Source organism: Sphaeramia orbicularis, chromosome 21 (genome assembly GCF_902148855.1).
Source record: "Sphaeramia orbicularis chromosome 21, fSphaOr1.1, whole genome shotgun sequence".
NCBI lineage: Eukaryota > Metazoa > Chordata > Actinopteri > Kurtiformes > Apogonidae > Sphaeramia > Sphaeramia orbicularis.
Window position 1 is genome coordinate 44516669 of NC_043977.1, and position 288358 is coordinate 44805026.

Below are 288358 nucleotides of genomic sequence, written 5' to 3' on the forward strand. Positions count from 1 at the left end.
CATGACACCGTATTCCCCATTCCAAACCGGGTTTGGGCTTAATACTGTTTCAGCCAAGTCCAAGTAGTGCAAATATGTGTAGCTAGCTAAAGTTCGCCTGCACCGGCTTCACCAACATTAGCGGTCAGAAGTCAGTATTAGCCCAGCACTATCTTGGCGTGCTAAGTGGCCGCTGTTCACCAGTTCCTAGGAATTGCATTCCTGTCCATTTGTGGTTGTCCAATGTAACAGTCGATGAAGGGTCAACACGACGAGCACATGCTGTGTTACAACATTAATTTTCGACTCGTGTTTGTGGTAACAACAAACAGTTGTTTCTCAAAATTCCAATTCATTCATTCGTTCGTTCATTCATTCATTCAACATGCTGTAAGGATGCTAGGCTGCTAACTAGCTAGCACTTCACCACGGCAGCTACCTAGTTAGCTGGTCTCAAACTTTTTTGTACTCCGCATTAGATTTTTTTTGTCCTGTAAACATAGCCAATACCATGTACCAGATATGTGTCTATTTCCGCTCGGAAAATAATACCGAATACATTTTCCGATAGTTTCCAAACAATCCAACAGCTGCCCTCGGGCACTTGGCTGGGTCCGTCGTCAAATCTAGTCCAGGGCTTGTGCGGCCTCCGGTGGAAAAATCACGGTACAAGAAAAGATTCAGAGACAGAAGGCAACAAAATCGGAATGAGGTTTGATCCGCCTGCCCCTCTCAGACTACTATATGTGACAGCGAGACCGGGCTCTCTCCTTAATGCCTCCACCCAGTCCGATATGTGGTCGATGTGCTACTCCCCACCACCGCCGCCATCTGTTGCCGGTGCTCACAAACAACACTACATGGCAGGAAGAAGGGTTTAGCTCCGCCTACTCAGAAATTCCATTCATTCTCATTGGTTAATAAATCCAAACAGGATTTTATTCCATCTTTCTATTGGTCCAAGAAGATGTCAATAGAAGAGGATTTAAACATTGAAACGTATTTACAACGCTACTATTTTTGTATCTAAAGCGATCCACACCCTTTTTTGACAGTGAAAAGTGAAGCCCGTGGTCCATTGCTCAATTCAAGTGTCAATCAAGGCATCCCACCTCATTCATGATTAGGAGAACTCTGCTCGTGGGAACGTTGTTTGGAATATCGTGTGTCCGCCTTTTCCAAATATTTAAATAGGATTTATGACAAGAAAACGAAAACAGTGTACCAGAAATAAGGAGGACTGATCTAAAAATGTTGGGGTTATGCTTTATTTGACTGTAAGTGCTTTACGTTATCCTGTTATTTCTATATTTTAATTTTAGTCATCACTATACACACTTATTTAATGACAATTCAAAAAAGTTAAATGCTGGTTAAAATATTAACAGAATGCAATGACTTACCACACTTATAAACCCACATTTTATTCACAGTAGAAGATAGAAAACAGTAAGTGTTTCAATTGACAAATTGTTTAAGGTCTTTCAGAAAACAAATAATGTCATTTTGCATTTGATGACAGCAACACATTTCCAAAAAGTTGGGATCCAACAAAAGAGGCAAAAAAGAAAAAAAAAAATAGCAGAAAAGTAAGCTGTATAAAAACTTCAATAAATAAATAAATAAATAAGCAACTGAAGAGGTCAGTTGGGAATAAATCAGTAACATGACTGAGCATAACAAGATTATCTTAGAATTTCTCCGAATTAAATGTGGGAATAGGGGTTGAAGTGCAATGGAAGTACTTCAGAATAATGTTCTGCAATCTGAAATAAGAGGACAAAAATAAAATATAATAAAACATAATCAACAAATCCCTTGTATCTGGAGGAATCTCTGTGTGCAGAGGACAAGACCTAGAATCAGTATAATGCTCTTGATCTTCAAGCCCTCAGGCTGCACTGCATTAAAACCAGGCATGACTGTGATGGAAATCAGTGCATGGGCTCAGGAGGACTTCAGAGGTCTGTGTGTGTGCAGTTCCTAAATTATGGAATGACTTGTCCTATCACATTAGACAGACCCCTTCACTGTCCATTTTTAAAACTCGTCTTAAAAAATCATATGTACTCCTAAGCTTTTGACCCAGCATGAGATTCTGCTGTTTGAGTATGTCTTTTATTGCTTCATAATATTTGTTTTATAGTTATGTTTGTATGATTGATGTATATCACTGTCTTTCAGCAGGGGTTATTTTTAAAGTTTGGTTTAATCAGGTGCGGGTTAAACCTCCATCATGCAGAACCCAACATGAACATGAAATGCTGCCATCTTCTCTGGACCAAAGTTCATTCAGAATGGACTGAAGCAAAGTAGAAAACTGTTCTGTGGTCAGACAAATCAAGATGTTTAATTCTTTTTATAGACCACAGACACTACTTCCTCAGGACTGACGAAGTAAAGAACCATCTGGCTGGTACACAAGCCTACATCTGTGATGGTATGGGGGCGCACTGATGCGTAGGAATGAGTAAAGTGAAAACTGAAAGGAAATTTACAAATTGTATTGTTGTTATATACAGCATTCAAGCGTATGGTTAGGATTGTGCAATATTTGTATTTTAGCTTTGCATATTGCGCAGTTCATTCAAAAAATTTTTGTATATACAGGTTTTATTCATCCTAAATCTATCTCTTTATGCTGTATGTCAACTTATAAAGTCTACAAGTATGGAAATGTGTTTTTTATATTTTTACATAACCCCTCTTTGTGTCAGTTTCTAAAGAGTTGAACACTTTAGAGTTCTAATCCACACATACCAAATATACATAGCAAATCCAAACATTTTATAAATCAGTCTTCGCTTTTATATTTGTTAGGTTTTTCCAACCAATATCCAACATGAATTGAATGTTTGTGTGATTAACAATAAGACAACATATTCTTCAATAGCAGTTTATTGCGACATAGCAAGTGTTTACAAAAGAGTGATGACATGTCAAGAGTAACAGCACTTTCAAATAATGGGCTGGTATAGTTTTTTCACAATGTTGAAACAAACAGTATATAACGTATAATTTGGTCTTGTCGCAACAAGATATTATACAATACATGGCATTTTACTTTGAGAACTTGTAAAAGTGGCAATATATAAAGTGATCACATGAAACATTAGAAAAAGGTTATTATTAACGTCCTAGAAATTCTATGTACTTTTACATGGATATTAATCTGTTTCATGCACAAATGAGGCCCATGGGTAAAAACTATTCTGGCACAGAAATGAAAACACTGTTGGTAAGATATTGTGTTGTCACATCACAAAGTTGAGTTCACTATATCAAATCAAGAGAAATAGATTATTACTAGTTTTTTTTTTTATCCAGCACCAGCACTGTATGTGTCAATGAGTTGTTTTATTTCTCTTTATGAAAAACCATGTAGCACTAGGGCTTCAATACCATCTGAGTATCAAAAACAGTCACATACTGAAAGTTGGCCTTATTTATGTATTAATTAAAAATGCTTTTGTATAGTTTTTAACATAAAAAAAGATGCAACTGATAAAATATTAAAGTAAAATCCCACAAACAGTACCACTTGTACTTTGTGCATACCAGTATGTGAAGGTGTGAGTGGGACCCAGCCCTGTGCTAAATGTAAAACCCCAGCACTCAGCAACATAACATGAGAATCCTCTCTAATTGACTATTTCCTCCCCTGTAAAATTAGCTTTTAAATCTGCAAAGACCAAGTTGTGGTTTTGTCATATTCCATTTCAGCCGATGAAAACATAACATGTCTAGATTTTTTTTTGTATGTTGAAAGGACCACATGGTTGATGCATTGAGGCAAAAATTAAAATGACAGAACGATGAAGTGCTACGACATGTCTTCAGCAAATGCAACCATTTCTGTGGTTTGATCTCATATATACAGTACAAATATGCATGTTGTGTATGATACAATATAATAATATTATAATAATACAAATAAAATTAAGACTCACTGAAGTTCTTCTAAAAAACAATAAAACAGAACATGTTTTTTTTTTTTTAGAAGAATTTCATTTGACATTTTGCTTTTAATCCTAAATAAGACTTTATTTAAAAGAGATATCTGAGGTAAAAAAAAAAAAAATCCAATTTCCTCCCTGCTCATAATAATGCTTGTGACTTACACAAATACTTTGACAAAAAAACCCAAGCTCAGACTGGCTTACAGTCCCATTCTCAAGCTCTTCAAACAAAATACAAACTAGAACTTCTTTGAGACAGGCTTTTGTACTGTAAAGAAACACGTTTTAAGCAGGACTTGTCTGGGTTTCACGGTTCTTTAAATATGCCGAGTAGAGAGGAACTTTTAGGGACTTAATTACTGAGTTATTTCAAATGCTTTTAAGATTTGCAATTTAGAGATGATTCAAGGTGGATCTGAGTTGGAAATAATGTAGTTACTGTATCTATGTAACAAAATGGGTATGTTGTACCCACTGAACAGCTCCTCGTCAAACATAATTGTTTAATGTAGGTTTACAGTATAATACATGTAATTTTAGACAATGACAATAATATGAGAAACATAAAAAGGGTGCCAGCATAAAGTAAAAAATTAAAATTTAATGTCATGAATTACAAGATATAAAATGGTAATTTAAAAAAACACATTTCTGAGCTTAAAGGCTAATGAGATAAAATATATAGTTGAGGATATAAATGTCTGTTGCTGAGTTTGAAACCACCAAAGGTTCCTGGATATGAACAAACGGCTGCAGCGATGGCATAGTATGTCACTCCGCAGCTAAACACAGATAAATGCGAATGAATTAAACTGATACGTGATTATGATGTGGACCCCAACTGCTCTCAACAAACTTATTCTTCTCTATAAACACCATTGATCCTGAACAAGAGTACAGCACTCGAAAATATCACAATATCTCAAACAAAGGCCTTTTTTCATACACTTAGCTGCCATGACTGCGATAGGCCTGGTGGGTAACATGGATACACACCTACATCGTTTTCTCCTATTATACATGTATGATACAAATATGTAAAGTCGTTTCGCACAAGCCATAAAATTACTTTTTCCAAATCAAATGAACAGAAATAAACCAGGTCTACACATGCTGTAGAATCTATGTACAGGTATATAAAAAAGTAAACAGACTAACGTGAATGTTTTGAAAAACCGCACAGTCCCATAGAGTCATCTCTCTTCTACAAAATGCATGTCTTTGTAGATTAGTGTTGAATGATAAAGTAAAAAGTTGTCGCTAACAGTTTTCTTGTGATCTGTCTTTGACCTGATCAGACTCGAACACTGTAAGGGTGAAGACACACCAACCCGACTGCCGATCGCCACCAGAAAAGGTAGCCCGACTGATCGGTTGGCTCCCATCTCCCAGACACAAAAAAGTGTGAAGAACACACCAAATTGACTAACGACTTGAGCGTACATTCTGTGACGTAAAATCCAAAATGACGGAACATCTCTCTAGACCAAAACACAGACCTCAATGTTGTCAGTCACTGTTGTCAGCAGAGTGTTGAACAGTCAAGGATTGTTGTTGTTGTACTTGAACAAATGGCTAGTAATAAGAAAATACTGGCGTTGTCAGCACTCAGGCTTCTTCTTGTGGAAGAAGAAAGATGTCACAGGCAAAAACTAAGGAGAAATCACACAATGTTAACAGTGCTAACAGTGTTCACTTCATGGAATGAATGAAATCCATAGTCAACACTGACTGCCACTCATTCAGACACAATATGAGCAGTGAATGGCCTATTATAGAAGACAATAATAGTATGAAGTACCTTGGCATAGCTGGATTCACATGGAAGCTTCTCGTTCACTGATTCACCAGTCAAGGGCTATCCCTCCACCAATCAGACTGGTCCGACTGAACAACCGATAGTGGCCGATTACACATGTTGAATTGGCCAAATAGACTGGCGACGGCATTAACAACGGCCGATCGCACGGAACACACCAGACTCATGTCACCGACTTCGTCAGAATGCCCGACAACGTCCGACCACTGAAAATCGGGTTGGTGTGTCTTTGCATTAAGAAAGACAACAATAAAGCAAAACAGGAAGACAGCATCGTGGTGGTGTAGGCAGTTAACTGAAAGACAATGACACACTACTTATTGGCCTGGTTTACAAATTATGGGGGGACAAATTAAAGGAAATCCGGATGACACTCATCTCCTCCAAGATGATGGTGCATCGGTCTAAGGGTCACCCAATGGTTTGAACATTATGAAAATGACGTGAATCATATGCTGTGTCTTTTACAGTCACCATATCTCACCCTGACAGAACACTTATGGGAGATTTTGCACCGATGGGATTATTCCAGATCCAGACACGACCATATTTGATTAAGAGGGTGGAGCTGGAGAAAATGAGGGATGACTGGGATGAGCCTTGATTTGGTTTTTCCTTTAATTTCCCTTTCTTTATCCATTATTACCTTTTGTTGTATGATATCATTTGATTTCATTTGTTACACAGAGCAGCCAGAAAATGTAAACACTAACTGTGCTTTGCTATACAAACTACTTGTGTGCAGAAATGCAAGAAGTACAGCCAGTCAAAGCTGAAATAGGTCTGTTTTGTTTTTGCAGTCATTCCAAATCTAGTTTGGTTGACCTGTGCATGTAGTCAGACCTCAGTGATTATGTCAAATACAATATACCCTTAACCAATAGAAGGATGGCAACACTGATAAACAGAGGACAGAGTGAACAAAGGATATGAAATTAACTTTTGTAGAAATTGTGCCTTGGCGTACAGATAAATCTTTCCTAACGGTGCTGACAACTGAACTGAAAAGTGCGGCATCGCAAAACACATCCCTTTCTAACGGACTCTACTGTGGCAGATCCACTTTCTGCTGATACACACTTCTGCTTTCTTCACCACTGGCAGTTAATAGCATCTTTAAAAACACTGAAAAAAATGGACCTTTCTATGACCAATTGGTTTTGGAGTCCACATTATACTGCAAGTGGCCACATGTGCCAAAAACATGTTTCATACCTAATGTAGAGCAAGTAATGTTTCACAGTTCAATCGAATACTTTAAAAACAACTGGTAGAGCTCGTCTGAGGCCACATCTGGGTCTGAACAGGCATATAACAGGTAACATTTGAGTCCAGTTGAAGGCAAATACTATTATTATTGGGATGTATCTAGTTTTGCCGATTAACCTACATGTACAGGTAGTTTAATAATGTTTCAGACTAGAGATTTTCTGTCCACATTGTTGCTTTCAGTGCGCCATATATGGTTAAAAATTTGCCTCATATATGTAATATACTGGCAGCCTGCTGAAGGGAGATGTGATATAAGCAGAACTGGATATAATGTGCAAATGGAGAGGCCAAACAGGCAGTTACAAAATGTCAAAGTACTAGGGGAAAAAAACAAAACAAAACAAAAAAAAAAACTGAGATGCTACTTGGCCCAACTCGACGATGAGGACAGGAATTACTCAGATTTATGGCAGTAAAGGTCTTTAAGGGCTTTGAGTTCTTCAATAAGCGTCTTGTTTTGGTTCTCCAGGACAGCCACTCTGTTCTCCAGACACTTAACATACTCCTTCTTCTTCCTGCGACATTCACGAGCTGCCTCTCTGTGGAAAGAATAACAAATCATGAGTCTTTTTTTTTTTTTATCTCTTTGGTTTTCTATTTGAATTGGAACTCTGCTATTGAATGTATTAGTGGGTGTGTTAGGAAAATATACAAACAGTGATTCTCATTCATTTTCCAAACGCCCACATCTAGATGGCCTGTTATAAACTCAAATCTTGATAAAAGTCAATGAGCCTGTTTACATGACCATAAAAGTCCCATAACTAAGAGTAATTGGACAGTTATAATAATCAGATCAGATAATGCATTTACATGCACTTAAGAAATGCGATAATTGAAAAAACCCGGTTTAGACACTCCAGTCCATTATCAGATTACGTATACATATCTTCCGCTCATGTTTGACTATCCTAACTTCTGTTCTCTACGTTTTTAATTGTTTTCACATGCACTGACGTAAAAGAACGAAATAAATCTGATTAACCTGTATACATGCAGAAAGACATTGGAATATTGGGGAGAAATCCAGGTGTGTTAATCCGGTTTCTCATAATCAGATTACTGCTGTTACCTGATAAAACATATCAGATTATACTGTTTACGTGATCACTTAAATAATCTTACAACTCCAGATACTGGATAATGTTCAGAGTATTATTGTACATGTAAACAGGCTCAATTTCAACATGTTTATGGTTGTCCATGTCATACCTGTTCTTCATGAGGCGGACCTCCCTCTTGCGGGTGACCTCCTCAGTGGCGCCCTGTGTAGGTAGGGCCGGGGAGGAGGCCATGACCACCCCTGGGGCGATGGTGCTGGCGGGGGCTGCTCGAATCTGGTAGGCCTGGACATCACCGGAGGCAGCTGGATGGTGATATTAGACCAGAGTGAAAAGTGTTTTCTTGCTCAGCATTCTGATTCTGCATTCTAAAAATTTTAAATATTCTAATAATGAATAATGAATGAAATGTAAATCCAGTGCATCCAGGGACTAATGCCCTTAAACCCAACTTCAGTCATGCAGTTTGCTCTCACCTTGGACCACCACCTGGTTACTGGGAACTAAAATCTGCTGGCCATCGCTGGTCTGTGCGTACTGGAGGATGGTGGCCCCAGGCTGGGCGGCAGCAGCGGCATTGGTCATGGTCAGAGTCTGGAGACCCTGGACTCCGTCTGTACCATTATTAGCTAGCTGGATGGCTCCGCCCTGTGTGATTGCAACTGTTGTGTTTGGTGAGAGGTGAGGAAGAGACGAAAGAAATCAAACAAGACGAGGATTAGAAGCTAACATGTAAAAAAAATAAGAGGAACAAACATGTAAAAATGCATTTAGCAGATAATTTCTCTGATCTCTACATCATACATAATCCCTCCTATTTTGCTGATCTAAATTCTTGTAGCCCCTTGGACAAATTGATGAATAAAGAACTCGCTTCTCTACTGAGCGTGACTGATTGTAACTCAGTGCTCCTTGGCACACCAAATATCTGTGCCTTCAGCTGCAAAATGACCCACTTTCTTCACTAAACCTTAGATGTGTTGTGTCACATTCATGTCCAAATGCTATTTGACACGTGTATGTTACACCTACTGTATTGTCCGCTGCTGGTCTGGTAGATGGGTGTGGGAACAGTAACGGTAGTGATAGCCGGCGTGGCAGCAGCAGCAGATGAATCTTCCTCAGCTTTTTCCTCCTCGATACGAGGGACAGCCGGCGCGTCTGAGGAAAGGTCATTCAGGATTTTCCTGTTGGACACAAAACAGTGGGAGTTATTCACAAACATATGCTTCATACCAGAGAGTTAAAGATAACAAATCGTTAGCCTCATAGCATAACTGCATAAGTCATACACTATATGGACAAAAGTATTGGGACACGTTGAATTCTGGTGTTTCTTTCCTAATGCCACGTTTCCACTGTGTGGTACCAGCTCAACGCGACGCGACCTTTTTGCGTTTCCATTATGAAAAAGGACCTTGAATATGGTACCTGGTACTAGTTTTTTGGTATCACCTCCGCCGAGGTTCCAAGCAATACAAAACCGTGACGTATAACACTTCAGACCACTGATTGGTCAGACAGTTTTCTCTATGACCCACCGTTTTACAAAAAACAGATGTGGAAGTTGACAGTAAATATAGGAGTACATTAATCCACATGAAAACAGCCCAAAACTACACCATGATCGGTCGAGGAGATTCAGTCTTTGGTGGCGGACGTAAAAATTCAGACGAGACAACATGCAACGAGCGAGTTTATCAGCAACTCTCTGAACAAACGACACGGAAATAACACGCCGCATCACTGTGACGTCCAGGTACTGTAGAGTCAGTAGTATCCTGTAATGGAAACGGTCTCCAGGAATACCGAGTCAAGCCAAGCCGGGACACAAAACAATGACAAATGTCATAATATAGTTTTATATTGGGATAAATATCATTGCATTGGTTAGTTTGATTTAAATTGTTATCTTTGCTTCCAAAAATGCCTCAGAGATGGTTTTTACTTAATTTCTCTCAGCACTGATTTTATTATTGTTTTTTTCATCCATGACTATGATCTTAAATGTTCTGCCTCTAAATTTCTAAAATATTTTTTTATGCTCTGACTGTAATCATCTACTTTTTTCACATCTCACTTTGGAAGAAAAATCTCCCATTAAACTTTACGGAAATATTGATGTTTATAAACTATATGGACAAAAATATTTGGACACACCGTGGCTACAGCTGTAAGATGTCCTATTCTTGACGATTTTAGATATAAACATCAATATTAAAAATCAATATGATATTTATCACAAAATAAAACTATATTATGATATTTGTCATTATTAGGGTTCCTACACATTTGAAATTTCAAAATTCCATACTTCTTCCCAGACCCTAATTTCCAGATGTCTTGGTAAAAAAATTCCAACCAACCATCCAGTCTTTATATTTGGGATTTATGAGCCAGTCCTCAGAGAATTTACATCTACCCATTATGAGCTCTGCCAACGATCATACAATCCATATTGAATAGCTCGCTCATGAACAATGTGTGGACATCACCTGTCCATCGAAGCAGCAGTGAAACTTGACGACACCTGGACGGGCCTTAAAATGGGTTGGAGGATAAGAGCAGAAGGCTGAGCATTCAACTTGTCAATCTGCCAAAATGTTTCCTAGGATGCGTAGCCTACTGTATGTGCTCTCACACAAATATTTTAGCTGCAGATCGATCCATTTCTTTTATTAGATAATCAGAATTTTATGTTTTATAAAATAGAACAGTTGTAACAGTCTTGAAAACATGAATATTTTTCCATACATGTGTTTCCATTTTTCATACTTTTCCAGACCTGGAAATTTACAAAATCAAATTTCATATTTTTCCACACCTTCCATACTTGCGTAGGAACCCTGTCATTATGTTTTGTATCTGAGACCCCTGTTAGGAACAAAAAACACCTGAATTCAACATGTCCCACTACTTTAGTCCATATAATGTGTGACTTAGGCAATTATGCTTTGAGGCTAATGACATGTCATTTAAGATAAAATCAGACCCATATTAGAAAATCAATAACACGAATGTTAAGAAAGGAGCCTTGTTGATGACCTGTAAGAAGGACGTCTGGACAGGATCTCTCTGCGCTTCTGAGAGTCAGTTACACTGTCGACTGACTCTTGTGAGTCCTCGCTCTCTGCTATGGTGGAAATCTGGTACACGAGGACACAAATACATCATATGAATTATTTACTCTCAGCCACTCTGAATGTTCAGGCTGAACATGCCTCGACTGTGTGTGTTTCACCTGTACAGCCTGGACCGGCGACTGGATGACTGACGGCTGTGCGGCCTGGATGACGCCGTGGACCTGAACCGTCTGTCCGTTGGGAAGCTGTACCAGCGTTACCGTGGGTCCTGTTGCTGAGGCGTGGCCCGTTGTCATGGATACCTGAAATTCAAAGATGTTGTCAACCCCATCTCTTTATTACTGTGTACTTTGAGGTATCCCCACTCAGCCCCTTCTGGTTTTGTGTCTTGTGTTACCTGTGCCAAGGTGGCAATCTGTGCCGGGGTGATCTGCTGGCTCTCCGTCTCAGTCACAGCAGTCTCCGCCCCCTGCTGAACCTCCACTGCTGCCTCCATCTTCATAGGCTGAGCTGAGGATGATGATTTGAAAAGAAACTGTTAAAAACTGATTTTGTGGAGCTACAGCCACAGCACAAAACAAAAAGGAGTTTTGGGAGAAGAATTGTACACTTTAAAATACAGAAAGAGTTGTATTGCTGCTCTTTTCATTTGCTAAATTACCCTGCTTTTACCTGGGTCAATTTCTCTATTTACAATTCAATCCAATACTTTATTGTCATTGTATTAAAAAAAAAAAAAAAAAAAAAAAAAAAAAAAAACGAGATAGAGGTTCAGGCATCTCTCAAGCAGGTATAGGAAGGCAAACGTAAAGTGCAATCCCAAAGTGAAATGAACTAGCATTAAATAATGAATGCAACAGTTGTAATTGAAGTATGGGGGGGGGTATAGCAGGAGTGTCTTCCAATGGTTCAGATATTTTCTGGTCTGTTTTTACAGGGTTTACTCGTGCTCAGGGGCCTTTTACTTAAAATCTCTGTATTATTGTGAAATCTGTAGTCACATGCACTGGGCACAAAACTATTGTGGCACCAACAAAATTGCTTAGATTTCATTCTGAGCTTCAGTATATCAAAAGTAAATCACATCGGTATCAGTGTATGCAGTGTTCACAGACAGCATTTTTATTTTTCATTAATGATATTAATTTTTTATAAAGGGTTACTTGTCAAAATGTGGTAAATGTATTTATATTGTATATGGTAAATCTGCTTTGAAAGTAGAAAAATACAAATGAGCTGAAAACAACAAAATCAGATATTGGGATCAAACAGATCTGATTTAGATGCGAAACCAATGTATCAGTAATAGATTTTTCAGTGAAATGCAGCCATACATATAGAAATGTTCCACATGATGAACTGATGGACAGGCTCCATTCAGGTCAAACAGGGATGCATGGATGCATCTTCAAAGTGTGGGACCGTGTTGTAACCCACTGACAATAAGATCTACATCTATTCATAACTAATCATTGTACCATGAGGCGCCAGAAACATACAAACTGAGAAAGCTGCCCTAGGCTGATCAACGGGGGAAAGGAAGACGACTGTTCTGATCTACAGCTGCCTGTGCTGATCATGTCAGCTGGTAATCATGACTGCAATGTTGTCATAACAATGCCATTTCTGCCCGGACCACTTGTGCTGTAAAGCTGACCCACTGAACTGTTTCTGTTTGAAATGGGGCAGTCAGATCTCAACATGTGCATTGGTTTCACACCAGCTATGGCTTAGATAATAACCCTCTAGTCTGGGACCAGGGCACACTTCCCTTCATTGATTGCGCACTGATTTTTTTGACTGTGTTGAAATTACAGTTATTTTAGTTACTGGTTTTAATCTGATTGCTCCTTACATCTGTCTTTATCTCCTAAGGTACAGCAACAAGAAACAAGCTACCATATAAAAAACACCAAACAGGCAAACCCATCTATTACACTCCTCAACATCTATCCTTCCTCTTGCTATCTTACTTGTATCAAACCTTTCAAAACTTCAGCCTCCACAGAGCAGAGACCTGCTACAGTATTTATATGGAATACCACCTGGTTAAGACTGAAGTATCACAAGGACAGTCTTCTCGACTTTGGAGACTTTATGGCTATATTCATAATGTCAGTCTTCGTGCTTAATTCTGATTTACTGTTTAAAGTGCTCATATCTGACTTCTGTGGTCGTGTTGAACTGTGATGACCTTTACATTCTGTAAAAGAATCGACGCATGCAGTGAAAATACTACACAAGTAAGTTGTAATTTCGAAACCTTACTTTTATGTTAAAACATGTATTATCAGTTAGGGATGTAACGATTACCAGTATAACGATAAACCACGGTAAAATTGCAGATGGTTAGTATTACTGTTTAAATTCTAATTATCATGATAACCGTGTTTGACTACTGCATTTTTCCAGAGAAAACACCTATGTAAAGATCTGCTTTCATGTCAAATATTTTCGTATAGTTTTAATTTATTACAATCTTAATTGTATATACCTAATATTTGGAACCAATATTCACTTTTAAAGTCTTTGAAAAGGTTCGTTAAGCATCTTTGTGTTATTTATGCAATAAATTATATACATTTTCCCAATTGGATTTTATTTTTTTGTGTGTGTTTTCTGTCCTTTTATGTTTTTATAGTAGGTTAAAGTGAAAAAAATAATAGGCAGTTGATATAGATGAAGTTGTGCTGACAAAACAGATCCCAAACATGAGTATAGTAAACATTTGTTTATATAGTATATAAAGGCAAAATCAAAAGGACTGAAAAACATACAAAATAGGCTCAGACCACTAAGGGTTAATATTTGAATGTTTCTGCCAATAGAAGGTATGTTGTGCCAATTATTTGATTTGATTTTTTTTTTTTTTTTCAAAATACAACTTGGTTAAATTAGTTCAGTGTGTGTATAAGTACTTTTTGAACATTTTGAGCACAATTTCAATAATACCACAATAATAATGATAACCGTGATAATTTTGGTCACAATAACCGTGATATGAAATTTTCATATCGTTACATCCCTATTATCAATATATATTGTGCAGTAAAACAGTCCATGTCTGCATTTCACTGATATCTTATGTTTCAGATTAATTTTACAACTGCATAATGTGTATGTTGTAGTTGAACCACTTTATAGCTGTGTGTTTGTGTGTGTATGTTCCCCGCCACTGCAACGTTGTGACAAATCTCCTTTTAAAGTGAGGTAAAATTCATTCGTATCCTGATCAATGGTTCAGAATGATTATGATGTGTATTTGATTCAGGACCACATATGGAAGTGGCCTAGATCAGAACTGAAAAAAAAACCCAACAAAAAACAAATTCCATGTCATTTGCTCTGTCCACACAATCATGGAAAAAATCTGATCTGAGTTAGTTGTGAGTGTAAAGATCAGATATGGGGCACTGTTGACTGCAATGTTCACACTTCATCAACCGTGTCTTTACACATAAGAGGTCTCATCTCGCGTGTGTCAAATGTGTTAACATATCAAGTGTCAAGACATTTTTTTCCCCAACAGTCAACACAGTTCCCATGGAAAACCCCTGGTCACTTGACATTTTCATATTATGACTGAAGCACTGAGAAGTGACACATGTATATATCACAAACTCATAAGGAGAGCTGTGTTTTATGTTTAGTTGAGCCTTCCAACCCACAAGAAAAAGATGATAATAACCCTAACCTGATCATGATGGAAGAAATTACAGCATGGGGTGTCTGTCTCCTCTGCAGCAAAAACTTGTTATAGATCCATTAGATCACAGATGTCAAGCAAACGGCCAGTGGGCCAAAACCGGCCCACCAAAGGTTCCACTCCAACCCGTGGGATGAATTTGTAAAATGCAAAATTTACACTTAAGACATCAACAGTCCAGGGTGTCAAAATTATTTTAGTTCAGGCTCCACATGCAGACCAATATGATCTCAAGTGGATAAGACCAGTAAAATATTATCATAATAACCTACAAATAATGACAACTCCATGTGTCTTTCTGTTTTACTGTAAAAAAAAAAAAAAGGTTTACATGTACAAACAACCCTTTCACAAAAAAATGTGAATCTGAAATATCTTAAGATAAGTAACTACTATTTTAACAACATTCTACCTGTTACTAAATGTTTTGTATCTTACAGAAAATTACAATTATTTCTCTTTGGACATTTTAGGTTGTTTGTGTTATTCACATTTTTAAGATAACTTTATAAATGTAAACCATTTTCCTATGTAATTTTACTTTTTTGATTGGTCCAGCCCACTTGAGATCATATTGGGCTGAATTAACCCATAAAGATCCAGCGCTAATTTTGTGGCAATTCCAAAATGAATTTTTCTCTATATTTAACCTTTCTTAAGTGATTTATCACAGTTGACTGTAATATTATTCTCTTTATTTGGTATTGGGGTTTTTTTTTCAGAGTAAATCAGGCACTTTCCGATATTTAATTCACTGATCATGCAGATGTTCATAAAAGCTAAGATTAAACTTGAGGGTTATTATATCAGAAACAGAGAACATTGAAGAAAAAGAGAATTTTTCAGCAAAGATATCAATAACTCAACATGAACCCAGTGTCTTCATCCACTGTCATTGATCCAACTCCATGGGTTTTACTGGTGAATCAATGTTGTAGAAGACAACAGTGTTTCCACGTTCACTACGGAGCCTCTGAACGTCCAAATGGGTCATATCTAGAGATCGACTGATTAATCGGCCGGCTGATTAATTGGGCCGATTATAATTGATAATGATTATAATTTTTGCATTTCACAAACTCATCCCAAGTGCCGGACTGGACCCTTTGGCGGGCTGGATTTGGCTCCCGGGCCATATGTTTGACACCTGTGCATTAGATAGTTTGTGCGGGTATGTTTCTCATCAAGCTGAGACTAATACAAAAAGGATTTCCAAACACACACTCGCATGCGCGCACACACACACCCATTAGCTCAGGGGTGTCAAACTCATTTTAGTTCAAGGGCCACATTCAACCTAATATGATATAAAGTGGGCCAGACCAGTAAAATAATATAAATAATTGAATCAGAATTTTTGAATGAAAAAGTAAATTCCATAATGAAAATGTTTACATCTACGAATTGTACTTGAACATAACATGAACAAGCTGAAAATTCTTTAGTAAAATAAGTGCAGTTTTAACAATATTACGCCTTAGTTTATCATTTATACATGCGAATCACAACTTAAAGATCACAGTGGATCTACAAATACACAAAACATTAAAATAACAGGCAGAATATTATTAAAGTTCCACATACTTCTCTTAGGACATTTCAGATATTCAAATTTTTTTTAAAGGCTAGTCTGTACAGGGTGGGGAAGCAAAATTTACAATGAACATTTAGATGTTTTTTCTCAGCAGGCACTACGTCAATTGTTTTGAAACCAAACATATATTGATGTCATAATCATACCTAACACTATTATCCATACCTTTTCAGAAACTTTTGCCCATATGAGTAATCAGGAAAGCAAACGTCAAAGAGTGTGTGATTTGCTGAATGCACTCGTCACACCCAAGGAGATTTCAAAAATAGTTGGAGTGTCCATAAAGACTGTTTATAATGGAAAGAAGAGAATGACTATGAGCAAAACTATTACGAGAAAGTCTGGAAGATACTATTAAAGAAGAATGGGAGAAGTTGTCACCCGAATATTTGAGGAACACTTGTGCAAGTTTCAGGAAGCGTGTGAAGGCAGTTATTGAGAAAGAAGGAGGACACATAGAATAAAAACATTTTCTATTATGTAAATTTTCTTGTGGCAAATAAATTCTCATGACTTTCAATAAACTAATTGATCATACACTGTCTTTCAGTCCCTGCCTCAAAATATTGTAAATTTTGCTTCCCTACCCTGTAAATGTAAACATTTTCGTGTAATTGTAGTTTTTTACACTAAAACAAAGGGAAAAAATGTACACTTTTCATTATTTGTTGGTTATTATGATAGTATTTTACTGATCTGATCCACTTTATACTGAAATGAACTAAAATGATTTTAATATCTTTGATCGTTAATATCGTCAGTGTAATTTTTGCATTTCACAAATTCACCCCAGGGGCCGGATTGAACCCTTTGGAGGGCCGAATGTTTGGCATCTGTGCATTAGCTGATTATCCATTATATTTATTACCTCCGCCAAGGAGGTTATGTTTTTGCCAGGGTTTGTTTGTTTGTCTGTCTGTTAGTGTGCAACATAACTCAAAAAGTTATGGACAGATTTTGATGAAATTTTCAGGGTTTGTTGGAAATGGGATAAGGAAGAAATGATTAAATTTAGGTGGTGATGGGGGGGGGGGGGGGGGGGGCACAGACCAGAAAATTTCTTTCAAATCTGTCCATAACTTTTTGAGTTATGTTGCACACTAACGGACAGACAAACAGACAAACAAACCCTGGCAAAACATAACCTCCTTGGCATGGGGGGGCCCACGGGGGGGGGGGGGGGGGGGGGGGGGGGGGGGCACTGATCAGCCTTGGCGGAGGTCTGCGCTCTCCGAGTGCTTCTAGTTTTTACTGTCTTACAAGAAGAGATTTCTGTTGAGCAAGAACAAATCAAACGCTGCGTTTCTCCTTTTGACTGTCCCGTTTATCTCACTGCTGACATCTACCACCCGAGGCTCTGCCCACTACTAAACCACAAACACACACAGAAAACTGGGAAAAAAACGCGCTGTTATTTTTACTAATAGTAACCCAAAGTTTGCTGCCGGATCAGCTGAGGGTGTGATCGTATATAGATCGGACCGGAGCCGGGATCCGTGGCCGACTTAGAGCGTTGATCTGGGCTGTGTTGTTGTCGGAGCTCAGTGATCTCACACTCTGCGTAGCTTCTCTGCGCTGCATGATTGGCTTTACACATTTCTCCCTCTGCTTTTCAAAAATCACTTGGATGCTCTGTATGTGACAGCAGAGCCACATGGCCGGGCAACGCCCCCTCAAAGCACTACACGGTCACATCTCGGGGGATAGCAAACAATATAGACCGAAAATAAAACATGTTGGTTATATTTCTAGGCCCGGGTTCATGTTTTTCAACGTCCAACCGAATGCGACGGCCCGTAATGGCCGATTTCTTTCACGACACAATGAATGTAAAATGGGGAAAATTTAATTAATATTTGTGCGGCCGGATACATAACTGTACTACTGTCTGATGTGTCGGATGTACAAGACTGAAAACTTGAATTACAGCCGAGGAAGTTGTAAAAAAAAAAAAAAATCTGAATATTGTGGTCGAAGCTTTGAATGCGCCTTTATGGGAAAAACAGCGCAAACCTGTGCACATATGAGCTTCAGCCCTGCTAGCTTAATTTGACAACACACAACTTTACAACCTCTACATCATATATATATTTATGATGTTGTAATGCACAAACAAACCCTCTTCGTACACTTTCATGCCGCTTATTTTCCCGTCTTTTCCCCCCAAACAGCCGCAGCCTCCCCTCCCTCCATCCTGCTACAAACACACCGCGGCGCCATGATCTCTTTGTTTCCTTCGGGCCGAACCCGACCAGACCGACACTTTCTACAGCCGCGTCCGGTCTCTCAGAGCCCCGGACATCGCTCCGTCCTTACCGATACAAACTCCCTTCGTCGCTCCCGGGCCTCCGGAGCTCCACTTTTATTCTGGCCGACACGTAAGAGCCCGCGTCAGGCTACACCTCCGCCGCGTCACCGGGAACAACAACACGGAGATTGGAGAAGGACGAGAAAGCAGATGTCGATATTGGCCGGAAATAGCCGAAGATGGAACGGAGTTGGACGAAAACTTCCGAAACACGGCGAATCACAACGACAAGACCACACAACGGTCAAACCATACACCGAGCAGTCTATTATGAGGGACAAAAAATGACATAATTAGAAATCAATAAAAAGATGAATAAATAAATAAATGCAGAAATAAATGTAGAAATAACTTAATAAACACTTGAATAAATAAACAAATGCACAAATAAATGCAAAAATGAAGAAATAAATAATTAAATGTTTATGTTTTATGTTTTTATTACCATGTCTATCTATCTATCTATCTATCTATCTATCTATCTATCTATCTATCTATCTATCTATCTATCTATCTATCTATCTATCTATCTATCTATCTATCTATCTATCTATCTATCTATCTATCTTTTTCCTCAGTTATGCTTTTTCAAATCTATATATATATTTATTTATATATATCTGTGAATTCATATATTTAATTCATTTTTGTATTACTGCATTTCCACATGTATTCATTTATTTCCTTATTTTTCTGTATATCCAGCACATCATCTCTCCGTCTGTCCGTCTGTCCGTTTGTATGTGCAAAAACTTTGGCGTTGAATGAAGGCTGAGGGTTTTCAATTGCGCGCACATTATGTTATAATGTGGCGACCCCCTGAACCCCTGCGAAACATAACAGTAACGGTCAAGTCAGTGCAGCTGTAGTAGGTCCGATCACATCAATGTTACCAAACCCTGCTTCAGAGTAAAGTTAGGACCCCCCTCTAATTTACATATATACTTTTCCACTAACAAAATGGACAAAGAAATACGTAAATAAATAAATCAAATCAAATTTTATTTATATAGCACCAAATCATAACTAAAGTTATCTTATGACACTTCATCTATATCGAGTTGGTCGAAAGTAGACTCTAAGACAATTTACAGAAACCCAAAAGAATCCTCCAGGAGCAAACACTTGTGAGTGGTGACAGTAGTGAGGAAAAACTTCCCTTTAACAGGCAGAAACCTGGAGCAGACCCAGACTCCTGGAGGATGGCCGTCTGCCTTGACCAGTTGGGGTTACAGATAGAGGGTAAAGGAAGAGAAAACGAGAAAGCAATAGAGATAGAGAGACTGGGGGAGAGGGGGAGAGGGGGAGAAGTAGGGGGAGGTACATGGATGCAGTTGATGCACATAAATGTGGAAATACAGAAACATGCAAATAAATAAGCAAAGCGGGAAATGCAATTTACAAATGTAAAAATGATAAATATGTAAATAAATAAATATGTACCTTTAAAAATGCATGCATAATTGTGGAGATAAATTAATAAATATATATAAAAATATGGTAATAATAACATAAAATGTTAGCATTTAATTATTTATTTATTCATGTGTATTTATTTCTGCATTCATTCATTTGTTCAAGTATTTATTTTATTATTTGTACATTCATTTCTGCATTTATTTATTTATTCATTCATTTATTTATTTATTTCTAATATGTAATTTTTTGTCCCTCATAGTCTATAAGTTATCATCAAACAACAACAACAACTATTATTCTTATTCTTATTCTTATTATTATGAATAATAATGATAATAATGTTTTTTTATTATGATGTTTGTTTATTAATTTCCTCAGCTTTAGCTCGAGTTAGTTATTCATTTAGTGTCTGTCTCTATTTCAAGTCAATTTAATTACATTCATATAGAAAAGAAATCTATTTGCTATCAACTACCAACATTTGCAAATTCTTTCTAGAATATGAAAGCTGTTGAATTTATCAGCGCTAACACAATATTCCACTTTTGTTAGGTTTTCAACTAAAAATAAAACAATTTTACACCAAAACTGAGAACAAATGCAGGTCATTATGATTAACAATGTATTGTTATACTCAAAGCTTAAAGTACAGTCCTATAGCCTATATTTTTTGTCTCATGGGGAGGATGTGGTTCAAGATTTTATATCACTTGGCACGCCTTTGTCTGGCACTACAATATATAACATTAGCAAATACCAGTCCACACTTTATGTGCCAGAGTGTGCCTTTGTATTAACTGTTTCCAGAGACATTGTTGGAGGCATCTGGGAAAGACCATCACTCACTTAAAACACAGAAAGTGACAAAGATGAACGTACTGTAAGACTTTTTTTGAAAGAACAATTGGACAAAATTGCAGATGAAACACTTCATCGCTTAGTATCTTGCGTTTTTATAAGTTGTGAAAAGAACTGACAAAATTATGAAGTGAATAAGTATTTATATATATTTAATATGGTGAAACATCACATGTTGTATTATTGTTCAGGATATACATGGCATTTAAAGATCATTTACCAGTCACTCTACAGTTGTAATTTTAATTTAACGTACCCTCCAAGTACATTAAATACTACTACTACTAATAATAATAATAATAAAACATACATACATACATATATACATACATACATACATGCATACATAATTTGGGATTGTTTGAAGTAAACCTAAAAAAGAAAGCAAGGGCCCAACAAAAAGTCTTACAAAATTTCCAAAAATGCAACTGAAAAATAGTTTTCTGTCAATTACAACAAAATGATGAGCTTCACTTTGTAAAAACTATACATGTCTAATTTCTTCACACAAAAAAAAAAGACATGCAACTACTCAAAGAATTCCGAAACATACCCTGTTTGTTCGTTTTGTTTTAATTGCCAACAAGGGCTTTATTTCAAGATGACAAGACTTCCAACCCTCTGTTGACTTAGGTTAGATTTTGTTTGGGTCACCAAGAAAATGTGCACGTTAAACATTAAAAACAAACTTTAGACTAGCACCAGAAAGGAAAAAAAAAAGCCTTTGCCTCATGTCAATTGTGGTGATGTAGAAATGACACAGAAAAATAGACAGGTAAATCAATCTATGCACAAGTTCACTCTTTTTGTGATTTATAGATATACTGATAAAATGGGTCGTAATGATTTGTTACTGTAAATAAAAGTGGATCCTCTGAAAATAAAAACTTTGGAAAACACTGGTTTACAAGGTCAGTCATTTGTCTGAGTTACAGAAAGGAGTTGTGTTATATTTGGAAGGCCTGTGTTAGACTTTTTGTACCGATGGGAGGGGCTTTTATTGGAGACTTCCTCTAAACCGGTTCAGAGTCTTGAATGGGGCCTGGGTGAACTGTATGAAACACATGGGTGGTAGTATTTTAATGTCTGGTTCATCTGCCCTGTGTGAGGAGAGCAAAGAGGGGAGAACTTACTCAGCATGTTAGACCTTCTGGCTCCTTCTTGCTGTGAGGTAACAGCGCTAACAAAGCACCACTGTGCCGCCATCTGTCTCATGTGACTACTGTATTATGAAATTACATCAATATCAAGGGCAAAGATTTACATATGGACGGTAGGGAGATGTGCCAATAGAGTGGAGAAACAGATTTACTGCAACTAATATTTGTGTAAACTCACTGGCATTATCTTCTATCTGTATTTTGAATAGTGACTCATATAAATTCACAGAACTGTAGGTAAGAGAAACTAGTCCATTTATCATATGTAATGTAAATCTGTGCATGTTAACATGTTTTATAGTTTTTCATGCCACCTTCAAACAAATAAAAGGAATATCAGGAGCTTTTTCACCATATTAGCCTCATAGCATAATTACACTATATGGACAAAAGTATTGGGACATGTTGAATTCAGGTGTTTCTTTTCTAACAGGGGTCTGGGATACAAAACAATAACAACAAATGTCCTAAAACAGTTTTATATTGGGTTAAATATCATTGTATTTCATTGGTTAGTTTGGTTTAAATTGTTATATTTGCTTCCAAAATGCCTCAGAGGTGGTTTTTACTTAATTTCTCTCAACATTGATTTTTTTTTAAAATCCGTGAATATGATTTTAAATGTTCTACCTCTAAATTTCTAAAATATTTTTCATGCTTTGACTCCAAATAATAATTTTCTACCACAACTAACCATCTACTTTCTTCACATCTTACTTAGGAAGACAAATCTCCCATTAAATATATAAAGGAATTGATGTTTATAAATTATATGGACAAAAATATTGGGACACATCATGAATACAGCTGTAAGATGTCCTGTTCATGATGATTTGAGATAAAAAAAAAAAAACAAACTCAAAAACATCAATATTAACCCAAACATCCACCGGCGACCAAAACTGTCTACTAATGTAAACTGTTTAATAACTGTTGATCCACTAATCCTATCAATACATGTAAATAATTGGTGTAAAATACAGTTTGTCATCTCTTCATGGTCATCAGATATGACCCATTTGGACATTCAGAGGCTCTATAGTTACTGTAGAAACACCGTCATCTTCTACATCATTGATTCACAAGTAAAAATGACAGTGGATGGAGACACTTGGTTTATGTTCAGTTAATGATAGATATTACCAAATAAGACACTTTTTCTTCAGTTTTCACTGTTTGTAAAATAATAACCCTCCACTTTAATCTGAGCTTTTATGAACATCTACATGATCAGTGAATTAAATATAGGAAAATACATTATTTACATTGGAAAAAATGCAAAATATGGAGGATAATATAAGAGTAAATGGTGATAAAGCATTTGGGAAAGGCTAAATAGAAAGACATTTTTATTTGGGAACTGACACAGACGCAACAATAGGTCTTTATGGGTAAATAATCAATATGTTTATCCCGATATAAAACTTTATTATGACATTTGTCATTACTGTTTTGTATCCCAGACCCCTGTTAGAAAAGAAACACCTGAATTCAACGTGTCCCAATACTTCTGTTCATCTAGTGTATGACTTAGGCAATTATGCTACAAGGCAAATGATATATTCTCAAAAAAAAAAAAAAAAGAACTTCTGTTTTTAAATGTGGGAGACGTGATTGTAGGTAATGATAAATATAATCTCTTAAAGCTGCAGTTCTTGACAGTTTCTGGCATCATTGGGCAAAAATTCCTTTATCTGCTTTTCAGCACATTGTAATTCACATGGTTTGACTAGAAACATGATTTACACCTACTTCTCTCTCTTTTCAGGCTGTGAAAAATCTACCCCATTTTGTCAGGTTTTGGCTCAAGGGTGTTTTCAGACGGGGAGGCAGGGTTAACCCATAAAGACCCAAACAGCCACTGGTGACTAAAATCGTCTACTGGTGTAAAATGTTTCATAACTTCTGAACCACTAAACCAATCAATACATATAAATAATTGGTGTAAAATGCAGTTTATCATCTTTTCATGGTCATCAGATATGACCCATTTGGACGTTCAGAGGCTCTGTAGTGAACGTGGAAACAGCATCATCTTCTACAACACTGGTTCACCAGAAAAAAAAAACTGTCATTTATCATCAGTTTGACAAACCACAGTGGATGGAGACACTCGATTTATGTTCAGTTAATGATATCTTGCTGATCTTTCTCCAGTTTTCTGTATTTCTGATACAATAACCCTCAACTTTAATCTGAGCTTTCATAGACATCCACATGACTAGTGAATTAAATATAGGAAAATGCATGATTTTCACTTAATCCATAAAGACCCAGTGCTACTTTTGTGGTAGTTCCCAAATTATTTTTATCTCTATATTTAACATTTCTTAAGTGATTTGTCACCATTTATTCTGAAATAATCCTATGCATTTTGCATTTTTCCAATGAAAATAATGTATTTTCCAATATTTAATGTACTGATCATACTGATGTTCATAAAACCTCAGATTAAAAGGTTATTATACCAAAAAAAGAAAAGTGACTTTTTCAGTAAGATCTATCATTAATTGAACATAAAACAAGTGTTTCCATCCACTGTCATTGATCCAGCTCCATGGGTTTTACTGGTGAATCAATGATATAGAAGATGATGGTGTTTCCATGTTCACTACGGAGCCTCTGAACGTCCAAATGGGTCATATCTAATGACCATGAAAAGATGAATAACTGTATTTTACATGAATTATTTACGTGTTTTGTTGGATTAGTGGATCAACAGGTTTTAAACAGTTTACATCAGTAGACGGTTTTGGTCACCAGTAGATGTTTGGGTCTTTATGGGTTTAAAAAAAAAAGAAATGCAGAGGATAATATTATAATAAAAATAGTGATAAAACACTTAAAAAAAGGTGAAATAGAGAGAAATAAATATTTTTGTGTTTATTACAAAAGTAGCACTGAGTCTTTATGGGTTAAATACAGGACTGACAGCTGTAGTTAGTGAATACTGTAAAGATTACATTAGGTACGACTCAATTGCTCTGCTCCATGGTTCAACACTGAAGATTGAAAAAGTGTCTTTTCCATTTTTCTATAGGAGCATAAAACCACATCACGTTGTCTGTATTTGGATTTAATCTGTTGTTTTGGACTATGAGCAGAGGTGCAAAAGGTTGTTGTGTATTTCCAAACTTTGATATTCTTCTCACCTTAAATTCAGCTTTTGCAGCTTCCATAAACGATAATCATTACGGCATGCTTTATTTTTACATATAACCTAAGGCATGAATTAGACTGAAACTGTGGATCAAAGTTAAGAGAAAAGACAGAGTTGAGTATGCCATTTTGATGTTTCTGATGTGATTTAGAAATGTAATGATGGATGAAAGCCAAGGAAAAGGGAATATTTGGATGGGGAACCTCCAGAAAATGTCAAATGACAATTAATTTTTTGTTTAATATTCAATACAATGTTAAAGGAAGCATGGGAGGTGGCACATGAAACATATGACTGTTGAGAAAACCATAGGATGGTGATTTTTTTTAATGCTTCTTTTTAAAATATGGGAAAATATCAGTATCTACCTTCTGAGTGAATGGGATCTTATAAACCTTGTTCTAATAATGTAAAACTCCCTAAAAGCCTGACAAAGTAAGTAATTATTTACCCTGAGATTTTTAGTCACAGTTATATATAAACATATATTATGTATCTTATTTGAGACCTAGGAAGTTCCTCATCTTGAATAAGGTGCAAGAGGTATCTCTGAAATTGTTACACAGGTGTTATCCAGTTAATTAAGCTATGGTTAAGTATAAGATCAATGTCGACCCTCATTGTTCATTTTGTCACAATGCTGATGAAACATTAGCTCATCTGTTTTGGGAATGTGCATTCAGTCAAACTTTTTGGTGTGATATCAGTCTTTTTTTAAATAGAAAATTGGATATTACTCTAAACTTCAAAGCTGAATATATTTTATTTGGTTTCTGGACCTTCAGCGTGCCCTGGGGTGGTTTGCAGCCGAGTGTGAAGCGAGCGGGATGAGGATCAGCACCTCCAAATCCGAGGCCATGGTTCTCGACCGGAAAAAGGTGGTTTGCCCTCTCCGGGTCGGTGGGGAGTCTTTGCCCCAAGTGGAGGAGTTCAAGTATCTCGGGGTCTTGTTCACGAGTGAGGGAAGGATGGAGCGTGAGATTGACAGACAGATCGGTGCAGCGTCTGCAGTGATGCAGTCACTGTACCGGTCAGTTGTGGTGAAGAAGGAGCTGAGCCGAGAGGCGAAGCTCTCGATTTACCGGTCAATCTACGTTCCTACCCTCACCTATGGTCATGAGCTTTGGGTCATGACTGAAAGGACAAGATCCCGGATACAAGCGGTCAAAATGAGTTTCCTCCGGAGGGTGGCTGGGCGCACCCTTAGGGATAGGGTGAGGAGCTCAGTCACCAGGGAGGAGCTCGGAGTAGAGCCGCTGCTCCTCCGCATCGAGAGGGGCCAGCTGAGGTGGCTCGGGCATCTGTTTCGGATGCCTCCTGGACGCCTCCCTAGGGTGGGCATGTCCCACCGGGAGGAGACCTCGGGGAAGACCCAGGATACGTTGGAGAGACTATGTCTCTCGGCTGGCCTGGGAACGCCTCGGGGTCCCCCCGGAAGAGTTGGAGGAGGTGTCTGGGGAGAGGGAAGTCTGGGCATCCCTGCTTAGACTGTTACCCCTGCGACCCGGCCCCGGATAAAGCGGAAGAAAATGGATGGATGGATGGTTTCTTTATTAATGATTTGCCTGTTAAGAAATTGTTTATTGTTAATCTCATTTCGTTATTAGCAAAATTTCATATACATGCTAGCAAATTTGCCAATCAGAAACCCAACTTTGTGCTCTTTAAATCCTACTTAAAATCCTACTTGGACACTCTTAAATTTTTCACAAACTCTAAAGCTGTGGAAATAAAGCCTTTCGTAACAAATTCAAACTGTAATTTTTTATTTTTTTTATTTTTAACTTAGATTACCTCTTCTTTTCTTGTTTATTCTTTAACTTTTTTATTTATTTACTTAATTTACTTACTTACTCATGTATTTATATTGTTTACTTTCTTCCTGCCTTACCTCAAGCACTATGCATGACATGTAATGTTTATTACTGTTGTTGACTGCTGTTGATCTATTTTGTGTACAGCATCACATAAATAAAGTTTGGAGAAAAAAAAAAATCTTATTTGAGGTTGGAATTTGGTTGTATCCCTACCGGCACTGAAACCAAACCTATATCCATAATCATTAAGTTTTTCTCTTATTATTAATAAGCACAAAAATATCACTCATTATGCATATTGTGCAGCTGCTGCAATTCATTAAATTATTTGTTAAATATTTTGATGGTTGATAATTTCTGAATGGTAAGATTCTCTGATTTTAGCCTCTCAAATGTTAATATTTGATTTTATTTATTATGGTTTTATCCCTCCTCAGTGTCAGTAAACCAATGCAAACAAGACATTTGATGATGTCGTGTTTGGTTGTTCAGAACATTGCTGGTCATTTTTACACTATTTTCTAACATTTTCAAAACCGAACAATTAATAACTTTGCTAAGTACATAGTTATTTGGTTATTCTGATCTGCTCAATCACTGAAATCTCTCAGTACACTTGTATGATCTTTGGATTTGTCTGAGTTGTTGTGAACAGATACAGATGATTCTCTTCTTCACCACCAGAGGGCGGCATAAGAGCAATTTTGTTCACCCACTGATCTCTGATGTACAGAATATTCACTTCATTTTAACGAACACTTTGCTTTAAACAGATAAAATAAAGACTGAAAGTGTGGAACAAGAGCTGGCCACATTTATAGGCTATAAAATTAGTTTCAGGAGGGATTCATGCTCTTCGATACTGATACAATATGAAACATTTTTAGACCCGTTCAATAAATACATCCTTTTAAGATCAATTTTGATAACCTTGGGTTCCAAATGTCAATATAACAGCTCTGAACCTACGAACAATATTAAACCTTCAGTCCACTGTGGTAAACACCAACACTATGATGCCAAAATGCAAATTTGAGCATCATTTGAAGCCTTCAGGTAAAACATCTGAAAGCCTCCTGCCCCTTTTAAAACCCTCAGATCATCACGTATAATCTGACCAGACTTTCTTTTCCCTTTCATGGACTGCAGCTCGACACACAACAGAAGGGCCTTTTATCTCCCAAATGGTGGAGCTGTAGAGCTGTGTAAACTCTCTGACCATGTGCTCCTCAGACTCCTCTTCCTCCCCCTCCTCCTCTCTTCCTCTTCGTCCTCCCCCTCCTCCTCCTCCCCAGTGACAGAAAGAAGAGAGCTGCTGGTGTGTCATCACGCAGATATGTGAAGTTTATCAAGGCAATTCCTTTTATAATCCTCCTGATGCTCGTTGCCGGTGTTTTATCTGCTTAATAGCATTTTACTGCTACACACCATAAAAAACACCCTTTTTATTGTGACACCAAACACATTGTTTAGGGAATTGACCCTGTCTGGGTAATGAACAGTAGAGAATTTGCAGCCAGATATATTAGGAAAAAAAAAAAAAGGTCAGGAGTGGCAGAGAATGGAGGTGGTCGACGTGAAGAAGAGAAAAGAAATATTTTACAGGAAGGGGGAGGATGGCTGTTTTACACGCCTCTTTTACATAATTATATGGCACAAATATAGGAATACATCGGTTTTTCATGTCACTTCTGTAAATTTAAGACATCTAATTCTGAAAAAAATATTAAAAGCATAAAGCAGAGGGGAAGCAGCAGACAAATGAATGTGTGTGTATATACGTAATGGAAAACACTTCCTTACAGTGTGAGAGGTGTGAAACTAATGTGATATGGCCTTTACAGTCACTAGACGTCAACCCACATGAGTGCAGTGCAGCACTCCCTACCAACATCATGAAAACCCCAAAGGGATCTTTGGAGAAATGGTGTGGAGTTCAGAGACCGAAAAAGAGCACTGACGCTGATCTGTACAAAGCATGCCCATGAGCAGCAACTAGTTATATGTGATGGTGTTACATAATTAAAGTACATATATGGGATTCACACAAAGTTACAGTTATTGACAGAAAATGAGTTAACTAGGGATGCACCGATACCACTTTTTTCCAGACCGAGTACAAGTACTTACATTTGAGTACTTGCCGATACTGAGTACTGATACTAGTACTTAATAATCCCATTCCAGTTCTTTTGAAAATGTGCTTTACTGTCGTTGTCATTAGTCTGACTGTAACAAGGTGCTGTTACTGACATTTAATATGTTGGAATGAACATTTCTCAATTAATCCACCAGGGGGCGCCTCTCTTAATTAACCATACTAGTCAAATACCATGTAGAAAAGTAAAGTTTTTTGAGAAGAAAATCAGTAATAATAAACATGGAGATGACAGAGGTAACACTAATGTGGATACTAATGTTGCAGCATTTTCGCTGGTAAGGTTTAAAAGCTTAGCTTCAGGAGGTAGAGAAAAGAGAAATGAGCGATAAGTATTCACTGCTGCTGGTGGCGGTCTGCACCACTCCGTGCCCCCATAGTATTATAATAGGATGGAAACTGGCCCAGCCCTGGGTAGTTGTTATAAATCTGTCAGTAGTTTTTCTCTAACTCACACAGTCGGTCTTTGAACAGATCCTCTACCTCCACGGTTCCCGATGGTATTCTCTGTCTGGGTACGCATCCGCAAGCACCTAGAAAATGAATGGAATGTACACAGAGGATAGGCAGCATGCTCCATCAATACGTGTAAATAATTGGTGTAAAATACAGATTGTCATTTTTCATGGTCATCAGATATGACCCATTTGGAGGTTTGGAGGCTCCATAGAAACATCATCATCTTCTACAATATTGATTCAACAGTGAAACACATGGAGTTGGATCAATGACAGTGGATGGAGACACTTGGTTTATGTTCAGTTAATGATATATTTTGCTGAAAACGTAACTGTTTCTTCAGTTTTCTCTGTTTTCGATGTAGTAAACTTTGAATTTACTCTGAGCTTTAATGAATATCTACATCATCAGTGAATTAAACATAGAAAAATACTAGCTTTTTATTGAAGAAATGCAAAATAAGAGGATAATATTACAATAAACGGTGATAAATCACTTAAGAAAGGGTAAATATAGAGAAAAATTTATTTTTGCGAACTGCCACAGAAGCAGCACTGGGTCTTTATGGGCTAAACTCAAGTTTTGTCTTCATTTTACTCCTTGCCTCTTGCTATTCTAAAATAAACTCTGTTGCTTTTCATCAACTCGTACAGGAAAATCTTCTTTTTGCAGATTTCTGGACAAGCAAAGTTGAAAGAATTATTTGGAGCATAACACTATAAAAGATAGGATACTATTTTTTTTGTTGTTGTTTTAATCCTTTGTTTAAATTTGCAGGAAATGTAAAGTAATCGGATTAATGTGCATTACTCTCAGCACAGCTTTCTACACTGATGGTTTGAGTAGGTTCACTCTGAATGGGTTGTACAAAGCACGATTAAAAAAAAACAAAAAACAAAATTGATTAATCTATCTGATGTCATTTAAGAGACGTGCCTGATGTGTTGGATATGGATTTCCAAGCACTGAGAGCAAAAACAGACTGAATCTCCGATGCACGTTGTGAAGACCCAGGGAAAATATGGGTTCCAAGGTGAGACCACTGGAGAACCACTGCTCTGAGCATGTCCAGCCTGGCCTGTTCACAACGCCCAAGGCAAGTTGCTATGTCCAACACCTCAGGGCTGGAAATTCAACAATAGTTTGTAAAGTTAGTTCAAGTTTGTTGGACATGTGGTTATCTACTGTTTTCCAAACCAAACAAAACCTTTAACTTTAGTTGTCCTTGCATGTCTCTTGTTGTTGTAGCTACAGCAGCAAAGGGCTTCTGTCAAAGTACAGATTGTAACTAACTGTGGTATTACACTAAACTCAGCCATCTTGTTGTGCTTAAACCAGTGTTTTTCAACCTTGGGGTCGGGACACCACGTGGGGTCACCTGGAATTTCTAGTAATTGTTAAAAAAACAAACAAACAAAAAAAAACTTACTAATAAAAATATGTAGTGAGCTGACAGAGACGATCACAATCCATAAAAGACATGACAAACTGTGAAGCTGAAACTGAAGCACTGTGGTACTGTTTATCTTTCAAATGTTCATTTTGGTCGGTTTCAGATGCTGCAGCTCTTTCATAATTCACAGTTTGAGTTCTTGTTTGTTCAGTATTAATTGTCAGCCTTGTAAATCCAAGCTGGACTGACTGTACATATCCTGACAAAGGAAAATAAAATCCTCACTTTGTGCAGTAATCTACACCTGGCTTTTCTGCCTCCGTCCATAATACTTTACATTATATAGCCAAAATGTCATCTAAAATCAATGTTTATTTGCAACATAGTATAGCAAACTATTACATGATCAAAAGCAAATTAATTCTAGCAAAAAAAAAAAAAAAAGTCTCTGTTTGAATGTCTGGGGTCACCAGAAATTTGTGATGTTAAAATGGGGTCACGAGCCAAAAAAGGTCAGGAACAACTGACTTAAACCCGCAGTGACTGTAATATTGTCACAATATAGACATTTTCCCCTGGTTTAATCCACCAAATAGCAATGTACTGAAGGTGTTTCTCAATATGTGTTCTTGTTTGTTCTTCTGTTCTTGCACCTCCTGAAATGTCATCAGTCGAGGCCCAAGAACTGTTCCATTTAAAAATTCACACAAACCAAGATCGGATGGAATTCCCAGATGTTGTTCTTGTCTTGTTTGTTAACCCCGTAAAGCCTAAACCATTAAATCATTGGTAAAAAATTTCAGTTCTTTGAAATTGGAGCCTTTATTGGTCCTTCTGAACAACAATTTTTTTTTTTTTTTTTTTTTTCAAATATCAGTTTCCATGTATAAGTTTCAATTTTGTATAATGCTCAAACATTACTATTTTTGAACAAACAAAAACATAATATAACACAAACCTGTCTGACAAATTGGTAATTCCTTTACAAAACTGGCAAAGTTCTGCCTCCTTCCTCATTAATGACAACCTTGTAGTGTCACTGGAAAGGCCTCTAGTGAATGAATTCCTTCCCCCTGGTGGATTATGCCTGTATTGCATGTATCTAATTGTATACAGCAGGTTTTGCAAGAAAAAAATGATTACACTGCTCGTGTAGAGGGCTTCAAAACTCATGTATTAAATATGATACGTTTGGTGTTGTAGGGTTAAACCAAGGATGGACAGTTCAGTGACTCATGTGGACTTGGCAGGCAAATATCCCTAGATGCATTTTGTGCTACTGTCAACTTAGAGAGACTTGCGCTCTTGGCAAGTCCATTCTCTTGGGCAAACTTGACATTGAGTCTGTTGAGTATTAAGACAATCTACCTGTATGGTTGTTAATGTTGGAGAAGTAACTGGCTGTGACCCAACACCTTAGAAAACTTTAACTATATTCAGTGTCCCAGGTTCTGCTTTTCTTTTACGGTTCTGCTTGGAGACCAAAGGGTAGAAACTAAACCCAAACTGCTTCTATTTAGAGGTTGTTGATTGTGCTGTTAATTGTTATTCTGTAAGCAGATGTGTTCTTACATTAAAACAAGGACTACAACATGAACAATAGGTGTAATCACTATTGTAACCATGCATTAGTATTGACAGGGACAACAAAACTTCCACATGAAGAACACAAAAGGCAACTGTTAAACAAAAGGAAGCTGTTTTATGACTGCTTCTAAGTAAAATGCACTCTGTTAACAGAATTTTCCCCTTGTTAATTTCATAATAATTTAATACCAGCTGTGATTCAAAATTACTGTGATGACAGAGCAGTGCTATGCATTGGCAAGCCTGCTCTTGTCAAGCTGCAAATTAAGATTTATTCATATTTGTTTATACAAGGGCAAAAAGGTGAGCATACCACTGTCACTATTTATGCTATACATTTTTTTTTTTACCACAATAAATAACAGCTCTTCTATTGCTCACTTGTGCTAACATCTTTTTTGTGGTATTTGATATTTCACCAAAAAACTGTAAGATTTTCCTATATTTTTGTAGTTTTTTTTCCACTATGACTTGAATTTTTTTAAGGATTTGAGAAATAAATGCAAAGGGGAAAAGAACATGAGAGTCAGGTTTTTTCAGACTGAGCATCATAGATGGAGAAAGAGTTAATATGTTGGAGAAATAGTGCGATTTTATGCAAAGAGAAATGGGGGATATCTTAAAGCTGGACGGAGAAATCTGCTCACTGTGTAGAAATAAAACTGATCCTACGTACGGGCATATGCAGACAAACAGAGAGAGAAAGAATCAATAGAGGCATTTGGTCTATTATCATAAATATGTGCATGTGTGTGTGGGGAATGGTGTTCCATCTCCAGATGGTTGACTTGGCTGGTCGGTACACAGAGTGGGAGAGGGAGAGAAAAGCAGGCAGACGGCGTCTTTTCTACTCGAGCTAGATTCACAGTGTGTATGAGTGACCTTGAGGAAGGAGGCTCAGTTGGATAAGAGAGGCAAAAAGAGCCCACCTTACCCCTTTTACCCCTCTCCTCTCCTCTCCTCTCCCCACCTCACCCCCCCCGCTGAGCCTCCCCCCAGGTAAAGAACGACCAGCTTCTCATCCTCTACTCCTCGCCTGTCTGTCTTCTTCCTCATTCCCTTCCTTGTTTCCTCGTCTTTATTTCTATGTATCTTTTTTCCAGTCTCCTCTCTCCTACTTTGTTCTCCTGTAGTTTCATCACAATCCTGTTTTCTGATTTCCTTCTAAATATCTTCTCTGTTCCCCTTTTTTCATTTCGCCTCATTCGTTTCCTGTTTTCTGACCTTTATGTCTCGTCTCCTCCTTTATCTTTTTTTTCTCTCCTCTTGTTTCCTCTCACTTCCTCTCCTCTCCTCTTGTATCCCTCTCCTCTCCTGGCTGACTCCTATGGGACAGAGGTAAGATCAGGAGGACATCCTTGTGTCCCTAAGCACCCCAGGAGACACCCTTGGGAGACTTTGAAGCGCTGTGGTAAAACCAGCTTTAATGTGAAGGTCTTGACCTTAAAGTACATTTGGGTGGGGGGTGGGGGGTGAAAGAATCAAGATGGATGGAGTTTTTTGGCAGGGGTCATTGCTGAGGTGCTGTTGGCAGACCTCTGTAAAACCCCCATTGAACAGCCATCCTCCAGTGGTGGACTGGACATGGGGACAGAGCTAGTATGAACTGGTTTCTGACACATACAATCCTGGCCACTCCTTTAAACACAGACGTTTGCTGTTCTTTGTTCATTCAGATTTTTCAAAAATGATTTGTTTTGATGATGATTTTTTTTTTTTGTAGCCTTGTATCTATTTTTCACGTTATGCTGCTATATTTCAGATCTGGTCAACCTAGCTATTTGGAAGATGAGGAAGTAATTCATGGGGGTTGGGGGGAGTCAGAGTACATGTCCTGATGCCAGGCTCCTGGCAGCTCAGTCAGTGTGGAATCTGAAATTTTACAAATTCACCACAAAGCCTGGGATTTTGTGAATATTTAGTGGGTGGAGGATGTGCTGTCTACGGTTAGTGAAAACTCTTGGGGCCTGAATAATTGATATATTAGTATTTGGTAAAATTTAGTTTTGGTAAAGTCACCACAGAAAGTTTTAAAGGTGAATAAGATTAAACAGAATAAAGGTCTGATTAACATTCTGAATTGTCCTCTCCTTGTCTCTGTTCATTCAGTAAATTGAGTGAAACTTTAGTAATGATTGGATTACTTTACTTATGAGTAATGACATCCATCTCTGGTCCGGATTTGTCTCCTCGGTCCATCAGACATTGGGTCAGAGTTGTGGCTGATCCACTGGACACTGTGGAACAAGTTCTTTTGGCAGTATGAGAAGAGGCTGGACATGAAAACATTACATGTGGTTCTTTGATGAATTTCTGTGAAGTGTGTTTGCTTCATGCATTAGTCTGGATGGACCTGGTGTTTGTGACAGTCTCACCACTGTTTGTAGCAGCGGTATGGATCACTGTGTCAGACGTTCCCCTTCTGATTCCCAATGAATTGCTGTAAGAAGAGTGGGCGTACTTCTTTGACAGTAGGTTCAAAACAGTTTGTCTTGTAAAGACAAGATACTGCAACGCGTCCAGTAGGAGACAGGCATTCAGGTATTTGAGTGATTCTGTGAAAACCTATTGGGTTTTCCACAGTGGAGGAAAGTTCAGTGTGAAACGCTTAAAGTGCTGGGATTTTAGCAACAAATGTTCATTCTGCTCACATAGGGAAAGTACAGCGGGTAGTAGTTCAGGTGAGACAGCCTGAAGCTGATCCTGACAGCGATAACCCACAAACAGCCCCACAAGAGACAGGGGACACTATAAGTAGTAACCCACTACGTGATGTGAAGAGAAAGGAAAAACAAGGGGAAAAAACCCACTTCGTATCCACAAGCTCCACACTAGAACTACAAGCAGCAGTACAGGTGAGAAGCAGACGACAGGTAAATGAAAAAAATGTGCAGATAGAACAGCATCAGGCATGAGTCCATAATCCACATTTCACAACCTAATGAGGAAATCAGTGGAGTAAAGGAGCTCCGACAATTCCAAGAGGCAGGCTGTGGAGGAAAATGGAAGATGAGGCACAGGGGGAAGAATGATAGGTAATTTGGAGAAGCACAATGCTGCAGCAGGTGAGTCAAAGAGTGTAATGTTGAAAATGAAGATGAGAACATGTTAGAAGATGAGTTCTTGTCACTATTCTCTAATTTGGTACAATAGGTTGAACAGCATCAGACATATTCACTGCAGAACAGAAATCATTTCCTGATGAAAATCGTGGCAGACAGTCTGTGGAACTGTGTTTTCTCCTGATGTTGAAAGATTTATTAATTTGCCTGTAAAGATAAGGAATCAGGTTGATAATGAACACCAGAGCAAAGAGAGGTTCATATAAAGAAAATACTGACTACATTCAGGAGGGAAAAGCAGGGAAAAGGCTTCTTTAAATGCAAACCCATGAGGGTGGTCTTTTCATGTTGGAGAGGTTTTACTGTCCTCTCACTCTTCTTTCTTTCTTTACTCTTCAAGAAGGGTCTGAGAGTTGGATCTTTAAACATAAATGGAGGAAGGGACAGAGATAACAGAGCTATACTAGCTGAGCTGTGCAAATCTAAGAATATAAATGTATTCTTCTTACAGGAGTCACATATCTTTGTACCAACCTGTGTAGAGGTGTGGTGGTTTTGTTCTCACAACATCTTCATTTTACAAGTGTCATTGCACATGAGGTAGCAGCAAGAAGATTCACATAGTGGTGACAACAGTCAGAAACATACATTTGTGTTTGTTACTGTATATATTTGTAGATCTGGTGCCTACTGCATTAGACTGCTCCATTAGCTGTATGATGAATTCAAAGATTTTAACAGTTGTTCAGTGTTATAGTGCGAGGAGGACGTTGGAAATGTACCACACGTCTTTGGTGGCACAGTGGTGTAGTGGTTAAAACTTCTGCCTCCCAACTAAAGGTTTCTGGGCTAGATTATCAGTCAGACTGAAGCCTTTCTATTTTGAGTTTCCCTGTTCTATGTGCACCGCATGGAATTCCCTCTGGTTTCCCCCACCATTAAAAAAAGAAAAACAGGCACTGATGAAGATCTGGAGTTACCATCTGGGTGCCTTCAATCACAGCTCATTACCCCTATAGGTGCTATGTGTATAAGGATGAGTGAAATGCAGAGATCAAATTTTCCTATGGGGATAATCAAGTGTATTAACATTTATTTAATTTTACCTTTATTTTACCAGGAAGTCCCACTGAGATTAGGAATCTCTTTTGCAAGGGAGACCTGGCCAAGGTAGCAGCCATACAAAGTCCAAACAACATAAAACACATACATGATACACAATTAACAGTAAAACACAATAACAACTACTCAACCATAATGGCATCAAGAAAAACAGTGACATTCCTCCTTCACTGCATTCTCCATGATACTTTAAAATCATTAACAGAAATGAGTGTATGTAGTTTTACAGTTTTTGAAGATTATTCCATGACCATGGTGTGTGGTAGGAAAATGCTGTTTTTCCAAAGACAGTCAGAACTCAGGGAACAGTCAAAAGCAACCACTTGGAGGAACGTAGATGGAAACTACTCGAGCTAACAGAAAGAAGATTACTGAGGTATTTTGAGAGTTTACCCAGCAGAGCTTTATAGATAAACATAAGCATCTTTGAGTGTCCAAAAAAGCGCTATATAAGTATGATGTATTATTATTGTATTATTATTATTATAAACCAGTGCTTTTGTCTACAGATGGTTAATGATGTCCATCCCACTAAGTCAGAGAGAGATTTTGCATTAGAAATGAAACGTAAAGAAGCATGATATACTGAATCGAACATGACCTGACATGATATGACAATGATGTAACATAACATAACTTAACGTAACGCAACGCAACGTAACGTAGCCTAGCATCCTTCAGAAGGAAATGCAGGAAAAGCCTATCCATGATCAGCCTCCCTTCTGTCCAGTGTGTTTACAGAAAATAATTTCAAAGATGTCTGGAGAACATTTTATCCAGCGGTTAAACAGAACACATGAGTTAAGGTTATTGAGGACAGTGTGAGAGCAGCCACATTAAGTAGGATTTATGTCAACCAAACTTAGAGTAATAGATTAATTAAACCAATTATTGCACTGGTAGGTTTTACAGATAATAATTTAGTGACCTTTAGGGACCTTTAAATGTCCAAATACTGAATGCAAAGAAGTGACCCTATTTAGACATACGAGATGGAGCAGCAGGAGTGCAAGAAGTTGGAGCTCAGGTCAGATGGACCATGGTTGAGATAATGCTAAATGCAAGCTCACTGTTGTTTTATGACTGTTATATTAAACAAATAGAAACTTTGAAAGTATGACTTGGAAGACAAGTGAGCAGTCAATCACACTTGCTATTCAAAGGCCAACTTGACAGAAGTCAAAGCTTCTATCTGACCTCAGATCTGATTAATGGAGGCAAACTTTAGATGACAAATAAAACTGATGACACTAGAAACACTCCTGGAAAAAATGACTGACTTAGTATTTTTTGAAAGAAGTTTAGTGTAAATGTGTGTAAGACTGCATATTTTAGTGCCCATCAGCAGTAGCACAACTTTAACATACTTCCACATTGGCTTCATTGTGGAATCGAAGTGATTCCTGATAAGGCCTTCTGTCAACCTCTCTCTGACTTGTCACTACACAGATTTTGACATCTTTGCTTATTATGAGAGTAGGAAAAGCACATATTTGCATTTTTAGTTTATTTTTGCCATATACATATAACAGCTGTAGAAAAGACGTGTTTAGATATGGAGATTAGGACACGTAAAGATAAAATGATTAAAGGTATGGGTTGTAATATGAGACCCTTGGAGAGCAGAAAAAAAGCTTTTGCTATGTTCAGATAAGTGTCAAAAAGCAATGTGCCTTAATAGAAACTATAAATTCAACTACTCAATCATTTTTTTCAAAGAGCTGAGAGTACAACCAGCAGCTTCACCATTAGATCCTACATGGGACTGTTACAAATGAACCATTAGAAATTAGGAGTCAAGCTGCAAACGTTTACACCTTTAGTAGTGACAGCTAGATATGCCACGTTTCCACCATGTGGTACCGGCTCGACTCGCCTCGACCTTTTTGTGTTTCCATTATGTAAAAGAACCTGGAATCTGGTACCCAGTACTAGTTTTTTGGTATCTACTCTGCCAAGGTTCCAAAATGGGGGAAGAGATACTAAAACGTGACGTGTAAACACTGCAAACCACTGATTGGTCAGAGAGTTGTCACTGCATCATTGCATTATCAATGTGCGACCCGCCATATTAAAAAAACAGATTTACAGTTAATATACCAGTAGGTAAATCCACATGATGGCAGCCCGCAAAACTAACTGTGGTCGTTATGACGTCCAGGTATTCTAAAGTCAGTAGTATCCTATAATGGAAACGGTCTCCAGGAATAGTACCTGGTACCCGAGTCGAGTCAAGCTGGTTCTACGAAGTGGAAACATGGCATTAGTAGTGATTGAATAATTGAAGTGATGGCTTCAGTTGGATAAAGTAGTCAGCTTCACCTGTCACCTCTCTTTCATCGCTGCAGTGGTCCGGCAGCTCGGTTTTGGTTGATAGACTTCCAGTGGAGTTCTACAAAAGATTCTGGTCTTTGCTTCTGCAGTCCTGACACGACTGCCTAAAAATGGGGATTTGAGGCTCTTGAAGAACGAAGGACTAGAAGTTGTTGGACTTCAAAAACCATAACGTGCACATGTTTGAAAACCCTTGGCCTGACTTATCAGGCACACTACTGCCACCAGTTATCCTAACATATTAGCAAGCCTGAGGTTTTGGACAGACGGACGGACCGACAACCAACTGATGACAATACCCTGCGGCCAGTGTGGCAGAGGGTAAAAATGTATCACAAAGCATTTCACATAGAGAAGTTAATCAATGTTATTTTTTGGAAACATTGAAATACTCAGGTGAATGACATCCATATTCTTGAAAAAATGGCTTGATATCGACAACCTTTTCTTTGCAAAGGTTCATTAGTTAGTTTGAGGGTCTTGTTCAGGGAGAATGGAGCAATAAGAAACAACCATCCTCACCAGGTGGTCTGCAGTAGAGCAGAGAGAGAATAAAATGTTGAGATCAATGACAACTGTGATCCATGGATCCAGCCATGGTTATCATTTAGAGGGAGGATTTGGGTTGTTAACACCAGCTTGCTGTCACTGAACATCGACCTCAACTTATTAAGGAAATATAGAAGAAACTAGTGAATTTCTTTTGGGGAGGTTTTTCACTAGAGTAGACTGGGGTTTCTGTATTTTCCTGTGCTGGGTGTAACATAGCTATGGAACAGCTTTTAGGCTGTGGTCTGAAACTGCTCTGTCGTGCTTTGCGTGTCAACACTCTAGCCCATGACAAGCACTTATTCCTACAAGATGTAACTGATACAGAGTTTTCTCAAAACTCCTATTTTTACCAGACAGTCCTCAATGCCTGGAGATGTCTTAAAGGCAAAGTGAGTTTCCCTGCACTACATCAGTGTCAGTGAAGGACCTCTGTTACCCAGTCCATTCATACAGAGCTGGATGCAAAAGTAATATGTGCAAGACACCATTAGAAACAAGGCTGAGCAAGCGTATGCATCTGAGGTCTGTAGGGCACAGGAAAACATCTGCCAAATGGAGGCAAGAAATAGGGATCAATTCTATTTGACTTGTACAAAAACTGCTGAGAGAAGTGGTTGCTGGTATCTTTAGGGAAACAGTCTGGGAGGGTCAATCCAAGTGCATGAGTTTTGATCATTGTCCATTAGTGCCATGGTGGATGAGCAGGAGGAAGAAAGTTTTGGCTCAGCTGTTCTTCTGGACACTGGAACTATCAGACCTCTTGAACCAGTGTGTACAAGAATAGCCCGTATGCTGCAGCTGTGAAGGTTCCTAACAGACCTTTGCTCCTTGGTGTTAATGCAGTGTTTTTCAAGCTTGGGGTCAGGACCCCTCGTGGGGTTGCCTGGAATTTAAATGGGGTCACCTGAAATTTCTAGTAATTGATAATAAACACAAATAAAAACATGCAAATAAAAAATATATGGTGAGTTGAGAGAGACAATCCCAATCCATAAAAGACATGACAAACTCTGAAGCTGAAACTGAAGCACTGTGGTACTGTTTCTTTCAAATGTTCCTTGTGGTCGGTTTCAGATGCTGCAGCTCTTTCATAATTCATAGTTTGAGTTATTGTTTGTTCAGTATTAATTGTCAGCCTTGTAAATCCAAGCTGGACTGACTGTACATATCCTGACAAAGGAAAATAAAATTCTCACTTTGTGCAGTAATCTACACCTGGCTTTTCAGCCTCCGCCCATAATAATATACATTATATAGACTAAATGTCATCTAAAATTCAAGTTTATTTGCAACATATTATAGCAAAATCTTAAATGATCAAAAACAAATTAATTTTATCAAAAAAATGTCTCAGTTTTGAATGTCTGGGGTCGCCAGAAATTAGTGATGTTAAAATGGGGCCACCAGACAGAAAAGGTTGGGAACCACTGTATTAATGGGTTGAGGTGGTCTTTCTCCAAAGGCAGCTGAAGGTCCCTATACAAACCTCCCCTAGATAAACATACTATGGATCTGCTGTGGAGGCTGGTGCACATATATATATATCCAAGAGCAGACTCATTGTGTGTTCCATCAGGATGGGGAAACATTACAACATCTCTGGCTCATCGCCCTCAGACTAGCATCCCTGTTCTCTCTTCGGTAGAGCAGTGGTTTGATGGCTTACAATGCATCTTGGAGGACAGGCTTTTTATTTGCAGTCCTAAACACTCTGCAGGACACCACACACTGATCTGTCTAGGCTGCTTTATAATAAGTCAGTCTATGATCAGTGTAAGGCTCGCTATAAGAAGCAAAATGAAAGGGACAGGATCTGTGGATGTGGGATTACTGTTTAGAGGTCTGTCTGATGCCAGCACATTTTAGAATAGAGTTTACATATTAGAAAATGTCAGAAGTAGAGAGAGGTTGTTTCTGTTTGGCAGGTAGATAATGTCTTGTGTATTCTTGGGTAATATTCTCAGTTTCTGCAGAAAAGGTAGTATGTACAGTCACGGAAAATATTATTAGACCACCCTTGTTTTCTTCAGTTTCTTGTTCGTTTTAATGCCTGGTACAACTAAAGGTACATTTGTTTGGACAAATATAATGATAACAACAAAAATAGCTTCTAAGAGTTTAATTTAAGAGCTGATATCTAGTCATTTCCATGGTTTTCTTGATAATAACCAAAATCACTTATGCCGCATTTCCACTTCATGGAACCGGCTCGACTCGACTTGGCTCAGCTCAACTCGGATACCTGGACGTTGTAGCGATGCAGTGCGTTAATTCTGTGTCGTCTGCTCAAAGAATTGTTGATAAACTCATTCTCTGTGTGTTGTTTAGTCAAGCTCATGCTGAATTTTTACATCTGAACCTCCTCAACCGACCGTGGTGTAATTTTGCGGGCTGTCATTATGTGGATTAACCTACCGCTATATTTACTGTTAACTTCCGCATCTGTTTTTTTGTGAAACGGCAGGTCACAGAGACAACTCTCTAACAAATCAGTGTTCCGCAGTGTTTACACGTCATGTTTTAGTATCTGGTCCCCTAGTCTTGGAACCTTGGCGGAGGTGATTCCATAAAACTAGTACCGGGTACCAGATTCCAGGTCCTTTTTTGTAATGGAAATGCAAAAAAGGCCGAGTCGATTTGAGTCGAGCTGAACCGGTACCACATAGTGGAAACACAGCATTAAGTTCTTACATCAATATCTATGGCACTGTACAACCAAAAACAGTGCTTTTAGGCATTCCATGTTTTCATTTCTGTCTGTTTACAGATACACACAGGAGTTAGTACTTGATTGTTTTTGATGACTTTTGATGGTCTAATCATTTTTCCTGTATATAAGTGGTGGTTCTATACTTAGCTGTTATTTTTTTAAAAATTATTATGGCGTTTTTATTGTAAATATCCATTTGGACCAAAAAAGGGTTGTTTAAAGGTCAAAGGTCTCCTTGTTTCTCCTTTCCTCTCCTTCTTTCTTCTCTTCTCCCATCTCCTCAGCTCTCTTCTTTTCAGTTCTCCTCCACCTTGTCATCTCCCTTCACGCTGAATAACTGTGGATTCTTCCAGCACTCCCTTTCAGCAGCCAAGGTACACTGCATGAAAGGGAAGAAAAAAGATGAAGAAAGAAAAGAAATGAAACACAGACACGTCTAAAGAAAAGGAGAGCAGAGAACCAAATGCCAAACTAAAAGCTCTTTGAAAAGCTTTGGAGACTGCAGGATGTCCGCAGGGTAATTTAAAAAACCTGCCACAGGAAAGCGGTCAAAGAGAAGGTGACAGTGTGTCTGCGATATGCTTCATATTCACAAAGCATCCCAAAGCAGGCCTTTTGATTCTTTCTCAACACCTGTTTCGGTGTGTTACAATATGTGTTTTCATTCCACATGATTGGGTTCGGTCAGGTGTCCTCTCTGTCTCAGATGTAGACTCTCCAGTGTAATGTTCTCTGCATCACACTGTTTAGGATTCACAAGATTCAGTGCAAAATAATGCGTGTAATGTTCTATATTTTTACCATGCACAGAAAGTCTTTAGCAGGCCCTTCACATATGGTGTATTGGTGAAAACAGTTCGACAATGTAAACTCTATACAGACAGTATTTTACTCACCCAGAGGAAAGTAGTCCAGGCCAATTTACTGTCGGGCAGAGTCAGTCACTGGTAACACATAAAAAGTATTAAAATCTTGGACATCTAAGAATCTTAACATGGCATAATTACATAATCTGTTCAACCAGTTCTCTCAGTTATTATGACCTTTGGCCACTGAAATCTCTCCTTCAGTCTGAGTCAGCGTTTGTGCCACTGTTGAGATATCACATTTGAAACATAACTAGTGCGTTGACAAGTGCATTAGTGACTTCAGATTTTTTTCAGATCGACTTATTTGTCAATAAAGTCGAAGTCGAGTCGACTAGTCGTATGATGACGTCATGACATCGACACCTGAGGAACAACACAGACACACAGCCATTCAGCAATAAGTAACTTATACTAACGTTCACTGTAACAATGTACACCAAAGAACAGAATAAAAAACTGTCAAGACACAAGCATCAACTGTCCTTCTCAGACATTTTAACCAAAACAAAACATAGGCTAACACCTTGAATTTTCTTTTAAATTTAAGTGAACATAAATTGGGAAAAGGTTAAGACAGCAGCAGCAAAGATGTACAGCATGTTAGAGAAATAAAAAAAAAAATAAATGAACAGAATAATCCAAACATACTGGCTGTCCACATTATTATTCAATATTGGTGGTGCTTACATGGTTCACAGAACATTATAGATGATAGTTTTTCTAGATCACAGTCAGTTTAGTTCCTACTCTGAGTCATCTTCTTCCTTTAGTCCTGGCCTTGCACTAGTGATATGTTGGTCGGGTTTTTTTTTTTTTCAATCCGCTTTTGTGGAATTATTTGACCTGCCCCGCAAATACAGTGAAATTTTTTGGACCCGCACCAACCTGACCTGGGTCCACTGATCCGCACATCACTACCTTGCACTCCACGTTTTCATGTAGAATGATGAGAGTATTGACATGCGCTGAATGAAGGCTTGTACACTGTAAGCCCGGAATTTGCATTTACTAAAATGCTTTAATTACAGTGCACTTAAATGATTTAAGTTTTATGATGTTACTATAAAATGTTAAGTATATTCTACTAATTTGTAGACATAGTTGAAAGTACGAAAAAGTTTAGGTTGAATGGAATTAAATCACTATATTTTAGCCATGACCACACCTTTTTATCTTCGCATTGCATTGTGGGTATTGGGTATGTTGTTGAAAATGTGTTATTTTTCTGTGCTGGGGTTCAACGGGGTAGTGGTGTTAGTGTTAATTTGGATTTAATGTGTGTAGGGCAGTGTTTATTGGCCTTTTTGTGTTTGTTTTTGTATTTTTGTAGAGCTGCACCATGAGTCAGAGCCATAGGAGGAACAATGGCTTTCCTGTTCATCTACATCTGTATTTGTACACTGGACAACTTAATATCTTGTTAAACTAAAAACACTTCCTGTACTGGCAAATGACATTGAACTAATATACATTCATGCCATCTTGTATTATGTTGAATAATTTCATAACTACTATGGTCAGAAATAGGGTTGTGAGTCTGACAATTTCCAAAAAAAGATGTTTAATAAATGAAAAATTAATCTGTCTGCAATTGAGAAAATTAGTCAGTATAACCTAAAATGTTGAGTTGGATAGAGGGGTTGATTTTATATCAGATTTAAAGTACAAATAACTTGTCTTTTACTGTTTTCTACGTAATAGTTTAAGTTCAATACTTTTAGCATTAAAGTTGAACCTACTTAAACCAACTGATTAGTCGATCATTACTCAAATCATTTAAATGCAATCACTTGCCTCAAATTTTTTGAGTAAACTCTACTTATCCGGGCTTACAGTGCACACTGTCAGGTGATGGAAGGGAGAGAGAGAATAACACATGACTAGTCGACTCCTCCAAAGTAACGTCAGCTTGTGCCACAGACGTTGACCCATGGCAATCCACAGGTTGTAGATGTGGTAGTTTTTATGCTATTGAGTATTCATGCATGCTGTACCACATTTGTCCAGCAGTCACCGCCAAAGCGTTCTGGGTATAGCAACGTTATTGTAAGGCTATTGTTTTCCAAAATTAGTAATATCTCCCAAAATACTGGTCCTATCAACTTACCGTTTTCACTAGTCTGTTCCTTGACCAAAAATTTATAAGTACGCCAAACTGCAGAAGTCAGCTCTTTCCGGATTTTGTGTGAATCCCTGGACACACACGCACACACACACACACACACACACACAGAGGCCACTTGGCTTTTATAATAAAGATGGGAGATAGATTATATTATATAAGTAGTATATGTGTATGTATTTAAAAGTGATGTCAACAGCGTTCCTTCCTTCCTAGCAATGTAAGAGTTAAACCCTTAAAGAGCTAGAATTATTTTTGTGGCACCTTCCAAGCAATTTTTTTCTACATTTAACCTTTAAGTGATTTATCATCATTTGCTGTAATATCCTCTGCATTTTTCAGCAAAAATCAGGTGTTTTCCTACATTTAACTCACCGATCATGTATATGTTCATAAAAGCTCTGAGTGAATTCAAAGGTTATTATATCAAAACAGAGAAAACAGAGAAGTAAAAGTGACTTTTTCAGCAAAATAATATGATTACAGAAACTCTGAATGTCCAAATGGGTCATATGTGATGACGATGAAAAGCTGAGAAACTCTATTTTACCCGAAGGATTTTTATGCATTGATAAGTGTTTCAAAAGTTATTAAACATTTTAGATCAGAAGATGCTTTTGGTTTTTGGTGACCATTTAGGACTTGAAGGGTTTAGTAACATAATTTTGTGGCAAAATTCATGGTTCAGATCTTCTAAGTAAACTTTCCAAGTAGAAGCATCTGAGACTTAGACCATTACAGAAACAATCTTGTCCTACAGTTTATAAGTTGTTTGTCAGGCACTAGGAGTAATTGATTAGAATTATGGAAGGATTTCATGATGCAGTTTGTGTCTAACATGTTAATACCAGCAGATGTCATATAAATTGATTTCACATGAATTCAGATTACTTGGAATTGTAATGATGAAGATGCCTTTCCATTAATATATTTGATGCACATTTATACATTTCTCATTAGGGGGGTGGGGGGGTGGGGGCAAAATTAACTTTTTTTTTTTTTTTTTTTTTAATATTTCTTGCCTGAAAATGTGCATAAAGAGGAACAGAAACATCTTTTTGAACAAATTGTAAAGTAATAAACACTTAACACACAACTGATCTGTTTGCTGCCACTTATTCTGATATTCAGATATTCTGCTAAAGACTAAAACATGTCTGGAACAACAGGTCATGTGTTTTAATGAGGAGACCCTGTATTTCTTCTGTCTTATCTGTAAAAAAAGAAAGATTCCAGATGGAAAACAACAGAAAGCTCTGCTTCTTCTACTCTGTTTATTAGAGCCATGTGTAACATTGCCAACAGAACCACCTGCTGAGATTATTCACTCCAAACTATTTTAAGGAAATGCTTGAGATGGATTTTTTTTTTTCTTGCAACTTTTCAAAATCTTGCTTCAAATTTATTGATATTATGTGGAAACACAAAATTATACAGATATGAAAAATATCAGAATATAAGTAAGAAACTGGACTTAGTGGTAGTTGAATGTATTTTTAAAAGTTTTCTTTTCTTTTTTTTTTTAGTTTTATAAGGAAGTTCCTGTTGTGGCCTGCTTCATTTGTCTGTTGGTTGGCGTTACTATTTCCAGCTCTCCTTCACTTTTGTCTTTAATAATGTCACCCCTAATTCTAAAAACTATCTTCCCCCTTCTGAGCAGTGATCATTCTGCCTCTGTCCTTTCAGCCAGTCGGTCCCTGGATGCTTCTACATCTGCTGTTCTGACATGTTGTCTTTCCGACCTTCTGGCGCCATTGAATTCATATAATTCATCTGCTGCTTGAGTAGCAGGGCCGACCCTCCGCCGCCAGGGAGATTCATCGATGGGTTTCATTCAGCCACCTGGTGCTATTTCTTCTGCACCACCAACATCGTCCAGAATCCAGGGTATTCGTTATCACCATTTCCACGTAGGTTTTTAGAGGATGCTGTCCATTGCTGGGGTCCAGCGGACAAGGACTGCTGCTGCTGTTGACTCGGTATCTTTTGTTATATTGTTAAAACTGAGCTCTTCATTCAAATGCTTTAAACTGGTGTTTCTCAATGGGGACAGTACCGCCATCCAGGTGGCATTGGGACAACGTCTTTTGAACGAGAAAGCTGAGGGGGGGCACTCAGGCACAAATGGGGATGTTAGTAACTGTTATTCATCACAATGTATTCATATCTATATCTGAACAAAATTTGTTAATTTGAATATAAAATAAGTAAAAGTATGAATTATGGACATGATTAGAAATTACCAATACTACTTGTGCTCTTAATGGCTAAATCTTTCACCGCCCTCTGGTTTTATGGATTGAGGTCCACCGTGCAACAGAAGCACATACCAACCCCCCTCATCGCAAATGTTTTGCCCCCAGTGGTGTAGTGGTCCCAGGAGAAGTGGGTATACTCTCAATTTTTTGCCTTTTTTTTTTTTTTTTTTTTTTAAAGTAGTCCAGAAAAATGCCCTGTTTTAGAAACAGTGACATATAAAACTACTGTATTTAGTTTACCCAAAAATCAGTCAGTAGTATTTGCTCACTATTATAAAATTATCATGACTTGATCAGGAGCAGTTTGTAGGTATTACTGGTCACACAAGCCGCTGCACGACTATAAATGTGTTCAACATGAAGCAAACATAGGATAACATTAGCCTTTCATAACATTAGCCTACTCACACAGTTTAACTAATGGCGACAACATATCTTCTCTAAATGTGTAGTCATATGGCCAGTAGTTTAACAGTGACTCACTCTGAAACCCCCTTAAAACTTACCTCATACTTATGTACTCCATGAAAGTAGGTTCTCTCAATGTGTCATCCACTTGAAAGATGTTTATTCTGCCTTTCTTGTTTGCATTTCCAATAATCGTGCATCTTTCAACAAGATGTGCAGTGATCTGTCAATCAGCTGGGGTGGCACTGACACCTGAGGCGGCCAGCACTAGTTAGCAATATTTTCCAATGAATGACCCGCCCTGCTCTGCCTCTGATTGGCTCATCAGTCCTCATGCCTAAAGTTAAACAATCTAATCAATGAAGGCAGCGACTACAAGCCAATTAGAAGCAGAGTAGGGCGGGTCATGGCTTCACCATCCGAGGGGAAATTATGGGCAATTCGGTTCAGATACTACTGAATGGTGTGCATCGGATTTAGAAGTGGGTATACACAATGATGACTGAAAAGTAAGGAGGTATACTCTGTATACCACCATATAATCTGGACTACACCGCTGTTGCCCCCTCACCTGACGAGGTGAAGGGTGAGGGGGGCTTTACCTACCGAGCCATATAACCCACCACATCCTCTGCAAACTGGCCCGTCGCGTTACTTACACAATAATGTACCCCCCCATCACAAATATTTTTAGGGGGGCCAGCAGGCTCATGATGATGTTACCACTGCTTTCGACAGTGGGTACGGTTACATGATGTTTTTTAAATCCGATTTATTTTTCCAGAAGAAATTAACTCAGAACTAAAGTATTTTCTCCTCTGTTTACATGGAAATGTTAAACCAGAATAAAGGTTTACATGAGGTATTAATGAGGTAGATAAGTGAGCAAAAGGGTTTGCGCTGCAGTGCTCACGTTACCTTATTCTCGCAGCCCTTCTGTTAGCTTAGCATAGTCACAGCATTTCCATGGTCACACGTAGCCAGTTTTTTAAAGGTGATTTATTGTCTTTTGTAAGTGATTTTCTGAAATCCGATTCTCCCTATTTATTTATTTAGATCCGTGACTTACTGCACTCATACAATCTTGGGACTGTTGTGTTTACGAAAGTTGGAAAATATTTTTGTTGGAAGGGATGCATGCGCTAAATTAGCTTTGCTTTACCGTTTTAGCTTTGCATTAGTTTTTATTTCCCAAGATTTTCTTACTGCAGTAAGTCGCATTGCCATGATTTGAGCCTCAATTTGTGATCATATTGACCCCACCAGACCAAAGGAATGATTAGGGAGAACTGAATTTCATAAAATCACTCATAAAATACTACAAATCACCTATAAAAGCCTGGCTACGTCTGACCATAGGAATGAAGCAATTATGCTAAACTAGGCTAAGTTAAGCTAACGGAAGGGCTGCGAGAACAAGGCAATCGGTGCACTGCAGTGCAAACTGATTTGCCCACTTATCGAACTCATTAGTGCATGACAAATGAATTAATAAAAAAAAACAGGTGATGAACTCTTCCTTCAGAGTTTTAGAGGCTGGTAGATCCCATCAGAATAGCCCACTGGAACGGTTTGGGTTGACTAGACTGCAGTGCATATTCTTCCGCCAGCGCAGAATGTGTGCGTCATCGCGACAGGACAAGACAACGAACATGTGCAGAATGGAAGGAATAAAGTCCAAACGGAATAAAGGGTTTACATGTCTGGGAATAATTTAGTTCGGAATTAAAAGGGGATTAAACCAGTGACTTTATTCGGGTTTAAATTTAATCCGAACTATTCTTTTTCAACTGGAATAAGGTGTTTACATGGGCATCTTAAATAGGATCTAACGTTTATTCAGATTAAACCAGGAATAAAAGTTGTCATGTAAATGCACGGAGTGTCATACTGCACCTCTGAAGTTGGACAGCATTTGGTCTCTGTTTACATATATACATTAGTGATGAGCAGTTAAATGACTTATTTGAAACAATTCACTTATCACATCATAATACATATTGTTCCATGCATGACCTGCAGTCTTACCAGATTGATTTACTGAAATAGGAAATGCAATCACTTCAACAGACCTGGTAAACTCCATTTATAACGCTGGTTAAACTCCACTATCCCACTCAGCCTCACTGGACTGGGAGTTTAATGAATTACTGAACATACTTTGCTCCTGCAGTATGAGGTTCTACACTCTCCTCTCATGTGGATCAACCTAACATTTTAAGTGCATGTTTATTTGGGAACTTGAAGATGTGCACTCATGTGGCTTTGCAAGTAATTAGTTCATTGATTATCTTGTGTTAATTCACTACATTAGCTGTTGATTCAGGGAAAAGAATTGTCTCTGGCTCAACTGAACTGAAAAATTACACAGTTTCACATTCAGTTCAGATTGTTTACCCAAAAGCTTTGCTCTTTTGGAAATAAAGTGGTGGAGAAACACTTTGTTTGATGCCTGGTTATAATTAAGGCATGGCTGATCTTTCTTTGACAAATATTAACAGAAAACACTGCAGACTTTGTTAACATTCAGTGTTAACATCAAAGGAAATATGAAATAAACTAAAACTACTCTGAAACATAAAAGTCCCCATAACAACATACATTAAAAATGAACTAACTAATAATGGAGTTTCCAGTCTTTTGGTGTAACCTTGTCAAGGCCTTGGGGATCTATGATGGGAGACCAGATATCATTCTGTTTTAATGGAGTTCTATGGCACTAATTTATAAAAACAGGTGGTTTCATAACAATCAGACATACTCTGTGACGACCCATAACATGTTGACTAGCAAATTATGATGCTAACAGCTAAGACCTAAATCTAGACTGCTAAATCAAAAGGCTAACTTTGGTAAACATCAGGAGAACGAAAGTTTAGGGTAAATAGCTGCTAAGGTTACCTGCTGTGACCTTGACCTTTGAACTTTCGAGATCAAACGTTTTGAGACACTAGATCAGGGGTGTCAAACATATGGCCTGTGGGCCAAAACCGGTCCACGAAAGGCTCCAATCTGGCCCACAGGATGAATTTGCAAAGTGCAAAACTTACACAGAAGGCATTAACAGTTAGGTTGTCATTGAGTTTTGGCAGTTTGATTTGATCTATAAGTTACATGTTATATTTTTAGTTCCAGATGCCTGCTACTTAATGTTTTATGACTTTGGGTAGATCCACTGTGATCTATAAATCATAATGCACATGTGTAAACGTTGAACAGAGCCATAATATGATCAAAACTGCACTTATTTTTCTTGAAAAATTTCAGGTTGTTAATGGTTATTCACTTTTTTTTTTTTTTTTTTTTTTGAAAGGATACGTTGTAGGCCCTAAATCTAAACATTTTAATAATGTAATTGTAGTTTCCCCCCCTTAAAACAAAGAAACAAATTTGGGGCTGTCATTATTTATAGGTTGTGCTATTGCTTTGTTGGTCTGGCCCACTTGAGATCACATTGGGCTGAATGTGGCCCCTGAACTAAAACGACTGTGACACTCCTGGAATAGATCTTGAGTCTATGTGAACAACAGTCAGATCAGATAAGTCTCAGTCCTAGGTTCTATTTATTTATTTATGTTTATTGACACCCCATATGAATAAATGATTTTTTTTCTCGGTTTACATTTAAAACATCCAAAAAGTAATCATCTGCATAAAAGTAATCTAAAAGTCCCACATAAAAAAGAACGATTTGTGCCAAATTCTGCACAGTGGACTACACACAGACCATCCAGTCTTCACTGTTTTTGCACAAAAATCTACATACAAAAAGTTAGGACAACTGTAGAAGAGGAGTTGTTCTTTATTTATGTGACACACCCTAAAAATAATTCTAATTAATATATGCTACTCTTACAAGGCATTCACTCACCATTTCTTGAATACAAATGAAACGAGTGTTCACTGGTTTTCCTTCTCTCTTGTCCCTGTAATGATGAACCGTACGACTTTGCATCCTCACAGAAAAGCCTCCCATTTCTCTGTCTGTTCCCCCTAATTTTTTCTACATTTAATGTCTGGGCAGAGCAGCTCTTCATTTCCCCTGGGCAGCGCCTGAGTACATGTGGAGGAGGAGTGGGAGGTGAGAGGAGGCGAGCGGCAGAAGCCTTCGCGGGGCTATTTTTATGAGGCACATAATAAAGATATGGAGATGAAGCATCTACTGTATATGCTACCTGAGGACCTTCTCCATGCTCCCAGTCTGGCCCAACAACCTCTTCTCTTGTTTCTGCTCTCTGGCTCCCGTGGAGGATAGAGAGAACAGGCTGAGATGAATGAGAGTAATAACCCGACTGTCAGGAGAGAGAGAGCAGCGGGGAGGGTCATGATGGTGTAAACACCACCAGAGCGAAAGCTTGCAGCTCTGCGCTTCTATTTTTACTACGGCACAGAGGGAGGAGGGGGAGGAGAACGAGGATGGAGGGAGGGAAGGGGAAGTGGTATGAAAATGTGAGTTGTGCATTATTCATTAACCCAGTGGAGAAGCATAGACAGAGGCTGGGATGCCTCTCACAGCCTACACTAACACCCATTTGTTCCTCTGTGAGGATGTTCGCTAAGTGCGTCCACGTACAAGCATGAACTATTCTAGCTCTGAGACTCACCTTGGGTTTGATCACATTTTGTAAAAGTATTTAAGTATCACCTTGTACCTTAATTGTCATCATTCCAACATTTATGTGTTCAACAAATCAAGAATCATAAGAACTAAAGGTAAGATTTTACCAAATTTGTTGTTTTTGGTCTGAATGTGACATCACAACAGTAAAGAAGTGATCCAGAACAGTCAACTCTACAAAGCATTAAAGCTTTTATGTGTTATTTTCTTCTTGTTTTTATGTACTTTTATCATTATTGTTAGCCTCATAGCATAATTGCCCTAGTCATACACTATATGGACAAAAGTATGTGGACACGTTGAATCCAGGTGTTTCTTTTCTAACAGGAGTCTAGGATACAGAACAATAACGACAAATGTCATAACATAGTTTTATATTGGGATAAATATCATTTCATTAGTTTGGTTTAAATTGTTATCTTTGAGATGTTTTTTTTTTTTTTTTTGCTTAATTTCTCTCAACATTGATTTTTCAAATATTTTTTTATCCATGACTATGATTTTAAATGTTCTGCCTCTAAAGTTCTAAAATATTGTTGATGCTCTGACTGTTAATATTTTTCTACTACAACTAACCATCGACTTTCTTCACATGTCACTTCAAAGAAAAATCTCCCATTAAAGTTTAATTAAATATTGATGTTTATAAACTACATGGACAAAAGTATTGGGACACATCATCTCTACAGCTGTAAGATGTCCTGTTGTGATTTGAGATGGAAATGTCAATATTAATAATCAATACAATATTTATCACAATATAAAACTGTATTATGACATTTGTCATTATTGTTTTGTATCCCAGACCCCTGTTAGAAAAGAAACACCTGAATTTAACGTGTCCCAGTACTTTTGTCCATGTAGTGTATGACTTGAGCTATGAGGCTAACAATATGTTCTTGGCTCTTTTCATTCCATGTATTTGAATTTTTTTCACTCTTTGATTTTTTGAAATTTTTATTTCGACCCACACTGGTTTAGATCCAGAAATCTAGACCCAGGGATTAAAAAGTTGTTCTGTGGCCCTCTGACATAAAAAAGCAACAGCAGTTTTACATATGATTTCACTTCACAATTGTACAACAACCCGTACTGTCCATGTACTGTATTTCATTTCATCTGATAGCATTCTGGGTCTTTCGTTCCCTCAGTTGCAGCAGGTACCAGGCCTTTACTTGAAGGTTTGTACTGAAGTTAGGCCTTTGTTTCCTTTGTTTCAAACTCCCTCTGTTGAATTACATGTTAGTGATATTACAGGTTCTTCAGTATTCTTTTCTACAAGCAACACTTTCTTAACCACCATAGAATCAGCCCTCTAGCATCCAATGGGTAAAATATATAAAAAAATAACTTCAAAAGGAAAATTATTAGACACTGTTAGTTCACACAACTCGCAAATGTTCACAGCTGAGGAGTAAAAAAAACATGCATTTATTAAAGTGTCACATTTGTGTATCCTCTGAGTGTTTGTATCTGGAAAACATTAAAGTATTGTGTATCCATATGAAAAATAATTGTCTGGAATATGTTTGTATCATTTAAATCATCAGTTTTGTTTTCCATTGTGTGTATGTGGAGTTGTTAAATGTGTGTTAACAATTATTAAAACACCAGATTCAAGTGATGGTTTATCCATCGTTGGAGTTGGTGTGTTAGTGTTAGTGTTTGTGTGTGTTTGTTCATCCAAATTTCAATCTGTGTGTCTGATCATGAAGAGGGTCATATACACATCTCATATTTCATGCCATAGTTATGGATATCATCAGACCACATATGATACACCGATACCCTTGTGTGTCTCTGTTTCACTGTCCCACTGTGTGTGTGTGTGTGTGTGTGTGTGCGTGTGTGTGTGTGTGTGTGTGTGTGTGTGTGTGTGTGTGCGCATTCATGGATGCCATATTATTTACATGGATGACTGACCTTCACCAGGTCGTGTCACACTCGGTGAAACCCTCAGCATACTAACTGCAGTTTTCAGTTCCCATGCTTCCCATTTGTTTTTGGTTCAGACCAACAGGGATATCAGACAACAGCATCCATCTAACCTCACATGACCGCATGGTTTTGGCATTAACCCATAAAGAGCAAGTGCTACTTTTATGTTAGTTCCCAAATCAGTTTTTCCTCTCTATTTAACCTTTCTTAAGTGATCTATCATTTATCAAAACATCATCCTCTCCATTTTGCTTTTATTACAGTGAAAATCTGGTATTTTCCTATATTTAATTTACTGATCATGTACCTTAACCATCATGCTGAGATTATATTTGAGGGTTATGATACCAAAAACAGAGAAAACTTGAGAAAAAGTGACTTTTTCAGTCAAATATATCATCAACTGAACATAAAACAAGTGTCTCCATCCACTGTCAATGATCCAACTCCATGGGTTTTACTGGTGAATCAATGTTGTAGAAGATGATGGTGTTTCCATGTTCACTACTGAGCCTCTGAATGTCCAAATGGGTCATATCTGATGACCATGAAAAGATGACAAACCATATTTTACATCAATTATGTACATGTATTGATAGGATTAGTAGTTCTAAAGTTATTCAACATTTTAGATCAGTAGGTGCTTTTGGTCACTGGTGTATATTTGGGTCTTTATGGGTTAAAATGTCTGCATGCACTGTGATGCAAAACTATTACATACACTTTTGGGTGACATAAAAATAAAAGAATATTTGAGGAGTAATATCTCAGCTGAAAAGTACTGCTTTTTGTTGTTAATTAACTAAGTCTTTTTTCATTTTTAGTTTGTGTGAAGCTATGCAAAAAATTAATGAATCTCTTTCATATGGTCTTACATGTATAATCTTAACCGTACAGTAGACACAATTGAATTAACTCTAGTTTCTCATTCTAATACATGTGTATAAATAAGTGACAGAGAAACACATCTTATTCCAACTATACACTGACAACATGTGGAGAAGCTAATCAGAGACCTCACAATGAGGCTGATCAGTTCACAGTACAGAAGACCCTGAGCTGCTCTGTTCCACCTTTAAGATGAAAAATGGAAATTATATCCATCCATAGGAGGTGAAATATTGCAGTCACGATTTTCATTCAAACATGGACAATCTGTGTAATTATAATATCATTGCAACAATGTAACAAAAAATGAAATATAAGAAGCTGTATTAAGGACATTTTTACAATCAAATGACCATTTTTATAATATATTACATACATATACACATGACATGTATAATATAAAACCAAAATTAAACAAGTGGTGCCAGACATAACAAACCTCACCCCTCGCACGTATTGTAGCTTATTTTGGCATCGATCCAGCTGATGTCATCATGTCTATGCATGTGCTGATGTCAGCATATCAATTGCCTCTATATATGTGCCAAGTTTGAAGTAAGTTGAAACAAAATTGATGTTTTTATAGCAATTTGAAATTTTGCCCATTAAAAAGTAAATGTGAGAAAAAAAAAGATTTAAAAAATTCATAAAAATGTGAACTTTGACCTACTTTTCCCAAAATGTAACCACATATATTCTGGGTCACTGGCAATCTATAAACCCAGTTTGGTATGAAATGAACCAATAGTTTTGCTGCTAAAGACATGTGAAATTTTGCCATTATAAGTAAATGGGGGAAAAAAAGAGTTTTAAAAAATCATTAAAAAAATTGAAATTTTGACCTACTTTTCCCAAAACGTAACCACATCTTTTCTGGGTCACTGACAGTCTATAAACCCAATTTGGTATGTATTCAACCCCGCCACCGGGGGCAGGGTAGTAAGTTTTAAATGAACACTTTTTCATATCATTGTCAAACAACCAATGACAGCCTTTATGGCAGTATTTTACCATTACTCTCTGTCTTGTTCATTGTTTCATACATGTTCACCCAAAATTTATCTCAACAATTTTTAGAAAAGTAGGTTTGGATAAGCAATGAAGTTGTCAGACAGTTTGGCAGCGAGTAGGAGATTAATTAGTGAAGCTAAATGAGGCATTAAAATTTTATAGGTGGTAATAAACTGGTTAATTACACTTTGGAAACTTCACACTTCGACTGATGTCATATCTATAGTTTCTCCACCAATGTGCTACCTGGCACAGGGTGAGGGATATATTTGAAACCATAATGGGAGTATTAATTACATATGATTCGCGGGTGTCCGTGGTGAAAGTGGGGCGTTGTGCCAGTTGTCCTTTCACCTCATCTCACCTCCATTCGACCCTGGGACCTGAGCCGACAGCCCGGTAGTGTCCTGCAGAGACAGAGACTAGGACTGAGACGGAGGCAGAGAGGGGAGATAAACAGAGAGAGGCTGTAATCTATCTGCAACCGCTTGGCTGCTGGACAGGATGCTGCTGCTGTAACATCCTTAATCTGACTGGCAAGGCCCGATGCTGATCTGACAGGTCCTGCTGATGTACTGTGGAGAGAGGAGATAGGAGCTGCACACACACAATCACACACACACGGGCGCCCTTCATCATTTTTGTCTTGTTATAACACTCCAAAACAGACACATTTTGGGATTCTAAGGTGCTATTATTGAAATCGGAGAGGGTCATTGTCATGTAGAGATCGATTCAGATCCTTCACTTCGCAGATTTCAACATTAAGATCAGTTCCAAGAAACACTCCTCAGTCTGTTAAACTGTTGTTAAATATCCTCTGTCTCTGGAACCACTCTGTTAAAACCTGACACTGTAAAGATAGCATTATTTTATCTGTGGGTTGGAAAAACCACCAACCACTGTCAGCCACCACCTGACCCCTGTTTTGGACCTTGGTGCCTGGAACAAATAGCTAGGTCCTGTTTCCTTGTTCTGGTAAGTGTTTGTCTTTATTCCTTTGCCCACAGCAGACTTTTGAGTCATGTTTGCCAAATCTTCACAGACTTGTTTGTCTTAAGAGAACTTACAGAAGCATTAACTTCAGACAGCGTAGCCCTTTAAACCTGATATTACATCAAACCTGGTTAACCCATAAAGACCCAGTGCTACTTATATAGCATTTCCTGACCTTTCTTAAATGATTAATCACTATTTATTATAATATTATCCTCTGTATTTTGCATTTTTCACTGTAAATCATGTATTTTCCTATATTTAATTTCCTATTTTATATTCAGTATTTTATTTTAATTAAGTATTTTATTTCTTTTATTGTTGGACTTTTTTTTCTATGTAGCACTTAGACATTCTGTTGAAAGAAAAGTACTTTATGAATGCAATTTATTATTATTATTATTATTATTATTATTATTATTATTATTATTATTATTATTATTATTATTAATAATAATAATAAATTTAGATGTTCATGAAAACTCACAGTAAATTTGAAGGTTAAATTAAACTGAAGAAGTGTCTCCATCCACTGTCATTCATCCATCTCCATGGGTTTTATTAGTGAATCAATGTTGTAGAAGATGACAGTGTTTCCACGGTAACTACGGAGCCTCTGAACGTCCAAATGGGTCATATCTGATGACCATGAAAAAATGACAAACTGTATTTTACACCAATTATTTACTTGTATTGATAGAATTAGTGGATCAACAGTTATTAAATATTAGAGATGAGTAGATGCTTTTGGTCACTGGTGGCTTTGTGGGTCTTTATGGGTTAACTTTGGTGTTAACTTTGACTTGATTTCAATAATGCCTCACCTAGTCTCCACACCAGATTACGGTTTTCATGTTCTGAATTTCTTTGTCACTGTAAAGAAGACATGGGGATCTCTGCTCTTTGTGGATGCTTTGACATCATTGCGCCCCACAATGATGGTGCCATTGGTCACTGAAATTAATGAGTAGTGGTGCAGGTTGTGTGTAGCTTTCCAACAATCCCATCAGCAGTAGTGGTAGTGATGGATATTTCATCTGTTTATTAATGGTGCAGAGTGTGATATTTAGTTTAATCCCCCCCACACACACACACACACACACACACACACACACATACACACACACACTAAAAACATCTGAGCTTTTTAGTTTAGGGGATTTTAACTGGTCCACACTAAAAGATCGTAGGTGACTTTAATGCATATTACTAATTTCAAACAATGAAAACACAATTCTGATTTTTGTGTGATGAAAACATCATTCTGATTATATCTGATTCATACAACTAGATCCTTCTAAATCCACCTAAACCCTCCACACTGGACCTTTAAATTTCACCTCTAAAGTCTTATGTTTTAAGTATGTTGTCATGGCTACAGTGAGTTTTAGGTTTTCATCTCTCACTGCTACTTCACCGCTTTACCTGCTTATAATAAAACAGCTACAATTGTTCCAGGAAACAATATTAACATCCATTGTCCTGACACTCCCTGATGATTTCCACACACAAACATGCCTCCACTGGGAATAGTCTTCCTGGCACAGTATAAGAGAGGGGGAGGGGTGTACAGCGACATTTTGAAGTGTTTCCCTGATGGATTTAAATTATGATAAGAAATAAATAAATAATGAAGTGAAGCCTAATTTACCTTGACCTAACAGGTCAGGATTACAAAAAGCTTCTGTCTGATGTGTTGTCCACTGTGACAGTTTAGACTAAACAGCTCACCTTTGAAACCATTGGGATGGCGCTTGTTGACAGTTTTGATGTGAAGGTTACACCTGCTCTGCACCTGCTCAGTGACGACTGTCACACTCACTGATGCTTATGTGATGGCCCAGATAGTCAAAGTGGAAAGCAGACGTCTAGAGCTTTGTCTTCATTGGCATCCTTCATCATCCTGACAGGCCTGTCTGTTCTTGCATCACTGCTGTGGTGTGAAGGAGACAAATGGACCATATTCACTTTATTATACTGTAGCAACTGGCAGGACTGTGATGGACTTAAAGTAATCAGTTAGGGGGGAAACCTACCCTTTTACAAAAGATTAAAGTTGACTTAATTTTTCTTTATTAGTGACTCAAATTTGGTAAAGTTTAACTACTTTTATACTGGAAGCATTTTACTTGTAGACCAGTGTAACAGTGGCGGATCTGGAAAAAATGGAAGGGAAGGGGGGGCGGGGGGGGGGGGGGGGTGGGGCTATATAAACATATATATGTTATATCCTTCACTGAATTGTCATATTCCTGCTCAGCTGGACTGTTTACTTTGTTTACAGAACATACTATGCACTACAGTCATATTTCACAATACAATAAACACTTTAATCTTAACTGACCCTGAGGCTTTTTCAGCTCGTTAATAGGCCTACTAGAGGTTCATACAGGAAAATGTGTGTGTGCATGTAGAATAGTTGACAATCTGTCAAACAAAACACTGTAACGATTCACAACATGTTGACACATGTCCAACAGCCAGTGAATGCAGTCAAATGTATCTACACACACCAGTTACCTATAGGCCTGTGTTTGACAACTGTGTGTGATTCACTCGATCACTGGCTGTGTTCTGTGGTAAATGTCATACAGTTCTGTAGTTCTGACTGTATAATAATACATTTCATACCTTCTGTGTCTGCCTGTTTGTTTTTCTGGTGTGCAGACCCAAATGCTGCTTGAATTGACAGTTGTCTCTTCATGATTATTGGACTTTAGTCTAGTTCAGATTTGACTCCCTTTACCATAAAAAACGCTAGTTATAAATGGTTCGTACACAGTACACCCCCTCTCCTCCAATACAAGAGACAGGAGAGCCTTGGGGTGCAAAAGTTAGTGTCCAAACACCACCCACAGGGTTAACCTCACATCCTGAAAATTACCAAGACAAACAGATAATAAATAGATGGACTTCATGGATGACTGCAGTTTAACTCAATAGGTAACCCATTGGAGTGCAACATGGGGGATGGGGGTTCAATTCTCAGCCAAGACATTTTTTCTGCAAATTTCCAAACGGGGGGGGGGGGGGGGGGGGGTTGGTAGGTAAATCCACCATTGGATAATAACTATAATGATAATAATTCACATTCACAGCATCTCTACTCATCTGTCATTCCTGCATCAACCGACACAGACCTTTGACCTTTTGTGGTATAAGTATCTAAACATCACCTGACTCTAAAATCGAAGGTTTGGATGAAGGTGGGACACATGTTGACTGTGTGTAGGCGACTGTAAAGAATGGCAATGGCGATATTACAGCAGAACAGTCAGAATATACAAGACAGAGATGCCTGCATTACTGCTTTCAGCCAAGACTTAGCCACAAATCAGTGATGTCCAACATAATCAGAGCATCTGCTCTTTTTTATTACTAAGGACATAAGACCTTAGAGTGGAGTGGAGCATTTCTCTGACAAATAACTGCCGGAGTTGTACATCACAGTGAAGAATGAAGGTAAACAAGATCTGTCAAATGTAGAGTGAGTGCTAACAACGACAGATGCCTGGAGGTCATGTGCAACCAATTCATATAAGACTGGCCTTCTATTAAATATATCTGTCTATCTGAAGGTAAGAATAGACTCATTCTGTATGGGTTATTTGAATTTATACTGGCATCAAGCAAATGTTACTAAAAACTATAGTGGATTGAATCCCATCAAAATGAACTGAACTCACCAAATTGAGGCAAATCATACCGGATTTAAACTGTGTTATCCTTGAATTGAATCACAGCCCCATGTATCTGGATGCGGATCATATCATATTGGTAATGAGTAAAAGGTGATGCACAAAGCAGTGTGTGGCATCATGCACATGTATTTACTACAGTCTGAGGTGTCAGACATTGTAGCCAATGAGAACTGAGAAATCTCATCACGCTTCACATACTGAGATTCTAAATAAAGTGATAATAATGTTACATAAATCAGACACTCACAAAACAAAATGATGCATAATCAGAAGTGACAGTCTCACAGCCCTCTGATCCTTACTTTGTTCCGTGTGTATGTGACTGGAATAGCAGGTGACCTGTTTTGGTGCTGAGTCCCATATGTGCTACATAGAGGGGAATACATATGCGTGTGTGTGTGTGTGTGTGTGTGTGTGTTTGTCTAGCTAATCATGTGTGGCTGAGTGCACTCAACAACAACAACACCCCATCACCAAACAGACAGGCTGGCCAGCAGGGACCCCTGTCCACCATCTGGGTGTATGTGTGTGTGTGGGTGACACAGACACACACATAGAATGGTGGATGTCTGGTCTCCACCTGTCCCCCCTGTCATTACCCAGGAGGTGATGGAGGGGAACGGGGAGAGAGAGACGAGGGGAGAGGAGCAGGTGGAGAAGGAGGAGGAGGAGGAAGAGGAGGAGGAGATGCAAGGCAGAAAAAGGAGAAAAGAGGAGCGATAAATGGAAAAAGAAAAGAGACAGAAAAAGGATGTCAGTGAAACAGAGGGAAAAAGACCTGAGAGACACTGGGAAAGTGCAGTAGAAACCTGGTGTGACACAGACAGACAGACAGACAGACTGGATGATTAAGGAAAACACAGGGAGAAGACACCCACTATTAATTTTAACAACTGTTTGGAGGTGTTATACCGTGGAGCCTGTTTTGTTGAAAACATGGTCACAGGTCATTTGAGCAACATATTAAGACATTAACAGTGTTCTGATCTGAACGGGACTGTTTTCACACTCTATAAGATGCTTTGTGGAAGAAGTAAATTCTTTCTCCATATTGTTCAGACAGAACAGATCATTGTACAACTGTTTAGTATTTAACTCCATCCATGTGGTGTAGAATGGTTAATTCACTTCTCCTCACCTTAATTTCACACTTCTTTTTTTTTTTTTATGAACACTGTTAGTGAGATTCTACAGTGACAAAACACCAACAGTCTGAGAGCTGATCTGCTGGTTTTGTTGAGATGTAAATTATTGTAGGTTATCTTAACCTTTATTTCAGGCAAGGACACTTACCTCAGATTTAGCTATTTATTTCAGACCGATTTAATGCACTTTTGAGTTTGTAATGACTCTGGAACATCATGACACAGATAATACCTGAGATCACAAATCCCCCAGCAGGTTTACAACTTTTGCATGAACAAAATATATGTATATGCACAAAGAACATGTATTTAACTCTAATGGTGATAATAACCCGGTGTTTTTCAACCTTGGGGTCGGAATTCAAATAGGGTCACTTGAAATTTCTAGTAATTGATTAAAAAAAAATTACTAATTAAAAAATAGTTTTGAATGATTCAATATATATTTCATTATAATCAAAACAACACACACTTTTCCTAATAAAAATCAAGTTCAAATAAAATGCAGGATATAATATGTGAGAGGGCATATCTTAATTGACCCGATCATGGAACTTTCAAATGTTCATTGTCCACTGTTTAAGATGCTGCAGCTCTTTCATAATTCATAGTTTGAGTTATTGTTTGTTCAGTATTAATTGTCAGCCTTATAAATCCAAGCTGGACTGACTGTACATATACTGACCAAGGAAAATAAAATTCTCACTTTGTGCAGTAATCTACACCTGGCTTTTCTGCCTCCCTCCATAATAATATACATTATATAGACTATTTATATCTTATATAGATTCCAACACAAACTTCACATAAGCAGACAAGCACCTGTGTTTTAAACATTCTGAATCTTGAGTAGACCTACTGTAAGTATGGCAATAAAGTACATACAAATAATCTAAATGACCTCAGACTGGTATGGAAAAGTGAATCCACAGAGTCGAGCAGTATACTCATGACTGATGGAATCTTAACAGCGATCAGTAATTACAGTTATCAGTCACATATTTAACCCATAAAGACCCAGACATCCACCGTTAACCAACACCAGCTACTGATCTAAAATGTTTAATACCTGTTGATCCACTAATCCTATCAATACATATAATAATTGGTGTAAAATGCAGTTTTTCGTGTTTTCATGGTTATTAGAGATGACCCATTTGGATGTTCGGGGGCTCCTTAGTTACTGTAGAAACAAAGTCATCTTCTACAACATTGATTCACCAATAAAATCCATGGAGTTGGATCAGTGACGGTGGATGGAGACAATTGTTTTAGATTCAATTATTTATATCTTTGTTGAAAAAATTACTTTTTCTTCAGTTTTCTCTATTTTTGATTAAATAACCCTCAACTTTAATCTGAGCTTTCATAAACATCTCCATGATTAATGAATTAAATACAAGAAAATACCAGATTTTTGCCGAAAAAACGCAAAGTAAAGAAGATAATATTACAATAAATGGTGATAAATCACTTTAAGAAGTTAAAACAAACAACAACAAAATCATTTGGGAACTGCCACAAAAGTAGCACTGGGTCTCCATGGGTCTTTAACACCCGTGAACAGCCTAAACCTCCTGTAAAAATCTTGATTTTCTACACCCACAACAACAGAGTCCAGAGAATGGGGTAGAACTGCTGTTTCTTTTTCCTTTAATTACAATGTACTGAATTGTAGCTTTATAATTTTCTTCTAATGATGCCAAAAAACTATCAAGCATTGTAGATCAAATAGGCCATAATTGCTGATAAATCCTATGACTTAAATAAATCCTTAAAAATCTAAATATCTTACGGTTTGTGGTTAAATAGTAATAAACTGCTACACCTTTCAGTCTAGAAATATCTATCTCTACCCTGGGTTTTCCATTTCCTCCCTACTATTCACTGTCAAATAAAAAAAATAAAATAGTATTCTCGTGTCTGCTTACACTTACATTAGAGTGCATCGTAGATCCAGTTTTAATACGGCTTATACGAGTTAAGATGGGAAAGGTGCATTAAAGGGGGAGAATTACCCTTTAACGTTTTGAAAGAAAAAAAAAAAAACCCTGTGATGTCGCTGTGGGCTATATTTACTTTCATTTTATTGCCGTATCCACACCAACTCTCATAGACACACATGTACACACTGTGAACAGTCCTCCCCTCCCTCCAGCACTCCCCAACTCAGATGTCATATGTGTATTTTCTCTGGATCAAAGGGAGGTCACACTAATTAGTCAATTTCACACTCCTGTGCCAGCATACACACAATGCACAAACACACATGCACACACTCCACTGTCACACAGACATTTTAATTAATGAGTCAAGACCACTGCAGTAAGAGTCAGTCTGTGGGTTATGGGCTTATTTATGATGAAGATGGTGTTTATGTTTATGATGTTTGATGGTGTGATATGCTGCAACTGCTTCACTTTTCTGCATCAGACAAACGTTATATCATGTCATAGTATAGAATTACCCATAACTAGCAAGATCAAATGCCAAGCAGAACAAAGTAAACAAACAAGTGGTGCCAGGCACAACAAACTCTACCCCTTGCATGTTTTGTAGCTTATTTGTCAAATATAATGGGCCAACTTTGAAGTAAACTGAAAGAAAATTGATATCTTTTTAACTTTTGAAATTTCGCCCATCATAAATAAATAGGAAAAGAAAAAGATTTAAAAATGTAACAAAAAATTTCCAAAATAACCTATTATTTAGATTTTTTGCAGTGATGTCTAAAATTAGTCTCTATATCTCTGCAATATTGTAAGTAAATTGAGTTTAAATTGATGCTTTTATAGCGATTTGAAATTTTGACCATTATAAGAAAAGGGGAAAAAAATAGATTTTAAAAATTCAGAAAAAATTTTAACTTTGACCTACTTTTCCCAAAATGTAACCATGTCTATTCTGGGTCACGGGCAATCTATAAACCCAATTTGGTATGAATTCAACCAATAATTTTGCTGCTAAAGTGTTAAACAAACAAACAAACCAAACCAAACCAAACCAAAAACAATACTCCTTGCCTCCTCCTTTGGTGGGCAGGGTAATAAACAAAAATCAGTACTATAAAAGGCAGAGTGATGTGTCATTTCTTTTTTGAAAGAATAAAAATACATGTACATTAAATTTTTTGATATAAAAATAAAGTAGATTAGAAATTTAAAAAAAAAAAGTATACATTACTTACTGTGCATTAATAATATAATAAATACTTCTCACTCTAATAAAGCAAGTAAACTTTTAACCTTAAACTTTGTGAAAACATTCACTTCTGCTGTTTTGTGCTGTTTTCACTGCACAGCTGGTGTGGACAGACCAAGTCCTTGGAAAACACAGTCTGACTTGGTTATTGAAGCTGCTTGTCATCCAAAAGGTCTCTTTAGTTGAGTGCAAGATGCTGTTTACCTTCAGACTGGAAAGCAGGAAACAGGAAGACAGTCTTTTGGGCTCCCTGACATCTCCCTGACATCCTCCATATGTCGATGTGGTTGCTTTATAACTTCTCTGCTCTGGATGCTAGAAGTCATGCCGCTGGAGGCCTTTATCAAACAGTGTTGTATAGAACATTTAAAAGTACTGCATAAAACCTATAGGCCTTTAAGAACCGCCCGATGGAGATCGATGGACCTTCGAAGACATTCAAGGACCTTCAAGGACCTTTTATCTCTATACATGTGCTCTGACAGTATGTCCAATCTGTCCAATCTGTCGTGTGGGATGGATTTGTGAAATGTAAGAATTACACTGAAGATGTTAACAGTCAATTGTTTTAGTTCGTATAAAGCCCTGTTTTGGTCTGAAGTGCATTGGACTGGTAAAATACTATCATAACAACCTATAAATAATGACAAACCCACATTTTTCTCTTTGTTTTAGTGTAAAACAAAGTACAATTACATGAAAATGTTTATATTTACAAACTATTCTTTCACAAAAAATGAGAAGAACCTGAACAAATATAAACAACTTGAAATGTTTTTCTGGAGAAGAAAGAGCAATTTTCATAACATTATGCTTGTTACTAAACCTTCTGTGCATTCATAGATCCAGTGTGATCTATAAGTTGTAAATGATAAACTGAGGCATGATATTGTTAAAACTGCACTTATTTTTCTTAAGACATTTCAGGTTGTTCATAGTTGTTCATATTATACATATTTTTAAAGGATACTTTGTAGATGTAAACATTTTCATAATGTAATTTTAATTTTTCACTGTTATTCTTTTACAGGTATGGCCCACTTATGTGATTTATTTCCAAACATGCAATGAGATTTAACGTATATGTGAAAAACTAAAACAGAAATAACAAGTGGTGTCATTCTCAACAAACCCCACCCCGTTCCTTTTTAAGAAAATGGTCAGTGACCTTATCGTACCAAGTAAACAAGAAAACGCTGAAATTATGTTAAATTGAAACAAGGAAGTATAATGAGTGTGTTTTATTTACAGTGCAAAAAATGAACAAGTAATTTTGTAGTAGTTTCTCTCGTGATTTCACAGCAGAATGCACGACGGTATTAAACTGAACTCTGTCAAGTGAAGGAGTAGATCTCAAAATAGCTGTCAATCAAATGGGGTTCAGCCTTTTGACTGATCCTCCAATCAGCACGTGGAAGCCCAGCGTCCAGCCCAGCTGAGCTCCACCCACAGCTCCATTCACCCCCAGAGATACCGGGCGTCCGGGGGCGGGACAACATCGTGGCATTTATCAAATTACCGTCCAGTTTTGAGGCAATGAAAAAAACTGTTCCACTCAGTCCCATTGAAGTGCATGGACACTGAGCATCTACGGGCAAATGCACCGAGCAGAGATCGAATGAGAAAACAGCGCAACGGGAATGTATGAGAAGTGAACAACATCGAGTTTGTTGATTTGTGATAAAGCTGATTCTGAACAAACTCGTCTGTGAGATGAACATGTTCTAACACATTTGTAGTCAATGAAATGTCAACACAACCGTACATATTTAACCATTTAATTTTCGTAATTTTAGGGGAAGCCGAGCTACCCTTGCAGTCTATGAGAAATCGCCATTAAGACGGCCATACACTGTGCGATTATTTCGATCGTTGCACGCAGCTCCATCTCAAACTGTGCGAATGAGTCGTACAGTCAGGCTCACGCTTCCTGTTCTCACACTGCATGGACCCACGCTCGTATGCGACCTGACTGCTCACACTGTAGGACCATACACCACAGGACGCATGACATGTTTGAGTGTTGTATCTGGAAATACAACGCTAAAATACCAAGGAATCCGTAAAAGTGCATAAACGATTGTGCATTGGCGTGAGTCACGAAATGGTAGTGCTAAACAAAAACCAACGAGCTGCTTTGGTAGTATGTGCCATTATCTGCGGGGAATCAAAAAAGAAGAAAAGACAACGATGTGTTTGGTGCAGGCACTGGTTGGCCAAACGTGGACAGTATAGGCTGTCATCCTACAGCAAAGAGAACAAGAGGTAAGCTGCAACAGCCAAACTGCACTAGGACAATAGCCAGCTACTGTTAGCTTGTACGCTACTGTACGCGTCTGTGTTCGCGCATGCACAGTGTGAGAATTTGAGGCACATCGGTTCGTGGCACTGGTTTGACAGTACGATACACTCACGAGGAGCGAGCAGGATTTCAAACAGCTCCGTTTTCCTTGCGAACACACGATTGCTGGTCGTGAGGTGCTAATCGCTTCTCTTTACCCCATGTACACTGCACGAAGCACGACACACGATTAGAGGCACATCGGGCCCGATCCCAGAAATAGTTGCACGAGTGAGAAATCGTCTCTAAACTCGCACAGTGCCTTTACTCTATATATGTGCCAAGTCTGAAGTAAACTGAAACAAAATTGATATTTTTATAGACATTAGAAATTTTGAAAAAAAAGATTCAAAAATTTATAAAAAAAATTTAAACGATCTACTTTTCCCAAACCGTAACCACATCTATTCTGGGTTGCTGGAAATCTATAAAGCGAATATGGTATGAATTCAACGAATAGTTTTGCTGCTACAGATGTGAAATTTCACCCATCATAAGTAAATGGAAAAGAAAAAGATTTTAAAAATTCATAAAAAATTGAAATTTTGACCTACTGTTCCCAAAATGTAATGACATGTATTCTGAGTCACTTGTAATCTATAAACCCAGTTTGGCATGAATTCAATCAATAGTTTTGCTGAATGATGCAGACATTTGAAATTTCACCCATTATAAGTAAATAGGGAAAAAAAAAAAGATTTTAAAAATGTATAATTTTATTTTTTTTTTTTTTTTACTTTGACCTACTGTTCCTAAAATGTAATCAGATTACATTCTGGGTCACTGGCATTCCTACTAAATTCCTACCCAATTTGGTAGGAATTCAACCAATAGTTTTGCTGCTAGAGTGTTAACAAAGAAACAAACCAAACCAAAAACAACACCCCTTGCCTCCCCTTCGGGGGGTGGGGTAACAATACAAAAATCAACAATCGAAACAATCTTAGGAAGAAAAACAGCACAATAGTTTCATTTACAAGGGGTGGGAAGAAGTGAAACTTATTTAATCCCGCCCCTTCTCCATAAAATATTAATAATATATATTTATTTCACTCTTCCTTTTACATTACTCTTTTATACTGAACCACATTCATTGATTTGTCACAGAATTACAGCCTAAACAGCCTAATAAAGAATTTATTTTTTTGCATATTTTATGGTAATTTTTATTCTACCCTACTTACCTTTTATATATTCTTTTTTATATTTTATTCTTTATCTTTCTTATGCTACTAAAACCAAAACCTGGGTGACTATATTTTGTTCTATCATGTACCATTGATCAAATGACAATAAAGCGAAGCAGAACCTACCAAAAATTATTAACCTTTTCACATCATCATTCCTATTTTATTTTCTTCCTGTTTTTCATATTTTTTCGTTTTCTGAAACCAATATTCCTGGCACATGGGGTCTGTTTACACATGTGCACTAGAGACACTCTGGAGATTTTGACCATCTGTGCGTGTTTCTTGCGTCTCTGCATGATCAACACCTGGTTACCACCTACACACACCGACACCCTTCACCCTTCACAAACACACACACACTCTCACTTCACCTCGAGTGAATGCACCTGCATGATGTGCACACACAGATCGAAACTTGGATTTTATGCATGCATACTCTCTCCCACTGTTTTCACATTGTAAAATAAGAAAACACAACACATTTTCGATTTGTTTTCTGGTGCGGTGGACTATAAATGAAAAAGACAGATAAGTGAACGCCAACTGACTCAGACCGAACACAAATCTGTGCCAAACTGTGCTAGAGAAGAAAACGCTTTATTTCTTCACTTTAACTTTTTCTAAAGTTATATAATAAATCTGAATATGTCTCCTTTGAATATGTTTGTCAAAGATCTGCCTTAATATCGATGTCTCGAGGCAAAGCAGAGAGATTTATTATGAAATAAATCAATATGTAATGCAAGTCGGGGCCCTGATAAGATACTGAATGCAGCCAAATCTAAAGTACAGCCTAAGGCATATATAATTAGGGCAGTGGTTCTCAGCCTGGGGGTCAGCACCTCCTCCAGGGCTTGTGAAATACATCTGAGGGGTTGCGTGAGAAGAAGAAAAATGTCTCAATATCAGACAAAATAAACAATATCAGGTCACAGACACAGAGGTGTATGAAGGATTTGTTGTTGGTGTTAGTGTCTCTATAGGATTTCTTGACAATAACAAAAGCACAGAAAAATACCAGACTGAAGATAAACAGTAGGTGGTTTTCATTTTCCTATCAAAGGAAGGTAAAAGAAGAGGTCACAATGTAATTAAGTCAAAGCTGTAGTAATGGAAAACATGATGAAAGCCTGGTGAAAAAGAACATAATGGACGGTGAACACACATTCAACACACTCCTGCTTTTAGACTCTTTTATCTGCTGCCGTTGCTTCCTCTAAATACGACTAAATATGTTTTTCACTGCAATACGTCGCATTTGGTTTTTAGCGGTAAATAAAATGTTATTGAGACAATATGCTACATTTTGGTAAAGGGTGAATACATGAGTTGAAGCACAAGAAAGTCAGGTTTACATTCAAATGTTAAATTTAGGATCAGTTTGGTTGAGGGGAAACTTCAGTGAATTCATACTTTTATTCCACTTTAACATTGTATATGAGATAAAATAAAATAAGAGAAGATGAGATAAGGTAAGATAAAATAAGATAAGATAAGTTGAGATAAGATAAGATAAAATAAGATAAGTTGAGATAAGATGAGATAAGATAAGAGAAAATAAGATAAGCTGAGATAAGATTAGATAAAATAAGATAAGTTGAGATAATATAAAATAAGTTGAGATAAGATAAAATGAAATAAGTTGACATAAGATAAGATAAGATAAGATAAGATAAGATAAGATAAGATAAGATAAGATAAGATAAGATAAGATAAGATAAGATAAGATAAGATAAGAACACTGCCCCATATGGTGCAAAATAGAAAGCATGCAACAGTAAAAACATCTGCAACAATAAAAAAAGAACAAAATATAAAATATACACAGAGTAAAATCTACAATATGTGCAAAAATATGCGTATGTGCAGAATAAATAAATATAATGTGTAAAAGTCTATTGCTGTCTTTGCACTTTCCACTGACTCAACAACTTTTTTTTTTTTTTTTTAATTATAACTTATAAGTTGTAAGTTTTCTTTCTCTGAGTGGAAAGAGATTTAATAAAAATGGAAACACCTCTCAGTACCCAGTATAGCTCAAAAGCACCAAAAATATACTAGCAGAAATGGTGGTTGACACAAAAATAAATCTACCCTAATAAATGTAAAAAATAAAGTATAATATTAAGTCTAGATACGAGTGGGTCAAGTTAAACTGAAATGTACATTTATAAATCAATAAAACTATTCAAAATGTAATTACAGTAATACTAATGTGTGGCACTACTGACAACTGTCAACACAATAAACTAATGTAATATCAAAAGTACAAAAATCTGCATACATCTCCCCATAATGCTGTGCAAAGTACAGCAGTTTAGAAAAGTTTAGGCATAGCTTGACTGTTTTTATGGCATTTTACCATAAAAATACCTAAAAAATGATTACAAAACAAAAATCATGATATTTGGAAACTATGTAACGCACAATCAAGTATGGGTACAGAGGGAGGGTGTAAACATTGAAAGAGTAAATGAAAATACATTTCTGGGAGTGATAATAGATGAGAAATTTTGCTGGAAACCTCACATTAAACATATTAGATCCAAACTGTCTCACAGCATTTCAGTCCTGGCAAAATCCAGGCATGTACTAGAGCAGAAATCGCTCCATATTCTGTATAACTCACTTATTCTCCCTTATTTAGATTACTGTACAGAGGCATGGGGAAACACTTACAAAACGTCACTTCCACCACTTTTCATTCTGCAAAAAAGAGCAATCAGAATCATTCATAATGCTGATTTTCAGGTTCACATGAATGACTTCTTTCTAAATTCCAAAACTCTAAAATTTTTTGACTTGGTGGAACATAAAACAGCTCAATTACTATACAAAGCAAGGAATAAATTGCTACTGAAAAACATTCAAAAAAATGTTTTATGAAAGAGAGGGGGGTTATAATTTAAGGGAAATTTTAAAACTGAAGGTCAGAAGCGTGAGTACAGCATTGAAAAGCTTCTGTATCACTGTAAGGGGAGTTAAACTGTGGAATAGGTTGAGTGCAGAACTAAAGCATATTGCTAGTATGACTGTTTAAAAAGAGGCATAAAGAAATGATTTTCCAGAGGTACACTGATAAATAAACTCTATAAGGCACTTGTTTGTTATTTGGATATTAATTTTGCAATGTGTTGGTGAATGTGTTGTAACATGGATGAGTGACTAAATGTACATGTTTCAAAATTGCTGATAAATTTGGTACCATGTTGTTTTCAGTAAGCGTGGAAAGGTTTGAAGGGGTAGAATTAGATAAGTTCATACTTCTTCCTACTCCTTTTCACTCATGTAAATTTTGAGGCTTAAGATGTTGTAGTTTTAAGTTACTGTTTTGTTTTGTTCTCATTCTCTTGATTATCATTTAATTGCATTTCTGTTTTTAAATTGTAATTTACATGATCGAAATAAAGATATTAATCGCAATGTATATTTAATCACATGGAGGGAAATCTAATGCCAGAGCAGCTCAGTAATCATATTCTGAGCGATTTGGAACAAATTAGTGATAAGGAGACTAAAGGCCCCACAGAGTTGGACTCGTGCTTGACTCAGTGGATGTCTGTTCGTACTTGAGGCGGACTCAGTGCGGACCCAAAGTGGATATCTGCTGAACATGAACCCACAAAGCTCAAATTTTACGACCGCAGACTCCGCATACGTGTACTCGGTGTCACACAATAGACTGCTCGACAGGAAGTCTTCACATCGACCTGTTTTAAATGTGACACTGAGCTGATTGTCATGAGAAATGTACTCAACTCAACTATGAAACCTCAAACATTCGCAGACAGTGTGCGCGGAGTCTGCGCCGCTCACAATACACACACAGTACGCCCAACTCTGTGGGATCCCTAAGACTACATTCAGATTACAGGTAAATATGGCCCAAATCTGATTTTTTTTACCCATATGTGACCTGTATCCGATCTGTTAAAGACAGTGTGAACAGCACAAATCAGATTTTTTCAAATCTGACCCAGGCCACTTTCATATGTGGTCCTAAACCCGATGTATCTGATATTTTGCAATGTGACTTCAGTCTGAATGACCGACCTTTATGTCATTGACAAACGTCACAGTTCTGTGTCCCAGGACAGGGAGCGTGCTGTAAACACAGCACGTGCCTGCATGGTCACGTATTATGTCAGGACCTCTTTTGCACATGTGGGTCACTTCAGGGTCGCATTAAGTTCATACTCAAAACTGATAGAAGTCACATTTAATGAGTAATAAGAACAAGCACATAAAAATCGGATTGTTGTGCATTAAGACCTGCTATCCGAACATAGTGATGAAGCGATGCCAGTAGGCTGCGGCGCTGCTACCAATTGTGGACCCCATGGAAGGTAAATGTTGTGGGCCCTTCAGAAAAGAAATCATCTGTAAATGTGACAGAGTGTGTGTGTGGAGTATTAACATATTGTAAGAACTGGAGGTATAGGGGTGTGTTTCATAAGTGCCGTAACAACCACAATGGGCGTGAAAACAAAAGTGAACCTTAACTATGATCGTCTGACTCCCAGCTTCTATGCCTGTCTTTTACTGCGGAGCTTGAGCAACATTTTCACAACTTCTAACCTATATATCCACTGGGCCCCATGAATTTGTCGTGTTTACACCCCCCCTTTACGGCATCCCCGCCAGTACGTCAGTGTCAAAACCTGCATTTCCTCAAATGTCCACTAGGTGCTGGCTCCAAAAGCCCATACCATTCCAATGTAAAAATGTCCAACTTTGGAGGTGAAATATAAAAACATTAACCTTATAAACTGCAAATTTTAACATCGTAAAGTCTTAGGCATTAGATATTTTGTCTGTATTAGATCTGATTACATTTTAATGATATTTCAAAGTATTTTCTACCTTTTTTCACTTAGAAATAATCATCAGAGCTTCAGTTCGACTGTCCAATGAAGCCTCTGATGATCTCTCCTTTTGAGCCATGTGACTTCATAAAAACACTGAATTAAACCTCAAATAAAGCCTATTCACGCTGAAAGCCTCAGTCCCCACACACGAAATTGTTCCGGGACCATAAACGCCCTCATCTGACTCTCCCCTTCCTCGTACAATGGCCGAGCCCTGCTGCTGAATTCCAGACATGTTTGTTCATTGATCACGCCTGCTCTGCCTGTCTCCGTCCCCGCTCAGATCTCTGTGTTAAATTGAGTATAAATGGATGGCACGGTGCTGTAATATATAGGTCAAAGGTCAAAGCTCCAGGATCCCAAACAGCCTCAAGCAGCTGCTGCTCTGTCTGACCTGGAGGCTTTGATGGAGGAAGCTGTGAGGACGGAGAGAAAAAGGGTAGGAGAACAAAAGAAGGAAACAACAATAGATTGCTATTGCACCATTTAAAGAAAGAAATATTTTAAAAATGTCTGTTTTTCATTGGTCAATTTGACCTTGAAAACAGTATTTCTGCATTTTACCTCAAAATTACTATGTGACCCAAAAAAATGCTGTTGAATAGTGTTAAACCTTCAGCGCAGTGGCATCATGGGTAATCAGAAAAATGCAAACAGGTGAAAAAGACCTTGTTTTCTTTTTTTGTTACAGTCTAACAGTCTTAAACAGAGGTAGATTAAGAAAGGGTTCAAAATGCTGATTTTCAATGGAATTTGTTATTTTGTGTGTTACATATTGTCATACCTGCCTCATGGAAGTTACACACTTTTCATAGAATGACAAAAGGTCTATACAACATGAGGAAATTATTTTGTAGTTACATTTAATTCCACCTCCAAGAAAAAGATGAATAGAAAACAACACATACACTCACACCTAGACTTCTACCAAACATACACACACAATGGTAAATTGGTTAAATTCAAGAAAAGGTACGCATGCATCAGAGCTGTGCCGATTTCTTAAAGGTCCATGTGTAAAAATAAACCAAAGAATAAATGAGAATTAAACTTTTGCTACTGACTTGTAGACTGTGGGAGTTGCCATCTTGCACCATGTTTCTACAGTAGCTGAATGTGGACCAGAACCCAGAATAGTTTAACTCTTTAAAACCTGACGTGTCATCACTGGCACACCCTGCGCATATGCAGTTTGGATGGTTGTAACTCTTTCACTGTTTGCGCAACTAGAAAAATTTGGTTTCTGAAACCTGAGATGTTGTGCTTTATAGGCTTTATTAGGTCAATACAATAATTTCAGTTATGCTTGTACTAGAAGCTGGAGAAGAAGGTGTTTTAGCAGTATTATAACATGCAGTACACTGTAAATGAGTGCTAGATTTTGAAGGGAAAAAAGTGGTCTGGAAACATGGGCAAATAGACACACTCATACCATTTTGCATGCCCATGACGCATCATTGACAGAGGGTGTTGCTTCGCCACCAAAAAAAAATGCCATACAAAAGCAGATATGTTCACAGCAGAGAAAATAACAACAATGCTATAGATTGCATCATTGACTATATGCGAGCATTTGTACTCTTAATAGAGATCATTATTTATCTGCACTAAGCCATGCTACAACATCTGCTGTGAAGAAGGCAGCGACACCGAATCCACAGATGGAACCTCAGCAGGCGATCAACCTAGTGACGTCCACTCATGTTGTCACAGTTCGCCAACCAAATTTTCGGTTACCGAATCCTCTGGTTTTCGGTGAGAACATGTCTGCTGGTTCAGGATTAGGTGCAGGAACCAGTTCTCTGTCAGTCTGAAAACAGCTTGAATGAGTTAGTGAAAAACTACTGACATATTTATGACAACTACCCTTCTCAATATCAACATTAGTATCCACATTAGTACCTCCTCTGTTGTCGACATGTTTGTTGTTATTGACTTTCTTCTTCTACTCGAAACTTCTTCATGACATTCGGTCACTATCTTAATTAAGAGCAGCGCACTCTAGTGGATTGACTGACAAATGCTCATTCCAAGGCAATGGATGCATCAAAGTAAGAAGGCAATGACGCTTGACACGACTGAAACAGACAAACCTTTTTACATACATAAAGTGAGCATGAATGGGCCTTTAAATGACATATATGGACATATTTTGCACATTGTACTGTTGATAGAATTTTAAAAAATACTACATAGCTGTTGGATTTGGGTTATTGTGACAGTGGAATAGGGTTAGGATCACTGCTAAGGTTTGGTTTAGACGGAGTGCTTAGGAAAAAGTTTTAAGAGGCCAGAATAATGAAGGGACACAAACAGACAGTGGACAATGGTCTCCCATGTCTAAGTTGTCTTTCTCTCTCCACTTTTTCATACAAATAGCTTAAAATTAAAAGTACTTTCACATGGGTCTTTGTAACCCCTTCGACAGACTGACTCATGTTGTCATTTTGTGCTGAGGTCTGGCTGAACTCGTTCACTCAGTTATTCAGTATCTAGGTCTAGTCGATAAAGTCAAATGTCATCATATGCTTTCACATCATTATCGGATCATTTTCATATGACTGGATATCTGATATGGGCACCTACACATATTGGGTGGGTGATATTACTGAAACAACCATCAGTTAAAAACAATATCAGTGAATAGTTACCTGATATGTTCATTATTTTGGACATTTTTATTTGCAGCTAATATGTTTAGTTGTATTACCTCTTTTCTTTTGCACAATTCTTAAGATTTACTATAAACTGCAATTTCCTATTACTAAACAATCTATTTTGATTTTGATTTTGGTTCCCCTGATGAAGGCCAGCAGGCTGAAACGCATTGGGGCTCAGTGAGGTCCACTGAGACATGCCATAATTAATAAAGGCATTTTAAAATTAGAAGAGAGTGCCTTTGTTTTTGTATTTTTTGTGCAATTTATTTGGATAATATAACATTTCAGAGGACTAATTCCCAGTGAATTTCAAAATCTAGGAATTATTAAACTTCTTCTGAATGTTAAGAATACAAGGGCTAAACACATTTCAACAGCCCAATGTGTCTCAGTTCAGAGAAAACCGCTGCAAGTACAGAAACGATGCCAATTCACAAACTCAAACACAAGTCTAAATGAGGTACAAAAAGAGGAACGTGGTGCAAATGAAAAAATGCGCTAAAAGAAACAAAAGCAAATGCATAATCATGAAACGCTCTGCAAATAAAGAAACGATGCAAACCAAGAAAACATCTGCAAATGAAAAACGCTGCATAACCAGTCACTACAACAGAAGTGTTCCAAACCTGCAGCCAGCCAGAATTTATAGACAACAGACTAGTGTCAAATAGAATCAAATAAAAGTCACATGACCGCGCTACGCCGTAACTTCAATTTCTTCCCACTGTAGTTTGAAACACCATCAGTCAGCTGTTCTCCATCTCTCTCTCCATCCTGTGTGTCTCTGCTTTGAACTGTTCTACTGACAGCGCCCCCTACAGGTTTGGAGCACTTCTGTTGTACTGACTGGTTATGTAACTAAGTAAGTAAGTAATATTTATTTATTGAGCACTTTTCACAGACAGGGAGTCACAAAGTGCTTTACAGTGCATGACAATTAAAATACAGTTTAAAATATAATTTATGATGCAATTAAAATACAGTTAAAATGCAATAAATACATTAAGTGCAATTGGTTTGTAGCGTTATGCAGCATTTTTCGTTTGCAGATGTTTTCTTGGTTTGCATCATTTCTTTATTTGCAGAGCATTTGATGATTATGCATGTGTTTTTGTGTCTTGTGGCGCATTTTTTCATTTGCACCACGTTCCTCTTTTTGTACCTCATTTAGACTTGTGTTTGAGTTTGTGAATTTCCAACGTTCCTGTACTTGCAGCTGTTTTCTCTGAGACGCAAAGAGAACAAACTGGTGTGTTTGCATTAACTGTCTTTTATATTTCCATCTCTGCACAGAAAATATAACAGGTCTGATTCGGGGGGGCACAGTGAAAGTGAAACTTAAGATGCTTTACTAATTCCTCTGTGTCCCGTTGTTGTGTACCTCATTTCCTTTCCCTAACCTTCAGAAACTTTTATTTGAGGGGACAGGACATTTGTTGTCCGCAGCGGAAAAGGGCCCAGATGACACCCTGGTGTTTGCTTTGCTGCTAGAGTCACAAGCGTCTCTACAAATAAGTGACGTTCTTGTAAATGAATCACATGCTGTGTGGTCAAATGTTTGAGTATATTGAAGGGATTTTACCATTTTGAAGAAATGGAAGCTTTGCAAGTGTTACAACTGGACCTGGTGTCCTCTTTTTGGAGCGTTTCTGCTTTAACGCCTTGTTGGCTACATTCTGACCAAAACAATGCAGCGTGCGTGTGATGTCATCACGCATGCGCAACGAAGGCGAAATTGATAAGCAGAATTGTTAAGCAGGCAGGCACACGATTCCAAGGAATCGAGCTACTGGGAACCGGTTCTCAAAAAGAACCAGTTCTCGATTCCCATCCCTATTAGCCAGATCTTGAATAATGTCTTTCAAAAAATAATATCTGGAAGACTGGCAGGGAATTCAATGTCAGCCTAATCTTCTTACGATAGGGTAAAATGAATACAAACATCAAATTATCAAATTAAACCAACTGAACTTACAGGGGAGTGTGTGTTAAGGCACAATGTTCAGAAATGTGAAAAAATCTGGAATAGAATGCTTTAATCCTATGCCTAAATAGACGTGCAACCTTAAATGCATAAAATGCTATCATTTTTTTCATTCTGTTAAGGGATTTTACTGGAATACAACCGTCTCTTTCCTATTTAATCTGTGATGGCACACGTAAGTACATTAGTACTGATGTGGTGCACAACTATGACTTCATCTTCACGGCGGTTGTTCTATTCACCGAAGCCTGAGTTCATCCATGACTCCTCCGGTACTGCAGTTGATTAGAGCTGGTGGACTCATTCTCAGCTTTATGTTGCCTTTAAACAGCCGTCCACACCAGGAGAGTGAGGCATGGAGTCAGAACTCAGAACAAGGTTACTGAGCTGCAGGGGTATCAGACTGGTAATTACTGAGGCAGTTACACACACATAAACACACTCACACAGGCATCTGACATCTGCAGGCAACTGGTGCCGCGGCAGCTAGCAGCTAATTGGATCATTGTCTGGAAAGGAGAGAGGAGGAGCGAGGGATGAGGGAGGGAAAAAGAAAGGAAGGCAGGCAGGGGAGAGAAAACATGAGATTAATGAGACCAAAAGCTCTCCCCAGACTGCTGGGCAAGGTGAAACTCACCAGGGATGAGTGCTGGATATTTATCTGTTTTATGCTCGTTATGCAAAAACTCTTGTTCTATTTTAATCACTTGTTTCTTTAAAACATCAGTGAACAGTTGGAATACAGAGTGATAGTCTAGAGTAGTGATGTGCGGATTGATACTGAAATATCGATATCTCTGCTACCAGATCTTTACACTCTGGAATCGATTCACAAATCAAAATATCAATACTTTTAATACTTTGGTCATTTGAGGTAATGTATATCAAGAACACAGTGGGAAGTAGCTAAACTATTAGGATCTTGTCCAAATGATAAGTGATTGGTGGGAACTACTTCTTCTTCCACTTGGGTAAATGTGTACTGCGTCACACTTCTCCGTCAGTCAACTCTGATTCACCTGTACTGAGCTAAAAACAGAACACACTAAAGGGGAAAACAGTAAATATGCTTTTGTTCCTAACAAAAACCTGTGAATGAAGGAAAGTGACTAGAGTGGCTTTTCCTTTGGACATCTGCACAAAACTTTACCGACATTTACTAAATGTCGAAAAAACAGAAGTGTGTAATGTTGCTTTGTCCATTAAATCACAAATGCGATGATTTGTTTATTTATTATCGCGAGATGACATGAGAATTCCTTCCATAAACATAGTGACGAACATAAATATTGTGTTGATTTACAGATATATTCATTATTATTATATATTACCCCTCTATCTCGTACTAAATTTAAAAAAAATGATTCAGTTTCCTGGTGTGTCCACACATACTGCACTATGTTTCTTTTAAAATGCTTCTTCTTTGCTGGTTGTAACATCCTTTTTTTTTTTTTGTATTCATGTGACTCTACTTGTGGAAAAAGGTCTTTCCATTGCAGTTTTGCATGATATACCAATTTTGCTACGCCCAAAAAACCACCTTTTGCCAGCGCAAAAATTTATCATCAAAAAATGAGAGTTCTGGCGAAATTGTTGTTTTTCCACTGGCAAATTTTTATGCGTAAGTTATATTCGCACAATTAAAGGGTCAATGGAAAAGAGACTAATGTTGGGTGTTTTTGTTCAGTATTTTCATGTTTCATGTTAACACGTCCATGTAATGTGAATTAATATGCAAGTTTTCATTTTTATAATAGTTCTTAGTAATCAAAGAATAATTACTCTCATGTCTTGTATTCTTTATGAAGTTATAATTTGAAATTCACTTTTTTTTTTTTTAATTTTCCAGACATTAAGTGTATTTGTACAAAGTATCAGTATCAGATCGGTATCATTGAAATCAGCCTGAAATTTACTCAGTATTGGATTGGAAAGGAAATCCATGGTATCGAACATCACTAGTCTAGAGTGTGAAATTTAGGAGGATTTAGAATGATAGAATCGCAGAAATGAGATGTAATACTCTTGATTATATTTAAAAATTCAGTTTTTGACTCCTTAGAAAGTGTCATTTACCTTTGGAGGGAATGGTGAGCCATGTTAGATGAGTAGGTCTGAATGGCTTTCCTTTCTTTCCCCTTTTTCCTCTTCTCCAACTACTCTGTCCAGGTGTGGACCATAGTTAATATGTCCTTACCTAAAAAGCCCAGAAAGAGGGAGGGACTCTCACATTTTGTAGCTACTGTAGATTAGGTCAGTGCTCCATGTCACTAAATACCATGAACAGAACCTTTAATTAAACATGGGCATGTTATTGATCATAAAGTCAGCCTGACCTTTGAGTGTGTTATCAAGGAGCAACAGCATAGATAGATAGATAGATAGACAGATAGATAGATAGATAGATAGATAGATAGATAGATAGATAGATAGATAGACAGACAGACAGACAGACAGACAGACAGACAGACAGACAGACAGACAGATAGAATAAAAAAATAGTTACAAAAAATAACCCTGTATAATTAAACTATAAGGTGTAAAATAGACTGTAATGTTCAGTATGATGCAAAATGACATTTAAATGCAAAGTGACGTTGGGTTTATGACCATAGTTTAAACATTACCCTCAGATTCAGTTCCAAAATGAAGCCAAAGCTTTAATACCTCTGATAGTCACTGGGGTGGTTCCAAAAAGCCTTGGATCATATGGACTTGAACTGATTTTCTTTTTCCATTCACTCATTTGTTTTCTGAACTGCTTAATCATCCAGAGGGTCATAGGAGTGGAGCCTCTCACAGCTACCGCTGGGTGAGGGTGGAATGTGTCACCAGTTCAGCATGAGGCTGAAATATACAGATGAACGACAGCAGGAGTCATTCTGGTGTCATTCATTTCATTCTGACCCTCTAATAAGTGATCTTGTCCATCTAAAATCTTTCCCGCATTCGTCAGCTCTCAGATCAGATAGAAGCTCTGATGTCTGCAGTGACTCTAGTTGGGATCAATAGGTTCCACTAAGACTGATAAATGACTTTGTAAAATGATAAACTCCATTAAAAACTGTGTAACCACATAATTTTTGATAATACAACAATATTTTTGCACATTTCTTTATGTATATTTGTTTAATTATCATATTAATAACATATTGTCTACTACATATTGTATAAATTGCTGTTCCAATTGTGTCTTAATATGTATAGTTTGTATATACATACATATATATGGGTCAATATATAATTGAGGGACTTTTGAAATCCATGAAATATACAGTATCTTGCATACATTTTTATTAAAAGTAAAAAAAAAAAAAAAAAAAAAAAAAAAAACTAATGTTTTTTATGTTCATTATGATGGTGTCTTTTAAAATTCCATAATTATTTAATTACGGAAACAATCACTCATTAATAAATGATTACTAAATAATTAATAAATGACTAGATATAGATGATGATCAGATCCCAGCACCCAAGCATGCTTCAATATTACACATTGTACCTTTAACACAGCAAGTGCACGTATAAAAACTATACTAACAGTTAGCCATAAAAGATCACTTAGAATTTTAAGAGTAGTGGAGAAAATCTATCATCGTTTGATGATGTATTCAAAAGTAAATATCATACAGAGGCTTTGATAGTTATTAAATTGAGGTCTTAAACATTTACAGCCTCTTTAGTAATAAGTTTCTACTTTTTGCTTCCAGTGTAACCATAGCTCAACAGCTAACCACTGTCTTGGGAAACACAAAAGGGGAAGTTTGCTCCAAGAAGACTGTTAACTTTAAAAGAGCCACCATTTTCTTGCTTACACTGACACTTTATTTTTAAGAAGGGATTTTTTGGAAATGGAAAAACAATTACAGCAAGGAAAACCCTTCTCAGCCCACATGTTAGCATCTGAAGGTTACATTAAGATACATTTTTGTAAGGACTATTAGTTCAGTCAGATACATCTGCTGTCCTTGTATCATAATCTTAAATGGCCCAAAGAGTTATGGGCACAAAATGTACTGACCTTTGAGTTTGGGACTCCATATTCTACCAGTTCGTCTTTGAAAACAGATTAAGGTTGAAACAGATGAGATACACTTCCTTTGCATCTAAAAACCCCTGCACCAGCCCTTTACCAAATATTGTACATGCATATTTGACAGATTTTACTACCCCACCCCCCCGAAGGGGAGGCAAGAGGTATTGTTTTTGATTCTGTTTGTTTGTTTGTTTGTTTGTTGTTAACACTCTAGCAGTAAAACTATTGGTTGAATTCATACTAAACTGGGTTTATATATTGCCAGTGACCAAGAATATATCTGATTACATTTTGGAAACAGTAGATCAAAGTTCTAATTTTTTATGAAATTTTAAAATCTGTGTTTTTCCCCATTTACTTATAATGGGCGAAATTTCAAATGTCTGTAGCAAGAAAACTGTAGGTTGAATTCATACCAAATTGGGTTTATAGATTGCCAGTGACTCAGAATAGATGTCATTACATTTTGGGAAAAGTGGGTCAAAGTTCACACGTTTTATGAATTTTTAAAAACTTTTTTCTCTCCTATTTACTTAAAATGGGCAAAATTTCAAATGTCGATAAAAACATCAATTTTGTTTCAATTTACTTCAAACTTGGCACATATATATAGAGACAATTGATATACTGACATCAGCACATGCATAGACATGATGACATCAGCTGGATCGATGCCAAAATAAGCTACAATACGTGCGAGAGGCAGGGTTTGTTGTGCCTGGCACCACTTGTTTATTTATTTATTTATTTTGCCAAACAAGGCAAGGTTTAACTTGCTAGATTTGTTCTGATTCTTTTTTTGTGGATTTATGCTCCGTATTTCTATCTGCGACAATGGCCTCATTCTTGTATTGGATCCCTCTGCTCCGTAACATAGTAAGGGGATTTCACTTTGCTATTTTTCATTATTTGATTGAAAGGGAAACTACTAGACATAAAAAAAGCCTGATTCAGAGAAGGATGATTATTTTTGTATTATTTACCTATTTTGTGTCATAATGTTGGCTTCAGCATTTCAATCATGTATTAAGTCATCATGCACACTGAAACATTTGTGTTAGACTTATTGATACATATAAATCTATCTTGGTTGGTATGCGTATGTATGGAAAAAACATGTCCAGTATTTGGAATTCACTCTGTGTATGATCAAACTGGTCAGAAAAGTAGAAACAAATGCTGCAAATAAAGTGTTTAGATCAGCTGCATGAGCTAATGTCTTGTACAGATGACTTTTACCTCCATTTACAACATGGTTTAGAAAAGTGTAAAAGAAAACAACAACAGCAACTACCACAAAACATATGTTCCCTGCTATCTAGGACAGAAATTCAGGTCTAGATCATGACAAAAACCACTTTCACAGTAATACCTGAAATAGAAAATTATATTATTTCAGTTAAAGTCGGACTATTCTTGTGGCAAAGGGGAGGTATCTAAAGGGTGTTAGGGATTACAATGAAAAGCCTTTTCCTGACTGTGTGACCTTTAGGAGTGTGGACGTATTGTTGCTGAATAAAAAGGACAAATTGACATCTGACTCCATGTGTTTTTACTGGAAGCTTTAGTCAGGGGAGAAATGACTCATATGGATAGTCTAGTGAGACAATGAGACCCACTGGAGGATGACGGTTTGTGTGTGTGTGTGTGTGTGTGTGTGTGTGTGTGTGTGTGTGTGCGTGTGTGTGTGTGTATGTGTGTGTGTTACAGTTGCTGATTGAGGGAATGTCATAGAGCAATGAGAAGGAACCAGGCCAACTGCCACCAGAGTGCTGGCGGTCAATTTGGACGGACTGTCACAGCGGCTCGCCTCACGCCCATGTCGCCTCGATCCCCCTGTTGCTTTCCAAGTGCTAACAGCACACAGTGTGGATGATCAGTGTGTGTGTGTTCACTGGCCTATATTTGACATCAGTATAGCCTTATAGCCAGATGGTAATGATGCCCCACTGGCCTCCATGTGGAACAGAAACACTGACATGTTGCGAATGCTGTGGATGTTAGGCAGCGACGAGCAGTGACAGGACCAAAGCTTCTGCTGTCACCACTGGACTCTGCAAGGGCAGCCTGACAACACACACATGCACCAGCATCACATGACTGAAGAATTCAACTGGGTTTTTACTCCCTGAATTAAATCTCCTGCAAGTTATTTTCGTTAAAACAAACAATCCCTAGTAGAGTAGGAGGTCAAGTTTGAGTATTGGAAAGTTAAATTCATGAACTCTCTCTTCTGCTGCTCCATTTCCACTCACTCATCTGTCAGTACTTTTCCACTCTACTGGCCACTCCCACCTACCTGCAGGTTTCCCTCTAAATTGATATGCATGCCTTTAATCCCCTCGTCACTCCCTATAAATACACCTACAATCGAGTGTAACCACATGTACGACAATTTCATGCACTGCATCATGTACGATCAATAATGTCAAAGGTGCCATAATGTCTAATAACTTAATCATTTAGTGACACTTACCTCCTGGTCACACTGAACACTTAATATATGCAGAGTAGATGCTGCAGCTTCATGTTTCCGCTGTAATCAATGAGCTGAGCTATATCATGGGTGACTGCAGCCGTAGACTGCAGTGAATGGAGCCACTGTGACATTATGCATTGGTTTCTGGAGCGCGGGCAGATTCATCTTGGCCATTGCCATTTTATTGGCCAGAAATCTTGATGGAGGAATAACTTAAAGACTGACTGCTTATAGAGGATTCAAATAAAAGATCAGAATAATTCCCCCCCCCAAAAAAAACAAAAAAAAAACTTACTGAAAGTCTAAAGCTCTTGACCTTGTACTGTATGTCTAGCCAGTTAAGTGAATTCCACTGTCACATGTATGATCTGTGTATGTAATGTGTTCAGTGTACCCAGAAGGTTATTAATAATAGTTGATAACAGCTGCAAACTCTTCAATACAATACAATAACATATAGTGTCTTGAAATTTGGATATTCTAGGGTGTGTAGCTCCTTTTGACTGCATCCTTGGTCTGTGACTTCAACACCACTTTACATTTCCAAAAACAAGTGGTGCCAGGCACAACAAACCCCACCCCTCGCAAGTATTCTAGCTTATTTTGGCATCAATCCAGCTGATGTCAGCATGTCTATGCGTGTGCTGATGTTACCACATCAATTACCTCTATATATGTGCCAAGTTAGAAGTAAATTAAAACAAAATTGATGTTTTTATAGACATTTGAAATTTTGCTCTGTATAAGTAAATGGGAGAAGAAAAAAGATTTTCAAAATTCATTAAAAAATGTGAACTTTGACCTACTTTTCCCAAAATGTAACCACATATATTCTGGGTCACTGACAATCTATAAACCCAATTTGAAATAAATTGAACCAATAGTTTTGCTGCTAGAGTGTTAACAAACAAAGGAACAAACAAACCAAAGCAAAAACAATACCTCTTGCCTCCCCTTTGGGGGGCAGGGTAACAAACCAGCATCCTTCAAGAAACTAAAGCAAAGTTGCAACAAAGGTTAGTTTAGAAGGCCAGACTTCAAGAAAGTAGCAAACATCACATGCAACACCTCTCTACTGCAGATGTATTACTGTTAGATTTCATAATTTGCTCAACAGTGGTAAACTCCTGAAGTATTTTAAGTGTAGTACCACCAATGGCCACTAGGTGCTGGTTCCAAAAAGGTCTGGCTCCCACAGTGTCACACTGAACTTCTCCCTAGAAATACATAATAAATATAAATAATATTTTAAAGGGGTCTGTCAGGCCTCTTTCAGGTTAGTTAGACTGTTTCATAAGTGTTGTTGTTGTCCATTTGTCTATTTTTGCTTTATTAATAGTCTGTGAATTTTGAAGCTTTTGTTCATTGAATAAAATTAGTTTGTGTCCTTGACAGACAGCCTGACTGTAGGAGTGAATGGTAAATTACACTAGCAGGACCGTAAAAATACTTTTTTTTTTTTTTTAATTTTATTTTATTGCAAATTTTTGACTCAAAAGCCAAGACACCAAAGCCCAAAATGCAAAGTTGAGGCTTCCAAATGGTTCTAAAACCACTGTTTGACAACATGGTGGCTCATCCACTTCTTTATACAGTCAAAGGTGTGTACACATTGATGGTTGTGGACCGTACACACCATGTTGCAGACTTTGCTAGTACCTGCCTGCATCTAATCTGGCTTTTGTATGTCCTCCAGGCTTCACTTTGCCTGAGTCTGTCAGCCTTCATCATCACCCTGCTTCAGGGTCCCAGTCATTTTGCTTTAGGCTTGTTAGCGTCCAGCCACCTCCTCCATCAGCCCACCTCAACCCTTCTAAAAGTAGCCTCCAGCCACAGCTTTTTCCAGCTCCAGTGTCAACTAGCCTCCAGCCTGCCTTCAGTCCTATCCCACCATCACATACCATTCCCCTGTCAGATCTTCATACACTTTTTTTTTTTTTTTTTTAATATAATTCTCGTACTTTGTAAATTTTGATTTTGTACTTGTAGGTATGACTATTCATGGCACATTTAGATAGGGTGTCTGCTTTAACACTTGAACACCATCTCCATTGCTGTGTGGGTGGATGACTTACACGTATCTCCTCTGATAGGGCTGCTGACTCTAGTACCAAAGCTTCCTGATTCACTTTTACCTCCAGGCAATACATTTGCCAGCTCCTGGGTTTTGTAAATTTGCATCCTATTTGAGATGCTGCATCTACAGCCTAAGTTATAATGACAGAGATGCATTTTCAGTTTTCTTGAATCATTTAATCATTTCATGTTTCAGTGTTATGCTGCTCATCTACAAGTCAAGATGAACAAGCCATTAAGACTGAAATAAATACTCACCAACAATTAAATTTCTGCTGCCAAAGCTAAAGAGGAGTGTAAGAACAACTAGTAGAGTGTTCAATAAAGTGCTCTATTATTCATTTTACACCATTTGGCTGCAACTAACAATAATTATTATGAATAAATCTACCAATCATTTGAGTTAATATTACGTGAATTGTATGACATATATTGTTTATACTGTGTATTTCAATATGACGGCAAAATGCAGCGTTATTAGGAAGAATTCCTAGAACAACGACACAATGAAAACACTGCAGTGAAACCACAGGAGCCACCAGGCAGGAGCTGCTATTATTTCTAAAGTTCACAAGTTGTTTATGAGCCATACCTTCAGCTGACTAGTATTTTGTCAGTAAGTGTTGATTTCTCTGATGTGAACTGGTAATAAATTTCCGTCTTTGGATGCTAGAGAAACTGCTGACTGCCTAAAAACACTCCTTAAAATCTCTCCTCTTATGGTTCCTTAGGAATCTGAGTGCAGACTCTTTTTGTGATAAAAGCTTGAAGTGGGGGAGAAGTGTATTATTTAAGGGTTTAAAAAAACAACCAAATCAAAGGAAGCTAGTTCTACACGAGTGGAGTCGATCCTAATGGGCAGAGGGCATTAATACATAACAAAGTCATGGAAATTACATGTATATTCATAATTTACAAACTGGTGTTAGTGTTATACCATAGAGTGTGTCTTGGAATTTGTACTTGGTCTGATAAACATTCAGATTTTTACTGCATCTGAAAGAAAACAGCAGTATGTAAACTTTGCAGTTCAACAGCATTATTTTAAACCTTCATCAATATTTTGGATTCATGAATATAGTGTAAGGCCCATCCCATTTCACCCCTTAGCCCTCTCCCTTAGCCCTACCCCTCCATGTTGCATGTTTGTGTGAAAGCCTCACATTCACTCATTCACACACACACTCATAGACCAATGGGCTGTTGCCATGCAAGGCGCTGCCATGCCCTACTGGGAGCAATTTAGGGTTCAGTGTCTTGCCCACAGACACTGTGACATGTGGACAGTTGGAGCCAGGATTCGAACTGCCAACCCTTCGGTCACTGGACGACCCACTCTACCAACTGAGCCCCAGCTGCCCATTAGGGGAAGGGGTAGGGGTGTCTCGACTCTCGATGAGTTGGAAGGGGAAGGGCTAAGGGCAAAGGGGGAGGGCTATTTGGCCCTCGAAATGGAGATTTTTCAGGACCACACTACAAACGGAGGGGTATGAGAAATCTCTCATAATTCTGTTTGAATCATCGGCAAGTGGAGGCAAACAGCAAAAAAGTGCAGCAGTGTGATGAAAGAAACACACAAATGTAAGTGTTTTCTTTGCAAATAACTTAATCATTTGAGTGACCATTTAATGCTGATTCAATGTGTTATAGACCACTTGTTTACACACCGCCACCTACTGTTTCGGCCCTGTAACACCCCACCTACTCGGGCATGGGCCATGGTAAGTGCTTGTGAATGCAACAACTGTGAGAAAGGTGTGAGCGTATCCAAGTACGGAACGGATCCGGATACCCAGTCTGAAAACGCCCTTAATCTCTTCACCCTGAACCAAACAGATTTCATGTATTAGTGATGCACTGTGGTAGCCACCTACGTTTAGACAGTATCTGTCAAGGCACTGCTTTCATTTTCTTGCTACTATTTGCCACTTTGTTAGCTGTACTTATTACTAAATTTATTTTGCATATATTGGACATGTAGCTAACTCTGGAGTGTTATGTGAGAGGTGTTGGGCACAGTGTATGTGGTGACAAATTATTAAGCTACATTGTTTGTCATTGATAAACATTGTCAAGTTAGGTGATGATAATGCCCTCACTGTGTGCTGTCAGGTCTTAGTGTTGACTTGGCCTCAAGTCCCTTCAATGTCTTACAGTGTGTCTCAAATTGAGAACTCTTAATTATGAAAATGACAAGCAATAACCTGCATAGAGTTATCTGATATCAAATTGGCCATAGTGCACTTAAAAGAAAAACAAATGGAGGTATCATTCTTTTTTGCTGCTTTTCAATGGTTAATCAGCTGAACATTAAAGTTGTGTATGACTTTGTGTATGACTTTCTTCACCAATTTCTCATCAAATCTGTAAAACCTGTGTCATAGCCTAAGTGTCATGAATCCATAGGTCTTTCCGTGATTACATACCTGAATCTCTTCCCTCACAGTGAACAATTTCGAAGTACACTCCATCACAAGCAGTCCTTTGTTTACATACCAAAATGGTAGGTCACTCAGGCATTTTCAGAAATTTGCCATGAAGGGCATTGTAGGAATGGGAATTCCACGCAGCCGCAGTATGGCAGCAGCAGCAACAAACACGAAAATGGCTTAATTGCTTCTTGCTGTGTGGAATTCCAAAAAGGCCCGAGTGACGGTTTGGTTTCGGTTTAGTATGTAAACAAAGGACTGCTTGTGATGGAGTACACTTTGAAGTTGTTCACCGTGAGGGAAGTGATTCAGGTGTGTAATCATGGAAAGACTAACGGATTTGTGATACTTGACTACTGCTATGACTTGGGTTTTACAGATCTGGTAAAAAATTGGTGACGAAAGTCATACGCAGCTTTAACATTCAGTGTAACTTGACATTTACTCTCTTTTGCATTATTCAGTAACTTGTTCTTTTGTTTGTATTATATTCTGTTGAAGTTAAGAAGTTTTCTGGCCCCTCTGCTTCTGTTATTCAGCCAAGACAGCAATTTCTGAGGTTGAGAAAACCCTTTACGTTTTGAGTGTACATACAGTGCTTACAGTAGGTGTAAGTATGTGAATATGTCATTTGAGATAGTACTGGTCTTGTGTCAGCCTCAACAGAGTCTGGTCTTGGTCATGACTTAGTCTTGACAATCTCACATTCACAAGTAAAAGGTGTCTCACCGAACATCAATATTATCTCTTAATAGGAAGAGTACAGCAATTGGACTTCCAAACCTGGGATTTTGACTGTGGTAAGTTCGATTTAAGGGGATGGGAAATAGTCTGTGATTGGAAAACAGCTTTTTTGCTAACTTTTGCAGCTCAGTTCTGCTCCAGTGGTTTCTATGCCTACTGTTCCTTAAACATTTAAATTAAATGTGTTATACAGTCAAATATTATGCATGTTATCCAGTCCAAGTAATAGACCACCCTGCCTTAGTTTATTGTGTTCAAATATAGAGCTGCCTGGATCAGAGGAGAACACGGCTCTTGCCTGTATTATGCTAGACATTGACATATTGCCAAAGATAGCGCGCTTCTTTCTAAGACGTCTCACTGGTCTCGTCTGCCTGCTGGGTCCTCACATCTCCCAACACACTGCATTGGATTTCCACACTGGCATTTTTTGCCCTTTCTTTCCCTGCCTCACAGTCAAAATCTAAATAATGAACTATGTTTTCTGATGAAAGTACTTTAAATGCATCTCATTCAGAAAACAATAGGAAAAGGTTAAAAATTGTTTACATGGGTGTTAAGTGCAGCTTCAACAATGACCGACAATGCCAACACCTCACATCCCCCTCAAAAGCATAAAACAGCTTAATTGGCTGAAAAAGTCTTGCCAGGGATGAGGAGATGTACAGAGCAAGCACACAGCATCCTAGATATGAGTAGTGTGTGTCGGATTGCAGACTGTACATATCCTTACTGTTGCTTTATGATGACAATAAGCAATGCAAGCAGCAACGTGTCAATGGAAAGGCAAGATTATTCATCTGCTATTTCAAACCATGAGGGATTTTATGTAATTTTTCATGTTTTTGTGTAGAAATAAATAATAGAAAATGTATAAGTGCGATGTTTTGTGTACTGTCTTTTTTTTCACCTCCATTTGTTTCCCTTTAGTGATCACCCTGAAATCTGAGGCCAATGGATGAGTATCTAACCATGTCTGTATACCAAGAGTAGATGCTGGTTCTAAAAACAGTCCATTGACTTGACTGCAGAAATAAAACTTGGAGTCTCTACTGTCAGGCTTTGATTGACAAGTATGTAGAACAAGTAGCCCATCTGCTGAATTGGAATGAATTAAGTTTATCTCTATAACGCCAAACGTATCATATTTGATACATGAGTTTAAAGCCCTCTACAAGATCAGTGTGATATTTTTTTTCTTGAAAAACCTGATGTATATAATTAGATACATGCAATACACAGATAATCCACAAGGGGGGAGGAATTCGTTCACCAGAGGCCTTTCCACTGACACTACAAGATTGTCATTAATGAGGAATTAGGCAGAACTTTGCCAATTTTGGAAAGGAATTACCAATTTGTTTGACATGTTTGTGTTATATTATGTTTTTGTTTGTTCAAAAATAATAATATTTGAGTATTAAGACCCGATGTATCAAATGTGATACAAAATTGAAACTCATACATGGAAATTGATATTTGAAAAAAAATGTTTTTGGTTGTTCAGAAGGACCAATAAAGGCTCCAGTTTCAAAGAACTGTGATTTTCTGTTAGTGATTTAATGGCTCAGGCTTTACAGGATTATGTTTATTGAACAAAACATTTTCCCCAATAACTTACACTAACAAGACCATCAAATGATTTTGTGCCACAGATATTACATGAAGTTTCCATTTTTACATTATCAAAGATAGCGTTACCATTACCTCACCCATCACCATATTGGCCGAATATGGTCAATCCTGGCTCCAAAAATCCCAAGATGATGACGGCCAGAATGTTCACTTATTGAACCAAAGTGTTTGAGCCTTGCAGTGGGATGTGTACTCCATTCATTCATTCATTTTAGATTTTGAGTCTATGAGCCAAGGAGAAAAAATTTTTAGGCTATTTAGCTGTTACAGGCTTTATTGTGTTAAGTAAGTTGTTGCCATTTCTGTTTATATTATTAACCCATAAAGACCAAGTGCTAATTTTGTAGTAGCTCCCAAATGATTTTTTTTCTCTCTATTTAACCTAAGTGATTCATCATAATTTATTATAATATTATTCTGTATTATGTGTTTTTTCAATGAAAATCATGTATTTTCCCACACTGAATGTACTGATCATGTAGACTTTCATTAAAAGCTCAGATTAAAGATGAAGGTTATGATATTAAAAACAGAGAAAACGGAAGAAAAAGTGACTTTTATGGCAAAGATATCAATAACTGAATGTAAAATCTGCCATTAATTAAAATCCATGGGTTTTACTAGTGAATCAATGTTGTAAAAGATGACAGTGTTTCCACGGTAACTACGGAGGCTCTGAAAGTCCAAAAGGGTCATATGTGGTGATAATGATTAGATGAAAAACTGCATTTTACACTAATTATTTACATGTATTGATAGGATTAGTGGACAGGTATTAAACATTTTATATCAGGAGATGATTTTGGTCGCCAGTGGGTGTTCGGGTCTTTATGGGTTAAACTATCAGGGTAGTGTACAGTGTGAAACTCTGATAGGTGTAACACTGAAGAAAAACATTTAGCTGGAAAAACTAGAGCAGTTACTATACAGTTGCTACAAAAGTCTCTGTCAGGAACTGCAAAAATAACTGTAATTGTTTGATTTGCTTTATACAGAAAAAAAATTCTTTTGTAACATCTGATAAACATCTGCCTCCATTGAATGTGGTTCTGTGTTGTGTTACTATACTGTGCATTGTTCTTGTTTTTATGTCTTTGTTCCAGTTCTTTCACAGCAGATCTTCAAACGCTGACTTGAGACCTTGACTCACAGGAAACTAACCGTGTTCGGGTGAATGCATGTATGGAAATGCATGTGTTAGTTCAGCCTTCCTCTTCCTCTTCCTTTTCCACAATGGGCTCCTGCAGAATGGACCAGGTGCAGGAAAAAACCACAAAATAGAGTTTGTTTCTTTCTTTTTCTTAACAAAAAATTGAGGAGGTTGTGTAAGGAGAAAAAGTTGAATATCTAATACAGTATATATATATATATATATATATATATATATATATATATATATATATATATATATACATACATATATATATATATATATTTTTTATTCCACTTTATGTTTTTGGAAATCATCTGCTTCAGCCTTTTCCTACCAGCATTTGCAAAAAGTGTTTATTTGTGGATATATTTCAGTAAAATACTATACCATTACCTTCCTTCCTGTCATTTTTTGACAAAATGAATATTTTTTTCTCTAAATCATCAAATGCTTAATTTCTGGTTGAGTTTTTTTGGATTTACTGACAAAATCTGAAAAAATGGCAGTTATTTTAGAAAGGTGATATGCAAAAACTAAGTGTGCAAAATGCAGCCCCCTTTAAAACAAATGTATCCTTGTCCTCAGTTGGAAAAATCCAGCCGCTTTAAACACGCCTGAACTGGGCTAGGAAATCTGAAATGTAAACAACAGTATATTTTATCTCAACAAGGACACTGTGTTTCAGTGTGTATAATGCAAAGTGTCTCTGTGGGTGCAGGATTGTGTGTACATGGGAATGTATTTTCTGCATTTCATCCAGCTTTCATGTTTCTCTGTTCAAAGATTTCTATCTGTCTGAATATCTGAAAGGAAAAGCGTCCTCTAAAAATGACTGGGTGAGGACAAAGTCTTATTGTTCTTCTCCTCTGAACACTCGTTTCTGTTCTGTCACAGTTGTGTCGAGGAGAAATGCTCAATAGTCCTGTACTTCAGTCTCTTATGTCTTATGTTTGAGGATTAGAGGACACAAACGGCTGAAGGCTTTCAGGTACACACACATGATCTAATGTAAGGCAAAAGTACCCTTACAAATGGACATCTGAGGAGAGTCTATATGTCTTTGATTAAAGGAAAATTCAGGTTTTCTTTTGCCATGTGGTTCCGACATGTAACTGTGTCATCCGGGTCACTATCTGCAGACATTGTAGATTACACTGTCGATCCCAATCACAGGCTTATCTATAGATACTGGTAAATGAAACGGTCACCAACAGCTTCATGATTAACCCACAAAGACCCAGTGCTACTTCTGTGGCAGTTCCCAAATGGATTTTTCTCTATATTTAACCTTTTTCAAGTGATTTGTCACCATTTAATGTAATATTACCTTCTTTATTTTGTGGGAGTTTTTTTTTTTTTTTCAGTGAAAATCATGTATTTTCCTATATTTATTTTACTGATCATTGAAATGCTCAAATTGAGGTTGAGGGTTATTACATCCAAAACAGAGAAAACTTAAGAAAAAAGTGACTTTTTTAACAAAATATATCACTAACTTAACAGAAAAATGCATCCATCCACTGTCATTGATCCAACTCCATGGGTTTTACTGGACAATCAATGTTTTAGAAGATGACGGTGTTTCCATGGCCACTACTGAGCCTCTGAGCGTCCAAATGGGTCAAATCTGATGACCACAAAAAGATGACAAACTGCATTTTACACCAATTATTTACATGTATTGATAGGATTAGTGGATCAACAGGTATTAAACATTATAGATAACTAGACGACTTTGGATGCCGGTGGATGTTTGGGTCTTTATTAACCAAGCATAAAAATAATTTCCTCCTGAGGCCATCATCCTACTATATAATGCACGTTCTGTGTCCGTCCGCCCAGCGTCCCATCAATGTCCGATCGATGTTGCAGCACAGGAGGGCGTTTGTACGGGTTTTCCTTAGCCTTCACAGGTCCGATCGCCGCCAAACTCGCCAAATGAATAGAAACATTACCTGACTATGTACGAGGCACACTTCTATGTCTGTATTCAAATGTTGTGAGGTATGCTGGGCGATTTGAATAAGATCCCAGCTCACCACAGACCTTCACATGCCTGATCGCCGCCAAACTTGCCAAATGAATACAAACATTAACTGACTACCTACTAGGCACAATTTTATGTCTGAATTCAAATGTTGTGAGGTGTGCTGGGCACTTTTAGCCTCTCATGCTATCGTTCAATGGCACTACGGGTACAATGCCGCTAGTTAACAAAATGAACTGGTTTGCATATAGTGCATGTGTGGTGGCCGCTCAGACTGAGAAATGAATGGGAATCAACAGCCCTGAGCTTAATAATAATAATAATAATAATAATAATAATAATAATAATAATAATAATAATACAAGGCTTTAAGTTTCATGACAACAGTGTATGTACTAGAACTATCCTCAGCAAACAGTGGGCAGACATTATGCAAACAGCACCATAAGATCTTATACATACACATCTGTAACCTGACGACGTCCGACCGCCGAAAATTTGGTTGGTGAGTCTTCGCCTTTAAGTTGTACTGCCTGTTTTGTGATGGAAACCCAATTCGTTATATCGAAACACTACTTTTTATCACCATTATATGAAAATGAAATGTTTTCTAGACTTAATCAATATTATCTTTGGTTGTACAAATGCTAAAACAGAAGAGTTAGATTGTTTTTTCTGTAAAGAGCATGGAGGCAGAATGGTGGAATGGTCAGAACTTCCATCTTAAGTAAATTAACTTCAAGAAAACAGCTATCTGATGCAAATGAATCTTGCATTTTATAACTACAAAAACCAAGGTAGCATTTATATTCATTGTGTTTGCATTCCCCAAACTGCAGTAAATTATGTATAAAATTCTGGGGACGGGAAGTTGCATTCAAGGTCATGCATTGAACACATCAGCCCCTCCTGCTACGGGAAACAACAAAGAACCAAAAGCCTCTGAGTTTGCAAGTAAACACTGGAAATTGAATGTTGCAGGAAGGCAGGTCTGCTTGTTTTTTGTTTTTTGTTTTTTTTTTTTTCAGCATATACATTTTGGAAGATTTCGGACTGTTCTTTCTTTGCATCCTGGCTTAGTGATACCCATGAAGACTAGTTCAAGGAAATAAAAACAAGCCAGAAAATTTCTCCCCATTACAGGATGGCCACAGGGCTGCCCACACCTTTCTCCTCTCTGCTAAAAAAAACATAAGCATGGAGAAAATAGATCCACTTGTAAGGGACTAGGTTGTAATACGCAGGTTGACCAGATGACCTACAAGCACATTTTCCAGAGAAGGACAGTCTCCTACACATCTGTACTTTATCTGCTGCCGTTAAATATTAATTTGATTTCTTTTACCTCTGAAACTGACAGTAAAGGTCTCTCACATCTCTTGAGGACATCAGTGACACCGAGACTTGTTGTCTTAAATCATTTCTTTATTATTTTATAGTATTTTATTATGATTATCAATTCTCGATTAAAGCACGTGTTGAGAGTGAATTAAAAACCAACGATACTCAGTAAAAATCTGACTTTTTTGGAGTTCAATTGAAAACCAGGGAAAGAGATGCAATATCATCCAGAAGAGAAAAGCAGGAAGGAGGAGGGAGGACAGGGTTTATTCTTGTAAACACTGAATTGAAGTGCAGTGAGATGGAAGAGGAGAAAAAAAGGAATGCTGTCTAAGATCTCCCTCTTAGTCTTTCTCAATCTGTGGATGCACTGAATTATTTAAAGCTTTACAGTACAGTCGATGATAAAGTCAACCCAACGGCAGACTGAGACAGAAGGAGATTAAAGGTAGAAACATCACGGCTGGATATTTGACTCTAGGAGATAACAGAAAACATGAAGCGCTCATCGTCTGTAATAACACAAAGAGGACGACTTCCTGATCGCTGGTACTGATACATCTATAATGTTATCAATTGCGGTTCATCTCAATTCAATGTCCTTATTCAGGGAATTTGACGCTTTAGTTTATGTTATCTGTGTGTGCACCTATAAAAGCTGGCAGCGCCATCTCTTTCTGACAGTATAATAACACTGTTCAGATGTGACATCTTTACTGTAGGTTTTGATGCAGCTGTAGCAGGAAGAAAAATGGGGGAAAAATAAAAACAAAGGGAGAATGCCAGACCATCATCATTTATTATATTATCATTAAAGTTAAATTTATAAAACAAAATGTTGAGTTGAGTCAGTGGGTCAAAAGTAAAGCGGTCATGAGGTGCTAGTAGTGATTATATTTCAGAATGCAAAAGCATGTTTTTAAATAAAATTTAGACAAACTGAGGATTTTTAATGGTTTTGAGTGTTATGTTTAGTGATATCTAATAGGATGACACAGATTGCATCCTCCTAACCTCACCTGCAGTTGACACACAAATCAGTCCCTCCAGAAAAATTCGGGCAAAAATCTTTGATTATGTGATTAAATATGTAGGGTTTTTATATGATTTTATGCAGTAAAATTTCCAGAATTTGCAAAAAATGTGTGAAGCTGTAAAAATATGTGATAACTGGAAAAACATATGTCTCAATGAAAAAAAAACTGATTCTTCTGCCACACCCTACTCTAACTAGGGTACTACTAAATGAAAAATGTCTATACATCAGCAAACATACAAGAAGTAAACATACACTACATCACAGAAAGTGCTGGTTCTGTTTTAGTTCTTTATTTTCTAAGCATGGCTCAAACATGGCTTTAACATTCCTGAGTCACAAGTGTCAAAAATAAAATAACTGCTTCCTGCTTGGATTTTTCTAAGGCTCATGGTTAGTTTACCTTCTGTGAAAGCACGAGCCAATGACATTGTGTGTCGCATATTACCTCACTACACGTGTCAGGTTACAATTCAATATTTTTTTCAACTTTATGTGGAGCAATGCAGAGATTTCCAAAATATATGCTGTTGTTGCTGCAAATACGCGCCATTTTTGAAAAAATGTGGACCCCCACATAATGTGCGCTATTTGCTTGATCATGCATTGAATTATGCAATTACATAATCACATTTTTCTGAAGGTACTGACAAATGGTAAACATCCATTGTTAGAGCCAGTGTGTATTTTGTCTGTTTAAGTCTTTTAAGTTAGAGATATATAACCTCTAGTCCACAATCACATAGCAGTGGACGCCAGCAGAGAAAGTCCATTCTGAGCTATTGGTCCCTGATGGTGAACCTGGTTTTTATAGAATTACTCAGAAATATTATTAAGCTCAGTTAAATATTAATCAATTTAAAATGGTCTATTATCAGAATTTCAGTATCCACACTTTACCCACCCTAATACACGCTCAGCTCCTAGCATTAGCATCATCATTAGCAGTAGCATATAGCAGACATTAGGAGCAGGGAGCTGTCATTGAAGGTATTCGGGGACTGACCACAGATCTTCCCCAGCATCGTGGTCAGGGGTTCAGACAGGAGAATTAACCTATGTATCTCTTTTTTAATGAATAGGGAAACTAGAGCACCCAGAGGAAACCCATCCGGTGTGGAGAGATCAAGTAATTCAACAGAAATAGGTTTCTAGCTGTGAGATGGACATGTTAACCACTGTGCCACCCAATGAAAATTATGGCTATTATATTCAACTTATGAAATTAGACTTTTTTAAATCCTCTTAAATCTTAAGCAATAATGAATAATAGTAATAACTGTAATATGTTAAAGCAGACATCTTATTTTGTTGTTATTCTTGCTGTGTAAATGTTTCTGAATATCTGTGAAAGATGCAGATTTTTTTTAGACATTTAAAAAGCTTTAATTTCAGTTTGAAGATCTGGTTTCAGTCTTCAGTCGCTCAGGATATGAGTAATGCCTGCTTGGAACTGTGCATCCACAGTGGTGCTTACCTACTGAAAATCCCCCTCTACGTCTGGACACTTGTGTGGAAATAGAGAGAGCTACTGAAGTGGAGCGAGGAGGAAGTGCAGACTGACAGGGAGACAGAGATTAGCGGTGATAGCGGGCTAATGTGTGTTTGACCTCCTGAGTGGCTGTAAGCAGCAGATAAGCTAAAGACGTGATTGTCTGTGGACCTCCGCAGACAGTCGCTGTAATTAGTTCATCTATCTGAACATGTAAAGACTAAATTCACACAGGGTCCTTCTTTCTGCTTTAGTAACCCCTGGGAGTCCAGACTCCTGCCCTCTGACCTCTGTAGACTAAGCCACTTGGGTATTAGAGAAGCTCTCTCACCATTTTATCCTCATGGAACATCAGTATTCATTGAAGCTGTTTACCTTCTTATAGAAAAAGTGAAAAAAAGACAATATATACTTGTTCTTGGGAAACTGGAAAAAAAAATTACAAAACTAGGCTCAAGAGACAAGCAGGCTAACACTATCAACACTGCAAATACAATGAAGTAAGTGTTTGAAACTCAGGAAGACAGAGTCACAACTAATCAAGGTTCCCACCTCCAGATACTGGCAGGAGCTGTATTGAGTTTGGCAGCATGAAACACCCCAGAACACCAGCACAAAAGACAGAGGAACACACCTGTCCAAGAGCTACACAAAGGGAGCTCATGGTTCCTGGATTCATTACAAATCCCTCACAAGTGCACAAAAACAGATTGTGTGGTATTATACTACAGGGAATTTTGAATAAGGTGTCAATAATCATTAATACACATAACAGGGTGTTGTCTAGAGTAAATACGGCAAAAATATCTTTTATGTGCCATGGTTCATAAATTCTACAAAAGTGTGGCTTCAGACAACATTGCATCTTGATTAGTGATTTTGTGATTCCTACAGTGGGATTGTTTGACCTGTTGCATAGATACAGAATTTCTGAAGTGGACATTAGGTATTAAACATTAGGCATACATTATGCACATTGTCAAATCAATATTTTCATTTTGCTAGAAGAGCAGAATGAAGAAATCCATTGTCAACAGTTCAGCCTCAGTGTAAGACAAGCCACATTACCACAATTTACCAGTGGTTTATCAAACCAACCAACCATTGGGCAAAGAGCCAGCCAGCCAAGCAAGCAAGCAAGCAACCAACAACGCAAGCAGCCAACGAGGCAGACAAGCAAGCAAGCAACCTAGCAAACAAGCAAGCAACCAAGCGAGCAAGCAACCTAGCAAACAAGCAAGCAACCAAGCGAGTGAGCAAACAAGTAAGCATGTAGGCAAGAAACCAAGCAACCAACCAAAAAGCCCACAAACCAAGCAACCAACCAACCAATGACACAGGCAGTCAACAAATTGACTGATCAATCAATCAGTTCTGTTCTGATTGGCCACTTTTCATGTATCTTGCAGAGCACACAATCCTGTGAACACAAGATTATCACTGCCTCTAGTTGGTCTGTAAACAAAAGGGAGCAGAAGAATTTCTATGTCTTTTGTTTGTTTGCAATGGAAACTTTCAGTATGAAAGCAAATGAATAATTCCCATATGTTTAGTCACTCACTGCTTGGCGCACACATGATTCTCTGACAGTTTTCACAGTCTGTAAAAGGATGAATCCTCCTGATTTGGATAACCTTACCTCTACATCTTCTAAACGACAGTCCATTACTGATGACATTCCTATTAGCCTCACTTGTCCTTGTCCTGTGATTAGTGGTAATTAGCAACAACACACACCTGACAAACATAAGCTAAGGTTTGTCTATAAAAAAAAAAAACCTAAAGAGAAAACTAAAGCTTCAGCTGCCTCTACCAACACATATCACATAAAAAGCTATCACTGTTTCCTGCATCCACTCAAGGCTGACACAGAGGTAAAAGTGCTTCACAAAAATGTTCAGAAAGGACAATAAAGTATTCCACGCATGGTGAATACTCAGCTTTTATTGTGAGACAAAGAGGATGGTGAATGAATGCACTGTCAGTCTGTGAGCTCCATCAACACTGCACAGACTGACAGCTGAAAATAATTGGTTTGTATGAAACAGCATGTGAAAATAGCCTTTATCATGCATTTGACTGTGAAGTATATAATACGTGTTCCTAATGTTATTCATTGCAGCATTACAAAATGTTGGTCTGAATAATTTTACTGCTTAGCTTCAGCATGTGGGCAATGTAAACATGTAATGGCAGTGTTAGCATATAGCTTTTTAAAGCTCAAGGCTGGAAAGCTTTACTGTTAAACTAACATTTAAAAAGACAAGGTTATAAAAATATGACTACTGCCCCATGGGAGATGCTATTCTGTGTAAACAGGATGCAGAGATGTAGTTATGTATTTTTAGATCAGTGTGACCGACTAACACTCTCTCACAGCTTAGATTGATGACAAGTGCAGCAAAGTCACAACTACCCAGAAGTAAAATGGAGTTTATATTTGAACAGGTGTTAGAAGCAGCACTGAGACCTCAAGGAACATACCCACAATTTCTCAAGCGGGGATTTATTTTTATATATTGAGCAGACAGAATTGTCTTTTGACCTCAAGATATAAATGAATGCTTGCTTTAAAAAAATGCTTGTTCAGTTATGCACTTTTCAAAGGTGATGAAAGTGAGTCAGTTTGATTTTGTCCAATCAGGATTAACTTGGGAAGTGGGCAGAGCCAAAGGCAGAGGAAAGTATGTCATATGGGTACTGTGTAGCAGTTCACCTTTCAAATATTAAAAAAAAAAAGTATCATATCATTAGTGTTCATAATGAAGATTTTGGGCCCCCTGAAACATAATCATGTTGGGCCCTTGCTACAAAAAACTCATTGGAAACAATCTGTCAGAGCAGGAAGGATAGCGGTCTGTGATTATTGGAGGTGTGTATGTTGGGGGGGTGGGGGGTGGATGGACAGCAGTCCGTGACTGTTGGAGCTGGGGGTATAGGGAAAGTGACACTGAAAAAAAGCTGTACTATTCCTGTAACTCTCCAGGCACAATCCACTGCTGTATGCCCCCCCAGGAACCCTGGGTCCCATGGATTTGTCATGTTTACACCCTTCCCCCACCCCCACCCCCAGCCCTTAACGGCGCCCCAGTGAAGCGCTCTTAAGTTATGTCAAAGACACCAACATACTGGGTTGCAGAGATATGAACTGAATCTATTTACACCACATGGGTATCTCTGTGACCACTAGAGGGACTAGTGAGTCACTCCAAACCATCTGAAAGTGACCAGATGGGATGAGAACCGCAAAGAAACAACTTGAACAAATGCAGCATTTCTTCATCATGGCTGAGTTTACAAGGCTTATGAGGCTTACAAGGTTATTGATTCATGGTTCAGATTAAACTCTGACAGTCCTGAACTTGTTTGGACAATTCCAAACAGTTCTTTAGTTCAGTTATTGACAACACAAACTTTACAGAAAATAGTGGTGATTTGTGGTTTTACTGTGTCTGTTTTCTGTCTAAAAATATAGCTAAGCTAACAGAACTATAATGTACACTACCAGTCAAAAGTTTGGATTCACCTTCTCATTTAAACGGCATGAGATGGACCACAGATGGCCAACAAGTGCTCAGCATCACTGGGAACTCCTTCAAGACTTTTGGAAAACGTTTCAGGTGACTACCTCATGAAGCTCATCCAGAGAATGCCAAGAAGAGTGCCAAGAGTGCAAAGCAGTAATAAAAGCAAAATGTGGCTATTTTGAAGAATCTAAAATCTAAAATATGCTTTTAATCATGTCACACTTTTTTTAACTACATAATTCCATAAGTGTTCAGTCACAGTTTTGATGTCTTCAGTGAGAATCTACAGTGTATATAGTCATGAAAATAAAGAAAAACCAGGTGAGTCCAAGCTTTTGATTGGTAGTGTAAACTATCAGCTATCAGAAGATTATAAAACACAGTGTTATTTTGATTGAATGTCTATGGTTTTGAATTTTTAGTTGAAGATGAAAACTTGTTGATACCATAGTACAAATGTGTAGAAACAATGAACTTTATGCCACGTTTCCACTACGTGGAACCGGCTCAGCTCGACTTGACTTGACTTGGGTACCAGGTCCTATTTCTGGAGACCGTTTCCATTACCGGATACTCCTGACTTTACAGTACCTGCACGTCATAGCGATGCAGCGCGTTACTTCAGTGTCATCTGCTCAGAGTTGCTGATAAACTTGCTCGTTTTGTGTTCTCTTGTCAAGCTCATGCTGAAACTCCTCGACAAACCATGGTGTAGTTTTGCAGGCTGTCATCATGTGGATTAACCTACCGCTATATTTACTGTAAACTTCCGCATCTGTTTTTTTGTAAAACGGCGGGTCACAGAGACAACTTTCTGACCAATCAGTGGTCTGCAGTGTTTACACGTCAAGTTTTAGTACCTGGTCCCCAGTCCTGGAACCTTGGTGGAGGTGATACCAAAAAAGTAGTACCGGGTACCAGATTCCAGGTCCTTTTTCGTAGTGGAAACACAAAAAGGCTGAGTCGAGCCGAGTCGAGTCGAGCCGATACCACGTAGGCATTATTCATTACTCAGTAAATGATACGGTCTGTGGATACATACTGTTGATTTGTTGGTGGTTTTGGTACTAATAAGTGAGTTCTGATGTGAATATTGAGAGTTTGGAATATCAATACTGAATGCAACCCTTTTAAAAGCTGATGGTCCACTTAAAAAATTGAGCCTTTTAATGTACATTTTGTCAGTTTAGAGGCAGAACCATCAAATCCTTTGTGTCCAAAGAGAAAGTAATCAACCCCTACAAAGACTCCTCAAACTGCCCCTGTTTTATTTTATGCCCAACATCTAACATCTTTCTTATATATTTTTTATTTCCTGAAAGCACCTTGACAGTTTTGCCATTTAAAATTGTACTTTCACATTTCATGTTTTGTCCACAAAATATTTATTCTGACATTTATTTCTTTTAAAGTCTGCTTGATACGCAAATTTCCAATGTCTACCAACAACGTGCATGTATGAATAAAACAGAAACATAACTGGAGACACCTGAGGACATTAGACTGTGGTTTAACCAAAAACACCAGCATACGCAGCAGCCTGTTTCACTAGTTAACCAGCAGCTGTGATAGTAAAAAAGGATGCGCTCCGATACTACACTTGACAGAAAACAGCTGGTCTAAATGCTACAAAGGCAATTTATCCAAAGTTTGACCAATATTTGATAAGACAAATACAAACGTCTAATACATTTCATAGTTGTTAATTCAATTGCTAAAATATAGGTCTTGCCGGCTTCTGATTTTACTTCATCACAGCTGTTTCATTCAAGACATACTGTACAAAGCATGTACCAAATAACCACTCTGAAGCCAAAACCAACCTTCATATTAACATGTCTATACCAGCTGACCTTCAAACACAGGCATGTGCAGCTTCTTAACAATGCCACACTGGTCTCTCAAGGTTGTTTTTTGACAGCTGGATCCTTTTGACACTGAAAATGGGCTTTCCAATACTGAAAAGACAATCTCACTGAGGAAACAGTGTTGAAGATTGGAAGAGTTTTCACATTTTATCTGAAACATTTCACAACCAGTGTCAACACACTCACCTTGATATGTGTTGTTACATTTCTACACATATTTTTTTAAGAAGCAGATTTCAGAAGAAGTACTAACGCATCAGATATACTGCAGTAAATATTTAAAAGTGTAGTGATCTGAAATGTACTCAAATTCTAAAAATAAGATCTATACATTGGAAAAAGTATTTCTAATGGCTCTTAATGTACAAAGCAAACTGAACCTGACGTCATATTAATATAATCTGAACTACACCAGTCCAAAAATAATAATATTATAAAAATAATAATACAATATGAATATTAACTTTGGATTTAGAAAGTGCAAATAAATTTAAGGTCAGCAAGAGAACTCTTCCCTTCTGTTTGTTTGTGTTATTTGTACAGAAGCTTCGATTCAGGAAAATTGTAATCAAATGTTTTTTAATTGATTCAGGTCAATTTTATTGAGTAATCATTTCAGCTGTAATTTGTAGTTTGTAATTTCTGTTCAACAACATACAATAAATATTAACTTTGGATTTGGAAAGTGCAAATAAATTTGTCAGCAAGAGAACTTTTCCATTCTATTTTTTCCATGTTATTTGCAGTAAAAGCTTCAATTCAGGAAAATTGTAATCAAATATGTTTTTTAATCAATTCAAGTCAAATAATCGATTAATCATTTCAGCAAACTGTTTTGTTGTGTTACATATGGTGTATTATATGCACAGATGGATGCATGCTATAAGTTATTATTGTCTCATCCATTTAGACTGAAAACTGTCATAATGTTGAGAAGGCGTGCAGTAATGCAAATGATAAATATATGATAATTCCCTCCAAATGCATTGAATCTTAAGTAGGAAGACTGCAGATATCTGGTAAAATGTATAAATGTAATGCAAGTAAAGTACCTGAAAACTCCATTTCCATCTAAGTATCATACTTTGTTATTTCTGACCTCTGGGCTTGTGTTTATGCTCTTTGCAGTTGAGGTTGTATTAATTCATGGATTGCATGGCTCACATGTAAAAACACCCATTTTGCCAGGGGATGTAGTTGGTTAAGTATGTACTTAGTTAAGTATGGCCAGGGTGGTTCTTCTTCAGGTTCCATGATTAGGGTGAACTGTTGCTCTTTCCAAGCCTGCAAGTAATGCCTACCCTTTAGTTAATGCACTGCTCATGTGCTTAAGGGCACTAAGTAGTTGTAAAGTCAAATTTTGTAGAAAGTAAAACTGAAAAATTACCTGTTACCTTTAAAGCTGCAGGAGCCAAAATTAGTGGTGAAAAAAAAAGCCCCACCAAAATTTGAGAACACACATCTTCCCTTGTTTATTTTATCTTTTTGGTCCAAATGAAAAGATTATTGACATTTCACATGTTTCACACCGCTGTGGAAAAGTGAAACCTCTTTATCCAAACTTCCATGTGAATCCAGGGAGTAGAGGAGCGGAGTCAGACAGTCTTAACAGTGACCTTGAACCCTTTCATGAATGACGTCCACATTTATGGACACATAGTTTAACTCACTTTCCAAAGGGTTATAAAGGCAGTATTCTCCAAACCACACGGAGGCAGTCTCTAAAGACCCGAAAGCAATAAAATGAAAAAAAAAAAAAAGGATCATCTTAGTTTTAGAGTTTGGACTGATCTGTGATCTCATAAAGTTAACCTCCTCAGACCCAGCTGTGGGTTTACTGTCCATGTTTGTGGACAAGAGTTTCACAGCTTTATACAAAAAACAAAACAAAAAAAAAGTCCACTATAAAGGAAGTTCCATAAAAAAAATGCATCTGAAAAAACTGTTGCAACATGATATTTTCAATGTAGACAATTATTTAATTAAAAAAAGCCCAAACTTATACTTTCCGTGGTCTCAGGAGGTAAAATATCTTCTTAACCCTTTATAGGGCACTCATTGAAATACTTGTTTTCCTCTTTCCTATGTATGTTATTGGACATCGTCATCTCCCTCTTCTTAAAATAAAACATCTGAATGCCACTTGCTAAAAAGTACATATATGCAATAGAACAACTGCTATAAGGTCATAAGCAGACAAAATCACACATATTCAATATTTATAACTCCAAAATGTCTATAAAATCTCTCTGAATCACTATATAATGTTATAAAAACCAAAATGCTTCTCGACCTTACTGAGGCATGGAATTGGCCCCATATTTTGATTTTTGTGGAAATGACCAAAAATAGTCACTTGCCCAGTAAAGGGTCAATAAAACTATATTTTAAAAAAAATTCAAAATGCCTTTCAACTTTAACCCAATTCTGAGTAATAAAATCAATAAAAAAAAACCCTCAATACTTTTTTCATAATTCATGCATGAAAGGGTTAATTGTGGATTCGTCTTAGGTACACACCTACTGTCAGTAATGGAAAACCAGATCAACTGTTCTGTCACTGTCACCACATAGGATGAGGATAAGGGTGGAGATCTGTAGCTGTGATTGATGGAAGAATGTCACCATGATGGAGTTCAGTTACTGGTTTAAGGTTAATCCATGTGGTTATGTTACTGTCATACTCATACTGGACACTCAGAGTAGAGCTGCTGCTCCTCCAGGTCAAGAGGAGCCAGTTGAGGTGATTTGGGCATCAAGTGAGGATGGATGAATAAGCATGTCCGTCTGGGAGGAGACCTGGGGGCCGACCCAGGATACGCTGGAGGGATTAAATTTCTCGGCTGGCCTGGGAACGCCTCGGGGATCCCCTGGAAGGGCTGGTGGAAGTGGCCCGGGGAGAGGGCTGTCTGGGCTTCTTTGCTGAGGCTGCTGCCCCCCCGTCCCGGACCTGGATAAGAGGATGAAGATGAAGACCACAACACTGCAAACAACAGTACAAACAAAAAAACCACAAGAAAAACAGTGAAAAAAAAAAAAAAAAAGTCGGTTTCATTCATTCATTCATTCATTTGTTTTGAGCAGAAGAAAAAATGTAATATTTTTTGTGTACAAGGAACTAATATTTGAGCTAATACATTAATTAATAAAAGATAATCAAGACAATATAGCAAGTGTCATTTACACTAGTAATAACAAAATAAATTCAATATGTACTGCTCAAAAAGGAGTGGGAAGAAAAAAACTTACTAAATCCCACCCAATCTCACGTTTATACAACACATATATAACACATTATTTTTGCTTCCTTAATCATGTAGTAACATCTGTATAGAGTCCTAATAATGTAAATTTGTGACGCACCACCCTCAGCGGTGCTAGTAATTTATGTTTGTTAGTTTCGTTCATTTCCTGTTTTATTTTGGTGAGGGGTTTCATTCATTTGTGTGCACTGTGTCTGTCTTGTCTGCATCCTCCCTGATTCCCTTGATTGTCTTCATCTGGGGCTTATGATCTCTCTACCCTTTATATACCCTCCTCTCCTCGTGTCTGTTGTCAGTGCGTCCTCCATGCTTTGCCAAGACAAAACCTCCTTCGACATTCTCCTATGCTGCTACGCTTTGTAAGTTTATTGAATCCACATTTGTGAAGATCTTATTGTTATATTTTTTGATTCCTCAACCGAGAAGATTTGTGTTAATTTTTTAAAACCACATTTTGTGAAGAACTTTTAGTTAGATTTTTGATACCTCATTAGAAAAGACTTTTTTGTTTATTTTCTTGATACCACGTATGTGAAGATCTTTTTGTTAAACTTTGATTCCTCAATTGAGAAGATTTTTGTGTTCATTTTTGATTCCACGATTTTTAAGAGATTTTTGTTACTTTTATTCTTTGAGTTAATAAATACTCAAACTAAGCTTGTTTTTCTCTGTCTCGTGCATTTGGGTCCAAGCTTTGTGTTTTCGTAACAAATTTACCAATAGAAAACAGATTAGGAAAACTGAATTATATTACTTAGTAATTATCTACACGGTGGGGAAGCAAAATTTACAATATTTTGAGGCAGGGATTGAAAGACAGTGTATGACCAATTAGTTTATTGAAAGTCATGAGAATTTATTTGCCACAAGAAAATTTACATCATAGAAAATGTTTTTATTCTGTGTCCTTCTTTCTCAATAACTGCCTTCGCACGCTTCCTGAAACTTGCGCAAGTGTTCCTCAAATATTCGGGATACAACTTCTCCCATTCTTCTTTAATAGTATCTTCCAGACTTTCTCGTCATAGTTTTGCTCATAGTCATTCTCTTCTTTACATTATAAACAGTCTTTATGGACACTCCAACTATTTTTGAAATCTCCTTTGGTGTGACGAGTACATTCAGCAAATCACACACTCTTTGACGTTTGCTTTGCTGATTACTCATATGGGCAGAAGTTTCTGAAAAGGTATGGATAATAGTGTTAGGTATGATTATGACATCAATATATGTTTGGTTTCAAAACAACTGACGTAATGCCTGCTGAGAAAAAACAACTAAATGTTCATTGTAAATTTTGCTTCCCCACCCTGTAAATGATAGTCTACATAACTTATAATACAATGTGTTTCAACAATAATCACATATCAACATTGGTAATGGAAGTGGAACATGCCAACATGGTAAACAATGACAAGCCCATACCAACAAAGGTAAGAGAGCCAAGGATGGAATGGCCAAGCAATTAACAACAAGCCCCGCCCTTTCTGCACTGTGACCAGACCGTCTGTTTGTAAAGTGCTTTAAAACTGTAGATATTTTGCCGTTGCTTGTGGTGAAAATCCAGAGTGTTCCACAGTTTCACCCCACGTACAGACAAAAGCAGGTTCCTCTTACTGCTCTGTTTTGCCCCCAATTACATAGGTGGCAGGGGTGGGATGGGGGGTGCACTTTGCATGCTCAGATATCTATGGAAAGCACTAAGTCTATTCTATCAGCAAGTTTTGAAATTTTTCCTATTGAGCAAATGGTTGAATATTTATGAATATTTAAAATAAATCATACATTCAGAATGCTCGTCACAGACACGTCAGGGGTTAAAGGGTTAATCGAATTGTTTCAGCTCTAATTTGCAGTGTATAATGTACTGACATTACAACACCAAAATGGTAAAAAGTGGTTTATCTACTGAATCAATATGAAACTATTTCAAACTGTAATATACCCAATAGTTTATTATATGATGTTCTGTTCTCCCATCACTGCTACAGATGACCATTTTCCATCGTCCATCACTACTTGAATCATTTGTTCTTTTCACTGGGCTGGGTTCGGTTTCTTTCCACAGCTGCTGTGATAAATCGTAGAGTAAGTCCAAGCAGCGGTGTACTGGGTCGGTGGCGGTGGACAGTGTGACCACGGAGTCACTCAAATGAGCTGACACGGTCCTTGTGGGAGACAAGTATAGAATACTCTATGGGGCCATTCACCACATTTCTGTTTCTTTGTGCTGTTACAGAAAGCTGATGGTTGCTTTTTCTGTAAACACGCACCTACGCCACAAAGACTAATACTGCTGAATAAGATTAGAAACAGCTCACTCGCTTTCCCTCTCCACCTCTGACGAGAACTGAATAAGCTTGCAAAAACTTCAAAATGCCCCGACTAATCAGCATTGCGGATTCCCATTTTCTAGCCAACACAAACCTAATGCTGAGAAATGATAGTAATCCTCTGTGTTAGCTTTACTGAAATACCCTCATCCAGCATCATAAGCAGTGCAAGCAAAGGAAGTATGTGAGGATGCAAAATGTGTATTTACAGAGCAGCAAAGCATCCAGTTAAGTTGATTTACAGCAGAGGAATAACTACAAAATCTGTCCTTACAACTGAAATCCAGTGCTTTTTAATTATACTTATCGTTAATTAGCAGTTTCTATGTAAGAGGACAAATGCACACAGTGGATATTCTCTATATGAGCTCCTTTTCTTCTGCTTAATTGATCCCCAATTAGCCATTAATTATTTGATTACCTCATTTACTCGCCGTGTCATTGTGATAGACTGATTGAAATGTCAGCTCAGTCAGTGACAAGCCGACTCTAATTAAAGACACCGAGAAGCCATTTGCAGACAGGGGAGGGCTATAGATATTCATGAGATTGTTTTAATTTGTAATAAAGACCTGAATTACCGCTCGTGTTGAGAATAAGAGAATCTGACCGTTGAGTGTGTGATGGTGGTTTTCTGTACATCTGTGCTCTTGCCAGCGGCTGGACAGGATTTGTCCATCTACCTTAAATGGCCATTACAAAGAAATAATGTACCATGCTAGTCATAATTAAAGCCACCTGCGTGTCCGTCCAGAGGTGGTTTTAGACATTTTATAGCAGGTTTTATTGTGAGTTTTCATCCGGGGTTGTCTAAAGCAAAGGTATGCAAATTGAGCAGGGATGAAAAAGCCTCTGTTTTGGGGGCTTTTAAGAGACATTTCCTCCTGGAAGAAAAACATTTTTTCCCTTTATTTGGGCTGTTTTTCCTTTGCCTTTTTTTCATTAAAGATGTGGTGTGTACCTGGAAAGTGTTTAAGAGCAGAAATTATGATACCAATTAAAGGTTCAGTGTGAGATTTAGGTGGATGTAACTGCAGAAATGGAACATTACAGTCATAATGATGCTTTTTTATACAGATGTGGGTTCTTTCTGGGTACCTCCCACTGTGCAAAGACATGCACCTTAATAGCCTAACTCAGGGGTGCCAAACATACGGCCCGTGGTCCAAAACCCACCCACCAATGGGCGCAAGTCGGCTCATGGGATGAATTTGTGAAATGCAGAAATGAAGATATTAACAATCAATGGTGTCAAACTCATGTTACTTCAGGGGTCACATTTAGCCCACTATGATCTCAAGTGGCTCAGACCAGTAAAATACTATCATAATAACTTATATGTAGTGACAACTTCAATTTTTTCCCCTCTTTGTTTTAGTGTAAAACAGTAAACTTCCATAAAATGCTGATATTTACAAACTATCCTTTCACAAAAAATGTGAAAGGATAGTATAAACAAATATGAACAACCTGAAATTTTTAACAATATTCTGCCTGTTACTAAGTGTTTTGTGTATTTGTAGATCCACTGTGATCTATAAGTTGTAATGTACTTCTGTAAGGCCCTGTCCGTATGAAGATGGCTTTGGTCGTATCCGCAAGAGTTTGATAGCTCTTTTGTCCACACGAAACTGCCGTTTTCAGTCACTGAAACCGCAACTTTTTGAAACCGGGTTCCAGAGTGGATAAATCTGAAAATGCTGGTTTTGCGTCTTCATCTGTGCGACCAAACTGCAACTTTTCTAAAATGATGATGTCATAGCCCCACCTCTCTAACCTTTCACCCCGGAAGCAAAATGCCACTTCACAACAACAACAACAATGGCGGACTACAGAATAGTACTTGTGCTACAACAGCTATTGAGCTTGATGGAAATATTGAATCAAAATCTTCGGCTACTCTTTCATTAAAATAGCAACAAATAACCATAGCTAACAATATTCACTACATGTTCTTGGTTCTACTGTGGAGAGGCGCAACCAGAAGGAAATATTGGATCAGACCCGGTAGAACCAAGTAAGCTTTATGCACATGCTCCACGTCTTCTCCATTTTTTTTTGCAATAGCATTACAACGCCACATACAGGCCTGGCATTTGTACTACGTTGTTTTCAGATGTTTTCAGTAGTTTCGTGTGGACACAGCTATTTTCTGAAACAACTTTTTTGAAAACGACAAAGAAAAAGATCGGGTAGGAAAAAATGCAGTTTCGTTTGGACATGTTCTAAATGCTAACCTGAGGTATAAAATTGTTGAAATTGCACTTATTTTTCTGAAGAAATTTCAGGTTGTTTGTGTTATTCATATTTTTAAATAATACTTTGTAGATGGAAACATTTTCATCATGTAATTTAACTTTTTTCACTGTTATTTTACTGGTCCCGCCCATTTGACATCATATTAGGCTGTAAATGGTCCCTGAACTAAAATGAGTGTGACACCCCTGGGCTAACCCAATGTAAATGACCTGTAAGTGTGAAAATGTGGGTGAATTGTTCGTTTCTATATATCAACCCTATGATGAACTGGTGACATGTTCAGGGTACCACGGACCCCACCTGTACCCACTGGGAGCCGGGATAGACTCCACCACCCCCTGTGACCCTCCAAAGGATTAAGCATGTACAATCACCTCAAAATTAGAGCCGATATGTTTTATAATAATAATAATAATAATAACGGATTAGATTTATATACTGCTTTTCTATGAACGCATACTCAAAGCGTGTACAGTGGATCCATTATTAATTCACTCACACATTCACACTCTGGTGGTGGTAAACTACATATGTATCCACAGCTGCCCTGGGGCAGACTGACGGAAGCGTGGCTGCCAGTTTGCGTCTGCGGCCCCTCCGACCATCACCAAACATCCATACAGTGTGAGTAGTAGCACTGCAGGCAAGGAGGGTGAAGTGTCTTGCCCAAGACTGGGACAGAGCAGGATTCGAACCGCTAACCCTTCGGTTATTGGCCGATCCGCTCTACCATCTGAGCCATGGCCGTTTTCTGTTGCTACCATGTTTTTACTATAACTTTCCTTCTTTGTCTCCTTTTTGTATTTTATAGCTGGTGACATTGAATGTTGGTGTATTATTATTACATACTGTGCAGAGTGGGTCAGTCAATAACTGAAACACTACACCCCAGCTGTAAGTGGGACTTGTGGACTTTCTGGGGGCCACTCTAGGGCAGAGTGAGGTGAGGGGTCTTTGGCTGGTTCCAGTATGTAACCCCACCCATACATACCACTAAATATCACACACAACAGTGAAAATAACAAGTGTAGGAACTCAGTCTCATTTCAAAATCGACATGTCGTGGCCAACAGAGTACATGCACACAACTGTTCCTCAATTATTCTGAGTAATAATAACAGATTATATTGTGTGTTGGACAAATGTCATGTATTCAGAATTAGGTCTTTTTCCCAAACAGGCTATTTTCTGATTAAAAACAAGGGATATACTGTTATTATTCCCATTTTTATAAGGATTTGTTGGACATGTACATGATGTATTCAGATATTATTGCATATTTTAACCTATAAAGACCCAAACAACCACCAGTGACACAAATCATCTAAACTGTGTAATACCTGTTGATCCACTTATCCTTTTGATAAATGCAAATAATTGGTGTGAAATACAGTTATTCATCTTTTTATGGTCATCAGATATGACCCATTTGGATGTTCAGAGGCTCCATAGTTACCGTAGAAACACCATCATCTTCTACAACATTGATTCACCGGTAAATCCCATGGAGTTGGATCAATGACAGTGGATGGAGACGCTGGGTTATCCTCAGTTAGCGATATCTTTGCTGAAAAAGTCACTTTTTCTTCAGTTTTCTCTGTTTCTGATGTAATAACCCTCAACTTTAATCTGAGTTTTTATGAACATCTACATGAGCAGTGAAATAAATATAGGAAAATACATGATTTACACTGAAAAAATGCAAAATAAGGAGGATAATATAATAATAATTGGTGATAAATCATTTACAAAAGGTTACATATGTGGGAAAAATTCATTTTCTCTGTATTCACAAAAGTAGCACTGGGTCTTTATGATTTAATGCAGGTTACTACACACCACTCAGTTTGCAGTCAGTTGTATTAAAGACAAAGATAATCTGTTAGAAACGGTTTAGGTTTATTGGTATGAGTAAATAATCCTGACATTTTACTCCTCCAGAAGGTGTTTGAAGGAATAAAGAAGGAGGCTGAGTTCACAGAGTGGCTCTGCCATCAGTGGAAAACCTTTGAAAAATACTATTTTCAAATGGCTGCATGTAACAGGAATATTAGTGGAATATTCTTTATCAGAATAAGGCAAAAACTTGAATATTTTGTGTCGTCACTGTAACGCCTTGAACATCAGACATAGAAATCACTGACATAGATCAGTTGATGTTCGGATAGATAAGTCATAAGTCATAAGTTTGTGGACTTAAATGCAGATGATCAGGCTTCATGTTAACAAAAGATAAAAGATAAGTGTTTAATTAGCATTTTTTTCATTTTATCTCTTATTTTTGACCTTTTTTCTGAACCTAAACCTTACTCTGTCCTTTAGACTAGATACAAAACCTCAGCATGGGATGAATTGACAGTAAATGGTGAAAGTTTGAGAGAGAAATGGTGAATCAATTGCGAACATCCACCGTTTTAGTCACTTACTGATATCATTGAGCTGTGGCTAAAGTCAGCTCCTAATATTCAGTTAATGCAGACACTGCCTGTAGCATATATACTTATATCATTACCCTCATAGCATAATTGCCTGTCATATTTTTTTCAGGTCATACCCAATGATGAAAAATGAATCAGCAGTGTTAGGAGAGTAAAATTACACAGATAATCACAATTTGGCCAAAAATAAGACTAATCATGTCCCCTTTACTAAAACTAATGTTTAGTTTTACTTCCACTTTTTAATTAAAATGAAATGACATAAAGTGAATATACCTTATGTTACAATTGAAAATACACACTAATATATGAATTACATGTTAGAGTTTTTTTTTAATTGTTTGTTTAATTTATGATTTATCATGTATTTTATTATTATTGTATAATAGAAGAGATTACTGAAAATGTCATGTAACCCAGTGAGTCTAAATCCATAGCAGTTATTATTAATACATGGTAAAAAAAAAAAAAAAGAAAAGAAATGCATCACATTTCATTAGATTCAGTGCTTCTCATTTTACGTGATGATGATTGATTACACTTAACTTTTTCTCATAATTACAAGATTTTGATGTTTTAATCTGATTTTTATGAGATGAGGATTTCATAAGTACACAGTAAGGAATCTTTTTTCTTTTTTTCCTTTTCTTTTCTTTTTTCTTTTCCAGAAAAGGATGCCCATATCATTAAAGGCAGATACCATATTATCGAAATTCTTGTGCAACTGTCTGCATTTTTTGTGTGTGTATTTTTTAAATGGTGTAAATGATCAAACAAAACACAAAAGCAAGCAGAGAGCAGATTCTACCATTTATTACACATATTACATTCTTAAATAAAAATGCTCCACTTAACAGTTCTTGCATAGATATCTTACAATACCAATTTAGAAAAGAATTATGAAACAGACCAGTAACAAAAATAAATTTTCTTCTTCCTTAATAAAGAACATTACCATACTAACATCATATAATACAAATAATATTTTAAACACTTTGTACAGCAAAAAATTGTAAGTAAACCAAGAAAACTTAAAATATGAACAGAACAGAGGTGACAGTGACATGAGGGGAAGGTGGGTGTGGAGGGTGGTGGAAGGTTTATGGTGTCATCGTTACAGAGCCCCTATCGGACAGGTGAGACATACATCTGCTGTCTTTACTTTAGGTCTATTCATCCCAGAAATGATACAGTGCAGAGATGCCATATCAGTTATGGTTTCAGCTCACTGTACACACACACAAAGGTGCTAAAATATAAGCTTGGAATTGGTCATTTTACCTGAAATCTGACACGAGGATTGGTACCAAAACCCTACTATCCCTGGGAGCATTCTGTAATACAGTGGTGTTCATTATCTTCTCATTTTTCTTCTTTTACATGTCTAATTTTTCCATTTCACTCACTTATGATAACATGTTGCTCACCATATGTGTAGATTTTGAAAATAAATTATGACAATTACGTTGCACACGACAATCATTAAGACAAGCAGGAAGAATATCACACTAATTTCTAAAATCTTAAACTAAAAATTACCTCAAACTTTAATTTGGCACTTAAAATGAGAGGAAACGCTTGCTGTTGTCCTGTCCTGTCGTGTCCTTAATCTCTACAATGCAGCTGGTGAGCAGCATGCTATGTTAACCACTAGGAACATTTGGCAAGTATTGTTTGGCATAAGTTCCAACAATTTCCCTGTGACCAAGTCTCAGTTAAATTAAAAGTATTGTGTGAAAGAGTTGGTTTGTAGCATGTAAATCACTATTTTAGCAATTGGTATTACATGTTAAGAATTTTTCAAAGTTTATCTCCTGTGTTTCATCCAAAAAGTGCAAACTTCACTGGCTTGTTCAGCATTGTTAAATGTGACGGAAAATGTGACAAAAACTGATCTCAGAAGACTCACAACTTCTGTTCCTGCAAGGCGAAGCTTAGTTTTGCACAAGGTGGGAGACGATTAAGATTGCAGTCGAATCTGTAGCTCCAACTGATAACATTAAGTGAAAGTTTGTCTTCACAGGTTGTCAATCAACATAAAAACAATACCGCATTTGAAAGATGATGTATAAATTGATATCGGGTTAGTAACAGTGGAAAGATTTAACCTAAGACAAAACTTTGAGACACCCATGGGACATTGTTGGTACCAATCCTCTTGTCACAAATAACAAGATAGAACAACAAGCCAGATTCATATAAAAAGTTATGAACTCAAACTACTTTCCAGGAATCCATGAGTCACTGGAGACCAACTGGGTGGATAAACTGGCAGAGATAGAAAAGCAGCTGTATGGATCGGTCGCCTGCACTGAAATAAATTGGACATTAAGCCGGCAAGGTGTTTATTTCAGTCTCACCAGGGGACTGCTTAGAGCTCCCAAGCTGCATAGCTCTTGAGAATACTTCCTAGTACAACTGGATATCTTAGGACTATGAGCGTGTTTGGCCCCAGGGGGCTCTGACGGTTGTGGTTTGGTGGAGAGGGTTTGGTGTGGGTGAGGTGAAACATACAGACAAAAAGGGAGGGGGGTAAGGAACTGTGAATCTCTTATATACTGACACACCAAGCATGGACAAACACAGTTGTTATAGACAGACAGAGTCACTCCTGGATGCCACTGATACCAAGAAAGTTCAACCAAGTCACAGCATGATGGAATGTTTCCACAATAAAATCCCCCAAATAAAGGTGATGTAGAAGGCATTTTCACTGGAGGCTTCAGCTGATTTGTCAGTCTAATTGATCACTATTCGACCTGTAGCAAATGGTTCTTGGTGACAAAGTGCATCCTGGGTGTGTAACAAATGTTAAGTGGATATTGAACAGAGTGCTCCAACAGACTATGCTAGCAGTGCGCGCACACAGAGAGTGCAAAAGCTAAATATGATCATGTAGTGCAATGTTTGCAAGACCTAAAGCAAATCTATTGAAAATGCTGAAATGTCTGAGACAGTACTGTCGCCACATAAGCTTAACTTCACACAGAGCTTTCTGTATGTGAGATCTCAAGCTATTTACAAAAGCTGCCAGAAGAGACAATCCTTCTTCATGGTGATAAGGTGGAAAACTGGATCCTGGTCCTCCAAAGACCTGTATCTAAACAACTGTAATCAGTCAAAAAGGATGTCTAAATGTCATTTTCACACTGGTATTATTTGCTTGAGTCTTTTCACCTGCCTCCATTGACTCTGCTGGGTTCTTTACTACTGTTCAGATCTGTGGTTAAGCATGGTTCTTTTCAGGGTCACAAGTAAGGAAATACGGTACATTAACCCCAACACTATGCATAAAACTAATCCACATATTTGTTTGGGACTGGACCGAGACACTTCTTCTAAATGATCTTCAGTTACAATCAGTACGTTCACGTTTTTCTAAATAAATCATTTGCTTACAAGGAGAAGATGAATCAAAGTCAAAGTGGCCTTAATTTTTAGGTATCTTTGGAAGAACTGGGTCTAAATTTACTTCTAGGGACTTCATTTTACCCTCCAAAAAGTCCTTCTCAGACGGAACTACTTTCTGATAATAGGTGCATTGACATGAAGTCAAAAAAGAAAGCAAGAAACAGATGGACTTACCACAAAGATCTGGTCTTAGAGCATTTTGAGCATCATGTAATAGAGTCAAGCCCAACAGTGGTGCCTAAAAACTACCACTGCTTTTTCCATTTCAGCTGAATACTTTTCCTGATTTGTCTTTGCAGGTCCAGACCAAAGTGGAAACAGAAAATCAACAATCGAATGGTGCCTGTTAGTTCATTGGATTGAAGGTTTTAAAGTTCCAGGTACTTTGGGTGAAAACTTGCCTTTGGTTGACTCTCTGGATGTCTTCTTTTGTATTGTCATCCGGACTTGTACTTTACTTCTCATAGCCTTCAAACCTTAGAATTCATCAAGACCTTCTGAGGTTAGTGCTTCATTGATGTCCAGGCCCAATTTTTAAGTTCTTGAGTTAACAGATTTGCCCCAGTCTACCAGTATGAAAACACCTTTAGTGTACTCCAAAGGACAGATTACAGGTTTACACTGTTGGATATGAAACAGTGTAAAATACCTCTTTAGACTCCAGCCACCTTTGCAGTATGAGACTTAATGCTATTTGCAGCATGCTAAGAAGCTACGTTCAACTAAAAGCTACTTCAGTCCTGCTTAAGCTGCTAGCGCCACTACACTGGGCACTCTACAAGACCATGAGAACATTATTTTACATTGTGTGAACAGTGAGTTCGGCTCCAGCTGACAGTAGACAGAGACAGGAAATGTTATGAAGCATGAAGAGTTGGAGCATAACAGTAATTAAGATTTAATGGGATGATATAGTAGAATAAAAAAACTACCCCTCTCCTTCCGGCCTCCATCCATCACTCCTTTTCTGCATCTCTGCCTCTCAGCTCTTTCCTCTACATCTACTACATTCACAGCAGTTAACTTGCAAATATGCAAATCTTTGGGCAAAGTGTAAAGTGTGCATTCAGCATTCCTGCAGCTGATAGTGCATGGACAACCGCTGTGGACAGAGAGGGAGAGATGGGGTGTGGACGGAGGGAATAAGAGTGGCACTTCAAAATGGTGACAGAGGTGGAAGAGGGAGGGTTTGACAAGATAATGTGGATTTAATATCTGGAAGGAGTTTGCAGATAAACGTTAATTTATTTTATCTGCAATCCATGAAACAGAATGCAGAAGGCTGATTTAATAACGCAGATATTCATGTGGGTAAATTACTCTATATATTTTTACACTCTAACTTTAAATTTCTCCCTGTCTCTGGGCTTTTCTCTATGCAAACAGATCTTCTATTTGTTCTGCATCAAATCTGTCCACTGGGTATTGGCTGCTGGAAACCGTCCGGCTCAAGATCCCTGTTGTTTTTCATCCCCCCTCCGCCACCCCACCCCTTTCTAGACCGCTTGGTTTTCCTGCGACCCAGAGCTATCTCATTAGCTTAATTGTGAGGAGAGATTGCAGAGAATGCTAATCAGAGCTGTGGGACGGTGGCTGTAGCTGGCCCGGAGGAGCCTGAGAAACGACCAGAGACCCGGATCGACGCTGTGACGGAGAATCCCGCTTCAACAGGCTGGGAGACATGAAGGGAGCCAAGTGTGAAATTGTTTTTATGCGAGTATATGATCTGTTGAATGTCAAATCATTTAAAATGAAGAGAAAGAGAGTTTTGTTACGTATTCAACACTTCAATTATTAAATGTACCTCTTTAAATCTTCTGTTAAAAAAAAAAAAAAAAACTCTTCACTTACAGACTGTTGGACAGACATTAGTGCGTACGCAGAGCTCTGGCTAGTTTCAACAGATTTTTATCCAAATGTTACATTGCCAGTTCCTAAATTGCTTTGCCTCTACTCAAAGAAGACACTGATTGTTACAATTTGCCATGGTACACGTTTTCTTTCACTGACGACTGTGTCCAATGTTATAAAATGACGAGAAAAATGGCGTTGAATTGGCAGTGTAATGATGATTAGGTGCCAGATTTCCTCTCAAGGAAAAAATTCCATCAATTACTATCTGTCTGTTCTTGAAATTTGGATTTTTGCACCATATTTTATTGACTGTTTTTAACCTGTTAACATCCACTAGGCTACTGTGGGTGTCAGGGTTAATGGGAGGCCAATATGAATGTATTGGGCGTCATTAGAAAGAGAACACCTTTTAGTTTCAGTGTTTTACATATGGCCAAAACACAACTTAAACCACATCAATTTAACCATGGCTGAAATGTAACCCTTGCTGCTGTTGGTTCCATAAAGAGTGTAAATGTTAAAAGGTAAAAAAAAAACCAGAATGAAGACTTTTTGGATTTCTTTAAGACTTGTAAATAAATAATGATTCTTAGCACCCTCTGTCATTTTGAATGATAAACTAATTGGAGTCTGTAAAGGGTACAACACCAGAATGTATAAAAGAATGACTGGATGTAGGGTCTGAGGAAAAAGCTAATAAACATATGTTAACCGCTGCTTATAATAAAAGGATTTCTTCCACATTTGCACACGTTCATCAGTTACAGTTCCACACACATACACACACATTCATGCCATGAAAATCCTCACAAAAGTGCTACAATCCCTATCCCTCTATGATTGTTTGTCCTGTATAGGAGGGCCCCTTCTATATGCCGTTGCATGTCTCAACATTTTGGCATGACCTTTGCATCATCCAAGCTGAAGAAAACAACCATCGATACAGCTTCTGTAACGGATATGAACAACAATGAAATCAACTCAAAAGTGAAGCACTGGATTCATCTCAGTCGTGGCTTTACATTGTACTTAGCAGAAACTAGAGAGCTAGAAGAGAAAGCTGCCGCTGGATCTCCTGCTGATATCTCCTGACCGGGGAGACACTGCCTGTGGCTAAAGGGCAGTTCCATGCTGGAGGTTTTTGGTATTGATTGTTCGAAGCTGCACCATAAAACCCCCCTGAAGGGGAATGCTGTATATTTCACCTAATGAAGGCTGGCAAGGCCAACTGGCATGATGACTGGGCACGTCGGGATCTGAAATCCCCCTACCAGCCAGAACCCTCCACCCTCACAAAGACACACCAGTCAACAGCAGTGTTCGGCTGCGTGCATGTGCTGAGGGGCATATAGGTGGTGGGCGGATGGAGCAGCGTTGTCAGCACTGATGTTGGTGCAAGGCCAGATCATCTCTTCTGCAACCACCCAGAATAGGAAGCAGGCATTATGGATATGGTTCAGTTGTGCCTCTCATGTCCTGTAATCAACACTTTTTGATTTATATCTTAGTAATTACAATTACGTTACTGAGGTTAGTCACCATTCTTCATCAAATATTAACTAAGCAGTCCTAGAAACTGCCCATTCCCTAATGCCGGATCATGACCTATAAGTGAGCTGCAGATTTTATTCAGGTTTCCAAATAAATTTACAATTTGAGAAGTACACGAACAAGGTTTAGGGCAGTAAGGAATGATCATAGCCTTCTGGTGATTATACTTTGTGCAGTATTACCCAAATATTACAATGAATCATCAAAATCATATCTTTGAAATGGCTGGTTTAAGAATCCTAAACCCTAATGTTCACAAAATTACACAAGTAACTAAGGAGACTTTTTCTTTGAATAAACCAAATCTTTAAAAAAAAATTGCCAATTTCAGAGTGTAGTTGCTAGATTTGTGGTTGTTGTTAGTGCTGTTTTATATACCCAAGGTTAATCGGAAATAGTCTACCAACAACGACTTACTCTATTGTTGATATCTTCTTGATTTGCTTGGAATGGCCTGGCAACTTGGCTCAGTTTGGCCATTAGCACACCACGGCAAAGTATAATATAAGTTTTACTAGCTTGTTATCATATGTCACAACATGATGATGCATTACATATTCTAGCTCAACCAATCTGTGATTTGCATAATTTTATATCATGGTTATAGTATTGGAACCTTGGCATACGCGGTGCCAAAATAGTTTCAGATGGTAACTGGTGGTCCTCGCGCTCACACAAGGAAAACGGCCCAAAATGTCATGTTGAGGTGAAGCAATTCCAGCTAATACCTTCCGTGGAAAGCAGCATAAATCAGAATACCACTAACTTCCAATGACTGGTTGATGTTGCGCTAGTTTTCCATTGCTTTTTCTTTATAAATCAAACAAAACTGATCTTTCGCTTTGTGTCGAGTAAGAGGCTGGGCAGTTTGACTTCAGAACAACTTGGAGTTTCTTTTGAAACTATCTCGTCAGTTTTGTTGTCTGAGGGCTGAAATTGTTACATTTACCAGACATAATAGCAAAGGCACACAAATCTTCAGGGATTATTGACATGTGTTTGACAGCATGTAGGGTTTTTGTGGAATAACCTGCTGCAGTTGTTTTACTCCTGTCTACTTCGATGAAGAATGGTGGCTCTCTGTACTCAAATGTAATCACCAACGCAACCACAGTCTCCAAAGTACAAAACGCTTATTAAATGAGAGGCACAAACTGTAGTGAGGGATATGTGGGTGATTGTTGGAACGGAGAACAAGCTGATTTCTCACTTCAAAGGATTTGGAATCGTTTGTTACCTCCAGCCGAGAGCTAAGATACTCTTCTACTAAACAACAGTTGCTAAATTCCTACTGTGAAAAAAGATTTGGGAGCAGAACATATAATTCCAGAAAGAGAGTGTGCATGTTTGTGTGTGTGTGTGTGTGTACATGAACTGGTGTGTGTGTTTGCAATAAAGCCTGTCATGCAGTGTTTTGTTTTCCAACTCTGTTCATTAGTTTAATAATTATTTTCCTAAATCTTATTAGACTTATCTCAAGAAGAGCCGTGAGCAAAGAAACTGCAGTGTGTGTGTATGTGTGTGTGTGTGCAAGTGTGTGTGTTAACGGAGTATATGTGCTTGTTCTGTATGCAATGTGTCTAGTGAGACATAATTGTTTTTGTCTTGTATTTTTTCCAAGTCTTTTTATGATTTTTTTTCTTTGTGTTCATTTTTTCCATATTTTTGCTGTAGAAAAAAAGCACAGATAACATTGAAAAAAAAGTCAGTGCAGTCAATGGATACGAAACAGGCAAAGTTTGACCGAGCTGATGCGACCGAGTCCGATCAGCAGCACCCCCACACAAGTCGGTTGGTGTCTTTAGTCCCACGTGAACAGGCAAGAACCAGCTCATCAGCCTCCATTGTTCTCGCCCTGCTGTACTGCCAGGAAGCTGAGATCTCAGTCTGTGAAAATACTCCAGGATGATTTTCAGAATCAACGGAACGCTGAAGAAAACAAGTAACAAAAGAAGATGTTTTTTCCAGTTTGGAGTCCTCCTCCTCCTGGCTCTGGTGGAGTGTGAGACCTTGGAGGGTCATGCTAGGGTTTCATTACTCATCTGGAGTGGATTTGCTGGGCAGAAAGGCAGCGTGAAAAACTGAAGACCTTTCTGCTCTCTGCTTTTATTTTACTCCAAAAAATAGTTTTGTATGATTCTGTTTTTTTTTTTTCATTCACTGGTTGCTCTCAGACTGCAGAAGCAAAGTCGGTGCAAACAGGGGTTAAAAGACCAACTCCTCTTCTCATCCCACACATTCTGTTGAAGTCATCAGAGATCTTAGAGTTTTGTTTTTTTTGTTTTTTTTTTTTCCAAACACAATTCAGTGATATTTAAGACATTTTCTCTGAGAGAGAATTAAACAAAGTGTCACTCTTTAAAATAACAATAAGCAGAATTATTGTCCTCTAAGTAGAAAAAAAGGGAAGAAAGTGTCGCTGCGCATTTCTTTCAGATCGCCTGTGGAGGCAGCAGGCGTCTCAGTGAAGGTGAGAGACTCGCTGGAGGAGAGCCTGAGAGCTATGGCAGCACCCGCTGACAGAGGTCCCAGTGGGCGCAACGAAGCACCCAGTGTCCGAGCCCCGGGTTCGGTTGTCAGCAATGCAAGAAGTCATTCCTTCCAGCCTCTCTCCTGCAGATTGGCATTGTTGTTTTCTTCACATAGGTTACTGAAACTGACTGCGGCAGATGATGGTTTCTTATGTTCAGTGTATGACAAACATCACAAAACAAAGGCAAAAGTTGAGTATTTGATTCTACAACCGGTTAAGCACTAACAACTGACTATATGGATATTTAATGTTTCCCCACTGGAATATATTTTCCTGATGTGGCTTCATGTTAAACAGACACTGAATATAGAGGAAAGAAAAAAGGCGCTGTTATGTTTCATTAAGCGATGTAAGTATTTGGCAGTGTCCAAGACCCCGGGGGCCACATGTGAGCACCTGGGGTTCACCAGGATGATGCATTCAAAGATGGATGTGTAAAGTGTTAACTATTGCGTGTGTGTGTGTAATTCTAAAGAAAAACAACAATCTAGCTACTCCTCGATTTCCTCCAATCCCCGTCTCCAATGGGAGGGGCCGTCGGTCGGTTTGAGCTTTGAGTCATCGGCCCTCTCGGATGGATTTACGCTCCGGTCACTGGTTGGTGTGTGGACGGGGAGAACGAAGCGGGTGGTTGGTAGCTCGACTGCCCATCCCTCTCTCCTCCTCTCTCTCTCTCTCTCTCTCTCCTCCTTCTCCTCTTCCTCCTCTCTCTCTCTCTCCTTTCCTTCTCCCCCTCAGATGTGCCTCTTCATGTGCAGGGCCAGGTGGTCCGACCGAGAGAAACACCTGAGAAGAGACGAACGAAAAACGCTGTAAAACACATTTAACACTCAAATATACACAACAGTATACACAGACAGTACTCTGATATTAGCCTTTCCATAGGTTTTGCTGAAAATTATGAAACTCACTATCACTTATTTTTCAACGTTTTTGCTGCATCAACACAGACTCTCAGAAATGGCATCATGTTGGTGATGCAGTAACATCACTGTGTCTAGTTTGTATTATTTTACAAATGTTAGGCAGTAAAACATGTTTTATGAGCCGTAAACAGAATCATTGAGCAGGTTGGAATGAAACACATTGGTGATGGTGATAATGCTCACAGAAATTGACATATATGTATAAATGTGCATTTTCTTGGTAAAAACAGCTCAACTCAGCATTTCTTTTATGTGATTTCATGACATAGGATTGTACTTTTAGAATTATTTCACCTCTGCATCATAAAATGTGTCTAAAAAATAAAGCTACTGCCTCTAATCAGAGGTGTTGAATCTGACATAACATTTAAACACAACAGCACAGGCAGCGGAATTTCTCTTTTTGTCTTGGAAATTTGGTAGATTCAAGAGCACTTTGGAGCTTCTGTTCTGTTCCATTGGCAGATTTTTTTGCTTAATTCAAGATTTTTTTGCTTAATTCAAGCAAAAAAATCGTGCAGTGAAACTTAAGACGCTTTACTAATTCCTCTATTGCTGCATGTCCACTATGTGGAAACAGTTTGACTGAGCTCAACTCGTCTCCCGTTGTTGCGCACCTCATTTCCTTTCCCCTACCTTCGGAAACTTGTATTTGAGGAGTTACGATGTTTGTTGCCCGCACCGGAACCGGAACTGGACCCGGCGTTCATTCTGCCGCTACATTCACAAGCACCACTAAGTAGCATATCAAATACTTGACATTCCTGTAAATGAATCACATGCTGTGTGGACAAATGTTTGAGCATATTGGAGGGATTCCACCTTTTTGAAGACATGGAAGCTTTGACAGTGTTCCAAGTGAACCTGAGTCATCCTTTTAGACCGTTTCTGCCTCAACAACATGTTGGCTACGTTCTGACCAAAACAATGCAGCCTACATGTGACGACGTCGCGCATGCACAACGAAGGCGGAATCAATAAGCACAATCGTTAAGCAGGCAGACAAACGATTCCAAGGGATCAAGCTACTGGGATCTGGTTCTCAAAAAGGACCGGTTCTCGATTCCCATCCCTAAGAACAAGTGAAAATTATCTTGGTAAGACTTCTTGAAATAAGATTTTCAAGATCTGTTGTCTAAAAATAAGTTCTTATACCTCACTGAAAAGTTACTCTTTAGGTGATTATGTCTTATTTAAAGTGTGATGAGATATTTTGACTAGAAATGAGAAAAATGCACTTGGTAAGATTTAGATTTTTGCAGTGTAATGCTCATAGAAATTGACACATATGTATAATTGTGCATTTTTTTTTGGTAAAAACAGCTCACCTCTCCATTTCTTCTTTGTCATTTCACAACATAGTGTTGCACTTTTAGAATTATTTCACCTCTTTCATCATGAAATGTGTCTAAAAAATAAAATTACTGCTTCTAATCAGAGGTGTCGAATCTGACATAACATTTAAACACAACAGCACAGGCAGCAGAATTTCTCTTTTTGTCTTGGAAATTTGGTAGATTCAAGAGCACTTGGGAGCTTCAGGTCCCTGCACTGCAAAAAGATGAAGATAAAAGATAAAGACACTAAATCTGAGGAAAAAGGTACTCAAAGCAAATGAAATATCTATCCATGCAGCAAGACAATTTCACTTGACAAGATTTCCTACTTCTAAATCTTTAAGTTGTTTTTTTTTTCTTAGTAAGAGCCAAATAATTTGCAATGTGTAGCAAAAGACTATGATGGCAAGAAAAAGCGGTATAAATACTCTAAATGTAGTATTCACAAAAATAAATATTGAGTTTAAAACAGGTGTTAATTAGCTGTTAAAACCAGTCTATATATAAAAAGTCCAAACTAATGCTTTCAAAGCCTAATACTGTTCTGCATAAGTACAAAATGATTTTCTCTCATATGAATGTCCCTGAACCTATCTCACATCCTCACATGGACATTCAGACACTCATCACCACACTCTCAGCCTGTTTTAGACTTCGTAGCTGTTTTCACAATCATGTAGTGGGTGGACGCAGAGGGTAAAATTACACTAAAATATACAAACTTCAGGTATCAAACATCATGGCATGTGTGAAATCTGAATTTGATTCTTGCACAAGTGTGTAGGGTTTGGTCAACCTTTCTCTGAGACTGAAGAAGGAATGCAAGACACAAAAACCCCGTCGTACTGTTCCAATGCTCTGAACCTCTTTTCCCTGATGGTAAACTTAGTGCTAGCACTAGTTTGTTTTCCACAAGGCTCCACGGGGCCACATTGTTGCGTCACAGTATATCTTTGGTACAGCTGGTACATGAACTTTTGATGATGTGGATACTTGTTTATTCCTTTTGAATTATACAGTGAGCATAGAGGAAACAATTCAGTTCTTTTTCAAGTTGGGCTTTTACCCTTTATCTGGCAAAGTGACTATTTTTGGTGATCTCTACACACATTACATATTACAGTTACAGTGAGTCAGCAATCTCAGGTCTAATGTGGTCTGCAGGGTCTGTAAGGTCCACCTCTGCATGAACAGTGAGTGGACCTGCTTTGGTACACTGAAAAAAATCTAAATCTTACCAAGATAATTTTCACTTGTTCCATTGGCAGATTTTTTTTTTTGCTTGAATTAAGCAAAAAAATAAAAAAAAAATAAATAAAAAAAATCTTGAATTAAGCAAAAAAAAAAAAAAAAACATCTGCCAATGGAGCAAGTGAAAATTATCTCGTTAAGATTTCTTGATATAAAATTTTCAAGATTGTCTAAAAATAAGTTCTTATATCTCACTGAAAAGTTACTCCTTGGGTGATTATGTCTTATTTTAAGTGTAATGAGATATTTTGACTAGAAATGAGAAAAATACACTTGGTAAGATTTTGCTTTTTGCAGTGTAGGTACTATGAAGTAATGGTACTAGTAATGACGTTCAAAGGGATAATGTGGATGTGGACAGGTGTCTGAATCTGCACTTATGTTGTTGGAATGTTCTAAAATACATGTTCCTTTTACATTACACAGTTTTTTATTGTAGTTTATATATTTTATATATACTTCTTGGATTTTTTTTTTTGCTACTTATGGGCAAGGAACCAAATATGATAACTTCATTGACCTTGATTTTCTACATGACAATAATGTTTGTTTTTTTTTTTTATAAATTTCACAAAAGTAATAAATGAGTATATGAGTGCTCTATAAAGGGTTATTTGGAACTTGTGACAGATCCTGTCAATCACACCAGTCTGTGATAATGTGGTGGTATTGTCTTCAACCCAAACTACAGACATTCTGCTGCAGTACCTGTGGAACTTTGACTGTATGACCTTTAATTCTGTAGAAATCTGATATCATGACATATATTGATAGATGACACAATAAAAAGATGTCTGAACCTTTGAATATTTACCTCAGTGCATATGCATCAGCCTTCTTAGGAATACTAGCACTGCCTTCAGAGAACTAGTGCATCCTGAAGCTGTGTGTCTTCTTTGTTGGATTAGATAGACTAGATGCTACATTAGCTCTGTTTTTCTAAAAATGGTCTGGTTGGTCTGAGCAATTGATCAGACTGTCTGGTTGCTCATGATGCTTCCATCTCCAGCCCCTGATGTAAGCAGTTCTTTGTTCTGGACAATCAGAGAACTGGTGCCATTCTGGAACCAGTTTTCGTGGCTGGCAGCCAGTTCTTCAGCTGTCCAAACACAAAGAACTGGCTCAAGAATAGGCTCTGGCCCTGAACCGGCATGGCCTTGGTAGTGGAGTACTCTGTCATGTCTTGTCTTGATGACTGCGGCTAGAAGGAGACTTTAAAGTGGGCCAAAACAACCTGATGGGATGTAAAACAATATCCAGCTCAGCTATTTTCTAAATGAAATCTAGGTGTATTTGGGAGTCAAACTGAAATTGAGGTTTGCGTACGTATTTCGATCACCGAAGACACACATCTGACTTTACAAACAGTGTTCAGCAGAAAACACTAATGGTGGGAGTATTATGTAACAGAAGGTGTGATATATTATTTAAATACATGTAATAGAGTGGCAAAAATACATCTAGTCCACTTTTAAGACCAACTCTGTGATCTTTGTTGTGTTACAGAAGTGAGATAGTGAGACTTAACCCTTTATTGGGTGAGTGACTATTTTTGGTAATTTCCGCACACATTACAAGACAGCAACAACAACAGTTACAGTAAGGCGACAATCTCAGGTCCAATGTGGTCTACAGGGTCTGTAAGGTCCACCTCTGCATGAACAGTGAGTGTACCTGCTTTGTTAGGTACCATGAAGTAATGGTACTAATGTAAGGAATGATGTTCAAAGGGAACATGTGGATGTGGACAGGGGTCTGGATCAGCACTGATGTTGCACTTATGATCAGCACTATGTTGGTCTAATGTTCTAAAAGCATGTTCTAATGCTCTAAATCTCCCATTCCTTTACTCTTGCATGTGTTTTTCTTGTGTTTTTTTTATATAGACTTGTATACACTGCAAAATTCAAAATTTTACCAAGTGTAATTTTCTCATTTCCAGTCAAAATATCTCATCACACTTAAAATAAGACATAATCACCTAAAGAGTAACTTTTCAGTGAGATATAAGAACTTATTTTTAGACAACAGATCTTGAAAATCTTATTTCAAGAAATCTTACCAAGATAATTTTCACTTGTTCCATTGGCAGATTTTTTTTGCTTAATTCAAGATTTTTTTTTTTCTTAATTCAAGATTTTTTTCTTAATTCAAGATTTTTTTTTTTTTTTGCTTAATTCAAGACTTTTTTTTGCTTAGCTCAAGATTTTTTTTTTGCTTAAATCAAGATTTTTTTTCTTAACTTGAGATTTTTTTGCTTAATTCAAGCAAAAAAAAATCTGCCAATGGAACAGGTGAAAAATATCGTGATAAGATTTCTTGAAATAAGATTTTCTAGATCTATTGTCTAAAAATAAGTTCTTATATTTCACTGAAAAGTTACTCTTTAGGTGATTATGTCATATTTTAAGTGTGATGAGATATTTTGACTAGAAATGAGAAGATTTCTATTTTTTCCAGTGTATATATATTTTTTTTGCCACTTACAGGCAAGGAAACAAATATTGTAACTTCATTGACCTTGATTTTCTACATAGCTGTAAAAAAAACTTGAACAGTTTCACAAAAGTAATAAAGTCTTGTTATGTCCTTCAATAACACACTATGGTTGATATTTGGTTTGAATTTTAGAGTATTTCTATGAGCGCCCTATAAAGGGTTAAAGACAAATACAGCCTCATTCAGACAGCGATTTCCAAATCCAACACAAATACCACCATAAATCAGAGCCAGGCCTCCACAGCGCTGCAGTCGGTCCTGGAGCACTGAATAAAATACTATTGTAGAAACTAATTAGATATGCATTGTGAACACTGACACTAATGCCGACGGGCTGGCAGGACTCTGTGATGCTGGGCCGTTTAACGCAGCAGTGACTGCACCTGGTGGAGGACGGAAACGTGAAAGCAGGTAGCGGCGGTGGATAATATAAGAATCACCATGACATAAGTGTTTAAATGTTATTACACCACTGTGAGGGCTTTAAAGCTCAACACAACGGATCAGAAATGATTTGACTAAGTAGAATACAAAACAATGTGCTTGGGGGAAAAACAGGAAATTAAAAATGAAATTTGCTAGAGGCTTTGTTCATTATTTATTACTTAAGGCTTGTGTGTCCATTTCAGGGTTCAGACTTTGGTTTTTTAGGGGAGGATTAGACCTTCGGTGGTGACGGTTCAGGTTACGGTAAGTGACTAGAGAATGATCTGTGGACATGCTGTGAAGTCAAAAAAGATACAGAGGGTATTTTTTTTCTGTCCAGATACATGTAAGGTAGACAGAGCCTGGAACTTTTATTCATATATTCATATTGCACCAGAGTCACACACTTCGATTGTGATGTTCTACTGTTTTTTCTGCACTGTTACCTGTTCTCTCTCACATCCTGACAAATCTCATTCAAAGTAAAAAGTTAGTGGCAGTAAGTCAAGCCCAGTCAATGTTCACTCCTCTGTAAACTTTAGCTGTTGTAAAATAGAAGAAACCTCAAACCTTAACCCTTTCAGTGCCATGGGCCGATTAAATCGGCTTTACGAATACAACCTTTAAAGTGCCACGGGCCGATCAGATCGGCTTTGGAGAACACGCCATATTTGTGCACAAACAAACCATCCACCCCCATTTCTTTCTCACATTTCGATGACATTCTTTCAAATCTTCTTGCAAATTACGATCAATAATGAATCGGCTGCGTCCGGTGCGTTTTGAATCTAAGTAGCAATCGGTCGGATGTTACCGAGCGGTTTTTGACCAAGGAAGAGCTCGCGTTTCGTTTTCTGCTTGGGAAATTTTATGAATGAATTTATGAATGAAATCATATGCAAATTAGATGGCCATTTTGTAGTAATATCGTAAACACAGCGATCTGTCAAAACAGTCCCATCTGCTAGAAAATGAGTTCTGATGACGATTCAGACTTCGATTATAAAAACGACGCGAAATACTGAAAGACGGCCAAATTCTGTGGCACTTTTAAGGCTTATTAGCCCCTTAACTGTCTGGCACCGAAAGAGTTAAAGTACCCTTTATCGGGCAAGTGACTATTTTTGGTCATTTCCACATAAATTACAGAAACACTTACAGTAAACACGGTGAGACAACAATCTCAGGCCCAGTGTGGTCTACAGGGTCTGAAAGGTCCACCTCTGCATGAACAGAGAGTGGAAGGCTGTTTTCAGACTGGGTACCTGGATCCGTGCTGTACCAGGATACGTTCACACCTTTCCTGCAAATGTTGCATTCACAAGCACGGCACAGGGGCCCACTGATCTGCCTTGGCGGAGGTCTGTGCTCTCCGAGTGCTTTTCTTGTTCTTCACTGTCATAACCTGGACCTTATTCCATCATCCACTGAATCCTGTCATGCTGCCGACTCTACTATTATTTCAGCCCTCAGGTTTTTTATTATTCATCTTCTTATTTATTTTATGTATATTTAATGAGTCCAGTCATTCCCTCCGTCGTGATAGTAATGATGTTCACAGCGATAATATGTATGTTGACAATTGTCTGGATCAGCACTTATGTTGTTGTAATGTTCTAAGTGATGTTTTAATGTTCTAATATCCTTTCACCTTACATGTTTTTGTCTTCAATTTTTCATATCTACTTCTTGGATTTCTTTTTTTTTTTTTTTTTTTTTTTTTGCCACTTACGGGTAACGAACCAAATATGGTAACTTCATTGACCTTGATTTTCTACATAACAATAACATATTTAGAAAAAGTAATAACAGAAGTAACAAAGTCTGGTTTTGTCCTCCAATAACACACTAAGGCTGAAATTTTGAATTTCAGAGTATTTCACTGAGTGTCCTGTAAAGGGTTAAAGATACACGATCACAGGTGTCAGTATTATCTAATCTTTTCTCCTACTACTTGTAACTGCCTTGTCAGTAATTTGTCTGTAGAAATAATTTTTAATAGTCGGCCTCTACGGTGAAAAAAACAAAAAAAAGCAGCTGAATATACAGTGACAGAAGCATCCTGAACAATAGCGTCTACATAGAAGCCGAGCAGTTCAGTCTTTGAGTTATGAGTCTAAATGAGATCCTGTGCTGAATATAACAGTTCTGTCCACCTTCCCATTGATAAATTAATGTGTTTCTGTTGATTCATGAATAGTATCAGTTAGGTGTGGTTACTGTTACGGCTCTTAAAGCTGTAGGAGCCAAAAATCAGGGGAAAAATGCCAGAGTTTGAAATTACAGTCCTTCTTCTCTCGGTCAAATCACACGACTGAATGTAGGTGACCTGACGATGCTTTGTACTGTTAATGGAAAAGTGAAGTAGAGCAGTAGAGTCACATCCAGGTCACATCTGACAGGATCTGGTAACTACAGCTGTCAATTATGTATTTAACCTCACAACCAGTCTGAAAATACCTGTGATTACACTGTAAAAAAAAAAAAAGACCACAGAATTAACACCAAAAAGTTGTAAAATTGTAACAAAACTGTAAAAAAAAAAATGAAAGTGAAAATACAATACAAAGTTGGTTATTTTTATAAAGATTTTTGTGTTAATGATTAAATCAAATATAGCTATAGTTTTTACAGGAAGAGTATATTAACAAAACCAGATTTGTATGTAGAAATTATGTATTTCTTCTGTTTTGAGAAAATAAAACTGTAAATTGAAAAACAATGTGGTGCCGTTTAAACTGTAAGACCATAATGTTGAAATAAAAGCCTTTTCTCATACATTTTTTTTTAACTTAAAAGTAATAAAAAGTACATTGAACATTTTAAACATGTAAATATCACTGATATCCAATGTTAAATCTGCATGTTACTCTGTAAATATGTTTACGGTTTGATGTGTTTTTTACAGTATTGTTCTAGTAACCACAGCTGCCAGTTTTTTCTGTAAAAACAACAGGATTTTTTTTTTTTTACAGTGTGGGCAAAATCTGGTCGTCACTGGGTAGGTTTTCTACAAGATGAAAAGTCAGATGTCCTCTCAGACCATCTGAACTGTGCTCATAGGTAAAAATGAAGCACTGCAGCTTTAACCCATAAAGACCCAAACATCTACTGGTGACCAAAAGCATCAACTGATCTAAAATATTTAATACCTGTTGATCCACTAATCCAATCAAAACATGTAAATAATCAGTGTAAAATGCAGTTTGTCATCTTTTCATGGTCATCAGATATGACCTATTTGGACGTTCAGAGGCTCCGTAGTTACCGTGGAAACACCGTCATCTTTTACAACATTGATTTATCAGTAAAACCCATGGAGTTGGATCAGTGACAGTGGATGGACACACTAGGTTTATGCTCAGTTACCGATGTCTTTGCTGAAAAAGTCACTTTTTCTTCAGTTTTCTCTGTTTTAATATAATAACCTCTGAATTTACTGTGTTTTCATGAACATCTAAATCTACATTTACATTTATGCATTTGGCAGAGGCTTTTTTCCAAAGTGACTTCCAAGGGGAAGATTAACAATTAAGCTCTCTCTCTCTCTCTCTCTCTCTCTAAGTACATGATTTACTGTGAAAAACACAAATTTCAGAGGCTAATATTAAACCAAATGATGATAAATCACATAAGAAAGTTTAAATAGAGAGAAATTCATTTGGAAACTGCCAGAAAACTAGCACTGGGTCTTTATGAGTTAAATGCATCTAATCTTATTCTGGTGTTTTTGGATCTACCCAAACATCACTTCCATTCAGATGACTGGAGAGACCATAACTGAAATAAAAGTGTTAATATGCTGTCTGACCTCCCTTTGTACTTAACATGTCTTTAACCTTTTTCAGACAATATGAGATTTATTGGATTAATTTTCTGAGGTTTTACGCCAGGTTTCATTCAACACATGTCAGATGTTTCTAACTGTTTGTGCTGCTTCTTGTGATGGGGTCAAGGGTCACACTAAAAAATGACATTGACCTTTAGAACCTAAGCACAGATGTACATATTTCCTGCATTTTCTTGTTGTATTTGAAGAAAAGAGAATGAGAAATAAATATGTATGTTCATTTCAACTAGGGATGCACCAATCTGACTTTTTCACTACAGATGCCGATACTGAAGCTGGGGCCTTTCGTATCGGTCGATACCCAATACTGATCTGATATCATTGTTGATTTAGAGCAGAGGTTCTCAACCGGGGGACACTCTCCCGGGGGGGAGGGTGCAAGCACATGGGGGGGTTCATGAGTGACATTGTGGTGTATGCGTGTGTTAGCAACTACTGTTGTACATCACAATAGTACAAATCACTTGGCACATAACCCCTCCCTTATTGTACAGCACATCACCCCACCCTACCCCACCCCCGCCAGTCACAAATTTGTTTCCAGGGGGCAGCAGGTAGTCAATGATAAGGCAAGGGGAGCTCACTTTCACTTTTCCCTTTCTCACAGCTTTATCTACAGAGCTAAATTCGCGTCCTCCACATACAGATCTGTCGCATTACTTTTAGAATTACATTCAGCATGCATGATGTAGCCCATTTTGCAAAAATTTTAAAAGGAAGGATCAGTCTTACGGATTGGTTGCTATTTCTGATCCCCAATCCAGCTAAAATGTCAATATCAAGGCTGATATCTGATCCTAATATCGGATTGGAAAGATGGCCTAAGGCTTCTGCACAGAACCGTATGAGATTCAGTTTTATCCCGATGCAACGCTTTAAACAAGTGGGAGATTCAAGATGTACGTTAAAACACATTACACAAAATGTAAACTATGGTTACACTGGAAAAACTAAATAAATAAAGCACACACAGACATACTGTATACATCTGCGGAATGTTGAGAATATATTGAACATGTCATTGTCTGGTCTGTGGTCTGTATTTTAGTTTTCCCATCAGCTGGTCATGTGCTACCTACTGTACGCCGTCACCAGTCTGTGTTTGTGGGTGTGTGTGTTTGTGATTGTGTGTCTGGACAGATGGCCATGCCAGTTACAGTGTTGCTGTTGGAGGGCGGAGCGGCTTCGCCAGCTGGTCCAGCCCTCTGCCCGGCCCTCCTCCCCCTGTCTCCTCCTACTTTTTCAATCCTCCTCTAAAGTCTCCCTTCTCTTTCACTTTTGTGCTCCTCGTCAACCTTCCTCCTCTGCAGCTCCATGGAAACATCAGGGGGTCTCTGGTTGATTAGGCAGGATTAATGACAGACTGCCAAGCATACGAGTCTATATGTGTGTATGTGTGTGTGTGTGTGTGTGTGTTTCCCTGGAGAAACTGTGTCAGACCAAACATTATATCTAATGGTGACCACTGTTACTGGGTGCCACTTCTTATCATTCTCATGGTAATATTTGGTCCACACCCATCACAGATGTGTGTTTGCATATATACTTTATGGGGCAAATTTGAGCATTTAGTTGTATTTGGGGGGACATTTTTGTATTAGTTAAAATACTGTATATCATTGTGTTCCACTATTACAGTTACACTTACAATTGAATATACAATTTACTCTGAATGTAACCTTGTCCTAAAAACAAGTTTCACATGAAATGGATAAAATTATCATGAAATAAGACTCGGTGGTGGATGCTTTAGTAACAATGTCATCCAGAAGTCCAATCACATCTGCACTGAATATGTTGTGGTGACCGGGAACTAAATTTCTGATAGACCAAGCATCAGGATTTAGAGAACTCACTGAATGTTCCTTGGTAAAATGTACCTTGTGAATTATAATATACTTGTCATTTTGATGCCCACAGGCCTGCACCTGTAATCTGTTTAACCAAGCCAGTGTGGCTTTAGGCATAACAGCGTCAGTCTGTCTCTCTCAGTAAAACTAAAATGTCACTTTTGATGGATTACCACGAAATTATGTGCAGACATTCATCCTTCCACCAGCAGGTTAAAGTTTTCACTTATTCTTTCAAGTCTATTTTATGATTAGCATCAATACCTGGGCTATCACAAACATTTATGGTGATCAGACATTATTTCTGTGTTCATTATCACATATTGGACGGTAGTGGTGGGCATATGGATTCTGTGGTATCGATATATTAATACTCACACAGTACTCATTTGAGGATTGATTACGCTAATAAAGTATTGATATTAATTCATAAATGTGAAATGAAAGTGCCTGTGTCCTGTCTGAATCTAATAGGGTAACTTACTTCAAGGTTTTGTACGATTTTTTAATTCATATGTATTATTTCTTTATTTTTATTTAATTTATATGTGTTAATTACTTACTATTCATCTGTTTTATTTTGACATTTTTATTTAATTCATATTTCTATGTATTATTTGCTTTATTTTTATATTTTAATTAATTAATATGTTATTTATGTTTTTCTAAATTTATTTAATTGCTTAAAAAAATAGCCACCAAAGGTTACGCACATTAAAGCTGTTAATGGACAGTATTTGTCATGTGACATGTCTTTTAAGTGTAACATTTGAATTTTTAAAATTCACTGAAAGTACCGGTATCAGGTACCGAATATCAAATATATATGCCAAAAAAGTAGTCGGTATCATATTGAATCTTAAAAGTGTGGTATCGCCCAGCACTACTGGACAGTGTGTACTTCCCTATATGGGTGCTTCTACAAAACTGGTCCCTAAAAACAGGACATGGAGGTTAAAAATTCAAACCGGATGTAGACTAATGTTATGAAGCAAGTTTGGAAGCACTTTGGGTCTATTTTAAAAATAAATATTTACTGAGATAAAAGCGAAACCATTTTCAGATAAATAACTTTTTTTTAAAATTATTATTTTACATTAAATTTAATACAGAAATCTGCATGCAACATGGTCAAAAGGACATGAAAATTACATGCTACTATTTTTTAAAAATATCTTTTTATTCTCTCACAGGTAAACTTTGGGAATCAAACTAATTATTCAAGGCAAAGTGTTTCACAAAAATAGTCGCTGTTGCAAAATCATTCATGATTTATATGTTTTTAACTGGGCAGGGTCTGCATGTAACGCAAGTGGACACGATGGGTTACACAGGAAACCTGGAATGAGACTGAGATTCATGAAAAACTTGCATGTCTGGATTAGAAAATCCACTAGGATCAACACATTTAATAATAATAATAATAATACATTTTATTCATTTAAGAGTAACACAGTGTCTTTTTTATAGCGGTATATAACACCATTTCAACCCATGTTTCCCAGATCAAATGCACTGACACCTAGGTAGTTTTTCCTGCCCCAATTTTGGTTCGATCACCCATTTTGTCAGATATAGTATATAACACTTTTTACACAGATATCTAAAACCTTTTTTTTCAGATTTCAGATTGTTCATATTCATTTCTGATCATACCTGACATTATCTTACTCACTAGCCTATTTCAACATTTCATACTTAACTCTTTTTTCCTTAAATCCTCATTTGCATGACAACGTACAACAATAAATTGCACAATAGTTACGCTGCAATTTTGTGGACTTGTTGTCAATCATCTCACCTCTGACATGTGACTGTTTTTGCCTGGATACTCTGAGCTGCATATTTCTATTTTAGAGACCCAAAAGGGGACTCTGGCCCACTCTGCAGCGGAGCAGGTGGTGGTAATGCCACTTAATGCTAGTTGCCACCCACCACTAAACAGAAGAAGAAGATGACTGTAATGCACTGTGGGATGCATCATTCAGATCGCTCAGGTTCTGTACTGTGAAATGTGGCCACTGTAGTAGGCTGTAGCATCCAGGTTTTTATTTATTTATTTTTCATACTGCTAATCTTCAGACTTCTACTTCTTACTACTTTTAGACGGAATAGTTATGTCAGTACTAGAAATTATTGCCATTTTGAAGACAGTGTCCATCCAACTTTTTATTTTGTGCAACACTATGAAAATGACACTTGCACTTTTAAATGAAACATCTTAAGGCCATTGGGTGAACTGTCAGTGAAAATATGTAATTACTTATTATATTTAACTAATTATGATGAGTAAGGATTAAAAGTCCAATATGTAAGATTGAAATATGGTTGTGTGCTTACATGGAGATGCCCTAATTGATCATTTGTTGTCCAGTGACATGTCTTGGTTGCATAGATCCATGCACTGCAAAAATCTAAATCTTACCAAGTGTATTTTCTCATTTCTCGTCAAAACATCTCATCACACTTAAAATAAGACATAATCACCTAAAGGGTAACTTTTCAGTTAGATATAAGAACTTATTTTTAGACAATACATCTTGAAAATCTTATTTCAAGAAATCTTACCAAGATAAATTTCACTTGTTCCACTGGCAGATTGTTTTGCTTAATTCAGGATTTTCTTTTTTTTTTTTTTTGCTTAATTCAAGTTTTTTTTTTTCCTTAATTCAAGCTTTTTTTTTTTTTTTTTTTTTGCTTAATTCAAGTTTTTTTTTTCCTTAATTCAAGCTTTTTTTTTTTTTTTTTTTTTTGCTTAATTCAAGTTTGTTTTTTTTTTGCTTAATTTAAGATTTTTTTTTGCTTGATTCAATTTTTTTTTTTATTGCTTAATTCAAGATTTTTTTTGCTTATTTCAAGATTTTTTTTTTTTCTTAATTCAAACAAAAAAAATCTGCCAGTGAAACAAGTGAAAATTATCTTGGCAAGATTTCTTGAAATAAGATTTTCAAGATCTATTGTCTAAAAATAAGTTCTTATATCTCACTGAAAAGTTACTCTTTCTGTGATTATGTCTTATTTTAAGTGTGATGATTTTGACTAGAAATGAGAAAAATACACTTGGTAAGATTTGGATTTTTGCAGTGTATTGCACACTTTTGAGAGGCAGTGAATAAGAATGAACACAATAATTTTCATGGAAAGAGAAACCTGAATCCTTTATGTAGAAATCAGTGTTCAGGCTGTTATGTATGTAGGTAATGGCGTAGTAATGGAGTTACATAATGTTAACAAATATTTAACCTTTAATAAACAGTTCTGAGGCCACACCAAATTCATCTACATTTACATTTAAACATATTTCACTCCTATTCGTTGCTGCTTCGTCCTGGTGTGTGTGTACTTCTGCTGCCCCTGTGCTGGCAGTCAAATGGATTCTGGCTATTGGCAGACTGGTCACAGCTAATTGAGTGGCACCAGATGCCAGCTCCACTTTAACATACTCTCTCTCTGTATGTGTTTGTGTCTGCATTACCTTTCCTACAGCACACACACTTGTGCACACATTGCCCTAGAGACAGTGTAATTGGCTGTTGTGGGTTCCCTCTAGTTTGGGTTTTAGACATAAAACCCTCCAGAAACCTGCTGGAAGCTTCTAATCCTGGCTGAGAGCTGGGACTGTATTAGCTCCGTGCTGGCACACACACACACACACACACACACACACATGGGCACACGCTGTACCTTCAGGACAGAACAGAAGCAAACACAGACCATGTGACAGTCAACAGACTCACAAAGACCTCCTTTGGATTTTTTCCAGAATGAGATTTTGTATTATTTCCTCCCTCCTCTTCCTCGTACCTTTGTTTTCAGCTGAGTCAAACAGCATCATAAACCACACTATACAAGATGGTGAAGGAACAGTCGACACAACATGTTCTACCACATCACCCTGACCTGAAAATATGCTTTTAACAGACTCCTGATTCCCGTCTGTCTTGCATATGCCACATACTGGGAATTCATTTGGAACTAAACTCATTTCAGATAAAAAATATTCCTTATCATTAAATTGGCTGTTTAAGCTACAGTCGCACCTTTATCACCTTGACAGATAAGAACTCATCTCAGGTATGGAAAAAGAAACATAATTTCAGAAAACACTCACGTCTCTTCTACAAGTTCACATTGACTCATCAGATGCAATATGTTTCCCAAAGTATGTACAGTGTTTAGATGACTTTATTTCCCTTCAAATGAGAAAGTAAATGTGAAATTTGATGCGGTATATTATGCTGCTGTTTGTGAACGGCACATATAGAAGCGATATGATTGCAAAAGTGAGCCCGGATGAAAAATGTTACATTATTTATCCTTGTCAGAGCCTCTGTCTTGACTCCCTGCTGTTAATGCATGTAGGCAATATCTAAGAGAAAACAAAAATGTTACCTGCTTGTCTGTAACTCGTTTTCATTCTAAGTAGAAAAGGGGCAGTTGAAATTCAGACTAGACAAAGTGATACCCAACATGTGGAACTGAAGGTTTCAAAACAGAACTCAAACCATAGATTTTATTATAAGTAATGACATCAGCCACTGATTTCTGAATGGCCATTTCAAAACCATACTGCAAATTATTTGGTTCTTACCAAGATAAAAAAAAAAAAAAAACCTTACATTTAGAAGTGTTAGATAATTTTTAAAATTTATTTTAATCTATTTACTTTATTTTGAATATGCAACAAGACAAGTAATCTTACTTAGTCCTTAGAAATAAAACAGGCAGTGAGAAGTCATGGAAAAAAAAAACACAAAAAAACAAAACAAAACTTATACATATACATAACTTCATTTGCACGTTCAAAAAGGAGTGGGAGGAAGTATAACTAATACTTTATCTTGTTTCAGCAGTTAATTTCTTATTTTAAGTGTTCATACATCTGTAGACATACTTATTTCTAGATTTAACAATCTTAATTCAAGAAATTTTGTCAAGTGAAATTATTTTGCTGCATGGACAGATATTTCACTGGTTTTACCTTTTTCCTCAGCTATAGTGCTTTTATCTTGCAGTGCAATAGATGTTGGCGTATTGTACTAAAGTGATCATATTTGGACAAAAGGGGTGGAGTTGAGAACATGCAAGGAGTCTGAGCTACTGTCTAATACTAGTTTAGTCACCTACTTAAAATGGTAAACTTCATGAAGCTTTGCAGAACAAAGCAATTTTACAGTGTTTTTGGTGTAAACTATTAACCACAACTACAGCTGAACTGTCTGTCTGGAAAAATATATTTTATTAAATAAACACACACCTTTTCTTTCTCAGTGCATGAATAAAATATCTGAATCTGAATCTAAAAAAAATCCAGCAGATGAACAAGTTTCTCACACAGACCTGTCAAAGCAATAATTTAACAATGGACCACAACATTACATAATTAACCCATAAAGACCCAAACGTCCACTGGTGACCAAAATCATTTACTGATATAAAAAGTTAAATAACTGCTGATCCACTAATTGTATCGATACATGGAAATAATTGGTGTAAAATACAGTTTGTCATCTTTTCATGGTCATCAGATATGACCCACTTGGACGTTCGGAGCTTCCGTAGTTACCGTGGAAACACCGTCATCTTCTACAACATTCATTCACCAGTAAAACCTATTGAGTAGGATCAATGACAGTGGATGGACACACTTGTTTTTATGTTCAAACAATGATATATATTACTGAAAAAGTCACTTGTTTTTCCGTTTTCTCTCTTTTTGATATAATACCCTCAACTTTAATCTGAGCTTTTATGAACATCTACATGATCAGCAAATAAAATATAGGAAATTATCTGATTCTCACTTAAGAATGCAAAATACTGAGTATAATTAGAATAAATGGTGATAAATTGCTGAAGAAAAGTTAAAAATAGAGAAAAAAATCAAATGAAACCTTAAGGTCTAAATACGACCATGCCATGAGAATAAAGTAGGGATGCACCGATACTGATACAAGTATTGGGCATCGGCTCCGATACTCAGTGTGTGTACTGGTATTTGTACTCATAAAAGATATCTGATACAAATGCAACGATACCACTTACAGCCGTGTGACATTCACAGTTCAGTGCAGCAGGTACACGGCGGTGGAATAATGTGTGGGGAGTGTGAAGAGTGTGGAGATTTTTCAAATTAAATGACGGTGATAAAAGTAACGCTGACTGCAAGTAACGTTAAAGACACAGACAGGTACGGACGCAGCGTTCTGTCCGTCCTCTGCGTACATCCCATCCATTTTCCAGGTGCTCACGGATGCGTACCCAGACGGAGAATACCAGTGGGAGTATGGAGCGATGCGGACCGCCGCCAGCGGAAGTGAAAACGAAACTTGTCGCTCATTTCTCTTTTCTCTACCTGCTGAAGCTAAGCTTTTAAAACTTCCTAGTGAAAACGCTGCAATATTAGTATCACATCAGTGTTGCATCTGTCATCTCCATGTTTGTTATTACTGACTTTCTTCTTCTTCTTCTTAAAAAACTTTACGCTTCATGGTATTTGTCCAGTATGGTTAATTCAGAGCGGCGCCCACTGGTGGATTAATTGATTCATTCCAACACATTAAATGTCAGTAGCAGCACTTTTTTTCCAGTCAGACTAATGACAACAACAATAAAGCACATTTACAAAAGGAACTAAGAACTGGAATGGGATAATCAAGTACTTGTATTGGTACTCGGTATCGACAAGTACTCAAATGTAAGTACTCTTACTCGTACTCGATCTGGAAAAAAGTGGTATCGGTGCATCCCTAGAATAAAGGCATTTTAATGTTTAAAGATAAAGCCTTGGGGTTTCCTCCCTGTTTGTCATCTACTTTATGAATCCCTTTTTTCAAAGAGCACCTCAAACACACTCTTTTTTGGGTCCTAGAAGCATTCCTTCCCATGATTTTTAGAGAAAAAAAAATCACTTGAAAACTGCAACAAAAATAGCACTGGGTCTTTATGGGTGAAGGGTCTAACTATGGACAGATCTGGAGAAAAGTTACTTATCACTTAAGTTATTTGTAGTGAAGTTCAGTGTAAGACAATGGAAGCTGGGGCATCTGTGGTATTACACCTTTAATATACTTTTACATTTGCATCATACAAACCAGTGGCTGATGTCACAATGGATTCGTCCACTTTTTTACAGTCTATGATTTCAACAGTTCCTTTGCAGTCTTACACTACAGAGACAAAAGCATTTGTAATTTCATATCTGTTGCCTCCTCCATCAGATTTAAACCTGTCGACAGAAATCTACCCCTCATTCAACCTCAGAACATTAGTGTGGTTCAACAGCAGTGGTGGATTTACCTACAGGGGCACTCATTTTATTAGAGTATGATAATAAAAAAAATTACAGTTTTATGTGATTTGAAGCATTTATAATGCTAGTTTTGCTCCCTTGCCCCTTTGAACCCCCACTGGGGCTCCGACCTTGGATTCTCCTGCACCCCCCTTCCATTTTTCTGTGGATTCTCCACTGAACAGTGATACCCAAACTAGGAAAACTGTTTCTTTATCGACCTTACCTTGCACATTGGAAAAGTAAAACACAAATTGTTGTAAAGCTGGAAAAATATGACTGTTTAAAGCCAGTTATCATGTAAAAATGGTTTGGTTCCACCTGTTACAATGTGATGGTGTTTTTAGTTGTACCCTCTGTGTAGAGAATCATCATCATCACCTTTATTCTTTGTCCCAAATGGGCAGTTTGTTTGCAGCAGGATCACACACATACTACACAACAAAGACACAACAATACAGACCGACCGGCAGATCTGCACAAAAAACAGAATAAATAGGTCAGTTGTATTGGCAGTGCACTAAAAACGAAAAACTGAGTCATTTAAAATCAAGGTGCAGTTACAGTAAATTTAACATAGATATAAAAAGAGGTAGTGGGATGGGGGTGAGGGGGGGTCACTAAATGGGCAAGGTTATCTTCTGATGTGTGCATTCAGTGCGTGGACAGACAGAGGGATAAAGGTAATTTTGTACCTCTGTTTTAAAACAATGGGATTTTGAAATTGTAACCAGATGGTAACAACATGAATTCTGTTTGCAGAGGATGACTTGTATATTGATAGATACCAGGGCTGCACGATAATGGAAAAAAACTGAGCTTGTGATTTTTTTAGCCATGCGATATATATTGTGATATGAAAAAAAAGAAAAATGCTCAGGAGGATATAATAGCTGTGTGGTGCCGAGATAAATGGTCAAACAAATTAGTTGTGTTTCCTCTTGATGTGGCAATAGGTACAAGGAACTATTGACACAGAACACATTTTTCAATATCATCTTCGTTATAGCCAAAATAATTCTAGATAACTTATGTTGCGTTTCTTTTTGGCACCAAGTCTTCGTTTTTGGTAATTTTCTCTTGTTTGTTGCTCAGTTTTCAACATTGCAATGTTTCCTGTGGGGTATATTTCTTACCTATTATAGATTTGATTTGGTGATATTCAAAAAATTTGGTGCTGCTACTCCCATGTTGCGAAGTGAGCATGTCAAATGGTACAAAGTTTCCATCCACTATGATATTTTCTAAATGTGTTATTCCTTTGTTCTTCCACTGAGTAAAGTTTATCATTCTTTTATTTTGTAGGCTGTCAGGGTTGTTCCAGATGGGTGTCCACTTACATGGAATGAGTGAACATTTGTTTATTTTAAGAAATTCCCACCAGGCTGTCAGAGTGGAGCTGATGTTCACACTTTTATAACATTTATGATGTTTAATAGTTGAAGTAATGAATGGTAAATCAGAGATTACTAGATCATCACACAGTGCTTGCTCTATATCTAGCCATGGCTCATTTAGATAACTAGGTTTGAGCCATTTGGAGATATACTGCAGCTTATTGGTTAGGAAATATTGGCCAAAGTTGGGAAGGTCTAAACCGCCCCTGTCTTTGGTCTGTTGTAATGTATTTAAACTGATACGTGATGGTTTGTTTTTCCAAAGAAATTTAGATACGTGTGAGTCCAGTGACTTGATGGTTTGATGGGTATCATGGAAAATAAATAGTTGTAGCAATGTTTCCTGTGGAACTGATCTGTTGGCGTGGTGGTGTGTAATCCAGGGGAGGATTTGGCCTGGGGGGTTTGTGCACGTGTGCGCGTTTCATCTGGTAGGTGGTGGTGGTGGTGGGGTGTGGAAATGAGAGTGTAACTTAATGCTCATTTATCTTTTCCCTACCTCCTGAAGCTTTGCAAACTTTCATTTGAGGGGGCAGGACGTGGTGCTGCACCACGGCAAAACCATACTAGCAGAAACCTTGTGTTGTTACCAGTGACTCACTCCATGTGCAGGGGTGTGGTCTGCTTCAGCAAACTGATTAAGAATGAATGTGATCCGTGGATCGCTGTGCGCAGTGTGTTTCAGGTACCCTTGAAATTAGATGAGAACACGTTGAGTTCAATTGCCTCCAACATCAGGACCTGCCATGTGACAATTGCACACACATACATCACAATGACGATGCTCAAACGATATATCGTGCACCTCTAATAGATACTTATGGCTTTACTGAGCACCTGCTTGTTGAAATACTTATTAAGGCATTGAACTTCACTCCTACTATCTTACTGGCCTCATTCACAAACTTGGAAAGCGCATTCCCATCTTTGGTAGTAATGGATGTTCAGATATGAAGAAGACCCACATGCAGGCAGAATCTGAGTTAAATCCAGTCCTGACTCTCTTACACACTGCGGCTGCTATACTGTGTGTATTTTGCCAGGTTTTTGCGTACAGCAGATTAATGTGTGTGTGTGTGTTTACCTGTCGCAGTGGTTGCACTTGAATGGCTTTGCCCCGGTGTGTTTGCGGTAGTGTCGTGTCAACTCGTCACTGCGCGCAAAACGCCACTCGCAGCCTTCCCATGAGCACTTATACGGCTTCTCACCTGAGAGAGGAAGACAGGGAGAGAGGAAAAACAGGGGAGGGGGGGGCAAAGTGTCACATTTTATTAGAATTTCTACATTGAATTTCCCATGTCTAAGCTACAGCTGTTCACTAATATGCAGGTTAACACCCCTGGCTTTTTCTACACAGACACACACACAGAAACACACACACACACACGCCCACACGCCCAGGGGCCCGGCAGCCACACCAGTTTTAACACAACAGCCATTTCAATGAGCCAATACACTCAATTAGCTGTAAATGAAGTCTTTCAGGACTGCGGCGTGTTAATTCATAATCCCAAATTCACCCTGAAATGATCTCGTTTTGTACCCCCTATCAGTACCCCCGCCACCACCACCACTACCACCACCACCCTCCTGCCCACACACACACACACATGCACACCCTGAGGTGGTGGGATCTGAAATGTAAATTAAGTTACATCCCCTAGTTCACCAGATGGGAGAAGAGATGGTCTATTGTTCTCAGCCTGTAGATCTCTCCATGATAGAAAGCCTTCCAGCTGCGTTTGTCTGTGTGTGTCTGGGCTTTGAGATTTTGGCTCTGAGATACAATTATAGGTGAATAGGAGATGTATCACATATCATATGCATGTGAATCCTTACAATATGAGGAAGCTACGTGAATTTACAGGATTCATTGTTAATCAGATTGCAACAAAATAAAAGCAAAATGTGTTTGAGGTGTGTTGAGTTTCCCTTGTTTCCAGCTCCTTATTTCTAACTATCACTTCACTAGATGACACATGTCTGGCATTTGTAAAAGCTTCCCTTTCTTGCTTAACTATGCCGCAAAGCAACCCAAGTCTTACAGAAATGATGGTAGTATGTAAGTAAACATAGAATAGAAGAGGCTTTATTGTCATTGGGAGTACGATGAAATTAGAAGTGATGCATGAATTAGGAAACATGCATCCATTCATTCATTTTGTGAAGCTGGAGATTGCAAATGTAAGTGTCTACTGAACCTATCCCTGCTACCAATGGATAAAGATTAAGTACACCCTGAATGTGTCACCAGTTCATCAAAGGGCTGACGTGTACAGACAAACAACCGTTCACTCTGACATTCAAACCTGCGTCTGATTTAGACTGACCAATGAATAGATTAAATGAATGTCTTTGGAGTAATTAAACAGTGACTGTAAAAATGTTTAGATGTAAACATAGTACTGCATTTCCGTTAAAATCAGCATTAAACTAGAAGCACTCGGAGAGCGCAGACCTCCGCCAAGGCTGATCAGTGGCGCCCCCCGTGGGCCCCCCCACCCCCGATCACCACCAAAATGTAATCATTTCTTCCTTATCCCATTTCCAACAAACCCTGAAAATTTCATCCAAATCTGTCCATAACTTTTTGAGTTATGTTGCACACTAATGGACAGACAAACAAACAAACAAACAAACAGACAAACAAACAAACCCTGGCAAAAACATAACCTCCTTGGCGGAGGTAAAAATACTTCAAACATATGATGTGATTGCATATTAGTCACAATGTATTTATTTAACCCATAAAGACCCAGTGTGACTTTTGTGTCAGTTCCCAACTGAATTGTTCTCTGTATTGAACCTTTCTTAAGTGATTTATCACCATTTATTGTAATATTATCCTTTGTATTTTGAATTTTTTCAGTGAAAATCAGGTATTTTCCTATATTTCAGTCATTCATTCATTTTCTGAACCTCCTTTATCCTTACTAGGGTCACAGGGGGCACTGGGACCTTCCTTTATTTAGTTTACTAATCATGTAGATGTTCATAAAAGCTCAGATTGAAGTTGAGGGTTCTTATATCAGAAACAGAAAACTGAAGAAAAAGTGACTTTTTCAGTAAAGTATATCATTAACTGAAAGTTAAAACAAGTGTGTCCATCCACTGTCATTTATCAAACTAAGTGGGTTTTACTGGTGAATGTGGTAGAAGATGACGGTGTTTCCATGTTCACTACAGAGCACCTGAATGTTCAAATGGGTCATATCTGATGACCATGAAAACATGACAAACTGTATTTTACACCAGTTATTTCCATGTACTGATAGGATTAGTGGATCAGCAGTGACATTTAGATGGTTTTCGTTGTTGGAGGTTGTTCGGGTCTTTATGGGTTAAATCAAATATAATGTTTTTCTAACTCTAACCAAAAGTATTTTTATGTCACAATGTAAACTAGCAAAGTCCTACATTTTGTAAATCCACCATCCACCCCACCTACAGTTTACTGAGGGCAGGCAAAAACTTTGTCAGTCTTTCAAAGTGAAATTTCATTCCTCCAATAAAATAGCACTGACTATTAAGTGTATGAAAATGTCATACAGGCTGGTTAGCACCGGTGCCTCACAGCACGATGTTCCTCAGTAGGTTAACTGGTCGATCTAGGTGTGAATATGAGGGTGAAAGGTCATTTGTCTGTATATGTCAACTCTGTGATGAACTGGAAACACATCCAGGGTGTATCTCTGTTATCTCTGGTGTTTGTGTAATCCATGGCAGAACTGGACGCTTTGTTCTGAAATGGATGAACTGGAACGCTGAGGCATGACACTGATTTTCTGTCCAGATAAAAACAGTTTCAGTGGGATGCAGGGTGCTTGTGCAGGTCTTAAAAGTCTTTTGAAATGTTGTTTTTCAGATCTTGAAAAGTCTGGAATTTTGTGTGTAAGTCTTAAAGTATGGAAAAAAGTTTCTCTCATAGTCAAACTTTAGAGTATGCTCAAAGGCACATAATCTTATTAGATAAGAAATACATGAAGAAAGCATCTAAAAAACTGGATCTGATTTCACTAACCAGTCGGTACTGGCAGGGTGCGATTTGTTGGGGGGGGTTAACCCCCCCCCCCTCTGGTTTTTACATTCCTACTTCTGCTCAATGCCAGCATTAGTTACATTAGTTATGGACCACACCCCCATGTATATGACAAATTCCACCCTGGGTACTGGAATGATTCTAGTGAAACTTGTTTGTGTGATATTCATGTACTTTTGTGATTTTCATATGTTTTGAAAATGTTTCTGTCAATAAAACATAATTTACTGCAAATTATGCATTCATTCATTCATACATACATTTATTAAAATAAACGTTTCTACTACACACAACAGGTACAATCTCAACTAAAAAAGTTGGCATGCAAGTATAAAAGTACATAAAGTCAAGGATTTGGGAAAAAAAATTGCAGTTTTGAAAAAGTCTGGAATTTCTGTTTGGATAAAGAGCAAACACCCTGGGGATGTGCTTCCTGGAAATATTTTTTGTGGCTCCACAATATAAGATAAAATGAAAGAGAAAAAAAACATCCTTTGATAAGTCACCTGTCACTGAAATCCAAAACATACAGCTGTTTTCATCCATTTCTCTTATTATATTAAATAGGTTGATTTACTCCCACCACCTGATGACTGAAAGGTACAGAACAGAATAGAATGTTCCTGTTACATGGAATCTGTTAGGAATGTCTGCTTGAATGTCTTTGACTCACCAATGCCAACAGATTGAGCCAGGTACATTGTTTTTGCCATTGGCATGTTTTTGCTTTGGAAGCTTTTGATGCATTAAGCTTTAATTAACTATACAGATATAATGTCAGTCTAAGCCTATAGCACTATAGCTGTTTAAATCCATTTCACTTTTTAGAAAATACAAACTGGCAAAAGATTTATCGTAGGCGGGACCCACAGCTGCAAAAAGACACCGACCTCCTGCAGGGAACAGTGTTGAAAAATCTGGATGGTGCTAAACGTAGACCCCTGGAGTGTGTGTCTGTGTGTGCCTGTATGTGTTTATGTGAGTGTGAAGTGGGGGTGATAACTATAATTGGGGTCCTAATGACTCTTAATGGGGTGTAATACAGCAGCTTACAGTCAGTTAGCCAGATGTCCCTGCAGCCCCTCCACTCCTGTCACAGCACACACCAATCTTCTTAAGGAGACAAACACAAACAGCTCTCGTCCAGAGCAAAGTGGCACTAATGTGAAATCTGAAGCATTTGGCAATATGGTGGAATCATTGAATGGGTTTTATGGGCCTTCTGAATGAGCGCAGTCAAAACACAGAACTTAATTTCCCCGTCAAGGTCAACTTCTTTATGCTGGAGGGAGCGTGTTCCGCGATTGCAATGCTGGGAATGAAAAGAATTAAGAAGTTATAAGTTAAAAGCGCTTAAAAAGTCTGATTCTGGACTTTATTTTATTGAATGTGGTAGTTGTAATGTTATACTCCTTGTTGGCTGTTTCCCTGGTTGGAATGACTGTACACCCAATCAGACCACCATTGGCTGGATGAACACAGAGGTCATGACTACTTAGTGCAAGCAAGAAATACAGCAACAGATTAGACTGACAGAGCAGTGTATGCTGCTTTAAAGGGGTCATATTCTGCTAAACCCACTTTTATTAGTCTTTGGTACATTTATTTGTGTGTTTGGGGACCCTAACACCCTCCAGGTGCTGCAAAGCTATCTTTATATTCATTTTGGCAAAAATCAAGTGGATTTCTAAAACCCATTTCAATTCCTTCTTAATATATCACGTCTACAACTAGTTATGTCACAACATTTGCACATATAAGGTCAAGACTTCACCATAACTGTTTGTCAGCAGCAGCTGTTGTAGTCCATACTGAAAATATGTCCAAACTTTGAGCCGATTACCTAAAATGTTCAGTTGTTGATTGAACAGGACAGAGCAGCACAGTCAACAAATTGGAGGGGGTGGGGTGTGAAGTGACTCATGTGTATTTAAAGGGCCAGCGCTCTAAATGACCTTTCTGGTGTCATTACTCAGAAATAGGGTTAAAGATGGACCTGCGGAGTTGAAATAATGAAGAATTCAGACCCAAGCATAACATTTACAGTTTATGTAGACCACAGGGAAATGTTTTAAAATGCATAATTCCGTTTAAAAAAATGCAAAAAATAACACTCCTTTAACCCATAAAGACCCACACATCCACTGATGACCAAACCCATCTACTGATCTATAACGTTTAATACCTGTGGATCCACTAATCCTATCAATATATGTAAATAATTGGTGTAAAATACAGCTTGTCAACTTTTCACCATCAGATATGACCCATCTGGACGTTCAGGGGCTCCGTAGTGAACATGGAAACACCGTCATCTTCTACAACATTGATTCACCAGTAAAACCCACGGAGTTGGATCAATGGTCAGTGGATGGAGACACTTGGTTTATATTCAGTTATATCTTTGCTTATAAAGTCGATTTTTCTTATGTTTTCCCTGTTTCTGATATAATAAGGCTCAACTTTAATCTGAGCTTTTTATGAAAATCTACATGATCAGTCTAGTCCATAAGGGAAAATACCAGATTTTCACTGAAAAAATGCAAAATTCAGAGGATAATATTATAATAACTAGTGATAAATCACTTAAGAAACATTAAATAAATAGAAAAATTTATTTGGGAACTGTCCTAAAAGTAGCTTGGGGTCTTTATGGATCAAGAACCTTTAACCCATCACTCGTTTGGTCTTTCTGATTTTTCAGTTGTTATGGTGACCACTAAAAATTAGAAGAAAAAAGATCTGATAGAAGAACAGATTAGCCTTGGCAGCATTTCGAAAGAGGAAGACAAGGTTTTTCAGAGAAAACTTTCCACTTAATGTGTAAAAGTCATGCATGCCTGTGTTCTTCCCTGAAATAAGTCTATTTTGAGCTAGAAACTGATTTTGTGTTGATATTGCTGAAGTCCATATTCAAGCTTATAACTGTTTCAGTTGCTTACATCCGTAATAACAGTTTGCACACATCTTAAAGACCTAAGTTCTTCCAAAAATTGAATGCTTATTGTTGTTTCTGGGTTCCTCAAATGCCCTCTTCTGCTCCTCTACAGTGACAACACTAGGTACTTTATCACAGAAATGAAGTCGTCTTACATGAACACATAACCAGCTCCCAGACTCCAACACAAACTTCATATATCATCACCTTCCTAAAAAGTCATTTTTTCCAGATTTTTCAAGAAATACAAAAAACTTCACCAAAAATTGAGTATTTAATGATTTAGACAAAAAAAAAAAAAAAAAAAAGACAGGCAGTTATTTCAGGACGGTAACGATATGTTACATACTGAAACTTTAACACTGTTGACATCAATTCACATTTTGTAAGACGAGGACATATATTTTATTGATTCCATATAACAATACTATGATGGCAATAAATCTTCTTGTTGAAAATGTATTCCTTGTTAACTGCTCAACAGTCGTTTACTTGGTCTACAGAATGAACTCCACATGTATACCTGTCTACAAATGAGTCACTAGGAGGGTTTCCAAACAAATGTATTGAAAATTTGACACAATATTCCAACGTGACATCATGAAATTGAGTAAATATACATGCCAATTTTTATCTGCGTTAATTGGTGTGTTATCTCTATGCATTATAAGCTTTCCACATGTACAGTACAGGCCAAAAGTTTGGACACACCTTCTCATTCTTCGTATTTTCTTTATTTTCATGACTATTTACATTGTAGATTCTCACTGAAGGCATCAAAACTATGAATGAACACATGTGGAATTATGTACTTAACAAAAAAGTGTGAAATAACTGAAAACATCTCTTATATTCTAGTTTCTTCAAAGTAGCCACCCTTAGCTCTGATGACTGCCTTGCACACCCTTGGCATTCTCTTGATGAGCATCAAGAGGTAGTCACCTGAAATGGTTTTCACTTCATAGCTGTGCCTTGTCAGGGTTACTTAGTGGAATTTCTTGCCTTATTGATGGGGTTGGGACCATCAGTTGTGTTGTGCAGAAGTCAGGTTGATGCACAGCTGACAGCCCTATTGGACAACTGTTAGAATGCATATTATGGCGAGAACCAATCAGCTAAGTAAAGACAAACGAGTGGCCATCATTACTTTAAGAAATGAAGGTCAGTCAGTCTAGATGTCAGACACATCTCTACAACAACTGTTAAGAGGAGACTGCGTGAATCAGGCCTTCATGGTCAAATAGCTGCTAGGAAACCACTGCTCAGGAGAGGCAACAAACAGAAGAGATTTATTTGGGCCAAGAAACCCAAGGAATGGACATTAGACCAGTGGAAATCTGTGCTTTGGTCTGATGAGTCCAAATTTGAGATCTTTGGATCCAACCGCCATGTCTTTGTGCGAAGCAGAAAAGGTGAACTGATGGATGCTACATGCCTGGTTCCCACTGTGAAGCATGGAGGGGGAGGTGTGGTGGTGTGGGTGTGCTTTGCTGGTGACGCTGTTGGGGATTTATTCAAGATTGAAGGCAACCTGAATCAGCATGGCTACCACAGCATCCTGAAGTGACATGCCATTCCATCCGGTTTGCGTTTAGTTGGACCATCATTTATGTTTCAACAGGACAATGACCCCAAACACACCTCCAGGCTGTGTGAGGGATATTTGACCAAGAAGGAGAGTGATGGAGTGCTGCGCCAGATGACCTGGCCTCCACAGTCACCGGACCTGAACCCAATCGAGATGGTTTGGGGTGAGCTGGACCGCAGAGTGAAGGCAAAAGGGCCAACAAGTGCTAAGCATCTCTGGGAACTTCTTCAAGACTGTTGGGAAACCATTTCAGGTGACTACCTCTTGAAGCTCATCAAGAGAATGCCAAGAGTGTGCAAAACAGTCATCAGAGCTAAGGGTGGCTACTTTGAAGAAACTAGAACATAAGATATGTTTTCAGTTATTTCACATGTGTTCATTCATAGTTTTGATGCCTTCAGTGAGGATCTACAATGTAAATAGTCATGAAAATAAAGAAAATGCAAAGAATGAGAAGGTGTGTCCAAACTTTTGGCCTTTACTGTATGTTCACACTGCGTCAAATACCACGCACTGAGGGTTAAGGTTAGGGTTATATGAACCAGAGATCTTGGCGTAAATTGACATGCAATCAAATGGCGTTGAATAACACGTGAAAGGACAAAAATGTGTACGTAAAGCAGGCCCACATGCCATAATAACAGGTGTGACATACAACTCAATTTCATGAAATCAGTCTCCAATATTCACAAATTCTGCCAGTTAGGTAGAATTTGTACATTAATTACCTCCGCCAAGGAGGTTATGTTTTTGCCAGGGTTTGTTTGTCTGTCTGTTTGTTTGTCTGTGCGTTAGTGTGCAACATAACTCAAAAAGTTATGGACAGATTTTGATGACATTTTCAGGGTTTGTTGGAAATGGGATAAGGAAGATTAACTTTTGGGGGTGATCGGGGGTGGGGGGGCCCACGGGGGGGCCCACTGGGGGGCCCACTGATCAGCCTTGGCGGAGGTCTGCGCTCTCCGAGTGCTTCTAGTTTTACATTTTACCTTAGTTGCTCTTTGAGGAGCCGACAGATGTTATGAGGTGTTTTGTCAAAAATCTCAAGCTGGCTGTAGCTTTTTCCTTCCAAACCAAACCCCTGGTCTGGTCTATAAACCCCTCTGCAGTTTGTAAAAGCCTTTGTCCACATTTGTATGTCCTCTTTGTCCTTTATATATTTTTGTTTCCTATATTAAGTCAGTAAATGCAGCAGACTTCCTTTAGGTCCGCACATGAGGACACATACAGTAAATATTTACTAAACCTAAATGATGTATTTGTTTTTAAATCAATGTGGTATTTTAAAGTATAGGTTTTTCCAAATCGTACCGCTTTTTTTAAATACAGAAACTGAAAGTGCTAATAGAGACAGCTGGATGGAACTAGAGGATAGTGTCAGGTATAAGGAGATCCAGCTTGTGTTCAAATGATGACATTTCTTTCATAGTTCTGCTACAATACAAAGTCAAACCAAAAATTGAAAGGGTTAAATTCATACAGCGTGGCAAAAACAATGGTTCAGACTTTGAGATGTGGAGAGGCCCTAAATGTCACAAATCCAAGTACATACAATTGCAGGTTCTTTTTTTCTTTTGTTTTAATTTAATTTAATTTAATTTAATTTAATTTAATTTTATTTATTTATTTATTTATTAATTAATTATTATTATTATTATTATTATTTTTTTAACTTCTTTATTTTATTTTATTCTTTTTAACAACTTTTACAACTGCAGGTTCTGATGTTGGTGGGGTGGGTTTATCAGTTGAATTGTCATATCAGATTAAAACGCTAAAATGGAATTAACCAAAGAAACTCAAAGATGGTAATTATGCTTTTTTTTTTTTAACATCTCTGGTCTTATTTGACTCTCTTAAATTTAGAAGTAGACTGACTGAAAGAAAGAGGACCGTAAATCCCATTGGAACACTGAGGTTGGATAAGTCCACCAGCAGAAAGTTGACAGTGATTCACCTTCAGACGGACTTATATTTGAAAGCAGTGAGAGCCAGATGATGCAACGACAAGTAAATGGTGTTCTACAGGAAGATCCAACTGCGAGTGCTGCCCTCTTCCTCTTTATTTACCCCCAATTCCTGCCTCTCTTTGATCGGAGTCGTCTTTCATCCAGAGACACAACGTGACTGCAGGGTGACGCAGTTTTTCCTCCACTAAATCAATTCCAGATCACGAGCTCTCGGGCTCTGCATGTTTTGCATATTCAAATTCTTCAGTCAGTTGCTGGTTTCCAGAGCAGAGACGTGGCTTTTGTTACCATCTCACCATTGTGCATTGCAGGTCATGATCTGTTTGTGGACAAGCTCAAAGGTTGAATATCCACATGCCTTATGATCCTTCTCATTACATTACTCCACATCTCTCTGCTTCTCGGGTGACCCAGAAATTGGTTCTGGCCTGCCATCATGAAGGATGTCTCTGAGTGTTCGGAGGCTGCCTGGAGGCCAGAATGAGGATATTTGAGACCATCCTTCATGGACGTCTTTTACCGGACCGACACGCCCCTTTATTGGAAATCTGTTCTGTGTCTGGCCGGACACTAAAGCAGACAAATAACAAAACTAAAAAATCAAAACTCCCAAATTTCAAATCATTCTTCTGTTTTTTTCATGTATCACCTAGTAAAGAGGGTGGCTCAAAGTGGACTCAAAGCTTTCACACTTTATTTAATAAAATCGTTTCCTGCTTTCAAAACATTATAAAACACCAAATACAGCCTTGCACATGCACAATCCTTGAATTAAAAAAAGGTTTAGTGTCTGAACAGTGAACATTTACATACTGTGGTGAGACCAATCAAATGCAGAACTGAGCTTTAAATTCATATACAGTGATAATTTTCTCGTCTAACATCATACAATCTTCATTTATAAACAACTAGGATGAATAAATACAGACTCCTAACCATAAAACAGAGGAGTTCAAGGCTGATATTTGATCAGCTGCAACGTCAGCATCATAATATTTATTTGGTATCCGAGTAAGTTGCATTTATTTGGTATTAGTTTATTGTTCTAATACTTTGTTGTTTTTGATTGTAGAGCTTTTAATGTTTTTTTTTAATCTATTGTATTTCATTCTTTTATTTAGGTTTTATTTATTCTTCTGTACACCACTGTTTTTTTGTTTTGTTTTTGTACAGTTCTATGTCTTGTGTTCTATTCTTGTATTTTATTCTTGTATTTTTATTTTTTTCTGTACAGCACTTTTGTCCACTGCAGTTGTTTTAAAGTGCTTTACAAATAAAGTTGGATTGGATAATACATTTATAATGCTGATGCTAGGTGCTGTGTATATCAGAATGGGTAAAATGCTAATTTCCCTACAGGGATAATGAAGTGAGTTAACCTTTAACCTTTTATCAACAGACATCTCTTCTGACATTTGAGTGCAATATATCTCTAACCACATTTCTTCTCTCTTCAAATCTTTTTCTTGAATCTTCAGCAACAAGAACAGCAACAAGAAAGGACTATTACAAATGTTTAGCAGAAAGTAGCAAAAGATTTTTTCTCTCCTTATCCACACAAAAGGTTGTAGGTTTTCTGAGGAGCAGCTGTTTAAAAAGAGCATCTGCGTGAACAAAGAAAAGAGTTTGGGAAGCAATGATGTCACACCTGAATTTGCACATGCCCACTGCTGCTTTGTGTAATGAACATGCAGCTGAAACAACAGCAGCTACAGCAGCTATATACCGGCCTCTTTGTTGTTTGATTAGAACTAACAAATACTGAATGAACACCTACAGTTTTCATGTTCACGCCAGGAAAATAAATGTTTTTTTTTTTTATCTACATAGAAAAATATCCACATTAATGTGGACAAAGCTTAAGGCGCAAAGAAATATCCAACTGATGGACACGGACACACAAATACAGGAATTAGCATGTGCACATATGCTGATGATGCACAAGCAAATCAGATATTTTGAACTAAAATGGTAAGTTTTGGAGGTGTGCAGATGTATTGGGTTTACTCGTCACTAATGTTCAAGCATATCTGCTCTCAAGGCTCTAAACAGAAGCTTTTTGCCATAACACTATGAGGTCGCTAAAAAAAAAACAAAACAACAACATATGCTCCCCAGACTTTTCCAACCTACTGAACCCTTCATAGGAATGTTTTTGTTGTCGTGGAAACCTTAAACCTGTAAACCTCATTAATCAATTTAACATGAACGGAGAAACTTTCATAGTTGATTTTTTTTAACATCTCAGAATTAATATCTTTAAAAACTTTATTTACAGTGACAAGTGATTCCACTGCTTTTTACTAAGATGTGTTCATTACTATGGCAACAGGCAAGCAGCAGCTGTCGTATAATTATCTGCTGCATAACTAATTTTAATTAACAAGGTTTTTAGTATGGGAAGCATAAATGCAGATCGTGTCGTCTCTTTTTTTATTTTTTTCCTGGATGTGGTTGTTCACCCTTGGTCAGTCCTGGAGGCCCACCAAGGTACTGTGCATCCACACACACACAAAAAAAATAAAAATAAAAAAAAGAGAGAAAAGTGTTCTGTGTTGGATCTTCGGCTGTATCTACATGTATCCTCCTACTCACTCCTCAGAGTCCTCCGTACTCAGGACTGAATACAGACCAATGTTTCAAATAGTGAACCACTTGGCAGCTTATCCTCTAGGACTGTTGGAGAAACGCTACACTCTCAACCTGCATGTGTGTGATACGGGCTAGGAGTGGGGGCCGCAGGTGCCAGACAGGCGGCCGTTTCACACCCGTCTTCTGTAATTGGCCAGAGAACCCCTTCTTCTTTCAATAGGACCCCCCATCAAATCAAACACACAAACATGCTCTCTCTCTCTCTCTCTCTCTTTGACACACACACACAAACACACAGTCAGTGGAATGAGGCAAAGCCAGCTTGGGCCTGACGCCACAGCAACCATGACGGCAGCCAATTATAGCACGGCAAGGCAAGGATGCGTGATAAAGTCACCTAGCAACTGAGAGACAGAGAGAAAGGGGGAGGGGGAAGGGCGGTGGGTGAGCAAGGGAGAGAGATTAACAGGCATGGACAATCCACCAGCCACCAACCAATTATGGAAGAGTGTGATGCAGTTGCTTGGCAACCAAAGCTGAATGAGCGAGTGGAGGAGAGAGAGAGAAGTAGCAGGTTGGAGGTTGGATTCAGTGGGTGTAGGGCAGTGTAGAGGTATATGGTTTATGTGTGTCGGGGTATGGGGTTACACCAGAGTTTTCCCTGGATCAGCACAAGGTTGGAATAATACGTACTCCTACCCACTCTCATAGATGGTACAGACACTACGCTAGACCACTTAAGAAGTGTTTTCAGGACAACTTTTGACTAAACACAAGCATCTATTCCTTATACTTTCAAACAGGTTTGTTACTTTAGCTTTAATGCATTTGAGGGGGTCTTTATTATTTTACATCATTGCTTTCCATTCCAACATCAAGAAAACTTTAAATCTTAATGGACGGATGGAAAAGACAATGCATGTCACGCAACAAATCTAACAAAAATGCCACAACAAAATGACACAGAAAAGAAAGTGCAAACTGGACCAAATTTAAAGGAGTGATATTTTGCTTTTTTAAATGGAATTATGCATTTTAAAACATTTCCCTGTGGTCTACATAAACTGTAAGTGCAATGCTTGGGTCTGAATTCTTCATTAATTCAACTAAACAGGTCCATCTTCAAACCTATTTCATAGTAATGACACCAGAAAGGTGCTTTTGAGCGCTGGCCCTTTAAATGCAAATGAGCCTCTTCATGACCCCACCCCCTCTGGGTTCTTGGCTGTGCTGCTCTGTCCCGTTCAACCAACAACTGAACATTTTAGGTAATCGGCTCGAAGTTTGGACATATTTTCAGTTTTTACTACAACAGCTGCTGCTGATAAACAATTATGTTGTACTCAGAGAAATGTTCGTCAGAAGTCTTGACCTTATATGTGCAAATGTTGTGATGTAACTAGTTACAGACGTAGCAACATAAGCAGGAATTAAAACAGGTTGTAGAAATCCACTCAATTTTTGATGGAATGAATATAAAGATAGTTTTGCAGCACCTGGAGGGTTCAAACTCAAGCTTTTGGAACTATCAGGGTCCAAATACACCAATAAATGAACAGAAGACTAATAAAAATGGGTTTAGCAAAATATGACCCCTTTAATATCATGTCCAACTTATTGTCAGAAGGCCCTATAGTCAAAAAATTTGTTTGGATTTAGTTGATGAATCTAACCCTATCAGCCCCAACCCTTACTAGTGTATTCTTCTTCTTCTTCTTCTTCTTCTTCTTCTTCTTCTTCTTCTTCTTATTATTATTATTATTATTATTATTATTATTATTATTATTATTACCTTTTTTTTAAAGTTACAATGGTTGTCCTTCACAGTATGATGTGAGGTTCAGTCTGCTTTGAACACAAACAGCTGATAGACAATGTTCTTCAAAGAGCTACTTTTTACTTTTATACTTTGAGTGCATTCAGAGCCTGTACTTTTCACTTTAACTTGGGTAAAAAAGCTGAATCAGTACTTGTAGTTCTCCAGACTTCTTGTTTTTTTCTTCCTAATATGTGTGGACCAGACAGGGCTAAAAGCTTAGAAATTTAACATCAAGTAGTAGAGTGTTTTAAATCAATATTTTCAGACAAATGCCAGGACTGTAGACAGTTTCTAATGTACAAGTCTGGCCCTGGTCAAAAATTTTTCTCTAAAATTGACTTTTTTCTGCTGTTTGTCTGGGTTTTTGACCTGGAATTCTGCTGTGCTTCTCTCTCATAGACGTTTTCAGACAAGAGGCTCTCACAACCTACTCTACACAATATACTCAAACACAACTGGTGTCCTGAGTGGAGTCAGTAGCAGCTTAAGAGCCAGATATTGTTCTTATGGGTTTGTGAGAGAAACATATACCAAATAAATGTTTAGTTAAATTTTCAGAGGAGCCACTGCTGGATGAGTAACTGCTTGTTCACAAGATCATAAACCTTGTTTCCACTGTACAATGGGTTTTAGGAGCAGCTGCTTCCCGTTTTCCAAAAAAAAAAAAAAAAAACACCATGAAAGCAGCCAAAGAGAACAGACACAGTAAATCTACATCTGACCAATCAAACATTGAGCTCAATTTCTCTTTATCTTATATATACTTGAATTTGTCTCTGGATTAATAAAGTATCTATCTATCTATCTATCTATCTATCTATCTATCTATCTATCTATCTATCTATCTATCTATCTATCTATCTATCTATCTATCTATCTATCTATCTATCTATCTATCTATCTATCTATCTATCTATCTATCTATCTATCTATCTATCTATCTATCTCAGTGCTTCTTAACCTGTTTTGAACAAATGCCCCTTTACATGACGGTGGGGGGGACATTGTAGTACTCTGTAGGTAACGGCCCGCTTATTGCGTACCTTATTGCAGGGGTGTGGGGGGGTCATGGAAATTCGCCACTGACACAACATGCTGCTTGCTACTTTTTATATATTTATTTTTACGTTTTTGGCCTCAGCGCCCCCCCTCTCAGCTTTCTCATTCTAAACACCCCCCAGTTGTGTCCCAACGCCCCTGGGGAATGGTACCACCCCTGTTGAGAAACACTGTCATATATAGAACTCCAAATGTAAATAATATAACAACATTATGAAATACATAAATATGAACTAATACTGTAGAACTAAATAACATAATTCTGAACAGTAGCTGCTGACTAATAGATAGTGTTAGTCAGTTTTTAATGAAAATCATTGTCCTTTGGTTAATGTGTGTGTGAACAGAGTGTAAGTCCCACCACTTCTTCTGTACCCTACAGGACCTACAGTGGCTTCAGGTAGAACATCATCAGTGGTCATTTACACATGATATCTGTCAATTTAAAAGATAATTTTACCAGCCAAGAAAGATGCAGTTTGTGGTAAAGAAACTAAAGAAACACCTAGTTTTGAGTTAAACTGCTCAATGAACTGCATCTCTTATTACATGTAATACAAATCACCAACACCCAGATGGTCTCTGCCATGGCACATTTTACCACAGTCTTTGACATGAGGTGAGGGATTATTAAAAGAGGTGGAAATCACTACAGGTCTGGTCACGTTGAAGCTGCGGAGACATCTTTACCAGCTCTGAATAGATTGTGGAGAGACGGTGATGTCACCTCCATGACTTTTGGGTGTGTAGTCTGTATTTACATATAGTTCAACAGTTTTACTTTCATTTTCTTGATTTGTAAGACTACCAGTTCACTTAACAAACACAGTATGTGTAAATGATGCCATAATTCAAAGGGGATCTCTCATCATTGACAGTCTTTTTCTGAAATAAGTGGTGGAAATTCAGCTTTCTATATGTATACTGTCTGTGTGAGCATGTAGCCGACTAGTATTCCAGTACAATTCAAACTTAAAGGAGTGATATTTTGCTTTTTTAAAATGGAATTATACATTTTAAAAAATGTCCCTGTCATCTACATAAACTGTAAATGCTATGCTTGGGTCTGAATTCTTCATTAATTCAACTCCACAGGTCCATCTTCAACCCTATTTCTGAGTAATGACACCAGAAAAGTCATTTTGAGCGTTGGCCCTTTAAATGCACATGAGCCACTTCAGACCCCACCCCCTCCAGGTTGTTGGCTGTGCTGCTCTGTCCCATTCAATCAACTGAACATTTTAAGTAACTGACTCAAAGTTTAGACATGTTTTCATTATGGACTACAACCGCTGCTGCTGACAATTATGTCATACTCTAAGAAATGTTGATCGGAAGTCTTAACCTTATATGTGCAAATGTCGAGACTAACTAGTTATAGATGTAACAAATTAAGCAGGAATTAAAACGGGTTGTAGAAATCCACTCGATTTTTGTCGGAGTGATTATAAAGATAGCTTTGCAGCACCTGGATCGTTAAAATTCAAACTTTATGAACTATTAGCGTCCAAATACACAAATAAATGTACAAAAGACGACTGGAAGTGGGTTTAGCAAAATATGACCCCTTTAAGTAAAATCATGCTAATACGATAGTTATCACCATGAAATGACAACAAAATCCTTCACTGAGTTTTTAAGTATACCTTATCTTATCTATATCTTATTATTGGAGCAATAATTTGCAAAATTACTAACAATACACGCATTAGTGCACAATGGGAGTTGAAACTTAATTATTAATATTTGTAGAGCATCCCCCTCCAGACACTGGTGGGTATTTGTTGGGCTGTTGATTAGCTCTTAATGGGAAATTAGCAAATGAAATAATTTCTTGATTTGACTAATAGGCAGAGATACTGTAATAAAATATTCTAATAAAACAATTAGTTAGATTATAATAATAGTGGGTGACACGGTGCTGCAGTGGATAGCACTTGTGCCTCACAGCAAGAAAGTCCTGGGTTTGATTCCAGCACCAGTCGATGGGGGTGGAGTTTGCACATTCTTCCCGTGTCGGCGTGGGTTCTCTCCAGGTACTCCGGCTTCCTCCCACCATCCAAAGACATGTACTGATAGGTTAATCGGTTAATGTAATTTGCCCATTGGTGTGAATATGAGAGTGATTGTTTGTCTCTATTTGTCAGCCCTGACTGGTGACAGGGCAGACCCCGCTTTCACCCATAAGTAGCTGGGATAGGCTCCAGCGACCCCCCGTGACCTTAGTGAGGATAAAGCGGGTTCAGAAAATGAATGAATGAATAGATTATAATAGATCATATACCTATGTTTTAATAACGCAATTTATCCAGTTAATTCAGTATATGTAAAGAATTAGGGGGAAAAACATCCTGACTTTAACTTTGTCAAAGATTTACTGAATTAACTTGTGTTTCTTATTGAATTAGTAAAGAAAATCGCCTTCTGAAAAGCTGCAATTGTACCGATCGTCATTATCCAGTACATACACCCCTGACAGACCTCACTGTACTTGTGATGATGTTTGTAATGGCCTCTGCTGTGCTCTATGTGACAGTGTAATGTTGCTGTGAAGGCTTTCTGCAGCTGCTCCTCCCCGTAGTCTCTGCTCTGCTAATCCCTTGCTACATGTATGTTCAATGATTTATGGTCATAATAACCCAAAAAGAGGATTAAGCTAATTAAACCACAGCGCTGTGCTTGTAATGAACACATTTGGTGGGAAAAGACCGCCCCCACATTTATACCACACACATCCGCACACAGAGTGAAGAAGCCGCAGGGTCTTCAGGATGTCTTCTTTTTTTTTTTTTGGTCAGTGAATGAGTCTGCCTTTAAAGCCTCATTGTTTATTAGCATGACTCAACTTCAGAATCAGCAGATTAAAGATATACTAGCTTGTGGGGATGCTAATAGAAGGCTAGCTGATCCATTCTGGTTAAGCCACAATAATGAAACATATGAGAGATCCTCCAGCTATGCTACAGGTAGGTGCTGGCCTGGGATGTTATGAAGCTGTGCATTGGTTGCCAGGATCATCTAAGCCTGTAACACGCTGGATTAATGATGCCAAGGTTGGTAGTATTAATGCAGCAAAGGTCTGCGGGCTATGAACTGTAATACTGGTGAACACCAAGGAAAGCGCTAACACTGGATGATGAAAACCAGGGGCCACGAACCACCCCAGATACGGAAAATGATGCTGTGGTTAAAGCTTAAGTTGAATAATGCTACCTTGAGGTAATACAAGTCTGCACTGGCCTCATGCTGCAGATAAATACTGCCACTTCTGTCTGAGTTACTAAGGCTGAAATGCGTCCAGTCCATGAAGCAAGCTGACATGGAATGGATTTCTTCTGGTTGTATAAATCAACAATACATGGGCTCCTGTCACTTTGACATAGCTGTAATAATACAGAATGCAATAATTCAAAAATATTCTCTACACTGTGCTTTTGAGAAATATATATGAATCTAATTTCTGATGACCTCAGAATTTTTATTTGCTATGTAAAGCATGAGTCTTTTTTGCCTTTTGAAGATTGAGTCTGCTATTCATTTATTTATTTATTTTTTGCATAAATGTAATCTGACTATGTATTTGGCTAACAGATATCAAGCAACAGATCTATATAACACTGGTCTCCAATTTTTTTTTTTTTTTTTTTTAATTATCTACTTCAGAGATTAAATGTGTTTAACCCTGTAAAGCCTGAACCATTAAATCATTGACAGAAAATTCCAGTTCTTTGAAAATGGAGCCTTTATTGGTCCTTCTGAACCAAACTTTTTTTTTTTCAAATATCAATTTCCATGTAGGAGTTTCAATTTTGTATCATATTTGATACATTGGGTCTCAATGCTCAAATATTATTTTTGAACAAACAAAAACATAATACAACACAAACATGTCTAACAAATTCCTTTTCAAAATTGGCAAAGTTCTGCCTCCTTCTTCATTAATGATAATCTTGTAGTGTCACTGGAAAGGCCTCTGGTGAATGAATTCCTCCCCCCTGGAGGATTATCCATGCATTACATGTATCTAATTGCATACGTCAGGTTTTTGAAGAAAAAAAAAATCACACTGATCATGTAGAGGGCTTCAAAACTCATGCATCAAATATGATATGTTTGGTGTTACAGGGTTAAAGTTTATGTATTTTAATAAGATTCACTGAAAAACAAGTGACAAAAGTGTTGGTTTGCTGATGTTTTCATGGCATAAAGTGTTATTACACATATATGTTGGTTTATGTACATTTATACAATAGATTTATAAATCTTCCACTAGATAGAACCTGTAAAGTGAATGTATTATAATGTGCAGACAGTGTTTTGAAGTAGATCTGGTAGCTCTGAGACAAATATTCTTTTTGAGTTAAACACATTTTCTCATTAATTCTCGAATGTCACATTTTGGTCCAAGACTGTATCTTTGAAACTTTAGCGAACCAGCATTTTTGACTAGATTTGTCTTTATCAGTGACTCACAGGTGGTAAAATGTCACTACTTTTATTCTGGAACCATTTTACTTGTAGACCAGTGTAATAGGTTTTTCATTTATAATAAACTGATGCATTGGTACAATCACTGAGGGAAACGAAGACCACACTACATACAACAACCTCTAGCAAAGCTTTCATTTTTGTTCAGTATGATTGAAATTAGCAATCATAATGAACATACGCTATATCCATGTGTTCAGTGTTGATCCAAATTACTCATATATGACTCAGATCTGTTTTTGTTTTTTTTGTTTTTTCACAGCTCAAATCACATGGAATCTGATCTTTTCAATACTGATCCAGACCACGTCCATATGTGCTCCCTAATCAGAAACAGGTCTACATTTTTGTAATAAACATGTCAGAATTCATGCAGCTTCCACATCACTCTAGATCAACATCTCTCATAATTCTTCACCGGTGGCAGTAAATATGAGTCATTTTCCAGTTTGGTTGGTCCAGTCTGGTATAAAAGCTTAAAATGGTTTGATTTATTCTAACTGGCTGAACCTGCATCCGTCATAATGACAGGTTGTGTCAAACTAAAGCGTCCTACATCAGCAACCTGATGGCAACAGCAATAAATCCAACTTGTTTTTCATCAATAATAAACAACATGACATTATTGTAAACAGACTAATGGAGCTATTATTGTCTGACGAACCTTAAATTATTTACTGTTGATGCAAACAAGAATTACATTTCACCGGAAGGAGGGGGGGATGTGCACGGTGCATGTTGTGTTTGTTTACTAGAAAGTCCATGTATTTTTAGGGAGTAACATGTGAGGAGACACAAGAGACTAAAACTGAACCAATATGACTATGTAACTTTCATTATTTAGTATTTATTAGCAACTGTACTCTAAATCATAGGCTTTAGTAGTCTCATTTCCTCTCCTTCACTTAGGGAGAGTCTTCTAATCAAACCATTTTGAAAATTTAACAACAGTCCAACCAAAGATGAGAGTCACTTGGTGAATACCAACATGGAAAATGGTTTGGCCTCATATTTGGAATGATGAAAACTTGAGGAGTCATATTGTAAAACAGCAAAAGACTGTGGTTGCACCGTCACAGAAAATAGACTTCAACTAAACAAGCTGCATGTGATGTCTTTGTGTTCTTTTGCACATGTCTGGCAGGTCAGGATTGGGACCTGTTCAAACTGGATTCTCATATTGGCCACATTAAAGAAACAACAAGTGGTGCCAGGCACAACAACCCCCACCCCTCACACATATTTCCCCCATTATGAGTAAATGGGAAGATTTTAAAAATTCATAACAAAATTTGACCTACTGTTCCCAAATTGTAATGACATCCATTCTGGGTCACTGGCAATCTATAAACCCAATTTGGTATGAATTCAACCAAAAGTTTTGCTGCTAGAGTGTTAACAAACAAATAAACAAACAAACCAAACCAAAAACAATACCCCTTGCCTCCCCTTTGGGGGGTGGGGTAATAAAAATCAATCTAGACAATAAATCCTAAATCAACCCTAACGCCTGTGATCCAAATGAAGCCTACAGGGTTGTATGTGGCTGGTGGGGGGTAGCTCTTTAAATCAACTTGTTTTATGTTCATTGACCTCCAGCAACATTACCAACTTGTCATGGAAGAAGAAAAACAGTCCAACCAAAGCAATCACAGCTCCTCTGGTTAATAATAGTACCTCTCTAGACATACAGGTTCATTTTTGAGATGCAAAATCATAACTACAGAAGTTTACAGAGACAAAACCATTATAATTATGCAGAACATAAGGAAAAGGCTTTTTCTTATAGACTAAACTTCTTGCTAGTACACATGTGATTTTCAGGTTCAAAACCCTCTTCACCCACCAGCACCAGTCAAATCCATCTTTGCTCATACTTCACTGCTCATCTCCACATTTTAACACCAAGGAGAACTCATGTCTAACAGCCCTTCCCTGGACATATTAGCTTGGTGTGTGTTTTGTCTGTGGGTCATCGAGAGGGCAGCTGTAGTTAGCGGCTAAAGCTGCGTGTCCAACCCAGCTGGACACGGCTGAATTCGCTAAGTAATTTACAACAAGTCTATCAATCATCAGGCAATTACTGAAGCGGGGGGCTTTTGGCACTGAGCTAGTATGAAGACTTATGAGGAAGTTAATAAACGTGGAGCATTATCTGAGCAAGTCAGCACTTGAGCCTTGCAGTTATTGTTTCATTTAGAGCTAAAGTGCAGGGGTAGATAGCCGAATGATAGAAATATTCTCCCATACCTGTGTGAGTCCTCTGATGTGCCTTCAGATGGGAGCTCTTGGTGTAAACTTTCCTGCAGCCATTAAACTGGCACCGGTGGACTCTCTTCTTGTTCTCGGGTACATCCCCTCCCAGACCTCCCCCCTGCTCACTGTCACTGAGGGCTCCTCCTCGGCTCAGCGGGGATGGTAACGCTCGTGCTGCCACCAACTTAGCTGCTCCTAACCCCACTTTCTTTGCCACCAGTTTAAGCGTTAGTGTACCGTCGGCTGTTGCTGTCAGCGTTTGTGTGGGTTTGATAAGGTGGCGGCCAAGTTCCGGTGACGATGGTGGTGTTAGGGAAGTGACAGCGGCACTGAGCTGTGCAGCACTGACGCCACCGAGGCCTTGCTCCTTGGATGTGAAAGTTTCAGTCCCAGCTTCTGCTTGGCTCTTGCTTGGATTGGACACCTGGAGAATTTTGGCCTGAACCTTGGGAAGAGAGACACGTAGAGGTGGTGGGCTGGGCTGGTCAGGGAGGCTGGGAAGAAGGGGGTCCATCAGGTCCTCGTCACTATCACCACCCTGCATGAAGGCTGGCGTTAACAGGCAGTCCAGCTCCTCATCGAAAAGCTCAGAGAGTCGCTTAGGCTCCGTCTGTAAGTACCTCTCCAACTCTAGACATGTCTGCAAGACAAGGACACACAAGGATCCAGAGTGAGAAAACACATTTTTATTTTGCAAGATTCTTGTCAAATTTGAATTATTGTCATATTTATAGAGCATTTCTGTCCTATAAGACTTTAATCCTCTGCATCAGATCAGTCAAATCAAATTAGATGGGCACTCCTAGCCTGGCATTGTCCATCCAATACTCAGAGTTAGCCTAGAACCTATCAGTTCATTGTTGATTTCCAAAAGGCATGATTAGTGGGTGCAACTGGACAGACCTCCGACCAATCAGTGTAATGGAATGTGAAATGAAACCACAGGAGGAGAAACCAGATACAATCTGCCAGACCAAAGGATACATTAGCTTCCAGATTATTCTGCTAACACAATGTGTTCATGAGGACCATCCCTCCTATCTGGTTTCTTTATGAGGTTATAGTATTATTACCATTGACCCTGTAGGGAATTTAATGTTGTTAGCTACCTGTGTCTGATTTGATCATTTTTTCTTTGCTAGTTAGCTAACAGAAGGTATTGGTGAAACAGGATGATCCCAGAATGGAGGATTTCTTAGTCATTGGTCAGGAAGTTCATGACTGTACAGAAGAGCAAATCAGTGCCACCACAACTAACTCACAGCCTAATTCACAGCCCCATTCATATGATACCAGCCATTTTGAGACTGTCAATTATTGTCTTTCATTCAGCCAGTGAAAGAAAGAAAAAATAAATGCACCAAGTCATGGATATGGACAGTTTGTGGGCCTAGTTGTGTTGTGTTTTGAACCCTGGTGCATGGTTGTAATTAATATAATTTTTTTATACATATGTAAATGTTCAGTCTGTTGGATTTATAGGTGGAGTAGGAGATGTTTTCCTGGAGCATTTTTTACTATATTGCTTAAAATCCCCTTCACACCCCAATTGCAACCAATTAATTAAATGCTCTAACACAAAAATAAAAAAAAATTTAGCCACCTGTAGAACGGACAGGACTGAAAAAACACCATCGAGACATTTTAACCAGCCCATCAAAATAAATGGTGATATGTCTAACAAACTCAACTGCCATTTGATATACGATATAAAGTTCACCGGCAAACTGTTTTGTCACTAACATAAATCACTAGAGAATGTAACGTTAGCCAGCCAGGTATGAATTGAGGCTGTTCCGCCGACAAACATGTGGTGAACGGCATAGATTACAGCGTTCAAAGCACATTTCAGTGGGCTGCTAGCCTAACATCAGTCTTACTGCAATTGCACATTCTGGTACTCTGGAGGCGTGGCTTCGGGGAAGAAAGTCTGAAGAAAGGGGTTTGGAATTTTGAATTGTGCATTTTCAAAATGCAGCTTTCTTGAACTGTTTTTCTAGGATCTCCTACCCCATCTTTAATGGTTCATAGTGGTACTGCAGACTGCGACTAATGAAATACATATCATTTTGCCTTGTCATTCAAATTGCATAAAACAACCTACAGCAGCTACCAAAACGCAAAAACCACAAGCGGTACTCTTCAGAGTCTTGAGCCATGTTCACCTGTTGTGAGCTACTGTAAAAACATGGCGCTGCAAGATGATGGACTACATGAAGGCAAACAGATCTCCCAAAATCCCACACACTGCAACTTTAATGCCCAGACATGCTAGAACTTTGAGTACTTTCACTGTATGGTCATTAGTTTGTTGGGATGGAGACAATCACTGAAGACTCTAATCTAAAACACAGTCCACTTCAGCCTGTGAATTTTTTGAGGACGTGTTTACTAGTCTATTCAATTCAAATACCCACTGTAGGCACTATGTTTTCTGCAGCTGCTGACCATGTCACCTGGCACACAGCGGTCCACAGAGAGGAGGGATTTAGTCTGTGATTGATTGCTTCTGCCTGGCAGAGCTCTCAGGAGCCCTGAACTGTGGAAGCCTTGCCTGTTTCCCTCTGCTCACCCAAATCAACCAGCCATGTAAGTTATATTGCAAGATGGAGGAAGGAAAGAGAGAATGATGATGGAGGGGGAGCAAATAAAGGCAATGGAATAAAAAGAAAATGATGAGAAAAAAAACGTGGAGGATAGCAGGAAGGTATTTTTATAACTGCTTATTTGACCTGTACAAAGACAAATACAAAGATATCATATACACCTGCACATTTTTTCATAAAGCATACAGGTCCTTGTTTTGGCAGCAGTACAGCGGCGCCACAGTTGGCCTGCTGGACTTCAGTGCCTTTGGTCAAGGGCACCTGCCACATTACCTCAGGGGAATTGAGCCGCAAACCTTCCAGTCACTAACCTACTTTAATGTCCTTAAAAGCAACACACTGTTCTCTAAACTTTTGTTTCCTGGAATTCCTACTTCCTTGAACTATTTATAAATTGCTTCGGTCTACATGTGGTTGTTTGTTATTGCTGCTGTGATTTGCACCAGTATATTCCAGTAGCTCGAGTGTTTCCTCCCAGGTCGTTTTGCACAAGTTGACTTCCAGTGGTTCAAATTATAGTATATGCACTGTAAACCAGACCCATCATTCTCCTGCTGCCTTCAGTCGACTGCAGAATTAGATATATGAACGAGATCAATTGTTTGCACTAGCCACTTTTGGAAACTTTTGGAATAGGTGGAAAGTGTTAGTATTTTCTGCTTACTGCTTCTTGTTGATTAAAGTTGCAGAGTGATGACATGCCATAAAGGTGGACCGACATGGTTCTGAGAGGTAAGTACAATTAATATCCAAGATCGTCATATCAACAGACTTGTGTTGTTCTCATTTGAACAAATCTCCTTTTTGCACATATCCTCCATTCATATAGCATGTGCGGTATGTACTGGGGGCTGGAGCACCACACAGATGGACAAGGAAGATTTCAAGATGAGAAAAATAAAATTAGGGTCCTAAATATTCAACAGCAATTTCACTTTAGACTATAAAAAAATGACTGAAACAGTGGCATGACTGCAAAGAGGGATGTACAGGAACGGATAAAAGAATATACTTGAAAAACAATGGATTACTGTTATCAGTGGACACACAGTCAACACATGGACACTTGTTTGCATTTGCTCTGAAGCAAGACAAGCAATGATTTGAGCATAATAATCATACTTCTATAGAGAACATCAAGAGGCAGAGTGCAGAGTACGGTGTGATGGTAACCCTAAGGGGTCTGAGCCTATTTTGGCCGTTTTTGAGTACTTTTGATTTTGCTTTCATATACTATATAAAGAAATCTTTACTATACCCATGTTTGGTATCTTTTTTTCAGCACAACTTCATCTATCTCATCTGCCTATTATTTTTTCACTTTAACCTACTATATTAACACAAAAGGCCAAAAAACACAAAAAATATAAAATCCGATTTGACAAATGTATATAATCTATTACATAAATAACACAAAGACGCTTAACAAACCTTTTCAAAGACTTTAAAAGTGAATATTGGTTCCAAATATTAGGTATACAAAATCTAAATAGTAATAAATTAAAACTATGATCAAATATTTGACATAAAAGCATATCTTCACATAGGTGTTTTCTCCGGTTCAGGTGGGGGTCATTCTCACCCTTACCTCTAATGCTAATGCAGTCTGTGAATTACAATCTGCAGATTTAACCACTTTTTTCCATTTTGAAAAAGGACAAAAAATGACGAAGATATGGTCAGAAATATAACACCCGTCCGTGTCATTTTCATACTCTTATTCACGTTTGTTTGCTGAGTTCAAAACGTCATATCTCCAGTTGTATTTGTTCTATCAACATCCAAGAAGTGGGAGAGTGTTTCAAGTCTGCCCTTTTGAATGCGATTATCTCCAGTGGCCTACGTGACCGACTTCTGACGCTATGATGTGTTGAAAACATCATGTGATTCAGTCATGGGGCCGTGACCGTGGACCCCTAAGGGTTAAGGACCTAAAAGGTTTAAAGCCCAGTGTTACTATGGTAAATAACAGGTATTTCCTAATGTTTTTGTGAAAGACAGAGCACACAGAGCTGGAACTGCAGTTGCATTACATGATACTCTGCTCCAGCACCTTGTATATCTACAAGGAATACTATTTTCCTGTGTTTGGCCCCAGGCCTGTGGCAGATGGAGGTGGTCCTCATCTTGATCCTCTGGCTCCGTCCACCTCTGTCATCAGCGCAAATTACAGCCACTTGAGGAGTGTTTTTTCTTAGCAGCTGCCGGCCGACTCCATCCCTTCACACAGGTCAGTACTGGAGCTTTTCTCATCTCAGCCTCAGTGACGAGACAAACTAACACATTTAGTCATAACATCTGTTGAGTACTGATAAGCTCAACTTCCCTCCCCCTCCTTTTCTTTCCTCTTAAAGTTTTTTTATGGCTTTAGGATGCTCATTTGCATATGAATGCATTCAGAGTTATTTCTTTAAGGTCTAACAAGTGCTTCATAACGAAACATGAGGACGATAAGAATTTAGAGGCAAAGACGAAGCCACAGTTCTTTGTAATACTGATAGCGATTCTGTAAAGAAAACTTTTGTCGATTGTTGCTATAAATTCCTTGACGTCCTCCTCAGTAATATCTGTGGGTAACACAATACCCAGCTGAACTCACTGAAGAGGCTACTTTATCTCTTTACTTCGATCATTGTCATTTCAGAGATCTGAGACAAAATTCAAGAGTGGAAACCAGCTTAAAGTCTGTTTCATTTGTGACTGATGCCCTGTCCATACAAATAGGCTTACTTTTTCTGTATGTTTGGGCCTCTTGTCCACATGTAAATTGCATATTTATGTTGCAGAAACTTACAAACGCTTTTACAAGTGAAGGGTTTTAAACCCCCTGGTGTGTGTATTATGGACAGAGAAAATGAAGAAATAAGAAAATGACTGCATCACATCCTAATTTGTGTATGTGTGCTGTTGTTTTGTGTAACAAACATATGAATGTACCCCTCAAACACTAAATGCAGATGTATAAATTAGTGTATGACCTGCAGAAGATGGAGGTCAACATAGACACATTTAGGGGACGAACAAATGTACTGGTGTTGTGGCAAATCCTACTATATAATGCACGTTACATGTCTGTCCGTCCGCCCGATCAATGTTGCAGCACAGGAGGGCATTTGTACGAATTTTCTTCAGCCTTCACAGACCCGATCGCCACCAAACTCACCAAATGAATAGAAACATTACCTGACTATCTACTGGGCACAATTTTATGTCCGCATTCAAATGTTGTGAGGTATGCTGGGTGATTTTTATCATGCTATTGTACAATGGCACCATGGGTACAATGCTGCTAGTCTACATAATACAAAGAAAACACTTGGACAACTCAAACCAAATGCTCAGCTTCCAAACAAACGAACAAACTCTGAGTCCATTGCATCCACCATTATCCATTGTGTTCACAGTTTAAAGTCTAAAAACAATGTTTGTTTGAAAGTTTGAGAGTTGTTTTACAATTAGATATTTTTATAAAATAAATGTGTCAACAGAATTTATGTTGAGAGGGCAAATGTACTGCAAAAAAGTAATGTCTGACTTAAACTGACTTGAATTTGGAATATTTAGCTTGAAAGATCATTTTTTAGATTTAAATTGAGATTTCATCTTGTATAGATTTTTTGAATTGTTCCAATAATTTTCATCTTGAGCTACCCCACTTAGATATTACAACAAATTTTAAGAAATATTTAAAACAAAACAAGCTCCATTGTTGGGGGATGAGTATGGTGGACACAGTAACACAGTGTTTTATGCAGTTTTGCTGATACATATCTATTGAGTTATAGATAGATAGATAGATAGATAGATAGATAGATAGATAGATAGATAGATAGATAGATAGATAGATAGATAGATAGATAGATAGATAGATAGATAGATAGATAAAAAAAATTCTTACTATGAAGACTTGAAACAAGTACATTCTGCTTAAAATAAGAATTTTAGCACATATAATCCTGGGGTAATATTTTCTTATTTCAAGAAGACTTCATAAGTGCAATTTTCTTACCACCCTGGCAGATAATTTTACTTGAAATAAAACAATTTAACCCAATAATGAGTTTCATTTTCTTGTTTTTGTACAGGCCTTTTTTGCAGTGTACATGTTAATAAAATGATCTGTATTAATGTGGACAGGGTATAGGTCTGAACAGTTTCATCTTAATCCTCTATTATTGTCATTTCCTCCATCTATCCTTGAGGACTGAGTATTAACTGATGAAAGTAAGGGACAAAATAGTGTTCATTTATCATATTTAACTGTGTAAAGGTGCACTATGGTCTAATAAAAGTCAAGAAAATATCATAACATCTCCTTTCTTGTTTTGTATTCACGCCATAGAAGCCTTCACACATTAATAAATAATTGTGTCTTCTGAGTGAGCATACAGTTGTGTCATTTACTTTGAAAAGACACAAAAGGTTCTTGTAGACGGTAAACATTTATGGAGATGATGCTTTCATCTTCAAAGAGGTTTCTACCTACAGAACACAAGTGAAATATTTCTCAAGTTCACTTTTTTCTCCATATTTTAATGTTGTCATCATAACCTCTTGCATTGCTCTGTTGAATCAAGAACGTGGAATTAACTGTATTTTGCTGCTGTGTGTTAAATGTATTATTCATTTCCCCCTGACACGACAACGGGAGTATGGATATTAGTTTTGTTTGATAAAGAATAAAAACCATAGAACAGTCATTTTCTGAAGGCGTAATGTACCGCTGTTTGCACTTGGGCTCGAAATCAAAAATAGCAAGGACTGTGTGTCTCCTGGCAGGGGCCGGACGGATGCTAAGGATTGTGGGAAGTAGGCGGGGTAGACAGAGGGTAGGGAGAGCCCGAGGCTGTGGAAAAGGAGCGAGCTGCAATCAAACCCGTGGTCGGCAGTGAACGCACCGCTTCTGACATCACACACATGACCTTCTCTTCCTCTGTGTTTCCTACACACCATGAATATCAGGTAACAATGACATGTAGGGCCTGCAGGACGTGTGTGTGTATGTGTGTGTGTGTGTGTGTGTGTGTGTGTGTGTGTGTGTGTGTGTAGTACTGGTCTGACATTATGGGAACCCAGCATCTCCGGGAAATGAATGCAAGTCAATGTAATGTCCCCCAAACACATGGAAACACAACTAGCATGTGTGTGTGTGTGTGTGTGTGTGTGTGTGTGTGTGTGTGTGGCTGCTGGCTAACTGCTCAGACTGATAGCATGTGTAGGGCTCACCTCCTGTCCCTGTGCTCAGTCCCACACCATATGGAGAAAGGTCACATCAGACAACACACACACAGACACACAAACACTTTTGTGCCAAATAGCATTGTGAGGACACTCGTACTACATTCCCCAGCCCCTGCTCTAACCTTAAAACAACTTTTAACCCTTGAATTTAATGATTTATGTTCAAGGGGCATGGAATTGTTCCCCCTAAACAAGTGCTTGTGTAAATAGATGTATTCTATGTCCCCATAATGGAAGAAATACAAGAGCCAGACAATAAAACAATCTCAACACAAGACTGGATTAGAATGTAGGTCAATAATGATGATACATTTTGGATATCATGCACCTCTTCAACTCTAAACAAGTGGACGTCGATAGACGTCATGGTGCATTCAGGCACACCTCATAAAGTTAGGAATCTCTAGTGAAATGGACATAATACTGTCTGTCATTACAATAAAAAGAAATAAAATATGTCAACAGAATAGACCAGTGGTTCGCAAACATTCTCAGTTTGAGACCCAAATGTTAATTTTTTTTCTCTTGGGAATCAAATCTACAAAAACACACCTTTAATAGTGCCTACATTTTTCTCATCCACTTTCAAAACAGTGTCTAAAAGCCTCTGTTTTATGTGATGTTACATCTTTAAAGGAGTGATATTTGGCTTTTTTAAATGGAATTATGCATTTTAAAACATTTCCCTGTGGTCTACATATACTGTAAATGCTATGCTTGGGTCGGAATTCTTCATTAATTCAACTCCACAGGTCCATCTTCAATTCTATGTCTGAGTAATGACACCAAAAAGGTCGTTTTGAGCGCTGGCACTTTAAATACAAATGAGCCACTTCAGGCACCACCCTCTCCAGATTGTTGGCTGTGCTGCTCTGTCCCGTTCAACCAACAACTGAACATTTTAGGTAATCAACTCGAAGTTTGGGCATATTTTCAGTATGGACTACAACCACTGCTGCTGACAAACAATTATGTCATACTCAGAGAAAGGTTCATCGGAAGTCTTGACCTTGTATGTGTAAATGTCATGATGTAACTAGTTATAAAGTGTAACAAATTAAGCAGGAATCAAAACAGGTTGTAGAAATCCACTAGATTTTTGCCAAAATGAATATAAAGATAGCTTTGCAGCACCTGGAGGGTTCAAATTCAAACTCTATGAACTACAGTTTACTCTCGTTATACCGCCAACTTCCGTTCACGGCCAAATTGGCGATATAGCAAAAATGGCGTTACAACGGGTTGCGTCCATAATGTGCATGTCTTTACTATATGGTGTCTATGCTGCCTCCGTTAACCCGTTCTAATTATAAATAATTCTAAATAAATCTTGATTCTGTTATGTTGTAAGGGATCATTTAAAGTGGGGAAACATTTTAAGCATTATTATACCGTGTCGGGAAATGACACCCCATCATCTTGAGGCTTTGGCTTAATCCCACGTCCTCTTCCCGACATCCTGACCTACTGAGTGTTCTGCGATAAATGAACGGTGGCCGTTCCGTAGACCTACTCGTAGCTTGTCGCGATCAGCGTCTGGCGCGTTTGTTTCAGTGCATTGTTAAAATTTATGTGTACTCGATGGCAATCACACTGGCGGTATAACGGTCGGGAAATCAATGGTATAAGTGTTGTTTGTGCATGGAACTGGGCTGGCGGATGGTGATAGGCGGAAATGGCGGTATAACGGCGGGCGGTTTAACGAGAGTAGACTGTATTAGGGTTCAAATACACAAATAAATGAACCAAAACTTATATAAATGGGTTTCACAATATATGACCCCTTTAGTGTTGTTTCTGTCTTTTTTTTTTCATCATTTGTTCTACCATATCTCTTACCTCTGCAGTGCATTTTACATATAGCCAAACATTTATAAACACTTCTATTTTCTTTTAAAATTTAATGCACAAAACATGTCATTATTGTGTATTTCGCAGTTGGAAAACCATTAAAAACAGCTTCGTCACCCATTTAGGTTCCTGACCCTTAGTTTGGGAAAGGCAGGAAAAGATTATAACACCAGTAAAACTGCGTTATGAAAAGTCAGAATGATTTTACCAATAGATTACCAAGAATTGCTATATGAGAGCCTCTTAACACTACATCGCAATAATATGAAATGACCACTACATATAACTAGGGGTGTAAGAAAATATCGATTCCGCAATATATCGTGATATTTCATTTCATGATATTGTATCAATGTTAAAAAAGTACTGTATCAATATTTTTAGGTATTTATTCAAATGGAGATAAGGCAGAGGTTCATGTTTTTGTTTTTTATTATTTTTTGGGGGAATCTTGCAAGCTCTTTTATTTCTATATTCACAGGGGTATTTTACTCTGTTGTTTGTATACTAAAAGAGTAGCATTGTGATATTGCAGGCCATGCATGTAGATTTTTTAAACTGAAATAACCATTATTTAACAAAACAGTGTTATCAGTCATCCTAAAAGCACTTTTTACTATGTGAAAGAGGCAGATGTTTGTTCCTTTGTTGGGATCGAACAAAAATAATGTTCTGATGTTGGATGGTTCAGGGACTGTACACTATGCATTATTTCCACAACTAATAGAATATTAACATTTGAGCAGGATAAACATAGTTAAACACAATTGCATTTATTTGTTTGTGTGCGTGTTTTTTGTACTTGTAATTTTACTTTTTATTTATCTGTAAAAAAAAAAAAAAAAAAAGTTAGTTTTTACAAAGGAAAGTTTTGTGACATAGTATTAAATCTTGCTCTGATCAAATAAAAATGTGTTTGGTATTTGTGCATATTTCTGGTATAATTCAGTTTTTCCAGGAAATAATCTCTTAGAAGAAGAAACAAAACAAACAAAAAAATATTGCCTTGTTAACAGTATTGTGATATATCGCAATATATCGTATCGTGGTCCTAGTATTGTGATTTGTATAGTATTGCCAGATTCTTGCCAATACACACCCCTATATATTACCACATTTAATTATTTTTTTTCTTTTTTGTTTGGATCTTGTAACCAATTCTTGTTCAGAATTACCCCATTTTGTTTCATGTTCAGCGTCTTCTATGTTTGTATGTTGCTTTTTGTTGCCAACTTCCTTTGTGCATCCATCCCGTGTGGAAGAACACACACCACCACAATGACAAAAACTAATGCATAAATAATAGAACACATCAAAAAATGACAGATATTTCCTGTTCTTCACACATTGTCATTTCTCACAGCCCTGACCTCTAAGTACTGCTGAATTAGATGGTCATAAAGACTTAGTAATCCATGCAGAAAATATGTTTTGCTTGAAATACATTCAGCAAAACAATTTAACAGTATATTAAAGTCATTTCACTTGAGGTTTAAGTCCAGTCTATAGAACCCACAGCAACAACCCATCAGAAAGCTTTAAACGGTGCCAAAGTTAAAGATTAAGCCTCATAAAAGTCATAAGATCAAATCATCAGCTTGAAGTGAATTGAATTCCTTTAGGGTTTTGGATTAACTTTAAATCCTGACTAAAATGATGAAGTGTTTTAAATATGTTAGATGTGTTCAGATGTCATGTTTCTGAGGCTTATGGGCGCTACTGGAATTACTGCCTCATGGTGTTTGGTAACATGAGAGAAAAATAACACACAACTGCATTAAAAAGCTGTAATATTGCTGAATGATCTTGGCTACTCCTGAGTTAAAAGAAATAACAGGGTATAAGGGTCCCTATGAATGTCATTTTATGTCATTATATATGATTTCCTCTTCCAGTACAGTGCATTTTCTGGAAAACTGAACATGGAGCTCTTAAAATAATAATAGAGAAATGTCAGGAAATCCTATACCTACGACTGTGCTATCACACTGATGCAACAATTGCCTCAATAGAAAAGCAGAATACAATATTCTGTAATACTCCAGTCGATCTCTGATTGGAAATGTTGTCGACAACACAAACAAATACAGTGTAGGAAGAAAAAGCTAAGATATAGAGTCGTACAATAATGCATATTTGTCACAGATGACAAATGTGCCTCATCCCTCAGTTCACATTGACAGTCCCATCACCCAATGTTTGATGAAACTCAAGATTAGAAAGTGAAAAATATACTGTGACTGTCTCTTAACTCATCACACAACTCATTTTAGTTAAGGGGTCACATTCCCCCTTATCTGATCTCATGTGGGCCAGACCAGTAAAAAACATAACAGCAAAAAACATAAATTTATATTGTAATAATGTTTACATCTACAAAGTTTTCGTAAAAATCTGAATAATATGAACAACTTGAAATGTCTTAAGAATAACAAGTGCAATTTTAATATTACTCTGCCTCAATTTATCAGTTTATCATTTACACATGTGCGTTACAACTTACATTACTATTACAAATACACAAAACATTTAGTAACAGGCACAATATTGGTAAAATTGCATAAACTGTGCTTCTCTTAAGACATTTTCAGGTTGTTCATATTTGTTCAGTTTGTTAGTCACATTTTTTTGAAAAAGGATAGTTTGTTAATGTAAACATTTTCATGTAATTTTACTTTTTTTACACTAAAGCAAAGAGAAAATTTGTAGTTGTCATTATTTATAAGTTACTATAATAGTATCGTACTGGTCTGACCCACTTGAGATCACATTGATCTGTGTGCGGAACCTGAATTAAAATGATTTTGACACCATTGATTCTTAATATCTTCAGGGTAATTTTTGCATTTCACAAATTCATTCCACAGGCCGGACTGGACCCTTTGAGGGGCCGGATTTGGCCCCCAGGCCGCACATTTGACACCTGTGCTCTAAGTGTTGTGAGTGAACCCACTGACCTTTTATTTCTTGACATTTGGAGTTGCATAATGTAATGATGGAAGTATTGCATTGCATTGTATTATATTGTATTGTATTGTGTTATATTGTATTGTATTGTATAGGGGTCAAAGTCAAACAAAGTGCTTGGAGATGAATGTAGGATCACAGTTGGAGTCCAATATGAACTGCAGTCCACATACTGCACTTCATATTTAAGCCGCCTATAAATCATTTTGTATACATGTTAAAACCATCTGTATTTTATGTGTAATCGCTATATGGAAATATAAATGTATTTAATCGCTTCTGCCATATGTCTGTATATAGAGATGAAAAAAACAAATCCATATTGTCCTCTTGCACCCCCATTTTTCCTTCTTGTTTGAGTGTTTCATTTAATATCAGGTTTAAAATAGCTACCGCTGATGTGCAGGGCCTGCCTATGAGTGTGTGTGTATGTGTGTGTGTTTTCTCCGCTTGCTGAGGTCCTTTAATAATGAATGCAGAGAGCACAGGGCTCTGCTTGGGAGCACTAAGAGCTTTTGACAGACAAAGGATCATCGAAGGTGGAGCTCAGCAAACAGACACGAGTGGATTCAGCAGGAGGCGTGTCTGTCTGTGTTTACATGCACGCACTTATGCCACCATTACCAAGTTTCCATTAGGACAATGGGGAAATTAAGGGTTTTACAAGATTCTCCAAAGCAACACTTTCTGTAATGATCTTCTTCACATGACACTGTATCTGAGCAGAGCGGGGGTTTTTTTCCACTCAGAACCTGCTTTAGCCTGAGAAATTCCAACCAGTCAGTGGATTTTCAGATGTTAACCATTCTTGACATCTCCCACAAACCTCATTAAGTATTAAAACTAGCATGACTTTGTGCCTTTAACTGATTCCACCTGCTTTAATTTTGCATTCTTATTCATAAACCCATTTCTTATTAGTCGCTTTTTCATTGACCCTCAAATTGAGCGAATATAACTTGCGCATAAAAATGCACCCAATGGAAGAACGACAATTTTGCCAAAACTCCTGTTTTTCGATTATAAGTTTTTGTGCTGGCAAGAGGCTGTTTTTTGGGCATAGTGCAACTGGAATATCACACAAAACTGCAATGGAAAGACCTTTTTCTATAACTAGAGTCACATAAATAATGTGACAGATGTTACAACAAGCGATGAAGACAAGTTTTAAAAGAAACATGGCGCGGTATGTGTGGACACACCAGGAAACCGAAACTTTTTTTAATCTAGTATGGGATAGAGGGGTAATATATAATATTAATGAATATATCTGTAAATCAACATAATATTTATGCTGATTAAGTTTATTAAAGGACTTCTCGTGTCATCTCGTGATAAGAAATAAACAAATCATGGCATTTGTGAGTTAATGGAAAACTCGACACTCCTGTTTTTTTGACATTTAGAAGATATCGGTAAAGTTTTGCGCATATGTCCCATGGAAAATCGACTATTGTCTGTGAAAAATGCTTTTGGTTGTGCTATATTTCGTTTATTGATAATAATCTTCAAATTAACTGGTAATAGTAACAATGAAAATAAATTCTGCTAAAAATCTTTCATTCCCTCTTCCATTTCTTCTTGAATATTTCTATAACTTTTCTTTCTTTCTCTAGCGTGTACATATGGACACACACACACATTGCGGATTACAATTGCTGACAACCCACATATTCTGCTAAAGCATTTGTGATTTAATGGAAAAATTGAAATTACACACTTCTGTTTTTTCGCTATTTAGTAAATATCAGTAAAGTTTTGCGCATATGTCCAATGGAAAAGTGACTAGTGATCATTAACCCTTTATAGAAATACTATGAAATTCAAAATTTCAACCTAAGTGTGTTATTGGAAAACCTAACAAGACTATATTACTTTTGAGAATTTTTTTCAAAATTTTGTATTGTTATGTAAAAAATGGAGGTCAGTGAAGTTACCATATTTGGTTCCTTACCCGCAAGTGACAAAAAATGAAAATAAAATTAAAAAAAATACAAGAAGTAAATATAAAAAATACAAGAGAAACACATGTAAGGTGAAAGGAACATATATATTTTAGAACATTATAACATGACTTTTACAACATTGGACCAACATCAGTGCTGACCCAGACCCCTGTCCACATCCACATTATCCCTTTGAACGTCATTCCTTACATTAGTACCATTACTTCATGGTACCTAAGAAAGCAGGTCCACTCACTGTTCATGCAGAGGTGGACCTTACAGACCCTGGAGACCACATTGGACCTGAGATCGTTGACCCACTGTAACTGTTGCTGTCACTGTTACTTGGAAAGCATTCAGAAATGACCAAAAATAGTCACTTGCCCAATAAAGGGTTAAGAGTCTTCAGATGCTGCTGTTCTTGTTTTATCCTGGGCCCTGGCAGACAATGAACAGCTCTGCCAGGCCAAGATACAACTGGGAAACCATGTCTCCTACAAATTACATTTACAGCAAAGTGCTTTGATAATGACATTGTTCTGACAGACGTAATCGCTCTTTGGATTATTCCATTTTGGTAGAAAGCAAACAAAATACGTTGTCAGTGAAGATTTTACTGATGTCAGTCCACATATGGAACTTGGCAGATACTTAATCAACATTTCCTTGTACTGTTGCTCAAAATTATAATCTGGAAAGCATTATATTGTATTTCAACGTAAAAAAACTACATTTACCTTATTCTGAAATGTCAATATTCCTTAGATGTCCATAAATTTAAATGAAAATTTTCATATATTTCCACATATTCAGATAAATGACAACCTCACATGTCATTTGTCACGTCCAGGGCCTGGAGCTGCATGTGCCATTTTGCGTCTTTGAGTCGTAATAGCTTCTTTGTCCTTCTTGCTATTTTTGTGCAAACATATCCATAATGTTTAAGTGTAGAAGAGCTTTTATTTTGACCATGCGTCTCTACTCCAGCCTTGCAGAATTGTTTGGTCGTTGGTTTGTTTACAATGCACACAGAGAAACAAACCAGCAAGAGGTTGTGTAACACAAATTGGCATAAAAACCCTGAGTGAGATGCATATTCTGAATCCACTGCATCCAAAACATGCTCCTAAACCTGAATAATATCAGCATATCCAAGACCTTATTTGGAAAAATGTCCCAGGCCTATACTCAGAATATCTAAACAGAATATGCTGATTTTTTGTCATTTTTGGACTGACTGAGGAGTACTAGTGTGCATGTAAATGATATATACAGGGTGGGGAAGCAAAATTTACAATATTTTGAGGCAGGGATTGAAAGACAGTGTATGACCAATTAGTTTATTGAAAGTCATGAGAATTTATTTGCCACAAGAAAATTTACATCATAGAAAATGTTTTTATTCTATGTGTCCTCCTTCTTTCTCAATAACTGCCTTCACACGCTTCCTGAAACTTGCGCAAGTGTTCCTCAAATATTCGAGTGACAACTTCTCCCATTCTTCTTTAATAGTATCTTCCAGACTTTCTCGTAATAGTTTTGCTCATAGTCATTCTCTTCTTTACATTATAAACAGTCTTTATGGACACTCCAACTATTTTTGAAATCTCCTTTGGTGTGACGAGTGCATTCAGCAAATCACACACTCTTTGACGTTTGCTTTCCTGATTATTCATATGGGCAAAAGTTTCTGAAAAGGTATGGATAATAGTGTTAGGTATGATTATGACATCAATATATGTTTGGTTTCAAAACAATTGACGTAGTGCCTGCTGAGAAAAAACAACTACATGTTCATTGTAAATTTTGCTTCCCCACCCTGTATATCTAGGAGTCAGTCCGCTGATAGTGAGAACAGTATATTTACACTTCAGGAAAAGGGATTCAAGAAGCATTTCTGTCTAAAATGAAATGTTGGACTTTACCTCACTAAGCCCTGTTACATTTAACATACACTACCCTCAGCACAAACCTCATTAAAATTGTTTCCAGTCCCATACAAAGACTGTAAACAGAGGCAGCTCTGTGAAAACTACCTCACAATACCCACCTACCCAATCTACCCCTTAGTAATTATACCAATTACAGCGGATTTATATGAGTTGTTTTCTTCATCTAAACACTAAAGCGAACATTTGTGGGAGAAAGACGGCTACAATCACTGGACCTACATCCAGCATTCTGCATCTTTCCATTGATTTGTACTTGTCTTGAATGTCACTTTGTACAGTCGCACTCATGTAAAGCAACACAAAACTGATGTTCTCCTTAGATGAATTTCCTCTTTATACCCAGCTTCAGAAAGCGTAAAGATCTCATCCCTTCCAGTCTAATCCTTTCGGTTTGTTACTGTCTCTCTTTATCCGTGTGCACATTAAGAGTGTGTTTATTTTCCCTCCACGTTTAGAGCTTTTGGCTTTAGATTCTGTTTCTCTCTTGGTTTTCTCATACAAATAGGTCCTAATTAAAGTGCTTTGGCTTTCATAAACTGCTCTTTGAAGCTCTACCTCTTGATGGATCTCCCTCTCTCCACACAGCGGGCTCTGATGGCTAATTAGCCACTGAGAAGAAAAGGCAAAAAGAGGCTCTTTATTCAGCTAATTTGCTGATGCGGCTGTGTACACAGTGGATGTGTGCGCTTGTAAGAGTGAGAAGAGCATAATGACTTTTAACTGATGTGTGTGAATGCGTAATGTCTCATGATCTGGAGTGTGTACAATATCAAATGGTTGCCACTGGCACTGAGCTATCTCCTTTATGTGTGAGTAAGCATCAGAGCAGCAGAGAGGATGAGTGTTTGTTAGTGGGTGAACAGACTAGAGCTCTTGCAGATTTTTTTGCAGTGGCTCCAACTGCACAACTCATCAAAATAGTGCAATAACACTATAATGTTCTCAGACTCGACCCCAAACTGTTTTAGCTCAAGGTGTGAAATTAAGAATCATTTCATAATGAAATGATTAAACATCGGTACCTGTGGTTTTTATGTGTGTGTGTGTGTGTGTTTTGTGTGTTTTAAGTAGCACACGTTTTGGTTTGATTTCTCTTTTTGGTGTGTTATTTTAACTTAATTTAGCCGTATTAGGGTTCTTATCCCTTTGAAATCTCACTTCTTCCCATCCATCTATTTATTTATTTATTTATCTATGTATTTAGTGTTTCTATTACAACTAGTATTATTGGGCCTGGCCAAGCAGTTACAGACTTACAGAGTGACTGTTCACTGGGCAATAACTTTTAAACCAGATAACTTACAGCAACTTGCAATAGTTTTCCAAAGTTTGTTTAACTAGTGGAACATGCATCTAAACCTCATTATGTTTACCAAGTGTCATTAAAAAACTGTGAGCAGAAGTAATTCAAAAATTAAAAAAAAAACAAAAACAGAAAATTGTGGTTATGGACTTACAGATGCCAAAATCTGAAGTGTCAAATTTCAAGAGTCATAAAACACAACTTTTACTCAGAGTCTGGGAAAAATAGGTAAATATATTGGAAAAATATAAATAATAAAAGGCATTAAATGCAGGAACCAGTAAATTTACATAATTTTAGGCAAATAAATTATTCAGTTGATAATGAGGTAAAAACAGGCTTCTGAGACACTTCAGAAGTTTTCAAACTTCATACACTTCAAACAGTTGTAACTTTTTTTTCACTTGTTGTATTCAAAAAGCCAAATTAAATCCATAAACTAGGCAAATTTAGCTAAAAAAATGAGCCCATTTACCATGTGATATTAAGAAATATGATTTTGACCCATGATCTTCACTTTTGCTTGGCATTATCATTATTGTTAATTTCTTTTTACTCTTTATGTTATTGAAAGAAATGATGTTTATAGATATATAACCATCATTTCTTTTACTTTTATGTCATACTTTATCCCTCTACTTCATGGAAGGTACGCAAATGACACTCTTTTATTTTGTTTAAAATACAACTAAGTTAAGATGAGGTCATTCTATAAGCCCTTTGGGTTTCCGACCTCACCGGTGCATTTTTGTACCCTTCTCTCTATCAAGAGATATATACATGTATTTGTCGTATTTTATACTGTATGTGCAAATAAACAAATAAATAAATAAAAACAAACAAGCAAACAAACAAAAAAAAAAACAGGTACATTCTTTTTGAATGAACTGATACTTTCTGTGTTAGATTTGGTCTCTTTGGGTTGGATTTTTTTGACATGAGGTAAAACTTCCAAATAGCACGGCATCAGTCCCAGTTTCAGTTGTGTGTAATAAAAGACGAAGTATCTGCGAAACAGGAACCTATCAAGTATGATCTGACAGATGATGATGTCCTAATAATAAACGGCTTTCACGTTCAGTAATTAACCTGAACATCACCTAATCTACAGTAATATTTTTTGCTTGATCATGACCATAATTGAGGGGGATATAAATGTCCGAACCACATTCACAGCAATAAAGTTGCTCATGTATTTAGCTTCAAACCACAAATGTGGTCTTCACATTGACAGAAAAAAAAGTTGATCCACCACCAAACTCTTTAGAACCCATTTCCTTTGCTCCATGAATAACTAGTATATTCTATCATTTATGTGATTTCTTATATGAAAATAAAGATATCTAAAAATTTTAGAGATTGTAATTAATATACATGTAGGGTTGTGACAAATACTGTGACTTTAATTTTAATTTTCATGTCACTTTAACTCAACACCTCATCCATCAGTTTACTGCTGCATCATTATTGTTTATTTATTGTCTCCTCAACCCCCTGTTGTTTACAGTTATATTCTACATTTATAGTTATATTCTACATTTATAGTTATATTCTGTTTATAGTTTTTTTTTTTTTTTTCTACTCTGTTCATTATTACATAGTGGGGCCTTAAGAGTTTTTGTAATTGTAGACCCTGGTGATGAAAGTACTGAGGTCACAAAAAAAAGCCTGTTAATAATAATATAATAATACATTTTATTTGTATAGTGCTTTCATGGAACTCAAAGACACTTTACATAAAGAAGATAAAAACAGAAACCAAACACATTAAAAAAAGATAAAATCAGGTGCAAAAGGCAGGTATATGAATATAAAACAGTTAAACATTAAAAGCAATCTTAAATAAGTGAGTTTTTAAAGGTGATTTGAAGGTGTTGAGGTCGGAGCAGTGTTGGATGGTAGGTGGGAGAGAGTTCCAGAGGGTTGGGGCAGCAATAGAAAAAGTATATAGCATAAAAATACTTATAGAACATGTTTCTATGTTTATATGCTCAATTTGGATTGTCCAAAAATGTGACTTCAGTACTTTTAGCACCAGGGTCTTCAATTTCAGTTTTTCTGTATGTGATGTACATATGGCAAAAACTGACAATAAAGCTGACTTTGACTTGAAAAGAAAAAATAGACAATGTACTTGCAAACATGCTTTGTGCTCCCCTTTCTGTATAAACCTGTGGTGTTAACAACCATGACAGTTTGCAGCTACAGTATCACAGCCCACACTGTTTGTGTGAACACCTGTGTACTGTCAGCGTGTTTAGATCTTAATTGAAAAAGCAGCATGACAAACGGAGGAGGAAGTCCTATGGGCTCTGATTTGTAAGTGCGAGGAGGCTTCAGTCAAAGAGGTTAATGGAGATGAGACCCAGTGGAGGGAGGTAACATCAGTGGATCCACAGACTTTAATCTGAGAGACGGGACTGAACGCTGCTTTCTCTGTCTGAGGTGGAAAAACCTGATTAATTTTGTTACTGATTAATCTCCAAGTGATTTCTAGATTTATGAATATGGCCTTATTCATCAGATAATTTGTCTTTTAATTTAAAACTTTCTCAAATTTCAAACAGACTTTAATTTGATAACAGTCCTTGTAGAGATTGTGATTAAATTAAGATTTTTTTGCCAGAAAAACTATCGTCATATGAGGATTTGTAATATATCAGCCATCATTTATAATGGTTTTAAACAAAAATTCAAATTAAAGGATGTGTTGTGTACATTTGTATGACGTTAACACCATATTGGAACGTGTGCATCCGGTAAATAATTTCCAGTAAGTAACTTGTACTGATTTTATTGAGGAGCTTGGTGTTGAATATTAAGTAGAAAAGTGTTTTTACAAAGTATTATGATGCCACAATGAAGCTGACCTTTGACCTACTGGATACAAAATGCCATCACATCATCATCCAATCACGCATTAATACACATGAATATGACATTTTGTCACAAGTAAAAGTAATAATATGAATTCTTGAGTTCTAGGCGAGGACATTTTTGAGATCACAGTGAACTTCACCTTTGACCTTTGGCCACCAAAATCTCAGATGGTCCATGAATCTAAGAGAACATCTGTGGCAGGTTTGAGGACATAACCTCATGGTGTTATTGAGATCATATTTAAGAGTTTGGAAAAGACAGATCTCACTGTAAAAAGGATCCAAATGAGATAAAAATATAAAGGTTTGTTTGTAATTTTCTCTTCTATTTACACCCCAGTGAATACATGTTACTGACTTGACTTCTTCCCCAGAGTCTCTGTGCTTTATCGCCTCACAGGTTTTCCCCGGATCATCTCTGGACCTGCTGCTGTGGTCCTGCCTCTCTCCTGCCTTCATTGTCATCACTCCCTAATCCATATAGTTATGATAGTGTTTATTTTGTAGTTCCATAGATGTTCTAGTTCAGTTATCTGTGCATCAGCTGCATCCATGTGTCTACCCTACTTCCCCCCTTCTCCCCCTCTCCCCCAATCTCTCTCTATCGATCACTCTCTCTTTTTCTCCTCCTTTACCCTCTCTCTTTAACCCCAACTGGTCAAAGCAGACATCCATCCTTCAGGAGTCTGGGTCTGCTCCAGGTTTCTGCTGTTAAAGGGAAGTTTTTCCTTCCACTGTCACCACTCTCAAGTGTTTGCTCCTGGAGGATTCTGTTGGGTTTCTGTAAATTGGCTTAGAGTCTGGTTTTGACCAACTCTATATGTAAAGTGTCATGAGATAACTTTTGTTATGATTTGGCGCTACATAAACAAAATTTGATTGATTGATTAAACTCCTGCTGATTAATCAGTTCGATTCAATCAGATTCACAAAATAGAATAACTGAATAATATTTATTGGAAAATTGATCAATTAAATATAAATGGTTGCATAAAATCCTAATTCCATTTAGGATATGTAGATTTTAAGACTTCCAAGACAGAGCTAAATGAAAGAAATACAATATTAAGGTTACGAAATAGTCCATGAGGAAAATTCACTTCCATGTGTTTGGCCAAGGATGCATTTCTCTGGATGACATAGCGCTGTTTTGTTAAGTGCCGCTGCTCGCATCCACCAAGAGCATCTTTCACTGACTTTGTACGTAATCACACTTTACCTCTAAAATTGTTGCAGGAGTTTAGATTACAGTCGAGAGCCAATTAGAAAGCACTGAGCTTAGGAACAAAGAAAGATAATTAGCCGGTGGGAGTCAGTGAGTGGATGAAGAGAGCTCACACACACACACACACACACACACACACACAGAGTCACCTTCGACCTCCAGCCTCACCCAATGAAATTTTAATCAACAGTCTCTGATGGAGGAGAGCACTCAGACTCTCCTGCTGTGTAACTGCTCTCTCCTCCATCTTCTCTCTATTCTCTCTTTTCATGAGCAGCTACCCCCCCTCCTCCCTCCTCCTCCTGTTCCTCCTCCTCCTCCCTCTCACCTCTTTAAACACCTCCTCCCTCTTCTCTTTTCCCTTCATCGCACACGTTCCACTTCTTCCTACCCCATTCACAAAGCAAAGGTCAGCTGCTCCTCCTCCTCCTCGTCTGTCTCTCATTTATTTCAGTTTCGATCCTGTCCTTTTTCTGCTTTTCAGTTCTTCTTGCCTCATTATCCTGCTCAGAACATTCAACTGCCTGAAAGTAAATATTTAACCAGATTCAATATATAAGATTCACAATGGTAAAAGTTGAAACCATTTGTTTGTTGATGTTAACTTTCTAAGCTAACAACTTATTTAACACCAAAAAGAGAGTTACCATGCAGTGCACCATCACAGATAAGGCTTTGATAACCTTCTATAATGTCTCTTTGGAAAGGTAATTTATTATTTCAAGAATTAATTATCGTCTAATTTGGGCTGTTTGGACCCTTTAATAAGTCTACTAGCAGTCATTTTGTCAAGATTTTAAGGGCCTCTCAATCAGCCCTACGCTTTGTAAAGAGAATTTAATAATATTTGATTTCTTGTGGTGTTTTGTATGATTTTGCCTTATTTTCTTTTTTTAACAAATGTGTTGGTTTGTTGTGTAATGTGTTTTTTTTGTATTGCGTTTCTGTGTTTTTTTATGTCTAAGTTTATGTAAATGTATAATTTAATAAAATAAAAAAGATTGTAAGGGCAAATAGAAGTGTTTGATGTTTTATTTACAGGTGAGAATGATTTTTTTCTTGACAGATGACTTTTCAAATCAAATTTTATTTATATAGCACCAAATCAAAACAAAAATTATCTCATGACTCTTTACATTTAGAGCTGGTCAAGACCAGACTCTAGATAAGACTCTTCTGTAGTAGTTGTTAATAAGTTACACTAACAAAACCTTTAAATAATTGATAGATAAATATATAAATTTAAGTAAATATAAATAATTGTGTCTTTTGTTGAGCTTATCATTTTATTGTGTCAGTAAAATTTCGCATAAGCTCACCCACTGTGATCCACCAGCTCTGCCATTTTGTCCAAATATGATCACTTCTCAAAAAAACAATATGATAACAACATAAAACTGAGCCTTATGCTATTTTGTGTGTCTCTTCTGCTCTTCTACAAAAGCAACAGTATGCAACACTAGCTACTATTACCTAAAAAATGTAGTAAGTCACTTAGTCATCGTCAGCAAATAAACTGTTCTAAGCACAAAATTAACTCCAACAAAACACACCATGTATGCCAGCATGTGCGAATCTTAAATATATATAGATTTTTTTAAAATAATATTTAATCATACAAAATAGAAAAAAAAGTAAAACTTTCTAAAATATCTCCGAATGACATTTCTACGCTAACAGTTTCAAACTGCTGCTGCTGTAGATGAGCAGAGGAGACGCATTAAGAACTTGGGATAATATTTACAGCTGAATTCCAAGTGTTTGTGATCAAACACCTATTTCAGATGATTTGTCTTTTCAAAACCACAGAGAATAAGATAATTGTTTTAGCATTAGATAAGAAGCTCATAGAAAAATAAGAGGACATCAACATTTCAAAAAAGGAAGTCCTTCTTGAAGTATTACTTTAGAAGGACAATGTCGATGATTTTGTAAGGTTTAGAGCTCAACTTATGAAACTTTGTCAACTGAGTTAGCATTATAAAAGCACAAAGTTTGGATATTGACTCGTATTGTGCCTATGTGTTTGTCTGTGTGTCTCTGAGTGTGTTTTTGTGTGTATGAATATGCATATATGTAGACTTCATGCATATATTTATATGTGTTTGTGTATGTAGGGGGTGGAGCATGGGCTATAAAACTGCAACAGTCATCAAGAAACTTGACAGTGTAGGGAGTGACATGTAACACGTAATAATATTACATATTAATACAAACATTAAGTTGTATTAAGACCCTCAGTCATGCAACGTTAAAAAAAAAAGCTTAATAATGGAGGTCGCTAACAAAACACCACAGCACCTTTAAATGTGGTGATGCAGTGGGTGTGAGGACAGAACGTTAACAAGATTCCGATGAAATTTTCCAACTTGAAAACAGGTTAATTAAACGGCACCCTGAGCAATATCTGACCATATTAAAAACCAACAAACCTGAATCGTTTCCCAGTTGTGGTTGAAATAACTGGAGAGTTTTTTCACACAAGCATGTGAAGAAATATTTTAATTAAAAAAAATGTGTTGTGAGGATTTTTACTCCTCGTCCCCTCTTCCTCATGTGCCCCCCCCCCCTCCCCCCACTCAGACAATACTGTCATAACAGAGGCCGGGGCCAAGACGTACTTGAACACACATGAATACACTGCCCAGTTATTAAATACAAAGACATAAAATTAATTAACGGCGTCATTACTGCTCACACACACATACACACCGAGAGCGTTAAAAGGACAAGGCAGGTACAGGCTTTTAATTTGAAGAATAATTTAATACGTCTGAACCAGCCTCGTGGCTCCCTCTCCCTCTTTTGTCTGTCTGGGTCTGTGTGTGAAAGAGAGAGAGAGTGTTTTATTAATTGGCAGAGATGGAGGGATTGAAATCTGTGACAGAATCATCTGGTCCTCTTTCTGCCGTGCATTCTGTTAATGAAGCTGCTCTCCCTCTCTGTCTCCGTCTGTAGGTTGTTTGTCATGTTGGACGGCCTGTCCTACGCCATGAGGCATTTGTCCGGGCTGGAAAAATGATGAGTTTGCTGTCCACACACCACATCCATCCACATCCATACACACTAAATGAGACGACAGCCTAGTCTTTATGTTCCCATTTTTCCAACATTTACTGCTGTGTTTCCTTAGCATCTCCATCCCTCCCTGTATCTGCTTAGCACTTGACACTAAGATGTGGCAATAACATGATAGTAGTACAATGACAGTTTGATACTAAAGTGGTAACTGTAATAACATGTAGTTACTGAAGTAGTAACCACTAGTTTGGTATTATTATGGTCTGTCTGAATGATGATATGTTTGTAACAGGCTAATAATAAATCAAAAACAGACATCTAGAAATAGTCATTTTGATGGCAATATGGTTCTCTAGTAACAATATTTGAAATAACATTAATTGTCATATCACTATTAGTAATATTTGAATAAAAAATGTTAATATGGTGACATTAGTACGTTCATAACACTAATCAACAACAACAATAACAGTGACAAATGTTTTGTCTGTTACTGGAGGAAAAAAAATATGAATCCTGACTAAATCAGGTACATTGATTCGAAATGTGAAATCAGAATTTACGTATGTCAGGAATTTGATTCATGTGAAAAACAACAAAAAAACACTGCTGTTCCGATGCTGTGCCACTGACTTTTACTTTCTATTGTGTATTAACTAGCACTGTCAAAATTAACGTGTTAGTGCAGATTGATCCATCATCATGATTAATGTGATAAAAATTTTAACACAATTAACCCATCTGCAGCTCTGAATGACAGTGAACGTCTCATGCTAACACATTTCAGGCAGTTTGTCCAAGTACAGTTAGCGTTGCACATGAACAAATGGGCAGTTGATCTAGTGGTGACAGGCAGCATAACCAACCCATAAACATGGAAGACACTAAACAGCACATTGACCCTCTGGATGGAAATATGAGGACAAAAAACCCAAAAGTCGACCAACATAAAGTATTATACACACTCTGCAGGAAGGAGTTTGCTTTTCACTGAAGCACTTCCAGTTTAAAATACATTAACGTGAAGCGTACGCTATTGGGTGATTCTGCTAGCACTTCAGCAACTCCAGCTTGCGACAAACACGTTAAGTGCATATATATTCCCTTCTTTCTTCAGTCTGTTTGTTCATGTAAAATGAAACACGATTAATATAGATTAAAATGAATGATATTTAATCGTGATTTATCGAAACTAACGGCATTGTACCCGTGGTTCCTTGTACGATAGCAGCCTCCCGTGGTGCAACATCAATCGGACGTCGATGGGACAGACACAGGGCGGGGCCAAAACGTGCATTATATAGTAGGATTAATCCATAGCCACCCTGTGATTAATGTGATTAAAAAATTTTTATCGTTTCACAGCACTAGTATTAACAATCACAGGATAGTACGTGTTAAACTGGTCGAGTTTACTTGCAGATATAAACATGAAGCAGAGTAAAGAATAAAATATCAGAGCAATAACTTGGCTTAAAAATATTTCAAAATGTTTCAGACTCGTGCTCATGGATTGTGTCAGTTTTGCGCTGCAGGAACCAGCGGTAATTATCACCACGTTTGGGCTGAAGCCCTTTGGTACCTAGTTTCCATTTCAGAAAAATCTGGGTGGATCCCTTCACCAGCTCATCACTTACATCACCCAAACTGGATGGAAAAAATCAAGCTGCGAGAGGACCAAAATGAATTTTGAGCAACATCCTGCAACCCTTCCGTTGGTGTGCTTTTGGCATGTCCTCACCTAGTTGGTCATATTTTGGGGCCGTGAGATCACCTAGAAAATTTTTCACCACTTTGAGCTTTGAAAGAGACTACAGAATGACAGATGAGTTCTCCAATCTCAGATCTTCTCAAACACTTCGGACAGCACCATTTTTTTTCTTTTAGGTACTGAAAGCCATTTGGATTTTAACCCATAAAGATCCAGTACTACTTTTGTGGCAATTCTAATTTTTTTTTTTTTTCTTCAAATTTAACTTTTCTTAAGTGATTTATCACTATTTATTATAATAGTCTCTGTATTTTGCATATTTCACCAAAATTCTGGTATTTTTTTAATATTTAATTCACTGATCATGTAGATGTTCATAAAAGCTCAGACTAAAGTTGAGGGTTATTATGTCAGAAACAGAAAAAATAAAGAAAAAGTAACTTTCTCAGGAAAATTTATCATTAACTGAATTTAAACCAAGTGTCTCCATCCAGTGTCATTGATCTAACTCCATGGGCTTAACTGGTGAATCAGTCTTGTAGAAGATGACGGTGTTTCCACGGTAACTACGAAGCCTCTGAATGCCCAAATGGGTCATATCTGATGATCATGAAAAGATGACAAACTGTATTTTACACCGATCATTAATATGGATTGATAGGATTAGTGGATCAACAGGTATTAAACAGTTTAGATCAGTAGATGATTTTGGTCGCCAGTGGCCGTTTGGGTCTTTATGGGTTAATCACTTAGAATTTAAAAACTTCAAATGTGCAATATGCTACTGATGGTAATATGCTGAGTTGCGCATAACTTAAAATCCTGACATGCTGGAGAAATTCAGATTTCAGATTTGGAATCAGCATTCTGAATTTAGATCAAATCAAGTGTTTCTCTGCTGGTACCGGTGTTATTGTTGATGAGTTCAATCTGATCATGTGATAATGCAGCTTTATGTTTTCAGAGGATTATGAGCCAAAGGAATATCTTCAAGAAAACAGGAAAATTCTTGAAAGTCAAAATTATAATATGGTGTAAAATCCATGCACTTTTTGCAGAATAAAAAAGGTACCTAACCTTGCTTTAACTTTAACTCTGAACTATATTGTGACCAAAACACCTTGACCATCTTCTGCACATTACATTTTAGCCGGTATTTTCTTTGCCGTCATCAAAAGCTGCACCGTAGCCTCAGCTGTCCACACCTGAATATAAGTGATGCTTTGTTTTCATAATTCCTGCACAGAAACATGAGTTATTTCTTCCTATTTCTATTCTTTCGTCTTGTGCTGCATCTCATTTCTGTATTAAACCCTAATGACTCCTGTTTCCCCACAGGGCTCATTAAAGCCTCATCTTTATCTAATTTGAGCATAAAACGTTGCAATAAATCCCATCCATGTTTTTTTTTTCTTTTTTTTCTTCTGATGTAAATACAGTTTTTCTTTTTTTTTGTCAGTGAGAGTGTATCTGTACACTCAAAAGCCTGAGTGGTATTTTCTCTGAGTGCTTTTGTTCACTTCCATTCATGCCGCCGTTTGAGAGCCACAGGCTGAAAGTAAACGTTAAACACTTGACTTTAGGAAAGCTATTGACTGAAAAACTTAGATGAGAGTAAATGTGAGAGGTAAAGAGACACTTTTGCTGAATGTTTTGATAAAAGCTTCACGCTGTCTATAGTTGATTTGCTGTTAGAGGACAAAGAACGGTTAATGATGCTGGCACATAACAACAGAAAACAGACAACGTAAGAGCTGCAACAGATTTAACCATCCTGTTACCCGAAGGCGACGGACAGCTGCAGTACCTCATCAAAGGGAAGCATCCGCATCTGTTTTATTTTTGTTTTAATTTGTAATTATTCATACCATAAATACTCTTTATATCAACCCATAAAGACACAGTGCTACTTTTTTGGCACTTCCCAAATGAATTTTTCCTCTATATTTAAAGATTCTTAAGTGATTTATCACCATTTGTTATATTATCCTGCTTATTTTGTGTTTTTTCAGCGTAAATCCTGTATTCCTGTATTTAATTTACTCATGTAGATGTTCATTAAAGCTCAGATTTAAGTTGAGGGTTATTATATCAGAAACAGAGAAAACTGCAGTAAAAGTGACTTTTTCACCAAAGATATCATAAACCAAGTGTCTTCATCCACTGTCATTGATCCAACTCCATGGGTTTTACTGGGGAATAAATGTTGTAGAAGATGACGGTGTTTCCACAGTAACAAAGGAGCCTCTGAACGTCCAAATGGGTCATATCTGATGACCATGAAAAGATGACAAACTGTATTTTACACCAATTATTTACATGCACTGATAGGAATGATGGATCAACAGGTATTAACCAGTTTAGGTCAGGAGATGATTTTGGTCAACAGTAGCTGTATGGGTCTTTATGGGTTAACTGCAAACTTACAACACAATGAAACAAAATACTAACACAATAATACACTGTTATTATTACTTCAGGCTGAAATCCCAGTCTATTCATATTCATAACATAAATACAGATAAGTGTCTTGTTAGACAATTTAAAGTTATTCTATGTAGAATTGGGACTCAAAATTTCAACTGTATCACTAAATAAAGTGAGAAGTTCATTGTGTAATGCTACAGACATCTATGCTAGGGTATCATCAAGTTTTGTCCTTCAGATATAAAACTCACTGCTAGTTATTTTGGCAGATGGTCAAAATAGCACTGTCTTATAATCTTCATGTGAGTTATTGCCTTAGGACAGATTTTTTTCTCCCTGAAGAGGAGGCAAAGGGTATTGTTTTTGGTTCAGTCTGTTTGTTTGTTTGTTTGTTTGTTTGTTTGTTTGTTTGTTAACCCTGTAGCAGCAAAACTATTGGTTGAATTCATACCAAATTGGCTTTATAGATTGTCAGTGACCCAGAATAGATGTGGTTACATTTTGGGAAAAGTAGGCCAAAGTTCCTTTTTTTTTTTTTTTTAAACGACCCCCCCCCCCCCCCCATTTCCTTATAATGGGCAAAATGTATCTATGCTGTCTATGTCTATGCTGACAAAATAAGCCACAATATGTTTGTTGTGCCTGGCACGACTTTTATGTTATTTTTAGTTTAGTTTAGTTTAGTTTAGTTAGATAGGAAACCAGCACAATAAACCCATAAATGGCCTCAATTTTCAATACAGTTTGAGTAAGAAGCTGAACTTAACATTGTCCGAAAAAGGTCAGAACTGTACGGTTTAGTCTGAATTATGGATCAACAAATGCTACAAATCAACCAACGGTCAATAAATACTGGTGTTCACATGGTCACATAAACCAGACAGTGTGAACAGATTCACGACATATCCATACAATTCAATACAGTGGCATCTCTGGGATAAATTCAGTTGTTTATTCTCATCACTGTCCAGATTCTTTTAGGTCATCTTTGAATATTTTAAGGTATAAATACTACATACAGTTCCTTTAAACCCCCCATACTTGAAGAGTTTTAATACATCACTTCCTCTGTCATAATGCACATAACATTTCTATAAAAAAGAAGAATGTAAAAGCTTGTTTTGCTAGCGTTACAGTGCTATTTCTGAGAATGCATAAATTTTGTATGAGTGGTTTTCACAACTCCTTAATCGCATCTGAACTTTAAAGACAACACCATTCACCCAGAGGGGGTGTTTGCCTCTGTCCAGAACCTCCACTGCTCTCCACCTGTTTCTAGTAATTAAAGTCAAACTGCAGCCCTTTCAGAAAAAATAAACCCTCGTTTCGAAATTTTCTAAGGATGAATGGAGAAGAGAAACTGTACTATGGTTCATTTCATGCAATATAAAAATATCCTCCGCTGACTCTGCTTGCTGCAGCATCTCTCTGGGGCAAACTACGGTGCAGTCAGAGACGCTTGCACAAAGGAATCGACCATTCATAACACGGGCTAGAGCAGTTTTAGCTGCAGAATCTTAACTGTGATTAGGATCTTTTAAGAGTGTGAATCTCTGAAAATACCATCAGAATTACATCACATGGACATGAAACCACAAAAGGAGGAGGTTAGAGGGGGTGGGGGCAGTACAGCAGAAACAGTGATGGTAAGAGCAAGATCAGAGGATCAGATAGATTACCACAGAGCTGTGTGGACTATCAGGTATATCGCAAACTAATGCTGATCAGCCATTACAAGCACAACTTCAGAGATCTGCCTCACCTAATGCTGTGTGTTCTAATAATAAAACAAAATAGATGGAGTGTTTCTTTGTGTCATATGGGATATGTCTAAGACCAGGGGTGTCAGAGTCATTTTACTTCAGGGGCCACATACAGCTCAGTATGATCTCATGTGGGCCGGACCAGTCAAATAACAGCACAAAAGCCCATAAAAGAACTACTTTTAAAGCAAAAAAGTCAAATTAAATTCTGAAAATGTTTACAAAACTATACTTTCAGAAAAAAATGTGAATAATCCAAAAAAATAGAAGTTTCCTAAGAAAAATAAGTGCAATTTTAACAATATTGAGCCACAACTTATCATTTATACATATGTGTATTACAACTTAGACATCACAGTGGATCTACAAAGGCACAAACATCTAGTTACAGGCAGATAAAATTTTAGAGTTTGGGACTCAAATGAATTTGACACCCTTGTCTTCAGTGTAAGTTTTACACTTTGCAAATTCGTTCTGCAAGATAGATTGGAACCTTTGGTGGCCCGGTTTTGGCTCACGAGCCTTATGTTTGACACCCCAGACCCATAAGTTAGTCAAATGAATGTGGCCAATTATGGTTTAATCAAAACACGAAGTTTTACTGTTAATGACCGACCATCCAAAGACATGCACTAAGAGGTCAGTTGGTGAAGCGAATTAGGTGTGAATGGGAGTGTGATTGGTTGTTGGTCTTCATATGTCGGCCCCAGGGTAAACTCCACCTTTGCTTTGGATGGATGGATGGATGGATGGATGAACGGATGGATGGACTGACCTATTTTAATCAAACAACAGTTCACTTAAGCACAAAATGCCATAAGTATAATAAATAGCAAACCTCCACATGTCAAAGTACATCCAATGTCACAGTTTAACAAGAATCAGTCATGAAGACATTTACAAGTGCCTGAAGAAAAACATTTCAACTCCTCTCTTGTTTCCTCTGTTCAACATTTTCCTCTACTTGATCAGGCAGGAGTAAAGTAAAGGAATGTTCAGACCCTGAGATTAAAATATACCATAAAATGGTCCTCTAGCCATTATCACAGCGCTTAAGTTTAACTTAAGTCAAGCCTGAGCAGTGATTTAGTGCCACTGACAAACTGAAAACTCTTGGTCACACTGATCATTGAAGAGAACAGAAAATGTGTTCATCTGAGACAAATCTATTAACCTTTTGTTTAGTACACAATCAGCAAACCAATAAGTACATGCCTCAATAGGTTTCCCCCACCTCAGGTTTTACTGGAAAAGAAGACCTTCTACTATGACCAGGTACTACATCAAAGCCATACAGGAACTAATTAAACAACCATTTTCTTTTCATTTTCATACAGTGTTCCCTCTGTCATTTAGTACTTTTTTTTTAAAGACATGATTCAAGAAGCCTGCTTTCACTGCAAAAATCTAAATTTACCAAGTGTATTTTTCTCATTTCTAGTCAAAATATCTCATCACACTTAAAATGAGACAAAATCACCTGAAGAGTAACTTTTCAGTGAGATATAAGAACTTATTTTTAAACAATAGATCTTGAAAATCTTATTTCAAGAAATTTTACCAAGATAATTTTCACTTGTTCCACTGGCAGATTGTTTTTGCTTGAATTAAGCAAAAATAATCTTGAATTAAGCAAAAAAAAAAAAAAAAAATCTCCCAATGGAACAAGTGAAAATTATCGTGGTAAGACTTCTTGAAATAAGATTTTCTATTACTATCATTTGTAACATTGTTTTACTAGAAATGAGAAAAATACACTTGGTAAGATTTAGATTTTTGCAGTATTAATACTGGAGCAAATAACAATTGGAGTTTTTGGAGAAATAATTTTTGGATGTGATGTTTGGTGTACCTCAAGGCTCTGATTCTGGTCTTCTGATTAAATTTTCATCATCATGGAATTTCCGTTTCTTACAATATGAATGTTTCAGACAATAAATTAAATACATTGTAACTTGAATTTCAGAATTTGCAATGTAAGCATCCTTGAATAAATAGAAATACCTACAAAAATTCTATATATTCACATAAAAATGCAACGTAACACATGAAATGTTCTTTTTATGTCAGCGCGTAAACCACTTCTTTTACCGATGGGATTCAAGCGGTCAGCTTCATATATGAATGGCTGATCTTTGACATTTGATATGGGACCCTGAAGGCCAGAGTGATGTGGACATTTCAGAAATTGAAAGGACATTTGGCCACACCTGCAGTCAGCTGTGAAAAAAGGTAATAAAGAAGGTGATAAGACGGTTCCACAGGGAGCTTCTGCTTTCATAAAAGTAAAAACTTTATTATTCAGTCTGACATGCTGAGCTGCAGGAGACTCCCAGGTGGCTCAGGGAGTGATTTGTCTTTTACTATAATGTCCAGCCAGTTATGTCCACGTCTTATATGACATATATGATGGTGAATGATTGACAGTGCTTTTATTGCATCAGTTGGTGGTGATCGCAATGACACAAGCTCATGTGGCGCATCTCATGACAATATTGACAAAAACAAGCGTAAACCTGTCTAACGCAAATAAGCTCATATCACACACATACACATAGGCATACTAACCCTACACCAACAGGCCTCTCTCTCCCTTCCTAATTGACCATGAAAGTACCCCATAAATCGAGTTACGGCATTGTGCCTGTCTAGTCATATAAAAGTGCTTTAATGGTTTTGCTAGGAGCTCTGTTGGGAACATTAGGCAGAACTCTCCACATTCATTATCCCATTAGCCTGTTTCAATATTGACACTGTCTCATTTGTCCCCTCCCCTGTCAATCAAGGCCGAGACACACTGGGACCAGGTCTGAAATCTGCCCTCTGGCTCTTTGCTCCAGATCAATCAGAACTATTCTACCATCCGCTAACACATTCAGCATTATTACTCTGGGAAAAGAACTCACTGCATTAATATTAATCACACATTATGATCATTTAGAAAAAATAAACATTTAAGTAAATATCTCACATAATATTTGATTTTATTACTGCCACATGCCACTGAAAACCACCGACACATTCAGTCATTCACTCATGTGCTTAGTCAGAGGTTCATTTACATTTTCTCTTACTGTGTTATTCTAGTATAATGTCAAAATCCTCCAACATCATCCATGTCACAAAGACCCAGTTTTTCTGTTACTAACTTACTCCTTACTGCCTACCTTGGGCTTAGAGCTGGTGAAACAAGAAAGCCAGTCAACCTCTGAAACTAGCTTTAATAACATTGTTGTCAACATCAATATCAACAGTGCATGACACAATCAAAAATCACAAAAGATGTGTTTTTTGGCTGATTTTTTTTTTTTTTTACATTTTTATCTCATCAAGGAAGATGAGATAGCATTGATGAAACACCTCTGAGGCAACAATGACTTGTACAACAGGTTTACTTCAATTGATTACTGCTCAGTTTGATACTGTAGGGAAAAACTATTTTTTGCTACTTAACCCTGTAAAGCCTGAACCATTAAATCACTGACAGAAAGTTCCAGTTCTTTGAAACTGGAGCCTTTATTGGTCCTTCTGAACAACCAAAAAAAACATTTTTTCAAATATCAATTTCCATGTATGAGTTTCAATTTTGTATCATATTTGATACATCGGGTCTCAGTGCTCAAATATTAATATTACTGAACAAGTAAAAACATAAAATAACACAAACATGTCTAACAAATTGGTAATTCCTTTTCAAAATTAGTAACATTCTGCCTCCTTCCTCATTAATGACAATCTTGTAGTGTCACTGGAAAAGCCTCTGGTGAACAAATTCCTCCCTCCTGGTGGATTATCTGTGTATTGCATGTATCTAATTGTATACATCAGGTTTTTCAAGAAAAAAATATTGCGTTGATCATGTAGAGGGCTTCAAAACTCATGTATCAAATATGATACGTTTGGTGTTATAGGGTTAATTTTAGGCATTGAAATTTGGAGTGCCTCAGGGCTCTGTTCTTGAACCTCTGCTATATATTTCATCTCTTGGTCAAAGTATTTGAGCCCTGGAATATATTTCTTCCATTATGCTGATGGTACCCTACCCCTCTTGTCTATTATGGCAGATAAGCCCACGCAAATGATAAAATAAGGCCTGCTTGTTAAAAAAAAAAGGGGATGTATTGCCATTTAGATTGGAGCAAGTCACATAATCTGAATGTCAGATACCTCAAATAAATGGAAAAGCAGATTTGGAAAACGCTGCATGAATAATAAAAAGACAATGTACGCCCATACAGTACAAAGTGGAAAGGCATAACTTGAAATTACTTATTTTTAGGGGAAGGTACTAAGGCTTTAGAGGTTATAACTATGACAAATGATCTCAAAGTATTAAGGATTGTGTTTTCCCCAGATTTGCATTTCAATATGCACTAATGATTGACTCACACATTTGTGCAATTAAAGCTCTTAAAGTCTAAGAGTTATGAGAATAAAGATGCTATTGCCTGAGTCATTGTACAAATATGTCTGACAATTCATTTCCTTGAGTGCACATATACTGCGAGAATATTCCAAAGCAAATTATTGTTATTACAGCATCAAACAAGCAAACAATCTTTAAAACACTAACACAGAGTGGTTGATTTCGATGGAGATCGTTTCAGTATGCACCAGCTTATTGGAAAGCACTGCAGTGAACCCAGTGAACCCACTATAGGCAGACATTATGTTAATGCTCAGATATGAGACTGCATTCCTGCCAACTAGCCAGAGAAGCAATACTGTGCATGTGAATATACGTCGGCACAAACACACACTTTTCACACTCACACTTTGTATCTTCCATCCAAATCCAGGAGGGGCTTCTGGCTTTATTTAGGTGTATGAAAGACATGCCGCAGTGTGTGCATGGCAGCTAGTCCAATCATGATAAGTATGCAAATTTAGATTTGATTACTTTTATAGTTGTGCTTTGTGGAGTGAGGTGAGTTTTACTTCACTATCAGCTGCTGTCAGCAGGTAGCACTGCTTTGAATCCTGCTGTGAAAAATGCTGATATAACAGCTGCATTTTCTAAAGTGTGTGACAATGTGGCAGGCCATGTACAACTATGGGTGCGGATCATGAAGTAAAAGCCAGTTTAAGGTCAGTAAAGTGGCAGCAAACGTGGCCTTTTGCCTGCTATACACGGTCCTGTCGAACCACCTCAGTTGCATGACAGAATTTAGACACTTTCTGCGTTAGGTTCATGTCGCTGCATCAGGCTTTGTCACCTGAGGCCAACATATGCTGTCAAGAGGGCAGAGACTGTAGCAAAGGCTAACACTGCAACACGTATGACCTTACCTACTGCACCATGCTGCTTCTAAAGTCACACAAGTTTGGGCAGAAAAACTGCTAAAACTAGCCACCATGCAGGGTAGGGTAGGCTAGTTCACATCTATAAAGGCCTTCAGAGGACGGTTTTGTCTTAAAGGGCTCATATTTTGTTAAACCCACTTTTATTAGTCTGTGGTACATTTATTTGTGTATTTGGACCCTAACAGTTCATAAAGTTTGAATATGAACCCTTTATATTCATTTTGGCAAAAATCGAGTGGATTTCTACAACCCATTTTAATTCCTACTTAATTTGTTACGTCTATAACTAGTTATGTCACAACATTTGCACATTTGTTTATTTATTTATTTCAAATATTGCAATAAAATCAAACATCAAAAAAATTACATAAAAAAAGAAAGTAAACCATTCAAAAAGGAGCGGGATAAAGTTTAAATTATAATCTCCTGCCCCCTTACTCCATCCTTCACCTACCCTACGATCCTATGTCAGATTCTTTAAGTAACTCAAAAATCCAACACATATCAGACTAAATTCTGACTATGCATACAACATAAAATTGCTGTACATATCAAGGATAGACTGTCCTTTTTGTAGCAGCATTTCACATTAAAAAGAACTCTGTCCTTTCCATAACAGTAATGGTGCACTTATCAAAACAGAAATAAACTCTGTCCATTTCATAACAACAATACACATATTAAAAAACAAAAATAAACGTTGTCCTTTTCATGACAATAATACACATATCAGAAACAAAAGTACACTATCCATTCCATAACAATAATGCACAAAAATAAACTATCATTTCTTAGCAGTAAAATACTTATCACAAAAAAACTGTCCAATTCATAACCATAACCATATAAAAAATAAAAAATATACTCTGTCCATTTCATGTCAATAATAAAAAATAAAAATAAACTCTGTCCATTGCATAACAACAAGACCCTTATAAAAAAAAAAAAAACACATATAACCTCTGTCCATTTCATATAGTCACATAGTCAAGACTTCCAACGAACATTTCTCCGAGTACGCCATAATTGTTTATCAGCGGCAGCGGTTGGAGTCCATATTGAAAATATGTCCAAACTTTGAGCTGATTACCTAAAATGTTCAGTTGTTGGTTGAATTAACAAACACAAGTTGCTGACAGAGCAGCACAGTCAACGACCTGGAGGGGGTGGGGCTTGAAGTGGCTCATTTGCATTTAAAGGGCCAGGGCTCAAAACGACCTTTCTGGTGTCATTACTCAGAAATAGAGTTGAATATAGACCTGTGGAGTTGAATTAATGAAGAATTCAGACCCAAGCATAGCATTTACAGTTTATGTAGACCACAGGGAAATGTTTTAAAATGCATAATTCCATTTTTTTTAAAAAAAAGCAAAATATCACTCCTTTAAAACTGTAACTTTGTGGTCTACAATGAGTGGTAAGTCTTTTCATTAAAAAAAAATGGTGAAGGAACCAAGTGGAAAGAAATTCTTGAGGCTGAAAGATTAAGACTGAAAACAAAACACACAAAAACCAGACACTGGAACAGATTCTTTTCTTTAATGAGAAAGAGCTAACGACTGACTCATTAACTACACAACACACTTAATGGCTGGTCTGGTTGTAAGAACTGCAAATTGCGGCAGTGGATGATCCGACAAATCTGACTTATATCTGCCATTTGTCATGAAAACACATACAGACAGCAACCAGCGGCTAAACATGGAACATGTTTTTTCAGTCAGTGCCATGGGTGGAAAGGTCGAGCATCATCCGATTCTCCCACAGTTAAATGAAAGTCTAAAATGGAAAGGTTTATCGAGCGTGAATTTTGACTTTCCAGCATATTTAGATGTTATGAAATGTCACGGATCAAAGTGTTAAAGATGATATTTTGACCTGATGATGATGCTTGGGGAAAGGTCGCTGATTCTGCAGTAGAGATGCATTAAAGCATAAAAAATGTGAAAATGTTACGTGATACCAGGCACTAAAATGTGCTTTTTTTTAACTGTAAACTGAATTATATGACTTAGTTACGATGAAACACATCAACATTGCTGATGATCAACAAATGAGTAAAAATCTGCATTTCATGGTAGAAAACAGCTCAACTTGCCACTTCCTGTTTTTAAGTCATCTTGAACCTTCCCACTATGAAGACGAAGCTGAGTCAGACATTCACTACAGCTGTACATCATGACATTTGTATTTTTAAAAAATCAGCGTTAATGCCTGTGATCAGAGGTGTTCAGACTCAGATTCTGCTAAACCTCATTCATTTTCCAACAGGCTGAACTAAAACCATGTTATTACTGTATTTTACACCAACTCACATGGGGGTAGTACAATTGCAACATAAAACCTTTTTCCTCCATTTGTTTGTTGGTTTGAATATGAGGTAATGTAATAAAACATCACAGTGACACAACAACACAATCTCAGTATTAGTATAATGACAGTACTGCTATTTTAACAGTATTTTTTTTCAGCACTATATACAGTATATGTTTGTATATTTAAATCTTTATATATGTATATACTGTTTTTTTTCTTTTTTGTTGTAAAAATTATTTCTTTCCTGCTACTTTTTATTATATTGGTTGATTGACCAACTGCAACTGTAACATCCAATAATTTCCCCCCTGCTGATTAATAAAGTATTCTGATTCTAATTCTGATTTTGTTGACAAACTCTGGTGGACTTAAGAGTCTTTAGGGCTTCATTGGGAAAGAAGTGGGTGACCATAAAATCAACACAAAATATTCTAAAAATATGCATATTTAAATGATATTGTTTTTTTTTTTTCATTTAGGCATTTCTTGTAGCAAAACCAACACAAAAACTCCAACAAACCCCTTCAGAGCCTCATATGTTTCTGCAGAAGTGTCTTGAGATTCTCTGTTAAGACAAATGTCCTGAACTACTCCTGTTTCACATCCAGACCTTAATCACTACACTCTCTTCCATCTCTGACATGATGGCAGTTTTCAGAGTCATGCAGTGAGTGGATTTAGACTGAAAACGATGGTAAAAATACACTTTTAACGCTCCTGCCTTCATATTTCCCTTCACCCAATAAGTAAAGTACAAATGTGCTAATAATCCAGCTGTATTTTCATGTTTCCAGTCCCACCCTGGCAAAGAGCTCATTAGCTCACCCATGAGTTATTTGGTGAACTGTCGCTCATCATCCATTTCTCTCCTCAGTTAAATGAGATTATTGCTGGTTGACGATCATTTTGTTTAAACGGCTGCTACTCTGAACAAGCCTGATTTTATCACCCACATCAGTCTGAGCGCACATACCACCAGCTGTTAATGATGTTCTGCATGATGATAGTGTTTACATGTGATGTTGATGCGTGCGTGCGTGTTTATGTGTGTGTATACGGTCTGTGTACGACAGCACACATGCTGACTTTTACCCCCTGATGTTTCCCTGGTATATTGCTGACAGCCTGCAGACTGAAGAGTACTTTCATTTAATGATTGCTTGGTATCTGTGTGTGTGTGTCTGTGTGTGTGTGTGTGTGTGTGTGTGTGTGTGTGTTTGTGTGTCTGTGCATGTGTGTGTTAGTCAGCAGTTCAGCAGTTGGCTCGTTTAATGTGTGCATACAACAGCCTCCTGCATCCTCTGTAAAGGCAATAAATGCATTTGTGGAGGTTATAAAGGAAAGACGACGCTTACAGAAGTTGTTGCAAAAAAAACCCAATATGATTCAGACTTCTCTCACACAACACACCCACATATGCATATTTTTCAGGAAAAATCTAAGAAAATAAAGCTCTGTTTGCAAATGGTAGACAATAATTTACCTGAGAACAGTTAAATCCATCAGATCAGAACTTAAAGTCTGATATTATTCCTTAAAAAGTTAAAAAGTAACCAGTTCTCCTTTCTGTCAGTGAATGTCTTTTGTTTTTGCTGTGAACACAGGGTGTGTTCAGGAAAACCTTGCATCACTCTTAGCATGAGAAGTCAGTGAAAAAATGTTTTTCCAGAGTGTATTTGTGTAAGTTTCCCTGTGCAGTGGACAATGAGGACATGCTAACAGGACTCACTGAATCTAAACTCTTAGTTTATTATGGTCAATGTATCCCAAATGTCCCTTATGTTTGTTTTGTAATGTACAGAAATCAAACAATAAAAATAAAGTTATAAAAAAAAAAAGAATCTAAACCTTTAGTTATTAATGGCTCATGGTAAGAAATGCAGATTTCTGTGATGATGTGAGTGATTTTTTTAGGATGAAGTGTTAAAATCTGAAGGAATGAAGGAGATTTTATTGTTATTCTGTAAAAGTACATGATGCATGAGAGGAATGGAATTATTTACTCAAGTCCCAGTAAAAAAGGCAAGGCCAAGATTAAAAAAAAAACAAAAAAAAAAAAACAATGGAAAGAGGTAATGACACACACATCAGATGTCTGATGAAGGGCTGATAAGAAACTATACACTAAAAAAAGAATTTTACAATAACTAGACAGAAAAACTCTGAGGATAACAAATAAAGGGATACAGAAGTTTAAATAAATAAGTACCAGCGTAAGATATTCTACGAGTGAAAGATGAAAGATGAAGATGTAAGAACGGATGAGATAGCAGCAGTAGACCAGTAGAACAAATAGTGATAGCATTTAAATAGACAGGAAAATGAATGAGGCATCTATAAGTAATACCTACCTAAATATTCACAGGCAGTAGTAAACTTTATGAGAAGCAGATGACATGATAAACCACCAGAACTGCAAATAAATGTAACGAGAACAAGATACTAAGAGGTTCTAAGCAACAAAATGTCTTGGTAACAGGGGACTAAAATATTAGAAATAATATTATAAACATTATAAATAATTAACTAAAATATTCCTAAACATCCATAATGATGACACAAATATTTGCCTCTTGTAGGACTTAATTAAAATATTATCATGATAAAATCCTGTAAATAACTATCACAATAAATGTCAAATCAGGATTTTTTTTAAGTTTAGAAGTTGATTTTTCATCCTGAGTGAAGACAAGGTTGGAAATGATTATTTCTGCCCAGAGTTTGACTAATATTTTAGAAACCTAGAGTTAGAACATTTAAAAAACTGACTAGGCCTATATAATTATTTTTTCCTATACTGACTATTATATTAACATATTATATCATTTATAGTATTTTTATTATTATATTTTATATTACATTATTTAAATAGTATTTATATTAATGTATGAAGTAAAAACTAATTCTGGCACATTTTGCAAACAAAAAAAAAAAAACCCACAAAATTAACCCTAAAGACAAAATAAAAGCGTTTATTGCAATGATATTTAATGACACCTAAATTCAGTGTGTTCCAATACTGTGTCCATTTGGTAAATAAGTAGGATTGGTAACTATGGCAAACACATAATCACAATATTTTACTTTATTTGTCTGAAAGCTAAAGAAAGATGGTGGTGTCATCGACTAAACTACAATATTAACAGAGGAGAACATTTTCATCCAAATGCAGTAATAAGAAAAAAAATATAAAACCTCTCAGGCCTTCAATCAATAGTGAATTAAAATGTCCATAAACATAATAATAATCATACTTTGAGATTGTGTTAATGTCCTGCACTGACTACAAATACATGAGTACAAGGATATGGTCATGTTAAATACAAGCTTTATCAAACTGGTTTTTTTTGTTGTTGTTCATGTTGTTATTTTTGTTTTTTCTGTCTTCTTTCATTTCGAATGCATGTGAACCCATTCTTTTCTTGTTTCTTGCTAAGGCTCCTCTAGTTGCAACACTCAGACAGCCGCTTGCACTTTTGCCACTTTAACATCCTTCAGGGGATACATTTCTTCATTCACATTCCATGACATGTTTGGTGCCTTGCAACACCTAAATCACAGTCTGACCACGTCTACTCGTTACGCCGCCTGTGTGTGTGTGTATGTGTGGGTGTGTGTGTGTGTGTCTCCATCGCACTATAAGCAGCACAAACACACACGAGTTAAATCCGTTAAAGAAAATTAGCAGCATTAGTCTGATGTCGTGGATAAAAATGTAAAGTTCTCTAGGACTTGCAGTGTGTGTGTGTGTGTGTGTGTGTGTGTGTGTGTGTGTGTGTGTGCTAGTGTTGGTGTGTAATCTAATCAGGATATGAAGATTACCATTAAACCGTCCGGCAGGGATTACACTCCCTTTCACTGAGCTGATTCAACAGCCACACTTCTAAACAGGGGTTAACGGCTTGTTACACGATGCTGCTTTGAGTATGTGTGTATGTGTGTATGTGTGTGTGTGTGTGTGTGTGTGTGTGTGTGTCTCAAGCTCTGAGCTAATCTTCACTGCTATGAATCGACCGAAGAACAGCAGTCATTGAACAACTCTGAGACAAAGATGTGACGACAACTGGGAACAAAAAAAGACACAATGGTCAAAAGGAGACAAACTAATAAAACAGCTCTGCTCTGTCTGAGGACTAGCAATCAGGAGAAACAAAGACTGTTTCTGATTTGGCAAACATTGCAGCACTAAACTCATCATTTGTAGAGCTGCACAATATATCGTTTGAGCATCGTCATCCCAATGTACGTGTGCACAATAGTCACATCACGGGTCCTGCAAAGTAGGAGGCAAATGAAGTCCATGTGTTCTCATCTATGTTCAACCTGGGTACCTGACACACACTGCACGCAGCGATCCACCAATCACAATCGCTCTTAATCAGTTTGCCAAAGCGGACCACGCCCCTGCACATGGAGTGAGTTGCTAGTAACAACATTGACAAATGAGCAACGAACAAGAGAAAATCACCAAAAACAAAGACTTGGAAAAGCAATGTCAGTTATCTGGAATTATTTCGGCTACAAGAAGGATGATACTGAAACACGTGTTCTGTGTCGATAGTGCCTTGGACTTGCCGCCACAATGAGAGGGAATACAACTAATTTGTTTGACCATTTACATCAGCACCACACAGCTGTTATATCCTCCTGAGTATTTTTTTCTGAGTGTATATCGCAGGGTTACAACAATCGCAATGTCAGTTTTTTCCAATATTGTGCAGCCCCAATCATTTGGCACCAAAACATACACAGTAAGTGCAGGTTGTGTGTTAAAAAATAAATGATGCTCCTCAGTTGTTCTTGTTGTTGTCTATAATGCATTAGTAAAAGGAAGGGGGACTCCAAAGACCAAAAAAAAAAAAAAAACCCCATGAAATAAAAATATACAAAGCTATCAGTATTTGTGTTCCAAGTGGCTGCTTGGTAAAACTTCCCCAGCTCTTAAATAAAGAAGAGTTGACAGAGAGAGAGAGAGAGGGAGTGTGTGAGGATGTGCTGATGTGTATCAGAGACAACATCGAACACTCGCCAATGCTGTTTGGTGAACTGTTTACAGACCAAAGACAAGCACAGAACCGACCGCTTTAAGAAGCCCTTGAGCCAAGTAAAAAGTGTCACAGGGACAGACTTCTGCGATCAAAACAAACTCAGAACATCTAAACGCTGCGTTTTTCTATTTTAAACCGACATTTGCACACACACACAAGAAAAAAAAAAAAAATACATGAAATCTGTCCTGACTCAAACACAGACTTCATTACTCAACATCAGCTGCTTATGGAGGAAACACAAGTTCAGTTCATTTAGTTTCTGAGATTTACTCGCCACAGTGATGCTTAGAAAACATTACAACTGCAGCTAGAAGTGACAGTGAGTGAAAAAACTATATTATTAATTCTGAAATTAAATGGTATTTTAAGGTCAGTGTTGTATAGTAACAAAATACTAATATTTCTGTGTGTGTATGTTTTGGGCTAATGTGTCCAGGTCATCATTCTTCTTGGTAGTTCTTCTCCAGCCAGGAGACTTCTTCAGTTCAGAAATGAATAAATCTCGTGGATGAGAGATGAAATGTTTTCAAAAGTGCATCAACAGCATCCATGTGTCTCCCCCTACTTCCCCCCTTCTCCCCCAGGTCTCTCTCTATCTCTATCGCTCTCTCTTTTCTCCTCCTTTACCCTCTCTCTTTAACCCCAACTGGTCAAGGCAGACCACCATTCTCCAGGCGTCTGGGTCTGCTCCAGGTTTCTGCTGTTAAAGGGAAGTTTTTCCTCACCACTGTCACCACTCACAAGTGTTTGCTCTTGTTTGGTTTCTGTAAATTGGCTTAGAGTCCGGTTTTGACCAACTTTATATGTAAAGTGTCATGAGATAACTTTTGTTATGATTTGGCGCTATATAAATAAAATTTGATTTGATTTGATAAGAGCTGAACCTGCCCAGTTGAACTGAGAAGAATTACCAAGAAAAAACTTCTACTTTACTGAATATATTTCATTGTCTATTTTCACCTTTACTTCACCATATTTCCTAACTCTATTGCATACTTCTACTCTGATACCTTCTAAATCACAGGTGTCAAACATGCGGCCCGGGGGCCAAAACCGGCCCGCCAAAGTTTCCAATCTGGCCCGCGGGATGAATTTGCAAAGTGCAAGTTAGCGCATCGAACTCAAAAATATCATAATAACCTATAAATAATGACAACACCATTTTTTTCTCTTTGATTCAGTGAAAAAACATTAAATTATGAAAATATTTACATTAAGGAACTATCCTTTAACAATAAAATGTGAATAACCTGAACAAATATGAACAACCTGAAATGTCTAATGGAAAATTCAGTGCAATTTTAACAATATTCTGCCTGTTACGAAATGTGTTGTGCCTTTGTAGATCTGATCTGTAATGCATATGTATAAATGATAAGTCGAGGCATAATATTGATAAAATTGTACTTACCAGTACTTAACAAATTAAATTTTTCAGGTTATTCACATCCTTTTTGTTTGGATAGTTTGTAAATGTAAATATTGGCATAATTGAATTTTTGTTTTTTTTTTGCACTAAAACAATTCAGAGATGTCATTATTTATTGCCTATCATGCTATTATTTTACTGGTCTGGCCCACTGCAGATTAAATTGGGCTGAATGTGGCCCCCGGAAAAAAATGAGTTTGACACCCCTGTTCTAAATGCACAGTATCGTTACTCATTACAAAAAAATTAAAGGAAATTTGTTGTTTACACTGCTGAGATTACCGGTAACTACAACAAAGTCAGGAAGATGACTTGTCATTGGGTCTAATGATGTAATGCACAAGTACAAACGACGGTCCACACTCAGCCTATCTGATCTGTTGATGTGAGGGAGAGTTGGATGAAGCTATGACATAAAACAGGTTGGTTTTATGTCAGTAGTTTAGACTGTGGATTCCTGAAGCGTAATATAGGCTCCATGTTTTGAGGTGCCACGAAAGCTTCATAGTTTTCTTTTCTTTCTCTTTTTTTTAATTTTATCATTTATAATAACAGCTGTACTCTACTCCTGTTTAGGATTTTGAAACCTTTTATTTTTTTTAAGTGTGTGATGTAGGCATCATTTTCAACTTTTGGACTGTTTGTCTTTTACTTTACCATGTTTTAAAATCCTGGATAAACTTTATAACATTCCAAATTCTGACTGCCTTTGGTTGTTATTATCATTTACTTGTCCTTGTACTTTCATTACTTGAGTACATTTAATTGTAGATTACTTGATATACTTAAGTACAGTAAATACTAGATACTTAAAGACTTTAATTTGAGAAACATTTCAGATGTTGACTTGAACTTCTACCAAAGTCATTTTTTGGTAAAGTACCTGTTAGAGCTGCACAATATATTGTTTGAGAATCGTCATCGCAATGTGCGTGTGCACAATAGTCACAGCACAGGTTCTGCGATGTTGGAGGCAAATGCAATATGTTCTTCTTATCTGATTTCAAGGGTACCTGACACACACTGCAATCGTTCTTGATCAGTTTGCTGAAGCAGACCACGCCCCTGCACATGGAGTGAGTCACTGGTAACAACATTGAAAAATGAGCAACGACCAGAGAAAATCAACAAAAATTAAGACTTGGTGCCAAAACGAAAAGCAACATCAGTTATCTGGAATTATTTCAGCTACAAGAAGGATGATATTGAAACACGTGTTCTGTGTTGACAGTGCCTTACACCTATTGACACAAGAGGTAACACAACCAGTTTGTTTGACCATTCACACAGCTATTACATCCTCCTAAGTATTTTTTCGTATCGCAACATATATCAAAGGGTTAAAAAAAACTTCCAATATCAATTTTTTCCAATATCGTGCAGTCCTAATACTTGAACTTCTACTCAAGTGTGACTTTCTTTTGTGACTTACTTTATACAACACAGTTTAAGATTTATTGCCTCCGCCAAGGAACGGTGGGGGTAATGTTTTTATCAGGGTTTGTCTGTTTGTTTGTCTGTCTGTTAGCAAGATAACTCAAACAGTTATGGATGGATTTGGATGAAATTTTCAGGAAATGTTGATACTGGCACAAGGAACAAATGATTAAATTTTGGTGGTGACTGGGGTGGGGAGTGGGGGGACTGATCTGCCTTGGTGAAGGTCTGTGCTCTCTGAGTGCTTTTCTAGTTTTCAGATGAGAATATAGTTGAGATTTCCCTCTGGCTTAGTTTGGTGTCATACTGAGACATGACTGCACTTTGACTTGTCTGCTGCTATTCATCTACTGTTCTACATGTCTTTTTATACATATAATAAAACTTCTAGACGAGATCTACCTGCCTAAATTTCATTATGCGTTCACATAATGAGAATAAACATTCCAGAATCGTGAATCTTGAATGATGATACACACAAATTGACAAAACAACGATTCTGGATCAGCCAGTCTGTGATCGTCAGGATTTTCCATCATGTTTAGTTTCACCTTGGCTTGCTTGGAACCCTGACAGAGGTGATGCTACAAACCATATCTGATGGTACCTGGTGGTCTCATGAAATGGAAACAGCACAAAAAAAAAAAAAAAAAGCTGTATCAAGTAAAGATAAGTCGAAGTGATACCATCTGTGGAAAAGTGGGATTACACACACAATGAAGACTCCCTGAAGGGACTCAAAACCAGGTAATATTAATGCAACAAAATCAAAAATCATGATGTTAGGATGCAGCCTAGGTCTCTTACAATTTGCAAAGAAATAAAAAAAAAAAAAGAAAGAAAGTGAATGCAATTCTCAGTTCTTTCATGTTCATCTACACGTAGAGAATGACTTCACCACATCACTGCAATGAAAAAATCATATTCTCTTTGTGGTTCTTTGCTTTTAAGATGTCAAATACTGATGCACACACACACACACACACACATCTACACACACACTCCCTTGAATTGTAACACTGATCATAAATAAATGCATAACGAGTGAAGTCATCACTTATACACACACTCCCAGCAGCCTTTGTCTCACACATACATACACACACACACACACGAGGAGTCACGCATGCTCACACTCCACAATGACCTCATAGCTCACATCATCCCCTCTCCGCCCCATCGCACACACACACACACATACACACATATGAACACACAACCCCCCGTACAGAGCGGGTCAGTCCATTAGGGCTGAGCAGCAGCTGAGGCCTTCCTTTATGCTCCACATCGTCTCCATTCACTTCATTGTCTCTACACTAATGTAAATTAATCAGAGAGAAGTGGATTATTTCAGGATGATAAATTGAGCTATTATGTATAGCACAGAAACATGTAATCATCAATACAATGTAAAACAGCTCCAGAAATGGACTGCGTGACTTAAACTGTATTGTGTAAATATCCTCATGGGGACTCTCTTTTTTTATGACTCTTTTCTGCATTAAGTCGATTGGGGACATTTTTATAGCTTTTTTCATGTGTGTTTTATGTGTGGTTTTGTATGTGATGTTAGGTTTTGTATTTCTTTTATTGTACATGAACTAAAAGAAACAAATCTCTACCAATCATGTGGAAATGGCAGTAAAATAAAGCACTGAACCACTGAAGCATAACTCATGAATAACACAGAGTAAACAGACAGAATGCATCTCAGATCATCGACTGTGTTCAGAATAAAGCTGCAGATTGAACTTCAATATTTTTATGCACAGACTGAATTGCTTAAATGTTACAGGGTGTTAAGAAATGTTGTGAATAACACCAGATTTCACTTTATTATGGACAGAGTGTTGACAGACAGCTTCAAGTCATGGTGAAAGTGAAAATAAAGGATCATATAACCAAAACCAAAGTGGCTTTAAACAAGGGTTGAGCTGTGTTTTATATGAAGCCAAAAACTAAATTGATATACTGAATTTCACCTCTAAGTGTTCACTAGGTTCCACTCAGAAGAAGTTCCTCGTGAGAAATTATAATAAGTGGGAGTACAGTGACTCCAGTCCAGCAGTGGCCGTCATGCACCCGGTGGACTGGTATCGTCTATGTTTAAAGCCCCCCTCATGTATGCAATATTGATGCCGTTTCACTTTTCTTTGAGGCTTATGTCACCATGTCTCCTATCTAAAGCTACAGGTATCAATTATTTTTGTAATCAGTGAATCTATAGATTATTTACTTTGATTCAATTCGATTAAATGTTTATATGAGTCTATGAAAAAATTGTAAAAATATGAAAAAGACATGTCTGAAAATGACAAAGAATTTGTCCTTTATTCCAGAACCAGCTGAAACAACCACAAAAAGTATAAAAGTAGAAGGATATATAAGAAATGTCTATATAGAAATAACAACAGTAATAATAACAGTATAAAATATCTATAGATGTAAATAATAGGGCTGTCAAAATCAACGCATTAATGCAGATTAATCCATCATCATGATTAATCTGATTAAAAATTTTAATATAATTAACCCATCTGCAGCACAGAATGACTCTGGAAGTGCATTTGGGCCCGTTTGTCCAAGTCGAACTAGCATCACACATGAACAAATGGGCAGTTGATCCGGTAGTGACAGTCAGCAGAACTAACCCATAAAGATGGAAGACACTAAACAGCACGTTGGACCTCTGGATGGAAATATGAAGACAAAACAAACCAAGACGGAATAATTGTTTCAGGTTAGATACCAAACTGGAAGAAAACTCCGATGCACTCTCTTTAAACATTAAAATGCTGTTATTAACATGGCATGGTCATATCTAGACCTAAAAACACTTTTACGCATTTCGGCTTCAAGCCCTCATCAGGAAGTCCAACAGCAGCCTGGAAAGCTGTAGGTTCCTATATAGTAGGATCTGACCTATAGGAACTTTCAGGTTTTTTAGTTGAAACTGTTGAAGGTGTTTAATAAACACATAAAGTGCATATACATTCCCTTCTTTCTTGAGTCTGATGCAAAATGAAACATGATTAATATAGATTAAAAATGAATGATATTTAATCGTAATTACTCTGATTAATCTGATTAAAAATTTTAATCGTTTGACAGCACTCGTAAATAACAAAGTCAAATGACATCTACAAACAATATGCGCACTGCAACTACTCCAACTTACGAATTTACCAACTAACAACCAGCTAAAAAAAAAAAATAAAGCTAAATATTTTTACTGTTTGTGTTAAAGCTTACAAGTTTAAAGGAGTGAGTGATGATTCTGATGAAGTAAAGTGAACATACAGACATTTTCTGCCTTTTTGTCCTCGTCTCTTCAAAACTATGCTCCATGTAGTTTGTGTTGATCTAGGCATCATGTACGTCACAATAAGCTTCCGTGTGAAACACAACAGTGGAACCAATGTTTAGCAGTAATGAAATTAAGGAAACGAAGCTTTGATTCAGGAAAATTGTAATCAATTTTTTTTTTTAATCAATTTGAGTCAATTAATTGATCGTACTCCTATCATTATCCTACATACTGTCTCAAACTACTTCCAGTAAACAGTAAACATTCAATTCATATCAACCCTTTTTTATTATTGAAATACAATTTCCTTAGTAGTGAAGTGACAACTAGTGGCTCCACTACTCTGTTTCTAACAAGTTATATTGTAACTAAATCATCTGGTTAATCGCTTATTACAGCTAAAAATGAATTTATTGTGTGGTACCAACGCCGGCACAAAAGAAACTTAGTGATCGTTACAATAGTATTAGTATCTCCCTCTACATACTGTCTGGTTGCCAACACATATGCCCACTTTCTCTAAACTCAATCAGCTGATTTCAGTCTTCTCCCATTCACAACCTGACAGACTCCCCTTTAGCCAATCAGATGTAAGCTGCCAAAACTGTGTCATTCATCTGTCATTTCCGCTTGTAGTTTTCTGGAAACCCTGGTCCACTCCTTCACCATGGATGTCGACTCTTCCACATCAGATTGTGCATCTCTACTTGGGACGATTATACGTTCCCTTCTTTTGTTTAAGACAGTCAGTGCAATAGTAGTAGATGAACCAACAATACAGTGGCAACACCGTGGCGGTTTGGCATCAAACTCAGTGGATCCATCTTACCATGAGCGTCTTGTAAGAACTACACAGTATTTTACGAGAATTATGACATGTCAAGAGATGGGACTTTAGAAACCAAACACTCTTCAATGGAAACACCTACAAGTACGTTGTCGAAATTGTAGAGATATAGCTTTTATTTTGTGGAAAACTGTAATAGACACCCAGCTTCAGAGGTTTCTGTTCCTTCATTAAGCTCCATCCATGTCCATCATCCCCAGCAGGGTCTCAGGCACAAGAATAGTTCCTTCCATAACTAGAACACCTATTCACCAGTTCACTCATACTGTATAACCTCTCATCACTGTAAATGTCTCCTGATTCTACTGTAGTTTTAGCAGCAGAGTTGAATTAAGACAAGAACCAAAGACAGTCAATGTTCTTCTTCCAAATGTGTGGTTAATTCCCTTTAGCGGTCTCTCTGATTTCTAAAAACATAAAGCTACTAAAATCAGCTCAAGCTCTTTCAATTGTTCCAAGGTCTTGCACAAACATGTTTAATCGATAAACTGCTTAAATCCACATAATGAATAGGTGATGGGATTCGAACACAGCCGCAGGAGAGTCTTAAAAAAGGACACAAGTACAAGGATGCATCGTTGTGTGTGTGTGTGTGTGTGTGTGTGTGTGTCTGCCAGGGAAAGAGGGGCAACATCTGAATTATTTAAGGATGAACTGCAGGACACAGCAAAGTGAAAAGACAGAGGATGTTTCTCTTCTTCCCCTTAAGACAAGACATCGTCGTCCTGGAAACAGTCTTTATGGCGACACTCATTCACATAATGCATCCGCTTTAACATCATAACTACCTTAATACTACAAGTAAGTCAGCCCCGAATTGTCCTCACAAAAGCGGGTTTGACAGAAGAATTTGTCCACAGATTCAGACAAAGACACACACACTGTGGCTGGAACGAGTCATGTGACCACCCGCTTAACTCACCGCAAAGGCCAATGAGATCAGTGGCTTTCTCCGAATACAAAGACCTCTGGAGGTAAAGAAGAGAGAGAGGTGGCGAGAGAAAGACCCTAGAGTACAAATAAAAAGGTGTGATGACAGTCAAGGCCTCCCTGGAGGACACACACACACACACACACACACATAAAGCATGTCTCCAACTGGCATCAGAGTTCATCCAGCTGGACAAAAACACACTCAAGCGTGGAAAACAAGGCCACGTCCACACTGGTGTGCACAGATATGAATATACATCTTTTTCTGTGTGATTTTTCAACCTGAGAGCCAACATCGGTCATCCAGAAATGACTGATACAAACAAGTAAAAACAGCTATACAAGAAAAAAACAGAAGTTACAACATGCTGAAATCAAGCAGAGGTGTTATGACTACTGGTTGTGCTCGTCAGGTCTTGTTAGTTTAATGTGCATGTCATGATTTCAATTGTAACTGTAGTTTTTCTGACATGATGGCAAAAAACAACTATTTAGATAATCAACTAATCATTTCAGTTATTTTTAAAGAAAAATGGCAAACATTTTTCCCATATTAGGGGCTTTTCCATTAACCCTCAAATTGTGCGAATGTAACATGTGCATAAAAATTTACCTAATGAAAAACGTCAGTTTTGACAAAACTCTTGTCAAGTTTTTGCACTGGCAAGAGGTGGTTTTTCGGGCGTAATGCAATTGGTATATCACACAAAACTGCAATGGAAAGACCAACGCAGACTTGTGCAGACCTACGCAGACCTACGCCAAGGCACATCAGCCCCCCCCCCAATAACCAACAAAATTGAATCATTTGTTCCTTGTGCCAGTATCAACATTTCCTGAAAATTTCATCCAAATCCGTCCATAACTTTTTGAGTTATCTTGCTAACAGACAGACAGACAGACAAACAGAGGGACAAACAAACAAAACAATGGATGTTGATGGACGTTACAACAAGCGATGAAGAAGAGTTTTAAAAGAAACATGGTGCGGTATGTGTGGACACACCAGGAAACTGAATCATTTTTGAATTTAGTATGGGATAGAAGGGTAATGTGTAATAATAATGAATATATCTGTAAATAAACATTTACATTCGTTGCCATGTTTATGGAATGACTTCTCATCCCATCTCGTGATAATAAACAAATCATCGCATTTATAATTTAATGGAATAACCAACATTACGCTCTTCTGTTTTTTTGACATTTAATAAATATCGGTAAAGTTTTGCGCATATGTCCAATGGAAAAGTGACTACTGTCGGTGAAAAGTGCTTTTAGTTGTGCTATATCTCGTTTATTGATAATAATGTTCAAATTAACTGGTAATAGTAATGATGAAAATAAATTCAGCTTAAAATCTTTCATTCCCTATTCCATTTCTTCTTAAATATTTCTATAACTTCTCTTTCTTTCTCTACAGTGTGTACATATGAACACACACAAACACACACACACACACACACACACACATTGCGGATTACAATCGCTGACAACCCACATATTCTGCTAAAGCAGGATTGGCCCTGCTGGGTCAGACAGCATGGCCATTTGTCCACATGCAGCAGCACACAGCTGGCCTGATTTACACACGCCTTACACACAATTACAGTAACAAAAAGGCTGAACAATGGCAGCCTGGTGAGCCACAACCCAAATGTAAATACTAACATATTGAATATTTGATTTTTTAATGTTACTGCCTGAATAAAAACTGGAAAAATATGAAATCATAACAAATCAGATCTTACACCAGTGTCTGCTGCTATTCCTTCACTGAACAAAATATACTTTTAACTGTAAGAAATGCTAAGGTTTCACATTTCCACCATGCTAACATATGTGTAAATCCTGTCCACATACTCATATCTACCTTGATCTGCTCTATTCCTGAATAAAGGCAGTTTTAATGATTACATTTAAGACATTTATTTGCTGCTAGTTTTTGGTCCACAGTTCATAAAAACCATTTTCTGCATCTATTTAACAGCAGCTATGCATACAAAGCCAAATCTATGAAGAAATGTTTTTCCCAGTTCGGAATGGAAGAACTGAAGTGGTCTGCACAGATTACATCACCAACAATGAGCTGGGTTTTAGCTCCAGAAATAATATTGGACCTGTAGGATGAATGGAAAGACGATACAAGAGCCAGGTTCAAAAGTGAGTGGAAATGATAGAAGCAGAAGCACGCAGCCTCCATCCGTGGTTTTGGAATGAAAACATGGGTAAAATGGGTATGTACGCTGCTGTACCCAGCTGTATGTACAGGAAACACAGAGCTGTTGTTGAAACTTAATATATGGAAAGATAAGAGAGAGAGAGAGAGAGAGAGAGAGAGAGAGAGAGAGAGAGAGAGAGAGAGAGAGAGAGAGAGAGAGAGAGAGAGAGAGAGAGAGAGAGAGAGAGAGAGAGAGAGAGAGAGAGAGAGAGAGAGAGTACTGTATGGAACAAAACTACCATTATTAAATTTTTTTATAGGATCTAGCATTCCAAGCCTTGAGTTTGAGCAAAGTTTGTGAAATGTATCTCTTTGTTTTCATATCATATCTTTATTTTTTCTACCATTTTTCCATATTTTTGCATTTATTCATTCATTATTTAATATTTTGGAAGGCTCTAGTACTCCAAGCCTTGAAATTCTCTTTATTATTTTCATAAGTTTAATATATCTATCTACTATTGTTCAGTATATTTGTGTTTACTTATATATACCTTATGCTCGGCCCACATGAGAGGATTTTAAAAGTCATTAACCAGTTTTAAAATCTGATAACATCTCATACCTTACCATCATCTTCACTGATAATCTTTTCAGTAATCTCAGACATGCACACACTTATTTGTCGATAATACCACAACACACACTGCATATTGTTATTAGGACTGTTGTGCCTGATGGAGTCGTCTATACCTTCAAATGAGCTCATGTGGATGCAAATGTAAACAAAAATTTGCTGTAGCAATACTTCACAGGGGAAAACTAAAGCACTGAACAGGTCTAAATGAGAGCATAGATTCAGATCCATAAGTATTGGGACGTTGCCTCTGTTGCCTCAAATGAAGCGTAGATTTTCAGCTTTAATTTAAGGGGTGTAAACTAACAGCATAAGAAGGTGGCTGTATTTAAGGTGCGGAAAAACATTATTTGGTGATGTCCATAGTTTCTAGACTTCAGGCTGTCATCGACTATAAAGGATTTCCATCCAAGTATCCAAGTAGTATGTCCAAGTGGGCGAAATATTTGGTTGCTTCTTTTCAGATCCACTGTAGTTTGTATAGAGGCAAATATTACAAAAATTGTGTCAGAGTCCAAATACTTTTCGAGTGGGCTGTAGTCTACGCATGAGAACAGGAGGTGAGGAGTTTACAGTGCATTTCACTGTCAGATGTAGTCTGTTAGCTAACAATAACTTCAATACCCATTGGTAGTTGAAGCTTTATTCCAATAAAATCCTTTTGATTGTCATTTTTAAATATCAATCATTTCTGAAAATTTCCAGCATAGTCCTGATGATTCAGTGAGCGGTTTGAGAGTAAAGATTCAACCAGTTTACATTATCAGACAAATGGTGCCAGGCACAACAAACCCCACCCCTCGCACATATTTCGGCCGTTATAAGTAAAAGGAAAGATTTTAAAAATTCATACAAAAATTTAACCTTTGACCTACTGTTCCCAAAATTGAATGGGATCCATTCTGGGTCACTGGCAATATATAAATGAAATCTGGTATGAATTTAAACCAATTGTTTTGCGGTAACAGACATGTGAAATTTTACCCATTATAAGTAAATGGGGAAAAAAAAAAAAAAAGATTTTATAAATGTATAAAAATTGAAACTTTAACCTTCTTTTCCCAAAATGTAATGACATCTATTCTGTCACAGGCAATCTAAATCTATTAACTCAATTTGGCATGAAGTCAACCAATAGTTTTGCTGGTAGAGCGTTAACAAACTAACAAACCGAACCAAAAATAATACCCCTTTCCTCTCCTTTGGGGGCCGGGGTAATAATCCTGGCCAAACATCAAGCCCAACCCTTGCATAACTGTTAGGAAGGCCAGGTCTGAAAGATTAGACGCAGCTCCCTCCATAAAAATCGTCTCCAGAAATGTTTGAAGCCCAAAGTCCCTCTGTCACTGATCAGCATCCTTCCAGTTCGTTGCTATCAGTCTTTTAGCTGTCATGTATCCAGACGTTAAAATTTGTTTTAGAAATGTGCAAAAAGGAACAACTGTGTAAGGACATAATGGACACTATTTGTAAAATCCCTGCACTCCCCAGAGACTTGAGTTAAACTGCAACAACAGGAATGGCCTGTGTTCCCTTTGGCCCATGTTAGATAGATGGTCCCAGTGGCCTTGATTTTGTTGATTTTATCCTTTGCACCCTCACCTCATGGAGCTACATGAATCCTTCTCTCATTGTAATTTTTTTTTTTTGTGGTTGTTTTGTTTTTTATTTTATTCTTATTTTTTTCTACACACTTTGTACAGGTATCTATATCGATATGTAAGTCAAAGCATTGGCTTGTTGAAAAAGTAATAAAAGTGCACGTCAAAAAAAAAAAAAAAGAAGGCCAGTCTGGCACCAGTTATCTTCTTGTGTTGGGCCAACATAATGCATGCAGCCAGAATTCCATAGGGCAAGAAACATATTTTGTGTTGGAAAACAGATTAAGGTGTACTACAGCCATTACTTAAACATACGAAAATGTTCCTTTTACACAAAAATATACCTTTAAATACTAAATGTGGTCCATGTGACCTTCATAAACCAAAACAAGATAAAAAGCCATCTAAATCACCATATTAAAAACCTGGTTAAATATAGTTACAACCACGACTCGACAGCTCACAGGTGCTGGTTGTCATAGTAACACTTTATTCTGACAGATGAGTTTCCTCGTACATGTGTCAGATTTATCAGCTGTCAGAGCAAGTAATACAAAAATGTATCATTGTAAACACGGGATGAATAAATGCTGATACGACCCAGATTTGTTTTTCTATCCCATTAGTGATTTACTTTCTTTTAGTCATTTTTAGACATTTTTGAAATTAGATCAGATGATATGGACGGCCTGAGTACGCACTAAAGTCAACAGATGTACAGTTGTCGGTCAGTGTCTCTTTACCTCTCTCTCTTTTTCTCTCTCTCTCTGAGACAATGAAACGCAAACGCGATGTCAGACTCATGAAGAAAAACAGGACAAATTCCCAAGGTCATGCTACTCGGCTGCATCTGACCCATTTACCACGTCCCACTCCGCACACACACTCACACAGATACCAATCATGCATGCATAAAGACGTACTGGAACGCTGGCACACTTCGTCCTCACTATTACTCAGTCTCGTTGCAGACACACCTACACAGTATATTATGCTCAAATGCACTGAAACAATGTGACACGTCTAATGAAAGTCCTCAGCAGGTCCTGTTTTCACACTCACTCAGTCATTGTGACCTCTGTGTGCCTCAGACAACGACTACGCCATTATTCAACATTATCATTCATCGGTGTTTAAGAGGCTCTACTGATAATGTTGTTCAATCACTTCATAACATGATCACCTCAATTAACAATGCATCATAAAGTTTATGCAACCAATAAATCATGTTCAGCCTTTAAAGAAAAAAACATTATGGCCCATGCAAACTGGCCTACATGTTCAGATGTGAAAGATTTAGGAGGATCGAACTGTAGAAGTGGAACATGATATTCATTACTATGTTTTCATGATCACATGAAAGTTAGAATTGTGTTTTCATTACCTTGGAATGAGTCGTTTATTTCTATGGAAGGTTCAGATCTACATTCACACAGTTCACCACAGTGTTTCTACTGGCATCACTAACAGCCAAACAATCAGCCTGTACTGGAAGATACCAATGATTGTAGCCAAGAGATAACATTAGCCTCTTAAACTGTTAGTATTTATTACTTTGACATATTCAGTTCAACAACAGTCCAATTTCTAATAAGCTGAAATATCTGCAGTTAATTTCAAGCTCTATGACCCTTTTTTCAACCTTGGGATCGCAACCTGAAATTTCTAGTAATTGATAAAAATGTTTTAAAAAAATTACAAATAAAAAATATGTTTATAATGATTCAATATATATTTCATTATAATTAAACCACGCACTTTTCCTAATTAAAACAAGTTCAAATAATATGCAAGATATAATATCTGAGAGGGCATATCTTGACTGACCCGATCATGTGACCGCATGCATTACTACGCCTGAATCTGCCGGGACACAGTCGCAGTCAGAAAACTGGACCAAACCGAGAATGGAAAGATCTTTTCTGCCTCCGTCCATAATAATATACATTATATAGCCTAAATGTCATCTAAAATTAACATTTAATTAATGTTTAAACACATACTATGGTATGTATATAGTATATTCCTTTACTTCCTTTTAGTTTACTTTAAACTGTTTTAACTGTACAGTTTACTTCCTTCATTTCATTATAGTTTAGTTTAATTGTTTACACTACTCATCATTACTCATGTGAAGGGAACTCACAAAGTACACATTTCATTGTTCAGTCCTGCTGTGTACATGACAATAAACTTCTTGAATCTTGAATCCCGTTCAGCAGCCTGACAATTTCCCAGCAGTATCACAAGACACACAAAAAAATAATTACCTTGCTAATCTGATAAGAACAATGAGTAAACATGGCTGACCGATAGACCCTTCAGGTGGGGTTGTGCTAAACAGCCTCATAATGGCAGTCGATTAAATCCAGCCATTGCTGTCATAAGGCTTTTCTACACCACTGATCATAAGATAAGGAGCATGTGCAGACATGATTATGCAGCTGCTTTCCAGTACCTAACTGCTGCTGAAATGCAGACGAGGCCACTGAGTAAACAAGCAAATAAAACAGTGTTATTTTTTCTAATTATTTGTCAGTCCAATCTGACCAAAAGTCAGTCATTACATCAAGTCACAGTCAGTAAAGAGCGCTAGAGATCACAAAACCATGGGTCTAGAAGTGGCATCCATTTTTGGATTTTTTTACTCATTTGAGAGTCCTGCTTGATTTGGTGCTGTTGCTAATCCTATAACGCCAAACGTATCATATTTGATACATGAGTTTTGAAGCCCTCTACATGATTAGTGTGATATTTTTTATCTTGAAAAACCTGATGCATACAATTAGATACATGCAATACACAGATAATCCACCAGGGGGGAGGAATTCATTCACCATAGGCCTTTCCAGTGACACTACAAGATTGTCATTAATGCGGAAGGAGGCAGAACTTTGGCAATTTTGAAAAGGAATTACCAATTTCTTAGACATGTTTATGTTATATTATCTTTTTTGTTTGTTCAAAAATAATATTTGAGCATTGAGACCTGATGTATCAAATATGATACAAAATTGAAACTCATACATGGAAACTGATTTTTGAAAAAAAAAAAAAAATTTGTTGTTCAGAAGGACCAATAAAGGCTCCAGTATCGAAGAACTGGAATTTTCTGTCAGTGATTTAATGATTCAGGCTTTACAGGGTTATGATTGCCAAATATTTTGTTGAATAATGTGTGTGTATGATTGAACCAGGGCATGGGGTGGGGTAGGGTGGGGGGCAGGGTTTTTTTGTTTTTTTGTTTGTTTTTTGGGGGGGTCTCTTTCTTTCTTTTCCTTTGTCTGTTTGTGTATCTTAATGTTCTAAATTTAAAAATTAATAAAGATATCTGAAAAAAACAAACAAACATGGGTCTAACTTACTCTAAAAACAGTGAAAACAGTGAAGCCAGAACACATACGTGTGTGTGTGTTTCCTGGATGATAGGCTGCCAACTGCACACTGTGGAAACCTCACTCAAACACACTTCCTCTGCTACTGTCAACATCCTCCACACACTATGGATGATGTCACTTCCCAAACACACACATCCATACAACAGTAGGTGTAAATGCCCCGCTGACTGGAGCAATAAACTGCAAAAACAGAATGTGTGTGTGTTTTCAGTCCAGACAAGCAGATATTAAGGAAATTTAGAAAAAGTGCACGATAAAATACAAATCACAGTAAACAGAGCTATGGGCAGCAAAGTGTAACAAGAGGATAATATACAAAGAGCAGCAGCAACTCTTCTGGTACGCTGTGACATTTCCATTTTCTGCTACTGATGTTATTTTCAGTGATTAATTTGTCTGCCGTGTGGATTTGTTTTTTGGGTTTTTTTGTTTATTCAACAGACTACTACTGGTCTACACAGAGGTAGAAGACATGGCGAAAGGGGGACATGGGGGGGGGGGGGGGGTATATATAAAATGAACAAATCCAAATAGGCATAAAAACACAAGTGGACTGAAGAGCAGTCAGGAAAATAGGGGCGGGTGAGCAGGGAACGAGAGGTTTGGATGCAGGCCAGGTCACAAGGCTTTATCCCTGAGCCAATCGGTCTGCAAACACTGGCTCAGCAGGATGTCGAGACACAAAGACATATCACAACACACCTGTGTGTATGTGTGTATGTGTGCATTTGTGTGTCAGCAAGTTCAGTGTGTGAACAGCAGGAGGATTTCTCTTAATAAAACTGGCAAAGAAAGCAAAACAACCAAAAAAAAATAAATAAATAAAAAGCTGCAGCGTTTCTGCATATTTGACACGTATTTCAAACTTTTCCTTCTATTTTTTGAGGTTTTGTCAAACACTGCCAACAGGAGAAAACACACACTTGCACATGCAGACCTCAGTTTGCTGTAATCCTAAAAAAAAAAAAAAAAAAAAAAATTGTGATATTGTGGTGCTGTCAGTCATTTAGGCATTCTAGTACATTTCCCATCCAAAGTCTGTGTAGGTGGTCTCCTCAGATGTTTTTCTTTACTTGATGTTTTTGAATGCATGCTTTCTTTTAACCGAGTAGAAAATTCTGACAAAAAGTGGTGATTTCAAGTGCAAGACGCTTTTAAGAAAATATATCGACTTTAGTAAAAACTAGAAAATGTTTCAACAAACATCAGTCAGAATCTATAAAAGGAGTATTTGTGTTAATATACGAACCACATATTCACTGTTTTTATTCTGTTAGTGGAGAAGTACACACTGTTTGTACACTGGATTTAGAGGCACTGAATGTAATGTTCCTTCTTTTAATTAGGACTCACTGGCTCCCAGTTCCTACAAATTTCATCTCATTATCATCACCTTGGTTTTGTTTAACAGTTCAAATTCAAGAGTAAAGCTTCAGTATGGTTTTAGCAATGCATGTGTAAGGCCTTAGTTCTGTTTTACAGGTGATTCCAAGGTGTTAAAATGTCCACAACAAGGGAACATCTACATCCTAAACCCTACAGCAAGTAAATAAGCCTCACTGCTATTTATAGTAGAGAAACATCACTTCTAGAACATTAGACCAACATCAGTGCTGATCCAGACACCTGTTAACATCCACGTCATCCCTTTGAACATCATTCCTTACATTAGTACCATTACTTCATGGTACCTAACAAAGCAGGTACACTCACTGTTCATGCAGAGATGGACCTTACAGACCCTGTAGACCACATTGAACCTGATATTGTTGACTCATTGTTCTGTTTGTAACAGCTGCTGTCACTGTCTAGTAATTAGGGATGTAACGATTACCGGTATAACGTAAAACTACCGACAGTTAGTATTACCGTTTAACCCATAAAGACCCAAACATCCATCTACCAAAATTATCTACTGATGTAAACTATTTAATCCCAGCTGATCCACTGAGCCTATCAATACATGTAAATAATTGGTGTAAAATGCTGTTTGTCATCTTTTCATTGTCATCAGATAGGAAACATTCAGATGTTCGGATACTCCATAGTTTCCGTGGAAACACCATCATCTTCTACAACACTGATTTACCAGTAAAACCCATGGAGTTGGATTAATGACAGTGGATGGAGGCACTGGGTTTATTTTCACTTAGTGATAGATTTTTACTAAAAAAGTCCCTTTTTCTTCAGTTTTCTCTGTTTCTGATATAATAACCCATAACTTTAACCTGAGCTTTTATGAACATCTACATAATCTGTAAATTATATATAATAAAATACCTGACTTTCTCTGAAAAAAACAAAAAATATAGAGGATAATATCATAATAAATGGTGATAAATCACATAAGAAAGGTTAAACATGGAGAAAAATTAATTTGGGAAGTGACATAAAAGTAGCACTGGGTCTTTATGGGTTAAATTCTAATTATCATGATAACCATGTTTGATTACCGCACTATTAGGCGAGAAAATGCCTATGTAAAGATCTGCTTTTATATCAAATATTTGAGTATAATTTTAATTTATTACAATTTTGATTTTCTATACCTAATATTTGGAACTAATATTCACTTTTAAAGTCTTTGAAAAGGTTCATTCAGCATCTTTGTGTTATTTATGCAATAAATTATACACATTTTTCAAATCGGCTTTTATATATTTTTTGTGTTTTTTGTCCTTCTGTGTTGATATAGTAGGTTAGAGTGAAAAAATAATAGGAAGATGATATAGATGAAGTTGTGCTGAAAAAAAAAGATACAAAACATGGGTATAATAAACATTTATTCATATAGTATATAAAGGCAAAATCAAAAGTACTGAAAAACGGCCAAAAAAGGCTCAGACCACTAAGGGTTAATACTTGAATGCTTCTGCCAAGAGAAAGTGCATTGTGCCAATTATTTTATTTGTTTTGTTGTTGTTGTTGATTTTTTTTTTTTTTTTTCAAAATACAACTTGGTTAAATTATTTCAGTGTGTGTATCAGTACTTTTTGAACATTTTGGGCACAATTTCAACAATACCGTGATAATAATGATAACCGTGATAATTTTGGTCACAGTAACCTTGATATGAAATTTTCATATTGTTACATCCCTCCTTGTAATATAAGTGGAAATTACCAAAAATAGTCATTTGCCTGATTAAGGATTAAAACCCAAGTAACTGTTGAGGCGACTACACTTTAGTTAGAATCATGGACAACCATCCAAGCCCTGTCAAAAAAACACAACAACTAAAAATCTGCCTCTTATCTCTCATCAATGCATTACAGCCCAGACTTTGTGGTATTCAAACCTACATTATATAAATGATTGCTTGAGTTTCTCTGTTTTCATGTCGCCTCTGGGTCAAAACACAGTAATGTCCCGTCAGAGAGCGAACTTTATTTGATTGCCAGTTAGGGATGTAAACAATTAATCGACTATCAGTTAATTGTCGATAAGAATTTGCTCGATTAAATCATCACTTGTCGGTTAACTGCCCTTTTATACGTCCTGTCTGAAGGCTGCCGGTTTGTCCACGGTAGGGGTTGGGGTGGGGCATCTCCGCTGAAATCTCGCTCCATCATGTCAGTGATGCAAACTCAGAAATGCCCATTTCTTCTAAACTGCCCCTCTTCAGATCCATTTATTTTATTAAATTTCTCTGCAGAATTTCTTTAGTTCTACTCCATAAATGTCAAGGCCTGTACTGTATCCAATGGTACAATAAATCAATCATTAAGGAATATGACACGCTTTTTTTCATGAAGTATATAAACAATATTTAGCTTTCATTCTTATAGATCCTATCAAAAGAGAAATTCAGGGTCTCAAGAAAATCAACGCTTATCAATTAATCCTTAATTGATCGATAAGATCAACCAACTAATGATTAATGTATTAATCGATAATTTGCATCCCTATCCCCAATCCAACATTTATTTCATTACAAAGTAGCTCCTTGTTTTGGATAATCCCTTATGGTCCAACTAAAGCAAAAATGAATTTAAAAGTAAAAATGTGGGTCATTTAGCAACACTAATCTGTCAAATTGTCTCTAAAATGTCCCGTCTGAGAGATTTTGAATCCCGTGTTTTGACCCCCCCTCTTTGTACTGAACATTGAGAGGAATTGCCATCCATCTCGCCTCCCCATGTGACAGAGGGTAACAGCAACACCAAGAGCGTTCCCTCAAACATCAGTCTTCCCCTTTAATAAATAGGGGAAGAAATCAATATATATGCAATGGGGTGATTCCCATTATAATAGCTGATATCCGTAGTGCGCTTCAAGCATGAAGAGATGAATGGGTAAATCTCCTTGTAAACTGTGGTAATCTGGCTCCTTGGTGAATAGTGCTGGAGAGTTGCCCTCCATAGAAAACCACTCATCTTGAAAGATCAGGGCTATGGCTTTCACACTGTAAGCTCTCTCCATCATGAGTGCAGTTCATTTGTTCTGCTTTCCTGCCGCTGCCGTCTGACTGCTCACTTTCTTATCTAATCTCTGCCATCGGAGACTGAATGCCTTATTCACTTACTGAATTATGGGTTTGCAAGTGTGTGACTCTGTGCGTGTGTGTGTGTTTGACTCGAGTGATTTCAAATAATGAGCCAAAGACAATAACTGTGTTTGTTTGGTGGGACAATAAAAGAGAAAATGAATCAATGTGCTGATTAGAGCGAGAGGATATTGGCATCAATTCACCCACTGTAAGAAATGCATGGTTGAGAGGTAAAGCTTCTGTTTTGACTCTTGACTTTTAGAGCTTCAGTATTTTTAATGTGAAGTTTCACTGTGATACTTTTATACCATCCATTAAATATTACAAAGACACATACTGATGTTTCCTTTACATCTTATTCAGGTGCCTGTAATAAGCTTTAGTTAATGAAACCTTTTGAAATTATTAGATTATCATGTTAATTAGATGATACAATCAGACAACGCACACATCTATTATTAGGTTAAAAGACATTTAACCATTGTGTGGTGTTCAGTTTTTTGTTATTCTGCATTTGTGGGTTTTTAATTCAACATAATCAAAGGATTTTATGTTAAAATACTCAACAGATGTTTACTTCATCCCAATTACAAGCAACATAAATAGCATATATGTTTAATATTTGACTTTTGCCTTTGCTAATAACATTTATGAATTAAAGTGTTACTCCTTTTTAGTTAGTTTTTTTTTTTAAATAAAATGTAATAAAATCAAGATATGACATGAAAAAATGTATTTAAATATAATTTCTCATCATTTTTCTTTTAGTAAAAAATGAAAACGGGTCCCACAGACCCAAACACCATACAAGGGTTAACTGCATTGAAGAAACTGTAGAGTGTACAAATAAAATGCCTTATGTTTGATATTTACTATATTATGACTATGATTGATTGTTTATACGCACATACATTTAAGTAACTCCAGTTATTCTTAAACTTACAAAGATTTTTATTGGATTAAGTTTAATGCATGCTTGGCTATTTTATTAACAACTAACTATGTATGTATTAAAGTAAACTACAGCATTTATTGTGTTACTTATGGTTTATTATCATTATCATGTGCCTGTATTAGGGTTAAGTATTGTGCTTATTGCATTAATTATGTTTTACTAATGGTTAACTATACATTATTAACAATTAACTATACATTTATTAACAGCAAACAATACATTTAGCACCAGTTTACTAACAAGTAACTGTGCATTTATTAACAGCTAATTATTGTGGTTTAACTTTGCATTTACTGTTATTACACAATGCATTTAACAGTTAATTATACTTTTTTTTTTTACACTACTGGATCTGGAAATAGTTATCTTTTTTCCTTATCTATATGAATAGAAGGTCAGCAGCTAGAAACCTTATAGTATTATAACCTGTCCTTAATGAAAGTAATACGGTACTTGTATTGTAAATGCTGATGTATGGTAAAAATGACAACACATGTTTAAGGTACATTTAATGACGTTAGCTTACATAATCAGCTGGGGGTTTTTTTTGTGTCTCTTGCATTTATTGTCTTTCCTCTTTTTTTCTCCATTCCTTTGTTTTCCACTTCCTCTGTTTTGTCTGCTGTGACCATAAGGAAGCAGCTGTGTGCTACAATTATGTAACTCTATGTGTGTGTGTGTGTGTGTGTGTGTGTGTGTGTGTGTGTGTGTGTGTGTGTGCGCACGCATGTGTATGTGTGTGTGTGTGTGCGTCAATGGTAAGACAGGACAAATGATGAAGAAAAGGAAAGTAGAGGAGCAAAGATAAAAAAAAAAAACACCTCTTTTCTGACTCATTTTCACCTGCATCTGTCCATCTTACCTCATTTCTGAGTTCTACTGGTGTGTTATTTTTCCTCTTTTATCACTTCCCCCACTCATCCTCTCACACACATCCCTCCATCCGTCCTTCCATACAGAGTTAGTGGGCTGTGAAATGTGAAAAACTGCAGCATGCATAGCAATTCATTATCTTGTCAAACTTCCCTGTGCCTGCCTCAAACCACAGAGAGAAGAAGAGACCGACAGAAACAGAAAATGGTCCATATTTTAACAGGTTACACAAGAGAATAAAGGAAAGAGGAAATAGAAGAAGAGAAGAACCACCCCAAAACAGACTAAATAGACCAATATATCTAAATGTGCAGAGCTTGACCAGTACAAGTCTGAGCACAATTGGACATGATACCGTTGACTTGTGCTTTTGTATATACTGTAATTTAAAGTAGTTTTTCTGTGTGACTGAACAACTCGATGGTAATGATATCACAGTTAGTTCCACAAAGACTAAACAGGACCTTTTGGCATTTTAGTGCATAAAGGTTTTGTTTCCGGAGGTAAAGAAATGCGTGCACCAGCCAGAAAAATGGAAAATGCTTTAGGGATTTTTTGACCTGAATTTGAACTTTAAGGCATTATTGCATGTGCAGCTGTGTAGCTTGTACAAGCAACCCCGACTCTCCGAAACAACAGTCCTATATAACAAAACTGCAAATCCAATTACGGTTTGTTATAAAGGTAATGCATCCACATTGTGGTCGCTACAAGCGCAATCAAAGAGCCTTGATTTCGCTGCATGGAAACAATTTGTCAGTGTCAGATCCACAGTTTTTTTTTTTTTTTCTTTCCTCAATTGGCAGGAGATGTTTGGATGGTGAGTTTAGAAAATCCAGGATTTTACCAGTAAATGCTAGAGTTTGCATCCTGACTCCTCTAAATTTACAGGAGTAATATTTTGCTTTTTTAAATGGAATTATGCATTTTCAAACATTTCCCTGTGGTCTACATAAACTGTAAATGCTCTGCTTGGGTCTGAATTTATCATTAATTCAACTCCAAAGGTCCATCTTCAACCCTATTTCTGAGTAATGACACCAGAAAGGTCATTTTGAGCGCTGACCCTTTAAATGCACATGACCCCACCCCCTCCAGGTTGTTGACTGTGCTGCTCTGTCTCATTCAGCCAAAAACCTAACATTTTAGGTAATCGGCTCAAAGTTTGGACATATTTTCAGTATGGACTACAACTGCTGGTGCTGACAAATAATTATGGCGTAATCAGAGAAATGTTCATCAGAAATCTTGACCTTATATGTGCAAATGCTGTGACATAACTAGTTATAAAACGTAACAAATTAAGAAGGAATTGAAACGGGTTGTAGAAATCCACTTGATTTTTGCCAAAATGAATATAAATATAGCTTTGGAAGGTTCACATTCAAACTTTTTGAACTACTAGGATCCAAATACACAAATAAATGTACAAATGTATAAAATTCAGTAAGTCACTTCTTCAGCCCCTCTTCTGCTCCTCTACAGCAGCAGCACAGTACAACACTAGCTACTGTGACGCTCAGAAACAGAGTTAGATAATATCAACAATCTGCTCCCAGTGTGACAGCAGTCGCTTTTCCATTGACCCTCAAATATAACTTGTGCATAAAAATTTGCCAAATGGAAAAATGACAATTTTGCCAAAACTCTCATTCTTCGATGAGAACTTTTGCACTTGCAAGAGGTGGTTTTTCAGGCTTAGTGAACTTGGTATATCACACAAAACTGCAACAGAAAGACCTTTTTGCACAACTAGAGTCACATAAACAAAAAAAATTAATGTTGATGGATGTTACGACAAGCAAAGAAGAAAAGTTTTAAAACAAACATGGTGTGGACACGAGGAAACTGAATCATTTTTTAATTTAGTACGGAATGAGGTTTAACGAGCATTCTAGATTCAAAACAACAAATATTTATGTTCATCGCCATGTTTATGGAGTGACTTCTTGTGACATCTCATGATAAGAAATAAAAAAAATCATCGCAATTGTGATTTAATGGAAAAACTGACATTACACACTTCTGTTTTGTGGACATTTAGTAAATATCAATTAAGTTTTGCGCATATGTCCAGTGGAAAAGCCACTATTGACTCCAACCCAACCCAAACGAGAATTCTAGATTCAAAACAACAGATACTTACATTCATCGCCATGTTTATGGAGTGACTTCTCGTGACATCTTGCGAAATATAATAAACAAATCATCGCATTTGTGATTTAATGGAAAAATTGACATCACACACTTACGTTTTTTCAACATTTAGTAAATATCGGTAAAGTTTTGCGCATATGTCCAATGGAAAAGCGAATACTGACTCCAACCCAAACTTCCCATTAGCAGGTGAATCTAAGGACACTTTCACACCGACCCCATCTGGCCCAGACTTCTCAGTTTGATCCAAACCAAACTGGTGGGTGTCAGACCCCTTCCAGACCACACACTGGACCCTAAAGCTGGTCCAACCACAAGAGTCTTGGTTTATCTTAAACTGAGCCATAGTTTGGGTCATTTTCAGTGTGGATGGTTCATACTTTCAGGCCAGTTTCAGTAAGCTATGCAAGGCTATTATGATAAAAAAAAAAAAAAAAATGTCAACAATGTTTTAAAAAATGTGCTGAATTAACAACATTCCTGCCTGAAAACAAATCAATGCCAAGCACCAGGAGATGACGAGAACAGGACCTCGGTACATCATGCAAAGTTGTGTAGTCTGCTGCCAGAGCTGCGATATAAAACCAAAAGTAGTCAGACCAGGTGTGAAAATGCCCGTACACATCCAACCTTTAATATGCACAAGCCCATTTTTCTCCTTTTTTGGCATTAACACGGCGAGGATTGTAGAGCGGGGGTGTGCTGAATATTCATGAGCTATGGAAGTCACAAATTGCACTGGGTGACAAAATGCATTTGAGTAAAATGCAGATGCAGGGTTGGCTGCAGGCTTGCCAGGCCTAATGGAGACATTGTATATCAGTAACACTGTTTGCTGGTCGGTCGAGCACAGTGCTGTAACACCACGGCAAATAAATCAATCAGCCTGAAAAGGACCACAGACACACAGAGCATGTAAACTAAGATGAGAAAGAGACTGTGAGACTGTCTGAAAGCACTGTTAGTCTTCTGGACGACGAGTGCTACCTGCACATCGGCCTATTAATAGACGAATACATTCTCACTACAACCTTTTCGCTCCCGCTCACACCGGTTCTGCTTTGAAATAAATGGATTAAGCCTGGGTTTATCATTTTATCCTCGGACACTCCACACTCACTCATATAAATCCCCAAAGCCGGTCAGAATCGAACCCTGCAAAGACACAGCAATTATACACAGAACACGAGCTCACAACAGGGATGATAGACAGGAAAGAGAGTGTGTGAGTGTGTGTGTGTGTGTTTTCCACATGTTTGACCATGATGCAAAGCAGCTGATAAAGAACCCTATACGAGGAAACAAAGAGCAGGAACACGATGCAGGGGCAGACAGAGAAGATAAATGACACACACAAATCTGCTTGTTTGTTTGTGTGTGTTCATGTGCACTTGTGTTGTGCCTGTGTGTGTCTGTGTGTGTCTTTTCTCTGTCCGTCTGACAGCAAACGGCCAATTACTGTCGAAAGTGGCAGGATGAGTTCTGCCAGACCATAGCTTTCCATTAGTGCATGCCAGCCCAGTGTGTGTGTGTGTGTGTGTGTGTGTGTGTGTGTGTGTGTGTGATGGAGTGAATGAGGGGATGGAGGGAGACAGAAGGAACAAAAAGTGGAAAAAATGTGGGTGTGTTTGTGTCTCTCCTCGCTCTGTAACACTGCATCCACATTAATGCAGATAATTTAACAGAATCTCATATTTTTCTCTCAGTTTTTGTTCTTCCATCCACTGGAGTCAGTCATTTCCACCACCAGAAAATGGGTTTTAATTGGGAAAAGATCTTATGTAGAGCTACATCTGAAAACACTATAATATAGATTAGATAAAGGGACGTCTTTAAGCTTTAAGCTAACCCGATGCATCCGGGAATCAAAGTATAAATGATAGAAAGATAGGAAAAGTGTAGGCTATTCAAACCTGACCAAAACTAAGTGAATGGTTGGAACACAGAACACTTCTCATCTTCCTGCTGTGTTTTCTAGTCAGTAGCTGCAGGTTGTTTAGAAGGATGTTCTGTCTGACCAATGAAAATACGATGCAAATTAGATGGCTTCCTGTTATCAGATTGGCTTACGTTGGTGTGTTCTCTCCCAGGCTGCTCTGGTCTTTCAACAGCTCTGCCTTTCTTTTTCTTTTTTCTCACATTTAGATGCTTTCAGTTAAAACACTGTGACAAATGCCTGAATGCAGAAATGAACGAGTACAAATCCATGAAATGTTAAAGACATGTAAATCACTTCCATTAACAATATTTGCATTATTTTTCACTGTTAAATCCATTTTTTAAGGGAACATGTGCCAGAAACAGCCTGAACCTGTTGTATCTTACCTTCCATGTGAACATATTCATTAATTGTCTCATGTTTTACTTTTAAAAATAAATAAACAAATGAAAAACACTTGATCTTAGCTTAGTTCTTGCTAAATTGTGAGCCTCATTATGTGTTCCTCCAGAAGTCAAAGCTACAGTCATTAACCTCTGGCCACCGGGTGGCAGAAGAACCTGATCACAAGAAAACTCACTGCCCTAACATCAAACTCATTATTTCTAATATTTTAGCAGAGCTGCCTATTTACACATGTGATGTCTGCTGATTTATTTGCCTATCCATCACAGATATTTCAAAACATGCACTAATATGAAAACTTTTTTAATAATGCTGAAAAGTTTATTTAGAAATCATCTCACCCATCATGTTTCACGTATTAATAACACATTTTTTCAGTGTCAGCCCCCCACTACTAACTCCTGAGTGCAATGTTTGATAGTTTGGCATTCTTTCTCTACTACTGAATTACTATTGGAATGAAAATGAGTTACTATCTTCCCTTTTTTTTAACTGGATAATTATTCTTGGACTTATCAGTAAATTGCATGTGATACAAAAATTAAAAATTGCATGTAAATTGCATGAAAATCTCCATGAAAGTGATTATTCCAAAGGTTTCTCACTATGTTCACTACTTTTACAGTACATTAAATCAATAGAATTGCTGTTAAAGGCAGAAGAATAAGGAATATTGATTTTAAAAGCAGGTTTTGAGGCAAAAGGCAACTTTATTTCAAGCAAAAAAGTTTTTTTTTTTTTTTAAAGTGACTGTCAAATAAAATCCAACCTTTTACTGTTACAGAATATTTATAGCAGGCACAAATTGGTTAAACCATAATGGTAAACTGGGTGACTTTTTTCCCCCTAGCTCTGCATTCCTGTCTCTAGGCTCCAATTTACGAAGCTTTTCAAGCCATTCTGTGAAAAATGAGACATGACATCAAAACCTGAAACTGTATGAAACCTCTCTATTAACAATATGATTACAGTCAGGAAAAATGGGTTACAGGGGACGAATCTGTGCGCTGTTTGGACTAAAAATAGGATGAGGCAGCTTGAATCGGTGTCAGTAAGACAGTCGCAGAGGAGAAGTGGAGTGGGGGGCAGGAGTGTGGGGTGGGGTGGGGGCTTCAATGGGGACTGCAGAAACAAAACATATGGTCTAAACACTGAAAATACATAGGCAACCATCCAACCCAAAACCTACGGACACATTTAGTCAAAAGTAAAGGCCCTGAAAGGAGAGTCTAGGGGAGTTTAATGAGGTGGTACTTCACTTCCAGAGCTTCAGGTTCTCAAATAAAACAGGAAACTGAATGGGAAAGTATGTAACACTGCAAATCTAAGACCTGTTTTAGATGTTAGACATTTAAGGAAAAGGATAATGACATTTTCGCCACCATGAAGTCGAATTTTTATTAATTATTGCTTTAATTTGTAAGCATTCGATGAATATTATGATGCAGTCTGTTCTCTAATGCACACTCTGCTGTACAGTCTATACTTGGTGATAATGAATAATTCAGTGGGATTATCTGCAAACAAACAGTGGCAGATGTGGATATATTATTTAAGAACAAGTCACTAGCTGTTAGGCCAACGTCCATCTTCCGTGTGTGTTAATCCAAAACACATCAGGCTAAGTGACAGACTGGTGTATTGATCAGATCAGTCACTCCAAAGGCAGCAGCCTCGCTCCTCACGATGCAAATCTCCATCATGAGCTCAGACTGAAAATTAAAATCAGACTGAACTGTCAGCAATCACATTTAGAAACAACACACAGTAACGTCTGCATCCCACATCAGAATAAAAAGCTTAAAAAGAACCAACGACCAAAATAAAAACACAATTTTCAAGTAATAGAACTGAGTGAGTGTAGTTTTATATAAGAAAAGCAACATTTTCACCATTGTGGCCTTTGCATTTTGTACATTTATTTAATAAAAAGACGAGAATGTGGTATCATCCATAAGGTAGAGTCGAATTTGCAACTTTTTCAGAGATAAAACTGCTGAATTTGATGTTTTTTTCTCAGAGGAATTAACTCTATATCAACTGCAAAACAAACATTAGGGAGTTTATTCCAAAGAATTTACGCAGCAGGTCATCGTCTTTAGGTTTACATGAATATAAAATGATTCCAGCAGATTTCACAGATCACCTCTGCCATGCTCCTGCTTCTGAAAACGAATGATTAAAGCTCCAGGAAACTGCAGCGTGTGCGTAAATGTACGGACGCTCCACATGATTTTTACGCATGGTATATATATATATATATATATATATATATATATATATATATATATATATATATATATATAATTTTTTTTTTTTTTTTTTTTTTTTTAATAGTAATTGCATGTTTATCCACTAAAACCAGCGCGTAAAGCTTCCTGTCTGTATCCCTACTCCCCTCATCATCTCCCTCCTCCTCTTCCTCCTCCTCATCCGCGAGGTATATGTGTGTTTTCTCCTGTCAGCGGACCTCGCCGTGCGCCATGTGAGCGAAGAAGGGGAAAAAAAAAAAAAAGACGCAACTACACCGACACCTCTACCGCTGCTGTAGCTCCGGTGCGCTGTTTCCACTAATGTAACAAACACTAACAAAACACATGCGTAAAAACAAATAAACATGTGCGCAAAAAAGACGCAACTACACCGACACCTCTACTGCTGCTGTAGCTCTGGTGCGCTGTTTCCACTGATGTAACAAACACTAACAAAACACATGCGTAAAAACAAATAAACATGTGCGCACTTTATATTTCATCCCCAAAAAAACCCCCCATTCCAGTTTCCCGGAAAAAAAAAACAAGAGAAAACGTATCATTTCTGACCTGCTGCCAGTTCTCCTCCAGGGAAGGCATCGCGGAGAAATAACCAGTGTCATGAACGAGTTGGAGTTCCTGGAAAATACTGTAATTCGCCAACACATCCATGCTTGACGCACAAAAAGGAGAAGTCAGTAAAGAAGTCCGGAATCCAAACGAAAGAAGCGCACTTCTTCTTCTTCTTCTTCTTCTGCTGTTTCTTTTTCTTGTTTTCCTTCTCCACAGACTTGTTGGAAAAATCAGAAGGAAAAAAAAGAAGCCCAGCTGGTGCAGAAGAGCGCACCTGAGCACTTCAATTAAAAAAGGATAAGAGCAAGAAAGAAAGAGTTGCTTATTATTTTATCTTTGTCCATACAATCCCCTCTCCTCTCTACACGCTCTGTCACGCCTTCTCTCCTACAGTCCGGGCTTCGGGAGTGGAAAGGGAGGGGGTCGGGGGGGGTGCCAGGTCTATTTCCGCATTGCCAGTTGCCAGTCGTCGGGTCTCCTGCACAAACTGCCAGGTTGCCAGGTTTGCTGTACTCCAGCAGCAAGCGAGACTGGACCCCGCTGCAATCCAGGCGACCGGCGCGAAAAGGGGAGGAGGGGAGGGTGGGAGGGAGGGAGGAGCCACCTGCCAATCAATTTCATGCGTGACCTAATAAGGTAAATAGGGTTGATGATGTCACTCGCGTCCAATTAAGGAGGCGCTGAGACTGAGGGAGTGGGCGGAGCTTAAGGGCAAGCAGAGAGGTGATTGGCTGCAGGAGGCTGTCAGTCCGGCCCTACATGGCAGAGAGGGGGTGAGTTATTTTTAGAGGCCTATAAAACACCAGCAGCATTCTTCTCTCTGTCATTACAGGCTGCACAGGCGGAGAGGAGACACAGCTCAAGCTTCTGCTTCTGCTTCACCGATGAAACGGCGACAAAAATACTGGTGTGAATCTGTAGAAAGAAGCAGCTGAGCGTCAGAAGCAGCAGTGTCCTATCCTGGTGTGACATAAGATGGGATAGGATGTGTTTTTCTGCGGGGACATGGCTTCACCGCAGACATTTCCTCCATGTGGTTTGCATGTGGTGATGTCTGGAGAACAAGGATGCACTGGAGAGAAGAGTTCCACTGATCTGCCCACCTGTTCACTTTCACTAAACTTTATTCCCATCTCTATTTCTGGACATCACTGACGTCCATTGCATGTTTTGTCCTATAAATATCATATATTAAATATGTATATATATATATACATATCCTCATGACTCGAACTCAAGCTGTTTTCACACATCGCAGCCTTCTGTATCATTCATTTCTATGTGACAAAATTGACTAGAATTATGTTTATTATTGGGATTGTGAAAATCCAGAGGAAAATTATTAGTTATACTTAATTGCTGTAGAATTTTCAAGTTATTTCACTTTTTTCATCTACATTTAAACCCTCAAAGACCTACACATACATCAGTTTAATAACTTTTAACCACTAATCATGTCAATACAGTGAAATAATTCAGGTGAAATGCAGTTTTTCTGTCGTATCAGATTTGACACATTTGGACATTGAGAGGCTCCATATTGAATATGGAAACACTGTCATGTTCTGCAGCAGTGATTCACCAGTAAAACCATGTAATTTGACAAATGACAGCTGTTATAGATGCTCGGGTTTTTTTTTACATTCAGTTAATGGTATATTTTGCTCAAATCACTTTTTTGACAGTTTTCTTATTTTTGTTATGAACATTTACATCGTCAGTAAATTAAATATTGGACAATTTCTAATTTTTTATAGAAAAATACTGAGAATAAAGTCATGATAAATCACTTAGGAAAGGTTAGATGGAGAGGAAAATTCATAAATATAACTCAAAAATACTAAATATATGTAAATAGTCAAATAATAACAACAACAATAATAATAATAATAAAACATCTACACTATCTAGTCCTTATATTTTCACTTTTAAGCTACAGGACCTGAAATCAGCAGAAATAAAATTATGTTTGCACACCTTCCTTCTGTAGCGTCCTGCTCTCATCCCAAACTGAAAGACTTTCACACCGCTTTGACAAACCAAAGCCACTATTCCACACCCTCATGGCGAGCCACACTGACATCAGGTTGTACTGAACAGAATGTGTGCAGAGATCGGCACAGCTGTCAGCCTCTGAGCAGGAGGTTGGAGAAGGGGGTTGTATTTGTGTTTCAAGTCAGACTGGAATTACAATATGATTTGTTATTTTGCTCATGAAGAAAAACAAAATCAAATACTGTAGCTTTATATGCATTCCCTCCGTCAACACTGATTTAAATGGATCACATACAACAAACAATATAAGAAATAAAAAAAAATAATAATAAAAAAACTTTGAAGTTACTATTGTTTAGTAGTTTTCACATTGTCTTACTATTTTTACACAATTATCTGTACAGCTTTCTTTACTCCTGTATATACTGTCCATCTGTGGTGTAAAATCATCTTACAGGGACTGAATGTAACTTAAAATGACAGTAAAGTCCATGGCTGTTGTAGCACTAGCCTGATGAGTGGTGTTTTTACCACCTCTGCTCTGATAACAAAGATGATTTATAGATATGTGTGTTGGATGTCAAGATCTGACAGTTGCATTATTTTGACTCTAGCTAATCCTGAACTGAGCTCAATCAGGCATAAGTGTTAAGACTGGCATTATTAAATGTATGTAAATGTCTAAGCATTGTAGAATATTTTGTTTTATTCTATGTTTTTTTTTTCTTTTTCTGGTTACCTGTTTGTTCTATGGACTAAAGTTTGAAATGAACTCAATTGTCCATGAGTAAAGGATGTGTAAACCTCAGATTATATTTAGTGAAATAATGAAGTTGATATGATGAATTTAACTGATTAGTACAATAAAAAAAGACCAAATAATACACATTTATAAAATTAGTGTCATGTGGTCGTTACTTTAGCTTTTATTTTACTGTGGCTAAAGCAACCTACTCACCAAAACAAGTGGTGCCAGGCACAACAAACCCCGCCCCTCACATGAATTGTAGCTTATTTTGGCATCGATCCAGCTGATGTCATCATGTCTATGCATGTGCTGATGTCAGCATATCAATTGCCTTTATATATGTGCCAAGTTTGAAGTAAATTGAAACAAAATTGATGTTTTATAGACATTTGAAATTTTGTCTATTATAAGTAAATGGGAGGAAAAGAATTTTTTAAAAAATTCACAAAAAAATAAATTTTTGACCTAATTTTCCCAAAATGTAATGACATTTATTCTGGGTCACTGGCAATCTATAAACCCAATTTTGTATGAATTCTACTAATAGTGTTGCTGCAGAAGTGTTAAACAAACAAATAAACAAACTGAACCAAAAACAATACTCCTTGCCTCCCCTTTTTTTTTTTTTTTTTTTTGGGGGGGGGGGGGGTAAACAAATCTTGTGCTTTATTTTTTAAACCCTTTTATAAAACCCAATTAAAACCCAATTTGGTATGAATTAAACAATAGTTTTGCTGCTGACATTTGAAATTTCACTCATTATAAGTAAATGGAGGGGGGGGGGGGGGGGGGGATTTTAAAAATTTCTAAAAATTGAAACTTTGAGCAATTTTTCCCAAAATGTAATGATGTTTATTCTTGGTCAATGGCAATCTATAAATCCAATTTGGTATGAATTCAACCAATAGTTTTGCTGCTGCAGACATTTAGAATTTCACCCGTTATAAGTAAATGGGAAAAAAAGATTTGAAAAATTCATAAAAGATTGGAACTTTGACCTACTCTTCCCAAAATGTAATCAGATCTATTCTGGGTCACTGGCAATCTTATAAACCAAATTTGGTATTGATTCAACCAATTGTTTTGCTGCTAGAGTGTTAACAAACAAACAAACCAAACCAAAAACAGTACCCCTAGCCTCCCTTCGGGGGGTGGAGGTAATAAGATTTGCCATCATATGTTTATTATAAACCCCAGATAATCTCAGTGTTTGTGATCCAATAATGTATTTCATTTCAATATTCCTAGATATGTTTTCACCAGAGCCCATAATAATAACTGTGTCTCTGAGAAACAACAGCATTATTAAACTTTTTTATGGTTTGGTCACTGACAGCAGTCGGATAGAACTGCATGGAAATCAACCACAGCTACCGTTCACACAGAGAAAGTCTGCAAAAGTGTCAGAATGTATTTATTCATATTCAAACCAATCTATCATTTTCTTTCCTAAGTCTGTATAACTTTCATTGCGTAAATCTAAAAACTTACTGGAGTTTTTATGTGAACTCCAATGCATTATGTATATCCGTCCTCCATGTCAACCACCTTCTTCTCACTGTGGAAAGAAAAAAAGCAGGACCTCCAATTACAAATGACATTAAGATTATATACACCAGTGGTTTGGAGAAACGTAGAGTGGAAATATTTATTCTGCTGACTGGGTTGAAGATGGAAGACACAGATTGTAGAGTCTTCCAAATCTGTCACTTGTGCTCACCCTGCTGACAGAACTGGCTAAGAACTTCACTTCCAGAGGCTACCTCCATCGATTTGGCAAACAGATCATGTAGAACACTTGTCCAAGTCTATCTCCTTGTGTGCTGTCGCCTCATGAGATCTAGAGACGTCCATCAAAGCCTTTTGGAGGTTGGACGTACAGTCAAGTAAAACCCATGACAGAATGTTGGACAGGGGACAGAGCCAAGTCACCACATGGAACTTAAACTAAACACGAACTGTATCAGGCATTTCCCCATCATTTAAAGGGGTCATATTTTGCTAAACCCACTTTTATTAGTCCTTGGTACATTTATCTGTGTATTTGGACCCTAATAGTTCATAAAGTTTGAATTTGAACCCTCCAGGTGCTGCAAAGCTATCTTTATATTCATCAAAAATCGAGTGGATTTCTACAACCTGTTTCAGTTCCTGCTTAATTTGTTACATCTGGGTTAAGTCACGCACCTATTGACTTTGAATCAAAATAAACTATTGAAACTGTATACTTGTCTTTTCTTTCCTTTCCCTACATAACCGAAATTCCTAATTCCCTACATAATCATTCCATTCTTCAAAACTCTTGCCATAAGTTATAGTTATATTTTTTTTTTTAAAATGCATCCATAGTTTATCAAAATAGACACCTTTAAATTTAGATGTTAATTTTTGTTCCCTACATAACCATGCAGTTTTTCAAATTTTTAGGGCCAAAGATGGCACTATACAGGGTGGGGAAGCAACACTTACAAAATTTTGAGGCAGGGATTGAAAGACAGTGTATGACCAATTAGTTTATTGAAAGTCATGAGAATTTATTTGCCACAAGAAAATTTACATAATAGAAAATGTTTTTATTCTATGTGTCCTCCTTCTTTCTCAGTAACTGCCTTCACACGCTTCCTGAAACTTGTGCAAGTGTTCCTCAAATATTCGGGTGACAACTTCTCCCATTCTTCTTTAATAGTATCTTCCAGACTTTCTGGTAATAGTTTTGCTCATAGTCATTCTCTTCTTTACATTATAAACAGTCTTTATGGACACTCCAACTATTTTTGAAATCTCCTTTGGTGTGACGAGTACATTCAGCAAATCACACACTCTTTGACGTTTGCTTTCCTGATTACTCATATGGGCAAAAGTTTCTGAAAAGGTATGGATAATAGTGTTAGGTATGATTATGACATCAATATATGTTTGGTTTCAAAACAATTGACGTAGTGCCTGCTGAGAAAAAACATCTAAATGTTCATTGTAAATTTTGCTTCCCCACCCTGTATATTTAGTTTCTTTTTTATGAGCCTCAAGTACTAGTTAATACCTTTAAAATGATGTATTATTCATGTCTCTATCTTAAATACTTCTTGAATTACAGTATAAAATGTAGTCGGGCACTCCCTACATAACCGCGTGACTTGACCTATCTATAACTAGCTACGTCACGACATTTGCACATATAAGGTCAAGACTTCTGAGGAACATTTCTCTGAGTGCAACATAATTGTTTATCAGCAGCAGCGTTGGTTGAAGTAAAAACTGAAAATATGTCCAAACTTCGAGCCGATTACCTAAAATGTTCAGTTGTTTGTTGAACAGGACAGAGCAGCACAGCCAACAACCTGGAGGGGGTGGGGCATGAAGTGGCTCATTTGCATTTAAAGGGCAAGCACTCAAAACAACCTTTCCTACTCAGAAATAGGGTTGAAGATGGACCTGTGGAGTTTAATAATGAAGAATGGGGGGGTGTCCATACATAACGTCTTTTACACTAGCATGAAAACGAAACTGAAACGTAACATGCTTTCAATGTCCGACTCCTGACTTCTATTCCTCTATTATACAGTGGATCTTACACGAAATGTACACAACTTCTAACCTGTATCCACTGGACCCCCTCCACTGTTCAATGGGCCCCCAACAACTGCTGGGCCCCATGAATTTGTCATGTTTACCCCCCTTATTGGCGCCTCAGGGTACCTGTACGTCTTCTACTCAAGTGGTACTTTCCAGTACTTTAAACAACACTGGTCCAAAGACATGCACTAAGTCAGTGTTTTTCAACCTTGGGGTCGGGACCCCACGTGGGGTCACCTGGAATTCAAATGGGGTCACCTGAAATTTCTAGTAACTGTAAAACAAACAAACAAAAAAAAAACAAACTTACTAATAAAAAAGATGTGGTGAGTTGACAAAGACAGTCACAATACATAAAAGACATGACAAACTCTGAAGCTGAAACTGAAGCACTGTGGTTCTGTTTATCTTTCAAATGTTCATTGTGGTCGGTTTCAGATGCTGCAGCTCTTTCATAATTCACAGTTTGAGTTATCGTTTGTTCAGTATTAATTGTCAGCCTTGTAAATCCAAGCTGGACTGACTGTACATATCCTGACCAAGGAAAATAAAATTCTCACTTTGTGCAGTAATCTACACCTGGCTTTTCTGCCTCCGTCCATAATAATATACAGTATATAGACTAAATATCATTTTAAATTAATGTTTAGTTGCAACATAGTATAGCAAACTATTACATGATCAAAAGCAAATTAATTCTAGCAAAAAAAATGTCTCAGTTTTGAATGTCTGGGGTCACCAGAGATTTGTGATGTTAAAATGGGGTCACGAGCCAAAAAAGGTTGGGAACCACTGGGTTAAGTGGTTAAAGTTAAATTGCCCATAGGTATGAGAATGATTGGTTGTTTGTCTCTGCGATGCCCTGTGATGAACTGGCAACACGTCCAGGGTGAACCCCGCCTTCACCCCTATGACCCTCTTGAGGATAAAGCGGTTCAGAAGAAGAATGACTGAACATTTTATTTGGCTTTACACATCGTCCTTTTGTATTTCTATAACAGCGTGTGACCCAGTTAACTTGTTTGTCCATTCTTTACACCATCAGCATGTTTTCACTCACTCACCTTAAATCTGAGTTTATGAGGTGACCCATTCATAAAGACTATGAAACATGAACAAGTCTGGGATGTGAACGAATTCATCTTTATCAGTGAATTTTTAAAGTAATGGTGAATGATCTTTAAATGAGTTAGTAATCTCATAAAACCACTGCAGGCAGATTTATATCCAAACGACATGTACATGTATTTGTGTTTTAATCCGCTATGGTTATGCAAGTATTTAGAAATGGTTTTTCATTATTGTTATCATGTTGGTTTAAACATTTGCCCTTTTAAAGTAGTATTTCTTTGCATAATTTTGCCTACCTGAGCTTTGGAGGACTATGCATTTTGAGGCAACTGATCCCCAAAAAGAACTGAACTGAACCCGTGGTCTGGATCATATAACGTTGTTTTAAACTGTTTCCCGCTCAAAGCCATCATCTAAACTTTTTTTCTGCTGCTCTTGATGCATGGTAACATTACACTGCTGTTTTTCATCTAAAAGGACACAGTATTTTTGTATTAATTCAAGCATTTATTGATGGCTTCTCAGTAGCAGACACATAATTTATTCACTAAATCTATTTCAATTTTGATGTTTTCACAAATCTGAATAAAAACAGCAGGATGGAATTGTACCTAATGACTAGATTATCAGTTCATAGTGATCGACAGGGATTTAAGATAAAAAAACGATTTCATGCATCAAATCCTTATTATTATTATCATAATCAACTGAATGCATTTTCAGATTTTTGGTAATAGATGCCTCACATTGCAGCTGCATAACCCTTTAAAATACAAGTCTCTAAACACAGACACTGTGACTCAACTTGGTCACTGAAAACATTTCACTAATTTGTAACTCAAATAGTTTACAGTTTAAGACATACCATTCTTAGAGATGTATGACATTCGGTGACATTTACTGACATAATCTAATTAAATAGTAGCTTAATTAACCTATAAAGACCCAAACATACATCACTGATCAAAACCATCTACTGATCTAAACTGTATAATACCTGTTGATCCACTCATCCCATCAAAAATTGGTGTAAAATACAGTTTGTCATCTTTTCATGATCATCAGATATGACCCATTTGGACATTCAGAGGCTCTGTAGTGAACGTGGAAACACTGTCATCTTCTACAACATTGATTCGCCAGTGAAACCCATGGACTTGGATCAATGACAGTGGATGGAGACACTTGGTTTATGTTCAGTTAATGATGGATTTTACTGAAAAAGTGACTTTTTCCTCAGTTTTCTCTGTTTTTGATATAATAACCCTCAACTTTAATCTGAGCTTTTATGAACATCTACATGATCAGTGAATTACATGCAAGAGAACATCTGATTTTGTCTAAAGAATGGAAAATATTGAGCAAAATATCAGAATAAATGGTGGGAAATTACTTAAGAAAAGTTACAAATAGAGAAAAGTAAAAAAGTTTTCTGGTATTAAATTGTTTAATGTGTATCTCTACATATTCTTTTACATATCCATAGTTTTTATTCAGACCTACAGACAAAGAAGTGTTACAACTAATATGTCTTTGACTTGATATGAAAATAAAAACAGCCTTGATTAATTCTGTGATTTACCGCCATGTTTGATTCGGTGTGTATTAATTCTGCATCTGTGTCCTGTTTAATGATAATCACCTTGTTTTTATTCAGCACTAACATGGCTCAGTGAACCTGAGTTGAGGACAGACAGATGTACTGGTTCTTCACGTTGGTTTGTTATAGTGAACCATAAAACCTTTTAAAGGATCAGATGGCACAAATCATTTCTAACAGGCTCTAAAAGGTTTGTTGAGCAGCTGAATCATATTAAAGCTGTACTGGGAGATATGTACAATATGATCACATATAAGACATTTTTCTTCTTATTTGCTTTATACATCTTCCTTTCTTTTCTTATTGCCATACCTTTATATTTTTCCTTTCTTCTCCACCTCTACCTTCCTTTCTTTTCTGTTTTCCCTTTATACTTTCATTTTCTTCCCTCCATGTCCTTCCAGCAACTATAATTCCTACACTTTTACCAATAATTTTCTCCTCACTTATTAATTATACTGAATTTTTTCTTTCCTGACAAACCTTACAACACCCATCCATTTACTTCTACAAATTGGTTTAATAGATTTAATGAGGGTGCAGTAATTAAAGGTCAGAATTTGAAACTCAAATTTAATATCTCAGACTGGGCTGAATTTGACAAAAGTGGTTTTAACATGGAAAAAACCGTGTAGGTGTTAACGCAAAAACAAAAACAGCTACCTAGGAAATATTCTTTTGTCCATAAAAAAATTGGGTATTTCCATTTCCATTTTCTCACATAAATCCCAGAGTCAGTCACACACTGACTCTCTAATAATAGCTGAGGTAAAAGGTTAACGTTAGCAAATAAATGCTGGTAAATAAATAATACAAATGAAGGTCTGGCGTCTGTCCTTCCACTGTAGGACAATGTTCACTTCTACAAGTTTAGTTTTAATACATTCAACAACATAATCCAGCTATTTTCAACACTTTATTGTTCTAGATAATTCATTTGACCCTTTATAGGGCACTCGTTGAAATACTCAGAAATTCAAAATTTCAACCTTAGTGTGTTATTGGAGACATAACAAGACTTTATTACTTTTATTACATTTTTCAAACTTTTTAAAAAAATTTTATGTAGAAAATCAAGGTCATATTTGGTTCCTTACCCATAAGTGGCAAAAAATAAAAATAAAAATAAAAATCCACAAAGTAAATATAAAAAATATAAGAAAAACACGTGTAAGGTAAAAGGAACATGTATTTTAGAACAATAGACCAACATCAGTGCTGATCCAGACACCTGTCCACATCCACATTATCCCTTTGAACATCATTCCTTACATTAGTACCATTACCTCATGGTACCTAACAAACCAGGTACGTTCACTGTTCATGCAGAAGTGGACCTTACAGACCCTGGAGACCACATTGGACCTGAGATTGTTGACTCACTCTCCTCACTGGAACTGTTGCTGTCACTGTCTTGTAATTTATTCGGAAATTACTAAAAATAGTCATTTTGCCTGATAAAGGGTTAAAGTGTTATCATCTGGTCTCAGTCACTGTGTGTGCATGTCTTACCTTTTTAATGAAGCTGCTACTGGTAGAAACAAGTGTGACACGCAGATGACATTCACACAAACCCCTATTAAGCAATGAATAGTTTCTCTCAGCAGAAGCACTAGAGGGATTATGTTTTTTAAATGGTTAATGAAGAGTAATGCAGTATCTTTAACTTTGCAAACAGGAGCAGATGAAAACAAGTGTTTGCACTAGTATACACTTCCAGTCAAAAGTTTGGATTCACCTTCTCATTTGAATGGCATGAGATGGACCGCAGATGACCAACAAGTGCTCAACATCATTGGGAACTCCTTCAAGACTGTTGGAAAATGTTTCAGGTGACTACCTCATGAAGCTCATCCAGAGAATGCCAAGAATGTGCAAAGCAGTAATAAAAGCAAAATGGGGCTATTTTGAGCAATATAAAATATAAAACATACTTTGAGTTATGACACTATTTTTAACTACATAATTCCATGTGTGTTCATTCAAAGTTTTGATGCCTTCAGTGAGAATCTACAATGTAAATAGTCATGAAAATAAAGAAAAAACAGGTGAATCCAAACTTGACTGGTATTGTGTATGACCATTTCTATGATCATATACAAATAAGAAATAAAGGCCTGCACATGAGGCCCATGTAGAGCATAAGGCTACTGTGGTGTCAAAAAAAATCAGTATTTTAATCAAAAGTATTCAATTTGTAATCAAAAGTATTTAACCTGTGTTCATTTGCATGCCAGAAGTTATTCTTACTGTAATGTGTGGATTGTACCAGAGTAGCAGATTTTTTTTCTGGGAGACCCTCAAAAGAACAAACACGTGAAGCCATCGAAAGAACCCGTGAAATGGTGGAAAGTTACAAAATGGGGCGGGCAGAAAGAGCATGTGAGCTCATGGAAAGTTTCGGCGAACATGGTGTACAAGAGAAGTACACGTGAGGAAAAATTTTGGACATTCTGGGAAATAATTTACATTTTCTGGGAAAAAGTTTAATATTAATATATGATAAATTAATTCTAGGACTCAACTGCATATGTATATTCTCTGACCAATCCTGATAGACACCAAGAAAACCGTACCCTATCAGAGACAAGCTAAAAAAGGGGGTTTCTGACATGACTAGATTAATGTTCAAAATATGATAAAAAATTGGTATGGTTTGTAGCTAAACCCAACCTACTTCTGATAACATAAAAATGGTCTCCCGGGGCAAAAAAGTCAGTTGCTTCTGCGGATGTCAACTCAGTATTTATTTTATGCATGAATAAACACTTTATGCGGCTCTTATTCTGCTCGATCTCCGACTTTGACTTTGTGTGCATTTACTTGACGAAGCTCCACTACGTAGATGGGAGTACAGAGACATAAATTCAACATGCCAGAGTACAGTGAGGAAGAGAGTCAAAGGGACCAAAGATGTCTCCCGCCTGTGGCAGTAAATTTTTCACGACACTACGTTCAGACTGCAGGTAAATGTGGCCCAAATCCCGTTTTTTTGCCCATATGTGACCTGTATCCGATCTGTTAAAGACAATTGAACAGCACAAATCCAGTTTTTTCAAATCCGACCCAGGCCACTTTCATATGTGGTCCGAAATCCGATACATATCCCATAGTTTGCAATGTGACTTCAGTCTGAACGGCCAGGTCGCATTTATCCAACCTTTATGTCACTGAAATGCGACATCACAATTCTGTGTACCTCCTGCAACTGAGAGAAATAAAGGCCTTTGGTTGCTAATTAAGAAAATAAGCTATATTTTTAGTTATAACAAGTTATGACACCATTTTTTAAATAATGCACTTACTATAACTTTAATTTTATTCCAATCAGCCCTCATTGCATATACATTATGTCATGTGCACAGTAACTAACAGTGAAGCAGTTTGTTCCATGGTGGCATCAAACAGACTAATGCCACGTTTCCACTACGTGCAACTGGCTCAACTCGGCTCGACTCGACTCGACTCGGGTACCAGGTCCTATTCCTGGAGACCGTTTCCATCACAGGATACTACCGACTTTATAGCACCCGGACGTCATAGAGATGCAGCGCTTTACTTCCGTGTCGTCTCCTCAGAGAGTTACTGATAAACTCACTTGTTGTGTGTTGTCTTGTCTAGCTCATGCTGAATTTTTACGTCTGAACCTCCTCCACAAACCATGGTGTAGTTTTTCTGGCTGTCATCATGTGGATTAACCTACCGCTATATTCACTGTCAACTTCCGCATCTGTTTTTTTGTAAAACGGCGGGTCACAGAGACGACTCTCTGACCAATCAGTGTTCTGCAGTGTTTACACATCATGTTTTAGTATCTGGTCCCCCATCCTGGAACCTTGGTGGAGGTGATACCAAAAAAGTAGTACTGGGTACCAGATTCCAGGTCCTTTTTCGTAATGGAAACGCAAAAAGGCCGAGTTGAGTTGAGTCGAGTCGAGCCAATACCATGTAGTGGAAACGCGGCATTTCTTTACCTATCTGTACACTAATATGTGCAAGTCTTAGCTACACATCGAATCTTTAACCCATAAAGACCCAGTGCTACTTTTATGGGAGTTCTCAAATGAATTTTTCTCTATATTTAACATTTCTTGAGTGATTTATCACCTTTTATTATAAAATTATACTCTACATTTAGCATTTGTTTCACTGAAAATCGTGTATTTTCCTACATTTAATGTACAGAACATGTACTTGAATCCTCACAGTGAGATTACATTTGAATGTTTTTATATCAAAAACAGAGAAAGCTAAAGAAAAAAATGACTTCTTCAGTCAAATCTATCATTAACTGAGCATAAACCAAGTGTCTCCATCCATTGTCATTGATCCAACTTCATGGGTTTTACTGGTGAATCAATGTTGTAGAAGATGACAGTGTTTCCAGAGTAACTATGGAGCCTCTGAATGTCCAAATGGGTCATATCTGATTACAGTGAAAAGATGGTAAACTGCATTTTACATCAATTATTTACATGGATTGATAAGATTAATAGATTAGAAGTTATTAAATATAATAGATCAGTAGATGGTTTGGGTCAGTGGTGGATGTTTGAGTCATTATGGGTTAAACCAAGCCCTATAACCTTCTCTAACCTCAACTGAGTACTACCTGTGCCTAATATTAATAAGGCTGTTCTTATATATTGGTAAAATACAAACAATTGGCATGATGTATTTGAATGTAAACTACAGATATAGTAATTTGATAAATGACAGTGGATGGAGAAACTGGGTTTATGTTCACTTAATGATATATTTTGCTGAAAAAGTCACTTTTTCTTCAGTTTTCTCTGCTTTTGATGTAATAACACTCAACTTTAATCTGAATTTTTATGAACATCTACATGATCAGTGAATTAAATATAGGAAAATACCTGATTTTGACTGAAATAATTAAAAATATAGAGGAAAATGTCATAATAAATTGTGATAGACCACTTAAGAAAAATTAAATATGAAGAAAAAAATTGTTTTAGAACTGCCACAAAAGTAACACTGGGTCTTTATGGGTTAAGCAGATAGTTGATACTGTGTTGAAACTGCATTAAATGAAGCTCCAGTTGGTCCTCCTCCAACATGCTGAGCTGCAAAACACATGCTTTCAACACCCTCCACACACCAACCAACCATTATTTATTTGAACAGTAGGGTCGAAATTAATAGAAAAACAAAGCACAACAAACATATTTATACAGTAAAGGTTCAGTATAGATTCATTTGCATGCAGTGTCTGTTTTGTGCTGGGAGTAAAGCCTTTGCTGACAGTAAACTGTACCCATGTTAAAAGCCCATTCACCAATTTCTATGTTTCTTTCTATGACTTGAGCTTTTTTTTTTCTGCAAAAATCCTTATGCTCACTCCTGAGTTCTTCCATGCCTCTTTTCTGCTCCTCTTCATAGAAGTCTGTTTGGGCTGTTGTTATTAATGCACCAATATAGACCATTATTAATTTAGAAATGGAGTTAGCTAATGCCAACAAAATGCCTGGCCCCAGAACAACTCCACTCCAATACAAATTACCCATAAACCCTGAACCCTTCAACTGTATTTTATTAAAAGCTAAGTGAAAAGACATGCTTTCACTGGTTTTTAAAGGATAGTACCAGGGTTGTCTGTGTGTTCTGTCTATCACACCTGAGACCTGATACCTTGAATAGAAGTGTATGATTTGAACTTTGATTTAACCCATAAGGACCCAGTGTGACATTTGGGGCAGTTCTCAAATGAATTTTTCTCTATATTTAACTGTCCCTAAGTGATTTATTACCATTTATTTTAATATTATCTTCTTTATTTTGTGTTGTTTTTTTTTCAGTGAAAATCAGGTATTTTCCAACATTTAATGTACTGATCATGTAGATGTTCATAAAAGCTCAAATTAAACTTGAGAGTTATTTTATCAAAAATGGAGAAAACTGATGAAACTGAGATTTTTTCAACAAAATCTATCATTAACGGAACATAAATCAAATGTCTCCATCAACTATCATTGATCCAACTCCATGAGTTTTACTGGTGAATCAATGTTGTACAAGATGATGGTGTTTCCACGGTAACTATGGAGCCTCTGAACGTCCAAATGGGTCATATCTGATGACCATGAAAAGATGACAAACTCTATTTTACACCAATTATTTACATGGATAAGTGGATCAACAGGGATTAAACTGTTTATATCAGTAGATTTGGTAGATGGTGGATGTTTGGGTCTTTATGGGTTAGTCTTATAAAACTTACAGTTTATAGCACTTTTACTCTAATTTGCAACTCCTTGTTAACTGCAGTCTCACCACTCCTGCAATTTAACAGATTTTTTACACAAGAAGACATGATGTAGACCTATTTGGTAAAAACCTACAGCCAACAGCTACCTCAAAATGAAAAGTTGCCTTTATTCCTACTATGTTTGACTAAATACAGGGTGCTTGCTCTTTATCCAAATAAAAATTCCAGACTTTTTCAAAACTACAATTTTTTTTCCCCCCAGGACCTTGACTTTATGTACTTTAATACTTGCATGCCTACTTTTTTGGTTGAGATTATACTTGTTGTGTGTAGCAGAAAAGTTCATTTTAATAACTACATGAATACAGAATTCACACTAAATTATGTTTTACTCACAGAAACTATTTCAAAACATATGAAAAGTACAAAAGTGCATGGATATCACACAAACAAGTTTCACAATCATTCCAGTAGTAACCGGTTAGTGAAATCAGATCCAGTTTTTTTTTATGTTTCCTCATGTATTTCTCATCCTATAAGATTATGTGCCTTTGAGCAGACTCTAAAATTCAACTATGAGAGAAACTTTTTTCCATACTTTACTAAGACTTTCACACAAAATTCCAGATTTTTCAAGGTCTGGAAAACAGCATTTCAAAATTCCATACTTTTTACACTGCAAATTATTTGGTTTTTACATGGATTAAAAAAAATGATTTAGAAGTGTCAGATAATTCATCTTGGTTTAAGAGTTAATTTCTTATTTTAAGTCACAGGTTTCAAACATGTGGCCCGGGGGCCAAATCCGGCCTGCCAAAGGGTTCAATCCGGCCCCTGGGATGAATTTGTGAAATGCAAAAATTACACTGAAGATATTAATAATCAAGGATGTTAAACTCATTTTAGGTCATTTCAGTCTAAAGTGGATCAGACCAGAAAAATACTATCATAATAACCTACAAATAATGAAATTTGTCTCTTTGTTTTAGTGTAAAAAAAGTAAAATTACACAAAAATTTACAGACTAGCCTTTTACAAAAAATGTGAATATCTGAAATGTCTTAAGAGAAATATGTGGAATTTTAATAATAGTCTCCCAGTTATTCAATGTTTTGTGTATTTGTAGATCCACTGTGATCTCTAAGTTGTGATTCACACGTATAAATGATAAACTAAAGCATAATATTGTTAACATTGCACTTATCTTACTAAAGAATTTTCAGGTTGTTCATAGCTGTTCATGTTATGTTGAAGTACAATTTGTAGATGTAAAAATTTTCATTATGGAATTTACTTTTTTCTCTCAAAAGTTCTTATCCTATTATTTATATTATTTTACTGGTCCGGCCCACTTTATATCATATTAGGCTGTATGTGGCCCCTGAACTAAAATGAGTTTGACACCCCTGTTTTAAGTGCTCATACATCTGTAGACATGTTTATTTCTGGATTTAACTTTTTTTTTTTTTTTTTTTTTACACTTTATTGCCATCTTTTTTCTATAACAGGTAATTAACATCATTAATAAAAAAAGAGAGAAAAAAAATACGTAAATAAAAATGGAACATAGCAGACAAAGAAGAGAGAAAAAAATCTGATTAAAATCTTAATTCAAGAAATCAAGTGAAATTATTTTGCTGCATGGACAATATTTAACTGGGTTTGAGTACATTTTTCCTCAGATTTAGTGTTTTTATCTTGTTTTTAAACGCCCCTTTTTGCAGTGTAAGACTTTCAAGACCTGTGCAAGCACCCTGTAAATAAAGTTTTGCATGGCTGTCTCATATGAAAGCAGCTACAGACAATCATTACATCAATATACATAACATTATGTGAGTGGTAAACACATTACCGTGCTGTTTAGTGTAAAAGGATTAACTCATGGCTCAAATTCGGATGACTGTGGACCAGTGCCACATCAAAACAATTATTGGTTCTATGTTGTGTGACATATGCATCTGTGTGCAGTTAAGGTTTAATTAAGGTTAGGCAGCTAAAGCCCTTGATTAACATAAGGGGAAAATCACAACTTAAAAAAAAAAAAAAGAAAAGAAACAGTGCACACATAATGAATGAGACAGGATGTGAACTGTGGCAGCTGGAAAAGCAACTGAATTGTTTCGCATCATCAAATCACTTTGTGTCGGTGCTGACCATAAGTACTGACAATAAAACTGCACATAAAGCAAAATACAATAATACAAAAACAATATGTTCTATAACTAGAGATAGAAATTAAGATAAGTTAGACAAATGCAAGATAAGGAGCCCTACTTCCACCACATGACACATAACCCTTACTGAGGTTTTTTTTTTTTTTTTTTTTTTTTCATGTTATTGAACGACACTGGCATTTTGTTGTGCATTTGTAATTTCTCCTTTGCTCTCTGGCTGTGCTTCTTCAGTGTCTCTCGTCCCTGAGGACAGACTGCTCATCTCTGAGGACAACAGGGGCCAGATGGTTTCTAGATTGGCTGTTTCAGGACATTTTCCCCATTGATTTTTTTAAGGCTCAGTCTGCCACTGAAGGAACAGAGGAAGGAATAGAGAGGAGGAGAAGGAGGGGGGAGGAGGGGTGTTGAGGGTGGATCATTACCTCTACTGACCATCTAATAGCAGCACTAATAGATGTAAATGTAACATCTGGTGACATTTAATACCCCTCACTGATATCAAATATTGTTGTCCATATTTGGCTGACATCAGTCTGCATATCCAGGCAGTTACATGTAGGACACTGATATACAAATTCAGAGCCTGGCCAAAAAAGTTGGATTTAACTCAGTAGATGCTTCAGATCCTTCCATTAGATAATTACTGCAGTGATTAATATGTTTCAGCGGACACAAGTTAATTGATGCAGTGAGTAAATTCTCATTTCTTAAACAACCATCAGTTTGATAGAAGCATAAAGACTGGACTATGTTTCAAAGGATAAAGGTCATGTAGTCTGATGAGTCCAGACTGACTCTGTTCCAGAGTGATGGGCGCATTAGGGTGAGAAGAGAGGTGGATGAAGTGATTATCCATCATGCCTAGTGCCTATAGTACAAGCCCACGGGGGTAGTGTTATGATCTGGGGTTGAGTTACTTGGCCAGGTCTAGATTAAACAATGTTATGTGTCCGAAAAACTCAAAGTCTTAGGCCACCTTTAGCTTTGTTGTTTTGCAGGGTTAAAATTATATATATATATACATATACATATACATATATATATATATATATATATATATATATATATATATATATATACTTTTTTTTTTCCCCTCATCCTGCTTTCTATATGTGCACCTGCTTAAAAGACACACACAAAATTGAACTAAATGGGTTGTAAAGGTTCAAGTCTCTAATTAGTGTGACCTTTGACCCCATGACAACAAGCAGCACAAAGAGTTAGAAACATCCGATATGTGTTGAATGAAACCTGGTATAAAACATCAGAAAATTAATCCAATTAACCTCATATTGTCTGAACAAAAGGGTTAAAGACATTTTTGCACAACACAAAACAAAACAAAACATCTGGGATAAAACACACATAAAAAAAAAAAAAAAATTACACCACATAGCAGTATTATTGTTGCAGACACTACACTACATTTATAGATACATTGCCAAATATTAAAACATTCATATATTTGTATACATTTGCACACATCTATATAAATACAAAACACCTCATGTCAGGGCTTATAAGAGCAATTTTCGTTAACAACCCAAAAAGTTTAATTATACAAATAGTCTTCAACCATGTGCCATCTCCGCTTAAAAAGATCCATTTTCATTTGTAGTGATGCAGTCATTCTTTCCATAGTGTACACTTGTTTCAGTCTTTGTTTCCATTCTATTACCGTTGGTGATTTGACACTCTTCCAATTTACTGTTACTATTTTTTTTAGCAATCAATAGTAAAATATGTCAAATATATCTCTGCTCTGCATTAAAATCATTGATCGGTATGACTCCAAGTAAATAGAACAAAACATTTGAAGGGACTTCTCTTTTTACAATTCTTTCAATTTCTTCTTTGATATTGGTCATTAGAATTTCACTAAACCAACTTCATTTAACCCATAAAGACCTAGAGCTGCTTTTGTGGCAGTTCCAAAATATTTGTTTTCTCTATATTTAACTTTTCTGAAGTGATTGATCACCATTTATTATAATATTATCCTCTGTATTTTGCATTTTTATCAGTGAAAATCAGGTATTTTTCTATATTTAATTCACTGATGATGTAGATGTTCATGAAATCTCAGATTAAAGTTCAGGATTATCATATCAAAAACAGACAAAACTAAAGAAAAAGTGACTTTTTCATCAAAATATATCATTAACTGAACATAAAGTCAGTGTATCCATTCACTGTAATTGATCCAACTTCATGTGTTTTACTGGTGAATCAATGTTGTAGAAGATGACAGTGTTTCCATGGCAACTACGGAGCCTCTGAATGTCCAAATGGGTAATATCTGATCACCATCAAAAAATGGAAAACTGTATTTTACATCAGTTATTTACATGTATTGATAGGATTAATGGATCAGACCTGATTAAACAGTTTAAATTGGTGGATGATTTTGGTCACTGGTGGTTGTTTGGGTCTTTATGGGTTAAGATTTCGTGACTTTGCATAAGCTTATTGAAATGATGGCACAGATTACATTTGGACTGTGCAAAAAAGATGCAAAATGCTTAGAAAGAGTTGCAGAATTCCAAAAGTTCCAATTTGTTAATATTAGATGAAAGTAATTCTTCATTCTGATTCACCTTTTACATGAACAGCGTCAAGAGCTAATGTCTCAAGAAGTTTGACTTTTACGAAGTCACAATAGACTATTTTCTAAAAGCATCGAATCCCAACATTTTTCTTATTATGTTTGAAGCATCGTAATGTAAATTTAAAAAATATACTGTCATTTCTGAGAGACATGATTGAAATATGACATGTGCCTGTTAGCTGGCTGCTGAATTCAAATCCTCTGGCACAGCTGACATAGTTTTGACAGTGACTGGTCATTATAGTAGCTGTCACTCACCTATTTTTATATCATTGGATAACTCATTCTAAACAAGCTGTTTGGGATAGTGACAGCTCCTAACCTAATCTTAATAGACAGAAATGTCTTTTCAAAGGAATTTATTAGATATGTTGAAGTTTTATTTGGAACCTGGCTCTACTTCTTACCATGTGGGGGCAGCAAAGACCCATCTATCTGCCCATTTTTTCTAAAATCAGACGAAGAATAGGATCGAATATGCTGATTTTTGGGGAAGAGTTTGTAACAAAAATGCTGTGAGGATGAGTGACAGGTGTCAGATTTTAGTGCTGCTGAGGAACTCGTCTCCGGAATGTTAAAAAAATGTAGTTGTTGCCATAGCCATTGACGTAAGAACTTAAGTGATTTTGGTTATTATTGAGAAAACATGGAAAATAGCTCAATATCAGCTCTGAAATTAAACTCTTATGGGCTATTTTTGTTATTATCGTTATATTTGTCCAAACAAATGTACCTTTAGTTTTATTTGGAACCTGGCCCTACTTCTTACCATGTGGGGGCAGCAAAGACCCATCTATCTGCCCATTTGTTCTAAAATCAGACGAAGAAGAGGATGAAATATACTGATTTTTGGGGAAGAGTTTGTAACAAAACTGCTGTGAGGACAAATGACAGGTGTCAGATTTTAGTGCTGCTGAGGAGCTTATCACCAGAATGTTAAAAAAACAAACAAAATATAGTTGTTATTAAACTTTGGAAGCATTTGTTAAAAACTGCTGTTCCCTTCTTTTAACATGCAAAACAGTGAAATGATAACGAGTGTAGAATAAGCTAAATGGAGTTACTGACGCACAGATACTGCAGGATTCGTAGGATGAATCCACTGCATTAGTCACAATATCATATCTATATTAAAACATAAGACTTAAGCTTCCTTAACTTTTCTGTATTTCTGCCATTGTTTCTTGAGCTCCAATTACTCCTCACCCTACCACCCCTCCTACTCCACTACATTTCTCCAACAGACTTTGTTTCTTATCCTCCACTGCCTTTTCTTCTTTTTCTTCTTTGTCTTCTTTGCTGCCGCTGTTCATCCAAAGAAGAGACCAAGAGAACAAGGAAATGAAGGGAATTATTTAGAAAGAAACAAGAGGATTAAGAGAAAAAAGTAAAAGGAGAAACAAAGACAAAAATGGCTCTGCTGTGTAATTTCATTTCTTCAGTTTCTGCCTGAAACACCTAATACCATAAGAGGAGAAAACATAAAAGCAGTGTTTGTGTGTTCGTGTGTGGGCTGCATGTCTCTCTAGCACACAACCTTTTAAAATCTGGGCATCGCTGCCCAGCTCTACACACACTGGGCTGTAATCACATTATTGTGTTGTGTGGTTTTGGCACGGAGAAGGATTGCAGGGATAGCAGAAATAGGCAGAGGAGGGGAAAGGATTTTATCACTGTGTTACCATAATCTAATCAGAGCTGGAACTTCAGGATGTTAGAGGATGGATGGAGGATGAAAATCAGGAGGAAATGTCGACTTGTGCCAATAACTTATGAATGTTTAGCCATTTTAAGTATTATAAAGGCTAAAAACAACATGTAGACTTACTGACACCCGGGGGAAATCCATGCATGTTAGTAGCAGTAACATGTAAATGTCTGAACATCTGAAGTGACAGCGGGAAAGCACAAAGCAAGTGAAGTAAAAATCATGCATAATGCATGCTGAGTATGGTCCAATCTACTAATATGTTTGGCCATGAAATCATTATTTTCTTGTCTCACAGGCTCAGAAAAGCCTATCATGCTTTTGTTAAACACAGTGGTACATATTTATTAAATGAACGTATGACAGAATCCTAGGTATACAGCCATTACCACACAAACGGTGACATTTATCAGTGTGAGCTTTTATCAGTGCATGTCAGTTTGGAGTCAGAGTGGACATGTGGCGCAGGAGAAACAATCTGGTTGATCGCTTGGCGTGAAACATAATATATCATCACTCAGGTTTATCCAAAAATGTCTTGCCTTACATAAAATACTATATATGCAGTACATATGACGAGGCCTACATTAACCTTATGTCATAAGTGTCTTTGGCATTATGGGTTGAATTTCTCTTTCATTTTGTGATCTCTTGAGAAAGTTTATAACATAACTAGTGTGTTGACTTGTGGGGATCGATGGGTTCTAGATGTGGGGGTTTGTATGCTGTTGTGTATTCATGCATGCTCTATCGCATTTGTCCATGTAACCTGTGGGCTTATTTTTCATCTGCATTGTGTAGTTTCTCTGTCATGTCCCACAGCGTGGAAGACGGAGGAGGCTCAGGTATACAGTAACTTAAGGTGGATTTATTCTGAACAAACAGAAAATACAGTATTGTGGTGTATCAGTCACGGCTGGTAGGCTAGTGCTGCTTGGTCTCCGCTATAAAAGAGTTAGCATAATTAGCTTTAGCTTAGCACATCATAAATGTCACTGAATTCAGAAATATCGACTACAGCTAAATAATGTCAAAGTGATCACTGTGCCATACGCTGAAATAACTCTTCTCCAATTACAACTGGAATTTCTGATTGATAAACTGTGTTCATGTGGAGGACTGAGCCTATAGAGGGAATGCAGATACGTCACTTCCCCCCTGGGCCACACTCCTCTAAGTCAGACTAAGTGGCAAAAACAAACTGGCTCTACATGGCAGAGCATAGCAGTAACTACATCGCGACCGGGAAAAATGTGGAATATAACATGAAATTAAAGACAGTTGGACTGGACATGGATCCATACAAGCTACCCAACAACAAGTGGTTTACGAACATTGATATGTGGACAGAAATCACGTATCCTGACATTTATATGAACCTGATTTCAACGCTGGGAAAATCCACAATGCAAAGGCTGAAAACATACGAAAGCCAAAGAGTTGTTGACATCCTCGTCATCATTAATTAGAGGATTACAGCTGGTGAGTGCTTTCAATTCAACATACTATTATTTTTGAGGTTTTCTGTCAGTGCAGATGTATTTTCTTGGCGGTGATTGCCAAGGTAAAGGCCCAGCAGTAGTGCTCACAGTTCACTACTGATTTACTGGAGTTGAACCCTTAGTATTGACCCAAGTGAGTGGATGATCTACTGGTACTGTGGAGATTTAAGTATAGTTAACATCAAATACTTGATACAACACAGCTACAACAGCTTTGTGCTAGAGTACCCCCTTATTTGGAAAACTAGGTTAGCCTCAGTTTAAGCTAGTTTACAAATTATGTAGAGCACAAGGTTCAGAATCACACAATTGAGGACAAAAATGTTTCAGTTATGAAACATATAACTAAATGACAGATGCTAAAATTAAGAGCTTTATTACTAAGAAGTAACGTTAGCCAAAACGATATGTAATTTAAGGTATGATTTTACGCAAGAACACAGCATAAATTAACGTTACCTGACACGAAATGGCAACCACAAATCCAGGTTTCGTTGCCTGGATTCCAGTTATTTCTATGAATTGCAGCGATCCATCTGCTTCTTCTGTCTTTGGCTTTAAGTCGCTGCTAAAACGATAGCTCCAAGTACTCTTTAAACCTATTTGTGCAATCAATGGCACAACAGCTCTTCCCCATTTTTTAGATTGTTCTAAAGTTTTCGCAGTATTCAAGCCAAAGCCGCTACTCGTCTCCCTCTTTCTGCCACTCAGTGGACGTAACCGCGGTGACTTCCGCTAGCGGTGACGTCACGTGCATACCCTCTATAAACCCACCCTGAGCATCCCTCATTGACTGACTAACTTTTGTTTCTGCCAGCCAGAAGGAGAAGCCCCTGAACCAATGACCACCCATACAATTGACATGTGGAGGGCAAATGGAGGCAGAACTCTGTTACATCCAGCAGTCACCGCCAAAGCCTTCTGGGTATAGCAATGGGATTGTACTGATTTCCAAAATTACTAATACTTCCTAAAATATTGGTCCTATCAACTTGCCGTTTTTGCTAATCTGTTTCCATGAACAAAAATACATAAGTATGCAAAACTGCAGCAGCCAGGTCTTTTTGGATTTTGTGTGAATCCCCGGACACATGTACACAGAGGCCACTTGGCTTTTACAACATAGATACTGGTCTGTGGGGTTATGTATACTGTAAAAGTAACAGTGCCATTCAACCCAATGTGAGATTAACATGTGGTCAGTACAACATATTACATTTATATTTATTATATGTTTATTATATAGTATATATTATTATTTATTTAAATATATTTATATTTATCACTTTGTAAGTGTTAAATCTTAAAGACATCTTTTAATTTTTCAACACATAAAACAGACCACACACAATCATCAGTTAAATATTTCATTAATTGTTTGGGGTGTAGCGCAAATGGTATATCATGCAAAACTCCAATGGAAAGACCTTTTTCCGCAATTAGAGTCACAGGAATAAAAAAAAAAAAAAAAAAAAAAAAATAGATGTTGACAGACGGTACAACAAGCGAAGAAGAAGAGTTTTAAAAGAAACATGGTGCTGTATGTGTGGACACACCAGGACACTGAATAATTATTTACTTTAGTGCTGGATAGAGGGGTAATATTATATAACAATAATGACTATATCTATTAATAAACACCATGTTTACGTTTGTCACCATGTTTATGGAATGACTTCTCGTGTCATGTCACAATAATAAATTAACAAATCATTGCATTTGTAATTTAATGCAAAAAAAGACATTACACTCTTCTGTTTTTTCAACATTTAGTGAATATTGGTAAAGTTTTGCGCAGATGTCCAATGGAAAAGCGACTACTGTCATGTTCTACAACACTAATTCACCAGTAAAACCCATGGAGTTTTACAAATGACAGTTGTTGTAGACGATCAATAAGTAGATTTAATGATACATTTTACTGAAAAAGTCCCTTTTTCCTAATTCTTTTCCTATTTGATCAAATAATCTTTGAATTTACTCTGAGCTTTCATGATGATCTACATGATCAGTACATTAAATATAAGAAAATACCTCATTTTCACCAAACATACAAAATGCAGAGGATAATATTATAATAAATGGTGATAAATCACTTGGGAAAGACAAAAAAAAAATCATGGTTGTTTAAGGGTTAAAGACCAAAACACTACCTTAAAATGTTCTCGCTGATGTAGACCTGAGCTCTAAGCTGTGTCCTGTCTCTACATGTGTAAACTGTCCTCCACCCTGAGGTGCACATACCTTAAATACAAATATGGATGACATCAGTGTACAAACTCTGTTGGTTTCTTTGCCTGATGGAGAAGTGACACACATTCCACTGTCAGAGTCACAGCTGCATCACCGAAGCAGACGGCAGAACCTGGGAGAACCACCGCTGAAACTACAAGCTGTGAACCATGAGCACCCCGAGGAACCAAATAACTCAAAGTTAGACTGGAACAGCTGCTCTCTGACTGGACTGGAGAGCATCAGAAATATGGTGCATGCAAGGTCTGTTTGCACTGAAGGTAAATCAAGATCTGAGTGGGTGTATTATTCAGTTCACTGGTTGTCATCACAGCTTTATTTCAGCACAAGAAGAAGAAGATTAGCAAAGGTATATCCAAAGCTAAAGAACAAACCTCATACATACATATGTACATACATACATACATACATACATACATACATACATACGTACATCCATACATATGCACATACATGCATACATACACACATACATACGTACGTACATACAGCACATACATGTATACATACATACTTACATACATACATACATCATACATCATGGACTGTGTGTTACTGAAGCAATTTTCACAGAACGGTTGGTAAGTTCTTTCCTCTGCTGTTGCTAATTATAGAGGTGACATTATCTTAGACTGTGATAAGTTATGTAACCAACCATCAGACATTATTGATTTAACCCATAAAGACCCAGTGCTACTTTTGTGTCAGTTCCCAAGTGATTTTTTTCTCTATATTTAACATTTGCTAAGTGATTTCACACCATTTATTATAAAATAATCCTCCATATTTTGCATCTTTTCAGTGAAAATCAAGTGTTTTCCAATATTTGATATACTGATCATATAGAGTAAGGGTTGTTGTATCAAAAAACAGAGAAAACTGAAGAAAAAGGGACTATTTCAGTAAAATATATCATTAAGTCAATGTTTTTCAACCTTGGGGTCGGGACCCCACATGGGGTCGCCTGAAATTTCTAGTAATTGATAAAAAATAATTAGAAAGAAAAACATACTAATAAAAAACACGAAGTCAGTAACTTCCAGGTCATACCAAATTGGATATCAGAAATGTCAACGTGAAACCCGACATTTGGTCCATTTGCTTATTTCCAGTATTTACAATCTAAAGAATGAAAAACAGCTCTTTTTTTTTAATTTTTGATTTGTACATGAATAATGAAATGAGTCATTTTTTCATTTTCAGATTGTGAATTCTCAATGTAATATGAAAAGAACGAATGATACACAGATTTCTGTATTTTCTTTTTAGATTTGCATATTAATGTGTAAACTATATGTGTGACTTGTCAGCTGAAAATCAGTTAGTTATATAAAAAGAAAAAGAAAACAACAACAGTGATGGACAAGCAGCAAGAAGTAGGAGGGTAACTATCCTCTAGTGTGGGGATGTTATAAAAGCCTGACACCAGGCCTTTATAACATCCATCCCTCAACTATCCACATATACAGAGAAATAGTTCACATGAGGATCAGGATTATGAGGTTAGGTGACACCTTTGCTGTCGCATCATTTCTGCTGCACAGTGTTTATGCAGCATCACAATAAATGTCATTAAGTAACTGTTGATCAGAGCTGCATTATTTTTTCACACATATCTCACATATATAACAGGAGAATTGGACCACTGTGCAAAGTTTTCTCCATCACATCTCAAAGATTCTCAATGGGGTTCAGATCTGGACCCTGTGGTGTCTAATCCATATGTGAAAATGATGTCTCATGCTCCCTGAACCATTCTTTCACAATATAACTCTGATGAATCCAGGTATTGTCACCTTGGAATATGTTTGTGTAATAAGGGGAAAAAAAACCCACTGATCTTCCAGCCTGGTTCTTCAGTATATTCAGGTAGTCAGCTGATCTCATTTTATGGACACATTTATGTAAGTGGTGAATCAGGATCAAACCAGAAGAGGGTTGAACTTTTTTTTTTTAAACTGTCACCTATTGATAAAAAAAAAAAAAAAAACTTTTGGAATTTTGGACATTTCCCCCCAGTTTTTGGCATCTAGAATGGCCCAAAATGTAATCTGTGGCATCTATAATTCTAGACCTGACCAAATGAAGGAACCCCAGATAACAACCCTGCCCCCACAGGCTTGTACTGTAGGCACTAGGCATGATGGGTAATCACTTCATAAGACTCTCTTCCCACCCTGGAACAGGGTCAGTCTGGACTCACCAGACCACATGACCTTTTTCCTTTAAAACACAGTCCAATCTTTATGTTCTCTACACACTGATGGTTCTTTAAGACATTAAGCTACTCACTGCATCAGTTAAAGCAGTAGTTTTTTGGCTCATGACCCCATTTTAACATCACAAATTTCTGATGACCCCAGACATTCAAACAGAGACTTTTTTTTTTTTTTTTTTTTGCTATAATTAATTTGTTTTCGATCATGTAATAGTTTGCTATACTATGTTGCAAATAAACGGTAATTTTAGACAACATTTAGTCTATATAATGTATATTATTATGGACGGAGGCAGAAAAGCCAGGTGTAGATTACTGCACAAAGTGAGAATTTGATTTTCCTTGGTCAGGATATGTACAGTCAGTCCAGCTTGGATTTACAAGGCTGATAATTAATACTGAAAAAAACAATAACTCAAACTATGAATTATGAAAGAGCTGCAGCATCTGAAACCAATCACAAATAACATTTGAAAGATAAACAGTACCGCAGAGCTTCAGTTTCAGCTTCAGTTGTTTTTGTGAAATTTCAGGGGACCCCATTTGAATTCCAAGCGACCCCACGTGGGGTCCCGACCCCAAGTTTGAAAAACACTGACTTAAAGGGTTATAGATCCAATAGAAGGATCTAAACTATTTGTCTAGTTTCATTTTCATTTTATTTATTTCTTTAGACAGGGATAATGCACAATATAAATTAACCTTAAAAAGGAGAGATGTAGTGTGCCAGGTTGTAGCACTAGTGCTAAAGTCCACCTGTAGTCCCTGGGCCAGCTGATGTTATCATTAAAAAAACAGACATTAATAAAAACTAAAACATACAAAAAGCAGTAAAAAATGCATTTCTATAACTCCATCTATATAAAAAATTCATTCACATCCAACTATTCACTCTTATTCATCCCACTGCATTCTGTCACAAACACTCTAGGCATGTTTACATTCCATTCCATTGTGGCTACAGGTTTGGTTCAAGAGTAGCTGTTTTTTCACTATGTGGAAGAATCAGTGATAGTTTATAATTGTTAGTAGCTCCGTTGGTAATGTTTTCTGCTGTCGTATGGCCACACATAAGAACGCTGAATTTGCAAATGCTATTTTGTGCCTTGAAATCCTGCACTCTAGTTAAAATCATACACTCCAAACCACGTTTTTCTAAAATAGTGGATAAAAATGTATAAAATCACCTAATGTCTAAACAGTTATCTTGAAAAATGGTATCACCATCGCTAGAAGATCTCATGGACACTGTTGTGTAGATAGTTTCTGAGGAATGCAGGAGTTTCTAGAGATGGTCTAACCTCCTTGGGTTATTCTTTTGTGTGGTGGAATAAAACAGGCACTGTATTACAATATTACAATATCTGTATTACAATATCTGGGGACTCTGGCTTCCTCCCACCATCCAAAGACAGGCACTCATAGGTTAATCGGTTAATCTAAATTTCCCATAGGTGTGAACGTGAGTGATTGTTTGTCTCTATATGTCAGCCCTGTGATGAACTGGTAACATGGGTTTACCCTGCCTTCGCTCATGAGAAGCTGGGATAGGCTCCACCTTAGTGAGAATAAAATGGGTTCAGAAAATGAATGAATGAATGTATCTCCATATAAATTACAATACAAAAACCTTAAAAGCAGCACAGACTTCATAACATTAGCCTCATAGCATAATTGCCAAAAAGTCATATTTTTTTCAGCCCATAGCCAATGATGAAAAATGAATCTGCACTGTTAAGAGAATAAAGTTAAGCAGATATCACAACATGGCCAAAAATATGACTTCCATAGGCAATTATGCCATGAAGCTAACAATAAGATGTGACAGTACGCCCTCTTACTGTTTGTCTGTTTTTACAGTTGTTCTCTACTTGTTCATTGCATTTACCACCTTTACATCTGGGCTTTAGCTGCAGTCGTTGTGTTGCTTTTAGCCTGTTTTCTATTTTTAAATGTTTATATGTTCAGTATGTTACAGTTCGTTCTTGTGAAAGTATGTGATTCTAGGCCTTTTCATGTTTGTGTCATCTGGTGCCAGCTCCCTGCCCTTCATGTGAACACACCCATATTTAGATTCAGAAATGCTGGGTTGACATAAGTTGAAACACTGAATGCACTAGTGAGATGGATAACAGAAAGATAAACTGGTTATGTTGAACTTGGTTTGTAATGTTTGCACTGTGGAACATTTTGCAATAGCAATAATGACAAACGCCCACTAGACACAAAAAAACCTGTCCTCACACGTCACACAAGTCAGTCACACGAGGACACTGTCATAGTTCACAGTCTCCACAGTCAGACAGAATGCCATTCATGTCCAACATTAGAGACACATTATCACCCTCCGCTACATAAACAGTATCTCTAAAGCACCACCAGCTAAACTCATGGCTGTGATATTTCCTGTCGGTTCCCCTCCTCCTCTCATGTCTGTGATATTTTTAATAATGTCGAGGAAGAAGCAATATACTATATCCTCGAGCTGAGGGAGCGATCCAGGGTTAAGCATATTCTGCAGCTAATTGCGCTTTCTGGTTTTTAATAAAGAAAAAACACACGCCTGCAGGCCCGTGTCTGTGTTTGTGTGTGTATGTGCTCAAATGAGCAGCAGCCGTGAGCGAAAAGTTACAAAGAGAAATACCTTTCGGCTCAGTCTGAGACTCATTCTTCAAGGAAGAGTTTGGAAATATATCGGCGTAGGATGAATATAGTCTTGTGTGTTTGTGTTATATTCTGTACAGGAGTGAATGTGAGTAGGGTTATGATTCATTATAATTATATATGTATAATCACATTCATTTTCACTTTAATGTCTGTTAATCTGAAAATTATATTTGCAATTAATTATTCATGCAGTCTACAGTGGCATCCTGAAAGACTTTGTAAAATCCAGATTAACTGAGTCTGAGTCAACTAATGAACATGAGTAAAACATATGATTCCACTACCTTTCTATTATCTCTGACAGAACAGCTGCAATGATCTTGGATTTGCAGGGAACTCTACATTATTATTATTTCCATTATGCATCATCATTATCTGTTTTCCAGACAGATTTAACCCTTTTCTATGCTACTTTTTTTTTTTTTTTTAGATATTTATGCCATCAGGGTTTTTTTTAATATGTATTTTCAGTTTTTATACACTTTCATATACATTATTTATACTTTCATGGCACCTAAAGATGATTGCACTTTCAATGTCATTGTACCTGTACAATGACAGTAAAGACATTCTATTTTATTTTTTTCGATTTGATTTGATTCAATTCAATTCATCAGGCAAGTGACTATTATTATTATGATGATGATGATGATGATGATGATGATCATCATCATCATCATCATCATCATCATCATCATCATCATCATCATTATTATTATTATTATTATTATTATTATTATTATTATTATTATTATTATATTACTAGTTACAGTGAGGACAGTGAGTCAACAATCTCAGATCCAATGTGGTCTACAGGGTCTGTAAGGTCCACCTCTGCATGAAGAGTGAGTGTACCTGCTTTGTTAGGTACCATGAAGTAATGGTACTAATGTAAGGAATGATGTTCAAAGGGATCATGTGGATGTGAACAGGTGTCTGGATCAGCACTGACGTTGGTCTAATGTTCTAAAAGTGATGTTCTAATGTACTAAAACACATGTTCCTTTCACCCTATATGCGTTTTTCTTGCATTTTTACTCCACCCCCTGAAAGGGGAGGCAAAGGGTATTGTTTGATTTTGTTTTTGTTTTTGTTTTGTTTTTTTGTTTTGGTTTGTTTCTTTGTTGTTGAATTCATACCAAATTTGATTTATATATTACCAGTGACCCAGAATAGCCCTCATTACATTTTGGTAACAGTAGGTCAAAGTAAATAATAAATTTTATGTAATAAATTTTTTAAATCTTTTTTTTTCCCCATTTACTTACAATGGCTGAAATTTCAAATGTCTGTAGCAGCAAAACTATAGGTTGAATTCATACCAAACTGGGATTATCGATTGCCAGTGACCTAGAATAGATGTCATTACATTTTGGGAAAAGTAGGTCAAAGTTCACATTTTTAAAGAATTTTTTAAAATCCTTTTTTTTTTTTCCCCCATTTACTTATAATGGGCAAAATTGCACACGTCTGTAGCAGCAAAACTATTGGTTGAATTCATACCAAATTTGGTTTAGAGATTGCCAGTGACCCAGAATAGATGTGATTACATTTTGGGGAAAGTAGGTCAAAGTTCACATTTTTTATGAATTTTCAAAAATGTTTTTTTTTCTCCCATTTACTTATAATGAGCAAAATTTCAAATGTCTATTAAAAACATTAATTTTGTTTCAATTTATTTCAAACTTGCCACATACATAGAGGCAATTGATACACTGACATCAGCACATGCATAGACATGATGACATCAGCTGGATCGATGCGAAAATACACTACAATACATGCAAGGGGCGGGGTTTGTTGTGCCTGGCACCACTTGTTTATGTTTACATATTGGATGTTTTTTTTTTTGTTTGTTTTTTTTTGCCACTTACGGGTAAGGAACCAAATATGGTAACTTCATTGACCTTGATTTTCTCAATAACAATTAAAAAAAAAAAAAAAAAAAATTCACAAAAGTAATACATTTTTGTTAGGTCCTCCAATAACACACGAAAGTTGAAATGTTGAATTTCACAGTATTTCTTTGAGTGTCCTATAGAGGGTTAATGACTTTCAAACCAGAACAGGGTGTTGATAGATTAGCAGATGGATGCATATGAGGCCTGTATTTGAGCAACTTGTTTTAATTATATCTTGAAGATATCCAAAGCTGTTGGAACACTACCACGTGCTATAGAAGTGAACAGAGCTGTCTTCACAAAACATAGAACTTAACCCTGTAAAGCCTGAACCACTAAATCATTGACAAAAAATTCCAGTTCTTTGAAACTGGAGCCTTTATTGGTCTTTCTGAACAACCAAAAAATTTTTTTTCAAATATCAATTTCCAGTGACTTTCAATTTTGTTTGTATGAGTTTCATATTTGATGCATCAGGTCTCAATGCTCAAATATTATTTCTGAACAAACAAAAACATAATATAACACAAACATGTCTAACACACTGGTAATTTCAAAACTGGTAAAGTTCTGTCTCCTTCCTCATTCATGACAATCTTGTAGTGTCACTAGAAAAGGCCTCTGGTGAACGAATTCCTTCCCCCTGGTGGATTATCTGTGTATTGCATGTATCTAATGGTATGCATCAGGTTTAAAAAAAAAAAAAAAAAAAAATCACACTGATCATGTAGAGGGCTTCAAAACTCATGTATCAAATATGATACGTTTGGCGTTATAGGGTTAACAATGACACTGATCATAACAACATTTCACTCAGATAATAACTTAAAATGATGACATGAGGACATTTTAGATCCAAAAGGTGTGCTCTCCAAAAGCACTTCTGTAGGTAGTATTCCAAATCCATACCCTTCCATAAAAGTCAAAAAGAAAACAGAATTTGTCACTGGAATAATTCTGGAATACTGGAATAATGTGTTTTTCTTGTATTTTTTATGGGAACTACATTAACCCTGATTTTCTATGTAACAAAAACAATTTTTTGAACAATTTCACAGTGTTTACGTGTGTTTTTCTTGTACTTTTTATATTTACTTCTTAGATTTCTTTTCCACTTATTGGTAAGGAACCAAATATGGTAACTTCACTGACCTTGATTTTCTGCATAACAATAAAAAAAGAAGAATGTCACAAAAGTAATAAGGGTGAAAGTTTGAATTTCAGAGTACTTCTATGAGTGAACTATAAAGGGTTAAACCTAAGTGGATGGAAGAATAACACACATAAGACAATCCTATATGCAGTGATCTGACACTTGTATGAGATATTAGTCAGTCCGACTCAAACAGCTGGTTTGGTTTTAGTGACAATGGTTCTGATTCGTAGGTCAATCTGTTCAGTAACAGATTTTATCAAAGGTGTGGGTGCATGATTAATTATTTTAAAAAAATAATAATTCAGTAGCTTTATATATGTGTGTGTTTGTTTTTTACTTAAAAAAAAAAAAAAAAAAAAAAAAAAGCAGTGTTCAAAGTCAAATCTGACATTGTTTTACACAAAAGAACGACCTCAGTCTCTTCCACACTGAAAAATACAGGTTTTAAATCAAACACTTGTGCATCGGTACTAGGAAGAAGCTTAGGAATCAGTATCATAGATGAAAAAGTCAGATTTGTGTGTCCCCATCACTGTATGAATGACGTACGAAAAATCTAGCAACACATAAACTATGTAAAGCACAACAAAACAAAAGAGAAAGTAAACTAAAAAGGTTTGAGTTTTCTTGCTGACACCAAAAACCACCCAGCAGAGGCTTTAATATGTGGAGTCCGCAGGTTCTCCCTGTGTCCACAAACATACACCTTTATGGATGAACTGGTTTCTTCAAATTACCCATATGAGTGAATATAATAGTGAACGTCTGTCTCTGTGTGTCAGCCCTGAGGAACTGGAACGCTGTCCAGAGTGGAACCCTCCTTCACTCTATGTCAGCTGGTGTCTGCTCCAGACTCCACACACTGCAACAACACTCCAAAGCATTGAGCAGCTACGGAAAATTCTGTTTCTGCCCATTTTTTACTTTCATACTTTATTCTCATTTCACATTTGCTGCACTACAAGTACCTCTACTTTTATAAAACAAGTATCTGGACTTCTGGAGTAAAGAATGCACCTCCTTTTACCTTTGGATGATTTAAGACCCAGTGTTACTTTTGTGGAAGTTCCCAAATACATTTTTCTTTAGATTTCACCTTTCTTACATAATTTATCACCATTTGTTATAATATTATCCTCTACATTTTGTGTTTTTTAAATGAAAATCATGTATTTTCCTGTATTTAGTTTACTGATCATGTAGACATTCATAGAAACTTAGATTAAAGTTGAGAAATGGAGAAAACTGAAGAAAAATGACTTTTTCAACAGAGATATCAATAACTGGACATAAACCCAGTGTCTCCATCCACTGTCATTAAACCAAATTTAACTTACTGAGTGTCTACAACCACTGTCATTTGTCAAAAAACATGGGTTTTACTGGTGAATCAATGTTGTAGAAGATGACTGTGTTTCCACGGTAACTATGGAGCCTGTGAACATCCAAATGGGTCATATTTGATGACCATGAAAAGGTGACAAACTGTATTTTACACCAATTATTTACATGTATTGATAGAATAAATGGATCAACAGGTATTAAACAGTTTAGATCAGAAGATGATTTTGGTCTGTGGTGGATGTTTTAGTCTTTATGGATTAACAGGAGATATATCAACATTATTTTACGCACTTTATGACTATTATTTAAGGAAGATTGTTATTATAGATCAGGTTAAGTAAAAACATCCCTAAAATAACCAAGACGTCCTAAACAGACGTACCTGACAACAAAGGTAAGTCTGTGAAAAGAGCTGAGTGAAGAGCCTGTGGAGACGTTATGTTCTTTATGAAGCCATAAAACAAAAGGCTGCTGCCTTTGCCATCATCGCGGTGACCTTCGTTTGATGACCAACCCTCGTCACTTGCTCTTTAAGGCCTGGGTAATGGATGTTTATACACAGCAGACGTATAGCACCGCACATAACCACATCATTATCTTTCCAGTGCCACGCTGCTGCTGCCCCAGGCTCTGTGGTTTTATGATTGACAAATCTGAATAAATCTCCTCATTTGGATATGCTGCGACAAGAATTAATTACCAGGTAATTGTGTCTAACATATTCATTTAGAGGAGATTACACAATGCATTAGCCCACCGCTTATTAAGCATGATTATGTATGCTGGGTTTTTGTATTGAAATCGCACAGGCGGAAAATGCAGTGCAATTTGCCATGGTTGGCTCCCGTTAACACATTACTGAAGCACTCCTTCCTCACATCCTCATCTCTCCCTCTGCTCTGTTCCGTTTCCTTTTCACCATCTAGTCTCCCACCTCTGAGTCAGAGAAGAATGGTGTTAACCTGCTTCTCAAACTAGCGCCATGAGCAGAGAAAGATATAGAAATTTGGCCATGCTTGTGAAAAAACTAATTGAATTACTTTTATGTCCATCTCCTTGAAAACGAACCTCTGTTTGCTTTCTCCGTGCTGACGTGTATGATACAGACGCCTTGCAGAAGGCGAGATTTACCAGCTACTGTACGCAGATTAAATCTAATTATGAAGATTAGTTTCTTTTCCCCACTAGTGTGTAAGATTTAGGAGGATCTAATTGCATGCATTGCAAATGGAATATAATATTCATAATTATGTTTTCACTCTGAATTAAGGTTTCGTTGCCTCAAAATGAGCCATTTATATCTACAGAAGGAGCAGGTCATCCTCCACAGAGTCCATTTATACAGTAGCTCAGAACACAGTTTTATGGGAGCATTGGGCAAAATTTAGATAATAACATTTGAGTATATTATAAGTCATGCAGTAAGTCAATCCCTCATGTTGAAATGTCCAACTTTACAGTAAAAATAAAGATCTTTACAGTCTGAGTTTGATCTCTGTGACTACTATCCCGTGACAACTGTACATGTGATTTTTTTTTAACCCATAAAGACCCAAACATCGGCAACTGACCAAAAGCATCAACTGAATTGAAATGTTTAATTTCTTTTCATCCATTAATCTTATCAATACATGCAAATAATTGGTCAATAATTGGTTTGTCATCTTTTCATGTCATCAGATATGACCCATTTGGACGTTCAGAGGTCTTATGGTACTCAGATTATCTTCACGTAACATCACAAATGTATGGATTTGGCTGCAATGTTATAATCCAGGCAGTGAGTGTAGAAACAGACATGATCCACTACTCAGACCATTGTCATCTACAACTAACTGACCACACCATTACTATAGTCAAATATTATGCGTTTACTTGATTAACATTCTTCAATTAACAGTGTGGAGGAGTTCAAAATTCTGAATTTTTAGAGAATGTTGCTCAGTATACTAGTTCATATTCAGTAGTAGAGCACAAAAGTCCTAACCCATCCACTATGCTCCAATGGCCCTAACTTTAGGAAAATTATAGCTAGTGGTCAGTGATAAGAGACAAATCTTTTTTTCTTAATGCTATTTGAATTCTGCCACCATTTACACATGTGATGTTTAATGTTACAAGTCAAGAAAGTTGCTGTTTAAAGTAACGTAAAGTAACACCTGTGAGAAACAGCTCAATGGACTGCATCGCTTATTGCATGTGATATACGTCACCAAAACTATTACCTCTTCAAAACCTGACATGTCATTGCTGACACAAAATGCTCATATGCATTCTGGATGGCTGTAACTCTTTCACTGTTTGTGCAAAAATTCCAATGGTTTCTGAAACCTGAGATGTTGCACTTTGTAGGTTTTATTGGGTCATTACGGTAATTTCACTCAAGCCTGTTGGAGAAGAAGCTGTTTTAGCAGAATTAGAACATGCAGTTAATTGTAAATGACTGCTAGATTTTGAAAGATCTGGGAAAAAATAAAACATGTTCTGGAAAAATGGGCAAATGGACTCAGTCACAGCATATTTTCTAATCTTTTAGTTTGTCAAAATAAGGAAAAAAAAGTCCAGGCAGACCATTTTAAGATTAGGGTTTAAAGGGTTAAAAAGTTGTGAAAAATCACCACAGGTCTGGTCATGTTGAAGCTGCAGACACATCTTCAGCAACTCTAAATAAACACTTACACACACACAATAATATAGGGTGTAGGGGAGTATGTACAAAATATAGAATATAGAATGTGCTGTCCAGTGTGTAAAATGTACAAATGTATAAATTTACGGAGAAAGATGTTTACCTATATACAGAGAATGAACAGATAAAGCCTGCCTATATAGCCTACAGAAGAGAAATGTACAGATGCACCGATATACAGAGAAGTGTACAGATACACTAACCAAGTTAGCCACCAGAATAAAAAGTATAACTGACAATAAGCAGAATAAATAAGGGGCAAGGTGTGCAGATTGTTTATGTCCAAACAGAGTTGCCGTACATTTATGGCCATGATGGCTTACAGTATTGTGCATGCACGAAGCAAATTGGGTAGGTGCGCAGATTGGGTAGCCACAAGAACAACAACATAAAAAGCCATGACATTTCACAGACATTTATTGCCTTTTGCAGGATGCATGCTACTGTCTTTAATCTCATTCATTCATTCATTCACCTTCTGAACCTGCTTTATCCTCACTTGGGTCATGGGGGCCGTTGGAGCCTATCCCATCTGCTTATGGGTACACATGTCACCAGTTCATCACAGGGCTGACAAATAGAGACAAACAATCGCTCTCACATTCACACCTATGGGCAATTTAGATTAACCAATTAACCTATCAGTGCATGTCTTTAGAAGGACCCCACGCAGACACAGGGAGAACATGCAAACTCCACACAGAGAGGTCACACCCCCATCGACTGGTGTTGGAATCGAACCCAGGACCTTCTTGCTGTATCTCATATCTGTCATTTTGTATGAGCAAAAATATTCTTTTTTCTCCATGTGTTCATAACAAACATGAAAATATTATCAGCCATTGCAATGTTATGAGCTGCATAAAACAGGACAAACATTGTGATTGTAAACACATTAGCATGCGTACCGTATTCGTATGGAACCGGCTGCGCATGAAAACTCACAGCCTTGTCGTTCACATGAATTTGTTTTGTGAGTCTACAATGGATGGACACGACATCCTACCCTGTGTTGTGCATTCAAGAGATGTTTACAATAATCACAACAAAAGATGAAATAATTGCTGTGAAAGCTTTACCAGACAGACAACACTCTCTCGAGCTGTATTATTTTCTCTGTGTAATGCTTTGGCATCTGAGCTTTAAATTATAGTTCACAAAATGGACCAGGGTTTTATTTAATATTTCACCCTACCAATTAGCCTCATGGATAGTTTTGCTGTATGTTGGATAATTCTTATTGTTTATCAATCATTTCCTTTGCTGTCTAAATGAATCTTATAGTGACCTGTGTAAATCTGTCAGATTGCTGTAACTGCACGGTATTTGTGTGGTGATAATGTTCCCAGGACAACGTTTGAGTTTTGGAGAAGATGTTTCTAAAGCATAGAGCGGCTGTTGTGCTGGTTTTTATGTTGACTTCAAAACAACTGATAAACAAAGGAAGGTATAATTGGAGGCTCTGGTCATGCTGAGAGACGACTGCTGCATCACTGAATAGATTAGCTGTTTGCAGTCTGTTGCTATGGTGGTGAAGTCTACTGGGATGTGTGAGAGGGTGTGTTCAGTGTGTGCTGCCTATTATGAAAACTGAATGCTTGTTGTGTCCCTGAGTGTTGGTCTGTGTGTACGTGTTTTGTGTTTCAGTGTATTTCTCTGTGTGTTACCCTTGTGCATGAATACATGTGAGTGTTTCTGTCTTTCTGTGTGTGTGTGTGTGTGTGTGTGTGTGCGTGTGTGTGTGTGTGAAGCAGTCCGTGTCCCTGGCGTGCTGCTAGTAAAGCGTGGCGTGTTTCTCTAACAGGCTTGTGCTCCATTAGTGGCTCAGTACTGGGCTTAAAACCAGGAGGGAGGATAGAGCAGAGAAGATGGACACAGACATCCATGAACCAGGACCTCACAGCAGCTCGTCTCTGCTTGTATCCTCTTTTATGACCCAGACTCCAACAAATTACATGAAATTACACTACCACGTTGCTCATAGTCCTTACACGTAATCACTGACTGGAATACGGCTCTGTTAGTATGACTTTAAAGTGGTCTGTTGTTACTTTTTCCTATTTAAAATGAAGCCTTCTGTTTCTCTGCTCCCTATACATAGGATCATTCTGCCATCTGCACCTCATATATAAACAGGAGTCAGATTGATTGATATTGTTATTTTGATCATGTAAATGTAAATGACAGAAATGCAAATAAATGATAATCAAGAGAATGAGAACAAAACAAAACGGTAACTTAAAACTGCAACGTCTTAAGCCTCAAAGTTTACATGAGCGAAAAGGAGTAGGAGGAAGTATAACCTTATCTAATCATGCCCCTTCAAACCTTTCCATACTTACTGAAAACAACACTGTCCCAAATTTATCAGCAATTTTGAAACATGTACGTTTAGTCACTCATCCATATTACAACACATTCAACAACACATTGCAAAATTGATATCCAAATAACAAACAAACACCTTAAGGAGTTTATTTATCAGACATCTCAACTGTCACATCACATTTACAGGTCCTAAAAACAAAAAAAAACAAAAAAAACATTGGGTCATCAATAGACCCAAAGATTCTAATACGAACACAGATGGTGAAGCATCTCAACCTTGGATGCTTATCACCGTAAACCAGTCCATTCTTGGCTGCTGTAGAAACACAGTGCCTCAACATCATGAAGGACTCCCTCTGTTGTTCAGATTTTTAGTAGTGGTGCATTGTTTTTGGTAGTGCAATACCATAGCTACTGATGTAAGAACTTAAAGATGGGGTAGGAGATCTTGGAAAAACAGTTCGAGCAAGCTACATTTTGAAAATTCAAAATTCAAAAGTCCAAACTCCTTTCTTAAGACATCCCCCCAAAGCCATGCCCCCAGAGTACTGGGATGTGCAATGCTTGTTCCAGAGGCTCTGACCCTGGCTCACAGATCCATGTGCACCTCATTCAGTCTCCTCCAACACCCCCGCTCTTACAGAACAGCCCCAGTTCATACCTATCTGGCAAATGTTACATTTCCTAGTGATTTATGTAAGTGACAAAACAGTTTGCTGGCTAAATTTCCATCCTAATATAGCTAATATAACCAAGCTCTGGCTCTGGCTTCATTTCCTGAACAAGTGCTCCAAGCCTCTGAGAACGTACGATTCATGCATGATGAGGGGCTTGAGCAGAGGGGGGAGGGGCGAGGGACAAATGGCACTTGAGTTTGACAGACATATCACCATTCAGTCATTTAGATGGGCCGGTTAAAATGACTGGATGGTGTTTTTTCAGTCCTGTCCGTTCCACAGGTGACAACATTCTTTCATTTTTGTGTTAGAGGATTTAATTAATTGGTTGTAATTGGGGTGTGAAGGGGATTTTAAGCAATATAGGAAAAAAAAATGCTCCAGGAAAACATTTCCCACCCCACCTTTAAGTGATTTTGGTTATTATCAAGAAAACCATGGAAAATGGCTAGATATCAGCTCTTAAATTAAACTCTAATGAGCTTTTTTTGTTATCATTATATTTATCCAAACAAATGCACCTTTAGTTGTGCCAGGCATTAGAATGAACAAGAAATTGAAGAAAACAAGGGGTGGTCTAATACATTTTTCCGCAAATGTATAGCTTTACCTTGTACCTTTCATTGTACAAACTATATGGGCTGAGCTGGTTGGTGACTTAATAATACAACCACAGTTCCAAAATGTTGGGACATGGTCATGTTTGTCTCTGGCATGTTTGGCTCTACAAAACCATGCTGTTGGAATAAGAGTCAGTTTGTGGTTTAGCATTGTCTGGCTGAAATATGCGAATATGTCTGGATGCTTTAACACTGGTGTATTCTTTTCAGTACTTATGATGCCTTCCCACATGTGCAAGCTGCCCATACCATTACACAGATGCAATGCGTTAATGCACCCCCATACCATCAGAGATGCTGGCTTTTGAAATGAGGGCTGAAAAAATCCTTCAGACCGGAGGAGAGGATGCAGAGTCTATGGTTTCTTCAGACCACAGAACAGTCTTCCACTTTGCCTCAGTCCATTTTAAATGAGCTCTGGCTGGAGAGGACAGCAGGTCATGTTCACACATGAATTCTTCATTTCATGATGGAAGTTTAACCTGCATTTGTGGATGGCACAGTGAACTGTGTTAACAGACAATGATTTCTGGAAGACTTCCTGAGCCCATACCGTGAATTCCATTACAGAATCATGCCTGGTTTTAATGCAGTGCAGCCTGAGGGCCTACAGATCATGGACATCCAATATTGATTTTTGTCCTTGACCCTTGCATGTAAAGACTTCTCCACTTCCTCAGAATCCTGATTCACATTATGCACTGCAGATGATGACACATCCAGGCTCCACAATTTTACGCTAAAGAACATTATTCTGAAATTCTTCCAAAATTTCTGCAAGCAGTTTTTCACAGATTGGTGATCCTTGCCAATCTTTACTTCTAAGAGACTCTACTTCTCTAAGATGTTCTTTTTGTACCTAATCATGTTACAGACTTGTTGCCAGTTAACCTAATTAGTTGCAAAATGTTCCTCCAGCTGTTCCTTTTTAGTACCACTTATTTTTCTAATCTTTTATTGTCACTGTCCCAACTTTAGAGCAACGTTGAAAATACCTATGCATAGATATATTTTTTATTTTCTGTGTTCTATTGTGAATAAAATACGGGGTGAAAAGATCTGCATTTCACTGCATGCAGTTTCTATTTACATTTTACAAACATTCCAACTTTTGGGGATTTAGGCTCCTACTGGACACCTATTCTATTCTATTCTATTCTATTCTATTCTATTCTATTCTATTCTATTCTATTCTATTCTATTCTATTCTTTCCATTTCCAGTTTATAATATAGGCAGCCTGAGTATGAATACAATAATATTCACAAAGCACATAGACAGCTACACATACAGCCTATTGTACAGCTCAGGGTCATATTCTGCTTTAACTCAGTCCTATAGATATTGGCAGTGAGGACGCTGTCATCACACCATTGTAAACACACCGACATCCCAGAGTTTTGGAAGTAAAATGGATTCATGAAAACTAGTTATATTTAGGTTAAGAATTTTGCTTAAGAATCAAAAAGAACTAAGAAAAAGGAGATACAAGAATAGCAAGCCAAGAGGGAAAGGGGAACAAATGCTTCCTCAGCGAGGTGGAGGGCTTTGCTGCTGTTCTGGTGTTTCTTGTGCCAGGAGACAAACGTGCAAAGACAGACAGATGAAGGAGGAGAAGAACAAAAGGAGGAGTGAGGGAGTCCAAGTTCCAGTGGAATTAAACAGAGAGAAGAGAGAGAGCTGGAAGAATTTGACCCTTTTCTCCTCTAACCCTGGTTCACACACTCACACACACCTACACACAAGCATTTTTCCAAAGGTTAATGTGATGCTAATGTGGCCTATATTGAGAGGGTGATCAGTATTTTCAGACCTTTGCCATACACCTCACTGCGTATAAAAGTGTTTGCAGAACACCATTCCCTCAGGTAAAAGAGCCACAAAGTAACCGACAAAAGAGTAATCCATACAGCTTTTATTTAGTTATTATCTGACTTATCAGCTCGAAAGATAAAGGTTATAAACTCAACATGCGCAAGATTGTGTAATTATCAATAAATTATTCCAATAATTCCATGAAGAGGTGATGGTATATTGATTTTGAGAACATGTCAGTAGTGTCATGTAATGTCAAATATTAACCCCAACACAATAACATATTCACATTGTATGTTTCTGCAAAGCTAATACAATGCACCACCTGATCCTTTTAGATGTTGTTACTGTTGGATGGAAAGCATGCAGACTTTAAAGGCGTATGCATTAGGCCTGTAACAGCACACAAAATGTTTGGTTTGGTACATTTTCAGTTTTGAAAGCCAGGGTTCATTTTTTTTTCAGCTCAGTATGGGATGAAAAAAAAAACCCTCAAAATGTCTTTAATGCATTTATGATTTTTTAAACATTTTTAACCCCAATTTTTGGAGACAATAGAACATAGAAAAACAGCAATAATATAATTCTGTTGCTATAAATCAAATAGAAAAAAATAAAATAAAATATTACTAAATGTATTTTAAACATTAATATTGCACTTTTCCCTGAAAGGTAGTTTTGAACAAACAACAAAAATCTAATCACAGTTCTGTCAGTTCACATTCTGCATTAAAATAACAACAAAAAAATTCCACATGAAGTGCAATATTAACAAGAGGGCAAACTCATATTCTCTTTTCACAAACTTAAGAGCAACATTGACAACAAAATGAACCAAATTATTTATTTTAGGATGGAGAACAAACTGTTTAGGACACTGTGTGTGTGTGTGTGTGTGTGTGTGTGTGTGTGTGTGTGTGTGTGTGTGTGTGTGTGTGTGTGCCCGTGCAGGGTGCAATTTGTCAAAAACACAGAAGGGCGATTTGTTTTTGTTTTTTTTTTGGGTTGGGGGGGGCATTACTATAGTGGGGATGTGGTCCATAACTAACACTGGCGTGAAATGAAAGTGATACTTTATGTCCAACTCCCTCTGTCTGTCTCCCGAGACAGACAGAGGGAGTGTAAGTGTTTGAGAATTACCGGACATAGGCGGTTGACTCTCACCTGAACCTAAACAGATCCCAAACGGGACTGTAATGATGATGGAGGGTCTTCTGTCTTTTCCTTCCAGGTTCACATCATATTTGTTGTTTTTTTAACCTTATGGTAGCTGCTCTTTCATATTTTGGGTCAATGTGCGCTCCTTTAAAATGTCTGTGTGGAACTTGTGTGGATTTAAAGTTCTGCATCAACCGATGTCTTTAGTTACTTTTTCTTTTTGTCAACATACTGTGCTGTTTCGGTACAGCTGCGTACTGAACCGAACAGGTGCGTATCGAAACGGTTCGGTTTGGTTTGGTATGTGTACCGTTACAGGCCTAGTGTGCATTATGTTACTGCAATGGGTTAAAAACACAGTGTCAAAAAAGGTCTTGTTAATAGATTTTATTCACACAAGATATAAATGAATTCATGTTTTCTCAAACTCTAACAAATGTCTAAGGCAGTGGGTCTCAACTTCAGGATCCACTATCAACACTCAATGTCAAGCTGCACCCCAAAGTGATAAAAGTTAAACTTCTCAAATGTATTTGATAAAAAGGTATGGTTTGAACCTGAGATAATACAGAATATCACAGTATGACAACACACAAGACAAGTTTAATGATAAACCAAACTGACCAGCAGGTGGTGATGATAAAGAGGGAAATAGTCCCCTTAACACTAAATTGGGTACATTTTACCAACACCAAAAATAAAAGGTGCATTAAGTCACTTATTCAAGAGTTAAACACACTGAGGTTTTTGTCCTCGGTGTTGGTAAAACCAAATCTGATGTAGTCGTAGTCAAACCTGAGTTTCTCCATGATATGAATAGAAACTTTTGGATCTTCTTTACCTCCTCCAGGAAGTATTGTGATCACATGGCCTTGTGTGTTTGTTTGCATGTTTGTTTGTTTGTTAGCAACTTTACGGGAAAACTACTACAACCATCTTTACCAAATTTTACCCACAGATAGACCTAGGCCCTGGGACAAACCCATTAAATTTTGGGCCAAGTAGGCCACAGTTCAAGGTCACAGCAAGGTCACAAAATCTCAAATTTTCCTATCTCTCATCATTGAACAATTTTCTGAAAATTCATAAAAAATTCAAAACGACTCTGATTAGCCTCCAATTTCATACATCCGTAGCTTATAAAAATATCTTGTAGCTGACACAAAATTGTCCACATCCACTGTGGAATGTGGACTCTGTGGACATTTTAATTTAAGACTGAAAATCCCTTTTACGACACATTTTTCATTATAACTCAACAAATATTGATTGGAATTTAATATAATTTGACATACACATGACTGGTACCAAGCTTCAACTTTTTCTTCTGTATGGAACAACCTTGAAACTATTCAATTTAAAAAGAAATAGTCAATCCACACATGCACACCATTCGGGGTGCTTGGCGGAGGTTTGCGTTCTCTGAACACTTGTTTATGCTGCGAAATGTCTGGTGTTAATTAACATTACAGCGCATTACTGCCACCTACTGTTGGGGAGTGTGAATGGGGGGTGCTCAGCTCCATAAAAAATAAAGCACAGGATTTGTTTGCTACCCTGCCCCCTGAAGGGGAGGCAAGGGGTATTGTTTTTGGTTCAGTTTGTTTGTTACAACACTAGCAGCAAAACTACTGGTTGAATTCCAACCAAATTGGGCTTATAGACTGCCAGTGACCCAGAATAGACGTGATTACATTTTGGAAAAAGTAGGACGAAGTTTAAAAAAAAAAAAAAAAAATTCCAATTTATTTATGGAACATTTTGAGCATTTTAGACAGAGAGATTGATACACAGCATGAGGTACAAAAATATAGAACAGATATAGACTGCCACACCTGAATGTCAACCCCTACCACCACCACCACCACCACTAAGCAAGGCCAGCCACTCAAAACCCAAACAAAAGACAAAGACATAGTTAAGGAAAACAATTCAACCAGTTAAAAAAAAAAAAGACGAAGTTCAAATTTTTTATGAATTTTTAAACCTTTTTTTTTAATCCCATGTACTTATAATGGGCGAAATTTCAAATGTCTATAAAAACATCAATTTTGTTTCAATTTACTTCAAACTTGGCACATATATCGAGGCAGTTGAATATGCTGACATCAGCACATGCGTAGACATGATCACATCAACTGGATCGATGTCAAAATAAGCTACAATGCGTGTGAGGGGTGGGATTTGTTGTGCCTGGCACCACTTCTTAACATAATTTTTTGCCCAGACAAAGTCCCGCAACCGACTGAAAACGAGTTTGTGACTCACTTTTGGGTCGCGACCCACCAGTTGACAATCACTGGTCTAAGGCAAACATCTGAGTCGGCTCAATAACAAATATAGCTCCCATTAGCACTGAGAACCAGAACTGATCCAACTGTTGGTGATCAGTGACACTGTGGTTGCATTGAAGTGTTGGATGGAGATGCACAACGGTGGAACGACTGATGTTCAGACTTCTGGGTCCAGCTCTGGTGTTTTGACCTGACTGAAGTGGACCATATTCCTCTCTGCTTCTTCCCTGACAGTGATTTGGATTTTTCATTATTCATGATCTTTTTTAACCAGATGTTACTCAAGGATGGTCACAAAGAATCTTCAACTCAGAAAATAACATCTAAATTCCAGGTCAGCAAAATGGATCCAGAAGTTTGCCATTTTAATGATTTGAACCCATATTGGTGCATACTTTGCCTCTTACTTTATCCCTTATCCTCATCCTTTTTCCCTAAACCCACTTTTTTTTATGCCTAAACCTCACCAAACTGTCACAATGTCAAAAAGTGATGCTCTGCACCATGCAGAATGTCAGAAGGCGGATTTGTCACATACTGCCAAATGTCAGTATGTGACAAATTCGGGGTAAGAATACGTAGTTAATACTTATTATCCTTATATAATCTTATTCCTGTGTGGTCCCTTGTTTATATTAATAGGTAGTTATTAGTAACACATGAGCTAAACCAAACCAATAAACCCATAAACAACTTAAAACTCCACCAGGACATATTCTTTAGTATATGTTATTGAGAAATTGATTCCATGTCTAAAAATATTAGTAGAAGTCACAGTGTTGCAGTGGGTGACACATGGGGGACATGTCTGAACATGCTCAATGACGTCAAGCTGACACTGTGATTGTCCAGGGAATTGTCTCAGAATAGATGTGCCAGTAATGCTGATCCCATTTAAGAAATCGGATGTGATTATGTATCTAGTATCTGGAAGTAAGTATTGTAAGTGATGGTAAATTTCTAGTTTTTGTTCCATTTATTTGAACATAGTGAACTGGTGACAGTCATAAGGTTCTGATGTTCATTTATGTGCCACTGAATACTTTACTACTATTTTCTACTTTAAAGGAAAAAAGGCATTTCAAGATTAGACTAATTCAAAATAGAAGTGACATTTTTGCTTGAAAGTACAGGATGGGGAAGCAAAATTTACAATATTTTAAGGCAGGGATTGAACGACAGTGTATGACGAATTAGTTTATTCAAAGTCATGAGAATTTATTTGCCGCAAGAAAATTTACATAATAGAAAATGTTTTTATTCTATGTGTCCTCCTTCTTTCTC

At 37.3% G+C, this 288358-nt stretch overlaps 3 protein-coding genes and 3 long non-coding RNA genes across 7 annotated transcripts in view; 3 read left to right on the top strand and 3 right to left on the bottom strand.

Annotated features, from left to right (window-relative positions):
* ccnyl1 (cyclin Y-like 1) overlaps positions 1-834 on the bottom strand; it is a 22190-nt gene extending 21356 nt beyond the window's left edge. For both annotated transcript variants that reach the window (XR_003934289.1, XM_030124264.1), the window contains exon 1: positions 1-834. This exon is cut by the window's left edge and continues 143 nt beyond it. Coding sequence is in view for 1 of the 2 variants with exons in the window: in XM_030124264.1 (XP_029980124.1) it covers positions 1-20 (20 nt within the window). In the remaining variant the exon portion in view is untranslated.
* Positions 835-4008: 3174 nt separating this feature from the next.
* LOC115412477 (uncharacterized) lies at positions 4009-7348 on the top strand. The gene is made up of 2 exons (XR_003934346.1): positions 4009-5253; positions 5997-7348. It is a non-coding gene; the product is annotated as an uncharacterized LOC115412477 (long non-coding RNA).
* On the bottom strand, positions 6921-18923 carry creb1b (cAMP responsive element binding protein 1b). The gene is made up of 8 exons (XM_030125003.1): positions 18790-18923; positions 11571-11683; positions 11332-11475; positions 11136-11236; positions 9123-9277; positions 8567-8752; positions 8242-8395; positions 6921-7568 (listed from the first exon to the last, which is right to left on the bottom strand). Exons 2-8 carry the CDS (start codon positions 11673-11675, stop codon positions 7424-7426), a joined length of 990 nt encoding a protein of 329 aa, XP_029980863.1. The 5' UTR covers positions 11676-11683; positions 18790-18923; the 3' UTR covers positions 6921-7423.
* A 96741-nt stretch (positions 18924-115664) lies between these two features.
* klf7b (Kruppel like factor 7b) lies at positions 115665-241271 on the bottom strand. The gene is made up of 4 exons (XM_030124697.1): positions 240745-241271; positions 167786-168431; positions 146127-146250; positions 115665-125001 (listed from the first exon to the last, which is right to left on the bottom strand). The coding sequence occupies exons 1-4, from the start codon at positions 240844-240846 to the stop codon at positions 124950-124952; spliced, it is 924 nt and encodes a 307-aa protein (XP_029980557.1). The 5' UTR covers positions 240847-241271; the 3' UTR covers positions 115665-124949.
* LOC115412287 (uncharacterized) lies at positions 165336-183023 on the top strand. Its single transcript, XR_003934321.1, has 3 exons — positions 165336-165532; positions 168645-168650; positions 183013-183023. It is a non-coding gene; the product is annotated as an uncharacterized LOC115412287 (long non-coding RNA).
* Positions 241272-286982: 45711 nt separating the features above from the next.
* LOC115412635 (uncharacterized) overlaps positions 286983-288358 on the top strand; it is a 10831-nt gene continuing 9455 nt past the window's right edge. Inside the window, exon 1 of the long non-coding RNA XR_003934360.1 lies at positions 286983-287082. This is a non-coding gene — a long non-coding RNA (uncharacterized LOC115412635). The remainder of the gene's footprint in view (positions 287083-288358) is intronic.

Coding starts and splice junctions, on each gene's coding strand:
- creb1b (XM_030125003.1), bottom strand. CDS start 11,675: ATGAAGATGGAGGCAGCAGTGGAGGTTCAGCAGGGGGCGGAGACTGCT. Junction 8,753..9,122: donor GACCAGCAGCGGACAATACA/GTAGGTGTAACA, acceptor CAAACACAACAG/TTGCAATCACACAGGGCGGA. Junction 8,396..8,566: donor TAACCAGGTGGTGGTCCAAG/GTGAGAGCAAAC, acceptor ATCACCATCCAG/CTGCCTCCGGTGATGTCCAG.
- klf7b (XM_030124697.1), bottom strand. CDS start 240,846: ATGGATGTGTTGGCGAATTACAGTATTTTCCAGGAACTCCAACTCGTT. Junction 146,251..167,785: donor ACATCAGAGGACTCACACAG/GTATGGGAGAAT, acceptor TTCCTCTCTCAG/GTGAGAAGCCGTATAAGTGC. Junction 125,002..146,126: donor AAGTGCAACCACTGCGACAG/GTAAACACACAC, acceptor GTCTCTTCTCAG/GTGTTTCTCTCGGTCGGACC.